Source organism: Bubalus kerabau, chromosome 3 (assembly GCF_029407905.1).
Source record: "Bubalus kerabau isolate K-KA32 ecotype Philippines breed swamp buffalo chromosome 3, PCC_UOA_SB_1v2, whole genome shotgun sequence".
NCBI lineage: Eukaryota > Metazoa > Chordata > Mammalia > Artiodactyla > Bovidae > Bubalus > Bubalus kerabau.
The window spans coordinates 85,289,288-85,572,122 of record NC_073626.1 but is presented as its reverse complement, the minus strand read 5'-3'; the positions used below and the strand labels follow the sequence as shown (position 1 = coordinate 85,572,122).

The 282,835-nt window shown below is 38.1% G+C and overlaps 1 protein-coding gene across 2 annotated transcripts; it reads right to left on the bottom strand.

Moving 5' to 3' along the window:
* Positions 1-134,475: 134,475 nt before the first annotated feature.
* GRB14 (growth factor receptor bound protein 14) lies at positions 134,476-263,841 on the bottom strand. Of its 2 annotated transcripts, XM_055572398.1 has the most exons (14): positions 263,516-263,841; positions 262,133-262,265; positions 183,307-183,463; positions 163,208-163,329; positions 161,185-161,259; positions 157,336-157,473; positions 152,088-152,198; positions 151,801-151,896; positions 145,564-145,644; positions 139,076-139,192; positions 138,912-138,984; positions 138,682-138,769; positions 136,366-136,459; positions 134,476-135,067 (listed from the first exon to the last, which is right to left on the bottom strand). In XM_055572398.1, the coding sequence occupies exons 1-14, from the start codon at positions 263,704-263,706 to the stop codon at positions 134,921-134,923; spliced, it is 1,623 nt and encodes a 540-aa protein (XP_055428373.1). In that variant the 5' UTR covers positions 263,707-263,841; the 3' UTR covers positions 134,476-134,920. The 2 variants fall into 2 exon arrangements, with proteins under 2 accessions (XP_055428373.1, XP_055428372.1); XM_055572397.1 differs by lacking the exons at positions 262,133-262,265; positions 263,516-263,841 and adding an exon at positions 203,924-204,071.
* Between the last annotated feature and the right edge of the window lie 18,994 nt (positions 263,842-282,835).

Below are 282,835 nucleotides of genomic sequence, written 5' to 3'. Positions count from 1 at the left end.
TCCATGGGATTTTCCAGGCAAGAGAACTGGAGTGGGGTGCCATTGCCTTCTCTAAACTACCACACAGTTGCACTCATCTCACATGCTATCAAAGTAACACTCAAGATTCTCCAAGCCAGGCTTCAACAGTACATGAACCAAAAATTTCCACATATTCAAGCTGGATTTAGAAAAGGCAAGGAACCAGAGATCAAATTGCCAACATCCATTGGATCATAGAAAAAGCAAGAGAATTCCAGAAAAACATGTACTTCTGCTTCATTGACTACACAAGAGCCTTTGACCATGTGGATCACAACAAATTGTGGAAAATTCTTAAAGAGATGGGAATGCCAGACCACCTTACCTGCCTCCTGCAAAACCTGTATGCAGGTCAAGAAGCAACAGTTAGAACCAGATGTGGAACAAGAGACTGGTTTCAAATCAGGAAAGGAGTACGTCAAGGCTGTATACTGCCACCCCGCTTATTTAGCTTGTATGCAGAGTACATCATGTGAAATGCCAGGCTGGATGAAGCATGAGCTGGAATCAGGATTGCCGGGAGAAATATCAATAACCTCAGACATACAGATGACACCACCCTTATAGCAGAAAGTGAAGAGGAACTAAAGAGCCTCTTGATGAAAGTGAAAGAGGAGAGTGAAAAATCTGGCTTAAAACTCAACATTCAGTAAACAAAGATCATGGCATCTGGTCCCATCACTTCATGGCAAATAGATGGGGAAACAATGAAAATAATGACAAACTTTATTTTCTTAGGCTCCAAAATCACCTCAAAAGGTGACTGCAACCACGAAATTAAAAGACACTTGCTCACTGGAAGAAAATCTATGTCAAATCTAGACAAAGTATTGAAAAGCAGAGACATCACTTTGTTAACGAAAGTCCGTCTAGTCAAAGCTATGGTTTTTCCAGTAGTCATGTATGGATGAGAGAGTTGGACTATAAAGAAACTGTGCTCTGAAGAATTGATGCTTTTGAACTGTGGTGTTGGAGAAGACTCTTGAGAGTCCCTTGGACTGCAAGGAGATCCAACCAGTCCATCCTAAAGGAAATCAGTCCTGAATATTCATTGGAAGGACTGATGGTGAAGCTGAAACTCCAATACTTTGGCCACTTGATGCAAAGAGTTGACTCATTTGAAAAGACTCTGATGCTTGAAAAGATTGAAGGCAGGAAAAGAAGGGGACGCCAGAGGATGAGATGGTTGGATGGCATCATTGATTCAATGCACATGTTTGAGCAAACTCCTGGAGATGTTGAAGGACCAGGAAGCCTGGTGTGCTGCAGTCCATGGGGTTGCAAAGAGTCAGACATGACTGAGATACTGAACAACAACAGTTGCCATAAAATTACCTCCCATCCCAAATGCCTTTATGCAGTGTGACCCTGTCACTTCCCCATCAAGGAATGAAGTTGAATTCTGGTCTCCATGAGTACTGTCAGCCTTAGTGATTTAACTGACATCAATAGGATGTGAAGGCGTGTGACCTGTAAGCCTAGGTCAAATGAAGCCTTCTGACTCTTGGAAAGATACCTCTCCTCCAGATGCTGTCTCTCAGGACATACCCTATGACAACCCAGCCACCAAGCTGTGAGAGCCCATACCAAATGATGAAACCATACGTGGGCACTCTGATCAGCAGTCAAGTGAACCCAGCCTTTGAGTCATCTCAAACCAAATACCAAGCCTGATACCAGGACCCAGGTTTTGAGTCATTTCCATACATTCATGTCCCTAGCTGAGGCCCAGACATCAAGGAACAGACACAGTACATGCTCCCTCAGCCTGGTTAGAATTCTGACCCACAGGATCTGTGAGCAGAATAAAATGGTTGCTTTACGCAACTAATATGATGCCTATTTCATTAAATGTTTGTATTAAGGATCGTGAAATTTTGTGAGAAGAGTTTGAGCATCTATGGAGATACAGGGATGATCATATTATTTTTCCTCCATTGATCTATTATTATGTTGAACTATATTGATAGATTTCTTAATATAAATCTAGATTTACATTTATGAAATAAATCTTATTATTTATGGTTTATTATTTTAAGTGTACTTTTGGATACTATTTGTTATTATTATCTTAGAATATTTATATCACTATTCATAAGTAATATTGGTCTTTGATTGTTTTTTTTTCCCACAGATTTCTATCAGGTATAAGTACCAATTTTATACTTGCTTCATATAACAGGTTCAACTGGTAGCACTAATGACTATCACTGGAGAAGGCAATGGCACCCCACTCCAGTACTCTTGCCTGGAAAATCCCATGGACAGAGGAGCCTGGTAGGCTATAGTCCATGGGGTCGCAAAAAGTCAGACATGACTGAATGACTTCACTTTCACGTTTCACTTTCATGCATTGGAGAGGGAAATGGCAACCCACTCCAGTGTTCTTGCCTGGAGAATCCAAGGAACAAAGGAGCCTGGTGGGCTGCTGTCTATGGGGTCGAACAGAGTCGGGCACAACTGAAGTGACTTACCAGCAGCATATAACAAATTTGGAAGTTTTTCTCCTTTTCTATGATCTGAAACAATTTAAGTAGAACAGGGATTCATTTGTCTTTGAAGGTTTTGCAAATATACAAGCCTGATGTTTTTGTGTGGAGGGTTCATTGATAAACTATCTGTTTCTTTTATGGAAACCATTTTTTTAAGCTTTATATCTCTAATGTGTTCCATTTTAGTAAATTATATTTTCCTAAAAAATTAGTCATCTTACCAAGGTTGCCAAATTTATATACCTAGGATAGGACAACATTATCTCCCTTTTAAAATATAACTTTTGTTTTAATGGTGCTTTATCGTCATTTTTTTTTATTGTGTAAAATATGTAACATGAGATCTACCCTCTTTACAAATTTTTTAATGTAAAATAAACTAAACTATAGACACAATGTTATACAGAAGATCTCTAGAACTTACTTAATCATCATGCATAACTGAAGCTTCATGCCCACTGAATAGTAAATCCCTATTTCTCCTTGCCCACAGTCCCTGGCAATTATCATTCAACTCTCTACCTCTAAATGTTTTACCAATTTATATATGCAAAACAAATAGCATATGCAGTACCTGTTTTTCAGTGACTAGCTTATTTCACTCAGTATGATTTCCTCAAGACTGATTTACTCAAGTTTTCACATATAGCAAAATTCATTTTTTAAGGCTGAATCATATTCCATTATATGTACATGCTACATTTTCTTTATGCATTCATCCATCGATGGATATTTAGGTTATTTCTGCATCTTGGCTATTATGAATAATGCTGCTATGAACATGGGAGTGCAAAGATCCCTTTGAGATTTTGACTACAATGCTTTTGGTTAAATACTCAGAAATCAAATTACTATCATATGGTAGTCCTATTTTTTGCTATATATTTTGAGGAATCTCTGTACTGTTTTCCATAGTGGCTGGATGATTTTACATCCTCACCAACAGTGGACAAAAATTCCAGCTTCTCCAGATTCTCACCAACACTTATTTCTTGTTTATGTTTTAATAATGCCCATCCTAACAGTGTGAGATGATATATAATTTGGTTTTGATTTGCATATCCCTGAGGATTAGAGATGTTGAACATCTTTTCACATATATGTTGGCCACATACATGATAAAAGAAATGCTTATTAAAATTGGGAGACTGGGATTGACATATAAACAGTACTATATAAAAGAAAAAAAAACATAACTAATGAGAATCTACTGTATAGGACAGGGAAGTCTAGTCAATACTCTGTAATGACCTATGTAGGAAAAGAATCTTTAACAAGTAGATATATGTATATGCATGATATTAATTTTCAGTACTGCAAGAAATAACCCACCATTGTAAATCAACTATATCACAATAAAAAAATTTTTTTAAAAAGCAGAATATGATTAAAAATAAATGCTTATTAGAGTCCTTTACCCATTTTTAAATAAGGTTATTTATTTATTTATTGCTATGACAGGTTTGCTACATATTTTACATATTTGGAGTCAACTTTTGTGACGGTGTAAAGTCTGTGTGGGAAAAAGCAAGAGAGTTTCAGAAAAACATCTATTTCTGCTCTATTGACTACGCCAAAGCCTTTGACTCTGTGGATCACAATAAACTGTGGAAAATTCTGAAAGAGATGGGAATACCAGACCATGTGACCTGCCTCTTGAGAAATTTGTATGCAGGTCAGGAAGCAACAGTTAGAACTGGACATGGAACAACAGACTGGTTCCAAATAGGAAAAGGAGTTCATCAAGGCTGTATATTGTCACCCTGTTTATTTCACTTATATGCAGAGTACATCATGAGAAACACTGGGCTGGAAGAAGCACAAGCTGGAATCAAGATTGCAGGGAGAAATATCAATAACCTCAAATATGCAGATGACACCACCCTTATGTCAGAGTGAAGAAGAACTAAAGGGCCTCTTGATGAAAGTGAAAGAGGAGAGTGAAAAAGTTGGCTTAAAGCTCAACATTCAGAAAACGAAGATCATGGCATCTGGTCCCATCACTTCATGGGAAATAGATGGGGAAACAGTGTCAAACTTTTTTTTGTGTGTGCTCCAAGATCACTGCAGATGGTGATTGTGGCCATGAAATTAAAAGACGCTTACTCCTTGGAAGGAAAGTTATGACCAACCTAGATAGCATATTCAAAAGCAGAGATATTACTTTGCCAACAAAGGTCTGTCTAGTCAAGGCTATGGTTTATCCTGTGGTCATGTATGGATGTGAGAGTTGGACTGTAAAGAAAGATGAGTGCAGAAGAATTGATGCTTTTGAACTGTGGTGTTGGAGAAGACTCTTGAGAGTCCCTTGAACTGCAAGAAGGTCCAACCAGTCCATCCTAAAGGAGATCAGTCCTGGGTGTTCATTGGAAAGACTGATGCTGAGGCTGAAACTCCAATACTCTGGCCACCTCAAGGGAAGAGTTGACTCATTGGAAAAGACTCTGATGCTGGGAGGGATTGGGGGCAGGAGGAGAAGGAGACAACAGAGGATGAAATGGCTTGATGGTATCACCGACTTGATGCATGTGAGTTTGGGTGAATGGAGTTGGTGATGCACAGGGAGGCCTGGCGTGCTGTGATTCATGGGGTCGCAAAGAGTCGGACATGACTGAGCAACTGAACTGACTGAACTGTAAGTCTGTGTGTGGGCTTCCCTGGGCTCAGTAGTAAAGAATCTGCCTGCCAATGCAGGAGATGCGAGTTTGATCCCTGGGTTCGGAAGATTCCCCTGGAGAAGGAAATGGCAACCCACTCCAGTATTATTGCCTGGAAAATCCCACAGACAGTGCAACCTTGCAAGCTACACTCCAGGTGGTTTCAAAAGAGTCAGACATGACTTAGTGACCAAGTAACAACAACAAAGTCTGTGCGTAGATTTAGTTCTTTGAATGTGGATGTCCCAATGTTGCAACACTATTTATTGAAAATATTATCTTTGCCCCATTATGTTGCCTTTATTCCTTTGTCAAAGATCAATTAGATTTACCTATGTGCATCTATTCTGAGCGTTCTATTCTGTCCCACTGATCTACTTTTTCATTCATTCACTGGTACTCAGATCAGATCAGTTCAGTTCAGTCGCTCAGTCGTGTCCAACTCTTTGTGACCCCATGGACTGTAGCACTCCAGGCCTCCCTGTCCATCACCAGCTCCCGGAGTTCACTCAGACTCACGTCCATCAAGTCAGTGATGTCATCCAGCCATCTCATCCTCTGTCGTCCCCTTCTCCTCCTGCCCCCAATCCCTTCCAGCATCAGAGTCTTTTCCAATAAGTCAATTCTTCACATGAGGTATTATCATAACTTTACAGTAGATCTTGGAAGTGTCAGTCCTCCAACTTTGCTCTTCTTCTGCGAAACTGTGTTGGCTGTTCTCTAGTTTTGCCTCTTCACACGAACTTTAGAATAAGTTTGTCTATATCAGCAAAATAATTTGCTGGGATTTTAATTGGAATTGCATTCAATTATAGACCAAGATGGGAAGAACTCGGAAATACTGAGTCTAACTTTCCATGGGTATGAAATATTATCTCCAGTTATTTAGTTTTTCTGTGATTTTGCTCATCAGAGTCTTGTACATATTTGTTAGATTTATACCTAAGTACTTCATTTTGTGGGTGCTAATGGTATTGTGTTCTTAATTTCAAATCCCACTTGTGCATTGCTGGTATACAGCATATAGCTGGATTACTGTCTACAATACTTATTAATGTTTCCTAGTTGCTGTCCTTGTTCTCTGTTCCAATTTTTGTCTTCCACCTTTTTATGCCTTTTGTGATGATAATTTAGATTTTTATATTATTTCACTTTCTCTCTTTTCTTAACATGTCATATTTCTTTTTTTGTTTTTCATTTTTTTTAGTGGTTTTCCTAGAGTTTACAATACATAAGTTCACTTTCAAATAACACCATAGGTAGTGTGAGTCCCTTGTAATACCAAAATAACCCAAATCTCTTCCTCTTGTATCATTGCTGTCCTTCATTTCATTTTACACAAGCATACATAAGCACATATTAAGAATAAGACAAACAAAAGTTTGCATTATACATTCACTTATTCCTTCTTCATGCACTTCCTTACTTTATGTAGATCCAAGTTTCTGATCTATGTTATTTTCCTTCTTTCTAAATGAGTTCTTTTTTTTTTAATTTTATTTATTTATTTTTTAAATTTTATTTTATTTTTTAACTTTGCAATATTGTATTGGTTTTGCCATATATCAACATGAATCTGCCACAGGTATACACGTGTTCCCCATCTTGAACCCTCCTCCCTCCTCCCTCCCCGTACCATCCCTCTGAGTCATCCCAGTGCACCAGCCCCATGTATCCAGTATCGTGCATCAAACCTGGACTGGCAACTCATTTCATATATGATATTATACATGTTTCAATGCCATTCTCCCAAATAATCCCACCCTCTCCCACAGAGTCAAAAAGACTGTTCTATACATCTGTGTCTCTTTTGCTGTCTCGTACACAGGGTTATTGTTACCATCTTTCTAAATTCCATATATATGCATTAGTATACTACATTGCTGTTTTTCTTTCTGGCTTACTTCACTCTGTATAATTGGCTCCAGTTTCATCCACCTCATTAGAACTGATTCAAATGTGTTCTTTTTAATGGCTGAGTAATACTCCATTGTGTATATGTACCACAGCTTTCTTATCCATTCATCTGCTGATGGACAACTAGGTTGCCTCCATGTCCTGGCTATTATAAACAGTGCTTCGATGAACATTGGGGTACACGTGTCTCTTTCAATTCTGGTTTCCTCGGTGTGTATGCCCAGCAGTGGGATTGCTGGATCATAAGGCAGTTCTATTTCCAGTTTTTTTAAGGAATCTCCACACTGTTCTCCGTAGTGGCTGTACTAGTTTGCATTCCACCAACAGTGTAAGAGGGTTCCCTTTTCTCCACACCCTCTCCAGCATTTATTGCTTGTAGACTTTTGGATCGCAGCCATTCTGAGTGGCGTGAAATGGTACCTCATAGTGGTTTTGATTTGAATTTTCTGGTAATGAGTGATGTTGAGCATCTTTTCATGTGTTTGTTAGCCATCTGTATGTCTTTTAACATTTTTTGCAAGGCAGATCTACTAGCAACAGATTCTCTTAACTTTGTTTGTCTGTGAAAGTTTTTATTTCATCTTCAGTTTTGAAGGATAATTTTGCAAGTACAGAATTCTAGGTTAGTAAGGCATTTTCTCTCAACACTTTTAAATATTTCACTCCACTTTTCTTACTCATATGGTTTCTGAGAAGAAAGAAGTTGTAATTCTTATCTTTGTTCTTACAGTTAAGGTATTCTTTTCCTCTGGAGTTTTCCTTTGATTTTTCTGTAGTCAAAAATAATACGATTAGGTTTGGTTTGATTTTTTATTTGTTTTTGTTTTGACATTTATCCTGCTTGGAGCTCTCTGAGCTTCCTGGACCTGAGGTCTGGTGTCAGATATTAATGGGGGAAAGTCTCAGTACTTATTGTCAAATATTTCATCTGTTCCTTCCACTCTTTCTTCTCCTTCTAATATTCCCACTATGTGTATGTTATATAACTTTTGCAGAACTTAGACATTCTTTTTTTCAGCCGTTGTTCTTTCTTTTTGGTTTTTGAGGATTCTGTTGATATACTGTCTAGCTCAAAAATTCTTTCCTCAGCCATTTTCAATCTACTAATAAGCCCATCAAAGGCACTTTTCATTTTTGTTAGTTTTTTTTTTTTTTAACCTCTAACATTTCTTTTTGGTTCTTACATGCTATCTACTTTATCCATTAGAGTCCTTAGCACATTAATCATTGTTGTTGTTCAGTCACTAACTGGTGTCCGATTCTTTGTGACCCCATGGACTACAGCACCCCTGGCTTCCCTCTCCTTCACTATCTACCAGAGTTTTGCCAAACTCACATCCATTGAGCTGGTGATGCTATCCAACCATTCATCCTCTGTTGCCTGCTTCTCCTCCTGCCCTCAATCTTTTTTTAAATTCCAGGTAGGAAAATTCCAGCATACCTGCCATGTCTGGTTCTAACTAGTTCTGATGCTTGCTGTGTCTCTTTAAATTGAGGTTTGTAATTTTTTTTCTTCATAGCCAGATATGATGGATAAAAGGAACCGGTATAAACAGACCTTTAGTGACGTAGTACTGAGTTATAGGAGGAGGAGAACAATTCTCCAGTCCTAAGATCTGGTCTCAGTCTTTTAGTGAGCTTATGCCTCTGGTTAGTGAACTTGTTAAGTGTTGCTCAGTTCCTCTTCCCTCACTGACTTTTAGATGGTACAGGATGGCTAGAGGAGACTGGTGTTGGTTATTTCCCTTCTTCCAGGTCAATAATGCTCTGCTAACACCCCCAGAGTTTAGACTCTGGTTCACTAGTTTCCCCAGAGGACAGGTCTTGTTAAGAAGAGAGCACTCAGGTGTATTTTAAAATGGTTTCTTTTTCCTCCCCTTGCCTCTTCCAAGCATAAGGGGTTTTCCTCTGATACTTAGTGTAGGAACTTAGTCTAATGGAGGTAAATTTCAGTATAATGCCTTCCTCCACTCCTCTTTCAATGACTGGATCCTCCTGGAGTTTTTACATCTCAGAGTTCTCCACACTGACCCTCCATCAATTTAACAAGTATAGTTCAGGTTTTCCTATCCCAGTCCTGGTTTCTGTGGAAATTTTCACTCGAGAGTCTCTATTGTGGTAATCCATGACTCCCTGTTTTCACCTGTCTCTTCAATCTTGAGGACAGCAGTTGTTCCTGTATCCTTCCCTTCTCTTACAGATCTGAAGAGTTAGAGATATTTCAGTCTATTTGGTTTTTTATTTGTTGTGAGGACAGAGTGGCCATTTTCAAGCTCCTTATTGGCAAATAGGAAACCAGAATTCCTTTATTTTCATTTTTATTGGCCTAATTACTGGATTTCTCTAATCATTGTTTTGATGATTCCCAGAGAAACTGTTGTATACTGTTTCTATTATCATCATTTTTCGATGTTTGTGTTTCCCCTTTGACCAAATGTTTAACAAGGAGCTTTGTAGATTTCTAAAACTTTCATCATTAAATGCCTATGACTATAGGCATTTGATCATAGAATGCTGCTCATATTGTCTTTCTTTTGTTCAACCCAAATAGTTGTTGTTTAACTATTGGTGTACAGTTAGACTTAGGATACAATCATGATTATTGTGCACTTGGAAAATGGTGTTTTCTCAACTTTCAGGTCTTCAACTTTAACATTTATTCATAAAATTGAAGATATTAATTTTGTACTTCAAGTCTTCTGTAGGCCTATATATTTTTTACACTTAAACGGACTGTGATTGCAGTATATAAAAACTGATGTTGTTACAGAGTCTCTCTTTGCGTGTTCTGCAGGGGCTGTGCTACTTGGCATATATATATTCATTATGCTTATATAACATTGTGAATTGTAGCTTTTAGTTCTATCAAAGTCCTTTCATGCATTGTTTAATACTTTGTCTTGAGCTCAAGCTTATCAAATACAAAGGATGTGATCCCTGTTTTGTTTTGGTTTGAATCTGCCTGGTAGTTCAGGCCAAAACATAGCCGTGGGCAAACACTCCCAAAGAGCCAAAGGAAGGGATGTTGTTGTTTAGTCACTAAGTCAACTCTTTTGTGACCCCATGGATGCAAAACCAGGGTCTTCTGTCCGTGGAATTTCCCAGGCAAGAATACTGGAGTGGGTTGCCATTTCCTTCTCCAGGGGATTTTCCCAACCCAGGGATGGAACCCCCATCTCCTGTATTTCCTGTATTGGCAGGCAGATTCTTTACTACTGAGCTATCTGGGAAGCCCAGAAAGCAAGGGATGGAGCAGGTGAAATTAGGAAGGAAATAAAACAAACACAATCAAATTATATTGGCTTATCAAATTGGCTACAGTTACAGATAACCTGGTTCTCATAACCATTCATGTGGGGGATATAAGGGAGAAACCTGTCTATACTTGCCCACTGTCTCCTTTTCAAGGGTGATTTCACAAGTGTTAATTCCTCTACACTTCTGAGTTGCTCATGATTGCTGAGCAGGCTGTCTTAGATGTTTCTCACCATGACATAATAGAATTCCTTGTGCCTGAAGTGAAGTAGATGGCATATGTTCAGAGTGACGCATTATCAAGTTTATACAGATGCAAAGCTTATTTGAAACCAATAGCCCCATCTGCTTCTCGAGTTAGAAGAGGACCTGAAAGGATTATAAATGGTGCACAGAAGTGCCCAATACACAAGGTAAAGCTTTACTAATATTATTTATTTTTAGTCTTTGTGGGTCACTTTGTTTCAGGTATGTAACTTGCACATAACAGAGTTGGGTTTTGCTTTGTAAGCCAATCAGAAAAACATTTTTAATAAGTGACTAATCCCACTTAGATGCACTAATATAGTGGATACATTTGGGCTCAGCTCAATGAGTTAAATAGGTAAGTAGACTTACACAGGTACAATTAACTGCATTATGATATGTTCATTTTGGTTTTCACTGTGCTTTCCATTTTTCTTGCTTATTTTTGCATTGTTCTAAAAAGAAGATTTGCATTTTTTTCTAGTGGTTCAGATCAGATCAGATCAGTCCCTCAGTCGTGTCCGACTCTTTGCGACCCCATGAATTGCAGCATGCCAGGTCTCCCTGTCCCTCACCAACTCCCGGAGTTCACTCAGACTCACGTCCATCGAGTCAGTGATGCCATCCAGCCATATCATCCTCTGTCGTCCCCTTCTCCTCCTGCCCCCAATCCCTCCCAGCATCAGAGTCTTTTCCAATGAGTCAACTTTTCGCATGAGGTGGCCAAAGTACTGGAGTTTCAGCTTTAGCATCATTCCTTCCAAAGAAATCCCAGGGCTGATCTCCTTCAGAATGGACTGGTTGGATCTCCTTGCAGTCCAAGGGACTCTCAAGAGTCTTCTCCAACACCACACTTCAAAAGCATCAATTCTTCGGCACTCAGCCTTCTTCACAGTCCAACTCTCACATCCATACATGAGCACAGGAAAAACCATAGCCTTGACTAGACAGACCTTTGTTGGCAAAGTAATGTCTCTGCTTTTGAATATGTTATCTAAGTTGGTCATAACTTTCCTTCCAAGGAGTAAGCGTCTTTTAATTTCATGGCTGCAGTCACCATCTGCAGTGATTTTGGAGCCCAGAAAAATAAAGTCTGACACTGTTTCCACTGTTTCCCCATCTATTTCCCATGAAGTGGTGGGACCAGATGCCATGATCTTCGTTTTCTGAATGTTGAGCTTTAAGCCAGCTTTTTCACTCTCCTCTTTCACTTTCCTCAAGAGGCTTTTTAGTTCCTCTTTACTTTCTGCCATAAGGGTGGTGTCATCTGCATATCTGAGGTTGTTGATATTTCTCCCAGCAATCTTGACTCTAGCTTGTGCTTCTTCCAGTCCAGCGTTTCTCATGATGTACTCTGCATATAAGTGAAATAAACAGGGTGACAATATACAGCCTTGATGAACTCCTTTTCCTATTTGGAACCAGTCTGTTGTTCCATGTCCAGTTCTAACTGTTGCTTCCTGACCTGCATACAACTTTCTCAAGAGGCAGATCAGATGGTCTGGTATTCCCATCTCTTTCAGAATTTTCCACAGTTTATTGTGATCCACACAGTCAAAGGCTTTGGCATAGTCAATAAAGCAGAAATTGATGTTTTTCTGGAACTCTCTTGCTTTTTCCATGATCCAGCAGATGTTGGCAATTTGATCTCTGGTTCCTCTGCCTTTTCTAAAACCAGCTTGAACATCAGGAAGTTCACAGTTCACATATTGCTGAAGCCTGGCTTGGAGAATTTTGAGCATTACTTTACTAGCCTGTGAGATGAGTGCAATTGTGCGGTAGTTTGAGCATTCTTTGGCATTGCCTTTCTTTGGGATTGGAATGAAAACTGACCTTTTCCAGTCCTGTGGCCACTGCTAGTGGTTACTTTCCAGTGGTTACTTTTATACTAATACTTCTGTATAGTCATCTTAGTCTTCCTTCTCCTTACATAAACTTCTTTTTCAGTTTCTTAGCTTGAAATTAAAATTTTGGACCCCAAAATGCTAATTACATGACATGTCATGGATTTTTCCTATTTGAGACTGTCTCCCTTCTCCTCTCATTTGCTTTTTATTTGCATTATTTCTAATTTGTCAGCACATACGAAAGTTACATACTATCTTTTAAACATATACCTACCTAAATATTTTCAATCCTCATTATCGGTCTATTTGGCAAAAAGTCCCTGGCATTTGAAAACTGGATAAAATTTGGTCCATATTAGATTCCTTGAGACAAGCTTCAGGGTGTAATATTCCTTGCATTTTTACAGTGTTAAGCTGCTTTGTTTTAACCAAATTCTTAGAAGATATCTTGAATGGATGTAAAATCCTTGTCATTTTATCTTTGAATTTGAAAACACTATCCCACTGTTGTCATCATTTAAATGTTGCCATTGAGAATTCTGATGCCAAGTTATTTTTCTTTTTTTTGTAAGTGGCTTGCTTTTTTGTTTTTTTTCAATCTGAAAGCCTGAAAGAAATTTTTTTATCTTTAAAGTCCAGCATTTTTACTAGAACATATTTCAAAGTAAATTTTTGCCAGCACATGGAAGGCTTTTTCAATATATACAAAACCAAGCCTTTATTTATATCAGGGATGCTTTCTTAGATTGTCATTTTAAATATTAGTCCTGTTTCATTGTTTTGTTTTTGTTCTTCTTGGGCTCCAGTCATATCAACTTATTCTCTTTGATCTTTCCTAATCCTTGTTATTTTTATTTTCTTGGCTTTGTTCATTCTTATTGTCTGTATCTTTTACTATTATTGAACACATCTACTTTACCTTGTGATTAATTTTTATTACTAGTATGACTTTGTCTTTTTCTTCAACCAATTCTTTAGTTCAGTCACCTCTTATATTGCATCATTTTGATATATATCCATTTTGAATTTCATAGTTTTCTTTTATATTTGCAATTAGCCTAATTCATATTAAAGTCATTCCTTGTTTTCATTAGCTCTTTATCTTCAAATGTTTTTTGTTCTTTCATAACCAAGCTTCTAATTGATACATCCCTCTTCTACATGGCTGCCCTAGTTCTTAAATGTAGTATATTCCCATGATTGTAACCTCCTCTGGTCTCATATGCTTTCCAAGTCCCTTGTTTTAATCTAGTCCACCACTTAAGAGAATTCTTCACAGTTTTTCTCCACTGGGAGTAGGACACTCTTCTACCAAGGTTAAACCCTACCAGGGTTGATGTGATCTGAATTTTGTCCCCAGTAGGATTCCTCCTCACTCTTTCCTCTTTTCTATCCTTGTTGATTTTTTATTTCTTTAAAAGTTTCAGAACTTACTTTTGTTTATTGTGAATGTTACTCAGTCTGTGTGAATTGTAGTTTGAAGTCATCTCTCCTAGTTATACTGCCCATAAGTTATAGGCAATGTTATTTATTCTCTTGTTTATCTGAATGGATTTGGAGGCCTTATGGAAAATATGATTTCAAGATGCAACCATTAAATTATAAGAATTATGACATACGAGGTAATATAATATAAATATTGAACAAGATTATGTTAATAAAATCCTTTATTGGGAAAAGAAATATTTGACAATTAATTAATCTATATTCAGACTATAAGAGGGGATGAAAGATTTAATATTTGAGGGCATTTTTTTAAAATGTGAACACTAAATTAGCTTAACATAGTTACCTTTTTCATAAGTCAACAGATAAATTCATAAGCAAAAATGTGTGAAATTTGGAAATAATGCCAACACTTTAACTTCTTAAAAGTCAATAGATTAAAACAGTGCATCATGTTGCTATCATTTAATGGATTATGCAGTTTCTATTGATGGATTTGCACTGAGATATGGTATTAATTTCCCTGAATTCATATATTAAGAAAAACAGTTTTCTTTGGCTCATTTTAGATATCTAAAAATAAAATACATAATGTCAAAATGTTATGTATATATATATAATAACAATTTCAATGATAAGAAATCTAAATAAAAAATAAATCTAAGATTATATTGAACACAAGTAACACTTTTTTCTCTTCATTTTTTCTAAAATATTGACTAAACAGGTTTAGCCCGATGATTTGTCCCTGTTCCAGTCTCCAACTTTACAATACAATATACCTTAACTATACTCTGCTCTCTTATTTCCAAACCTTTGTACATGCTATTCCTCCTTCCTTAGAATGTAATTTCATTCTTATTTTCCTGATAAGCCTCATTCATTCACATAATTTTTGTTTAAATTTTTTCTTATATGATGTATTCCATGTCTAATTTCCAAATTCCTAAGGTTTGTTTTCCTGAAATCTAACTAAAGTATTGTAAAATGTTATTGAATGTAATTGTCCACTCACAATATGTACTTTTCTGAGAATTGCTATTTATGCAAAATACTATATGTAAACATAATATATAAAGTACAGTTAATGTAGTTATGCAAAATATGACAGATATCAGTGCTAGAACCTGTTTAATAATACTCTGTAATCTTTTGTTAGATCAAAAGGAAAAACAAAACTAATAGAGAAAAATTAATAATGACATGGTGTTCATGATACTGGGCTTCCCTGGAGGCTCAGATGGTAAAGCATATGCCTACAGTGCAGGACACCCAGTTTCAATCCCTGGGTCGAGAAGATACCCTGGAGAAGGGAATGGCCATGAGACGCTTAAAATTTTCACAAGTCTAATTACAGTTGGAGGGAAGTCAAGCAGATGCCATCAGTGATTAACTATGAACTTAAAGGGCATCATGTTCTATAGTAATCAGTACTAATCATTAATGTATCAACTATTTGAAAATATTATATGTACAGTGGAATAAAATATATTCTTTAGTGTTCTGGGAGAGAATTATATTTATTCTTTGAGCTAATTGTTATTTCCTCCTGTACCTCTCTTTCATTTTCTACAAAAAGCTATAGGAAGCAGCATAAAGGTTGAGAGGTTTGATCCCAACTTAAGATAATTCTTTTTTTTTTTATTTTATTTTATTTTTAAACTTTACATAATTGTATTAGTTTTGCCAAATATCAAAAAGAAACCGCCACAGGTATACATGTGTTCCCCATCCTGAACCCTCCTCCCTCCTCTCTCCCCATACCATCCCTCTGGGTCGTCCCAGTGCACCAGCCCCAAGCATCCAGTATCGTGCATGACAGATCATAGAATTAGCGTTCTTTCAAAACTCCTCATTCAGTATGTGTCTCATGGTTAGAGATGAAACTGACAGTCACTCAGTCATGTCTGACTCTTTGTGACCCCATGGACTATACAGTCCATGGAATTCTCTAGGCCAGAATACTGGAGTGGGTAGCCTTTCCCTTCTCCAGGGGATCTTCACAACCCAGGGATCGAACCAGGCCTCCCACATTGCAGGCAGATTCTTTACCAGCTGAGCCACAAGGGAAGCCCAAGAATACTGGAGTGGGTAGCCTATCCCTTCTCCAGCGGATCTTCCCGACCCAGGAATCAAACCAGGGTCTCCTGCATTACAGTCAGATTCTTTACCAACTGAGCTATGAGGGAAGCCCTGTGTGTCTCATAGCCTTTTCTTTTGTATGCTCTGACCATCGTCTCAGACTTGTTCACACTTGATTCCTTTAATGAAGTGGTTCTGACCACATCCCAACAATTTTACATTCAGTTCAGTTCAGTCTCTCAGCCATGTCTGACTCTCTGTGACCCCATGAATCGCAGCACGCCAGGCCTCCCTGTCCATCACCAACTCCTGGAGTTCACCCAAACTCATGTGCATCGTCAGTGATGCCATCCAGACATCTCATCCTCTGTCGTCCCCTTCTCCTTCTGCCCCCAATCCCTCCCAGCATCAGAGTCTTTTCCAATGAGTCAACTCTTCGCATGAGGTGGCCAAAGTATTGGAGTTTCAGCCTCAGCATCAGTCCTTCCAAAGAAATCCCAGGACTAATCTCCTTTAGGATGGACTGGTTGGTACATTAGATGTTATTTAAACACACAGTAAAGTATGGTAGAAATCCATGGAGGATAATGACCAAAGTTTTCTAGAAATCATCTACCAAGAGATTTATAGGCATAATCCTGAGTCTATCTATTGATTTAAAATTCAAATGTTAAGTCACTTTAGTCAAGTCCAACTCTTTGTCACCCTAAGGACTCTAGTCTGCCAGACTCCTCTGTCCATAGAATTCTCCAGGCAACAATACTGGAGTGGGTTGCCATGTTCTCCTCCAGGGGATCTTCCTGACCCAGGAATGAAACCCTCGTATCTTGTACCTCCTGCACTGGCAGCTGGGTTCTTTACCACTAGCGCCATTTGAGGAAGCTCCAGACCAAAAGGAAATCAATGATCAGGGAATCTAAGATCTTAGGACAAGAATGTAGCTCAGGAAAGTTTTCTGCTTTCAAATAATTAAGTATTAGTTTTTCCCATCTTATAAATGTGTTCACTGAACCTCTGGCACAGCAAATAAAATGCCACAAGAACCAATTATTATCAGTAGTAAAGAAGAAAAATGGTCCTTTGTCTCCTATGTCCTTTTTTGATACTGTGACCCCTCAATCCCAGTGGTCATCTTATTTTTAGAATTACTTTTGCACAAATAATCTTCTAAAAATTATGTAGAGTACCATTACCTCTGTCTTGTGAGTGATATGAGCAAAATTAAGATTGAGCAAATAAACGTCATTTTATCAAAACATACTAAAGATATATAGGGCATAATAATGAAAAATATTAGAAAAAACTGGTTAAATAAAAAGCAAAAATATTATGTAAAAATATGATTGTGATGCTTATCAAGAGAAACCTAAGAGTAGACAAAATTCAACAGTAGAGGAAAAAAGGCAAATATTTGATCTAAAACATTATTAAGGTATACGGTAACTAACATCTCTAAAGTTACTGTAACTGAGGACTCAGTATTTGAAGTCTAAAGCATTTTCACCCATAGTATAAATACCTAAAATATTAGGTTAGGAATTTCTTATTTTGAGGCAGTTAAGAAAATCTTTGAGAAAAGATAGGAAACTAAGAAGGAAGGCTAAAAGTCCTAAAGGCAGTTGGAAGACTAGTTGGTCAAGTTAAAACATGATGAGTATAAATGTAGTTAGAAAAGGGTATGTTTACTTATAATGATTTAAAATTTGCAATAGGCAAAAGCCTACTGTAATTAGCAATAATTCAACTATAAGTTCAATAAGGGAAGGATTGTTACTGCAATAACATTTGTTTTATTGTCTCAGGACTTAATGTTGAATGGCATTATGTTTAAAGAATAAAATATATTTAACTCACAGCTGAATTATACCAATAAATACTGTTGTTTTTGATTATGTTCTTAACGTCAAAAACCATCAGCTAGAATTTTTAAGTATTATTTTCAAAAACTTTTAAAGACTTTGAATTTTTATTTTAGCATCTTTGAATAACATATAATAAAAACATAGTTATATACAATTATATTGCAAGCATAAAATAATCTAAAGACAAGGAAACTCAGAGAGATAAAAGTCTATTTCATCCCCCATAATGCAACTGCTGCAAAAATAAAAATAATGAATTCTGTCTTGTGACTATTATGCTGCTGCTGCTGCTGCTAAGTCGCTTCAGTCGTGTCCGACTCTGTGCGACCCCTGAGACGGCAGCCCACCAGGCTCCCCCCCATCCCTGGGATTCTCCAGGCAAGAGCACTGGAGTGGGTTGCCATTTCCTGTGACTATTATAATCACTTTCAAATAAGAGATTCTTGTAATCAGAATTATTGTTAAAGAATTTATCAAAACAAATGACTCTCTGCTGAATACAGCCATGAAACTATGCACTGTGAAGTGTTTCTTTAATTATTGTTTCTTTGGGGAATACTTAAAAAAGAGAGGAAAAGAGAGTGCTTAGAATTTTCATTCTTAATACTATAGAGGAAGCTCAAAATTCAAAGCGTAATTAAGTCTACTGTTGACAATATGTGCAATATTGGAATTTCTTCCATTCAGAATGATGTCACTTAGTCAAGCACTACTGATACTTTGTAATAATCTGCAAGAAAATATTCAAGATCTACAGTAATATAAAAGTCCACTATAGAAGTAGGAGAAATGTGTACCAAAATTATATTTCTAAACATAATCCAAAGGGTGTTCAACTTTATAACATTAAATTTAAAGTGATGAGTGCATAAAATCCTGAAAGGATAGCAGTTATGTCATGATTTTTAAATATTTTCTTGCAGCCATTCAGTATCATAGATATGTATATTTTGTACTTAAGGATGATAGCATGTCCCACGCTTTGATTGCTACTGCCTCCATGAGATTCCTCCACCCATGTATAAACATTAAACCCTCTGATAGACGTTCCCTGCTCTAGACTTGGATCTACGTCTTCTTGTCCTGTTAACACATCCTTTCTTCTCAGTGTTCTTAATTTTATAAGTATTCATTTCTCTTTATAGCACATTTGGCAAATTTGACCATGCTTCTTATTTTATTGTACAGTTTTTGAACACAGTGATTGCACTCCATTTTCCTTATGGTAAAGTTCTCTACAAATAAATCCAAACCAAGGTCTGATTTTAGACCTGTGATAGAAGAATATAAAAAGTTATGGATTAATCACTCACTACTTTCTTAATGACTGATTTAGTCAAAATTGTTGCTACAAAGGATTTGAACTTGTTCCTTAGTTCTCCCATAACTGAATTCTAGCCAATGACTGAGCTCTTATCTGGTATTTCCAGTTCCCACAAGGAAGAAGTTTCCTGTCTTTGAAGACCAGTTTTATTCTGGAGAAAATCTTTTTTCAGACTTTGTTCAGGACTCTTCTTCCGGGTTTCTATTACCTTAGAATTACCAAGGGTAGCGGAGAAGACAATGGCACCCCACTCCAGTACTCTTGCCTGGAAAATCCCATGGACAGAGGAGCCTGGTAGGCTGCAGTCCATGGGGTCGCGAAGAGTCGGACACGACTGAGCGACTTCACTTTCACTTTCCACTTTCATGCATTGGAGAAGGAAATGGCAACCCACTCCAGTGTTCTTGCCTGGGGAATCCCAGGGACGGGGGAGCCTGTTGGGCTGCCATCTATGGGGTCGCACAGAGTCGGACACGACTGAAGCGACTTAGCAGCAGCAGCAACAGTGCTGCTTGGATACTGTTTCTTTTTTATCTGAACCAAAAAGTGATACCAGCAACATATAACTAGATCTAGAGTTAGGCAAGAATTCATGAGACATAATGCCAGAGAGTTGGATATAATATCCTGGGCCTGGAAAATCAGAGTGAATATTGATACTGTATAAATAAACCACTCTGAATTGGTGTGTTTTAGAGTGGTTTTTATTTGTACGTGCTAAGCTAAAGATTTCACTATATTCAAGTGAAAGGTTAACTTTATTTAATAGGTAATCAGGTTTTTTGTTTGTTTGCTTGCCTGTTTGCTTTTTGGCCACTCTGTGAGGCATGTGGGATCTTAGTTCCCCGACCAGGGATCAAACCCACACCCCCTGAAGTGGAAGTGTGGACTCTCAACCACTAGGCCAGCAAGGGAAGTCCTGAGAGGTGGTCTACCTACCTAAACTACCCTGAGATTTATGACTTATAACTGTTGAGGAGTTACTATGATGAATATCAAACTGTATTAACAAGAGAAAACATGAGACATAAAGGACCTGATATTACTTAGTCTAAAAATGACCAACTAAAAAGACACAAGAGTAGCTGCAATAGTGGGGAAGCTTATTGTGCAAAGTAGGTAGTGATCAACTCTCTTCAGAATTCCCTGGGAACAGAGTAAGTAGAAATTGTCTTAAACTATATCATGCCAGTTCTACAATTAAGGAAAAGTAGCATATATTTGTATTATCCAATATCAAAGGCAGATCAAATAGAGTTAGAAACCATTTTAGACGTGTCTAAATTAAGGACATAAATCATATTCCCCAAATATTTGAATACTTCTGAATATCTTGTCTCTGTTACACATTTTATAATTTTGAATGTCCAGTGATACATATAGCCTTATTTGATCTTCATAAAAACCTTGAGAAATAGAAACGCCAATGGATCTTCACTTACCCAGCTTAGCCCCAGTTTTATACAGCCACTTCATTTTTAGTATTTCCCAAAGTGGTCCAGTTTAGACCAAATTAGATGCATACCATAGGTGTAACATTTCTTCCCTCATTTTATAATTGAGAAAACCAAGACATTCTGCTGGAATTATGCAACTGATAAATGATAGGACTGATAATTAATGGGAAGCCTCTGATTCTTCAATATTAAAGGCATGTTCTTCCAAAGAACAGAACTAGGTCATTTTCAGGTTATATTTTAATTCTTAATAAGAGGGGTTTTCCCTAATAAAACTTCTACTAATTGGCAACTAAGTTTCAATGTTTCCAAACATGTGCTACAAGAAAAATTTACCCAAACCTTGAGAAGCACAGTTTATTATAGTTGAAAATAGAAGTAGGAGATGTGGCAGATTAGGAATAACTAAAAATTCTTTGAAACTGCTTCCAAGGAGAAGGGACTCTATGATCACTGACCTGGAATCTGAGTGAGGTCTGTGATATTTTTGACTAATAGAATATAGTTAATATATACCCAAGTCAGTATTTCGTCCAGAGCTTTAAGAGATTCCATCTTGAACTACTTGGTTCTTGGAACACCTTCTTTGTCTGTGAGCCTTGACTTGGTTAGAAAAACCATCCACCTCTTGAAACTGCTATGCCAAAGAAACCAGATATAGATGCTGTTCTCAAAAATCTCAGGAATTTAGTCACCTGGCCACCCTTGGTTAGTCAGGCACCAGAAATGTGTGTGAAGTCATCCTGACCCTCTAGACTATTCCAATGAGTGTCTGAATACCACCAAGTGGTATCATTGAACATTATATAGAATAGTAATATGAGCCAGCTGAGCCCTGCCCAAATTATTAAGTCACATAATCATGAGATATAATAACTCATTTCCTGCTTTAAGCTTCGAAGTTTTGAGGTGATTCGTTATGTAGCAATAGATAACAGGGGCAGAATTTGGTGCCTGGAAGTAAGATGTTATGATAACAAAAAATCATAAAAAAAAACGTAGTGTTGGCTGGGACAGGGTGATGGGCAGGAACTGGAAGGAACTATTGGTGAAACTTTAAATGGCCTTAGGAAGACTATTAGGGCTTCAAGGAAAAAGAGCAAAATGCTTTTGGAGGCCAGTGAAAAGGTCAGCTGTGTTATATAGAGACAGAACACTTAGCAAAACTGTTGCCTGCAGCAATATGGAAAATAGAAAAGCAACCTAATGATCTCAGATATCTTGCTAAAGAGATCTGCTGGCAAAAGTTTTTCTAGCCATGCATAACAAAATGAAAGCTGAGGGAGACAAACTAAGAAAGAAATCTTTAAGCTTTCTAACACAGAGAACATACTAAAAGCTCAGGACAGTCTTTCCAAGCCAAAACCAACCAACCAACAAACAAACAAAAAAAAACAAATCAAAAATTGGAAAAAGAAATTGTGTCAGAAAAAAGATTTAATTCAGTTCCCTGTTTAGTAAAGCATAGTCTAAGAGTAAAATTGAAGTTAAGGGTGAAAGTATAGAACTATTTTTAAGACCTCACAGAGACTTAAGATGGTGTTTTGTAGACCCTTTCAGCTAGAAAAAAAGGCCTTTTAAGGAGAAAAGTGTTCTTAGGAAACTCTTACAGACTATCTCTTTTAAAATTTTGGGCTTCTAGAATCTTCAGGGCATTGACTCAAGCAGAGTGTCCAATATACAGAAGAGCTTATTTTGAAGATATTTATGGCTGGAGTGTTGTCTGTTGAAATGGATAGTAAATTGATACACATAAAGTCTACAGAATTTTTGAAAGAATTATACAACTTAAACTGGAAAAGAGATATTACAGAATTAAAAAGGCATTGAGGCTCCTAATTTCCAGCAGACAAAAAGATGGCTGAGAAAACTACTCAGCTAGAAACATAGGTTATTTCATATAGGAAGGAAGTGTGAATCTAATGTTGAAACCAACAGCTAAAAGGGAGAAGCCAATAGGCACAGAGAGTATTTCTATGGAGCAGTTTTATATATATATATATATATATATATATATATATATTTTAATGACAACACAGGGCTGACTGAATTTCAGAATTGCTATGGACCAGAGATTGCCATATGTCTTCTGTCTGAAGGAGTGCCTTTTTGAAAAGAGTGCCTATTGCCAGTATCTTGTGCCTAACTTATCATTGTATGTTGGTTATGGGAAATACATAACTCATATCTTATACAAAGGTTAAGATGAAGAGAAACCATGCACAAAGAACTGCATGCACATGATTTTGCAACTGCATGGACTTGATTTTGAGCATGAGGTGTTGGAATCTGAAATAATATGGCAATAGGACAAAAATTTGTGGGATTTGAGAGAGTTTATTTTCACTTTTTTTATAAAAACAATGAGTTTATACTTAACAGAAATATAAACAATTTGTGGTTCAGGGCAGACAATGGTGAGTTTAAAATGACTGCATATTCTTTGAAATTCTTTTCATTAAGAGTTGGCCTATAATTTTTCTTTTCTAATTAAGTGACCTCTATGAGCACTTCAATTTATATAATTCAGCAGAAGTAACACTATCCCTACTTCAACTCAGTAAATGTCTTCAAATCAATAAAAAAAAAACATTTAAAACAGCCTACCAGCCTACAGCTAGCATCCAACTTAATGGGAAATGACTAAACATTTTCTAAGATTGGGAACAAATTAACAATGTCTTAACACTTCTATTCAAAATTATATTGAAAATTTTAATTATTATATTAAGACAAGAAAAAAGAAACAAAAGGCATATACATTGAAAAGAAATTCAAAATAGTGACAGTGAAGATGATCAAAAACCTTGAAAATAGAATGTAGAAAGTGCAAGAATCAATTAACAAAGACCTAGAAGAATTAAAGAATAAACATACAGAGACAAACACAATTACTGAAATTAAAAATACTCTAGAAGGAGTCAATAGCATAATTATCTGAAGCAGAAGAATGGATCAGTGAGTTGGAAGATAAAATGATGGAAATAACTGCTCAAGAGTAGAACAAAGTAAAAAGAATGAAAAGAACTGATGATAGCCTCATAGACCTCTGGGACAATGTTAAATGCACCAACATTCGAATTATAGCAGTCCCAGGAGAAGAAGAAAAAAAGAAAGAGCATGAGAAAATTTTGAAGAAATTATAGTTGAAAATTTCCCCAAAATGGAAAAGGATATAGTTATTTAAGTCCAAGAGGCACAAAGAGTCCTACACAGGATAAACCCAAAGAGAAACACACCAAGACACATACTAATCAAACTAGCAAAGATTAAACACAAAGAAAGTACATTAAAAGCAGCAAGGGAAAAGCAACAAGTAACATACAAGGGAAACCCCATATGTTTAATAGCTGATCTTTTAGCAAAAATGCTTCAGGTAAGAAGGGAATGGTAGTATATATTAAAGTACTGAAAGGGAAAAATCTACAACCAAGATTACCCAGAAAGGATCTCATTCAAAACTGATGGAGAAATCAAAAGCTTTCAGTTCAGTTCAGTCACTCAGTCATGTCTGACTCTTTGCGACCCCATGGACTGTAGCACGCCAGGCCTCCCTGTCCATCACCAACTCCTGGAGTCCACCCAAACCCATGTCCATCGAGTCGGTGATGCCATCCAGCAATCTCATCTTCTGTCATCCCCTTCTCCTCTTGTCTTCAATCTTTCCCAGCATCAGAGTCTTTTCAAATGAGTCAGCTCTTCACATCAAGTGGCCAAAGTATTGGAGTTTCAGCTTCAACATCAGTCCTTCCAATGAACACCCAGGACTGATCTCCTTTATGGTTGACTGATTGGATCTCCTTGCAGTCCAAGGGATTCTCAAGAGTCTTCTCCAACACCACAGTTCAAAAGCATCAATTCTTCAGTGGTCAGCTTTCTTCACAGTCCAACTCTCACATCCATACATGACCACTGGAAAAACCATAGCCTTGACTAGACGGACCTTTGTTGGCAAAGTAATGTCTCTGCTTTTTAATATGCTATCTAGGTTGGTCGTAACTTTCTTTCCAAGGAGTAAACATCTTTTAATTTCATGGCTGCAATCACCATCTGCAGTGATTTTGGCGCCCAGACAAGCAAAAGTTAAGAGAATTCAGTACCACCAAACCAGCTTTACAACAAATGTTAAAGGGATTTATATAGTCAGGAAATACAAGAGAAGAAAAAGACCTTCAAAAACAAACCCCAAACAATTAAGAAAATGGCAATAGGAACATATATATCAATAATTACTTTGAATGTGAATGGATTAATTGTTCCAACCAAAAGACACAGACTGGCTTAATGGATACAAATCAAGACCCATATATATGCTGTCTACAAAAAACCCACTTCAGACCTAAAGACACATATAGAATGAAAGTGAGTGGATGGAAACATACATTCCATGCAAATGGAAAGCAGAAGAAAGCTGGAGTAGCAATCCTCATATCAGACAAAATAGACTTTAAAACAAAAAATATTAAAAGAGATAAGGAAGAATACTACCTAATGACCGAGGGATCAATCCAAGAGGAAGACAACATAGCAATTGTAAATATCTATGCACCCAACATAGGAGCACCTCAATACATAAAACAAAAACTAATGGACATAAAAGGAGAAATTGACAGTAATGCAATAATAATAGAATACTAACACCCCACTTACATCAATGAACAGATCATCAAATGAAAATTAATAAGGAGACACAAGTCTTAAATGACACATTAGATGAGATGAATCTCATTGATATCTTCAGGACATTCCATCCAAACACAGAAGAATACACCTTCTTCTCAAGTGCACATGGAACGTTCTCCAGAATAGACCACATCTTGCATCATAAATCAAACAAGTAAATTTAAGAAAATTGAAATCATACCAAGCATCTTTTCTGACCACAATGCTGTGAGACTAGATATCAATTACAAGAAAAAACTGTAAAAAACACAAACACATGGAGATTAAATAATATGTTTCTAAATAATTAACAGGTTACTGAAGAAATCAAAAGGGAAATCAAATAATTCCTAGAAACAAATGACAATGAAAATACGAAAGCTCAAAATCTATGGGATGTAGCAAAAGCAGTTCTATGAGGAAGTTCATAGCAATACAATCATACCTCAAGAAACAAGAAAAACATCAAATAGACAACCTAAAACAACTGGAAAAAGAACAAAAACTCCTCAAAATTAGCAGAAGGAAAGAAATCATAAAGATCAGAGCAGAAATAAAAGAAAAAGAAATGAAAGAAACAATAGTAAAGATTCAGTTCAGTTCAGTTCAGTCATTCAGTCGTGTCCTACTCCTTGCAACCCCATTGACTGCAGCATGTCAGATTTCCCTGTCCATCACCAACTCCCGCAGCCTACCCAAACTCATGTCCATTGCATCAGTGATGCAAACCAACCATCTCATCCTCTGTTGTCTCCTTCTCCTCCCACCTTCAATCTTTCCCAGCATCGGGGTCTTTTCAAATGAGTCAATTCTTCACATCAGGTGGCCAAAGTATTGGAGTCTCAGCTTCAACATTAGTCCTTCCAATGAACACTCAGCACTGATCTCCTTTAGGATGGACTTGTTGGATCTCCTTGCAGTCCAAAAGACTCTCAAGAGTCTTCTCCGACACCACAGTTCAAAAGCATCAGTTCTTTGGTGCTCAGCTTTCTTTATAGTCTGACTCGCACATCCATACATGACTGCTGGAAAAAACATAGCTTGGACTAGATGGACCTTTGTTGGTAAAGTAAGGTCTCTGCTTTTTAATATGCTGCCTATGTTGGTCATAGCTTTTCTTTCAAGTAGCAAGCATCTTTTAATTTTATGGCTGCAATCACCATCTGCAGTGATTTTGGAGCCCCCCAAAATAAAGTCTGTCACTGTTTCCATTGTTCCCCATCTATTTGCCATGAAGTGATGGCACTGGATGCCATGATCTTCTAGTCACGTAAACTGATACAGCCATTATAGAAGATGGTATGGAGATTCCTTTAAAAATTAGGCATAAAGCAACCATATGACCCAGCAATCCCACTCCCAGGTATATGCCCTGAGGAAACACAATTTTAAAAAGACCCATGTACCCCCAGTGTTCTTTGCAGCACTGTTTACAATAACTAGAACATGGAAGCAATCTAGATGTCCATTGACAGATGAATGAGTAAGTTGTGATACATATACACAATGGAATATTACTCAGCCATAAAAATGAATGTGTTTGAGTCAGTTCTAATGAGGTGGATGAACCTAGAGCCTATTATACAGAGTGATGTTAAGTCAGAAAAAGAAAGATAAATATTGTATACTAAAGCATATATATGGAATCTGAAAAGATGGTACCAAAGAATTTATTTGCAGGGCAGCAGTGGAGAAACAGACATAGAGAACAGACTCATGGACACAGGGAAAAGTGAGGGGAGGGTTACATGTATTAAGAGAGTAACATGGAAATTTACATTACCATATGTAAAATAGATAGCCAATGGGAATTTGCTGTATATCTGAGGGAATTCGAACAGGGGCTCTGTATCAACCCAGAGGGGTGGATGGGGAGGAAGATGGGAGGGATGGTCAAGAGGAAGGGGACATATGTATACTTATAGCTGATTCTTGTTTAGGTTTGATACAAAACAACAAAATTCTATAAAGCAATTATCCTTCAATTAAAAAATGAATAGATTTTTTTAAAAGAATTAAATTGATAGCATGACTTATGTAGAAAACCAAAAAAAAAAAAAAAAAAAAAACCTGAAAATAATGATTGCAAGTTCATAGAATATAAGGGCAACACACAGATCAATTATATTCATATATACCAACAAGGAACAAGTGGAATTTGAAGTTATAAAACAATACCATTTAAAATAGCCTAAAATAACGCAATGCTGCTGCTGCTAAGTCGCTTCAGTCGTGTCCGACTCTGTGCAACCTCATAGACGGCAGCCCACCAGGCGCCCCCGTCCCTGGGATTCTCCAGGCAAGAACACTGGAGTGGGTTGCCATTTCCTTCTCCAATGCATGAAAGTGAAAAGTGAAAGTAAAGACACTTAGTCGTGTCTGACTCTTAACGACCCCATGGACTGCAGCCCACCAGGCTCCTCCGTCCATGGGATTTTCTAGGCAAGAGTAGGGTGCCATTGCCTTCTCCGAAATAATGCAATACTTAGATATAAATCAAAACACTATGTATAGGGTTTGTATAACAAAAAACACTGATGGAAGAAATGAAAGTTTTTCTTTTTTTAATGGAATGGTGTCCCATGTTTATATATTAGAAGACTCAATATTGTTAAGATGTCAATTATCCCTAACTTGATTTATAAGTTCAGTGAAATCTCCATGTAAAGACCAGGAAGCTAAATTATTGATACCAAAGAACAGATTCTAAATTTGATATGGGAAGGCAAAAGACTTGGAATGGTCAATAAAATATTTCTTTAAAAAGCAATAACAGAAATTTATTTAAGGACATCATAAATATAAAGTAACTAATGCAGCATGGTATTGGCAAAAAATAGATATATAGAATAATATATCAGAATACAAGACCTAGAAATAGATCCTCACGAATATAGTTAATTCATTTTTCACAAAGTTTCAAAGGCAATTCAATGAAGAAATGATAGACTTTTTAACAAATAGTGATGAATTAATTAGACATTTATATGAAAATAAAATAAAGATTATTTTATAAAAAATATATAATTATACCTTTTACTAAATTAATTCATAACAGACTATAAAGTTAAGTATAATATGAAAAACTAACAATGCAACAACAACAATAAACTACTTGAAGAAAGCATAGCAGAAAATCTATGTGGCCTTGGGTTTGGTGATGAGTTCTTAGATATGACATTATAATTATGATCCATAAAATTAAAAAATGATAAATTAAACATTAAAATTAAGACTTCTGCTCTGAGAAAGACAATGTAGCATACAAGTCACAGACTGGGAGAAAATATCTGCAAAACACGTATCTATAAGGGAATTATATCAAATTATTCAAAGAGTTCATAAAATTCAACAATAAAAGAAAAAGCAATGCAATTTAAAAATTAACAAGAGATATTAACTGATACTACACCAAAGATATACAGATGTCAATAAGCATATGAAAAGATGCTCAACATGATTCATCCTTAGGAAAATACAAACACCACTACATGCCTAATAGAATGGATACCAACTGCTGGTTAGGATGCAGACCAATAGGGACACTTATGAATTGCTGATAGAAATATAAAATGGCACGGCCAGATAGGAAGAGTCTTACTATACAGTCCTGCCAAGGCACTCATAAGAAGAAAACTCTGATAAACTGTCACAGCTAAGAAAAGCCTAATGATACATGATTACTAAATACAGTGTGGTATTCTGAGTGACATCCTATAGAAAGGACAGAAGAAAGACATTAACAAAACTTGGGAAATCCGAATAAAGTATAAACATTATGTTTCAACAGTATCACATGAATTGTGATAAAATTCTATACTAGTATCATATATTAACAATAGAAGAAACTGAGTGTGGAATATATAGGAACTCTATCTTTTCATAATTTGTATAAATTTAAAGCTGCTTTAAAATGAAGTTCATCTCAGAAAAGAGCAAGTTTGGAAAACTTTAATACTCAGATTACGTATAATACTCAGATAAAGGTATATAGTATTATATACCTTTATAATACTATCAGATCAGTTCAGTCGCTCAGTTGTGTCTGACTCTGTGACCCCATGAATTGCAGCACGCCAGGCCTCCCTGTCCCTCACCAACTCCTATAGTTCACTCAGGCTCATGTCCATCGAGTCAGTGATGCCATCCAGCCATCTCATCCTCTGTCATCCCCTTCTCCTGCCCCCAATCCCTCCCAGCATCAGAGTCTCTTCCAATGAGTTAACTCTTGGCATGAGGTGGCCAAAGTACTGGAGTTTCAGCTTTAGCATCATTCCTTCCAAAGAAATCCCAGGGTTGATCTCCTTCAGAATGGACTGGTTGGCTCTCCTTGCAGTCCAAGGGACTCTCAAGAGTCTTCTCCAACACCACAGTTCAAAAGCATCAATTCTTCAGCACTCAGCTTTCTTCACAGTCCAACTCTCACATCCATACATGACCACATAAAAAACCATAGCCTTGACTAGGCAGACCTTTGTTGGCAAAATAATGTCTCTGCTTTTGACTATGCTGTTTAGGTTGGTCATAACTTTTCTTCCAAGGAGTAAGCGTCTTTTAATTTCATGGCTGCAGTCACTATCTGCAGTGATTTAAGGTATATTAATAAAGGCAGCATGGTATTAGCATTAAGACAGATAAACAAAACAATGAAACAAAAAAAAGAGTTCACAAATATATTCTCACTAATATGACCAACTGATTTTCAAGAATGATGATAAGGAAATTCAGTGAAAAAAATAGTCTTTCAATAAACAGTGAGGGAAAAATTGGATATTCATATGCACAAAAATAAACCTTGAACACATTAGTCAAAGAAGAAATCAGGAGAAATTTTAAAATATTTTTAGTTCAATGAAAATGAAAACACAGCTAATCAAAATTAGTGTGATACAATAAAAACAATGCTTAAAGGGAACTTATAGCAGTGAATGCTTTGATTAGAAAGGAAGAAAAACTAATAATCTAAGCTTCCGCTTGAAGAAACTAGAAAAAAGAACAAGAAAGTAAATCCAAAGTAAGCAAAAGAGAAGATATAATAAAAATTAGAGTGGAAATCAATAAAATTGAAAATAGGAAATCAATAGAGGAAATCAATGAAATGAAAAGCTGGTTCTTTGAAAAGGCTAATGAGCTCAATAAGCACCTAGCTAAGCTAAGAAAGAAAAGAAGGACACAATTATTAACATCAAAAATGAAAGAGGGTACATCACTGCAGATCTTATAGACACTGAATGGAATACTATGAATATCTCATTGTCCACAAACTTGATAACCAAGATAAAGTGGACCAATTCTTTGAAAGACACACCCTCCAAAATTCACACAAGAAGAAAAACATAATATGAATAAGCCTATATCTATAAAATATATTGAGTCAATAATTAAAAACTTTTAAAAGAGAAAGCATTGGACCCAGATGGGTTTACTGGTGAATTCTACAAACATTTAAGGAAAAAGTTACACCAAATCTTTACAGCTTCTTTCAACAGGTAGACACATAAGGAATACTTCATAACTAATTCTATGAGGCCAGCATTAGCCAGATACCTAAACTAGACAAAGACATTACAAGAAAATAAAACCATATCTCTAATGAGCATTAATGCAAAAAATCCTCAACAAGGTATTAGCAAAGTGAATCTAATAATGTACAAAAGATTACACTACAGCCATGTGGGATTATTTTAGATATGCAAGACTGGTTCAACATTCAAAAATCAATTGGTATAATACATTACATTAATTAAGCCTTCCCTCAAAGCTCAGTTGGTAAAGAATCTGCCTGTAATTCAGGAGATCCTGGTTCAATTCCTGCATCAGGAAGATCCCCTGGAGAAGGGATAGGCTACCCACACCAGTGCTCCCGTGCTTGATCGTGTCCAACACTTTGCGACCCTATGAACTGTAGCCCGCCAGGCCTCTCTGTCCATGGATTTCCCAGGCAAGAATATTAGAATGGGTTACCATTTCCTCCTCCAGGGAATCTTCCCAATCCAGGGCTCAAACCCGCATCTCCTGCATCTCATGCATTGTAGGCAGATTCCTTACTGCTAAGCCATCAGGGAAGCCTCTTATACATACATACATACATACATATATATATACATATACACACACATAAAATATATATCTAAATACAAACTTTACAATTTTCACAAAAATTACTCAAAAATGGATCATGTGAAACATAAAATTATAAAGCTCCTAGAAGAAAAGATATGGGGGAAAATCTAGATAACTTTTGATTTAGGCATCATTTTTTTAGCCACCATACTTGTATATAAGGTCGTGGTGGGGGGAGCGCTTCCCTGGTGGCTCAGTGGTAAAGACTCCATCTGCGATGCAGGAAACCCAGGGTCGATCCATGGAATTCTCTAGGCCAAAATACTGGAGAGGGTAGCCTTTATCTTCTCCAGGGGATCAAACCCAGATCTCATACATTGCAGGCAGATTCTTTACCAGCAGAGCCACAAGAGAAGCCCAAAACTACTGTAGTGGGTAGCCTATCCCTTTTCCAAGGGATCTTCCTGACCCAGGGATCTTCTATCTGGAGAAGAAAATGGCAGCCCACTCCAGTATTCTTGCCTGGAGAATCCCATGGATGGAAGAGCCTGGCAGGCTACAGTCCAGGGGATCACAAAGACAACTGAGTGACTTCACTTTCACTTTTCACTTTTTGGATAGGACACCAAAGGCACAATCCATTAAAGAAGGATGTGATAAGCTGGATTTCATTAAAATTTAAAATTTCTGCTGTGAAAAGGACAATGTCAAACGAGTAAAGATACAAACCACAGACTCAGAGAAAATATTTGCAGAAGACACAACTGATAAAAATATGTTATGCTAAATATACAAAGAACTTATAAAACTTAATGCTAAAAACAAATAAACCCATTTGAAAATGGGCCAAAGACCTTAACAGATATTTCATCAAAGATATACAGATGGGAAGTAAGAATACGAAAATATGCTCCACATCGTATGTCTCAGGGAAATGCAAATTGAAACAACAGTGAGATACCCTTACTCACATAGTAGAATGATTGAAATCCAGAACAATGACAACACCAAATGTTGGGAGGATGTAGAACAACAGGAAGTCTCATGCATTGCTAGCATGAATGCAAAATGATGCAGCCACTTTGGAAGATAATTTGGTAGCTTCTTACAAAACTATTCTCATATGTTCCAGCAATCACATTTCTTAGTATTTACCCAAAGGAGTATAAATTCATGTTAACACAGAAACCTGTGCATAGATGTATTTGTTGTTATTTAGTCACTAAGTCATGTCCAACTCTTTTGCCACCCCATGGACTATAATCTACCAGGCTTCTCTGCCCACCAGGATTTCCAAGGAAAAACTACTAGAGTGGGTTGCCTTGCCTTCCTCCAGGGGATCTTCCTGACCCAGGGCAGATTCTTAACCACCAAGCCACCTGGGAACCCCCCACACAGTGATATATAGCAGCTTTATTCATAATTGTCAAAACTTGGAGGGAACCAAGGTATCCTTCGGTAGGAAAATGAATACATACTGGTACATCAGGAAAATGGAATTTTATTCAGCTCTAAAAAGAAATGAGCTATCAAGCCACCAAAAAAAAAAAAAAAAAAAGGAGGACTCTTAAATGCAAATTGCAAGGATAAAAGAGCCAATCTGAAATACTCAATGATTCTAAGTATCTGACATTTTGGAAAAGGCAAAAGTATAGAGACAGTATAAAGATCAGCAGTTCCCGGTGTTTAGAGGGGAAGAATGGAAGAAAAGGCACAGGATTTTTAAGGTGAAAATATTCTGTATGATACTATAATGGTGGATACATGTCATTGTGTATTTTAAGGATTTGTCCAAATCCATAATATATACAACACCAAACGTAAATCCCAATGTAAACTATAGTCTTTGGAATAATGTTATAGCAGTGTAGATTCTCAATTGTAACAAATGCATTACTCTGGTGAGGGATGTTGATAATATGGGAGGCTATGCATGCATGGGGGACAAGGTGTATATGGGAAATCTCCGTACCTACTTCTCAATTTTGCTATCAACCTAAAATAGCTCTTAACAAGTAAAGTCTATTTCTTACAAAACCAAAAACTTAGGAAAAAAAAGAACCCAACCCTTACTTTACATTTCACACAAGAATTAACTTTAAATAAATCATAGACCTAAATATACAAGATCAAATTATTTCAATTGTAAGATATAACACAGAAAAATGTTTTGCTTGGATGTATATTAAAATATAGATTGATATTGATCTCTCTTTGTAGAGAGAAACAGACTTAGAGAGACAGATCAAATTTGGCAAAATGTTAACAGTTGAAGAATCAAAGAGAAATATGTGGATGTTCTTTTCACTTTTCCTAAAAGTTTTCTTTCAGTTTGGAAATTTTTTTTTTAATTAAAAACAATTTTTTTAATATATGAAAGGCATTTTTCCATGTCAGTACATATAATTATTTTCATTTATTTTTATAACTAAGAGTATTCACAGTACAGTTCAGGAGTTGAAAATTCACAGCCAATAAACTCATATGAATCTCAGAGATGCTTCTCTGTAGTCAATTAATTATGGCCTCATGTTTTTTTTTTTTTTTAATTTTATTTTATTTTTAAACTTAACATAACTGTATTAGATTTTAAATTTAAGCTTGCAGGAGAATATAATAAAAGAGTCAAATTGAAACTGAAAAAGAAAAACACTGCATCATACTCTAGGACTGCTCCAAATGTCTCAAAATAATTAAATTTGACTCTATTAAGTATTTCAGCTTTAGAAACAAAAGGCTTTAAAATAGAACAAAAGTAATAATCAATGACAAATACACAAGAGGTTAGAGACCAAGAACAAAAATTCATTGAATTTAGCAACATCAAGGACATCGGTGGTTTTGTTGAAAGTAGTTTCCATTGGGTATTGAGAGTGGAAACAAAATTTAAATAGAGAGGGTTGTAAATATGTGTTAGAGAAATTAAAACAGCTTTGTAATAAACTGTTTTGTGAAGACAGTGGGAGTTTCTCCTTTTTTAATGAGGAGGAAATTGGCACAGAGGTAAAAAGGATTTTAGATTGTGGTGGGAAAATGATAGAATTTGGATATGTTAATTTCTACTGGGTTTGCCAAACAGTTCATTTGGGGTTTTCTGTAATATCTTATGAAAAACCCTAAAGAACTTTTTGGCCAACCAAATACCTTTTAAAGTGAAGAAAGGACAAAGGTTTTAACCTGAAATTTAGTGTTGAGAAATGAGCTGGCTTAAAGAATTTGAAGGTTACTTTTACACATCATAATAGTGTTTCTGGGTTCTAGTGAAAGTCTATTTAATAATACACTTATATTAATACAATATTCATACCTGTACATAAATTACTGCTCATTAAGTAGTAGCACTATCTTCTCTGTATTTATCCAAGAGAAATGACATTCAGTTCAGTTCGTCACTCAGTTGTGTCCAACTCTGCGACCCCATGAATTGCAGCAAGCCAGGCCTCCCTATCCATCACCAACTCCCGGAGTTCACTCAAACTCATCTCCATCGAGTCAGTGATGCCATCCAGCCACCTCATTTCTGTCCCCTTCTCCTCCTGCCCCCAATCCCTCCCAGCATCAAGGTCTTTTCCAATGAGTCAACTCTTTGCATGAGGTGGCCAAGTATTGGAGTTTCAGCTTCAGCATCAGTCCTTCCAAAGAACACTCAGGACTGGTCTCCTTCAGGATGGACTGGTTGGATCTCCTTGCAGTCCAAGGGACTCTCAAGAGTCTTCTCCAACATCACAGTTCAAAAGCATCAATTCTTCGGCACTCAGCTTTCTTCACAGTCCAACTCTCGCATCCATACATGACTACTGGAAAAACCATAGCCTTGACTAGACGGACCTTTGTTGGCAAAGTAATGTCTCTGCTTTTGAATATGCTATCTAGGTGGGTCATAAGTTTCCTCCCAAGGAGTAAGCGTCTTAATTTCATGGCCGCAATCACCATCTGCAGTGATCTTGGAGCACAAAAAAATAAAGTCTGACACTGTTTCCACTGTTTCCCCATCTATTTCCCATGAAGTGATGGGACCAGATGCCATGATCTTAGTTTTCTGAATCTTGAGCTGTAAGCCAACTTTTTTACTCTCCACTTTCACTTTCCTCAAGAGGCTCCTTAGTTCCTCTTCACATTCTGCCATAAGGGTGGTGTGATCTGCATATCTGAGGTTATCGATATTTCTCCCAGCAATCTTGATTCCAGCTTGTGCTTCTTCCAGCCCAGCATTTCTCATGATGTACTCTGCATATAAGTTAAATAAACAGGGTGACAATATACAGCCTTGACGTACTCCTTTTCCTGTTTGGAACCAGTCTATTGTTCCATGTCCAGTTCTAACTGTTGCTTCCTGACCTGCATACAAATTTCTTAAGAGGCAGATCAGGTGGTCTGGTATTCCCATCTCTTTCAGAATTTTCCACAGTTTATTGTGATCCACACAAAGTTTTTGCCATAGTCAATGAAGAGAAATAGATGTTTTTCTGGAACTCTCTTGCTTTTTCCATGATCCAACAGATGTTGGCAATTTGATCTCTGGTTCCTCTGCCTTTTCTTAAGCCAGATTGAACATCAGTAAGTTCACGGTTCACGTATTGCTGAAGCCTTGGAGAATTTTGAGCATTACTTTACTAACATGTGAGATGAATGCAGTTGTGTGGTAGTTTGAGCATTCTTTGGCATTGCCCTTTTTTGGGATTGGAATGGAAACTGACCATTTCCAGTCCTGTGGCCACTGATGAGTTTTCCAAATTTGCTGGCATATTGAGTGCAGCACTCTCACAGAATCATCTTTCAGGATTTGAAATAGCTCAACTGGAATTCCATCACCTCCACTAGCTTTGTTTGTAGTGATGCTTTCTTTTTTTTTTTTACTTTTTTTTTTATTTTTTATTTTTTTTTCAATTAATTTTATTTTTTTTAATTTTATTTTATTTTTAAACTTTTCATAACTGTATTAGTTTTGCCAAATATCAAAATGAATCCACCACAGGTATACATGTGTTCCCCATCCTGAACCCTCCTCCCTCCTCCCCCCTTTCTAAGGCCCACTTGACTTCACATTCCAGGATGTCTGGCTCTAGGTCAGTGATCATACCATCATGATTATCTGGGTTGTGAAGATCTTTTTTGTACAGTTCTTCTGTGTATTCTTGCCATCTCTTCTTAATATCTTCTGCTTCTGTTAGGTCCATACCATTTCTGTCCTTTATCGAGCCCATCTTTGCATGAAATGTTCCCTTGGTATCTCTAATTTTCTTGAAGAGATCTCTAGTCTTTCCCATTCAGTTGTTTTTCTCTATTTCTTTGCATTTATCACTGAGGAAGGCTTTCTTATCTCTTCTTGCTATTTTTTGGAACTCTGCATTCAGATGCTTATATCTTGCCTTTTCTCCTTTGCTTTTCACTTCTCTTCTTTTCACAGCTATTTGTAAGGCCTCCCCAGACAGCCATTTTGCTTTTTTGCATTTCTTTTCCATGGGGATGGTCTTGATTCCTGTCTCCTGTACAATGCCAAGAACCTCATTCCATAGTTCATCAGGCACTCTATCAGATCTAGTCCCTTAAATCTATTTCTCACTTCCACTGTATAATCATAAGGGATTTGATTTAGGTCATACCTGATGGTCTAGTGGTTTTCCCTACTTTCTTCAATTTAAGTCTGAATTTGGCAATAAGGAGTTCACGATCTGAGCCACAGTCAGCTCCTGGTCTTGTTTTTGCTGACTGTATAGAGCTTCTCCATCTTTGGCTGCAAAGAATATAATCAATTTGATTTTGGTGTTGACCATCTGGTGATGTCCATGTATAGAGTCTTCTCTTGTGTTGTTGGAAGAGGGTGTTTGCTATGACCAGTGCATTTTCTTGGCAAAACTCTATTAGCCTTTGCCCTGCTTCATTCCGTATTCCAAGGCCAAATTTGCCTGTTACTCCAGGTGTTTCTTGACTTTCTACTTTTGCATTCCAGTCCCCTAAATGAAAAGGACATCTTTTTGGGTGTTAGTTCTAAAAGGTCTTGTAGATCTTCAGGGAACCGTTCAACTTCAGCTTCTTCAGCGTTACTGGTTGGGGCATAGACTTGGATTACTGTGATATTGAATGGTTTGCCTTGGAAATGAACAGAGATCATTCTGTTGTTTTTGAGATTGCATCCAAGTACTGCATTTTGAACTCTTTTGTTGACCATGATGGCTACTCCATTCCTTCTTAGGGATTCCTGCCCGCAGTAGTAGATATAATGGTCATCTGAGTTAAATTCACCCATTCCAGTCCATTTCAGTTCGCTGATTCCTAGAATGTCAATGTTTACTCTTGCCATTTCCTGTTTGACCACTTCCAATTTGCCTTGATTCATGGACCTAACATTACAGGTTCCTATGCAATATTGCTCTTTACAGCATCAGACCTTGCTTATCACCAGTCACATCCACAGCTGGGTACATTTTTTCTTTGGCTCCATTCCTTCATCCTTTCTGGAGTTATTTCTCCACTGATCTCCAGTAGCATATTGGGCACCTGCCAACCTGGGGAGTTCCTCTTTCAGTATCCTATCATTTTGCCTTTTCATAATGTTCATGGGGTTCTCATGGCAAGAATACTGAAGTGGTTTTCCATTCCCTTCTCCAGTGGCCCACATTCTGTCAGACCTCTCCACCTTGACCCGCACATCTTGGGTGGCCCCACAGGGCATGGCTTAGTTTCATTGAGTTAGACCAGGCTGTGGTACATGTGATTAGACTGACTAGTTTTCTGTGATTATGGTTTCAGTTTGTTTGCCCTCTGATGCCCTCTCACAACACTTACCATCTTACTTGGGTTTCTCTTACCTTTGATGACTGGTATCTCGTCACCGCCACCCCTCCTGACCTTGTACGTGGATTGGCTCCTCTCAGCCCTCCTGCACCTGCGCGGCCACCACTCCATGGACATGGGGTTGTTCCTCATATTCACTCAAAAAACTATATACTAATTATTATAGCAGCTTTATTTCTGATTATTAAAACTTGGGAAAAACTCAGATGTCCTTCAGCTAATCACTGAATGGGACATCCGTACAATGGAATACTGCTGCTGCTGCTGCCAAGTCACTTCAGTCGTGTCCAACTCTCTGTGACCCCGTAGCCAGCAGCCCACCAGGCTCCCCCGTCCCTGGGATTCTCCAGGCAAGAACACTGGAGTGGGTTGCCATTTCCTTCTCCAATACATTGGAATACTAGTCAACTGAAAAAGGAAACAAACTACTGATACACACAGAAACATGGATGAATCTCAACTGCAATATGCTAAATGGAAAAAGGCAGATTCAAAAGAATGCATACTATCTGATTCCAAGTATGTAATATTCTGGAAAGGCAAAACTATAAGGTATAAAACAGACAAGTTGTGGCTTAGGGTGGGGGTGAAGGAGGAATAGATGAAGTGGTGTTTAAGGGTAATTCTTGGAGTGATAGAATTGTTCTATTGTTGATCATAGTGGTAGCTACACGGCTGCAGGTGTTTGTGAAATCTCATAAATCTGTACACTAAACAGGGAGGATTTTACATTATGTGTGTGCATGCTCAGTCGGTCATGTCTGACTCTTCGTGACCCCATGGACCATAGCCCACCAGACTCCTCTGTCCATGGGAGTCTCCAGGCCAGAATACTGGAATGGGTTGCCATTTCCTTCTCCAGGGGATCTTCCCAGTTCTAGGATTGAACCCAAGTTTCCTGCATTAGCAGGCAGATTCTTCAACACTGAGCCACTAGGGAAGTCCCCTACAGAAGTAGAAATATGTTGTACACATAAATCTTATATACTGTTACAAAACCAATGTTACCTCAAAAAAAAATGTTTTAAAGCACCCCAAAGATGTCTGTAGGTATCATAGGAGTGGAGGTAAAAACCACAGTGAAGCAAGTAAGGGAGTTATACCAAGAGATTCCTTACCTCTTTGGCAAAAATGAATGAAGTGATGGACACATGCTAAAGAGTGAAGTTATAGGGGCATGAGGAATTTCAGCTTCCATGTACTTCACTGAATATTTACCATATGTCCTTTTTGTTAATTTTTTTCCTGTGATGGAAAACTAGTGCCTACAAGAAGGATGTCAGGATATGGAGCTCTTCTAATATTTAAAATACAGATTGGCAAGACCATCCTCAATGAGCCCAAATATGAGACCATTATACGTGCTGTACTAGTTTATGGAAACATTCTAATGGAACAGTAGGACTTCATTAAGACAGGAGACTTTGATCATATTTAAACTTTTCCAATTTAGTGTACCAGTTAAGCAGATTTACAGATTACATTGTCCAGTCTTAATGAAATTTGCCCTCACAAAATGAACAAGAAATTCAAAAAAGTCTCTTGCAAAGGAGTCATCAAAGGCAATTCTCTTATCACAGGTACAACTGAACAATTAGAAAATGGTAGTGCTAAAATTCCTCTTCCCCTTTGGGCATATTTCCTATCAAACATTTATGAGTGAAAAGTCAATGACAATGATAAAATCATCAGATCTAATACAACCATGTCACTATTACTAAAATACAGCTAGTAGTAATATTAACTATAATTATTTAAGTGAGAAAAGTGTTTATCCTAAAAAAAAGAAAATAAAAATAAACAACATCGCATTCAACATCATTCTGTTTTGGTTCCTATAACTGGCCAAGTTTTATAATATATGTATCATATTTGTATTCAATTATATTTGAAGAACATAATTTATACATAAACACATGTTGGGATACAAATCCATAGAAATATTTTACTGAAAGGTGCACACTATCAAAAGCATTTGAGGGTTTTCCTGGTGGCTCAGTTGTAAAAACGGAGAAGGCAATGGCAACCGACTCCAGTACTCTTGCCTGGAAAATCCCATGGATGGGGGAGCCTGGTAGGCTGCATTCCATGGGGTCGCTAAGAGTCAGGCACGACTGAGCGAATTTACTTTCACTTTTCACTTTCATGCATTGGAGAAGGAAATGGCAACCCACTCCAGTGTTCTTGCCTGGAGAATCCCAGGGACAGAGGAGCTTAGTGGGCTGCCATCTATGGGGTCATACAGGGTTGAACACGACTTAAGTGACTTAGCAGCAGCAGCAGTTGTAAAGAACCCACATGCCAATGCAGGAGACTTGCGTTCCATCCCTGGTCTGGAAAGATCCACATGCTACAGGACAGCTAAGCCTGTGAGTCACAGCTACTAAACCATAACTCTAGAGCCTGAGAGCCACCACTACTGAGCCCACATGCTGCAACTGAAGCCCGTATGCCTAGAACCTGTGCTCCACAACAAGAAAAATGAGAACCACAATGAGAAGCCTGTATACCACAACTAAAGAAAGCCTGCATGCAGCAAGGAAAACCCAGCATAGCCATAAACAAATAAATAAATCTTTTTTTATAAAAAGTTTCCAAACACTTAAAGAAAAATTTGAAAGAATTGGTGGAGAGGATATAAATCCTATAAGTAGATCTACGAGGCTAATATCAATAAACAGGAACATTTTTTTTTAATTTAAAAATCAAATGACTTTTATTCTTTAAAATGAATGCATCAAAAATATAAAATAATTCTTTTTTTTCTAGATCTTAGACTCTCACAATAAAATATAAAGCTCTGTTCTTTAATATTTCCCTCATTATAGATACCAAGTTAAACCAGAATTTCTAGAATCAATGTATTTTGTGAACATTTGAAAAGAAATGTTGATATAATGAAAAGCATATAGTGATCATTAGAAAGCAAGATGACTTTTGTAAAAATAACTTGCACAACTGACTTGATTTGTCTTTTTTAATAATGTCACACTGACATTAAGGGAATGGGGTAATACTACTATCTTAACAAAGCAGTTAAAAAAATCAAGATGTGAATAATAATTTAGTAGAATTTAGCTGACACATACTGTAATACATAACCAGAATAATCTTTCCAGTTCACTTCCTGGCAGTACCACAAGTCTAAAGTCTTTTGATGTCCTCAGAATGAGATCTACAGTCATTATTCCCATCACCTTTCACTGACCCTCCACTCTCTGATGCCCTCACTACTCTCGTGTGTGTGTGTTGCTCACTTATGTCCAGCTATTTGCAATCCCATGGACTGTGGCTCACCAGGCTCCTCTGCCCATGGAATTCTCCAGGCAGGAATACTGGAGTGGGTGGCCTTTCCCTTCTCTAAGGTCTCTTCCTAACCCAGGGATCAAACCTGCATCTCCTGCATTGCAGGCAGATTCTTTACCAGCTGAGCCACCAGGGAAGCCCCACTACTCTGCTCAGCGAGTTTAAATTCCATGATTCAGTCACTGCAACCATACTCTGTAAAGGCTCTTAGCCCTTGTCTCTCCCTGGCTTTCCTGGATGAACTTACACCTTCTACATTTAAACCTACATATGAATGTAAATGACTACAACTAAACTATTCACAGCCATGTTATCTAGACTCACTTGCTCCTCTTCTCCATTTAGGTAAATTTCAACTCTGCTATTTCAGGTGAAAAGTATACAGTATTCCATGACTTTCTATCATATTCTATATCCAATCCTTCAGCTAATCCTACCTTCAAAATTATGCAGAAGAGAACTGATTTTAACCACAGCCGCTACTACGATTATAATCCAAGCCACGAATACCTGCAATAGCAATCTTCCCTCCCTCAAAACACACAAAACAAAACAAAACAAAAACCAAGCCTTTCTTTTCCCTTGGCCAGCTCTGGTCTATTTTCAATTCAGCAGCCAAAATAAGCTATTATAATGTAAAAGTCTCTCGGGTCATTCCTCCACTCAAAATTCAGGGGCTTTCTAAACTAAAGCTCAAAATTCCTGCAGTGACTATATAAAGTCAATATTTCCTTCTGAACTCAATCTAATCTCTTCTTTGCTAATTTCACTTCAGCCACTTGGAAGAAGTGGGAGAAGAAGCCATCCCCTTCTCCAGGAGATCTTTCCAACCCATTGCAGGCAGATTCTTTACCATTTGCACCACCTGGAAGCCCTCATAGGTATATATATGTCCAAACACAACAAATTGCAAACAATAAATATGTATGATTTTTTATATATCAAATATACTTCAATAAAACTCTTAAGAAAGCCAATTATAGAAATAAAGGAGGGACCTAATTTGGGCTCTCTCTTGCAATTTCCCACATGTACTATGTAATCCGGACCTCAGTGCCTTTGTATGTGCTTTTTGTTCTACCTTCCATTTCCATCTCTATCACCCATCTCAGTGGCTCAATGAAGACTCATTTGCTATGAGTCTTTAAATCTATTAAAACCTCTTCTATGCTGCCTCTGTAGTATGTTCATACTTCTATCATTGCCCCTATTACACCAAGTTGCAATTATTTGTTTTGAGTCTTTCTCCTAAAAAGGTATGAGTTTCTGGATATTAAGATTCATGTCAACGATCTGCTGTATTTGACACCCCCGTGTCTATGTTATACAACTGATTTTCAGATGTAATTGAATCTATATTTAAGAAAAAAAAACCTAGAAGGATCTAATTTTCCAAAAGCTTTAGTGTGAGCTAAAATTGTCATTGATACTCGTTATCCAGGTTATGGAAAGTAGATCTCAAATATTGCGCCAAAACAGCCACAGGAGAGTATGAGCCTCCCATTACCGGAGGCATTTGGGCAGAGCCTGGATAATCAAAGCTCAGGGAATCTTAAAAGATCCTTGAACTACATGGGAAATTAGACTAGAAGAACTCTCAAGATCTTAAAAAAATGAATTCCCTGATCAGAGAAAATCATTCTCTATTTTTTCTTTTCTTTTTTGTAATTTATGGCAGTTTTGACTGTATTGTTATATCTAATTTAGCACAATTTGAGTAAAATTTAAGGATTAAATGCAAAGTCAACTATAAATCTGTAGTGAACACATTTGCTTACGTAATCTGAGTGACTTTATAGTCCAAAATATATTTTTAATTTAAAGGTCCCAATCTATTTGTATACACTTTTTATATTAACAAGCTGAGCTTTGAAATAACAAAAACATTTAAATTCTAAACTGTTATTACTAGTGATTTTTTCCATTGGCTCTTACCATTGTTTTATCTCCTCTCCCCCTCCTTTTATCAAATTTTAAATTAAATAATTGCTTTATTTGAATAGTTGTGTAATTTTTATGATTTTAAGATGTTTGGAATTTAGAAGCATATTTTAATACTGAATTTTATTTTTTATAAAAGGTGTATTTAATTATTATAGTGTTAATGTTTCAAGAGTAACAGCTTTATTTCAAAATACCTTAGTGATTACAAAAAATACAAAAATTTTGCTTCTACTGATACTGTTATTGTGCAACACATTTTACAAGTAGTTACATTGTCTTATTATTTTATTGTAAAAAAAACAATACCAAACCTAGAAAAAAATAGAATTTTTTCATTCTATAATGAGTGTTCTAGTACAGAAAGGTTTCAATGATTTGTAAAAGATTACATAGCAAGTTATGGCAAATTGAGAAGTAGAATTTTCTCCTGATTTTAGCCCAGAGTTCACTACATTTCAAACCTACATATCTAACTTCCAGGGTCTACTAATGGAAAGAAAATTTTTAAGAATTTCCTTTGACTTATTTAAGACATAAATTTGTTTTTGTTTTCCTAAACTAAGCAAAGAAAATATATTTAATATTTCTTGAAATAAAAATTTTTAATTTACTAGTTATCCCCAAAGCCAGAAGAAATCCTTAGGTAAATATAATTTTTAGTATTTGAATTTCAGTAACCCACTAACATTTTTTTTCTTTCAAGTTTCTCTCACGGAGGAGCCAAGATGGCGGAGGAGTAGGACGGGGAGAACACTTTCTCCCCCACAAATTCATCAAAAGAGCATTTAAACGTCGAGTAAATTCCACAAAACAACTTCTGAATGCCGGCAGAGGACATCAGGCACCCAGAAAAGCAACCCAACTCTTCGAAAGGAGGTAGGAAAAAATATAAAAGACAAAATAAGAGACAAAAGAGGGCGGGACGGAGTTCCGTCCCGGGAAGGGAGTCTTAAAAAGAGAGAAGTTTCCAAACACCAGAAAACCTTCTCACTGCTGAATCTGTGCCGAGCTTGGGAAGCACAGAGGGCAACATAACAGGGAGAAAAAAATAAATAACCAATTAAAAATCGCAGATTGCAAGCCCTACGGTAACTCCCCCAGTGGAGAAACAGCGCAGACGGCTGCACACGCCATTAGCAAGCGGGGGCTGGGCAGGGAAGTGCAGCGCAGGCTGTGACGCTTAGAGTAAGAATCTGGCCCGAATGTCTTGAGCGCTATCTGAGCTAAATAATTTGGGCTAGCAAACCAGACTGTGGGATATCTACCACGCAAAAAGCCAGCCCTAACCTAAGACACTGCCAGGCCCGCGCACGGAACAAAGGACTGAACAGAGATAGCCGGCTGCAGACCTTCCCCCTCCGGTGACAGGCAGCCAGAGCCGGAAGGGGGCAATCGCAGCCCCAGAGAGACACTATCTATAAAACTGTAAGCAGGCTTCTTTGCTAACTAAAACTTCTTGGGGGTCTGGACAGTCAACATCTGCCTGAGAAGGTGCGCTGGTTTTACACCCAGATAACCGAGTGGCGGGGAGGCGCTAAGTCGCAGCATTGGCGCTCACCAAACACCTCATCACCTGAGCTGCTCGGATCTGGGAAGAACACAAAACGCAGGCCCAACCGAGTCTGCGCCTCTGAGGACTACCCGAGTGCCGGAACCTGAGCGGCTTGGACCTGGGAGGTCAGCCCAGGGCCAGCCTCTGATTGTTCCCGGCGGAACAACCTAGAGCCCGAGCAGTGTGGGCAGGGAGGCTACACGCGCCGTGAGCGGGGGCAGACCCAGTGTGGCTGAGGCACTGCGAGCGCACACCAGTGTTATCTGTTTGCAGCACCCCTCCCTCCCTCCCTCCTCACAGTGCGACTGAACAAGTGAGCCTAAAAAAAAAAAAAAAATAGTGTCCTCCACCGTCCCCTTTGTGTCAGGGCGGAAACCAGACGCTGAAGAGACCAGAAAACAGAAGAAGCTATAACAGAGGGAAATGCCTTGGAAGCTACAGGCCATAGATTAAAACCCTGTGGTTACTACGGACTACATAGGAAGGGGCCTATAGATCTTGAGAAATATAAGTCGGACCAAGGAACTAGCCAAAAATGAACTGAACCCACAATACTCACAACAAAACCAGAGAAAGACCTAGATATATTTTTACTATTTTTACGATCAATCTTTCTTTCTTTCTTTTTTTAAATTAAAAAAAAAAAATTTTAAGTCCTCTATTGTCCTTTAATTTTCACTTTTATAACCTATTACTTTGCAAAAAAAAAAAAGACCCTATTTTTTTTTTCTTCTTCAGCAAACTTCATATATATATTTTATAATTTTTTGACCGTGTTTTTTTTTTTTCTTCTTTTCTTTAACATTGTATTTTTGAAATTCCAAACTCTACTCTAGATTTTTAATTTTAGCCTTTTGGTATATGTTATCAATTTTGTACCTATAGTTTTTTTTATAATTTCTGTGACTTTTTTTTTTTTCTTTTCCTCTGTTTCTTTCTCTTCTTCTTTTATATAACATCGTATATCTGCAATTCCAAACTCTACTCAAGATTTTTAATTTATGCTTTTTGGTATTTGATATCAATTTTGTACCTGTATTTTCTTTATAATTTTTGCAACATTGTTTTTGTTGGTCTGTTTGTTTTCTCTCTTTATTTTTCTTCTTCTTTTTTTTAACATTGTATTTTTGAAATTCCAAACTCTACTCCAGATTTTTAACTTTTGCTTTTTGGTATTAGTTATCAATTTTGTACCTGTAGTTTCTTTATGATTTTCACGACCTTGTTTGTTTTTCTTTGTTCAATTTTTCTCTCTTTCTTTTCCTTCTTCTTTTCACTAACATCATATTTTTGAAATTCCAAACTCTACTCTAGATTTTTAATTTTTGCTTTTATGTATTTGTTACCAATTTTGTACCTTTAAGAACCCAATCTTCAGGACCCATTTTTCACTAGGGAGTGAGATTACCAGCTTGACTGCTCTCTCTCCCTTTGGACTCTCCGTTTTCTCCACCAGGTCGCCTGTATCTCCTCCATAACCCCTCCCTACTCTACCCAACTCTGTGAATTTCTGTGTGTTCCAGACGGTGGAGAACACTTAGGGAACTGATTACTGGCTGGATCTGTCTCTCTCCTTTTCATTTCCCCCTTTTATCCTTCTGGCCACCTCTGTCTCCTTCTTCTACTCTTCTCTGTATAACTCCGTGAACATCTCTGAATGGTCCAGTTGTGGAGTGCACATAAGGAAGTGACTACTGGCTAGCCCACTCTCTCCACTATTGATTCCACCTCATCTCATTTGGGTCACCTCTAACTCCCTCCTCCCTCTTCTCTTCTCCATGTAACGCTGTGAACCTCTCTGAGTGACCCTCACAGTAGAGAAACTTCTCATCTTTAATGTAGATGTTTTATCAATGGTGCTGTATAGAAGGAGAAGTTTTGAAACTACTGTACAAATAAGACTGATAACTGGAAGTAGGAGGCTTAAGTCCAAACCCTGACTCCAGGGAACTCCTGACTCCAAGGAACAGTAATTGACAGGAGCTCATCAAACGCCTCCATACTGACACTGAAACCAAGCACCACACAAGGGCCAACAAGTTCCAGGGCAAGACATACCAAGCAAATTCTCCAGCAACAAAGGAACACAGCCCTGAGCTTCAAGATACAGGCTGCCCAAAGTCACCCCAAAACCATAGACATCTCATAACTCATTACTGGACATTTCATTACACTCCAGAGAGAAGAAATACAGCTCCATCCACCAGGACATCGACACAAGCTTCCCTAACCAGGAAACCTTGACAAGCCACCTGTACAAACCCACACACAGCGAGGAAATGCCACAATAAAGAGAACTCCACAAACTGCCAGAATACAGAAAGGACACCCCAAACTCAGCAATTTAAACAAGATGAAGAGACAGAGGAATACCCAGCAGATAAAGGAACAGGATAAATGCCCACCAAACCAAACAAAAGAGGAAGAGATAGGGAATCTACCTGATAAAGAATTCCAAATAATGATAGTGAAATTGATCCAAAATCTTGAAATTAAAATGAAATCACAGATAAATAGCCTGGAGGCAAGGATTGAAAAGATGCAAGAAAGGTTTAACAAGGACTTAGAAGAAATAAAAAAGAGTCAATATATAATGAATAATGCAATAAGTGAAATTAAAAACACTCTGGAGGCAACAAATAGTAGAATAACAGAGGCAGAAGATAGGATTAGTGAATTAGAAGATAGAATGGTAGAAATAAATGAATCAGAGAGGATAAAAGAAAAACGAATTAAATGAGAACAATCTCAGAGACCTCCAGGACAATATTAAATGCAACAACATTCGAATCATAGGGGTCCCAGAAGAAGAAGACAAAAAGAAAGACCATGAGAAAATACTTGAGGAGATAATAGTTGAAAACTTCCCTAAAATGGGGAAGGAAATAATCACCCAAGTCCAAGAAACCCAGAGAGTCCCAAACAGGATAAACCCAAGGCGAAACACCCCAAGACACATATTAATCAAATTCACAAAGATCAAACACAAAGAACAAATATTAAAAGCAGCAAGGGAAAAACAACAAATAACACACAAGGGAATACCCATAAGGATAACAGCTGATCTTTCAATAGAAACTCTTCAAGCCAGGAGGGAATGGCAAGACATACTTAAAATGATGAAAGAAAATAACCTACAGCCCAGATTATTGTACCCAGCAAGGATCTCATTCAAGTATGAAGGAGAAATCAAAAGCTTTTCAGACAAGCAAAAGCTGAGAGAATTCTGCACCACCAAACCAGCTCTCCAACAAATACTAAAGGATATTCTCTAGACAGGAAACACAAAAACAGTGTATAAATTTGAACCCAAAACAATAAAGTAAATGGCAACGGTATCATACTTATCAGTTATTACCTTAAACGTAAATAGGTTGAATGCCCCAACCAAAAGACAAAGACTGGCTGAATGGATACAAAAACAAGACCCCTACATATGTTGTCTACAAGAGACCCACCTCAAAACAGGGGACACATACAGACTGAAAGTGAAGGGCTGGAAAAAGATTTTCCATGCAAATAGGGACCAAAAGAAAGCAGGAGTAGCAATACTCATATCAGATAAAATAGACTTTAAAACAAAGGCTGTGAAAAGAGACAAAGAAGGTCACTACATAATGATCAAAGGATCAATCCAAGAAGAAGATATAACAATTATAAATATATATGCACCCAACACGGGAGCACCGCAGTATGTAAGACAAATGCTAACAAGTATGAAAGGAGAAATTAACAATAACACAATAATAGTGGGAGACTTTAATACCCCACTCACACCTATGGATAGATCAACTAAACAGAAAATTAACAAGGAAACACAAACTTTAAACGATACAATAGACCAGTTAGACCTAATTGATATCTATAGGACATTTCATCCAAAAACAATGAATTGCACCTTTTTCTCAAGCGCACATGGAACCTTCTCCAGGATAGATCACATCCTGGGCCATAAAGCTAGCCTTGGTAAATTCAAAAAAATAGAAATCATTCCAAGCATCTTTTCTGACCACAGTGCAGTAAGATTAGATCTCAATTACAGGAGAAAAACTATTAAAAAATCCAACATATGGAGGCTGAACAACACGCTGCTGAATAACCAACAAATCACAGAAGAAATCAAAATTTGCATAGAAACGAATGAAAATGAAAACACAACAACCCAAAACCTGTGGGACACGGTAAAAGCAGTCCTAAGGGGAAAGTTCATAGCAATACAGGCACACCTCAAGAAACAAGAAAAAAGTCAAATAAATAACCTAACTCTACACCTAAAGCAACTAGAAAAGGAAGAAATGAAGAACCCCAGGGTTAGTAGAAGGAAAGAAATCTTAAAACTTAGTGCAGAAATAAATGCAAAAGAAACAAAAGAGATCATAGCAAAAATCAACAAAACCAAAAGCTGGTTTTTTGAAAGGATAAATAAAATTGACAAACCATTAGCCAGACTCATCAAGAAACAAAGGGAGAAAAATCAAATCAATAAAATTAGAAATGAAAATGGAGAGATCACAACAGACAACACAGAAATACAAAGGATCATAAGAGAGTACTATCAACAATTATATGCCAATAAAATGGACAACGTGGAAGAAATGGACAAATTCTTAGAAAAGTACAACTTTCCAAAACTCGACCAGGAAGAAATAGAAAATCTTAACAGACCCATCACAAGCACGGAAATTGAAACTGTAATCAAAAATCTTCCAGCAAACAAAAGCCCAGGTCCAGACGGCTTCACAGCTGAATTCTACCAAAAATTTAGAGAAGAGCTAACACCTATCCTGCTCAAACTCTTCCAGAAAATTGCAGAGGATGGTAAACTTCCAAACTCATTCTATGAGGCCACCATCACCCTAATACCAAAACCTGACAAAGATGCCACAAAAAAAGAAAACTACGGGCCAATATCACTGATGAACATAGATGCAAAAATCCTTAACAAAATTCTAGCAATCAGAATCCAACAACACATTAAAAAGATCATACACCATGACCAAGTGGGCTTTATCCCAGGGATGCAAGGATTCTTCAATATCCACAAATCAATCAATGTAATACACCACATTAACAAATTGAAAAATAAAAACCATATGATTATCTCAATAGATGCAGAGAAAGCCTTTGACAAAATTCAACATCCATTTATGATAAAAACTCTCCAGAAAGCAGGAATAGAAGGAACATACCTCAACATAATTAAGGCTATATATGACAAACCCACAGCAAACATTATCCTCAATGGTGAAAAAATGAAAGCTTTTCCTCTAAAGTCAGGAACAAGACAAGGGTGCCCACTTTCACCATTACTATTCAACATAGTTTTGGCCACAGCAATCAGAGCAGAAAAAGAAATAAAAGAAATCCAAATTGGAAAAGAAGAAGTAAAGCTCTCACTATTTGCAGATGACATGATCCTCTACATAGAAAACCCTAAAGACTCCACCAGAAAATTACTAGAACTAATCAATGACTATAGTAAAGTTGCAGGATATAAAATCAACACACAGAAATCCCTTGCATTCCTATACACTAACAATGAGAAAACAGAAAGAGAAATTAAGGAAACAATTCCATTCACCATTGCAATGGAAAGAATAAAATACTTAGGAATATATCTACCCAAAGAAACTAAAGATCTATATATAGAAAACTATAAAACACTGGTGAAGGAAATCAAAGAGGACACTAACAGATGGAGAAATATACCATGTTCATGGATTGGAAGAATCAATATAGTGAAAATGAGTATACTACCCAAAGCAATCTATAGATTCAATGCAATCCCTATCAAGCTACCAACAGTATTCTTCACAGAGCTAGAACAAATAATTTCACAATTTGTATGGAAATACAAAAAACCTCGAATAGCCAAAGCGATCTTGAGAAAGAAGAATGGAACTGGAGGAATCAACCTACCTGACTTCAGGCTCTACTACAAAGCCACAGTTATCAAGACAGTATGGTACTGGCACAAAGACAGAAATATAGATCAATGGAACAAAATAGAAAGCCCAGAGATAAATCCACGCACCTATGGACACCTTATCTTTGACAAAGGAGGCAAGAATATACAATGGATTAAAGACAATCTCTTTAACAAGTGGTGCTGGGAAAACTGGTCAACCACTTGTAAAAGAATGAAACTAGAACACTTTCTAACACCATAGACAAAAATAAACTCAAAAAGGATTAAAGATCTAAACATAAGACCAGAAACTATAAAACTCTTACAGGAGAATATAGGCAAAACACTCTCCGACATACATCACAGCAGGATCCTCTATGACCCACCTCCAAGAATATTGGAAATAAAAGCAAAAATAAACAAATGGGACCTAATTAACCTTAAAAGCTTCTGCACATCAAAGGAAACTATTAGCAAGGTGAAAAGACAGCCTTCAGAATGGGAGAAGATAATAGCAAATGAAGCAACTGACAAACAAATAATCTCGAGAATATACAAGCAACTCCTACAGCTCAACTCCAGAAAAATAAATGACCCAATCAAAAAATGGGCCAAAGAACTAAATAGACATTTCTCCAAAGAAGACATACAGATGGCTAACAAACACATGAAAAGATGCTCAACATCATTCATCAGAGAAATGCAAATCAAAACCATTATGAGGTACCATTTCACACCAGTCAGAATGGCTGTGATCCAAAAGTCTACAAGTAATAAATGCTGGAGAGGATGTGGAGAAAAGGGAACCCTCTTCCACTGTTGGTGGGAATGCAAACTAGTACAGCCACTATGGAGAACAGTGTGGAGATTCCTTAAAAAACTGGAAATAGAACTGCCTTATGATCCAGCAATCCCACTGCTGGGCATACACACTGAGGAAACCAGAAGGGAAAGAGACACGTATACCCCAATGTTCATCGCAGCACTGTTTATAATAGCCAGGACATGGAAGCAACCTAGATGTCCATCAGCAGATGAATGGCTAAGAAAGCTATGGTACATATACACAATGGAGTGTGTTGGCTGTATTACTCAGCCATTAAAAAGAATACATTTGAATCAGTTCTAATGAGGTGGATGAAACTGGAGCAGATTATACAGAGTGAAGTAAGCCAGAAAGAAAAACACCAATACAGTATACTAACGCATATATATGGAATTTAGAAAGATGGTAACAATAACCCTGTGTATGAGACAGCAAAAGAGACACTGATGTATAGAACAGTCTTATGGACTCTGTGGGAGAGGGAGAGGGTGGGAAGATTTGGGAGAATGGCATTGAAACATGTAAAATATCATGTATGAAACGAGTTGCCAGTCCAGGTTCGATGCATGATACTGGATGCTCGGGGCTGGTGCACTGGGACGACCCAGAGGGATGGTATGGGGAGGGAGGAGGGAGGAGGGTTCAGGATGGGGAACACATGTATACCTGTGGTGGATTCATTTTGATATTTGGCAAAACTAATACAATTATGTAAAGTTTAAAAAAAAAAAAAAGTTTCTCTCACTTTGACCTTAATCTCTAGAATGCATTCTTCACATGTGAATTCCCATCTGGTAGGAGACCTTTTCTGTTCTTGATTTTAAAGAAATTTAATATAACTTAAAATCATCCAAATTAAAAACCCACATAGAGTTTATTGGCTAAATCTTTTTCTGCTCTTTGTTATGCAAAAGTTTGCCTTATTTTAATATAAAATAAGCCCAGTTATTCTCTGTGTCAGTCACTATTAGCAAGAAATTAATAAAACTATAAGTTAAGAGCACAAGTCTTTTCTGAGGGATCAATTTTGAAGTTCAGGAACCTGTAAAAACTAAGAGAATGTTCCTTCAAAGTATTCTTATTATTTCAAATTCCTTTTTCTATGCTTATGATAAATTGATACATTTTCCTACTAAAATATTTGCATGACACTAATCAATAAAAGGCAATGCCAAAGAATGCTCAAACTACCGCACAATTGCACTCATCTCACATGCTAGTAATGTAATGCTCAAAATTCTCCAAGCCAGGCTTCAGAAATATGTGAACCGTGAACTTCCAGATGTTCAAGCTGGTTTTAGAAAAGGCAGAGGAACCAGAGATCAAATTGCCAACATCCGCTGGATCATGGAAAAAGCAAGAGAGTTCCAGAAAAACATCAATTTCTGCTTTATTGACTGTGCCAAAGCCTTTGACTGTGTGGATCACAATAAACTGTGGAAAATTCTGAAAGAGATGGGAATACCAGACCATCTGATCTGCCTCTTGAGAAAGTTGTATGCAGGTCAGGAAGCAACAGTTAGAACTGGACATGGAACAACAGACTGGTTCCAAATAGGAAAAGGAGTTCGTCAAGGCTGTATATTGTCACCCTGTTTATTTAACTTATATGCAGAGTACATCATGAGAAACGCTGTACTGGAAGAAACACAAGCTGGAATCAAGATTGCCGGGAGAAATATCAATAACTTCAGATATGCAGATGACACCACCCTTATGGCAGAAAGTGAAGAGGAACTCAAAAGCCTCTTGATGAAGGTGAAAGTGGAGAGTGAAAAAGTTGGCTTAAAGCTCAACATTCAGAAAATGAAGATCATGGCATCTGGTCCCATCACTTCATGGGAAATAGATGGGGAAACAGTGTCAGACTTTATTTTTCTGGGCTCCAAAATCACTGCAGATGGTGATTGCAGCCATGAAATTAAAAGATGCTTACTCCTTGGAAGTAAAGTTATGACCAACCTAGATAGCATATTCAAAAGCAGAGACATTACTTTGCCAACAAAAGTCCAACTAGTCAAGGCTATGGTTTTTCCTGTGCTCATGTATGGATATAAGAGTTGGACTGTAAAGAAGGCTGAGCACCGAAGAATTGATGCTTTTGAACTGTGGTATTGGAGAAGACTCTTGAGAGTCCCTTGGACTGCAAGGAGATCCAACCAGTCCATTCTGAAGGAGATGAGCCCTGGGATTTCTTTGGAAGGAATGATGCGAAAGCTGAAACTCCAGTACTTTGGCCACCTCATGCAAAGAGTTGACTCATTGGAAAAGACTCTCATGCTGGGAGGGATTGGAGGCAAGAGGAGAAGGGGACGACAGAGGATGAGATGGCTGGATGGCATCACTGATTCGACTAACGTGAGTCTCAGTGAACTCCAGGAGTTGGTGATGGACAGGGAGGCCTGGCATGCTGCAATTCATGGGGTCACAAGGAGTTGGACATGACTGAGCAACTGATCTGATCTGATGAACAATAGATTTTTCATTAATTTCACAGTAGAAATAAAGTGAAAATGAGGATTTTCAAACTGAAGTCTGTATATATTTTAATTCAAGTAATCAAAAATTTCCAAGATATGAAAACAATTGAGGAAATTAATATAGGAAATTTGAAATAGCCTAATGGTTTTGCAAGAATATTTAGAAGTGGACTAGAAAATTTATTCTGCTAGAATAGGTAGATAAATAGCTAGACACACAAACACACGTATATGTATACAATTCTCAACAGAAAAAACTGCACTGTCTAGAACATATATATGATTTCTCTGTTTTTCCTTTGTTTCAGTTCCATATAATACCCCCCAAAAAGGAAAACTCTAAAGAAGGCAAATCATAGTTTCTAAGAAAAAAAAATGATAGATGATAAGATACTTAACCAATTGGTAGGCATCTTAATACTTGCTATGTTAACCCTCAGCCTCTGAGAGATACAGAAATTCCATCAAAATGTGTGCTCACATTGGACAACTTTCCAATAAGAAATTCACCGGTTGCAGTCAGTGTCCAGCCAGCTTTTTAAGTGAATCAACCATCCATGGGACAAGTCAAGTTACTGCATATTACACAAATTGCCAGGATATTATCCCAACTGTTCAAAGGCTTCCTAACCCTAAACCTGAAGCAGACATATCAAGAACGAATCTACCGCTAACCAGGATCTACTTGGCTAGAGCTGCTTTAGTGATACAAATTAATGAACATTCTATAGCACCTCCCAAAGATCATTTCAAGGAAATCTTGCCCTTATCCATTCATCCCATGAATGTACAAAAATATATTTGGAATAACATCCAATCTCTTCAGTGAGCAAGTCATGCAAACAAGCCCAGTGCATACAGAAATAAGGGAAAGGAGGTAGATAAAGAAGGAAGAAACAATGGAAGAAAGGAGGAAGGAAATGACTGACGACAATCTTCTCAGCTTCTGGGTGCCTGTCTAGAAAGATCAGGATCCGCTTTAGCATTCCTAAACTGAAATACAATTAACAACAAAACAGAAAGCATAATTATCTAAGTAAGGTCTTCATATGGAAAATGCAACTTAAGAATATTTTCTTCCTATAAGTTTACATATATATAAATATATATTCATCAAAATATCAATCTTAGAAAAACTAGATAATTCTCTCAAAACCTTCTGGAAAATTCAACATGCTTCCATATTTTAAAAATGTAATTAAGAGTTCAAAAGTTTTGGAGCTTCAAAACTTTTTCAAAATTTTCACCGAGCACAGAATGTGGGTGAACCGTGTACAAGACTGTCCCCAACCTGAGTTTGTTCAATTTATGATTTTTCAACTTTAGCCATGGCGAGAAAGTGATACAGATTCAGCAGAAACTGTAGTTCAGATTTTGAGTTGTGATCCTTTCCCAGGTTAGCCCTATACGGTACAGTGCTTTCTTTTGATGCTGGGTGGGGTGGCGAGCAGCAGCTCCCAGTCAGCAACTCCCACCATGAAGGTAAGCAACTGATACACTTACAAACATTCTGTACCCACACAGCATACAGTTTTTCACTTCCAGTATCACACTCAATAAATCACAGGAGATTTTCAACACTATTATAAAATAGGCTTTGTGTTAGAGGATATTTGCCAAACTGTAGACTAATGTTAGTGCTTTCAGTACATTTAAGGTAGGCCAGGCTAAGCAATGATGTTCGGTAGGTTAGGCGTATTAAATACATTTTCAGCTTATTAATGGCAACCCACTCCAGGACTCTCGCCTGGAAAATCCCATGGATGGAGAAGCCTGGTAGGCTATTGTCCATAGGGTCACAAAGAGTCAGACATGACTGAGAGACTTCACTTTCACTTTTCAGCTTATTAATTTTTCAACTTATGATAGATTGATCATTTTAAGTCTAGGATGATTTTAAGTCTAGAATGATGCATGTGCATGCTAAGTCACTTCAGTCATGTCTGACTTGTGACCCTATGGACTGTAGCCCTCCAGACTTCTCTGTCCGTGGGATTCTCCAGGCAAGAATATTAGAGTGGGTTGCCATTGCCTTCTCCAGGGGATCTTCCTCACCCAGCGATCAAACCCCCATCTCTTATGTCTCCTGCATTGCCAGGTGAGTTCTTTACTGCTAGCGCCACCCCGGAAGCCCAGGATGATCTGTACTTAATACAAAGTATACAGAAGTAAGTATACGGCACTTTCATATAATTCATAAAACATAATATGTGGATATGTCATACCTTTCAATTTCTCACGTAGCTACAAAAAAGGAATCTGGATTACCAAAGTGACACTTATATGTTGTCTGTGTCTCAATAATGATGCTGGAAACTATGAAAGAAACGATGCATTCCTTGGATGTTTAAATCAACTGAAACAGTCTTATTCTCATGATGCATTCTGGCATGAGTGAGGATACATCCTCAAGTTCCACATACATTTTGCTAATTTCCCTAGGTTCATTACTTTCTGGGCTTTTCCTGACACTTCTTTGCACTCTTGCTCCCTCTCCCTCTCCCCCTCTCCCCCTTTCCCTCTCTTCTAATTAGGCCACTTCTTTCTTCCTATCATTCTTGCTCTAAATATACTTGCTAAGTCTATCGCTGCTGTTGCCTCTTCTCCAAGTTATCTTTTTTTAGGCACAATGCCAGTGCCATTTTTCTTATGATTTGTGAAAAGTCTTTCTTTCCTCTGTCCCTGCCCAGGCCTCCTACCCCCTGCCTAAGCTTTTCCTTTTTCCTCTATTATCTACTATGCTCTCTGTTATATTTCTAGCCCTTAAAGTTCACAGGGCTCATGAGAAAAGAAAACCACAGCTGTGGTGAAACAACAGAGGTTTGTCCAAAAACTACCCTTGGTCATTTGAATCTAATTTACAGTGTTGCCTCCAAACAATAGCTTAATTGCAGGAATCTCAGAGAAAAAAAAAAAAAAGCTGCAAAAATCAAGCAGAAGCCTTGGAAAAAGCATTTGTTATATGTCTATTCTCAAGACTCAGGCCCCTCCAATTTGCCTTATCCGTGCATCAATATGATAAAACAAAATCTATTTACATTTTTCTTTATTTACAGGAGAATGAAATCATAAAAGCTTCAGTTCATCCAATTAATGAACTAAAGGTGCAATATTAATAAGATACAGAATACATGCCTTGTTAATCTTTAAGAGATAAATGTAAGATATATTTAATTTGAGTAGGATGTTTGCAGTCTTATTAAGAACACTGGGGAAGGCAATTGGGTAACTGATGTCTGAGTTCTTAGTGACATCCAGAGAATCTTATGGGCTAAAGGAATTCCCAGAGGAGAATTGTGGAATTTAACAGCCAGTTCGGGCTTCTATACTTGATTCACTTCTTTGCTTAGCTATGCAGTGAGTTTTAAAGCCTTTAATTTGACCAGTGTTGTTATGTATCTTGTTTTTCTATAGCATCCTGTTTTGTTTACTTTTATGGCTAGTTTGGTTGCCTAAAATTATTGCCCTTCCTCTGTAGGCTCAAAATGTTAGGTGAATTTGCCTCAATAATGATCAGCATTTTTATTTTCATTTCACAAGCAAATACTTTTATACATGCTTTGAATAAAGAATATATTTTAGGTATTAATAAGGAAATGAATCATTATAAACATAACTGGATCCCTTGCCTTTTTTTTCTTTACACTCCACATGTATTTTCAATAGGTTTACTGAGCTGCTGACCTACAGAGAAAAAAATCTTTCTGATTATAACTGGGAACATTAAAAACAATCCTATATTTGCAAAATCAAAATGACCCAAGATGATAGCACTACAAATACCAAGTTAAGCTCCCTGTAAGCTACCGTCAGAAGTTAACAGTCCAGAGGCAATTAATAAGGGAGTTTACTTTTAAAGAAAAATTCTTTCCCAAAATCACACCTGAGTTAGTCTTCAGGGGAAGATAGGGATTGAAAAATATATGGATTCTACATAAATCACTAGGATATTAAAGGTGAACAGAATAGACAAAAAAAATTAAAGAGAAGAAAAGCAAAAAAGTGAGGATGCTATTTAATTAACACTGATGTGTAGCCATGAATACCACATAGATAGAAACTTATACTCCAAGAATCTTTTAAAAAGAAATACTGCTGTGATAAGAGAAAAGGAAGCATTAGCACTGACCAGCTTTTGAGCAGTGATATTTTGGCCTATGAAGTTCTGTGAAAATTGCACTGTACCAGTAATATTTAATTGTAGCATAAAAATTAAACACCATTTACTTGATATAAAATAGGGATAGTATGTAAATTAAGTAAGTTTCAATTCATGTCTTCTTACTCACATCTGTTGGCAGTTTAAATAGTTTTAGTGTCATTAATTGTTAGAAAAGTGCAAGATTTGCTGTATGCTTGCCACTTAGGACCAAAGGCACAAAAGTCTAATTGAACTAAGTAATTAGTAATTTGTCATTTCCTATTGTCAGCAATTACTTTCCATTAGAAATCCTCACTGAAAATTCTAATTTGAAGTGAGGTTTGCATTTTATTGCTGTCCATCCAAATTAGTTTAAAATTGACAGCTACATTTTCATTTAAAATTTTAAAGATATTAAATATGCTTGAGAAAACTGAAGCACACTCAGCTCCTCATAAGCCTCTGTGTGTGTGTGCACGCACATGCAGACACACACACGTAGAAGAAAAGATCAGCCAACACCCAAGAAGGCGCTTTTTATTTTTCCGAAAGGGAGTTGTGCAAACATCACACTGTGGTTGCTTCTATGAAATTTCAGGTTTCTGATTGTTACATTTACACACAGACCCCTGCAGTGATGCTCTCACCTGCACACAGATGGACAAGGAAACAACACACTATTAGACTGCTTTCTAGGGTTCCGAGCTCCCTCTGGGATACGGCTGTTGGATGGTTTTTCATTTGTTCTTTCTTCATGCTCCTCTAGCCAATCAACTATTTCCCTTCCCTATGTTCTGAGCACTGTATAAAGCTAAAAGAGAATATAGCCTCAAAAATAATACTGAGGCATTGACTCATAATTAGCATGGGTCCATTGATGTATTTTAACTAAGGGCAACTGATGAGTCAAGCTCATCCTCAAACTTTGTAAAAGTTTAAGCACCACATATTTCCCAACTGATGGTTTTCCTCTTTTAAAACTTATGACTGTTTTCCTTGAAATACAGCTGGATATCTTTAACAATTAGACCAGGCTTCCAATTGTTAACTTTAAAGATATGGATGCAAAGGTCACATATTTTTCTCTCTACCCCATGATTAAAATTCTGAAACTGTAAAACAAATCTTTAAAAGACTTGAGTTAATATACCTGTGCACAGAGACCCTGTGTCTTAGATAAAGCTAACAGAACTTGCTCTGGGAAAAGCATATTCACATAGTTATATTATGATAAAGAGGGTAATGTCCATAAAGAACATTTGATTTATTAACCTAGAGATAGAATTACATTAAAGGGAAAATGACAATGAAATTCCATAATTACATGTCTAATAATTCAGTAACTAATAAGGGTGGTGTTGAATGCATCTCTATATTAATTGAAGTGATATGGTTTACTAATTTTTCCTAAGTTATGCAAGTGCTAAAATTGACTTGTAACACTAGAAATTATAATGAATTTCTCTTGTTTTTTTAAGTGACAATCTAATCATTATTCTAAACTCATATACTTTTATAGAACAAATTTTCTACTGTTACCCCTTTGGTAACTAACTAGATATATCACACATCTGTAACACTTAAGTGAACATTAATTAGTGCTAATTTACAATCAAATTCCAATGGAGAAGCAAATTATGCTTTCTTGAACATCAAAAGTCTTTATTATGACCATTATGATGAAGAATGCCAGAATATCTTAATTATTTCTGCTTATAAATAATGTTTCCCACAAACCTTCAAAATGCACAAGACTGCTCTGCTGCTGCTACTAAGTCGCTTCAGTCGTGTCCGATTCTGTGCGACCCCAGAGATGGCAGCCCACCAGGCTCCCCCGTCCCTGGGATTCTCCAGGGAAGAACACTGGAGTGGGTTGCCATTTCTTTCTCCAATGCATGAAAGTGAAAAGTGAAAGTGAAGTTGCTCAGTGGTGTCCGACTCCTAGCAACCCCATGGACTGCAGCCTACCAGGCTCCTCCATCCATGGGATTTGCCAGGCAAGAGAAACAATAATAATAATGCTAGTCTTACTATAATTTAGTTTTAACTTAGTAATAGTGCAGTTCATTTCAATGAATATCTTGCTCTCTTTACTACTTTATAATAGAAAAGAGATTGCCTGAAAACTTAGGAGCAAAGTTTTCCATTGTGTATTGTTTAACAGCTATTGAAACAGATTTTAAAATTTTGACCATACTGCCACAGGATTTTGCTACATAAATCCAAGTTTGTCCATAATAAATACATCAGCTTTAGATGAACCAAAAATCATTTAAATTGTAAAATATTTGCCTCCTTGTATGAATCATACAGTTCTAAAGCAAAATGCTTCCCAGAAGAAAAATAAGCAACTGATACCAACAAACTCCTATTCCACTCATTCTAAAATTGTGTATAACTGCCAATAAGGCATTGAAGAAAAGAGAGAAGTAAATTAAAAATTCAATAAACACTGATCAATATGCTTGTAAATACCAAGTCTATAAAATGATCTTCTTTTTAAATGTATTTAAACCACAGGTACATGTTCTATATTTTGGAATCCAGTTAAGTCTAGTTAAATTTGTTTCAAATGGAAATGTGCCAGAAATTTAAGACCACCAGAGAGGATAATAAAAAAGAAGGAAGGCAGGAGAGAATGAAGGAAAGAAAGAAATAGGGAGAGAGAGAAAAGGAAGGGATGGAGGGAGGGAGGAAAGAAAGGAGAAAAAAGAGAAAAAAGGAAGAAAATAGCAGCTCAGATTGTCAAATTCTCACTGTCTCCTGGTTTAGCACCAGCTCACAATCAGTTGAATAAAGAAGTCATCTCTGTCTAAGATGTAAATAAATCACAAGCCTCAGTTACTTTACCACTAGCTGTTTGTCATTCAGGAAAATAATGGTTAATCAATGTCTAATCAATGAAGATGTGTAACATATTAGTTTGCAGTCCTTCATCATCCTATTTTCTTCAATTGCCTGGGGGTTTGTGTTTAGTACTTACAGAATCGATTACAATTGAGAGTGATCATTCAGCTCATGTTGAGAGCTGTCAGCTGTGCTTTCCACGAGGCAGCTCTACTCTTGTGTTTAATATGAGATGCTAATATTTAGCTGCATCTGACAAACTAGGTTCCAGGGCAAAACATTTTTGAGAAGCGCTTAAGTAACTAATTGTATCACTACATGTCACTTGATGAAACTAAACTTTTCCTGACTTCACAATAATCATAAGCATTACTGGTTTGCTGTGGAAAATTAAAGGGAAATAGCTGCCTGCTTGAGTCTGATCATGCCTTCAGGGAAGGTCTAAGAAAGGCAACTACAGTAACGCCTTTATAAATAACTACCAGGGGGGTGGGGGCAGGCGGAGGAGATAATTCTTCCGTTTTCATATAAAGCAACATTTTTGACATAAGATTTGTGTATTCTCTAGTGCCAGCCTCTTTTGAATGCCCGCGGTTTCTCACAAACACCAGGAGAAAAGTTAGACTGGCAGCCTCTTGACACATTTCTTTTAAGAAACGATCTTTGGTGGCTATGCATGTTTAAAGTCCAGAGAAAATGTTAATTGCCTGACAAGCCTATTTTTCTTGCCATTTATAAAAATGTATTACCAGCCAAAATACACATCCTGAAGAAAACCTGGAAGAGTATTATTAAAGGTGGGAGAGGAGAATCCTGATTTCAACAACAATAAATAATTGCCAGGTTATGGAGAGCTTTGCTTTCTTTACTGCCTTGTAACTTGTTTTGGAAGTTATGCTGATGACATTCACAGAACCCAATGTTAAAGACTAATAATAATATAGTATTTCATGAGAAACATTTTTGGATCTGGGTAGGACTGATTTTGAAAGCACAAGTTCAGGTGTGTTAGGTTAGTATCAGCTCCAACAGCACCCTCTAGTGCCCACTGCCCTGAAACACCTCGTGGAAGGCGGAAAAGCCATTTGTATGCATGCAGGCTCATTGACACTTGCTTTATAAAAGTATAGTCATCTTTACAAATGACCTAAATGTGCTCTTAAACTTAAAAATGTTTGAATATCATTCTGTGATCAAGCATACCCGAGAAATGTACAATGATCTAAGGTTTTTACAGGTAAAATAGTGCATTAATGTTATTAGACTGTTGCTTCAGTGATATGTTGTCCAACTTTATAGTATTTCAGGATATGTTTTAATAGTTTAAATTGCTGGGATAGTGGAGAAAAACTTAACTAATGACCACACCTTAAAAAGAAAGGTGGTTTATGCTCAATACCATAATGTACAATGAAATATTGAACTTACATTGTTCTCACTAACAGTGGGAATTTTGGTGAATCTGACTTGTCTGTAAAAACAACTAATTTTAAAGGTGAGCAATAAAGATCCAATCAAATGAGTAAATAAGCATTTTTGTTTTCTCTTAGCTTCAACTCCCATTTCACCAATAAATCCCATTGTAGTCATGAGTACTTTGGACCAGAATGGGCCTGGTGGAAAAATGAAAGAAATTCTGTAAAATACTGGTTTTACTTATTTTTTGAAATAGAATTTCATGGTCAGAAGGAACAGCTACAGAGAAGACAAGTGTATTCAACTTTAGATAATGGATATATCTTTCTGGGTTGATGTGCGGAATGTGTAGCAGAGAAATCAGAAATCATGGATTTATTGTCATATGTTATGCTGGCATAAACTGTATCATATAAAGAAGTCACTTAGCTCACCTGACCTAAAAAACAAACACACAAATATCTCATCCTTTAAGTGAATCAAAACTGTGTACGTGCGTGCACACAAGTGTGAGCGTGTGTGTGTGTGTGTGTCTTGGCAAGCCAGTGGTTAAGACTTCCCCTTCCAATGCAGAGAGTTTGGATCCCTGGTCAGGCAGCTAAGATCCCGCATGCCTCAGGTCCAACAAACTAAAATATAAAACAGAAGCAATATTATAACAAATTCAATAAATACTTTTTTAAAAATGGTTTACTTCAAAAAAATATTAAAAAAAAAAAAAAGAAAACCCATACACCTTTAATGTGTGTGTGTGTGTGCTTGCAGATATGACAAAGAGAGACTAAGGACAAAATTACTAGAAGTATGCAATCCCAGAAAGAGTCCCCACCACAAAAATGCTGTTTTATCAAACACACATGATGGTGTTTTTCTCCTTTACATCAAATTTCTTATTGAGAAACCGTTCATATATTTACATCCTGAGATATCTCAGCAAGCTTTACAAGGCTGTTTCTTATATATATTTTTGTGGCAACTGGAATATTCCAAAAGGAAAAAAACCTAACATTTCTGAAATGCCTAATATATATGTTAGTCTCCAGACTAGGCATAAACATATGTGTTATCCCACGGAGAATCACACCAAGTTCAGCAATAAACTTGGTCAACATTTTCTAGAAGTTATTCTTTTTCCTATCAGATGCATTTCTTAAGGGCATGAGAAAACTTATTAGCTGGATGTCTTATAAGCTGGGCTCACATACCTGTGCAAATATTTGTAGTCTTCTTAAATTACATTTTGACCATCAGCAGTTCCTAAATCGACCACATACGCTTTAAAAGGCAAACCAACAAAGAAGTATGTAAAAGATCTTCATCTGGCTCTTTGCACAGCTACCAGGGGAGGTGTGCTAGCCCCATGAATGTCTGCACTTTGATATAAGAGCTGTGATAATGATGAAAAGTTAATGGATTTTTATCTATATCAACCTGATGATCATAGACCTTGTTATTTTTATTATTTTTTAAGAAGGGGATTGGTGCTGCATGAATATGAAGGCATATATTCACAGCATTTCTTAGATTTATAGGTACAGGGGCTACAAAGCCTTCTTTCCTTTCTAGGTAGATAAATTGAGTTCCATGCAGTTTACTATGTAGGGGTCTTTCAAATGAGACCACAAAATCTTAAATCCTACTCCCCTGCGTGGACATTAAAGATCCCATAGCACTTTTCATAAGAGTAGGGGCTTGTCACCATGCCACTAGGCAAATTCCTACAACTTACCTTAAAGTCCAACAGCCAGCTTCTCTCCACAGGATATTAGTGTATTAGGTACCTTGGAAAAGTTCAGTATATTTATTCAATTTATTAAAAATGTTAACCTAATGGTTCTGAAAATTCCTTTTTTAGTGAAAAGGAACCAAAGGTCTCCTTAGGCAGAGTTACTATAATGTTTGTTGCATGAAATCAAACTTCCTTCCAAAATATTTGATTAGTCTCTTTTGAACATAAATGCCTACAGTATTAATTTTATTTAAAAAACAAAAACAACCAAGATATAATAAAAAAATCTTATAATCCATGATCCATGCTTTCTGATACAGGTAATATAAAACAAATGATATAATCTACAAAACCATGACAAATGAAAGACTTGGAAAAGGTTATGGTTTGACAAGGTAACATTTTTGAAATCTGGACACCAATCAAATTGATGTAAGTATTGGTGATGCAACACTCTTTGACACTAAAGTCTTTACCACTGTCTAAAACATAGAGAAGAGCCCATTGTGATTGCTTAATGTCAGCTTTTGTTCATAAGCTCCTTCATAAAACTGAAACGAGGAAAATGATTTAAAGCAGTTCAATTTGTCTATTTACCTTAATCTTTAACTATTCCCATATGTCTGGCTACATGATGTATGACTCTTTGTAAACCAATTTTTCAAAGATATACACGACAGAAAAAAGTCAGGCTCCTAACCTTTTATGCGTTGAACTTTTATAGAGCTCTAGAAAACAAAATGCTTTTAGGTTTCAGAAAAGGAAAATAAAGGGCAAAAGGTTATTTTCTTTCTCTCTCCTCTTAGTAAATATTTGCATCAGTGAAAGTAGAGCAGACACTAATTTCTAGGTATATGAAGAATCATTTGGAAGGTCCTATCTGCAAACATTGATGATAAGGTCTTTGTTTTAAAAAGAGCTATTTAAAAAATGATGATGCATAAATCAATATCATTAAGCTCTTACAAGTCCAGCAGTTGAGGTAGGAATATTGTGCTAGGTATAATACCACTCAGTGGGGTGAGCAGAAAATAAGAAATGCAGGTTAGAGATTTCTTAGAATAAAGAACCTGAATCATGACCGTAGAAGATTTAGTTTCACTCTTATGGAAAATAGTAATTGGAGAAATTAGTCGGTGTTGAAATAGAATGTTTTAATTATTTTAAAAAATCACAAGATTAGTAAACCAATTTTAATTAATTTATATGACTTTATAAAGATGGAAAATAAAGAAAAATTCCAGTGTTTTTGCTCATTCATGTAACTGATATTTATTAAGTACCTACTGTATGCTTGGAACTGTATAAACAGCTGCGAACAGGACACATTCACATCCCTGCCCTCTTGGAACCTATAATTGTGTTTAGAACTAGAAAAAAACAGATTCAGGATCATTATTATCAAGTTATGGTTAGGAGTTAAGGTAAAAGTGAGGATTTTCTGGTACTTTAAGTTATTAACCCTCCTGCAAATTTTGTACTATAGCCTGTGTAATTTTCAAGGGACATTATAATATCCCAGGTGATTTGTCCAAACTACAAAACCTAGTCTTTTCTCACAAAAAGGCACAAAACATTAGAATTCTTATGATACATAGGGAAAGAGAGTTAGCATTTGCTACATGTCTAACTATGTGCCTAGCCCAATTCCAGGCACTTTGCATATTTTTATCACATTCACATCTTTCAAAGGCAGATTAAGATCAGCTAAATCATTTTATAGACAAGAATAGCCTTTATCTTAAAAGTAGAAAAAAGTCAAATAGAAAAACCAATGAATCATTAAAATTAACTTATTTCAGTGTGTGGAAAGATTAACTTTATCATACCACTGTTTCTCCATCAGTAATTGCGTAAATAGTACCTTTCTTATGCAGATTTTGTACAGGGGTCTTAATGAACTATATCAATTGATGAGCTATAAGATCTAATGCAAAAAGTAAATCTGGAAAAAATCAATCTTCAAATTATCATAACCAAGCTTTGTTGAAATTTAATATATGAAATCTACATGACAAAAATCAGTATGCTGTCTAAAGTGTAATGAGGAATTTTATTTTCATCAACATCACAGGATGATTCTATGATTCATCTGTGCCATTTTGATGTGCCATTTGATCAAATAGCCATAAATGCTAAACTATGATTTTAGTACCAGCTTCCAAATTATATTGAATTTCCATCTCATGTATACAATTATTATCCTCCAGGTGAAATAATGAAGCATATGCTTATTAAACATGTATGTATACACAGACACTGCCTTGTCATGGCAAAGGGGCTTGTGCAACTCAGTGAAGCTATGAGCAGGGCCATGCAAGATGGACAGGTCATAGTGGAGTGTTCTGAGCAAACGCGGCCCACTGCAGGAAGGAATGGCAAACCACTCCAATATTTTTGCTACAAGAACCCCATGAACAGTGTAAGAAGGCAAAAAGATATGACACTGAAAGATAAGACGCCCCCCACCCCAGGTTGGAAGGTGTCTAATATGCTACTGGGGAAGAGCAGAGGACAATTACTAAGAGCTCCAGAAAGAATGAAGAGGCTGGGCAAAGCCCAAACAACACCCAGCTGTGGATGTTTGGTGGGGAAGGTAAAGTCCAATGCTGTAAAGAACAATATTGCATAAGAACCTGGAATGTTAGGTCCATGAATCAAGGTAAATGGTCAAGCAGGAGCTGGCAAGAGAAAACATCAACATCTTATGAATCATTGAATTAAAATTGATGAGAATGGGTGAATTTAATTCAGATGACCATTACATTACATTACTACTGTGGGCAAGAATCCCAAAGAAGAAATGGAGTATCCCTCATAGTCAACAAAAGAGTCTGAAATGTAGTACTTCGGTGCAATCTCAGAAAGGACAGACATTATATAACTATCAATATCACAAGGTATATATTCATATATGGCTATTGTTTGATAATTAGGAGGCTTTATGAGGATGGAATAGATGAGCATTTAACTATACTCTCACAAATAGAAATATCAGTACATAACTTGAAAATTTTAAGTTATTTTTAAAACTTTATAATATTATATTATTTTTAAAGAAAAGAAAATAATTTTAGAAGCATTTAACCTGAAATAAAAATGATTTTTCCGTTTAGCTCATTTGGACAAATACATTTCAAATCAACTATTCACAAAAACCAACTCATTTAAAATAGGTTTTTTGTTTTTTTTTAAGTTCCAGTTTTTTTTTTTTTTTCCAATGGTTCTTTTTTAAAACTACAAGTATGCTTGAGAAACTGACTGTGGATCATGTATACAATGTAGGGTCAATGCTGTATTGAATTTCCAGACCATTTTCAGACTACCTTCTGGCAATGGAAGCATTTTGACCACTGACACTCCCTTTGGGTATATCTGACTATCCTGGTACAATGCACCATTCCCCATTATTGAATCTACAACAAACTGCTGTAGGTTATTCATTGATTGAGTGTTTAAGTATATTCTTTAGGAGCAAATAGAGAACTAATCTGTAAGCAATCACATAAAATAAAAAATCAGCAGAATTCCTGCTTTAAAGATGCTTTGAGCTTAAGCACTTAATTATGTGCATTCTTTGATTATATTGTGTTACATTCAATAAAGATATATAGGAACTCTGTTTCTTTGTATCTCTGTAGATTCTTCTCAGCGCTTCATTGTACCACGCATAGAAATTAAGAAAGCACCTTCCAAAGCAATCATACCAAGTTGAAGCGTATCTGCTCCCTTTTTATACCAGTATGTTTTTCCCCTGGGTCAATCACATTATTCACCAGAATGTTTAACCAACAAAGATGCTAGCAGTGATTCTATAGTTTTCTAATATGCATCACCTATATATCAGGTAGACTGTTTTCAGACTCCAGATATACATTTGTCTAGGCATAGGCACCTACATTCATCTTGCTGCTACTGCCAAGACTGTATTTTAACAACAGGCTTGAGGACTCCTTGCTCAGTGTTCTTAAACAATTCAGAAGCTGAGAGCGTGTGCGGTGGCATGTGTGAGAGAGCAGACAGCTCTGTGTCCATTCTCACGGCCCCTCTGTCAGTGCGTATTTAGGACAGCTTTCTAACATGAAATCAGCTCAGCTGCAGAGTCGACTTCAGGGGCTTCTGAGAGAGCGAGAAAGAAAGAAAATACTTCAACTCCTTAAAATGTAGTTGCTGTTTCTGTTCTCTGAAACCCTGAATGTGTTTTCTTATTTCTCAAAGAAACGACTTTTGGAGGATATATCTAATCATATCCAACTTATATTTCTTTTTGTTCAAATCAGCTTGGTAGCTGTTAATAATTTGACAAACATTTAGAAATGTTTAAAAATAGAGTAAGATATTCAAAGATATATATTTTCAGAAAAAAACTTTATAGAAATGTGTACACTTTTTTAAAAGGTGGATTTTTAAAAAGGTGGTGAGAAAATGAAGTGGAAATAATTTTTATAGCCATATAGATGCTAAGTCTTATTTTATTCTTTTGTAAAATATACTTCTGGTTTGTTAGGTTCTATATGTTCTGTTCTGTTCTATAGCCAGCAAAGCTTTCATGGCAGCCACTATCTGCATAACAGAGGGAAGACATGTACCAAGTATTGATATCAATAAATAAAAATAATCACAATTTCATCTAAATTCCTTTTCTAAAATGCAACAGCAGCACTGCTTTGATGCTGATGCTTTTATTTACTGAACTGTATTTACTTAAACTCAGCAGAGAAGGCCTGTAGAAGAAATTATCACTTTGTTGCCTACCTAATATAAGAATTCAGTATAATCTCGAGTTTATTCCAGCTAATGCTGAATGTGAAAACAGTTTATTTTAATAAAACATTTTAGTAACATTTCTTTCAAGTGGGAAATGACTAGAGACTGTAAAACAATTTTAAAATACAAGCAAGCAAACAACAACAAAAAAAGAAAATGTCAGTCTCTGTGGCCAATGTCACATTACCAGTCACTTCTCTGTTCAAGTTTATAGAGTTCTTCAAGTGTAACAATTACTGATCCAGGTCAGTTAATCAACGTGATTATGCTGTGGGGACCTGCATGTGTGAGAAGAATGTGGCCCGTTCACAAGGGACTTTGCATCGTGAGACAAGGGTATAGAAATGGAACTCAGTTACTTATAAAATAGAGACAAAATGCTAACAACGTGAGAGATTTTAAAAGAGATTTCTCTTCTCCAGATATATTTCCCCTAAGTTATGACCAATTTCAAAAGGCTTTTTCTTTAAGTGGGGAGGAAATGCAGAGCAAATATTTTTTACCATCTTCTTACAATATCATGCAAAGTTTTATTTTACTTTTTGTAAATTATACTTTGGTGGGTTAGGTTTGGTAATGATAATACTTCCCAACATGAGGTCAAGCTATTACATACATAATATATATATATATAGGTATCTATATATATAATACTTTTACCATATAGAATTTGTCAGCTACATGCTTTATAATCTTGAAAATGCATATCTATTACCAAGATACACACTCAGAGGCATTTGGGGAACTTTTTCATAATTTTTAATATAATCATTTTGATCCTTCCAGGAAAATGTCTTTTTTCAATTTAAGAAAGACTCTGCTAAAAGTTGACCAATGTATAAAAGCCCATTTCAAACAAATAAAAAATATATTCAAGCCACCAATGAATCCCAGCTAACATCATCCTACTGATAATTAACTATACTTATACACTTATCATGTTGAATTATTATCTTTTTCATATGGCTCAGAGGTTGAAGAGTTTGCCTCCAATATGGGAGACCCGGATTCAATCCCTGGGTAGGGAATATCCCCTGGAGAAGGAAATGGTAACCCACTCCAGTATTCTTGCCTGGAGAATCGCATGAACGGAGAAGCCTGGTAGGCTACAGTCCATGGGGTCGCAAAGAGTTGGACACGACTGAGCGACTTCACTTTCACTTTCATAGTTCTTATTAAACTATGAAGTATTTAAAGACTGAACCATATTTCATTCAGAGCCTAATTCATGTAGCAAATTTACAGTCAGTATTTGTGGAAGAAGAGAATGGAAAGAAAGAAAGAAAAGGAGAAAAGGAAAAATAGACAGGCTTGAACAAAAAAGCTAAATAAGACAACCCCAAAGAAAAGGAATGTATACAATATGTAACAATATTAAGTTTAGCAGCCTTTGCTATCAGACAAGGAAAAGCATTAATCTCTAAGTCATACAGATGTAAATATGGTTTCTGGACTTATTATTTATCTATGCTTGAGAACTTCAACATGTTTTTCTTTTTTTGTTTTTCTTTTTTTTTTTAATTTTATTTTATTTTTAAACTTTACATAACTGTATTAGTTTTGCCAAATATCAAAATGAATCCGCCACAAGTATACATGTGTTCCCCATCCTGAACCCTCCTCCCTCCTCCCTCCCCATTCCATCCCTCTGGGTCGTCCCAGTGCACCAAAAGCTCACCTTACTTCATTATCATTCTCCAAGGACACATTTTGTGAAGATGAGTTTATGTTTTGTTTTGTTTTTTCAAATAAAGAGAACACATTCCATCCACCCACTGCTATCTAGTTTCTGAGCCACATTATCAAAACCAAGTTTCCTTCTGTGAAAGCCATACAAGAACACCCAAAGGTGTTCTTATGAACCACCAACAGACAGTCCCCTTAGGAACCTCCAGACAACAGCAGCAGCCATACCTGCGTTCAGAGCCCTGCTACCTAGGAAGACTCTACTGGCAAGAGTCTCAGACTAATCTCCAGTCGGAGGGGAAGTTGCAAACACGGTCAGTTTCTGGAACAGAGGCTACAGTGCTCATCCCACGAACAATCTTCACATGTATATAGCAAGGAAAGAATTACTCTTGGTTGCTTCAGTAAATGCAGTCTTTCTTGTGCATTCATTTTTGACCTACAAAGAATGTCAGGGTCTCCCTAAAGTACTATTGAAATTTTTAAAGTCTTAAATTTCATTGTCAGAAACTGAAAGTCTATGTACTGCTCTTTTCTGGTAATAAGCAGTGCATTTCCTTCTCACAAATAATATGGATTTCAATTCTACCAACCATAAGACAAGGTTATATTATAGTCTAAAGCAATCATCTTTCATCTGGTATAGGGTCTGAATACATCCCTAAAATTGCATGATGTATCTGTCCTGAGTTTTAAAAGCTAATAGAAATGAATTCCAGTGTCCTACTAATTAGTCAATCACTATTATAGTAAAAAAGGGATGATGCTATAAAAATAAAAATATGTTAAAGTTTGGAAAACAATTTTGGAATAATCTTACTAACCCAAGGAAGGGGGGAAAAAGATACATAACATGCTTAATGCTATAAAAGAAGAGTGGGCTGGAGTTTAACTGTATGTCCGAGACGAGAACAAGGAGCTATTTAATTTCTTTTCAGTTGCTTGGTTATAGTAATTTTTTGACAGATTGGATAATTTGCAAAATGAAATAATTTATTAAATTCTACTCTTGATGAAGGCCAATTATATATGACTTGAGAACTAAGTTTATCTTTCCTTTTTTAGTATCAGGGCCTAATGCTTTATAGACACTGTATATCTTGTTGAATTTGTTGAGTTTATTTGAACCGAACGGGCCTTTGCATAGCTTTTACCTAGTTCACTGATGCTAATGATGCAAGCTAAAAATAGTGAACAATATTTTGAGAATTTGTTTGTGAAAAGATAGAGAAAGTGAGAGGAAAAAATTTGCTGGATAAGCTTTAAGCTTAACTGAGAGAACCTCACTAAAAGATTTCATAAAGGCTTATTCAGTATTGACATACACATGTAGTTCCCCTCTCAGCTGGAATGACTCCAAAAGGGCTGTCATGGTTGGTCGAGTAAATAATACATGCTTTAAAAACAATTATAAATCTGTATTCACCTGATGGACTTTGTATTAATTCCAGTCAATTGGGCATATAATACTCGTTTAAAAAATAAGTACATATAATGCATTAAAAACTGTTTAAACGCCCATTTAACCGGAGGGGCCAAAACAGCTCTAAAATGGAGCATGTGATTAACACTAATGGAAGTTATGCATATGTAATGCAAAGGCGAACCCCAAACCCTTTTTAAAAGGGCCTTGGCAGGAGAATGACAGTTGGGAAACAGTAAGATCTAGGCTTCTATTGCTTTTGAAAGCTGGCTCTGCCCACAAAGCAGCCAATAACTCCCAGGGTGGTGAATCTTGGGGTTCATTGCACTAATATTAAGGTAAAAGAATGCTAAAAGGAATGGTCATAACAGCCTGAAAAGTAATGTAGACAGCTATTCACTGATGATGGCTTGTTCTAACTCACTTAAAGATCTTACCCAGGACTGCTTCTTTATAATGTCAAACACAAGAAATTTTGTCATGAATGAGCATAATGTGGGAACAATCTCACCATATTTTGACTCACACTGTTTTTTTATAAAAAGAGTGTAGGACATATGCAACAGTTGACAGAAAAACAGAAATGATTCTAGCTTATTTCTTATTTCATTGGGCTTTTAGAGAGTATTTACCAATTAGCCAGATAGATGGGGAGATTTGAGAAGCAATCAAAATTTCCTCTGTTGTCTAAATTGCTTCCCTATTAGCCTTTAAAAAAAAAGTTCTAAAATTATCCACAAAGGTGCTTTGTAGTTGGTGAGTTAAGATGAGGGAAACTCCCTGCTGAAATACAAACAATACCCGGACATCATAAGCATTAATCCATGGGCACACCTCAGCCCGTAAATTAACTTCATAGATAAGTTACCCATTACCTACGGAAATAGAGTGGTTCTATAGGGCAGTAGGATACAGGAGGGAGAAGTGTGATGGGAGAAAATGTATAAGGTATCTTACATATGCTTACAAATGATCAATGAAGGCATGGAACTGTCTCAAAGAACCTTGAAATGACACAATGTTCTCATCTGCTATTTTTCTGATCACTTTCAAAATGATATCATACTAGTAACTACTATAATTCTACTCAAGTCTCAGCTTCTTTTCCACTTCCGGTAGTTTGAATGTTGCTAGAATATGAGTATCTTGAACACAGGATTGTTTTTGTATATAAGATCTAGGTATTATTACCAGTATCAAGAAGTGTGCCAAAAAGGAGGAAGACACTCAAGTGAATAGCTGTTGAATGAATGAATGTATAAGTAAAAACAGTAATGCTTGCAGAAGCACAGAATCAGAAATTAAGTTCAAAGTCAAATGATGAGCTGACTTCCTATTTAGTCTCCTCTTTCAAGGTGTAATGAAGATAATTTCAGCTATTGAATAGATGTTTTGACTAGATTAACACTTTGATATAGATCAAAGGACATACAGAGTAGGAGATGTATGAAAGAGCTAACAGGAAGAGGAAAAAGAAGCAGACAGACAAAACCCAAACAACCCTGGGGATGCTTCGAGGGCCATTAACAGGAGCACACAAAAGTGAAAATACATAAAATAAAAATCCCTCAGATATTCTTGAATCTAGTTCCAGTCTCTGCAAAGGGTGGCACGCTATGTTTACTGATCTTTATTCCCATGAGATAAATGCTGCCTTCCTTACTGTCAGGGATAGTCTCACAATAAATCCCTATGACCTGAGCCTGGCAAACTTAAGGTCCCAATCCTCTGGGAGTCACAAAATATTGGGCCCTGTGCAAGAGGGCATAAAGGTCTCCTTCCAAACTCTGTGCCCACTTTATCGCCTAAGTACAGTGCAGCCCTAAAGAATCTCAACACTGCTGTCTCTCTCTATAGTTGTAGAAATCCAGTTCCAGGGATGTGAGTTGTCAGCAGGAAGGAAAACTGACTCCATTTTGTTTCCCATCCTCTATCCTTCCTACATAATGCACCAAATCTCTCCTTCACCAGTGAGAAAATAAATCTCCCAAAGGAGAGGAAGCAAACAAACAAAAACTACTAAGGGAGTAAATGGAGAAGGGAAGTACAAAGATCTAAAATAAGAATAAAGTGAAGTCACTCAGTAGCATCCTACTCTTCGCGACCCTGTGGACTGTAGCCTACCAGGCTCCTCCATCCATAGGATTTTCCAGGCAAGAGTATTGGAGTGGGTTGCCATTTCCTTCTCCAGGGGATCTTCCCAACCCAGAAACTGAACCCAAGTCTCCCGCATTGCAGGCAGATGCTTTACTGTCTGAGCCCCTAGGGAAGTCCTATAATAAGAATAGCCTGCCAAAAAAGTCCTATTATTCAGTCTTCACCGTCTCCCAATGAAGTTATCCCACCTTTGATATGTGGAAATTGAGGCTAGCCTGAGAGAATAAATAATTTAACCAAGGATGTATTGGATACCTGTGATGCATTAGCACTAGAAGCCCAGGGCTCAACCAGAGGAAATGGCCCTTTCCTCCATGGAACGTACTTAGTAAAGGAGATAAAAAAAGTAAATATGAAATAAAACACAGTGTGATGAGTGTTACAGTAACTAAGCACCTAAGACAGCTTCTAACATAGACCTGAGGAATTAAAGACGGTGCCAGATACACTGAAATCTAAAAGATGAATTGGATTCAGCAAAGCAGAGGTAATGGAGACAGACTGTATAGAAAATACATTCAAAAGACCAGAGATAAGATGAACAAAATCGCAAAGGTGTAAAGTTTCAAAAAATGATGCTAAAGACATCAACAGAGACCAGCTCATGTAGGCCCTTGTAGGTCATAGAAAGGAATTCAGACATGATCATAAGGACAATGGAGAACAGTTGAAGGGGGTTAACAAAGGTGAAATCTCATCAGATTTGTAGTTTTGAAATATTTCTCTTACTAATGTGAAACATGGATTAGAGCAAAAAGAAAAGTATTTTGGTTGAATTGTGGATATATTAATACTTTTGGTCTAAAAAAGATGTCAATTTCATAGGGTTCGATCTACTGATTAGGCAGCTGCTGCCTGCACTAAAGCCATGATGGGAGAATGGAAATATATAGATGCTTTCTAAATCATCTGTAGCTATTTTTGAGCAGGCATAGATTTGAAGATTGATTGGATATAGCAAAGAGAAAGAAAAGAAGGCAAGAGAAGGACCCTCCTCAAAGTTTCCAAAAATAGCATCTGGGTAGATAGTGAGGGTACCCATCTAAACATGAAAACAAGTGAAAGAAACAGAAAGAAAGAGACAGAGAAATGGGCTGATTGAAGGACTTTACATATTCCCAGAACTCCATATTCCAAGAGTACAGGAAATGGTTTAAATCAAAACACTATTAATAATTTAACAAAATAAAAAATGAGCTTAAAGAAAGGATGATATTATGAATAGATCTATCAATTTTCTATATTTTAAAAATAAAATCCTTAAGCTAAATTGTCTACCCTATCTTTCTGTAAAATAGATATTGCTCTTAACCCATTAAAAAAAAATAGGCTCTTATTTTTGCATAGATTGATAATCTGACCTTCTCCAGGTTGCCAAAGCCTAAGAAATAGCTTCAAGACTATAGATTAACCTTTATAGGGTGTACTTGACATGAATTTTTAAGAGATATAGTGTCTTCAAATAAATGATCCCAACACAAATTTAAGATTCAATCAGCATTAATGGTGGTATTAGAAATGATAACTTCAATTATAAGCATAATGCATTTTCCTTTGGGAAATTAATTTATGTAGAGTAGGTACTTGGAGTTTGCCCTGGTACAGCCATACTTCAAACCTACTTGTGACCAAGAAAAGGCATGTGTGCTAGTATGATCTTAGATAATAGCAAATAGCCAACGTTTTAAAACATTAATGTTATGTAACTCATTTTCCAAAAGTTCTTTTCTCATTCATCTAAGAAAAGAAGTGTGGGTTGAAATTACAACAAGGCAAGATATGAAATTAGTCAAGGAAATCTACAGTTTTGTCCTTGTGTAAGCGTTCTTGCCTGGAGAATCCCAGGGACGGGGGAGCCTGGTGGGCTGCCGTCTATGGGGTCGCACAGGGTCGGACATGACTGAAGCGACTTAGCAGCAGCAGCAGCAGCAGCAAATGTTATATTCAACCCATGATTTCAAAAATATAATAGTAACTGTAAAGTATTGTGATACATAAGAATAAAACAAACAATGTAATCTCAGCATTTTTCTATCACTTCACTTTTTGACAGAAAAAGCTAGTTATTCAAGGAGATACATAACCTAAAACTATAAAGTAATTTCTAAAGATGTTGACAGCTACCTTTTAAAATGAGGATCAGGAGAGTTCCCTTGAAAATGAAAACAAAACTCTCTATAACATCAAAATTATCTAAATGAAACATTCAAAAGAAGAATTTTTTTCTCTAATTTATAAAAAAAAACTATTTCTAAAAAAAATTTTCCTGGGAACACTGACAGAGTATAAAGAAACACATTTCTTAAAGTATACTGTAAAATATATGGATTAGAATCCATATTCACTATCTATAAAACAACTGTATTAATAAAATTAAAAATTTTTGTCAAACTGTAAAGCCTCAGAGTGTTAATAAGTATAGGTAACATTTACTAAGCTTTTTATATGCCACACAAAACGTATCAGATGTCTTAGGTACTTTGAGGTAAACACAGTTGTTAGTTTCAGTTTACTAATGAATAAACGAAGTGTGGAGTAGCTCATCTGAGTTCTCCAGGCTCAGGAGTGGCAAAGCCAGACCTTTATCTCCAATCTGTGTGTCTTTTGAGCATGAGCTTGACCCCAGAATGCTCTATATATGGCCCCTTCAGCAAAGTAAAATGTGAGCTGATATATTTATATTTACTTTGGATCAGCGTGCCTTTTCATTGGCAATATTTAAATATGGGAGAGGTGACACTAAGAGGTGAAAACTGGAGGCTTTGAGTGGGAGTATCCAGTTATCCTTCTGGGCCGGTCATTAAGTTTTTAACCAAGTGAGTCATTTATCTATGCAGTTTTTCCATCTGCAAAATGAGAATTAGATTAGATTGCACTAGTATACCATTTTAAGTGGTATTTCTGATGTTGTAACTGGTTATTATACAGATTCATCAGATAATTTTAAACATTTAAATAAGAAGCCCTTCATAAAAACTCTCTTTAAAATAGTTCAATACAGCTTTCATTTATTTATACGACATATACATGTTACACATTGAAAAGAGTTTGGTGGGTACTCTGAAAAAAAAAATGTCAAACACATTCTATGCTTTCCATGATATATCAATCTACTTGGAAAAATAAGAAATGCATGTAGCCAACACGTAATTTCTAAGCAGTCAATGGCACCCCACTCCAGTAGTCTTGCCTGGAAAATCCCATGGATGGAGGAGCCTGGAAGGCTGCAGTCCATGGGGTCACTAAGAGTCAGACATGACTGAGCGACTTCACTTTCACTTTTCACTTTCATGCATTGGAGAAGGAAATGGCAACCCACTCCAGTGTTCTTGCCTGGAGAATCCCAGGGACGGGGGAGCCTGGTGGGCTGCTGTCTATGGGGTTGCATGGAGTCGGACACGACTGAAGCGACTTAGCAGCAGCAGCAGCATACAGACCAGAGAAAATGATATAGTAAAAGCAATCACCTAAATAATGAAGAGTTATTGAATAAAAGCATAATCAGTGCACATAGGTATAGTTAGAAAAGAGAGTTGAAAAGATGGGTTTTGACCCAGAACATCAAGGAAGTGATGAAGACGGACATCCAAAGGGAAAAGGTAGGGAAGCATGTGAATGTATTATATTGTGCTGTGTTAGTCGCTCAGTTGTGTCCGACTCTTTGTGACCCCATGGACTGTAGCCCACCAGGCTCCTTTGTCCATGAAATTCTCCAGGCAAGAATACTGGAGTGGATTGCCATGTCATTCTGCATGGGATCTTCCCAACCCAGGGATCAAACCTGGGTCTCCCAAATTGCAGGCAAATTCTTTACCACCTGAGCCACCAGGGAAGCCCAAAATGTATATTTGGGCTAATAAAGTTGTAGATGAAATAAGAGTTGGGAACTTGAGACAGGGCAATTGACAGATAACCTCAAAGAGCGTACAACACAGATTATATGAATAAACAACTTTATTTTGATTTGCTTCTTCAAGTTGCTTTTGCAATTCAGAAGACAAAATTTCTAATTCTAATGTACTGTTGCCCCAAACTGTCTAAAGTATCTATCAAATCAGTGTTGTATAAGTTAGTCTATATGTTACAATATAAACAAATCAAATGAGAGAACCAAATCCAAATATTGCCAATGCAAGCTGAAAGGTGCATTTTTAGCCCAAAGTTTTCTTTTAGAAAAATACATACTTATATACTTTAGATTTTCTTTCACCCTGCTTTAATGTAGTCTTAATGACAATTGTATCTTTTGTTTTCATTTAATCTCATTTGTGTAACTTTGTAATGCTTTCTGCAAAATTCAGCAGTTCCATCTTGAGCTAGAGAAAGAAAACCTCGATGACTCCTAAAGAGTTTAAGATTAATGCAGGAAGAAATTACCTTGGTTAGTCATGCCTGTTCCTATTAACAGCTTGAAGTTTGCTTGTGCTGCAAAGAGGTAGGAGCTTGACGTGAGCCAAGACTCAGTGGATCATGTTGAACGGCTTGTTTGTAATCACTGAATTCAAGTGGAAGCTAGAATTGCATTTTGAATGATTATGTGATTGTACATGATATCAAATACTAACCAAATAAGATGGGACATTAATGTGCATGATAAACAGAAATAAGTATCTTCTTTCCTCTCTAGATTTTATCAACAGAGCAACTGAATATTCTGTAGTTTGAAAGCAACATAAACACATTTTTAATGGAAGCCCACATATAACTATAATGAATATCTTTCTAAATAAGAATATTGAGGGCAGCTACTCAACTCAAGACATATATTACGTTGGGAAATTTGTAATTGTTCTCCCAGAATATGTTATGACACTGCAGTTTTAATCAAGTAATCATGCAGTTACTGTTCTGCAAACTGTAAGCTGTGAGTGTATCTGCATAATGTACATGAACTAAGAATATGAACACAGAAAAAAAAGCCTGTTTTTAACCTGCTTTCCCTTGCTCAAAGTAAAAGACAACAGGGCTAGTTACAACTGAACTAAGTATTCACACATGGCCTGAGAGTGAATGCTTTCTCCTAATAACTAGTTTTATTTAATATTGATAAAAATATTGCTCACATTTTTATCAATGAATAAAAATATCTAATGGGATTTCCCCGTTGGCTCAGTGGTAAAGAATCCACCTGCCAGTGCAGGAGACATGGGTTCTATCCCTAGGTCAGGAAGATCTCTTGGAGAAGGAAATGGCAACCCACTCTAGTATGCTTGCCTGGGAAATCCCATGGACAGAGGAGCCTGGTGGCCTATAGTCTGTGGGGTCACAAAAGAGGCAGACACAACTTAGCAACTAAACAACAATAGCAAAAATATCTAGTATATTGAACAATAATTACATGCCGGATACTATACCAAGTGTTTTGCATGGAACCTCAGTATTCTCACTAGCACACTATTGCCGTGGTTCTCAGATGGGACCTTTGTGACCCCAGTGGGACATTTTGCAATGTCTGGAATCATTTTTGGTTGTCACATCATAGAACAGAGGGATTGTACCATTGGTGTATAAGGGATAGAGGCCAGGGATCCTGCTAAATATCCTTCAATAAATGGCAGCTTCTGTAACAAAAAATTATCCAGTCCAACATGGCAATCATGCAGAGGTTAAAAAGCCTTGCCCTACTTTTATCTTCACTTAACAGATTAGAAAAAAAAAATAGGCTGAAAGAGATTAAATAAATACAAGGTATTTTAAATAAATACTAATTAAATAAATACTGTTCAAGGTAAGAGAGCTAATAAGTGGCTGAGGTAGACCTCAAACCCTGCATTTTTTGTGCTCCAGATCCCACAGCCTCTCCACCATGTCACATTCTTGCTGCACTGCACCTCGTTGGAAAATAATTTGTCTCCCTGAGCATGATCTCATAATGCAGCAAACCTAGTGCTTTGAATCAGAGGTCCTAGGATTTGGTATAAGTAGGGCTGCTCTCTACCTGTTTGATCTTCAGGAGTCATCCAGTTAATATCAGTAATCTGGGGGCTTCCAGCTAGATCTTTCTTACATGTTTCCTCCAGCTGGCTATGACTCTAGCCCCGAGCTTTCTAGCAAGGTTACTTGATTGCCTCTGCATCCCTCCATGGGGTCTTAGAGTGGACCTCTCAGGCTTCAACGTTATTCTGTTCTCTGCTTCCCAGCCAGCATTGGAGGATTTCCTGGAGTTGCCCCCTGCTGACTCTGCCACTTTCTCTGTGAAATACAATTCTGCCTTCAGCAATGCTACAGATGACCTTTTTGACCTCTAATTCAGTTCAGTTCAGTTGCTCAGTCATATCCGACTCTTGGGGACCCCATGGACTGCTGGACACAAGGCCTTCCTTTCCATCACCAACACCTGGAGCTTGCCCAAACTCATGTCCATTTAATCAGTGATACCATCCAACCAACTCATCCTCTGTCATCCACTTCTCCTCCCACCTTCAATCTTTCCCAGCATCAGGGTCTTTTCAAATGAGTCAGCTCTTTGCATCAGGTGGCCCAAGTATTGGAGCTTCACCTTCAGCATTGGTGCTTCCAATGGATATTCAGAACTGATTTCCTTTAGGATGGACTGGTTGGATCTCCTTGCAGTCCAAGAGACTCTCAAGAGTCTTCTCCAACACCACAGTTCAAAAGCATCAATTCTTTGGTGCTCAGCTTTCTTTATAGTCCAACTCTCACATCCATACCTGACTACTGGAAAAACCATAGCTTTGACTAGATAGTAATGTCTCTGCTTTTTAATATGTTGTCTAGGTTGGTCATAACTTTTCTTCCAAGGAGCAAGCGTCTTTTAATTTCATAGCTACAGTCACCATCTGCAGTGATTTTGGAGCCCAAGAAAATAAATTCAGTCACTGTTTCCATTGTTTCCCCATCTATTTGCCATAAAGTGATGGGACCAGATGCCACGATCTTAGTTATCGGAATGCTGAGAGTTAAGCCAACTTTTTCACTCTCTTCTTTCACTTTTATTATTTCTTCTTTGCTTTCTGCCATAAAGGTGGTGTCATCTGTGTATCTGAGGTTATTATTATTTCTCCTGGCAATCTTGATTTCAGCTTGTGCTTCATCCAGCCCGGCAGTTTGCATTATGTACTCTGCATATAAGTTAAATAAGCAGGGTGACAATATACAGCCTTGACACACTTCTTTCCTGATTTGGAACCAGTCTGTTGTTTCATGTCCAGTTCTAACTGTTGCTTTTTGACCTACATACAGTTTTCTCAGGAGGCAGGTGAGGTGGTCTGGTATTCCCATCTCTTTTAGAATTTTCCACAGTTTGTTGTGATCCACATAAAGGCTTTGGCATAGTCAATAAAGCAGAAGTAGATGTTTTTCTGGAACTCTCGCGTTTTCAATGATCCACCTCTAGAGAACAATCCAAATACCACTGGGGAGGTAAGGAGGATTCGGCATTGCCCTTTCCCTCCAGCTGTCTATGGAGTATCACATATTCCTCAGGGAAACCACGAAGAGTTGATTCTCTCCCACTTCAAAGTAGTCAAGACTCCTGGGGGAAGGAATCTACAGCCTGACCTCCACACCAAATATCCGAGGACCCAGTGTAGGTTGCTCAGTTACCTGCATGCACCCCAGGGACCAATATAAAACATCCCAGACAAAGCTAGCAAACAATACGAAGCTAGATTCTTTATGCCCTTGGGTCACCTTATTTTTACACCCATCACAGAAGTAAATACATGCTCCTGATACAGCAGCTTCACTAATGCACAGCACCAGGAGCTGTAATTTGTCTCTAAATAATAGATTTACAATAAAAGACAAAATATTTCCTATTCAGTTCAGTTCAGTTCAGTCGCTCAGTCGTGTCTGACTCTTTGCGACCCCATGAATCGCAGCATGCCAGGCCTCCCAGTCCATCACCAACTCCCGGAGTCACTCAGACTCATGTCCATCGAATCAGTGATGCCATCCAGCCATTTCATCCTCTGTCGTCCCCTTCTCCTCCTGCCCTCAATCCTTCCCAGCATCAGAGTCTTTTCCAATGAGTCAACTCTTCGCATGAGGTGGCCAAAGTACTGGAGTTTCAGCTTTAGCATCATTCCTTCCAAAGAAATCCCAGGGCTCATCTCCTTCAGAATGGACTGGTTGGATCTCCTTGCAGTCCAAGGGACTCTCAAGAGTCTTCCCCACCACCACAGTTCAAAAGCATCAATTCTTCGGTGCTCATCTTTCTTCACAGTCCAACTCTCACATCCATACATGACCACAGGAAAAACCATAGCCTTGACTAGACGGACCTTTGTTGGCAAAGAAATGTCTCCTCTTTTCAGTATGCTATCTAGGTTGGTCATAACTTTTCTTCCGAGGAGTAAGCGTCTTTTAATTTCATGGCTGCAGTCACCATCTGCAGTGATTTTGGAGCCCCAAAAAATAAAGTCTGACACTGTTTCCACTGTTTCCCCATCTATCTCCCATGAAATGATGGGACCAGATGCCATGATCTTTGTTTTCTGAATGTTGAGCTTTAAGCCAACTCTCTCACTCTCCTCTTTCACTTTCATGAAGAGGCTCTTTAGTTCTTCACTTTCTGCTATAAGGGTGATGTTATCTGCATATCTGAGGTTATTGATAGTTCTCCCCACAATCTTGATTCCAGCTTGTGCTTCATCCAGCCCAGCATTTCTCATGATATACTCTGCATATAAGTTAAATAAGCAAGATGACAAGATACAGCCTTGATGTACTTCTTTCCCAATTTGGAACCAGTGTCTTGTTCCATGTTCAGTTCTAATTATTGCTTCTTGACTTGCATACAGATTTCTCAAGAGGCAGATGAGGTGGCCTGGTGTTCCCATCTCTTTCAGAATTTTCCACAGTTTGTTGTGATCCACACAGTCAAAGGCTTTGGCATAGTTCATTCATAATAATCCATGATTGGATAATAATCTGGGAAAGTAAATAAATGTTTGAAAGTTTAAAAAATATGCCATCCTCATACCCAGTTACACATAGTAATAGTAAACAGGTAGAACACAGAGTAGGCATCATAACTAGATAATTGGAATTTACATGAGGACCTGAACTTCAAAAAATAGTTTCTTCTTATCTTCCTAAGTCATCTCTTAGATGTGTTAACAAAGGCCAAAATTATCCAGTGTGGACTGTATTTCCTTGTTTGTGGAGGTCAACAAAGAGGACATGACCACAAGTTGATCCCAAAACTGGTCCCCAGCAATTGAAGCTCCTTACTCCCGCCCTTATCCTTGGAATGTACACTCTGCCCACCATTCCTGTACTCAGAGCTACTCTGAGGAGGACACAGCTTTGGGAAACTAAGGTGTTTCTGAGACCACCTGGACCGAGGGAAAGACTGAAGCCCATACAGACTTCTCTATAAATTTCTAGGATTCCAGCAGGTGGATGCAGAGACCTACTCATCTTGCAGTCACTCAAGACAAACCTCAGATGTAAGTTTCCTAGCTTACTGAAACTGCTACCCACCAGTCTGGAGTGGTCATTCTTTTTCTTCAATGTCCTGGGGTCAGTTTCCAATTTTACCTGAGAGTAAAATTTATACTGAGAGTCAGCATTCTCTTATTGCCACCAGAACAACGTCTCCCTGGCAATGGTGCTAAAGATGATCCAAGTCCAAGTAGTAGAATGAGAGAGAGACAGAAACCCTCCAATATTCAGAAACTTAAAGTTTTCTATGAACAAATACAAAGGAACTACAGCTTAATTATCAGTACTCTGAAACCTTACCCATTCCCAGCCCACCTGGCTTGGCAGGGTTTCTGCGTTAATCCTTCTGAGGGAAGCAAGAGACTGCTCCCTGGAAAGGCCAGTGTAATTCATAACACAGGCACATTTCCCACCAGGAAAACAATCAAGATGATAAGAACCTCATCTCTGGCTTTGTTGCTTATGGTACTCATGTTCTTTCAAACCCTCCCACCATATGTATGGTGGGGGTAGTGCCCAGTGTAGAACCACTGGTTAGATTCAAAGTGATCTTCCCATTATCTGAAAGCTTACCAAATGCCTTAGAAATAAAGCCCAGTACCTTTCTACTCTGTGAGCTCTGGATACTGCAAAAATGGAATCAACTGCGCCTAGTGGAGACCTAGGGTAATTTGATTCTAAATAATTCACTGTTTCTGGTCATCTCATTATGGTGCTCCCACCCTTATCCAATCTTCTACCTAAAAACATTCTCTGTCTCTCTTTCACCTCTTTTCTTTTATTCCATTTATTTCCAAATATTTAAGAGGATGAAAGCGAGCTGGCTGAACCTGGCTAGAGCAGGACAGCTGGAGCTGTCAGGGAGTTATCTCCCCTTGACACAGAAGTCAGCCAAATTGCCATAGTCAAGTAGCAATCATTTGTCTTTTCCCCCATCTCTGCAGAGCAGAAGCTGATGCTCAGGGTGGTTTTAGAATATGGACAGGGGTCTCCACAGCCAGGAAAAGACATCTTATGCCATCTCTTCCCCTCCCCCAAACCGTGCTCAGCAGTTATGGCTCCTCTAAGGCTGGCATGCCAGTCTCCAGAGGTGAAAGGAGCATGAATTTAGCCCACTGTGCTGCCTTGCCCACAGCATAGTATAATATTAATTAGTCACCTTCCTTATTATTCAGTCAAAATATGCCAGACTGAAATAAATTACATTCTTAGCACATATTTCACACCCCTGGATAAAGTCTTGCAAGGGTTTTCTTTTATTATTTATAAGATCATGTGCTGTCTTCCTGTGGAAAATGAGATGGTCTGCATGAGGAAAAAGGTAAAAGAAATGCAGAGAAATGAAACAATCAGATATTCCCTAATGATATTTAAAAATAGAAAATTTGCTACTGTTACATACAGCATGTTCCATCTTTTGAGATTTAATGGCTCTCTTGTGGTTTAATGGAGAATTACTTTCAGTAATTGATTATTAAAATTTAAAATTGCTAACCATCTTCATTATTAGATGAGCGAACATGTTATCCTTGTAATTAAAAAAGCCCGAGACTCACTTTCATCCTGTTGACAGAGCGGGCAGACTGTCTCTGCACTCAGACTTGATGGTTTCAGGCTTCTTGTTTGACAAAAATAACCAGACAGTCATTTGATGATGAAAATGCAGGACATCCACAGAGACTGAGCAGAAAATATAATGAACAAAAAATAAAATAATAAAAAGCCCTACAAGCTAATTAAAGTTTTCAGTCCCGACTCATTAAATGCTTGGCATCACTTATGTGATATTTCGCTGTGCTGTGCTCAGGTAACACGGACGCTGTCACGTTAGTCCAGCCTCCCTCAATGTGCCTTCGGAAAGCATCACAACCTGCACCAGCTCCTGCCCTCTCACATTTCACCTAGAGATGTTACAGTACAAATTGTGGGTTTGGCAACATATTCCACAAAGGGGTGCTGGAAAAATACAGTGTGATTTCCTGCTCTCTGGATGTGTTTACGATGCCTCCAGACTGGCATGGAGAGCATCAAGGTTCAAGCGCTCTGCTGAGTCCAGACAGTAGTACCTCACAATCCCTTGCCAACTCCCCCATTCAGAGAGAAAAGGGGTTACCAGTCATTTATCCACACACTAGGGGTGGGGAATTTGTCTTGATGGGTGCTTGCACTTCCTCAGATGTTTTCATCATATTAGAGCATTCCTTTTGGGAAGATAGTCCTCAGTGGTTTTCAAAAGGAAATTTTATAACTGTCAATGAAAAGAGCCTACCAGAGGAGACATTTTTCACAACTCAAGTATTAGACAGATGTCAGCCTTTGGGAGAGGAAAATCCAGCAGACTTGAGAAGCACCATTTTTTGTTCGTGAAGGTATATTCTGAAAATCAAGGAAAGCCCCCTGAATATCAGCATTCCTACAGAGTCCCAATTGTTTAGCTCATAAAATCCCCACTCAAACATCAATTTTTAAAAATGAATTAATCAATGACTTGCCAATATTCTCTTAAGATTCAGATCCCCAAGGATATCTTCTCTGCTTCCACCCAGACAGCCTCAATTATTCTTTAATGCAAATCACTACCCTCCCCTTTGTCTACACTCAGACTATGAGATCACTGGACCACATTTGGATGGTGCTGTGAAGCTATTCTCATTTACTTGTCCTTGTATTTATCCTCCCAATTAGATTATAGGATCCTCAAGAGTAAGAGAAATGTCTTTTATTTCTTTTGCTATTTTCAGTTACCTACATAGCCTCTTACCTGCTATCAAACTCAGCCAGACATCAGGTCCACCACCCATCTTATTTGCTTTCTGAGTCAGATGTGAAAGTTTGACAAGAAGCTGAGATATTTTGTACTAATTAAATATAACCTTGAATTTAGAACCTGTACAGACTAGCTCAGCCTTCTTCAACCATGGAACAATTGACTTAATACTCCCAAGGAGGCTAGTTGTATGCTAGATGCATATGAGATAAATAAATTCATTACCAGAAATGAACATTAGGTCTTAATATGCAGAACATCTTGAAAAAGGCTGATTTGGACTGTTTTTTCAGATGACCTTTAACAATCTCACAAAGTCATTAACAATTAAAAAAAAAATTATTTCCCTCTTCTATAGGCTTTCTAAATCTATTGATGTAACAACTTTCCTCCTGGAATATAAAGTTCTAACCAATTTATAAGGCTATCTCACATGTTATCTCTCATAATCATTCCTGTATACCCAAACACCAGGACACCTTACTTGTGTTAGTGACACACATTTCCACCCTCTATCAGGTTAAATAGAAAATTATATGCATTCTGATAGCATAATTCACATTCGAATACCTTTCTACTTCTCTCCAGAGAAGGCAATGGCAACCCACTCCAGTACTCTTGCCTGGAAAATCCCATGGGTGGAGGAGCCTGGTGGGCTGCAGTCCATGGGGTCACAAAGAGTCGGACACGACTGAGCGACTTCACTTTCACTTTTCACTTTCATGCATTGGAGAAGGAAATGGCAACCCACTCCAGTATTTTTGCCTGGAGAGTCCCAGGATGGGGAAGCCTGGTGGGCTGCCGTCTCTGGGGTCGCATAGAGTCAGACATTACTGAAGCGACTTAGCAGCAGCAGCAGCAGCTACCTCTCTCAGCACCTAGCATCTAGCTTTAAATGAGTAAGAGTCTACAGTACATATTAACTGAAAGAATGAATGAATGGATGGATGAAATCAATAGAATGAGCTAGTCCTACATTTTTTTTCCCTTTTCTCAATTTCCTTTCTTAAATTTAAATAGAAGGAACATTGCTATCCAACACAACTGTACTGATATAGTGTTTACAAAACATGTCTTTGTTGTATGGGGGTCAAAAACTTACACCCACAAGTTCCTGTTCTTCCCATCTCAGTTGATGAAAATTTCATAGTTTCATCATCTCAGGCCATAATATCTGAATCTTCTTGGACGTACCTCTTTTTCTCATACCCCTTGATCCTATCCACCAACAGATTTTTGTCAGCTCTCTGTCAAAATAGATCCAGACCATTTCTCACCACTTCCACTACTACCAAGGTACCATTATCCACTCCCTAAGATCACTCTAACTGGCTCCTAAGGTCCCTCTCTGTTTACTGCCAGAAATACCCCATTACAATATCACTTGGTTGAAGTCATTCCTCTGCCCAAATCCTCTAGTACCTCCAATTTCACCACAATGGCCTATATTTTCCTACAAGATCCACCTACCCCTTCTCATCTTCCTCATCATCCTCTACTACCCCACCTGTCTCTTACTGTCCCCAGTTAGTCTGGCCTTCTTGCACTTCTTCCAACCAGGCACTCACCTGCCTCAAGAGATGCCTTTGGGCCTTGGCACATGCTCTTCCCTCAGCTTGGATTGCTTTTCACCAACATAGATGGGAGGAGAGGTTCAAACATCACCTTTGCTGCTGCTGCTAAGTCACTTCAGTAGTGTCCGACTCTGCGTGACCCCATAGACGGCCTCCTACCAGGCTCCTCTGTCCCTGGGATTCTCCAGGCAAGAACACTGGAGTGGGTTGCCATTTCCTTCTCCAATGCATGAAAGTAAAACGTGAAAATGAAGTCGTTCAGTCGTGCCTGACTCTTCACGACCCCATGGACTGCAGCCCACCAGGCTTCTCCGTCCATGGGATTTTCCAGGCAAGAGTACTGGAGTGGGTTGCCATTGCCTTCTCCAAACATCACCTTTAGACCTTTATTAAGAACTTTAGAGACATAGGAATATGTTTATTCTATAACTAATTTAATCCAGTTAATTTAGCAAGTTTTAAAATGGAGAAAACATAAAAGTTGTACATGGCTTACAGAATACAACCATATCCAAGGAAAATCCAAACATTGACATAATTTGATGAATAATATGGGCACACAGTGTGGAACAGCTATGGCTTCCTAGTAGGAGGCTGCTGAAAATGAGTTTCTTGTTGTTGCATTCCTTTCACCTTCCACAAGTGGTGAGAATGCCTAAAAAAGAGTTCTCAGAAGGCTTTTGACAACTACCTGAAATGGTTTCTACCACTCCAAATTACCTTTGAACATTGATTTTATTGACTCCTTTTTTCCTACCAGGAATAGGGCTCTGGAGCGAAGGTTAGAAGAGAAAGGAAAAAATTTAAAGAAAGACAAAACTTATTTACTACTGTCTTATAATCAGATAAATCAGACTGACAACAAAAATTTACTGAGCAGCAAAAGATTTCCCTCCAAGCTTTTGTTTTTGTTTGTGTTCTTATTTTATACTGGGTCTTCCCACACACTATAATGTCTTGGCAGCAATTCAACTGATAACAGCCTCTTGGCATTAAAACAATTTCTAGAAAACATTGCAGCTTTGTTATATTTTTACAACCTATCATGTTATGGGACCTGGACCAAGGCTAATTTTTTACATAATTTTTAGGTCATTCTCTTGAGGATAAAGTAAGGTGATAGATTAGAAAATATTTTGAAGATGATAAATTGTAAACTGAAAAATATATGCCAATTTGAAAACTTTGTCAGGTTGAAAGACTTTGTAGTAGCATTTTTTTCCTGATCGACTTCATATATTTTTTTTTAAAGTTCTTTCAAGGATCCCTTAAAATTTGATCTAGATGGAATATTGGTTGATCCACTCCTTCATTTTAAGGATAAGGATACAAAGACTTAGTCATATTAAATGATTTGCTCAAGGCATAATTTGTTAGCATAGAGTTGGGAATAACACACAAGCTCTTTGGCATTCACTGTTTTCTAAGCTTCACTGTGTTTGAGCCTTTCATTATTGTGCCACTTTGGTACTCACAGCGAAAATCGAACTACATTAGCCCTGCTGCCTAGGAAGTTGCAATCTAAAACTTGAGACCAAATGGATGACATGAAAATCATCATAGTTGTCATTATAATGACATATATTTTTCAGTTTACAATTTATCATCTTCAAAATATTTTCTATCACCTTAGTTTACCCTCAAAAAAATGCTCTACAAATTATGTAATAGAAAATATTGCATGAATATTTAATAGATAACTTTTACATACTCCAGTTTGCTCTCTGGGAGATGGTCAGGAAAGAAAAGTCACTGTGGTTTCTTACATGTGTGAATAGTATGATGCTCTTACTATATATGCTGGATGCCACTAAATTGATTTTATGATCAACCTATAACATGCATATATACACATACGTATATACATATATATTTGTGTACATATATACATGTGGGTATGCATGTATACATGTATATTTTTTATAAATACACATATAATTTCTGTTCATTTTCCTAGTCACATTTGGAATCTACTAATGCTCTTTGCTATATTCCATGTGTCAGCACAGACAAAAGTCATCTCAGGGCTCTGGAAATGGCAGAGAGTGAATAATTAAGATCGGGCATCAAGACATTGACATGTCATTCACTGGTAACACAGAGGGACAGGATGCCAATAGTACTTTCTAAATATGCCACCAAGGGAGGGATTTTCTAGATCCTTAATAAAATTGGTCCCCATACATAATGGATACTACCAGTCAGTACCTTCTTTCTACTGCACAGCTTATGTCAAAATTATGAAGGAAAAAAAGAAGAAAAGGATACTGCCCATTTGCTTATGGAGTAGACAACTGTCTATTTTGTGAAATTTGAATGGAGTGAGGCAGGGCCTCTGGCCAAAAGTATATCCCTCAATACCTGTCAAACTGCCTGGAAATCCCACCATTATCGACTCAATCCTTTGTGTCTTGAATCTGTTTCAGGCCTTAAGCAAACCTATTAAAATGCATATACTCTCAAAAGTGACACAATCTTCTTGCAGATTAGACCCTTAATTAATGGGACCCAGGATAAACCAGGGATGAGGAGAATGATAGCAGAGTGTGTTTTTAAAATAATAGAACACACATATACTTCCAGATATGGAAAATATGCCTGGGGCCATTATACATATCAGAATGTGTAGTGGGACTTTTCTATTTGGGCATTAGGATCCACAGTTGAACATAACAGACAAAAAAAAAAGTGCTCAAATTATAAAGGGAATCACCAGCAACTGGGGCCAGGCAGCCTGATCCCAGGACTGCAGGAGTGTGGTATATTTAACAAACCACTGGAACCTGGTTTTGGAAAGGGGACCCTGAGCATATCTTTCATAAAAATTTAAGCCTCTTTATAATATTCTCTGGTGGGCACAAGGTCCTGATTTTTTTTTTTTTTTTTAATATCTGAGTCCTTGTCTGACTCATATCTACCTACAAATAGAGCTGGGTACACAGTGGCGTTTACTGCTTACTGTTTGCCTCCTAAAACCCAAATGTCACGATAGGCTTGCCACCAAGGAAGACCTCATTTTAACTGATCTAATATCAGTAATGCTTAGATTTCTAAAATCTGTGAGGTTGAACTTACATGGGAGACACTAGATGATAGAGTATTAGATAATTTTGCGTGAGATGAAGAAGATATGGTAAAAAAGTGCTATGAGAACTCCTTGATGAGGGACTGGCAGCAGTGTGATCATAAGAACATCCCTGACACCAGCCACTCCACACTACACCGCGTGCCTGGAGCCTGCTGTGCACATCCAGACAAGCGAAGAATGAGTGTCCCTACGTTTATTGCGTCTGTTCATTTGACCGCTGGTAAATGGAGAGAAAAAAAGTCATCCAGAGCCTCTGTAGGAAACTCTACTCATGACTGACAAAAACCTTGATTGCGTTTGAGAATACCTCACATGAGAAAGGAGAGTAAAGAAAACCCAAAATGCAATGGAACCTAATCTGTACTCTAACAAAACCCCCTCAGCCAGAACGAACTATGACGCATCCTGGGAAACAGCAGCTCAGCTCTTTTGAAGAAAAGATATTCTACAACCCCCAAGGGGACAGTCCTGCCTGCCAGGGACAGATTCTACAAACCTAGATGGACAGAGTAGGGAAAGGCTCTGTTCACTCACTGGAATTTCGTAGAGCTTCTGTAAGTGTCAATAAACACCCATCTAAGGGTTATAAGATGTTCCAATATATTTTGGTGAAATAGTTGTAACCAGGAGAGTCTTAAAATAAAAACACTGGAGGGAAATGTGTGAGTCTGTTGAAGAAGGCGAGGCCATTCTGAAAGCCAGCATCTAACTGCAGCGGGAGGCTTGAATCCCCCGAAACCAATCCAATAATCTGTTTCACTGATACAATTATTAAATCATTGATTAGTGTGCTGAGTCGTCTTTATTACGGGTTAAATGTAGCCACCGCCAGCTGTTTCTGTGGTAAGTTCCTCTGCTAGAGAAAAGCTGGCATTGTGCCCAGATGGAGCCTGGGAGCGCCACAGCTTCAAAGTGTTTTTTCTTTCCTCCAGCGAGTGCTTCCCCCTGTCATTACATGGTTTCCCTGTGCTCTCATCATTCCAACAATAGAATCCATAAAACCAAACACAGAAACAAAGGGATAACTTATTGGCAACTAATGAAACACAGAAAAATTGTTCAAGCAGTGCAAATGTGAAAGGGCTTTGAACTCGTTTAAATAATCTGCCTTTATTCCATCGCCCCACGGTTAACACAGGCATGAAGGCAAGTGTCTCAGCTTCGTAGAAACTACACATTCTTTGCCTTAAAGGTCTGCTCGCTTTTGCTCCACTTCCCAAACTCTTGGAATGCTGGTTATCTTTCTGTCCGCTTGTCCAAATTCTTCTACCCATTTAGCAACACTGGCTTATCTCCCAGCTTTTTAAAGAAAACTTCCTTGGACATGCAAATTATGCTAAAAAGCTTTCTTTTCATTCTTCAGTAATTGAGGTGTTTCTTACTCTTTTGGCCAGAAGGTGCCAGGGCAGAAGGGGAAACTTCAAGAAGCCATGCTCCATTACAGTAGACAATAGACCAAGGCACTTCCCTCTGATCTTAGATACACACACAAACACTTTCTCAATCAATCCTCCTGGTGGTCCCATCACTTAGCACTAGCAGGTGAAACCTGTTGGCTATGTGCTGAGGAATTAGGACAAGCCTTGGCATCAGACGAACCAGGATTCAAACCCCAGATAAAAATGTTTAGAAGATATGCAACCACGGCTTTTGTGTTTCTTTTCTTAATCCCCGAGACTCGGTGTTTTAATCCATAGAATAGAAATGATATGATCTTTTTTCACAGTGTGCGTTATGCCTGTGCATGCGTGCTAAGTTACTACGGTCATGTTCAAATCTTCGTGACCCCATGGACTGTAGCCTGCCAGGCTGCTCTGTTCATGGGATTCTCCAGGCAAGAATACTGGAGTGGGTTGCCATGCCCTCATCCAGAGGATCTTCCTGACCAGAGATCAAACCTGCATCTCTTATGTTTCCTGCACTGGAGGGTGTGTTACCACCAGCACCACCTGGGAACCCCATGTTACGCCCAGTACTTGGCATAAGGTGCACCAAGAGCCTAAAGTATGAACATGTCCTCTCCTCCAATCCCAATCTCCACCCCCCAGGACACTTAGTATCATGCACCACTAATCAGGTCTTCTCTCTCCAAGTAGACTCTAAGTTCCTGGAGGACAGGAACTATGCTAAGGCTAAAACTGTATGCATAGACTGTATGCATAGACTCTAAACTTTGGGCCCTTTCCCCTAAACTAGTAGGTAGACTGGAAGAAACGTAGGTGAGTCTATAAATAGAAATAGGAGAATATCTGCTAACAGTTTCAGGTAGTTGATTTTTAGCATTATGATCATTCTCTATTGATTCTATGATATGCAAACATGATAAAATAAAATCCTACCCATTTTTGGCCCAGATATATAACAACCTCAGTAATATTCTTGCAGATTCCTGTCTGAGAGTATTCTGATGCTTTATTTTAATGTCTGCATAAGGTCTGCTCAAGTTGGGAGATGAGCTCCCTGATTTGGTCTGGCACAACTCTGACAAATGGTAAGAAAAGAACACATCTACCTATTAGTTTCAGGCATGCTGCCAAATTGTGCTTGAGAACCATTTTGAAAAAGAAGTAGAATTAACACAGATATCATACTATTCTTGAGAGAAGAACTCATTTATCATAAATTTGAAATTGCACCTTTAACCAGAACTAGCAGGATTTGGGAGGCTTCCCAGGTGGCGCTAGTGGTAAAGAACCAGCCTGCGAATGCAGGAGACATGAGAGATGCAGGATTGATCTCTGGGTTGGGAAGATCACCTGGAGAAGAGCATGGCAACCCACTCCAGTATTCTTGCCTGGAGAATCCCAAGGACAGACGAGCCTGGTGAGCTATGGTCCGTAGGGTCGCAGAGAGTCGGACACAACTGAAGCGACTTAGCACACACACAGAAGGCTTTTAATGCTTCCATGCCCTATCCCCACAACCTATCACTGAATAGGCTTACTACAGGTTATGGTACAGTAATGGGTTATTATACATGGTCTAAAGTATATTAGAGACCAATTTCTTTAACTCAAACATCTCCGTTTTTTCTTTCTTTTGAAATACAATTTGTGATGCAAACAAAATTCAAATTTTCCAAGTTAAAAGTCCCCTTTGTTCTTACAAAGAAGAATGCAAAACCTCCAGCCACGGAGAAAAACATTAAGTAATCACAGATTCATAGAATTTTCAGTGCTGGAAGGGACCTTAGAGACCATCTAGTCCAACCCTCTCATTTTAACAGATGAGGAGACTGGTGTCAGTGGAGGATTATAGCCTCCAGGGTAAAACAGAGTTCATTAACTCACCTTAGAAAGGATCTGTTTTTGTTGTTAGAATAAATGATTAAATGATTCCAATTTCATGCCATCTCCTTTATTCAGAAAGTTTATCATTCGCCTTCTTCTTTTGTACATGTAACCATGACAATTGCTGGGAATAATATAGCTATCAGTATAAAAATAGCCTCATTAGCATCAACAGGAAGCTCGCCAATCAGCTTGGACCTATTAAAGGGCTGATAACCACCTTTGGTGGCCTTACACTTAGCAACACACACTCTCCTGATTCCTCCCTTAGACTGGCTCTTTCCTCTTTTGAGACTGTCTGTCACAGCTTGACAGCTGGGATTTACAAGTGGAATCCTACCTGAGAAAGCCCTATTCTCAAGCAGGCTCAGTTGGATCTTGTCCTGGGATTTCTGGTCTGCCTCTGCTTTTGAGAATGTCTAAAGCAAAAGTGAACATTTTCCTTCTCTGTGTATTGCAGAGAATGGATAAAAATGAGCTATAATCTAGGAATGGACACATTCATTAGCAGGAATCCTTTAGAAAGGGTTTGGTGTTTACTTTAGGTTCTTCATTTGATTTTTCCACTGCCACTTACCACCCCATCTTGAGCGATTTGATGATTCATGCTAATTTCTATAGGTTTGTATGTAATATAAAACAATTTGTCAAGGTATTTTTATCACACAACCTTCCCCCACCACCACCAAAAGCACAAACAACATAAAAATTAAAATTAAACAAAACTGTCAAAGGATAGAGAGAGGACTTAGATCCATTTTAAATCACTGGCTAAATTTACCTTAGATAAATTTCACTAAAAGAGAAGGTTAAACTGAATTTTCTAGTTGAGCTACAGAGATGGAGGAGGAGACTGATGGAATGGAGCTCAGCAAACTGCTTTGAGACTTAAAAGGTTACACAAAATAACACAGCCTTAAAAATAGACAAATGGAGCAAGATGGAGAGTCCAGAAGTAGATCCATACATATATGATCAATTGATTTTTGACAAAGGTACAAAGGCAATCAGGTACAAAAAACATAATTTTCTCAACAAAAGGTACAGTGACAATTGAATATTCATATCCAAAAAGATGAATATTAATGTCTCAGCAAATGAACATTTTTATTCAAAATGTATCATACACCTAAATGTAAAACCTAAATGGAAGTGAGAAATAGATTTAAGGGACTAGATCTGATAGACAGAGTGCCTGATGAGCCATGGACGGAGGTTCCTGACATTGAACAGGAGAGAAGGATAAAGACCATCCTCAAGAGAAAGAAATGCAAAAAAGCAAAATGGCTGCTGAGGAGGCCTTACAAATAGCTGTGAAAAGAAGAAAAGCAAAAAGCAAAGGAGAAAAGGAAAGATATACCCTCTTGAATGCAGAGTTTGAAAGAATAGCAAAGAGAGATAAGAAAGACTTCCTCAGCGATCAATGCAAAGAAATAGAGGAAAACAATAATATAGGAAAGACTAGATCTCTTCAAGAATATTAGAGATACCAAGGGAACATTTCATGCAAAGATGGGCTCAATAAAGAACAGAAATGGTATGGACCTAATATAAGCAGAAAATATTAAGAAGAGGTGGCAAGAATACACAGAAGAACTGTACAAAAAAAGATCTTCATGACCCAGATAATCAGGATGGTGTGATCACTCACCTAGAGCACATCCTGGAATGTGAAGTCAAGTGGGCCTTAGGAAGTATCACTACGAACAAAGCTAGTGGAGGTGATGGAATTCCAGTTGAGCTATTTCAAATCCTGAAAGATGATACTGTGAAAGTGCTGCACTTAATATGCCAGCAAATTTGGAAAACTCAGCAGTGGCCACAGGACTGGAAAAGGTCAGTTTTCATTCCAATCTCAAAGAAAGGCAATGCCAAAGAATGCTCAAACTACCACACAACTGCATTCAACTCACATGTTAGTAAAGTAATGCTCAAAATTCTCCAACCCAGGCTTCAGCAATATGTGAACTGTGAAATTCTAGATGTTCAAGCTGGTTTTAGAAAAGGCAGAGGAACCAGAGATCAAATTGTCAACATCCGCTGGATCACTGAAAAAGCAAGAGAGTTCCAGAAAAACATCTATTTCTGCTTTATTGACTATGCCAAAGCCTTTGACTGTGTGGATCACAATAAACTGTGGAAAATTCTGAAAGAGATGGGCATACCAGACCACCTGACCTGCCTCTTGAGAAATTTGTATGCAGGTCAGGAAGCAACAGTTAGAACTGGACATGGAACAACAGACTGGTTCCAAATAGGAAAAGGAGTACACAGAGGCTGTATATTGTCACCTTGCTTGTTTAAATTATATGCAGAGTACATCATGAGAAATGCTGGGCTGGATGAAACACAAGCTGGAATCAAGATTGCTGGGAGAAATATCTATAACCTCAGATATGCAGATGATACCACCCTTATGGCAGAAAGTGAAGAAGAACTAAAGAGCCTCTTGATGAAAGTGAAAGAGGAGAGTGAGAGAGTTGGCTTAAAGCTCAACATTCAGAAAACTAAGATCATGGCATCTGGTCCCATCACTTCATGGGAAATAGATGGGGAAACAGTGAAAGCAGTGGCTGACTTTATTTTTCTGGGCTCCAAAATCACTGCAGATGGTTATCGCAGCCATGAAATTAAAAGACGCTTACTCCTTGGAAGGAAAGTTATGACCCACCTAGATAGCATATTCAAAAGCAGAGGCATTACTTTCCCAACAAAGGTCCATCTACTCAAGGCTATGGTTTTTCCAGTGGTCATGTGTGGATGTGAGTGTTGGACTATAAAGAAAGCTGAGGCGCAGAAGAATTGATGCTTTTGAACCGTGGTGTTGGAGAAGACTCTTGAGAGTCCCTTGGACTGCAAGGAGATCCAAACAGTTCATCCTAAAGGAGATCAGTCCTGGGTGTTCATTGGAAAGACTGATGTTGAAGCTGAAACTCCAATATTTTTGCCACCTGATCCGAAGAGCTGACTCATTGGAAAAGACTCTGATGTTGGGAGAGATTGAAGGCAGAATGAGAAGGGGACGACAGAGAATGAGATGGCTGGATGGCATCACCAACTCGATGGACATAAGTTTGAGTAAACTCCAGGAGTTGGTGACTGGGAGGCCTGGCGTGCTGTGGTTCATGGGGTCACAAAGAGTTGGACATGACTGAGTGACTGAACTGAACTGAAATCCATAAAACTTCTAGAAGGAAGAACTGAAAAACTTTGTAGCCTTGACTTAAGCAAAGATCCATGACTCATGTGTGATAAATTGATAAATGATAAATTAAACCATCAAAATTGAGTGTCCCTTCAAAGACATCACAAATAGAATGAAAAGGCAGCCACAACAGGAAAAAATATTTGCAAATCACATTTCTGTTACAGGATTTGTATCTAAAATATATAAATAATTGTCAAAATCATTAATAACTCAATTTATGAGTGGAGCAAAATATTTAAATAGTCACTTCACCAAAGAGGATAAAGGATGTCAAAAAGACACCTGATAGTCATTAAGTAAATTAAAATCACAATGAGACATCACTGTATCACTCTTTAAGTGACTAAAATTAAAAAGGCCAAGCTGACTTACTGTTGGTAAAGGAATGCAGCAGCTACAACTCTTATACTGATAGAGTATGAAATGCTACAACCACTTTGGAAAACAGCATGACAAAAATTTAACGTACACTTACTCTATGATTTAGTCATTTCACTCCTACGTATTTCTGCCAGAAAAAGGAAAGTGTATGTCCATACAGAGACTTATATTTGATTTCATAGCAAATTTAGTAGTAACAATTGAAATCTGGAAATGATCCAAATGCTCATCAACATTTATTATTGAATGAATAAGTAAATTGTGGTATAAATATAGAATAAAATACTACTTGGCAAAAAGAAGGAATAAATTATTAATAGACACAACAACATGAATGCTGTTTGGATAGAAAAATGCCTTTGCTTACCTTGAAAATAAAATTCAAAATAACTATGCTAAATGAAAGAAGCCAGATCAAAACACCAAAAAAGAAAGAGCACATGCTATATGATTCCATTTATATAAAATTCTAGAAAATGCAAACTAATCTATAGTGAAAGATAACATATCACTGGCTGTCTGGGGATGGGAAGGGGCTTGGTGCTGGTGAGGATGGGAGGGTAAAAAGAGAGATTGCAGAAATGCACAATTAAACTTTGAAGAGTGATGGATATATTTATTATTTTGATTGTGCTGAAGGTTTCATGGGTGTAAATATAGGTCAAAGTATATTCAACTTCACAGTTTAAAATGAGGGGTAATAAATATAACATGGGCTAATTTATTGATATGATTCCTTTTGATAATTATAGAATGCTACTTTTGAGGACATGGGTCAAGGAAAAATAAAGTATGAGATAAACATGACAAAAGAATATTTAACCAAAGAATCACACAACATAGGGGCTTCCCTGGTGGCTCAGACGGTAAAAAATCTGCCTGCAGTGCAGGAGACCTGGGTTTGATCCCTTGTTCAAGAAGATCCCCTGGAGAAGGAAATGGTGACCCACTACAGTATTCTTGCCTGGACAATTGGTGGGCCACAGTCCATGGGGTCGCAAAGAGTCAGACACAACTGAGCGACTAACACTGTCATACGACATTGCCAACTTAGATATCTGAGTGCCCTTATTTCAGCTTAATTTGGGGATCATTTTCTAGAGCAGCAATTTTCTAAAAGCAGCAATATTTCCACTTGTTTATTTTTTAAATTCATCCTCAGCACTTCAAACAGTACTCTCTACTGAGCACTTCCTCTGTACCTAGCATCTTACCAAGCACTTGACTTGTATTTCCTCATTTAATTCTCCCAGTAGATATTATTGTTCCCACTTTACAGATGAGAAAACCAAATCTCTAGGAGTTTAATAGCATGCTCAACATTATACAACCCGTAAATGACAGGTGGAACTCAGATTTACAAGCAAATGTGACTTTACAACCCCATGTTCTAAACTATTGCTTACTTATTCAGAAGATAGAAAAAAAAAAAAAAAAAAAAAAACCCAGAGTCCCTTTGACTTAATCCATCCCCTTGAAAGGGCTTCCCTGCTCAGGTATAAGATCTCCCTTCATGCAGTTCAACAAAATTCATCCTACTCCATAATCCTGAGCAGATTTTACTCTTCAGGATATAGGTGGACTAGGGAAAAGCCCTGTATGTCCCTGATAATATAAAGACCTGAAATCACAGATAAAGCTAAGTAAATACAAATAAGTAAGCTGCAGAGATGAGAAATAGAGCCCTAAAGGATGCAATATACATCTGTGCAATCTGTTCGCTTGCAGGTGCATGGCACTGAAGAGGCAAGTGAAGCTTTGCACCCCAACTTCATCCACCAAGACTGGGCTTGTGCCCTCACTCAGGGCTTCACTGACTAAACAAACGGCACTTTAAAAGAAAAATTTTGCTCAAAGCTAACAGTGGTCTTGATGAACAGATTTCCTTTGTTTGTCTTTTGTTCTTTTACTATCTTCCAAACTCATGGCATTACATTATCGCTCTGGATTTTGCATTATTCATGTCAAATACTCTGCTAAATAATATGTTCTAGAAGGCACAATCTGAGCCAAGGTAACTCACATAAAAAAGAAAAAAAAATAGCATAAATGATAAATGAAATAAAGATTTTTAAAGAAATTTTATGGTATTTAATTAATGTACCAGTTTTACTAAGTTGCTTTCAAGTGAAATGGCTCTTTACCAGTGCCTTTTGAAAAGGTTAGAAGTGAATTCCCTGAGCTACAATCATTAGCATATAGATGTCTCTAAGTGTTAATTTCTGTTTTCACTGAATGAATGTAATTTAAAATGAGGCCCTTTCAAATCAGTTAACTTCGGCCATTTGAGGAAGATAAGAAAAATGGACTCAAGCATGAACCCCCAGCAGAACCTGCTTCTTCAGGATAAGTACTATATGCCAGAGCCACGCACTACTTCGGGAAATTACAGGTCTGCTCAGAAAGAGAAAGAGGGTTTGAGGTGAGTAGGTTAAAAGGACCCCAAACATTTGCTTTGGATTTAGCTAATCATGAAAAGGAAATTGAAAATGAATGAAGAAATCAATTTTGAAAAATATGGCCATCATGTCCCTGCAGAAAATTTCAGTAATACTGCTGATGCAGTCCAACAGCACCAGCTGGTTACTCCTGCACAGTGCTTGGCGCATAGAGGGTACTCAACACACGTCTGCTGAGCTGTGTTATCATAAACGGAAACGCATGTGCAGTAGTAATCTCAAAGATCATTAAGTCATTTATTTTACTCATGCTCCCTTTAAAACCCCTTCTTTTTACAGCATGATCCTTTGAAAATATAAATCAGATTCTGTCAATCTTGTACTTACAGAACCTCAATGACTTCCCCTTGTTCTTTCTTAGAATCAAATTCTAACTCTTGTGCACAGCCCATATGACCTTACATGTTCTATCTTTGTGACCCCTCTCATTCTCCTCCCCACTAGGCTCAGCTATGCTGGCTTCCCTGTTCTTCACACATAGCCCTGTCCCACCTCAGGGGTCTTACTTCTGCCCCCCTCTGAATGGAAGGCTCTTCCTTTAAGCTCTCCTAGGAGCAGCTCCTGCTCATCCCTCAAGCCTCGGGTCAAACGCCACATGTTTAGGGAGGCCTCTCCTTATCAGCCTACCTAAAGTGACTAACCCCCAGTTCCCCCAGTGGTTCTGCATCTCATCACTCTCCTCTGTCATTATATTTTTCAAAATCTGACATTATGGTTCTTATTTAGCATCTGTGTTTCGCACACAAATGAAAGGGCATTGTGAGAGCAGGGGGTTAGTCTCTTTTATTCACAGCAATGTCCCTGGTGCCTAACACACCAGGCACAGTGACTGTTCCTGTGTGGGAGATCAAAGAATGTTTTCTGACTTAATAAGGGAATGACATAGAGATGAGTTTACCAGTCCCACTCAATTTTTGTAATGGCATATAAACTTAAAGATGCAGAAAGCCCATTGCTTATACAGAACAGTTTAAGTTAGAAGGACTATAGACTCACTGCCTTCAAAGTGTTATTTTAAAAATCCAAGTATTACCTACATTCCCCCATAGCACTTAGAACATAGTAGCACAATTGCACTTAACACATGGTGCTGACCTGTCTGCCCCACTCACACTAGACTCATATATTCAGAGGAACATGCCCATACCCTAAATTGTAACATGTGGCAGAAATCAGATCACATCTAGCTCAACTTGCATCCCTCAGAGTGCCATGCACATGACAAATACATATTAGCCATTCTACTGGTCTCTAACTTCGCCAGAATTCAGACATACTGCTACTTGGAGTCCCTCCTCAAAACTGACTTCAGGCACTCGCCAGAGCAAGGAGAAAAAGATGATAATCTAATAGATCTCCATAAGATGAGACTAGAACTAATTATTCACTCATTCTTCAGTCAGTAAATGCTACTGAACACATACCCACACATTATAGTCTATATAGTAAGCTGTGTTGGCCATACAGTGATAAACAGGCAGATAAAGGTCCCTCTTGGAGTTTGTAGTCTAATAAAGAAGGAAAACCATATACAAGTATAGCTTACATGCTAAGCTGCAGTCGTGTCTGACTTTTTGTGACCCTATGGACTATATCCCACCAGGCGCCTCCTTCCATGGGATTCTCTAGGCAAGAATACTGGAGTGGGTTGCCATGCCCTCCTCCAGAGGATCTTCCCAACCCAAGAATCAAACACGCACCTCCTGCAACTCCTGCATTGCAGGTGGATTATTTACCACTGAGCGAACCAGGGAAGCCCGCACAAGAATAGACAAACTAACAAAAACCCATAATTCAAATTATCAATTGTTTTATGAAGATATGAATAGGGCAAATGATACAGAATAGGCTGTAGAAGGGAAAGGTAGTTAGGGAAGACCTCTCTAAGAGGATATTTAAAAGGATTCCTTAAAGAGGGGAGGGAACAGCCTTAATGTGGGAAAAGATTGGGTGCCCTCAGGAAATTTAAGAGGCCCCTGGGTCTGTAGGCATACACAGAGGAGGAGTGAATGACCTTGCAAAGGAAAGCACAGTCTGGATCATGGAGGACCTTGAAGGACATAGCATGACTTTCTAGTGTATTCATAGTGCAAGAAACAACAAAAAGCCATTGCAGAGGTCCAAACAAAGGCATGATAGGCTATATTCCCATTTTAAAGGGTTATTCTGGGGGATAAGTGGAGAAGGCAGTAGTGCCCTTTAACCACAGGGGATATATTCCTAACCGCCCCGCCCCCAGTGGATGCCTAAAAGCCTGGATAGTACCGAACCTATATATACCGGTATACTGGTTTTTTCTGTGTACATACATACCTATGACAAAGCTTATTTTGTAAACCAGGTGCAGTAAGAGATTAACAATAATAACTAATAAATAACATATAACAATTTTAACAAGAGACTAATGATAGTTGTGTGAATATGACCTCCCTCTCTCTTTCAAAATATCTTACTATACCAATGTAACGTCTTTTTCCATCTTAACTAAGCATTCATCACACACAGTGGCTGTAACTTTTGCAGTTTAAAGTGCAACAAGAAAACTAGCACAAATTTCTATTTCTTTACAATTTCACAGATGGAAGATTCGTTCTTACTGTAAGTCTCAGCAACCTCAGCATACAATGTTTTTCTTTCCCTATCAAGTCGAGAACTTGCCCATCTCACTTAAAGGAAGCACTTTACGACTTGTCTTTGGCATATCCAAATTGCCAGCGTCACTCCTCTTGTGTCTTGGGGCCATTATTAAGTAAAATAAGACTTATTTGCAGCGAGCACTGTGACACGCCCACAGCCGCTCTGATAACCAGCTGAGTTATTTTTGCCAAAGGGATGATTCACGTTTGGGGAGGGACCTAGAGGGATCATCACCAGATTTCGGCACAGGAGCTACTCAGAATGTGGCTCCCTTTAAAATTTGCCAATTGCTAATTTCTAGAATTTCCCATTTAATATTTTTGGATCAGGGTTGATCTTGGGTAACTGAAAAACACAGACAGCAAAACCACGGATAATGGGGGACTACTGTACATCAGTCGTGGAGATTTATAACTGCCACTCCTTCGACAAGCTAACATCATACTTTAATTTGACAGAATCTTTTCCTAACTAGTGGAACCTCACCCGATACACTCAGAAAACCCCATTGGAGGTGCCTCAGTTTTCTAGGTACCTAATCACACCATGGAATTCATCACAACTTCAGAAGTACACTGGGACCCTGATGCCGGGAATGCTGGTGAGTACCTTGCGCTTTGACACTGGATCCATAATGGGTTTTCTCATTAACAGCTTCATTCTTTTAAGAAGAGAGTCGGACACGAATGAGCGCACACGCAAGCATTCCTTTTTGGCTTGCTTTCTCACAAGTTTGTTTATATAAGTTCCAGTTTTATCACTAAAAGGCCATATTTTTAAAGGCAAAACTTCAGAACTGATTCTTACCTCCCACCGCAGTGCTAAGCTGGCTCCCCCAAACCTTATTTGACAAAGGTGATGTGTGGGCACATCTCAACACATCCAGACATACACAGTCACACTAGGGGCGATGGATGAAGGGAACCAAAAGTTTTGTAGTTTTGTTTTCCTTTTTTCTAGGGCAAAAGTAGAATAATACCTTGAAGGTCATGTAACATCTCAGTGGCTCAGATCGCCCCTCTACAATAGCTCCTTCCCCCTGCTTCAAGGAGCTATTTAAAGGACTCAATTCTCTCCATGTCCAGCCTTCTTTCAGTTCAGAAAACATCAGTGCATTAAAAAAACATATCTATTTCCTGTGACCTAAATAATATCCCAGGTAGCCTGAGTTGATATATCAACTAAGGTGACGAATGCATTGCCAGGAGGACCCTAAGCTGAAGATAACATAGCTAAGGGAGGGATATTCTCTCTATATTGAAGGTTAAGCTCCACAGTTCAAGAAACAAGGGTGTCACTAGTCAGTAAATTCAGAATACAATCTGGTTCATCTGTGTCCCTCAGAGCCCAATTTATGCAACAAATCTGCATCAACAATTATGATAATAAACTTAGAGGATACAGGAAATAATTATTAACAATCTATATTAAGCAATGATGTGCTGAATACACTTAATCTTTCTAGTATAATGTTATGATGAAGCAATTATTATTGTCCCCAATTTATAGATGATAAAACCTAGCTCCAGTAGATTAAGGAATTTGCCAAGTTTACATTTTAAGTGACAGACATGGGATCAAATCCAGGTCTGTCTAATCCCAGGTCTAAACTCTTAGTACTATAAAATGCTGTTCATTGTCTTCAAGAAGATCACACAGAGTTAGTGGCTCTATCGTGTCCAACTCTTTGTGATCTCATGGACTGTAGCCTGCCAGGCTTCTCTGTCCATGGAATTCTCCAGGCAAGGATACTGGAGTGGACTGCCATTCTCTTCTCCTGGGGATCATCCTGACCCAAGGATTGAACCCGGGTTTCCTGCATTACAGACAGATTCTTTAGCTTCTGAGCCACCAGGGAAACCCCCACAGTGGGAGAGCAAAAGTAAAATTTACTTGTATGTACCTTGGAAGTTGCTATGTATGGTGGTCCCTGTGGGAGCTCAGAAGAGATATTTCCTGGACAGAAGAGTCTGAAGAGAAGGTAAAGTATGAGCTGAATCTGTGGTGCTGGTGTAACATATAGATTATAATTTACTGTCTTGGAGGTATATTGCCTGAGCTTTAATCTGGGAAACTGACTTTGTGTTCTTGCTCAAGGTATTAATATTTAAGTTTTCAGTTTCTCGGTTTCCCCATCTATCAAATGGGGATGATAATTTATATGTTTCAATAGGTCAATATGGGGATTTAATGAGTAAAGTGATGTAATATGCTTAGAAATTTGGCATGTAGTAAGCATGTCATATGGAGAAGGAAATGGCAACCCACTCCAGTATTCTTGCCTGGAGAATCCCATGGACGGAGGAGCCTGGTGGGCTACAGTCCACGGGGTCGCAAAGAGTCGACATGACTGAGCAACTTCACTTTCACTTCACTTTCAAGCATGTCATAAATGTTACTAATTCCTATTTTTATCAAAGTAAAAGTAGGAGGTTATCAACATGTATTAGATGGTAGGAGAAATGGCATTCTAAAGTAAAAGAATATTTGCAAAAGCCTGCAGAGAGAGAGTATGACACAGTCAAACCATTTTTTTTTTCATTTTATTTTTTGAAATTTTTATGGGAATATAGTTGATTTACAATGTTTTGTTGGTTTTAGGTATACAGCAAAGTGAATCAGTTATACATATATCCACTCTTTTTTTTTTTTTAATTTTATTTTATTTTTAAACTTTACATAACTGTATTAGTTTTGCCAAATATCAAAATGAATCCACCACAGGTATACATGTGTTCCCCATCCTGAACCCTCCTCCCTCCTCCCTCCCCATTCCATCCCTCTGGGTCGTCCCAGTGCACCAGCCCCAAGCATCCAGTATCGTGCATCGAACCTGGACTGGCAGCTCATTTCATACATGATATTTTACATGTTTCAATGCCATTCTCCCAAATCTTCCCACTCTTTTTTTTAAATTCTTTTTCCATTTGGGTCATTACAGGATATTGAGTAGAGCACCCTAGGCTATACAGTAGGTCCTTGTTAGTTATCTATTTTATATATAGTAGTATATTTATGTCAATCCCAATCTCCCAATTTATCATTCTTACTCCCTGGTACCCATAAATTTGTTTTCTACATTTGTGACTCTACTTCTGTTTGGTAAATACAAATAAGTTCATTTGTATCCTCTTTACAGATTCCAAGCTATATAATTTGGTAGGGTGGAGTTTAGGGCTTCCACGTGTACAGAAAAGAGGTCTCACTCATGACAGGAGAGGGAATTGTGCACCATGGCATTAAAATAATCTTGCCTGTAATTTTTGAATTAAAGAATAACTGGTACTTGGGGTTCTCATGGGTAAGCTGGAAGAATTTGACAAAATGATAATGTAACCCCTTGCAGTTCTAGTAATTACCTTAGTCTACAATTCTTAACAATCTCCATTATAAAATTCTTGTGAAATTTATTTCTTGAGTCTTTTTAATCTAGCTAGCCACCTGGCTTTCTTATTACAGAATCCTTAATTAGCTGATGTAAATTCTTGACTTACATTTAATGTCATCATGTTTAGTAATGACCATATCCCTGTAAATAGACAATCTTAAAATTATGGTAACTTTTATATTTTGGTCGTATTTTTGACAGTTAAGCTTTTCTCATCCAAATATTGTCAATCTTATCAAGGCATCTTTTTTAAACAAGTCTATGAAAAAATATATTCTTCAGATATAATAATAAAGAGAAACACTAGGGACATAAGGCACTGACCGTAGTTAACATCACATGGTAATGTTTATCTAACAAATATGTGCTGTGTGCCTGACATTTCCCCTGGTACCAATACCAATTTGTTTTATTTAGTTTAGTTTTTTTTTTTTTTTTTACTTACATTAGCACAAGTGCATTTAAATAGTAAATTTTCTCTGGGCCTAAAAATGTTAACATTCATAAAAACATATACATCTTGTTTTAATACCTTGTCAACACATTTAGTAAAGATGGATCCATTCAAAGTCCCGCTGTTAGGGAAATCATTTGTTTCCAGCCAGTCCAATCGCTGCAAAAATAGGCATTGCTATTGTGCTGTAGATCACAGCATTGTTATTTATAAAGTACTGCTTTGGAACAGAGAAGTGTCATCCATCAGTATCCAATCAGCAATGAAGCTGGCAGAGGGAAGTGGGGTATACAAGAATGCATTGGCACAGACCATTTAAACTGGCAGATTCTAGAGCTTGAACTTGGCAGTGGTTTTTGAAACTAATTTATTTGTTATTTGCGGGAAATGGTTACCACATTGAAATACATTCGACAAGCTTCCAATTTCAGGACATTGAAGAATCAAACACTGCAACTAGCATTCTTTTGCGACTCCCTCCGTGTATCCTCTTGGCCCCATCCTCATACCTGATAAGATGTCATTTCATTCCCTGCCATGGTTATATTTTTTTGCTCATTTTCTATTTCTGTTTTTAAAATTGGATCCTCTCCAAATTCTTTCCTATTTTAAAAACCACCTGCTCTTCTTTCTAAAGTACTTCCAACACAGGTTCACATCTCTTAAGTTAGATTTGGAAGTGATGTATGCATACTATTTGTGTCTTGGCATTAAAGTCTGGAGTACAGCATCAACTATTCATTTGAGCATGTTAGTATTATGTAGACAAAATAAAAAACTTCTTGGGCATTATAAATTCAATGCAATTCCAATCAAAAGCATAATAGGATTTTTCCTATGCCTTAACAAACTGATTCTTAAATCCATATAGAGAAATAAAGCTCTGAGGCTAGCCAAATATATTTGGGGGGAAAAAATCACAGAACAGAGAGGTCTTTCTCCACCAGAAATAAATGTTTTTATATAAAGCCACAGTAATGAATACAATGTGTTTATAGAGTAGAAAAAGACATTTTAATCAATAGAAATGAATAGGAATCCCAGAAACAGAAGTATAAATATAGATGAACTTGGAAGTTGTAAACAGGGTATTAAAACACATCATCAAAGAACAAACTATTCCAAAATGAGAATTTGGACATTAGCTTCATATATTAAATAATAATAATAATAAAATCAGACTGTTAGCCAAACAATATACACAGACATAATTCCAAGGATATTAAAACTTACAAATAAAGAATAAAAATAGGAAATATTTTTGGACTTAGGATGGCAAAAAAATAAGGGTTATAAAGGAAAAGATGGAGTAATTTGGATCAAAATTTAAATCTCTGTTCATAAGGAATATCAAAAACAAAATATAAGGACAAGACACACACTGGAAGAAGACATCTGAAACACGTATCCCAGGAAACGTAATCAAAAAAATTATAGAACTCATATATGATAAAAACACAATAATATAGTAAAATATGGAAAGGATTCGAATGAATACCAGAAAAGTAAATTTCCATTGTCAGTTAACACAATCCTGTGGGAAGATATCCACACACATTAATATTTTCAAAATACTATTTCATACCAGACTGGCAAAAAAGTTATAACACCTGGTGTTGATAAGGATTAGGTAGCTTTGGTTCATTACAATAGGGGTATAAATCATTAGGACCAATTATGAAAGCATTTTCAAAGTATCCTTTAATGTAGGAAAGGTACAAAATCTGAAATCTACCAATTCAATCCCTAGGTATGTACTCTAACAAGAACATTAACAACACAAACAAAACTTTTATAAGAACACATAATTTAGAATTTTTTGTAGTTTTATTTGTAATGATGAAAACTTTGAAAGAATCCCTGCCGGGGGCCGGCATATTGCATATTGAGTGCATATTGCATATTGCATATTGAGTGCAGCACTTTCCACAGCATCATCTTTCAGGATCTGGAATAGCTCAACTGGAATTCTATCACTGCCGGGAGCCAGCGTGAGGAGCTCTACCCATGACAAAGGTCATGAGGAAGGAGGCTCGGCATACGCAAAGGCGGGATCGAGCCTCAGGAGTCCCCCTGGAAATTCTTGAGCATCTACCCCCCAAAACCAGAGTCTGCCTACTTTCTGCTTTGTGCTTTCACCTACACCTCTGACTTTACGGGGGGCTGTCCCCCACTACCTCTCTCTGAGAAAAGAGTTAACTTACAGCTCCATGTTCTAAACTGTCTAAATACAGATTCCTTTGAGCAGTTAAAAGATTGATTAGAAATTGTATTGGTGAAGGGATTTTCATTTGTTGGGCCAATGTTTGCTGCTAAGTTTCCATATCCCTTACCTGCTGTGTCCCTGGCAGTGTATTGATTAATATAATTGGTGTAAGTAGTAGCTTTAATGTTTGTAACCTGGGACCCTTGAGTTAATTCTTTTTCTTGTTATAGCCCACCACACCTTTGCTCTGTAGGAATGCAACTTTATCTAATGCTTTTGGAGGGTGGCTCCTGACCAATCACCTTTAGAGAAAAATAAGCTTTCTGAAGAAAGGGTCTTAAAATGTTAACAGGCCTCTGGGCCAGAAGATGATGCAAATCACCTAAGCTTTTGCATATGATAAGTTTGCAGGAAGAAAGCCTGGCTTGCTGCATGACTCTACCTCTTCCCCCATTATCCTCTATGCATAACTTAAGGTATAAAAACTACTTTGGAAAATAAAGTGCGGGCCTTGTTCACCAAAACTTGGTCTCCCCATGTCGTTCTTTCTCTCACCTTCTGGCTGAATTATTCAGCCTCTTTTCTCCACTGAATTTCCTCACTGAGCTATCCTTATTTCAGCCTCTTTTCTCCACTGAATTTCCTCACTGAGCTATCCTTATTCTATTACTCTTTATATCCTTAATTAAAGTTTAATTAAGCAGTTGTTTCCTGATCCTCGCCGACGCCGTCCCCGCTTCGAATTCCCTGGATCCACCGGGGCTGGACCCCGGCAAATCCCCCAAAATAACATATACAGAAATTGATAGATTTTGGTATAACTGTAAAAAGCAGCAAAAGTTAAATGCATACTCAGCTAGACAGAATAATAGAACAATAAGTAAATCAACACAAATAAATCTCAAAATTTAATGTTTATTTACTTTTTAAAAGCAAGTTATAGAACAATATGTATAGGATGATAGCATTATGTAATTTTTCAAACACATGAAAATAAAATGTATCTTGTTAATGGATAGTTACATAGTAGTGAAAGTATAAAAAATACACATAAAATTTGTTAATGTGATTACCTTAGGGGAGAACAAAGGGGAGGCTAAAATGTTTTATTTCTTAAAAAAATAGCATGAAGAAAATATGATCCAATGTTATTTATAATTCCAGGGGTTGGGGGAGTTGTTGTCTGCCATGGAAATTAAAGCTGCAGGGAAGGGGTATGAAATATTTCTACTTCTTACACACTCAAGGAATTATTGTCAGATCTCATTTCCCACAAGCTTTACCTTCCTGAACTTAAGTTATGGTTATTTTTCACATTAATACTTGAATAAATTTCACTTTAAACAACTTAAAATATCTACCATTTCAGAAGTAGCTGACCCCTGAGCTTACACAGACATAAACTGGTATGGAAGATTTAGGTATCCAGGAAGCACTAGCGTTTTTATCAGAACCTGGGCAGAAATAGGGGGCTTCCCAGGTGGCACAGTGGTAAAGAATCTGCCTGCCAATGCAGGAGACACAGAAGATGTGGGTTTGATCCCTGGGTTGCGAAGATCTCCTGGAGGAAGGCATGGCAACCCACTCCAATATTCTTGCCTGGAGAACCCTAAGGACAGAGGAGCCTGGCAGGCAACAGTCCTCAGGGTCGCTAGAGAGTTGGACACATCGTCACAACTGAGCATGCACAGAAATAAGGAAAGGCCCTCCCTCTGAATTCTCCCTTACTACTCAGTCTTATGGAGAAGGCGATGGCAACCCACTCCAGTACTCTTGCCTGGAAAATCCCATGGACAGATGAGCCTGGTGGGCTGCAGTCCATGGGGTCACTAAGAGTCAGACACGACTGAACAACTTCACTTTCACTTTTCACTTATATGCATTGGAGAAGGAAATGGCAACTCACTCCAGTGTTCTTGCCTGGAGAATCCCAGGGACGGTGGAGCCTGGTGGGCTGCCATCTATGGGGTCACAAAGAGTCAGATACAACTGAAGCGACTTAGCAGCAGCAGCAGCAGCAGCCCTCAGATTCAGATATTTGATTGTCGTACAGAAACTAGGAGAAAATAGTTTTAGTCTATGGCTTTTAGCATAGAACTTCCCTGCAGTGGTTACAAGATCTTCTGAATCAGAAACACAGTACAGGCATTTTCAATAATTGTTTTTCAGAGAATTCAAGCCAGGTTTCTTTCATTTTGCTGAGGACTACAATTGGAAAATAGGTGCTGAGGTCTTCCATAATCTAATGTGTTTATGGGAAAACACAAAAATCAAAGAAAGGTCATTCATTCTCATTCTTTCACTTCTGTTTATGAGATTTAGTAGAGTAAAATGAAAATCTCTTAAAGTCCCAGAAACACTTTGTGCAGATATTAAAAAAAAAAAAAAATCTTTTAAGGGGATTATATATCTTCAATGATGTTAATGTTTGTGCAATTATGCCTAAAATTAATATCATTTGGACCAAATTCATTTACTATACAATATCTTCTGCAATATATTTGATTCTCTTCCAGTTGTAGCTAACTTGTAATCACCTATGCTGGCAGGTCTCTATGTGAAGTTTCATACTAGGTATTTTTATATCCAAGACAATTTAATGTCAAAATGTATCCATGTTCTGTAACAAGGGATTCTAAACAAATCTAACAGAGCTTGTCAGCTTCCTTTATCTTTTGTAAAAACTATTGGTAATTGCAAAATAACATAATCTGTTCTGAAGCATAGTATTTAATTATTGGCTCATAATTTTATTAAATTCAATGCAGCAACTATAATGAGTTTGTGTTCAATTCTGCATTCAGAATCAAGATCTAGGGATTAAGTAATCTTCTTATATTCCTATTCATAACGAAAATCCAAAAGCATTATATCAATTTGATAAGATGTAAAACCTCAAGGAAATTGCTGTGGTCAGCTAGATCTGTAGTCTTAATTTTGATAACAGAGATAATATAATAATTTCTTTAGACTTTTTTTTTTTTCTTACAGTTCTTTTAAACCTACTGCATTTCCTTGCAGGCATGTCTCTGACAGCAAGCCCAGACGATTTTTTTTCCCCTTCATTTTTCTCTTTTTGACAAAGAAAGAAAACAAAGTCAGGGAGTAATCCTTTTCCTAGAACAAGAACAGCAGAGCCTTTTAAAGGACTCACTATTTTATGTGGTAAATGTTCACAGCTCTCAAATTTATTGGCATAGCTGTCAACATGTATATTCAGTTTGATAATAATGTTCCAGCTTAACGAGGCCTCTTGGAATTATTTATTATTAAATTTCATTACTTTCTGCAAATGTTCATGCTGATTAAGCCCACCCTTTCAGGCTCTACCACACTTAAACCAGTCACAGTGTGATGTGATGAGATGGTGAAATTCAAGCTAACATGCTTTCCACAGGACCTGTCTTGTCAAATCTTTAAATATAATTTAATGAAATGTCTGTTGACGTAACTATGGAAAGTGGAAAAACTCATTTATAAAATCAACCAACCATACCTGAAGAACATTTGCACTTTCTGACATGACAAGAATTACTTACACATTTTGGACTGCTTTTGTGTGGGAAGAATTGCCACATATGGCATTTGCCTAAGCGTCTGCCTATTATATTCTGTTGTAAACACGGCACATCTTTCCTGAGTAGTGTTACTCCCAAGGCACAGGCCTCCACAGAAATGCCTGGAAAAGTACCAAATGATATAGAAATGCAACATGCTCTTATCCTTTCAGATGTTGACAGTCAGAATAGACCTTGTCTAAATTCTTGATGATTTTATAGTGGAATAAAAGAATAGAAATATATTATATATCATCACTATTGCCATAAGAGAAAATCCATATTATCACTATTGCCATGAGAGTAATTTAATGTATAGCATAGAGAAGGTTTATGAATAGGATATATAAATAGATAATTTCCATGGAATATACAGGTGTCCTGGTTTTATGGAGTCAGTTCGGTAGGAAAAAGAACTCATGATAAGAGAAGGCTATGGGCCCACTGAATCAAAATTATCACAGGCAAGCTGTGGAATAAGAATATCTCAGAACATGCCTTTGGCAGCCGAAATTAAGTTAAACTTGTCCATTTGGGGTGTTCTCATTATACTTCTGAGTTCTAGCACTGCACCAACCATATTTTTTATGCCACACAAATGCTTTTTATTGAATAAACACAAATTATTTTTTTAAATTCTGACTCTCTTTAAAAAAAATTATTGAAATATGATTGCCTTATAATGTTGTGTTCAGTTCAGTTCAGTTCAGTCACTCAGTCGTGTCCGACTCTTTGTGACCCCATGAATCGCAGCATGCCAGGCCTCCCTGTCCATCACCAACTCCCAGAGTTCACTCAAGCTCACATCCATTGAGTCGGTGATGCCATCCAGCCATCTCATCCTCTGTCGGCCCCTTCTCCTCCTGCCCCCAATCCCTCCCAGCATCAGAGTCTTTTCCAATGGGTCGACTCTTTGCACGAGGTGGCCAAAGTACTGGAGTTTCAGCTTTAGCATCATTCCTTCCAAAGAACACCCAGGACCCATCTCCTTTAGAATGGACTGGCTGGATCTCCTTGCAGTCCAAGGGACTCTCAAGAGTCTTCTCCAACACCACAGTTCAAAAGCATCAATTCTTCAGTGCTCAGCTTTCTTCACAGTCCAACTCTCACATCCATACATGACCACAGGAAAAACCATAGCCTTGACTAGACAGACCTTTGTAGGCAAAGTAATGTCTCTGCTTTTGAATATGCTATCTAGGTTGGTCATAACTTTCCTTCCAAGGAGTAAGCGTCTTTTAATTTCATGGCTGCAGTCCCCATCTGCAGTGATTTGGGAGCCCAAAAAGTAAAGTCTGACACTGTTTCCACTGTTTCCCCATCTATCTCCCATGAAGTGATGGGACCAGATGCCATGATCTTCGTTTTCTGAATGTTGAGCTTTAAGCCAACTCTCTCACTCTCTTCTTTCACTTTCAACAAGAGGCTCTTCAATTCCTCTTCACTTTCTGTCATAAGGGTGGTGTCATCTGTGTATCTGAGGTTATTGATATTTCTCCCAGCAATCTTGATTCCAGCTTGTGCTTCTTCCAGCCCAGCGTTTCTCATGATGTACTCTGCATATAAGTTAAATAAGCAGGGAGACAATATACAGCCTTGAGATACTCCTCTCCCTATTTGGAACCACTCTGTTGTTCCATGTCCAGTTCTAACTGTTGCTTTCTGACCTGCATATAGGTTTCTCAAGAGGCAGATCAGGTGGTCTGGTATTCCCATCTCTTTCAGAATTTTCCACAGTTTATTGTGATCCACACAGTCAAAGGCTTTGGCATAGTCAATAAAGCAGAAATAGATGTTTTTTGGAAACTCTCTCACTTTTTCTGAAACTCTCTTGCTTTTTCCGTGATCCAGCAGATGTTGGCAATTTGATCTCTGGTTCCTCTGCCTTTTCTAAAACCAGCTTGAACATCTGGAAGTTCACGGTTCACGTATTGCTGAGGCCTGGCTTGGAGAATTTTGAACATTACTTTACTAGCGTGTGAGATGAGTGCAAATGTTGTGTTAGTTTCTGCTATACAACCAAGTGAATCAATTATGTGTATACATATAACCCCTCCTTCTTGGACCTCCTTCCCACCCCACTCTCCTAGCTCATCACAGAGCATGAAGATGATCTCCCACTAGCATCTTCCCACTAGCTGTCTATTTTGCATATGATCCTGAATATGTCAATGCTACTCTCTCAATCTGTCCCACTCTCTCCTTCCCCACCGTGTCCACAAGTTTGTTCTCTATATCTGCATTTCTATTCCTGCCCTGCAAATAGGTTCATCAGTACTATTTTTCTAGATTCCATATGTGTGTGTTAATATATATTTGTTTTTCTCTTTCTGTCTTACTTCTCTCTGTATGACAGACTCTAGGTTTATCCACATCACTGAAAATGATGCAATTTCATTCTTTTTTGTGCCCAAGGAATAGTCCATAGTATAACCATATTTTAAAAGTAATTATTTATGTTAATCAGAGGATCATTGCTTTACAATGTTGTGTTGGTTTCTGCCATACATCAACATGAATCAGCCATAGGTATATACACATTCCTGCCTTTCTGAACTTCCCTTCCACCTCCATCCCATCCCAACCCTCTAGGTTGTCACAGAGCACCAGGCTGAGCTCCCTGCACTATAGAGCAACTTCCCATTAGCTATCTATTAATATCTTACACATGGTAATGTATATATTTCAATGCTACTCACTCAATTCACTCTGCCTTTTCCTTCCCCCACTGTGTCCATAAGTCTGTTCTCTATGTCTGAGTCTCTATTCCTACCCTGCAAATAGTTAATCAGTACCATTTTTCTAGATTGTATATTTATATGTTAATATACAATATTCATTTTTCTCTTTCTGATTTCACTCTGTATAACAGGCTCTAGTTTCATCCACTTCACTAGAACTGACTCAAATTCATTCTTTTTTATGGCTGAGTAATATTCCAGTATATATCAGTTCAGTTCAGTCACTCAGTCATGTCCAACTCTTTGCCACCCCATGGACTGTAGTACGCCAGGCTTCCCTGTCCATCACCAAGTCCCAGAGCTTACTCAAACTCATGTCCATCAAGTCGGTGATGCCATCCAGCCATCTCATCCTGTTGCTGCTTTCTCCTATCCCCTTCAGTCTTTCCCAGCATCAGAGTCTTTTCAAATGAGTCAGTTCTTTGCATCAAGTGGCCAAAATACTGGAGTTTCAGCTTCAACATCAGTCATTCCAATGAATATTCAGGACTGATCTCCTTCAGGATGGATTGGTTGGATCTCCTTGCAGTCCAACGGACTCTCAAGAGTCTTCTCCAACACCACAATTTAAAAGCATCAATTCTTCAGTGCTCAGCTTTCTTTATAGTCCAACTCTCACATCCATACATGACTACTGGAAAAAACATTGCTTTGACTAGATGGACCTTTGTTGGGAAAGTAATGTCTCTGCTTTTTAATATGCTATTTCTAGTTGGTCATAGCTTTTCTTCCAAGGAGCAAGTGTCTTTTAATTTCATGGCTGCAGTCACCATCTGCATTGATTTTGAAGCTCAAGAAAATAGTCTGTCACTGTCTCCATTGTTTCCCCATCTATTTGCCATGAAGTGATGGGACTGGATGCCATGATCTTAGTTTTCTGAATGTTGAGTTTTAAGGCAACTTTTTCACTCTCCTCTTTCACTTTCATCAAGAGACTCTTTAGTTCCCCTTCACTTTCTGCCATCAGGGTGGTGTCATCTGCATATCTGAGGTTATTAATTTTTCTCCCAGCAGTCTTGATTCCAGTTTGTACTTCATCCAGTCCAGCATTTCGCATGATGTACTCTGCACATAAGCTAAATAAGCAGTGTGACAACATATAGCCTTGACGTATTCCTTTCCCGATTTTGAACCAGTCTCTTGTTCCACGTCCAGTCCTAACTGTTGCTTCTTGACCTGCATACAGATTTCTCAGGAGGCAGGTCAGGTGGTCTGATATTCTGATCTCTTTAAGAATTTTCCACAGTTTATTGTGATCCGCACAGTCAAAGTAAGGCAGAAGTAGATGTTTTTCTAGAACTTTCTTGCTTTTTTGATGATACAGCGGATGTTGGTAATTTGATCTCTAGTTCTTCTGCCTTTTCTAAATCCAGCTTGAACATCTGAAATTTCACGGTTCACGTACTGTTGAAGCCTGGCTTGGAGAATTTTGAGCATTACTTTGCTAGCATGGGAGATGAGTGCAATTGTGCGGTCATTTGAGCGTTCTTTGGCATTGCCTTTCTTTGGGATTGGAATGAAAACTGACCTTTTCCAGGCCTGTGGCCACTGCTGAGTTTTCCAAATTTGCTGGCATATTAAGTGCAGCACGTTCACAGCATCATCTTTTAAGATTTGAAATATATACCACTATTTCTTTCATTCATTTATCTATCGGTAGACACCTAGGTTGCTTCCATGTCCTGGCTATTGTAAATAATGCTACAGTGAACACTGGGGTACATGTGTGTTTTTCAGTTATCTGTTATATGACCATATTTTTGTACTGGGTTTGTCCTGGTAATTTTTCATGAGTTCTTTGAGGACAGGAACCTGTTTTCTTTTTATGTTACATTTCTTTGGCACCGAGAACAGTATCTAAGATATAGGAGATGATTAAAAGTGCTAAATAGATTAATTGAGAATACATAAAATAATCATAATCAAAAAACAACTTGCATATTTTTCTTACGTGCAGATGGGCTTAAAATTATTTTCCTATTTCTCCAAAGGAGAGGTACTGGTGAAAGTGAAGGCAGAAGAAAATGACCAGTTTTTTTCTAAAATTCTGAAGAAGGATTATTTTATACCCTTTCTTTCTGAAATAGTTTGGTTGGAAATGTGTCTGTTATTCAAATCAGCAAATATTTGAGTGCCTTCCTTTGAATGCTTTGGGAGCATCAAGAAAATAGACAGTAATATATGCAATGCTTTCCCTGCTCATGAGGACCATGTAGTCTGTTTCAAACACATGCTGATTTTACAAAGCCCCTTCAACATGTTCTCAGAAATGTAAAATTTTGCGAGAACTGCATGCTGTATGAATCTAATGTTTTTCTCTTGGAAGAGTTCATCAGAAAGGTACATGTCAAGTTGTGCTTTGAAGTACAACAAGATGGTGAATAAGTGAAGAAGCCTTGGGTGATGAAAAAAAAAAAAAGTCTACTTTTAGGGGAGTACATATTTGATGGCACGGGAACGTACCAAAAACAAATGAAGTAGTCAGCAAAAGTAGAACCCAGAGAGATTTGGGAGACAACAGGCTCACATCTACAACCATTTGGAAGGTAGGCATGGAAAGATTAGGATAAGGATGGACATTATAATAAGTAGGCTTAAAAGTTATTCATACAGTAGCAGTTATTTATCCTCTCAACCAAAATGTATTAAATAATTATGTTCACATAGAAAAAGGAGAAAGGAAATGATTTTTAAGTTAGCATTTATTGTTATTTAGTTCCGGGCCCTAGTCCTCATGTTCCGGGCGGTCCGGATGGGGGTCGCTCAGCAGCCAGGAGTGTCGGTGTCGTCAGGGGAGGACGAGGGCGAGGGCTGGCTGCCAGGCGGGCATCTCCCGAGCTCTGGGCTGAGCGAGGCGGGCAGTGCCTCCAGGAAGCGGCCGGGGCAGCAGCGGGCACTCGGCTCCGGGTCAGTGTCTGCATAGGAATTATGTGTCACTCTCGCCGTCGGAGGCAGCCCTCAGACCACTCACTGATCCAACACATAATTTCCAAAACAGTTGTACAATTTAATACATCATCTTTGCTAAAAAGGAAACCATATTATTAAAACAGCTAGATCTGACTTAAAGGGTAAACATGTCCTGATCAAATTATATGTCAAGTTATGTCTCAGTCTGTATGGTCATTCCTTTTGTATAAGGAATGTGAAGTGCAGAGAAGTTATTTGTGCTAAAATCACAGAGCTATTAAGTAGACTTGAACCCACTGTATTTCTGTAACAAAAGCACTTTTACCTCCCATCCCCTGTCCGCCACGTACATACTGCCTCCAGAATGTGCCTTCTAACCAAAACACACAGCGATGGATCTTTTTCACAAAGGTCTTGTATTCTGGTTTTAAATAACGAAAGACGTATATACATAGTTGGATAGCTAGATAGAGATAGAGATTTGACCATTAAATAGTGGTTGAAAAGCAGCACACATAAGCAACTGCAAAATAGATTAGTGTTATCAAAATCTTGGACAAACAAAAACCCTGACATATGAAGAAATAGAAAACAAATTATACCATCAACATCTTTAAATGCCCATACCTACCCCTACAAGTCCAGAACCTCAGTTTCTTAATCATGTAACCTATTTTAAATCATTTTACAATTGCTATTTTTATTCACCCATAATGTTTATCCACAGATATAATTGTATCGTGCTGAGATTGGGATAAAGTTAGACTACATAGGTAATGATAACCCAGTGAAAACTGGAGTTACAAAAGTAATCTTCAGAAAAATATCTCTATAATAAACCTCAAACAAGTAGTGTCCAGGGTCCAACATGAGAAGAACTGGCCAATCCCAGAGTTAAATCCAGATGCATGAGATGGCCTTGAGGCTACTGTTTGTATTCACCACGATTTTTCCATTTGTAAATTAAGACTGAAAATCTCTTCTTCATTTTCCTGCCTTTGACAATAAGGGACTAACCTTAAACAGTAAACGTTACTATTCTACAATGACTCTGATTACATAGGCTCCAAAGAGTAAATAACTAGATTCAATCCTATGGAAAGGTATAGACAGAGCCCTGTTCAAGGAGCCCTGGAGAGGTTGGCAGATCTTTTCTGTTCAGGAAGGAGCACTGTTCTTTGACATCATTGGCACTCACACTGCCAGCCCCTTCATCAAGCCATGGAACATATTGGGTTCAATACCTGGGCAATACTTGAGCCTTAGGAAGCTTATCTAATGAAAGGAGAGAGTCCTTTGGAAAAAGATCTTAGGCCTTTGAGTCAGACACTCATGATTTGAAAGCAAGCTACAATGCTTACTTTTCTGTTTTCCCTTCTCTGATATCAGAATAGCACAACTTCCTGTCGGGGCTTTTATCAATGATTAAATGAGGTAAACCATGCAAAAAGCCTGGATAGTGCCTGAAACTTAGCTCTTCAAAATAATAACTACTCCTGATATTGTTTGATTGGCCCTATAATACTGCTAACAAAACAGATACATAAAGAGTTTAAGTTTTTTTCTGCTATCACACAGTGGAAAGACCTGAACTGACACAAAATTTGTGTTCATAGCAGAGAAGAATCCATGACCTGGAGGAAAAAAGCATCTTAAAAACTTATTTGGAGGTCAGAGTTGCTAGGGAAATTTCATAATTTTATAATTAACTAAAAATAGCCTTATTTTAAGCCCAGCGATCTCAACAGCAGTTCCCATTTGATCTGGACATCTATGCTTCACTGCTTATACTTCACAACAAACCTTCAAATTAGAAAATTCACTGGAGTAATTAAGATTTTTAATTGGAAGAAAAAGTATACAATTTGCAAAATGTATTTAATTAGCCCTCAGACCACTCACTGATCCAACACATAATTTCCAAAACAGTTGTACAATTTAATACATCATCTTTGCTAAAAAGGAAACCATATTATTAAAACAGCTAGATCTGACTTAAAGGGTAAACATGTCCTGATCAAATTATATTCTTACTTCTTGGCATTTAACCCAATTCCCTTTAATGTCTCACTTCTTTTTTAATGCTTCTAAGCTTGTTTTTCTATTAATTATACAAATCATTAGTATTAAAAGGCGATATAATTGTTTCAAGAAGTGGCTTCACAGACTATCTGCATATTTAATCAACTGCCTCTAAATTTTTAATCATTTGAGTCCAGGTTCTTGTCTTGAAGCTTAACGTGATAACAAACCTACCAACTGGTACAACTAATTGGTACAGAATTAATCAATAATTTATAAGGTAAGAAAAAAAATATATTGGATGTTACAAAGGTAAAAGACCATGAGTCACAGTTATTTCTGAGAGGTACCAGCAAAAATAGCACTTGCTTCTACGAATATGTGGTGCACCGGTGACATCCGCTGGCAGTTCTTTGGCATTGTTCAGATTCTCTGACTTTTTAGTGTAATAAGAGTTGTTTAAAAAAAAATCAGCAGATCTTACATATTTATGCCTTTCTTTAATGTTAAGGTTAGTTGGATTAACCTCTACACCCATTACATTGAGTGGAACATGTGTCCAATGAAGAGCTTGAAATTCAATAATATATGTGAATTATTCTGTGTATTCTGAGTTAGAGAGATCCCAGTGATGCTCCTGGCCATTGTGAGTTTGAGAGAAGACAAACGAAGACACAGTGAGAAGAGAAACATCTTCACTTTTTATACAATCGGTGAAAATCAGTATTGTAGTGTTACGCTACTGGGGATGTGGTGAAATGCCTTGCTGCTGTCATTTTGAAAACAGTGAAGCACTGGGGAAAGACTGGCACTGGGCAGCAATGGTCAAGTGCACTAAGATTAGTAGCTCTCAAAATTTAGTAAACAGCAGAACTGCGTGGATTGCTTATTACTGCTACAGATTTTGGGGCTTCATTGCAAAGCTCTATCAGAATCTCTGAGGAAAGTTTCTAATGTAATTGGCTCACAAACCACACTTTGAGGAATAAAATTTCTTATCCTCTGTGCTCCAAACATGGAATTAGATACAGAATGCAGAACATACTGTTTTGGATGCCCAACTGGGGGCAACATGGGAGAGAAGTCCAACTTTACCAGTGGAACAACTTATTTAAATGACTTCTTTTGCATTATACCACTTCCAGTGATTTGATCATCCCCTGGAGGAGGAAATGGCAACCCACTCCAGTATTCTTGCCTGAAAATTTTCATGGACAGAGGAGCCTGGTGGGCTACAGTCCACGGGGTCGTAAAGAGTTGGACACAACTGAGACTGAGCATGCCCACACTTCCAGTAATTTGATCATCAGATCATTCAGAAGTATTTAGAAATTTTTTTTTCAAATCTTCCAGGCAGTACATATAAGACAGAAATAATTTATGATTGTTTATAAATGGAAATCAGATTCCGAGAAAGGAGTGAAATTAAATAGGTGAAGAGTAATGAGTGTAAAACACTCAAAGGCAATATGTCATTTATTCTCACTATACTTATCAATGTGTTAGCAGTATTGTGTTATTTGTAGGTGGTAAAATCACAAGTAAATTTTTTTTGCTACATATACCTGAGATTTTTGCAATTAGAATGTGTTTATTTATTTTGTAAGTTTAGCTAAACATACCCACCCTACAGGCTCTGGGGAAACCACAGTTGTTCAGGGATCAATCAACCAGAAGCTTCATGGATGCCTTTAAGAATTGAATCACTGCATAAAGAGCTTGGGTATTTACTCAGAAACTATGATTTCATAATTTAAATTAATAATTGAGACTTGGAGTGAAGAACAAATTTGAGAAGACCTGACAAGGTAGAGGACATAAAGGAAAGCGAGCACAAGGCCTAAGCTATTTTCTATGAGGAACCAAGTATAAGGTGGTACAGAGATGGGGTTATAAAACAGTAAAGACAGGAGGGACAGCAACTAGAATTTAGAGGGGGTGAAACTATCTTCAATTTTTGGAGAGATTAAAGATTAAAAATTAATGACATAGATTGCAAGTCCAAGTAGGTTATTTCTTTTAGCTGTAATAAAATGTCACAGTGTTACAAAGTACAGTAACAAAAAAGCAATGTCCCTTCAGAGAACATGCTCAAACCACCTTCAGGCTCCCAAGGACCTGTGTAGGATTCTTATGTGTCTGGGATAGTGTTGCTGGAAGAGAAATGGGGAGTTTGATGCTGTACCCACTTTGTAATCTTTACTAGTCTCTCAGGATAAAAGCCAAAAGCTCCCCAGCCTCAGAAGATAAAAACAGGTCTCTTCTAATGAAAATTCTCTAGTTCCTTTGAGTTACAAAACCACAGCCTGGGGAGAGAGCCTGAATTTAGACTTTTCTTCTTTCCTTAAGGAACTGTCAAAGAGCTGCCAAGATGTGTGTTCACTGTCCATTGAGAATTAATGGGAAATAACTAACCCACCTGTTTTTGGAGATAGAGTAATATGCTCACATTGAAACACTAGCTTGGATGGACAAGACACCCAATAATCCAGATGCATATTTTACAAGAATGCTAGTTCACATTAAGAAATAACAATTGTATTAGAAAAGTAGAGAGTATAAAATCATTTATATAAAAATTTCCCTGTGTTGATTAGTCTCTTTTTCTTGAAAATGAAGAGAGATTTATTTTTCTGAATATAAAAACTACCCATTCATCAAAAGCAATAAAGAAAAAGTACAAAGCCAAATAGAAAGTCAGCCAAGGATACCACTAATTTTATATCATAGGGAGAGCTGCTGCTGCTAAGTCACTTCAGTCGTGTCCGACTCTGTGCGACCCCATAAACGGCAGCCCACCAGGCTCCCTCGTCCCTGGGATTCTCAAGGCAAGAACACTGGAGTGGGTTGCCATTTCCTTCTCCAATACGTGAGAGTGAAAAGTGAAAGTGAAGTCGCTCAGTCGTGTCCTACTCTTAGCGACCCCAAGGACTGTAGCCCACCTGGCTCCTCCATCCATGGGATTTTCCAGGCAAGAGTACTGGAGTGGGATGCCATTGCCTTCTCCACAACAAATCTCTACTGAGCACTTAATATCTGCCTTAGATATTTTGCTAAGTTCTGAGGTTACAGCCATGAACAAAGTTCTTTCTTGCCAGGAACTTACACATATAAGCTTCCCTGGTGGCTCAGATGGTAAAGAACCTGCCTACAATGTGGGAGACCCAGGTTCAGTCCCTGGGTTGGGAAGATCCCTTAGAGAAGGGAATGGCAACCTACTCTGTTATTCTTGCCTGGAGAATCCCATGGACAGAGGAACCTGGCAGGTTACAGTCCATGGGGTTGCAAAGAGTTGAACATGACTGAGTGACTAACACTTTCACTTTCACTTTAGACTTATAGAGAAAACAAAAATTAATGAGTAATTCAATAGAGTGTGACAAGCATTATAATAGAAAAATAGCAGGAACATATTATTGGGTAACCTACCTAATCTGTAATCAAGAACATTTTCCTGAAGAAATAATATATTACATAAGCCCTAAAGGAAGAAAAGTGTTACCTGGGTTGGAGAAAACAGTAATGTGTTCGAGATAAAGGGAACAGTACGTGCAAGGGCCAAAGCTAAAGAGAACATGTCAGAAAAGAGTCTATTCCAGGGCATCAGCTAGCTGGAAAATAGAACACAAGGGAAAGTGACTAAAGATAATGCTGGAAACACAAAGGTCAAATCATGAAAGCCTCATAGCCCTGTTAAAAAAGCTTTATCCAAAGCCAGTAGGAAGTCATTGAAGTTTTTAAGTAGAGGAGTGGTTTGGTCAAGTATTTTTGTGAGACCACTCTGAGCATAGAGTATGGAATAAACTTGAGAAGGGTGGGTAAGTATAGAGAAAGATCAGAAAAAGAAAGGCCAGCCAAGTCTGCTGTAGTAGTCTAGGAAAGCAAGTGGCCCAGATCTGTGTAATGGCAATGGAAGTGGGAAGAAGTACACAGATATGACCAACATTTTACAGCACTCGGTATTTCTAGACTGTTGTTTGGGAAGTTGGTGGTAGCACGTTTACTAAGCTGTGAAGCTCTGGAGGAGATCAGGTCTGGAGGGAAGATAAAGAGATCCATGAAAATGTAGTTTGATGTAACTATAAGATATATAAATGGAGACGTTGAACAAATGGCCAAATAATCGGATCTGAAGTTCAGAAAGGAGGCGCAAGCTTGAAAGCCACTTAGACTGTATGGGACCAAGAAGGCAATGGTAACCCACTCCAGTAGTCTTGCCCGGAAAATCCCGTGGATGGAGGAGCCTGGTAGGCTGCAGTCCATATGGTCGCTAAGAGTTGGACACGACTGAGTGACTTCACTACCACTCTTCACTTTCATGCATTGGAGAAGGAAATGGCAACCCACTCCAGTGTTCTTGCCTGGAGAATCCCAGGGACGGGGGAGCCTGGTGGGCTGCTGTATGTGGGGTCACACAGAGTTGGACACGACTGAAGCGACTTAGCAGCAGCAGACTGTATGTGAAGCCATGAGAATAAAGGGACGGAGTAAAATAAGGAGGGAGGGAAATTTATCTTATGGTCTAGCTAAGCAGAGCAAGATTTAGGGAATGAACAAAAAGGGAAATGGATTTGTAAAAAAAGACCAAGAAGAGGTATCCAGGACTGGAAGAATAAAATTTTGTTGACATGGCAACCAAAAGAAAGGAATGATTCAAGAAGGAGAGACTGGTTAGAAGCACTGAAGTTGTTGAAAGAGCATGTGTGAAAGATCTGAAATGTTTCCTTTCATGTGTGGTCTCACAGTTTCAAGGAGGTGGGGGAATGTCAGCAATTGTGAGTCACAGCAAGTGAAGAAAAGGTGATTTGCAAGAAGGTACTTTATAAAGAAGGAGGCCAGGGAGAGAGTCAGAGTTGTTACTAAGGCAACCAAAGGGTGATGTTTTTTAATGACTACAAAAAGTGAAAATTACATCTTAGCTGAGGGCAGATTACCTTTTTGTTTTTTGCAAAACAAGCTGCATCTACTTGGAAGGGCAATGACCAACTCAGAATTCCTGACATTAGACTGACACTTGAATTTTCTGTGTCTTACCTCTGCTGAAATTTTAGTTGCTTGTGTTCCACCTAAACCTTGACATGGAGTACAGTCTGTTCCCTTGACTTTCTACCACAACACTCTTCTAAGTCACTAGTCTACGTGGAGATTTCATGTCAGGTTTGGGAAGATGAAGCGCTGTTAAACTGTAGAAGCACACGGCAAACATCCTAGGAAATATGTCCTCAATGTCCATATTCTTAAGAGTCTTTTACAGCCTGGTCTCCAGAATTTACCAATAGCCATCTTTCACCTCGGCTTCCAGGCTTCACTCTTTCATTAGACCACTTGATTCATTCTCTTGCTGCCTCCCCTGTCTACTTCCATGCCCAAGTTCTTATCTTCCCATGAAAAATGAAGTTCTCTGTACTTAATTTTTTCAGCATCAAGTTTCAGACTCCTCTTCCTACATAAAGAGGTGCTAAAAAAGGTAATTATTTTTCTAAGAATTCCAATGGCATCTGTTAAAATTGTAACTTTGTCACCATGATAATTATTACAATCTTCCTAGTTTGGGGACTTCACGGGTAGCTCAAATGGTGAAGAATCTGCCTGTGGTGCAGGGGACCTGGATTCGATTCCTGGATCAGGAAGATCACCTGGAGAAAGACATGGTAATCCACTACAGTATTCTTGCCTAGAGAATTCCATGGACAGAGGAGCCTGACAGGGTACAGTCCAGTGGTTCACAAAGAGTCGGAGACGACTGAGTGACTAACACCAGTTTCTTTTGCCCTAAAACTACTAATAATTTCCAGCTCCTCCCTTTACTCCTTCATGTCTCTCATCCAATGTCTGGTGATAACACTGATGATTTTTTCCTCCCATAAAATCATTTTTCATGCCCATGACTGGACAGCAGGCTCTCCTGATTATTGCCCAGATTACTGCAATAGCTTCATGATGGGCTATCCTCCTTTGGTTCCCCTCTCCTCCTTAGTCATCTAATACAGAGTTACCCTTCTAATCCAGATATCATCAGAATACTTTTATCCTCTAATTATTATACTCATGGACTCAATAGATATGTCTGAGAATTTCTAATATGCAGAGCATAGATAAAAAGACAAAGCTCATTTCTGATTTCAACAAGGTAAAGATGAAATGGGGTGGCACACTGAGGTACCTGGCTATGACTTTCCTGAACTAAAATGTAAACCACTTTGCCAAGCTTGCCTTTCCAGTTCTGTTAGCCATGACCTTTCCCTCTGTCACATGTCCTGTACACTTCAGTTACAATGAAGCTATCATTTGCTGGAAGACTCTTAAATTTAACCTGTGCCCTTTCCACACTGGCTGGCACTGCCACTCTCCATTTGATGACACTCTCGGCTCTTTCTCCAAGGTTTGGCTTTATAAATGTAATCCCCAAAGGCCTTCTAGGACCCATCTCAATCTTTCCATCATTCAGCAAGTGTAACCAATGTCTCTTTCCCATTGTATTTATAATCTTATTCATCTTGGCTTCTGGGACACCTTTGTATATCCAATACTGTAATATTTAATTTAGCAGGTCCTTTTGTCTTCTTCCACTCAGTCATGTATTAGCTCAATTCCTGTGTGGTCTAGGTGGAGGGCAGGGTGTCTCTGGATCAGGTTTTCAGTCTTCTACATTTCCCACTTTATCAGTGTTATTTGGGGGAATGGAGATGGAAAGTATGAGCATCTCAATTATACTTTGTATTAATCAAGTGGAAGGAAGCATGGGAGTCTGTAGGATCTGGTGCAGGTAGGGACAGCTGTCCACATCGTCTCTTCGGGGGCGGGGGGAGAGCACCCCGAACTGGGGGGAGAGCACCCCGAGCTATGCTGCAACTGTGGCTACTTCCACAAAAGCAGAGTCTCACAGGAAGGATTGAAACCAGGGCTGAGGCACAATATATGATGTATATTGTGCTATTCTTGGCAGGAAGGGCACACAAGTGGTGACATGGCAGATACTCAGTGGTGGAAAGGGCAATGTTCCAGGGAGGCAGAGTACCTGAATGTACAATCACTAACATGATTATTTAAAAATACATCAGTTAAGATTCCAGGTTGTGTGCTAAGCACTTTACGTGAATTTCATTTCACCACCCAACTGAAGAAGTAGCGATGATGCTGATATTGATGATGGTAATCCCCTTCATAGGAAAGAAGAAATTATGACTTGGCCAAGGCTTCATAGCTTCTATGCAAAGGCTGGCATCCAAATCTGCAAAGTATGACTTCAGAGCTACAACCTTAACTCGATTTTCTAAGGCCTGGGGTGTCATGTGGAGTTGAATTAGGAAGCAGTAAATTTTTTATAATTACAAAGCAAACTAGTGTGGTAAAGGACTAGTCACCTGATACTCTAACTGTAGAAACAAATATTTATGCTGGTTAAAAATTCACTTGGATTCCTTTCTCAAGTTGGGGAAATCTCTGCAATGATGTTTTGGGTTAATATAGTTATGTGCTCAGTCCAAAGTCTAGGCTTTCTCTTGTTCACATCTATAATTTGTGGCCCGAGATATATGCAACTAGAGACATTATAAGCAGTACCCTGGTTATGAGCATTCCTAAGTGTTAAGTGGTAGAAGTGTGGGAGTCAGGGCTGGCAGGGAGTGATACATCCCACAAGAGGCAGGTATGAAGGTTTGGTTGAGGGATCAATAAATGTTACTAGAAACCTGCATCTCAGGCAAACTACTCTGTGCCCCACTGGTGTGGTAACACTGACTGAGCATTACCCTTGTATTCCCTAGAGGATGTGACACAGAAAACTGGAGGCTTTATATGAGCAACAGTCAACACAGCCAGGAGGCACAGCAGGTCACACTACCTCATGTGTCCAACTGGGGTCCACCTACATATATAATCGCACAGTTACAATTCTGTTATTACTTTGTTTTGAAATCCTATTTTATTTCATGCATTTAAAGATATTCTGTGAAGGGAGTTCATAAATTTCACCAGAACTGAGAGATGGATCCAAGGCACAGAAAAGTTTAAGAATGCCTGGAAATAGGGAGAAGAGCTCTTAAAATAGTGGAGCCAGCTTGAAACACCGATTTGTAACCATTACCAATGGTAATCTTTCAGAGAAATCATAATTCAGGTGGCAGTCTGATAGCAGTAATGTAACATAGCTACCACATGTAGAGTTAGCACTGTTGGAGATCAGAAGCCAGAGACCACATGGGGCTCTAACTAACTGATACTCAGTTCAATAGCTCAGTCGTATCTGACTCTTTGCTACCCCCATAGACTGCAGTACGCAGGGTTTCCCTGTCCTTCACCCAACTCCCGGAACTTGTTCAAATTCAGGTCCAGCAAATCGGTGATGCCATCCAACTTTCTCATACTCTGTCATTTCATTCTCCTGACTTCAATCTTTCTCAGCATCAGGTCTTTTCCAAAGAGTCAGTTCTTTGTATAAGGTGGCAAAAATACTGGGGTTTCAGCTTCAGCATCAGTCCTTCCAGTGAATAACCAAGACTGATTTCCTTTAGGATGGAGTGCTTGGATCTCCTTGCTGTCCAAGGGACTCTCAAGAGTCTTCTCCAGCACCACAGTGCAAAAGCATTGTTTCTTCGGCGCTCAGCTTTCTTTATACTCCAACTCTCACATCCATACATGACTACTGGAAAAACCATAGCTTTGATTAGATGGATCTTTGTTGGCAAAGTAATGTCTCTGCTTTTTAATGTGCTGTCTAGGTTGGTCATATAGCTTTTCTTCCAAGGAGCAAACGTCTTTTAACTTCATGGCTGCAGTCACCATCTGCAGTGATTTTGGAGCCCAAGAAAGTATAGTCTCGCACTGTTTCCATTGTTTCCCCATCTATTTGCCATGAAGTGAAAAGATATCCTTTAATTATAGGGGACTGGAATGCAAAAGTAGGAAGTCAAGAAACACCTGGAGTAACAGGCAAATTTGGCCTGGGAGTACAGAATGAAGCAGGGCAAATACTAATAGAGTTTTGCCAAGAGAACGCACTGGTCATAGCAAACACCCTCTTCCAACAATGCAAGAGAAGACTCTACGCATGGACATCACCAGATGGTCAACACCAAAATCATATTGATTATATTCTTTGCAGCCAAAGATAGAGAAGCTCTATACAGTCATCAAAAACAAGACCAGGAGCTGACTTGGCTCAGATCATGAACTCCTTATTTCCAAATTCAGACTTAGATTAAAGAAAGTGGGGGAAACCACTAGACCATTCAGGTATGACCTAAATCAAATCCCTTATGATTATACAGTGGAAGTGAGAAATAGATTTAAGGGACAAGATCTGATAGACAGAGTGCCTGATGAACTATGGATGGAGGTTTGTGACATTGTACAGGAGACAGGGATCAAGACCAGATCCAAGAAAAAGAAATGCAAAAAAGCAAAATGGTTGTCTGAGAAGGCCTTACAAATAGCTGTGAAAAGAAGAGAAGTGAAAAGCAAAGGAGAAAAGGAAAGATATACCCTCTTGAATGCAGAGTTCCAAAGAATAGCAAGGAGAGATAAGAAAGCCTTCCTCAGTGATCAGTGCAAAGAAATAGAGGAAAACAATAGAATGGAAAAGACTAGAGATCTCTTCAAGAAAATTAGCGATACCAAGGGAATATTTCATGCAAAAATGGGCTCGATAAAGGACAGAAATGGCATGGACCTAACAGAAGCAGAAGATATTAAGAGGTGGCAAGATTACACCGATATGTACAAAAAAGATCCTCATGACCCAGACAACCACGATTCTGTGATCATTCACCTAGAGCCAGACATCCTGGAATGTGAAGTCAAGTGGGCCTTAGGAAGCATCACTACGAATAAAGCTAGTGGAGGTGATGGAATTCCAGTTGAGCTATTTCAAATCCTGAAAGATGATGCAGTGAATGTACTGCACTTAATATGCCAGCAAATTTAGAAAATTCAGCAGTGGCCACAGGACTGGAAAAGGTCAGTTTTCATTCCAATCCCAAAGAAAGGCAATACCAAAGAGTGCTCAAACTACTGCACAATTGCACTCATCTCACACACTAGTAAAGTAATGCTCAAAATCCTCCAAGCCAGGCTTTAGCAATATGTGAACTGTGAACTTCCAGATGTTCAAGCTGGTTTTAGAAAAGGCAGAGGAACCAGAGATCAAATTGCCAACATCCACTGGATCACTGAAGAGAAGAGAGCTCCAGAAAAACATCGATTTCTGCTTTATTGACTATGCCAAAGCCTTTGACTGTGTGGATCGCAATAAACCATAGAAAATTTTGAGAGATAGGAGTACCAGACCACCTGAGAAATCTGTATGCAGGTCAGGAAGCAACAGTTAGAACAGGACATGGAACAACAGACTGGTTCCAAATAGGAAAAGGAGTACATCAAGGCTGTATATTATCACCCTGTTTATTTAACTTATATGCAGAGTATATCATGGAAAATGCTGGGCTGGATGAAGCACAAGCTGGAATCAAGATTGCTGGGAGAAATATCAATAACCTCAGATATGCCGATGACACCACCCTTATGGCAGAAAGTGAAGAAGAACTAAAGAGCCTCTTGATGATAATGAAAGAGGAGAGTGGAAAAGTTGGCTTAAAACTCAACATTCAGAATACTAAGATCATGGCATCCGGTCTCATCACTTCATGACAAATAGATGGGGAAACAGTGTCAGACTTTATTTTTGGGGGCTCCGAAATCACTGCAGATGGTGACTGCAGCCATGAAATTAAAAGACGCTTACTCCTTGGAAGGACAGTTATGACCAACCTAGACAGCACATTAAAAAGCAAAGACATTACTTTGCCAACAAAGGTCTGTCTAATCAAGGCTATGGTTTTTCCAGTGGTCATGTACAGATGTGAGAGTTGGACTATAAAGAAAGCTGAGAGCCAAAGAAATGATGCTTTGGAACAGACCCTTGAGAGTCCATTGGACTGCAAGGAGATCCAACCATCCATCCTAAAGGGAATCAGTCCTGAATATTTGTTGGAAGGACTGATGGCGAAGCTGATACTCCAATACTTTGGCCACCTGATGCGAAGAGCTGATTCATTTGAAAAGACTTGATGTTGGGAAAGATTGAAGACAGGAGGAGAAGACGACGACAGAGGATGAGATGATTGTATGGCATCATCAACTCAGTGGACATGAGTTTAAGCTCCAGGAGATGGTGATGGACAGGGAGGCCTGATGTGCTGCAGTACCTGGGGTCGCAGAGTTAGACACGACTGAGCGACTGAACTGAACTGAACTGATGGGACTCGATGCCATGATCTTAGTTTTCTGAATGTTGAGTTTTAAGCCAACTTTTCCACTCTCCTCTTTCACCTTTACCAAGAGACTCTTTAGTTCCTCTTTGCTTTCTGCCATAAGGGTGGTGTCATCTGCATATCTGAGGTTATTGATATTTCTCCTGGCAATCTTGATTCCAGCTTGTGCTTCATCCAGCCCAGTATTTCACATGATGTACTCTGTGTATAAGTTAAATAAGCAGGGTGACAATATACAGCCTTGACATACTCCTTTCCTGATTTTGAACCAGTCTGTTGTCCCATGTCCAGTTCTATTGCTTCTTGACCTGCATACAGTTTTCTCAGGAGGCAGGTAATGTTGACTGGTATTCCCGTCTCTTTAAGAATTTTCCACAGTTTGTTGTGATCCACACAAAGGTTTTAGCATAGTCAATGAAGCTGATGTTTTTCTGGAATTCTCTTGCTTAACTGAAGTTGACTACCCTAAAATAGAGCTAAGACAAAAATCTCCAACTGATATATCAGTCAGATGGTATACCATTATATATGTGAAATAATTATTCTGAATTACTAAACACTCCTAGTAATTTTTATCTTGTCTGACTAGGTCTCCTGAATGTTTCAAAATAAATAATTCTTCCATACAAAAAAAAAATGAAACAGAACAATGTGATGTACCAGATCTGCTTTTTTTTTTTTTTCTTTCTGTCTAGGACTGTATACTAACTCTAACATATGAAAAGCAAAAAAAGAAGAAAACACAGCTAATCTGTCCTAATCCTAATCCAAAAGTGGTGCGATAGCAGCAAGGAGATCTAATCAGTCAGTCCTAAGGAAATCAACCCTCAATAGTCATTGGGAGGACTGATGCTAAAGCTGAGACTCCCATACTTTGGCCACTTGATGTTAAGAACTGACTCTTTGGGAAAGACCCTGATGCTGGGAAAGACTGAAGGCAGGAGGAGAAGGGGACAACAGAGGATGAGATGGTTGGATGACATCCCTGACTTACTGGACATGAGTTTGAGCCAGCTCCAGGAGATGGTAAAGGACAGGGAAGCCTGGAGTGCTGCAGTCCACTGGGTCACAAAGAGTCGGACATGATTTATCAGCTGAACAACAAGCAGAATTTGGCTAAACCAAAATGAAAAATAATCCAAATGTAATTTGCATTTTTCTTGGAAATTCATTTAAATACTGTACCAACTCTGGATGGATCTGACACTCTCAGATTTAATTTCCTATAAGGTATATATACTAATTAATACCTGCTCAAAATTCTTTATCAGAAAGAATCAGAAAGGATAATGTCAACCTTTCCTCAATAATTTTTCTTGGCTCATGCTTTAAGATCAAAGTGAGCAATTCTGTATAAAATCTGGGCTCCACAGTAATAAATTTAGATAATGAATGAAGTTAGAGACACAATAGCAAAGACAAGCACATGTTGATCAATTTATGAGTCTAGCATTTAAAACAGGACATTCTGATACTGTCAGTTTGACCCTACTGCAAAACAAGAAAATGCATATCAATTCAAAACAAAGCATTTTTATAAATCAGAAATAATCCAAGATATCCTACAAGGTTGAAAGGGTCAAGTGTGTTTACCTCTTGCTCTTCTATTTAGAGATCCTGTGTGTCATCCAAGCCTTTGTAAGACACCAGATCTATCTCTTTTTTTGGTGTTCTTAAGATTTTTATTTATTTTTTAATTGAAGAATAATTGCTTTACAGAATTTTATTGGTTTCTGCCAAATATCAACATGAATCAGCCATAGGTATATATGTGTGGGCAGATCAATCTTCGATAACATCAGATTTGTGGTCTAAGTTTTCGTGTTTTAAGAATTAGGCTTGAACTGGCTAAAAATAAATTGAGTACTTTTAAATTCTGTCAATAATTCTTTTCTAGTAACAGCTTTTATTAGAATTTTGTGAATATTTTCAGATGCTCTATTACTAAAAATGTATAGCTTTTATTTAAAACTAAAGTATGCATTTTTGAAATATTATTCTTAAAAAAAAAATCTTAACTTTCCCACAATGTTTTACAAGGATCAGAGCAGATGGGCAACATTTTGTATTATGTTAATGTTTTTTTGCTGTTTAACTTCTCATCCTTTTTTAGAACACTGAATACCCTTCTCACAAAAAGTAGGAAAAATAGAGAGAGAATCCCAACAAAAGCTCTCTAGATGGTCTCAGGGAGGTGATAATGGAGGCTGGTGTCACAACTTTCCGAAACCTTTGTCTTCCATAGTGATGTTGCCAAGTTAAGAAACTGAAAAGTGGGTATGAAAAGAGAATAGCATGGATTTACCTATTTGAATCTTAATAGATTTTTACATCTTTGATTTTAATATTTTGATCAGGTTAATGATCTAGCTGTATAAGGATCTAAAGAACCTTCTGAAAGTTACAGCATAGGGCAAATGGGAAATATTAAGGTGAAAATGTTACACTGTCATAAATTTGAGAAAGCATGTGCAAATTATCTAAATCCCCTCTACATTTTGATCTTTTTTTTTTTTTTTTTTACTTTTTGATCATTTTCTTAAAAACAGGTAGATAGTCACAGTCAATCCTTAAATAAATGAAAAAAATGCAATAAATAATGTCACTGATAGGTACAATACCAGTGTAAATATTATGGTATAATTAATAATTTAATATGTAATAAAAGTCATTCTGAAAAATCAATATATTTCAAAATAATTTTAAGCTGTTATTTCAAAATATGATTTGATCTTAAGGTTATAATAAACTCAGAAAATATATAATTCAAAATACTTTTTAGTTTTATTAACAGGTTGCAGGTAGCTTCTTTTAATTGATAACTCAAATTTTTATCATACTTCTTAAGTTATAAAAACAGTAGTATAATTGAAATTCAGTCCACAAATAATTCATTCTGAGCCTCAAATTTTTTTCACATTTTGTGGTTGAGAATTCTAATGCTGCTGTAGTAAATAAGGACAGAAAGATGTCTAAATTATGCATATTTGAAGAAAATATTATAATAATGTAAAATCACACAAGAACACACCAAATCATTTTTTTCTGAGGTTTAATTTTAACTAATGAATTTTTAAATGATGAAGGTAATGTCAATCCAAATCTTGAATTATTTGTAACGTACAAACTATTTTTTGTAATTGTAGGTGAAATAGATTATTTTCACCATGGCAATGCCTTCAACCTTATTTATGGTCTTTTTCTTGAGTTCTTTTTCCTCAACAGTTTAACAAGTCACTTCTGGTTTGGCTAAAGTGCAATCCTAGCACAATAATGTTTCAGCTTGCAAGGAAGAACGCCCTTATTGAGTTGATAGAACTCTACCAACTGGATTAGATCTGTAAATCTTGTATGTCCGTCATCTAGGGTGTGGAACATTTCACCATCATCTTCCACCTGAAACAGGAAAAAAACAACAAACCAGTAAGAAGGGAAATAACTACTCAGAAAGTCAATCATGTTCTATTGCACACTGCATCTTTAAATGCCAAAACTGACACATTTATAATACTAAAGGACAGTGAAGAGAAGATTCTGGCACATCCACTTCTTTTTTGTAACTTTACTTGCATTTAAAGGAAATATCATCTGATCCCAAGGTAAGCAGTGTGGCTCTACTTCCTGTATCTTCAATTCTCTTAACGGTCCGTAGTTAGAATAGTAGGACCAGTCTGAATCAATACAGTACACAGTGAGAAATCTGCACTATTTAGTGTAAGAGTCAACAAAAGATTTTAGTATGCCTACCCTCAGAAAATAATTTCCACTTCTAATTGCTGTCTACCTAAAGCCTCACTTTGTGTATTTAAAAATGAACATCCACCAGAATTTGTATCAGTAAATTGATTCTGGAGCAGTCAGTCAAACATTATGTTAATGGAATGACAGGTTGATTTGGTTTTTTCTTTTCCCTTTGCATTGAGATCTTCGGACATTAAGCAATTCATAACTTGCCAGGGATGTCACTCACATAATCAAATGCAGTCAGGAAGAAACTTCATATGGATTGGATAATTTCAAAAAGAGTTCATGTGAAAAAAGAAAACACTAGCAACTTAGCAATTTCATGTTACTACTTTCTTGAAAGTAGACTGGATCTCTGTTCCACACTATCTGGTTCTAATACACAGACCACATGCATACATACATGCACGCTTGCACATACACACACACATACGCAGCAGGAGCAATAACAACAACAACAAAATCTCAAAGCAAGCTGTGCCACCTGGAAGCAGAATTACATTTTTAAAAGGTGTTCAGAATAGTTTAAATAATGATCTCCAGTGCTACAACACCTGCTTACATATCCATAATGATGATTATAAACAAAACTACAAAAAAACATTTTTGGAACAAGAGAGGAGAATGGGCTTTAAAATAATGGTTTTTAAAGAACCACTAGTAGATTTCAGGAGAAAGAATTTTCAGTGGCCTTTTAATAATAAGTGGCATGGGGTCTATACAATATTACCAAATCATATTTCATGAGAAAAGGGAAATTTAATTTTTACAATTCCTGTATTTCTTATATTAATTCAGACTCATAAAACCATTTCTGCCATACTTAACTCTAGTCAAAGCACAAGCTCCCATATTATATTTAATAAAAGAACCAAAGAAAACTAAAGTCTCCAAAAGCTTGTGCATTAAGATCATCTCTAATACACGAATAAGAAATCACAAATACTTACTGGTATAATTTGAAAGTGCTTTATTTTTTGTCCATGACTCATTGACAGTACAAAAGTTTTGGGGTTACTCTGACTATCCCGTACCAAGAAAACTCTAAAGAGAGAGAAGGAATTTCAATGTTTTTCTATATTTATTCATGGATTTCATAGAAATATAGCCTACACCAAATCCAGGAAGTATATTACTAAATGTAGCTGGAGTTTTCCTTTTACTGTGTATTCAATGATGGGATTATCCAACATGGTAAGCAATATGGTATGATATACTCTAATACTATAAAACTACCATTGGAATTAATTTAATTTTAATAGTATAAATGACAGTCATTTGTCAGATTTTTTTGCTCACAATAACCAATATAAAGCTATGCTGGTATCAACAATTATTGCCAAGTCCTTTTTCCGTTGGGAAGTTGGGTAATCATATGCAACTCTTTGATACAGAGAATGAATCATTAGCATATTGTTACTTCTGGATCATGTAAAGTCCTGCAGAAAGAAACTTTTTAGAATTACAAAATTTTAAACCCACTCTTCTATACTGGATCCTTTTTTTTTTTTTTTTGGATTCTGGTTCCTACTACTACATACAACTGAAACTGAGAAGTGAATATATTCTAAAAATCAATCCTGAAATCATTTATTAAATGTTTGAACAAAATATTTTTAGTAAAAGAAACATCCAAACAACATTTACTTCAGCCTTGAAAAAGGTAGCATAAAGTCTCTATAACAGGCTAGAAAAACAAGACGTGTCCTAATGGCCTAAGAAAAATGTGGTCAGGCGTGGATTCTTATTAACTGGCAACTCAGTGCATCACCATCTTTGTATTAATTGCTGGCAAACAGACTGGGCGAAGAGTCCCCACTGGTGACTCCAATAACTCCTCTCACTGTACCTGAGGCAAGAGACAGCCCAATGTGAGCCATCGCAGATGTCTGACAAGGTTATCCATTTCATCTGTGCTGTGTGATTCTGCCATTCCATCTCTGGGAGATGGGACAGAAGGGAGTTTCCCTGGTCAGTCAAGCTCTAAGCCTGGCCCGTTCCTGATTCCTGAGTGGATCAACACTACCATCTAGTGGACTGCCCGAGAGCATCTCATCTTTCCAAAAGGAATACCAAAAACAAGTTTTTAATTAAAAAACGTAAAACATAACGATATGGCATTCTTTAGGCAGTTATGTCATTCAATTAAAAAAACTGGGCTCAGAAATAAGGAAAGTTATAATCCTCCAAAATATTTTGACAATCCTTTGTGGTTTATTTCTTTTATTGGTCTTATCAGATGGTAATTCTGCTGATTGTTCAGATTTAATCTAAAAAGATCTAGTTCCATGCAGAGTGTATTGAAATCTTTTCTTATTTAGAGCCTACTGAAATGCTGACTTGCTATTAATAATCCTCTACATGAAAACGCATTTTTGTCTAAATGTCTGTATTAAATCACCTTGAAATCTTGCCATCATTTTAATCCAACCCTTGAAGATATAAGATTCCATTACCACTTGTTTAAATTGATGCTGGTTTTATTTCCCATCCCAACCTCAATACAACGTCCTTAATTTGTACTGCATTTAGGAATCAAATTCAGCTAATATTATATTATAGGAAGTATCTGTAACATTGACTAATTTGAGAAGAATAAAATTCTTTAGAACATAAATCTTGCATAGTAAATTTTCTGCTTCTCCTGTGTCTTCTATGGTATCCCACTAAAAGATAACATGAGAAGAGTCAAAAAGTACTATTTTCATAGGTTTATATTACTTGAAACTGTTAAAATTTAGAGGAAAGAAATGGGATGTAAACAGAAAAACATGAAATAGTCTAAGTACATAAGAAACAGCTTTTTGCTTTACTTTTATGTTTTACTTTAACACACCCTCTATCAAACTTAAAAAAATGTGTAACATGTAAAATGTGGTTCATGGTTTTGTAAGATGCGGTTTTGTCATGACACAAACAATACTTTGCCATTGTACTAATCAATTCAAATCAAAATGTTGACACACCAAAACGTGTGCAGTTTTTCCCCCATCGATTAATATCTGAGATGCACAGAATTGGAAAATATTAACCATCACTGTTTAAGACCAGAGAATCCCATTCAGCTATCTTCTTCATGGACAAAGACTATGCAACCACTATGTAACAGGTATTGTCTAGGTATTGCTAGGATTCAGTGGCAACCATCCTTACAGCACAAAGTCACTTTTGTTTTATTGAGCCGAAATCAAAACTCTCTCTGTTGAGTAGGTGATTACTGATTATAAGAGAAATAAAAAATCAGTGCTATTCAAAATCTAACTTACCCATCCACTAGACCTTGCTGAATAATCAATCGCTGAGCTTCCTCTCTAGAAATTTTGTGGTGAAACCATGGTTGGGACCGGTGGATAGCTGAAGAAATAACGTGGGGTAATACAAGATTTGTTTGAAATGATCATAGTCTAATGACATGTACTTTGACCCTGGCCCCTCAGTGAGTATATCTAAATGCAACCTTCCCACCCAGCTGGCCACGGCGACTGCGCAGACATACCCATGCTTGTGGCAGAGCTCTGTGAGGACGCAGTGGGGCTACCGTGACTGCCCAGGCGTAAACATCCTTTTTTCTGCATAAGGAAGTGGGAAACAAATTTCAACTTTCGGGGTGAAACAAATTCAAATCATAAATATTTTGAAGAACATGAAGCTGATCTGTACCCTCCAAGCTAGTCCTTCTTCAACTGCAACAGAAAGGGCTTCAGTGGGATTTTCTATAACTCTGGTTTTCTGGCCTGAGAAGTCCATTGCTACCAGGGAATTCTCTGATATACTTCTCTGGAAAAAAGCACATTTTTTTTTTACCTTGAAAATACCTTTGAAGTTACAATATATCTCCATTTTAGGATATGGTTCCAAAGGTAACTAGCAGGAAATTAAAAAGTTAACAATACATATTGATAGGAAATGATGCTATAAAATAATTTAAGTAAGTTACACAGTTATTTGTTAAGGTCACTGAATTAAGAAAGATTAGGAGCTTTCAAGGTAAGTAAGTCTTTCTCCTAAAGCAACCCGGTTTCTTTTTATTCATTTAAGCAGAAAAATACCAATTTACAAAAAAATAATCCTTCATATGGCTAAAAATATCCATCACTTCCAAATTCATCTCTCTATTATGCTTTGAAATTCATCAATGGTTATTTAAATGTTAAATCTACCTACTTATAAAACAGCTTTTATTAAGATTCAAGATACACTAAAGCTATAACAGATTGACTTACATTATTACTTCTTTAGAAAGAAACAGTACTCATATTTTATAATAAACCAACAACATGTATTTTAAAAGTTTATCACATCAACTTTCCTCTAACTTAGAAAATGAAATTTAATGAAATAATTCAGATAACTCCATAATATTAAAATTTCTATGATTTAGTATGTGAGTGTTTTTTCATCTTATGGGCATAAACATGGCAAAATGAGAGTCGCAAAACTTAGTCTGAATGATGAAAGAACCAATAGAAAAGGAAGACATCTTTAAACATAATTTTAAACAAGAAAGTCATCTTTGCCAATTACTTTTTTCATTCATAGTCTCTGATTGTGAAAATAAAACACCCAAAACATGGATCTTATTTTACTTTTTTTTTGTTTAGGACTCTAATTCACAACCATCTTTCTTTAAAATGTGTCATCTTAAATAATGTATCCTAAAAAAAAAAACTTGTCAAACTCTCCGATTACAAGCGTCACTCGGTTTACAGGAATTAAATCTCTCCAAAACACAAAATATCCAAAACCAGCATGTGCATGCATGCTAAGTCACTTCAGTTGTGTACAACTCTTTGTTGACCCTATAGGTCACAGTCTGTTGGATATCGAAAAAGTGAGTGAGTTCCAGAAAAACATCTATTTCTGCTTTATTGACTATGCCAAAGCCTTTGACTGTGTGGATCACAACAAACTGTGGAAAATTCTGAAACAGAAAGGAATACCAGACCACCTGACCTGCCTCCTGAGAAATCTTTATGCCAGTCAAGAAGCAACAGTTAGAACTGGACATGGAACAACAGACTGGTATATAATCAGAAAAGGAGTACATCAAGGCTGTATATTGTCACCCTGCTTATTTAACGTATATGCAGAGGACATCATGAGAAACGCTGGGCTGGAAGAAGCACAAGCTGGAATCAAGATTGCTGAGAGAAATATCAATAACCTCAGATAGGCAGATGACACCACTCTTATGGCAGAAAGCAAAGATGAACTAAAGAGCCTCATGATGAAAGTGAAAGAAGAGACTGAAAAAGTTGGCTTAAAGCTCAACATTCAGAAAACTAAGATCATGGCATCCGGTCCCATCACTTCATGGCAAACAGACAGGGAAACAATGGAAACAGTGACAGACTTTATTTTGGGGGGCTCCAAAATCACTGCAGATGTGACTGTAGACATGAAATTAAAAGATGCTTGCTCTTTGGAAGAAAAGTTATGATGAACCTAGACAGCATATTAAAAAGCAGAGACATTACTTTTCCAACAAAGGTCTGTCTAGTAAAAGCTTTGGTTTTTCCAGTAGTCATGTGTGGATGTGCGAGTTGGACTATAAAGAAAGCTGAGCAGCAAAGAATTGATGCTTTTGAACTGTGGTGTTGGAGGAGACTCTTGAGAGTCCCTTGGACTGCAAGGAGATCCAACCAGTCCCGCCTAAAGGAAATCAGTTTGAATATTCATTGGAAGGACTGATGCTAAAGCTGAAACTCCAGTACTTTGGCTACCTGATGGGAAGAACTGACTCTTTGGAAAAGACCCTGATGCTGGGAAAGACTGAAGGCGGGAGGAGAAGGGGACAACAGAGGATGAGATGGTTGGATGGTATCACCGACTCCACTGACATGAGTTTGAGTAAGTTCCGGGAGTTGGTGATGTCCATGGGTCGCAAAGAGTCGGACACGACTGAGTGACTGAACTGAACTGAAGTGAGATCATGGTCCGCCAGGCTCCTCTGTCCATGGGATTCTCCTGGCAAGTATATTGGAGTGGGTTGCCATTTCCTCCCCCAGAGGATCTTCCCTACCCAGGGATCAAATCTATTTCTCTTAAATCTCCTGCATTGGCAGGTGAGTTCTTTACCATAGTGCCAACTAGGATGCCCATAAACCAGCATGGGCAATGTTTAATAGGCTTTCCCCACTGGTCATTAATAGAAGAACAACACAAAAAAATGGGCTTCCAGATGGAGCCAGCGCTAAAGAATCTGCCTGCCAATCCAGGAGACAAAAGAGATGCGGTTCAATTCTTGGGTCAGGAAGATCCCCCAAAGGAAATGGCAACCCACTTTGGTATTCCTGCCTGGAAAATTCCATGGACAGAGAAGCCTGACGGGCTACAGTTCATGGGGTTGCAAAGAACCAAACACAACTTGAGTGCGTGCACACATACACACACACACACAACACAAAAAAAGTTTTCATGGTAAAGGATGAGCCAACATACACCTGGAGACTCCAGGCTTAAGGCCGTTTCACCTCTCTCTCCACATGGTTTCTTCCATATCCTGCTTGGTCTAACAGACTCTAGTCAAATGTCTGCTTGAAACAAAACCTGGTTCATACAAAAATGGGATGGGGGGATTATTTATCTCTGCGTTACACATCCCACTTTGTTAGCATTTATTGTTTCCTCTCGAAACCTTGCTGTAGTGGTCCACAATCTTATTATGGTTCATCTTTATTTGTGGAGATCCGGCATGCAATCTTTCATTTGTTACAGGAGTTTTTGCAACTGACAGCTGCTCTTTCCAGACAGATGCGGTCTCTGTAATCTCTATTTACTGTCACACCTTACTTTGCCCTTCTCACCCCATGATCTTCTCTGCTGGGTCATGGACCAGTCGGATATACTTTTGCTTTGCCAACATTAATGAAAAGCTTCCACCTGCCCAAGCCACAGAGTAACTAATCTCAATCATAATGATAGCTTTATCCTTATAATATCTCTGCCTTCACATGCCAAGATGGCCTCTGTAATCACAAGACTCTGATAACATAAAAATACTGTTAGGAAAGAAAAATAAACATAAGCAGTCGTTCTTAATTCGCTTCTCATTTTTTCCCCTATAGTATGACAGGCTGAAATGTAAAACAAGATCCCATGTTCCATAATTACTTGACCTTAAGTAGGGAGTATACAATACAAATAAGTATTTTCATTTGCTACATTAACTACGCTAGGGGAACACACAGAAATAGAGCAAATGTTTTCTACTGAATGGCAGGTGGTAGATGAAAAATTAATAGTTTACCTTTGGTGGACAAAGAAATGGAAGTGAAGCAAAATCTGACTTGAACCAAAAGGTCATTTTCAGCTCAATTTCTTTCACATAGGAAAGCAACATTGTTAACATTCAGAATCAGTGTATTTCTCAACTATTTGTCCCTTTTCCTAGCTCTTCCATGGGGTGGATAAACAGGACAAGCCCAAAAAATAAAAGTCCATGATTTTAATAGCATGCCTCTCTTTAAGAAAGAAGGAGCCTGAGTAAACCCTCCATTATCCAGATCAACCTTGATATCAGATCTAAACACTTTTGAGTGAGGCTGGGGCATGAAATGTTTTTCAGGCATCTTAGCTAAGCAGCAACTAGTTAACTACTGTCTCTGCCACTCCAGGGCTTCCCTGGTGGCTCAGATGGTAAAGAATCTGCCTGCAATGTAGGAGACCCAGGTTCAATCCCTGGGTCAGAAAGATCCCCTAGAGAAGGGAATGGCAACCTACTCCGGTATTCTTGCCTGGAGAATTCAATGGACAGACAAGCCTGGTGCATTACAGTCCGTGGGATTGCAAAGAGTCAGACACGACTGAGCAAGTGACTTTCACATAAACATGCAGTGCAGGCCACAGTAAGAGGGCACAGAATTTCCTCAGATAGTGTCTGACACTCACTTCTCATCAGTGTCATACAGAGCCACAGGACATCAGAGGTGTAATCATTTCTACAGATCACACAACCACCCTCCCTTATTTTATACTGCAGGACAGCAGTGACTCAACCAAAGTCACACTCTTGGTAAAAACAGTGGCAGGCCCTATCTAAGGCTCTTTTCTGTACCACGGGATGGGAGGTATAGGGAAGAAAATGCAATTTGGAATGTCTAGCTCAAGGTCAAATATGAGAAACAATACATAAGAACTTCAGTTGATTTGCTTCTCCCATCCCCTCATTCTGGCCAGGGTCTAACTAATAGATGTTCCTTTAAATGAATTCTGTTTTTTGTCCTAAAAATAGACCAAATATCTGCTTCTTGAAATATTTGCTGATGATTCTCCTTCCAAAGCCTGATGGGGTAGCTACTGTGTGCTGTATATAGTTAAGATGTTCATTATGGTATGATAATTTTTTTCTCATTTCCCTTCTCAAAATGAATCCCTGGAGAAGAAGACAACATTGTCCCTTAAAACTATAACTAAAGTAGGCAAAGTTTTTCCTGCTGTTGCTTGAACGTGCTGCCTTGATGAAAACCCACAGAGGCAGGTGAGGTCACTGATTCTCTCATCTAGAAACTATCCTGGGATTCTGTATACATATCAAAGTAAACACAAATGCCTCCCCAATCTTTTGTGTTTCTTTCGTGAAAATTAAGAAGAGTAGAGATGCCATTTTGTCTGATCATGTCAACTGCCATACAGGACTAGGTCCTTGTCCTCATCACAGAGATTCAAACCTCTTGTCCTTGAACTCCTGTTTACAGGCAAATTCAAGACTCAAGGAGTGTCTTTTCTTATACAAGGTGTTGAACAAATAAAGCTACGTTAACTGAACTGTCATAGATTTACTGATCAACAGTAGGATCAGTTTCAATGGAAAGAAGAAAGAAAAATACTATACTTGTATATTAATGACAATGATGAGACTGGAAAGGACTTATTTTATAGCATTTTTCCCCTATGATTAAGAGGATACTAAATAATAATTGCCTCCAAATCATGGCTGCTATTAACATGCTCATCCTAATAACTTTAGACTCTGAAAGAAATTTAGAAGGATTTAGAAAAGGATTAAGATAATAAAATTCATTATTCATATATACATGAATTAAAAGATTAGGGTAAGCTGACAAATTATAAAAATTCTCACCTTAAAGCTACTGCTTTTATAAAAATTCATTACATTCCTTACTTCCTTATTTTAGAGCTAAAAAGTAATAGATATAAAAATGAAAAGTTACTCTTCCTTAACTTAAAGCACCATAACTACAGAATTGGAATTCTTTTTCCATATTAGTCTATCAGGATACATAATCGACATTATTTCATGCCTCATTCCTAGAACTGAGTGTTTTATCTGCTATGTTACCATGTGCGAAAATGCACCTCCCTTGGTCACAGCCATGAAAAGCATGTTTTAACCTAGGTGTAAATGCAGCATGTTAGCCGATTGGTCATACAAACTCATACGTCCAAATTTCCAATATACCCAACAGTAAAGAGCACAAGCAAAAACAGCAGAACATAAACTTTAAGTTCAAAAATAAATTTCTTGTTAATGCACAGGAAATTAAAATTAGGTCCCAAAGACGGGGAAAGATGTATCTGTGTATAAATATCCAAGTGCCATTTAGGATAAACTTGTGAAGCGGTGCTAGTCTTAATGTAATGCACAACCAATATTTTGGCTTGCATCTTTTGGGTTTCCTGGAGAGCGGTATGTTTTTCAAGGACCTGAAACTTTAAAAATATTATTGTTAGAAAATCAGAATGCAAAAGAAGTCACAGGCTATGATAATCCCAGAATTAATATTTAAATAAATAAACCTACAATCAAATCAATAATTAAGAAATATCTACACTCTCGAGGACAGTGTTCTATAAATATCTTTTTAAAATCTAATCCTCAATGTAATGACATACAATGACTCTCATAATTCTTTCAAATATTTAAAATTTTTCTTTAACATAAAACATTATTTTAAGTGATTACTTAATGTATGCCCCACTATTTGATTTTATCACATAGGCTGCACTCATATAAGATCCAAAAGTAAATAGTTTAATATAACATGGTAAGAAGCTGTCCAAAAGTTACTTTACTTGACCAAAAAAAAAGGAAATGTATTGTAATGTACATTTATAATGTAACGTGATTGCAAATTAATGTAATGTAAATATAAAATAAAATGTAGGTTCAAAAACTTGGTCCTTACCATGGGAGATATACTCTGAGAACTGTAGCCACTTCTGCCTTGATATGGATGCATGTAATTCTGGTACAGCTGCATGCCATACTGCAGAATAAATAAATAAAAACACAGTGCCACCACTTTTACCACATATGTAACTTATGAAAATAAATACTTTCATTCATTATACATCAATTAAAAAAACGAAAATTACAAGCTTTCATTAAAATAAATAAGTAAAGCAACCAAAAATTTTAAAGATAAAATTTTACGTTCTAAATAGGACAGTTTAAAAGAGTGGTTTTTATTGGGACCCACACTTAAGTTCTAGCTCACAATACAAAGATCTAGAATTGACATTCCTACTCATTATTCTTAGTGTCAATAGCACCAAAACTATGTGGAGTGGTATATCACCTAGTGATAAGATAGCTCACTTGGAAAGTATTCCTGAGTTTATGGTACAAAGACTCTGAGAATCTGACACACATCCTAAGCAGAACTGGGTAAAATTTACCATAACTCTTCAATGACAAATTTACCATAACTCTTCAATGACTGATTGATGAATTACACTGTCTTTTGTAATCCATAAACTTGATCCTATTTTGAAGATTCCTGGCACTGTACCATCCTCTAGTAACAACACTCTTAGGCCATTGTTTAATTTTTGACGTTAAATTCTGGGAATCAAAATGGTGGGGCATCAGGCTGATTTCAGACAAAGGGTCATGGCATACAATGTAAAGAGCAGTAGATAACTACACAGTCTTTACTTTCATGAGGTAGCATCATAAGAACCAGACTGCCAGGCTACGATAAGAAAGTGGGTCTGGATTATAATTGGATTATTAGTTTGAGAAACACTAAGAATGTCAACTGCCATGGCCAAACAAACATCTTGCAGGAGCCCCCATCTGAAACTGGAAGATAACCCCCTTAGATTTAAGTTAGTCCCTTAAAAAAAAAAAAAAAAAGGAAGGAAGAAACCAATGGAACAGATAGGCTTGTCTTTTTTTCTGCTACCCTCTATAATTCTCTCCATTTCATGGAGCCATTATGAACTTAAAAGTAGGTCCTATATGAAAAGACCATGGAAAACAATATTAGCCTTAGGATGAATTCCATTTAAACATTCCAACAGAGCTATTTCTCTACTAAAAACTATTTTCTTGAAAGCAATTCCAGCAATGGGGATATATTTGGTAATTAGGCAGAAAGTCAGAGGGGGGCGAGGGAAGTCACTGTTTTCAAGATTTTGCTTTTAATATGACTACAAACCCAGAGTCATTTAAAATTCTCTCTGTTGACTTCTTTATCCAATTATTTCCCAACTTCTAAAAGTTATTTTTTAATTTAAGGTTTGATTGACATTAATAGGATCTAATGAAATTTATTTTAAATCAACTCTAAGCATACAATGACTTTAAGAAGAAAGAAGAGCTTAATTTCTAGTCAAGTTCATTTGGAAGAATATATAATAGACTCCAACCAACACTTTCGCAAGTACATGCTGCCTGGACACCTTTTATTCACCTGAAGTGAAAAGTCTGTCATCTACTAATAAAACTGTTTCCTTCAAAGATGTTCTGTCCCCAATACCCCTGGCTTTAGGAAGTTGCTTCTGTGCTGCTGAAAGTCTTTAGTAGGCAGTTAACTCTGATCAAGAGGTAGGGCATGGATCACCTTAATACTTCCCTGTCCCATGGAGGTTAAGGCACCAAAATATGTTAAAGAGTTCTAACTGAAGGAAAGGGGAAAAAGACACCATGTACCTGGGACAGTCTACATGAACAAATCTCCCCTTTTCTAAGTCTCTAATTTTTTTCTGATTCTATATGGAAATGGAATTTCTTCAAAGAGAATGGGAATATTTCTGTTTGTTGCTACATGAAGAGTTTACATGTATATATGAAAAAGAAAGGAAAATAAAGCAAGAGGCCAAAATTCTTGGAGGAGACTATACCTAATAAACAGTATATAACAAGAAGGGTACTTCTGGTTGAGCCAACATAACATAGACTAGTCTTCCACTACTCCTTGCTGATAAACTGTGGAAATAACACAATAGACAACCAAAGGAGATGATCAAAAGCTACCACTAACCCCAGGTGAGCCCAGCTGCACCAGCCATGGGGATCAAATCAGCGCCTCACTGACAACAAGCTGCCAGTCCCCTATTAGACAGTCCCTAATGTGTCTGTGCTGGCATGCCCAGGCTTCCTGTAACTGATTATTTTTAAATGTAAAACAGATCATATCACTTTCCTGTTTGATTCCATGGTTTCAAACACCATGTTTGAAACATGGTGGTTTCTCATTGGTTCCATGCTAAAGGATTTCACTAATGCTGGCCTGTATTTCCAACCTCATCTGGAAAAGCTTTGCCATAATTGAAACAAACAGGGAACATGGATGTGGTAGCAGAATAATGGGCCATATATGTCCACATCCTGGAACCTGTGAATATAATACATCAGGCTAACTGTGTGGGTATTAAGTTGCTCAGTCGTGTCGGACTCTTTGCGACCCCATGGACTGTACCCCACCAGGCTTTTCTGTCTATGGAATTCTCCAAGCAAGAATACTTGAGTGGGTTGCTAGGCTAGCTGGCAAAGGGGAAATAAGGTTGCAGATACGATTAAGGGTGTTGATCAGCTGACTTTGGAATGACATGATTGTCTTAGATGATCCTGGTAGATCCAGTGTAATCACAAGGGTCCTTATCCAGAGCCAGAAGAGAGAATCAGAAAAAAGGGAGCATGGAAAGAACTCAGCAGGATATTGCTGCCTTTAAGGATGGAGGAAGGTGTCATGAGCAGTCTCTAAAGGCTGGAAAGGGCAAGAAAACAGATCCTCCCTTAAAGCCTCCCAAAGAGAATGGAGCCCTGTTGACACCTTTTTAGGCCAATAGACCCATTTCAGATGTCTGAATGACAGAGGTGAAGGATAATAATTTTGTGTTTTAAGCCACTATGATGGTAGTAATGTGTTACAGCAGTTATAGAAAACTGATACAACACAGCCTCTTTAAACTGGGCATCTGGGACTTGAAAGAGACTGAGAAGAGTCAAACAGTAAGAAGGCACAATCTTCCAGAAACTGAGCATTCTGGATATAAAAAGAACAAAGCTTTCAGTATATTTCACCATTTCTCAGACAGACATCTGTTTTTAGACTAACAATCTGTATTATAACCTATGGCATCTTATATTCACTGTGGACCAAGCAACTTGCCATTGCCTGAAATTGATGGGATTAAAAAGTCATTAGCATCAAACCTTGCAAAGGGATTGCCAGCGGCTAGAAAGAACCTCACAAACCATGGCAGAGCACTCATCTGCCTCCCCAAAGCTCTTGAAGGCACAGAGCTGGATAATCTGTGAAAAATATAAGTATCCATGACTCTGAGATGAAAATGATTCAGAAAAGTCAGATTTAGAATATGAAGAAGTTTCGTGAATACCTTACCTAATTTATTTCATATATATATGTGTGTGTGTACATACACAAAATTGATAACTTCAACAAAAATGATGAGAAGCAGGACTACAGGCCTAAATAAATCTAAATACTCAAATGAAAATAAAAATTATAAGTGATGTAAAACCTCACATCATAATTTTATTGCCATAATTCTAATCTTTCTAGTTACATAAAAATAATGGAGCATCCTAATAAAATCAATGGCATGTTAGAGTCACTGAAGGACTTTTAAAGGAAGTGGGTTTACCACCTGCTTCTGTGTTGGGTATTTGAATTTGAGCCCATGAGAAGGGAGAAAGTCTTGCTATACAATGTTGGAAGGTATCTCCTCAATCAGCCTAGCTAGACTTCCAAAGTTCTGATGGAAGGGGAGAGAAAATCAGAGACCTTAAGATATTTTCTCTACCATAACTGTGATGGAATAAAGTCTTCCAAATAGTGCCAGCTTCTTTATCTGTGAAAGGAGGGGACTGGATGAAGTCAGTGGTTCTTAATCAGGCAGACACTTGGAACTTAATCACTAACTCAGGATCCCTGAGGATGCAGCTGGGCACATGGAGCCTCAGAAAGCACCTCCTGTGATTCCAATGCATGTCTCTGGTTACCAAGTTACTGCTGCCTTGACTGGTTGATTTCCAAGACACTCTAAAGTACTTCTCTCTTTTTCATTTTGTTTGTTTGTTTTACATTTTATGACAATGAGAGCAACATAGAAATGATTAGTGACTACTTATCATGAGGGTTTCAAAGAATTAATAATTATAAGATTTGCTGAAATAAAAATCATGACAGCCATTTTGGCAATAGACTATTTGAGAAACAAAGAAATTTCTAATAAAAGAAATACTTACCTTTCTGTCATAACACAAAAGGAAGAAAATTTCACAGTTAATCCAAAAGCTTTACATTACTTTTAAACACTTGCTTCCTACCACTTGACACCTACTAGGATGACTATTTTTAAAAAAATAATGGAAAATAATATGTGTTCATGAGGTATGGAGAAGTTAGAATTCTTATACATTCCTGGTGGGAATATAAAGTGGTTTAGCCTCTGAGGAAAACATTTTGGCAATTAATCAAAAAGTTAAAGATAGAATTACCATGTGCCCAGCAAATCCACTTTTAGGTATATACATATATATATAAAAATAAAAATGTTACTCAAATAAATATGTGTATAGACATGTTCAAAACAGCACTATTCACAACAGTAAAAGGTAGAAACAATCCAAATACCCATCAATGGATAAATACATAAACAAATTGTTTCCTTAACATATATGTGTATGTTAAACAATACACATACTATGGAATATTACTCAGCCATAAAAAGAACAAAGTACAGATATAAGCTGCTACAACATGGATGAAACACAAATTATGCTAAGTGAAGAAGCCAGATCCAAAATGTCACATATTGTATGATTTTGTTTGTATGGTGGTTTAGTTGCTAAGTCATGTCCAGTTCTTTGTGATTCCATGGACTGTAGCCCCCCAGGCTCCTCTGTACCTGGGATTCTTCAGGCAAGAATATTGGAGTGGGTTGCCATTTCCTTCTCCAGGGATCTTCCCGACCCAGGGATCAAACCCAGGTCTCCTGCACTGCAGGCAGATTCTATACTGACTGAGCTACTGGGGATGCACAAAACATGTGCCGCCCAACGTGGGGCCTGAACCCATGACTCTGAGATTAAGAGTCGCATGCTCTACTGACTGAGATAGCCGGGCACTTTTATTTCTGTGAAATACCCAAATTGGTAAATCCATAGAGGCAAAACATGGTTGCCAGAAGCTGAGAGTAACTGCTTACTGGGCACAGAGCTTCATTTTGAGTGAAGAAAATGTTTAGGAACTAGACAGAGGTGGCAGTTGCACCATATTCTGAATGTACTCAATGCCCCTAATTTGGTCATATTAAAAAGAGTTAATTTGGTTAATTTTATGTTACATGTATTTCACCTCAATTAAAAAAAAAAGGAAAAGGACAGAACATAAGACTTTGCTCCAAGCCTGGTATGACAACTACTAATTCTGATCCTGATTATTCTGCCCTTCTGAAAATGAAATGGGTGATGTTTTATAAGTATAAATTTAAAATTGTGCTAAATTTACTAGCATACAAGTTTTGAAAATACATGTGCTTTCTATATATCCAGGAAGGTATCATCTGTGTCTCTCTTCCTTACCTAATTTCAGAACATTCTTACTCCTTGTCAAAATGTTTGCCAATAAATTTTGCTTATGGAAGCTAGAATTCTTACTTAGCACAAAGGTGAATATTTGAATAATACAGCTATAGTAAAATTTTTAAAATAATTTGCATTAAACTAAAAAGCAATTCACACAATACTTAAATAAAACAAAACAACACATTAAACATATCCAGGTGGGCACATTTTAAAATACACTTTACTTCGAATTGATGACAATGTTTTTAAAATGCAGACTAAGTAAGGGACAGGGGAAATTTCAGTCAGTTTTACTGACTATATATGTAACAGTCTTACCAAAAAACAAAAATCAGAACATTTCTAAAAATGGAAGACTCCACACATACAAGATAAATGCATTAGGTTATTCCACTCTACTCTGGAAATGTTTATCTTTTAGATACAAAATAAAATACATAAATATGGTAGTGGTTATTTTTCTTTTTCCTCACAAAACCACACGAATTCAGAGTGAGTCTTCTGAGTTTTGAAATACAGCCATTTTCAAACTTTGATGGTACTCCCAGCATTTAATAGAAATTCACGCCAGCAGCGAGATTACCTTAAGCAATCTAATCGCGGTCACCCAGCACGTCCTACTCTGCTCTTCTTCTGCACAGAGCATTTTCAGGTCTCGGGGCCCTCCCGCTTTGTTAGGCTAGAAGGCCACAGCACATTGTTTATCGTTAATGCATATCTTGAAGGTAACACCTGTTGAAATAAAAGCCACTAAAATTCTCCTATATATAAGAGAAAGCTGTCTCTTTTTAAAAGAAATTAAAAGAAACTCAAGCTTACCTAAAAGGCTGAGGCTTGCTTTATTCATCTAGCAAAATATTAAGCCTGTACCTTAAAGCAGAATCCATAGTTAGTCGGTGCTCCGTGTTTTTTTTTGCCTGCCAGTGACACATAAATATCACTATTGCCAAATTCGCTGAAAAACTGCAAATGCCGTGGTTCCTTAAAAAAATAACATGCGTGTGTTGAAAGGGGTACATATATTTTACACTATCTTTTGTATTTCTATTATATTATGTAATTTATACCTTGGTAAACATTATCTCAAATAATACCATAGAAACAAGAGAGGAAAACTAAGTCACCATATCCTTAGATAACCAGGAGCTGGATATGAGATAATTTAAGAAGAGGCGACCTGTTTACAATTTAACTTCCAATATACCAAAAAATATATCTCCATATTTTTTTTTTTTAATTTTATTTTATTTTTAAACTTTACACTATTGTATTGGTTTTGCCAAATATCGAAATGAATCCGCCACAGGTAAAATGACTCGCTTTAACCATCACTTCAAGGAATCTGAGGGAAAGAAGAAAGACAGCAAAGAACAGCTTTTGAAAATGTTTTCTTTATATGGGTTTCAAATAATGGTAGTTCCTCAAAGGGAAGAAGGGTGGTTTAAGCTTCTGCAGCAGTAAAAGAAAAAATAGAAAAAAGAAACGGATGAAGATCCCTGCTGCATTGAGAAACGATCATTCCTCATGTTTGTGTACTGCCTCACACACCACAGCAAGCAATGAAAGAGGCAGCATGACTCCCTTCTTTAACAAAAGCAAGGGAACCTGTACAGATAAATGCAGGGAAATTACCTAGCAATGGAATGTGTGTGATTTTCAAGGCAAAATGGAATCATGAAGGGCTATTTTTTCTCTGGGAAAGCCATGAGATTTAGAGTTGGTCATGGGAAATCTGGGTCATACTCTTCTGTGATAGGTTAATAACTTGGAGAAATGCTTAATTCTGGGGTTGAATGTATAATCAAAACTGAGTAAAATGCATTTGTTCTTTAAAATCTTGCTACTAGCAGTCTCAGACCAGCAGTACCATCAGCACCTGGGAATTTATTAAAAATGGAAAATCTCAGGGCCCACCCCAGATCTGCTGATTCAAAACCAAAATCTATAGTTTAACAAGAACTCAAGTGATTGTATGCACTGAAATTTGAGAAGCAGTAGTACTCTTAAAACAAAAAGACAAAGCAGAACATTCAGCAATTTGAGCAACCCATTCAAATCCAAATCCAAAAACATTCAGTCATTGGACAGTAGGCTGGCTATCCCATCAAGAGTTTCTGTTGTATGCAACTGTTTCTCTACGTGTCACTGTTCTTTAGGCACTTTAACCCAATGAATGAATATAGTTCCCAACTCCATGGAAGAATGAAGCAGAAAAGAAAATTGTTAGAGACCCAATCTAGGGTCCTGGGAGAAGGGAGGAGGAGGAGAGAGAAATGTACTCTCACTGGCATGGCCTTTAAAACTTTATTCCTTGATAGAAACTTTGCTCATAAAAATGTCTGATTTCTATGAAGATGGAATAAAACCATTCCTGCCCACTGATACTGTAGAAGTCAATGTAGCTGAGTCCTTTGGATGTGAGAAAAAGGCAACTCAAGAAATACTGGAAGGCCATAAGAGGCATGATCAGCTGCTTCTCCTGAGTTTTGTTCCACTAGTTTGGATGGCATCACTGACTCAATGGACATGAGTATAAGTAAACTTTAGGAGTTGGTGATGGATAGGGAGGCCTGGCGTGTTGAAGCCCATGGGGTAGCAAAGAGTTGGACATGACTGAGCAACTGAACTGAACTGAAGTGCAGACATATCAAGGTTTACAACACTATTAGACTGCAGGCTGAGCTGGCATGGTTAGCAAAGCTATGCATGCACACGTGTACATAGGGGGGAGGTGGACAGCAGGGTACTTAGATATTTCTCTGTAAATGTAAGTCACAGCTATTCCTCCAAGGCTTGCAAAAGTGTTTATCCAACTCCCGTGCAGCCTACATCTTCACAAAGTAAAATAAATAAGACCCTTCTCATAGAAAAAGGGAAGGAAATGGTCACTTTACCAGGCAGGTATGCCACATTAGACTTTAGACAACCTACATGATTTGTATCAAGGTCATAATCCTTGGGGTTATCTAATATATGGAATTCCTTTTTTGAGGGAGAAGGTAAAATCATTTTCATGTATAAACTACAGAACACATGCTTATTAAGCACAGGCTAGAGAGAAGACTGGGCTTCCTTGGTGGTTCAGAGGTAAAGAATCTGCTGCAATGCAGGAGATGCAGGTTCAATCCCTGGGTTGGGAAGATCCCCTGGAGGAGGAAATGGCAACCCACTTCAGTATTCTTGCCTGGGAAATCCCATAGTCAGAGGAGCCTGGTGGGCTACAGTTCATGGGGTCTCAAAGAGTTGGATGTGCATGCTATGTGCTAAGTTACTTCAGTTGTGTCCAACTCTTTGTGACCCCATGGACTACAGCACCCCCAACCCCCAGGCCCCTCTGTCCATTCTCCAGGCAAGAATACTGGAGTGGGTTGCCATTTCCTTGTTTAAGAGTTGGACACAACTTAGCTAATAAACAACAGAAAGAAGGCTGTTATGTATGATGCCCAGCAAAGTCAGACACCATGCTGAGGAGAGCTAAAGTATGACCTGAGGATAGAGGTTTGATACTTGTAATGCCACCCAGCCAAGGGGGGACCATGGCAAGGATAAGAGCATGGCTCCAACAGATGGAATAAGAGCTGTCTTATTATGTAATCAGTAGAAAAAGAAAGGAGCCGGGTGAAAGAAAAAGATAATGGGCAGTGGATGTTCATAAGAAACCAATTAAAGAATTCAGGAACTGAGGAGATACTATCATATCTTCCAGTGAAGAATCACTGGAAAGACAGTAAAAGAAACACGGTCACTGGATTTAGAATCTACTTTTCTCCCATGTTAAAAGTAAAAAGGTGATCCAACAGACATTTGTTTAAAACTAACTTCATATATCACTTCATACATTAGAAACACTGGGAAAAGAGAAAGTTCATTACAAAGGTTAAGGAAAAATCTAAAATCTTAATTACAAAAATGGGTAATTATTCATCCTAACATTATCGACAATATAAAAATTTGAGAACTAGGTTTAAATCCTCAAGAAAAGTTAAATGCATCTATAAGATAGAATGGGGCTTCCCTGGTGGCTCAGAATACTAGTAGTCAAACTATATATACTTATAAATAAACATAAAAGATTTCTGTGAAGGAATGGGTTACTAAGTAGAGCTCTATTCCATGAAATATTCTACCACTTAAACCTTAAATAAACACACATACACACACAAACACCTGCAAGTCTTCCTGCACAAGCGTGTGAATAGCAACAAAGAAAAACTGTGTATCAGGGAAGCCAGGAAACCATGCAAGAAAAGTTGGGGAAAATATGGTATCATTACTTCTTTGCAACTCTGTAACTCCTGTTAGGACCACTGCCCAAATATCTAGTCTCCATCATTAGCTGTGTTCTGGGCATTTCCATTTGATGCTTCATCATCAATGCAATATATCTTGAACTAAGATCATAATCTTTCTTCTAAGATGGTGACCTTGAAACAAATCTCCTATTTCTGTTTATTTCATCATTTTCTATTTATTTTCCTTTCGTGTCCTTCTCTAAGAACATTAAGTGCTTCCTCTTCTTTCATATCAACTGTCAACAAAGCTTGGCCATTTGCCATTTGATCTTACATCCACCCCTTTCTTCTCTCTCCACTGCTCATCCTAGGTTAGATCTCATCGCCTCCATCCTTGATTAATGAAATGATCATCTAATTAGCACTAATCAGCATCTGTGCCTCAACTCAATCAATCATTCTTTCTCCCTTCCCTGCTAACTACACCTCCATCTCCCCTGCTCCCTTCCCCTCTTCATTTTTCTGTCTCTCTAGTTGATTTTTTAAGCTTCCTATGGCCATACTAATCTTACAACCTGATCATTTCAGTCTTCACCCAAAATTAAAAGATCTGTCCATGTCCTAACCTGAAGAAACTGTGAATGTGACCTCCTTTTTTTTTGCAAAGGGGTCTTTGCAGATGTAATTAAGTTAAGGATCTAAAGATGAGATCTTCCTAGATTATCTGGGTGGGCTCTAAATCCATGACAAGTGTCCTTATCAGAGACACACAGAGAAAGGAGAAGACGGTGTGAAGAGAGAGGCAGAGACTGGAGGCAGCCACAAACTAAGGGAAACCTAGAGCCAGGACTCCAAGGCAGAAAACAGTACTACAAAGTAAAGGGTCAAATACTGAAAATGAGAAATAAATAATGAACGTCTTCAGCATATAAGAAAAACAAGAATTTGCAGGCTGATTGTGTATGTTGAGAATCAAGCCAGGTTTAGCAGAATATATTTGAACATACCAAGAAATATGCCAGGAAATGACTAAATACCGAAGATGATAATAAAATTTGAAAACGAGCCAGAGAAAAATGACAGATTACCCATCAAAAAGCAACAATGTTGTCAGTGACAAAACAGAGGCATGAACATAGAATTAAACTCTCATGAAAACTCTCAAAAGTAGTTTTACTTAAAAGGAATCTATGCATTGCATAAAATATCAAGACACAGAATGTAGGCATATGGTGTAGTCGGCAACAACTAGACTCCATAGAAACAGTCTACCTAGTGCTAGCACTAAGGCAATTATACGCATATGTGATTCTGTGTGTGTGCAGGAACATCAGCACAGCCATGTCTGTGTAACTGTATACATAGATAGGTATACATACACAAACACACGAACACATACATCCACCTGATCATAACACGAAAACTTCCTCTAGGAATTTACAGTCTAGGTGAGGAGGCAAAACTGACACATACAAAGCAATTAATAAGCAGTTACAGACTCAGCTAAGTGTTATTAACTGCTCAACATCAACAGGTCAGTAATATGAACCTGGGTAAAAAGAAAAGATGTGAACTCTGATGGGCTTCAAAACCCCAGCCTTGATAAGAAAAACGAGGGTAGATTCAGAGTGGGGGAAAAATGAGCAAGGAATGTGATACTGAAACAAGAGCATCCAAATTCCATCAAAGGATGTATATTGAAACTAGTGGAAAATAAAGCTGAATAATTCGTTTTTAAACAGATTATGGAAAATGTTTGGAATCTTAAAAAAAACAATATCAAATATCAATACCATGTAATAAAATAATAAATAAAACAAAGTAAAGTCCATTTTAACTTACAACTTCCACATAATTCATAATATATCATTGATATTACAATTTACCTTTGATGTCCCTTTAGTAGAAAAATATAAACCGGATCTTCTTAAAAGGAAATAAATCTTTTTCCAGGACTTCTTTCCCTGTTCTTTTGCATGTAAGAAGCCATGGATTTCAGGATATGTGCTTGAACTTAGAAACATCTGGAAGAAAAATTAGACACTCTCATACAGTTTCTGAATCAATGATACTGTAGCTTTATACTTCAAATAGAAATGTGCACCTTCAAACAGCACATATACCACTTATACACCACTATGGAAATGGGGATATATATACACAGAAAATAAATCAGTCTTCTGAAACCCTCAGGCAAGTTCCAAATGGAAATATGCTTACAAAATATATATTCTAAGTGATCAGTACTTAGTCAAACACCAAAATTATAAGCTATTTCAATGTCCATTTGAAAAGTTCAACTTTGTCTTGATACTTTTCATCTCATTCTTTAATAAAAGGTGAAAGATTTATAAGATCTGGAGAGAAACCAGAGTATCTTTTCATCCCTTTCGTTGATTTCCCTTGAGATTATAGATTGACCTATCAACTTCAACTTCATTACAGTCTAAGTAAGACCATGATCCAGACTTTCATTATTCAGTGAATAAAGAAATTGAGCCAAATTCATCTCCTCAATGAAGGTAAAGCAAATAATCTCTTCTTCGTCCTCTATGGTTCTCAGCTGTGGGTGGGTATGGCAGGTTGTGTTTTCCAAAGAGAACTGCAACAGTAGCTCTTCTGCAAATGTTACCCTGCCACTGAACCAAGAAATGAAGTTTCTCCACCCCCTTGAATCTGGGCAAGGTTTGCGGCTGCTCTGATCAAAAGGATGTGGTGGGAGGGGCACACCGCTGATTCTAACCCTCTGTCCCTTAACTAGCCTGATGGCTTTCACTCATTAACTCTTGGAAGCTAGCTGTCATGTAAGAAACTGGACTACCCTGAGATGGCTGTATAGTGAGAAGCACAATGCAACTGGAAAAGCCCTAGAGGATGAGACATCATGTAGGGCTGGCGAGAGGTGAGAAAGAGAGAGGGAGAGGCGCCAAGCAATACCAGGCACATACAGTGAAAAGCCACTTTAGTAGAAGTGGATCCATAACCCCTTTGGGGGGTCAATCTGCCTCAGAAAACCATCCAGCTAAGCCCTTTCCAAATCCTGACCTACAAAACTGTTGACAAAATGTGAGTGGGTACTTAAGCCATTACGGTTCGGACTAGTTTACTACCCAGTGAAAAGTAGCTGAGACAGAGGGCATGTGTCAGTCAGGAAATGGAGAATGGAAAGGAGTAGCTCTGAGTAGCTGTGCTCAGCATCCTTAGTTAAGACAGTGGAAATGCATTAGTGTCTCATTAAAAGAAGAAAATAGAAACCTCTGTGAATAAACTAATGCAAAATAGAAAAACTGAAACTAAAAGAAAGCATTATCTAAAACAACGTGACATATTTCTAAAAGGCTATTCAGGGAAATACCGAGAGTAGATAATGTTTTTTAAGTAAATTAAAAAAAACTTTTAATTTAATGAGCCACAGATATTAATTAATTGACATGCAAAACAGGGAAGTAGGTTTTTTAGTTTGAGTGCTTTCCAAGTTATTAAACCAAACCAATTAAATTTTAAAAAGGGAGTCACAGAGGTCACACTAGAAAAAGAAGGAACGTTTTAAAAAGTGGAAATATTGCCTCAATGGAGAGAAGAGGTCAGGGGCACATACAGGACTATCTGATTCCAAAGTTATGATTTTTCTTGTTTTTATAATCTAACATTAAAGCAGTATAACTAAATTATAGGAGAATTTGGGAAAGGAGGCGGAAGAACTCCAACCCACCACTCTCTCATAATCCAAATGCAAACTATTAAGAGGCATGAGAGTGGGGGTCCTGGGGCACTACCTCTGCTGCAATTCACCCTAACATTCCATGGGGTGTCTGTGAAAACCCACTAGCATATAAGTAGCTTTTGGAGAAATCTCGAGACCAATCATATCTCTAAAATATTTTGAAGCAAAAAATGAAATACAACCTATTAAAAATAAAAAGCCCACAGAAAAGAAATCTGTGATCCTCAGTGTATTTACCAATATATTCAAATATCAATATATTCAAAGTAATATCTATGCTGGAACTATTAAAAGTTTTCTTCATTAAAGATGAGAGAATACTGAGTGGATTCAAGGATGCCTGCTGTTTAGACCATTATAAAGACACTGCTTACCATTAACCTGTTAACAATTATAGTATCAAACATAAAATGCCTGGAACCTTTTATTGTAATGCAAATGTCTTGGGAAAATGGTCACCTAAAGCCACAGTCAGTTTGGAAGAAATGCCCAACAGATGCAAAACTAATGAAATGTTAAATATTTAGTATTCTTAACTCAGCTATTTCATATTTCAATCAGATATTTCCATCATAGATAGTATTTCATTGAATTGCTAAATATTTTATCACAAACAGGATTAAGGGCATTTATTATAAAAGTTAATAATAAATATCTGTTTGTAAAGGGTCTACAATTTACTGGAAATTTTGACTTTTTCAAACACTAACATATTCTTTAAATACGTCACAGAGCAAAACTCTGCAAATTTCCTTTTGTGATATACTTAAAATCCTTTGACAATTGTCCAAAACTGGAAAGAATAATATAGTGATGGGGTCTTTATTGACTTAGGGAACTCTTTATCTAGATTTTGTTTTTTCCTAATCTTTTCCAACTTTATCTCCATCAAAAATTAGTAATTTAAGACATAACCTCCAAAATCTGGACATGTATAAATATGGATCTGACTGAATAGCCATTTCTCCAAAGAAGACATACCGATGGCACATGAAAAGGTACTCAGCATTGCTTATTATTAGAGAAATGTAAATCAAATCTACAATGAGGTATCACCTCACACTGGTCAGAATGGCCATCATTAAAAAGATACAAATAATAAATGCTGGAGAGTGTGTGGAGAAAAGGGGACCCTCCTACACTGTTAGTAGGAATGCAAATTGGTATAGCCATTATGGAGAACAGTATGAAGATTCCTTAAAAAAACTAAAAATAGAACTAAAAATATGATCTTGTAAGCCCATTCTTAGGCATATATCCAGAGAAAACCATAATTGGCAAAGATACATGCCTCCCAATGTTCACGGATGCACTATTTATAACAGCCAAGACACGGAAGCAACCTAAATGTCCATTGAGAGATGAATGGATAAAGATGTGATATATTTACATAATGAATATGGAATATTATTCAGCCATAAAAAGAATGAAATAATGCCATTTTAAGCGGCATGAATGGACCTAGAGATTTTCATACTAAAAAGTGAAGTAAGCCAGAGAAAGATGAATAACATATAATATTGCTTATATGTATAATCCTAAAAAAAATTATATAAATGAACTTATATACAAAACAGAAACAGATCCACAGACATAGAAAACAAACTTATGGTTACCAAAGGGGAAAGCAGAGGATAAGTTAAGAGTTTGGAAACAACATATACATACTACTATATATAAAATAGGTAACTAATAAAGACCTACAAGGACCTATACTCAATATTTTGTAATAGCCTATAAAAGAATCTGAAAAAATAGATATATATGTATGTATAACTGGATCACTTTGCTGTACACATGAAACGAACAGAAATCAACTATACTTCAATAAAAACAGAAAATTTTTAGTCTCATAAAGTAAAAAAAATGGGGGGCATTGAAATGCAAGATGCAATTGCATAAAAATGCAATTTTATATCTACTTGTAAAATTCGATAAATAAATAAATATGGACCTTACAGTTTCCCTTTATTATTTATTACTTACATACTTTATTGAAAATATATTTTACCTGCAAAATCTGTGTGGGGGATATTTCACCATTGGTTTCAGTTGCAAAAGACACCATATGCTCTGGAAAAAAATACTAACGAAAAGATACATGTTACATTCTCCCAAAAGCCATGCCAGAAAAGACGGAACTATGACCAACAGAGTAATCTAAAGCAAAAGCTCTTAAATCAGTGTTTTGAAAATTCACCCAAAGCACTTTTTAAAATGCCAGTCCCTGACTCTAACCAATACACAGGTACCTTACATTAGGCAGACACCCTCAGGGGGTGCCGACACATGAAGACCCATGTACCTCCAGTTACAAAACACTGCCCTCAGGCTGCTCATGTGTGAGCTCCCATGCCTTGTCCCAGAGTCCTGCAACCACTCTAGCAGGTACTGAAGGACTATTTTATAAACTCAAGGCTCACAGAAGTAGAGTATCTACCCAAGGTCATAGCCATAGCATAAAGGAGCCAGGACTTGACTAGAGGATCAGGTTGCTAAAAGGATAGTTTTTTCTACCTACTGTTTTCCCAAACCTGTTTAATCATAAAATTCACCCAGAAAAGCTGTTTAAAATAGGAATTCCCAGGCCTCAATCCTGGAGTGTCTGATTCAGTAGGTCAGGGTAGATCTGGTCCTGTATTTTTAATAAGCACTGTCCCCTCCCCCAAGAAACTTTTATGATCAGGCAAGTTTGGAAAATTACATGCCACTATACTTCCTCTCATTTCCTGGAGAAGGAAATGGCAACCCACTCCAGTGTTCTTGCCTGGAGAATCTCAGGGGTGGGGGAGCCTCATGGGCTGCCATCTATGGGATCGCACAGAGTCGGGGACACGACTGAAGAGACTTAGCAGCAGCATACTTCCTCTAGGACAGGGTTTTTGAATAGTAGCTCTATTAACATTGTTTAATAAAACTGTGCTGGGGGGGACTGTTCTGTGCATTGCAGAATGCTTAGAGCATCCCTGGCCTCCCACTAGCAGCCCCCCTTCCCCTCAGTATGACAACCAAAAAGGTCTTCAGACATTATTATCAATCACTCTCAGTTGAGAACCACTACTCTAAGTCTACAAAATAAATCTATAGCCTTATTTAAATTAAAAAAAAAATTAGATAAACCAAAAATGAGCACTAAATCATATGTCTTTAATGATGACTTTTAAATTTCTTGCTTTTAATAAAGATTCACAACAAGAAAACAGTTTCCTTTTAAATTCTATTTAGTTTTTATTAGGACTCTAATTTTATTCATCAAAGATCATCCCATTATGTTTCTATTAATAGGTTCAAATAAAGAGAACGTAAGAGGCCTTTCTGGGTTTGAAAATATTCTATTATGGTGTGTATCATATATTTTTCATTAAGTATATCATTTCAATCCAATTATCCAAAACTTAGTGTAAAAATATGCTACAGCTGCAGAGACAAAAACAATTTAAAATAATGAGCCCAGAGGCTATTCTGACTTCTCTAGATCACTAGTCTTCATTAGTATGTGACATACATTTATTTTCTTTTAAAAAGAACTATAATGAAAGTAGTATTTACTAGATAATGGATTGGTATTTATCTCATTTCTTCTTAGCTCAGTAATTATTGCACTGAAAACAAAATAATTTGGAACAGCAAGATGCTTGTCAGTCTAAACTTCTGGTTAAGTTTCAACACTCCTAACAAACATAAATCTGTTTTTCCTTTAGAATTTTTCTTAATTTCCTAAGTTCTGCAAAAGACTTAAACCATAGTATCTTGGAACCTGCTTGGGAGATATCTAATAATTCATTCCCCAAATCAAATGTAGTTTTTTTTTTTTCTTAAAAGGCAATAAAAGAAAGCAACAGTTCCCCAAAACTATATATATGAACTTCTGTGAGCATGTCGACTATAAGTTTAAAGGACTAGAATTCTTACCTACAATTTAACAAGTATAGAATTGTACTTTATCTATAGTGTACTTTTTCCTCACATAAAATAAAATAAAATTTAACTAAACTCATTTATTTTCCATAACTATTAATTGGGATTTCACTTACCATTGGGTTTTTAAAGAATTCATATTTGGCATAATTTTTTCTAAAGTATAGCTTATTTTCTTCTTCCATTCCCCAGTTAGATAGCACTTCAATCACCAGCTCGTGGTCTTCTATTGTTCTTTCTGTAAAGAATGTTCCAGTGAGCATGTCAACAGATAGATGGATGGATGGATGGATGAATAGACAGAAAGATGGACAGGTAGGTAAACAATATATATATGGACATATATATCCATACAAATATATAAAATATATTATGTATGTATCTTTATTAAACATAGCCAATTCAAACTCAATTCTGAAATAGCCAGAATGATAAAATTTTCATCAACTTTGAATTTGCAATGTTGATTTTACACTGAAGCAGTTTGTAACCCAAAGAGAAAAATTACATAAAATATCACAATGCACTTTTCACTAATTCTCAATCTCCTTTTACAGCTGTGTAAATTATAAGTTTGTAACAAACCTGCATTAAGAATATGAGAGCTATTATTTTTCTCTAACTCATCATGGTGCCAAAAATTAAAATATTTGCCTCAAGGTTGAACAATTCATCCCATTAAGAGATGAAAAATTTTGACAGGTACAGTATGCATTTAAGACTCATAATCTGGATAGTTGAGAAAAATTAAAATAAATGCTTTAAAAAAGAAACTTTTAATGCAAGGACATACACTTTTTAAGAAACTTAATTTCATGTGGTACTTTTTATTTTCAAAACTAATGTTTAGGCACTTTGCATTAACAAAGAAGATAATTAGGCAGGGTGGGAAGGCACTTAGGAGAAAAGGAACTTAAATGAAAAAAAGCAATGGCATCTTTAAAGGGTGAACATAACATGCAAAATTCCTGTTTTAAAAAGAAACTGTGATGTTCACAGTGGTACTATTCATAATAGCCCCAAACTGGAAGCTATCTAAATGCCTATCAATGTGAGAATGAATAAGTAAATTGTGTAAAGGACACAGTGGAATATATACTACACAACACACAATTGCATGGATGAATTCCACAAACATAATTGTAATGAAAGAAGTCAGACACAAAGAATAACATTCTACTTTTATAAGTTCAACACAAATACAATAGATCTATGGTGTTAGAAATCAAGATAATGGGTACAGTGGGTGAGTGTGCAGGGGTGTTAGGGAACCACCGGGTAAAGGAGATATTCTGTTTCTTAATCTGGGTGTTAGATACTCAGGTACATATAATACAACATCTGAGAATCCATCAAGTTGTCTACATTTGTTCTCTTATGGTAAGGTATGTCACACTTGAATAAAAGGGTAAAGAAAAATGACTATGAAATTATTAATGCAAAATGGAGAAGAGTCAAACAAGAAATACAGAAATCCTCTGCTTTTTTTTAGGTGCTTCATGAACCGTTTTGAAAAGAATCTGTCTCAGAAATTCAACACTCAGTAATAATCTATGACCTGCAACACCCAAACCCTTGACAGTAATGTCATACTTAAACAGAAGCTTATGCATCTGAAAGGAAGTTCTTGTAAGAGCTCTCAGTGAATATGGATGAGTTGGAGCTAAGTGTGTATCAGTACTCTGGGTTCTGTTCCTAACTCCGATCGTTCTTTTTCTGTCTCATTGACTAGCTCTGGAAGCTCCTACTCTCCTAAGATGCAGTCCTTGGCTTGACTCTTTTCTTTCCCTTCTCTCAACTAATTCACTCTCCCTCCTCTTCAGCTATTAAGTCTGTCTGTCAGGTTCCTTGAATTGAAATCTCCAGCTACAGTTGCTTTCACTGGCACTTCAATCCTAACTGCTAGACTTTCCACCACTTCAAACATAGTCTGTCTAAAACCAAAGTTCCGAAGGGTGGTTCCTCAAAATAGTACACAATTCCAGCAATTCCACTTCTGAGTACATAACCAAAAGAAGTGAAAACAAGGACTGAAATTGGTACTTGTACATCAGTGTTCATTGTAACATCATTCGCAGCAGCCAGGAAGTAAAAACATCCTCATGTCCATCAACAAACGAAGGGGATAAACAAAGCATAGTAAAGACATACAGTGGACTATTTAGCCGTAAAAAGAATGAAATCCTTACACATGGTACAACATGGATGAACCTTAAAGACATTATCCTATATAAAATAAAACAGACACAGAAGAATAGATACCATATGATTGCATTTACACGCGGTACCTAGAACCGACAAATTCATAGAGACAGAAAGTAGAATGGTGGTTGCCAAGGACCAGGGTGGGGGAGGAATGAGGAGAATGAGGAGTTATTGTTTAATGGGTTCAGGGTTTCATTATGGGAAGACAAAAATGTTCTAGAGATGGACAGGGATGATGGCTGCACAATAATATAAATGTATATAATTCCAGTGAACAGTAAAATGGATAAAGTGATAAATTTTATGTTACACACGTTTTCCCAAAAGTTGCTGAAAAAATTAAAAACTAAAGGTATCTTCCTTTTCCTCTCTCAAAGTGCTTTTTTTTAAAAATTCTGCTACGTCTCTTACAACTCCATGTCCTCTCCAATGTCCTCCACTGTTGTTACCCCAGACATTAGACTCTTCCTCTGAGTTTCTCACACAACCAACAACTCCTCACCCCCATTATTACCATTCCAATTTAGACCTTTGCCTTTTCCTAACTAATCTCCAAACCGCTGTTTTCTCATTCTTCCAATACAACCTGGACCTTTATATCATAGGAAACCTCATAATACATTTGCATCAACGTGACCACTGCTCAAAAACTCATCTACTTCCTACTTGTTATGAGATAAATCCATATAGTCTGGCAGTTTTCGCTTGTTCATTCATCTATCCATTCAACAAATATTTATTGAAGGCCTACCATGTATCAGACATTCATCTTGGAGCTTGAAATTTTGTAGTCAACAAGACAGTAAGTAAGAAATCATTACCTTGTGGGGCTCCTATTCTAATGTGAAGACATGAAAAAAAAATCTAATGTAAATCTTAAATGGTGGCAAAAAACACTATAGAGAAAAATGGATTGCAGAAGAGGGAGAGAGGAGGGAACAGGGGAAAGAAATTCATTTTCTAAAGCTTGTCAAGGGACTTTCCTGGTGGTACAGTGGTTAAGAATCCACCTGCCAATGCAGTGCACATGGGTTTGATTCCTGATCGAGCAAGATTCCACATGCCACTGAGCAACTAAGCCAGTGCACCTCAACTACTGAGCCTGTGCGCCTAGAGCCCGGGCTTCTCGACAAAGAAAAGCCACTGCAACGAGAAGCCTGTGCACTGCAACTAGCGAGTAGCCTCCACTTGCTGCAATTAGAGAAAGTCCATGCAGCAACAAAGACCCAGCACAGCCAAAAATAAATAACTAAAAAAAATTTTTAATAATAAAGATTACCAAGGAAGGCCTTGTTGAGAAGGTAATGCTTAAACAAAAATCCAAAGGAAAAGAAGGCATGAGCCAAGTTGAAAGTAAGAACTAGAAGAGACTCCTTGAAGCAAAAACAAAGCTGGCATATTTGAAGCAGGGCAAGGAGGCTAAGGTAGCTAAAGCTGAGTGAGCAAAGGGAAGGGAAGTACCAAGACGAGGGGTCAGGGAAGTAAAGGTGATGAGCTGGGGCAACTGGATAAAGCCATGCAGGTCAGAAAAAGGATCTGGCTTTTCCTCTGAGTTAGATGAGAAGTCATTTTGAACAGGACTACTACAAGCTGACCCCTGTTTTCACTGGATGACCCTAGATGCTGAGTGGAGAACAGATTTCACAAGGCAGGAAGAAGCAGGAAGCCCACCTAGTAGAATACTGCAATTAACAAGGGGAAAGTGGCTTGGATGAGAGTGGCTGCAGTAAGACATGTAAGAAGCAAGCAGGATCTGGATGTGTTCTGAAGGCAAAGCCAATAGGATCTGCTGACAAATTGGATATGGAGTGAAAGAGAGGGGGTAGTTAAAGAAGACACAAAGATTCTTCACTTAAGCATTTGGAAGGACTGCCTCCATTAAAGAGCTGCTGCTGCCGCTGCTGCTAAGTCACTTCAGTCGTGTCTGATTCTGTGCGACCCCATAGACGGCAGCCCACCAGGCTCCCCCGTCCCTGGGATTCTCCAGGCAAGAACACTGGAGTGGGTTGCCATTTCCTTCTCCAATGCATGAAGGTGAAAAGAGAAAGTGAAGTCACTCAGTCGTGTCCGACTCTTAGCGACCCCATGGACTGCAGCCTACCAGGCTCCTTCATCCATGGGATTTTCCAGGCAAGAGTACTGGAGTGGGGTGCCATTGCCTTCTCCGATTAAAGAGCTAGGAAGACTGTAAGAGAAGCAGTTTGAGGGCAGATCCAGCAGTCACTCAGATATCAAGTGAGAAGTTGTACCTCTAATAATCTTTATTAGCCTTACGTGTGTCTACTTCTCACACAACCCCAGCTGATATTTTCAATCTTATGAAGCACAGGTTCTCATTATTAAACATACTATGTGCTAAGCACTGTATCTGTATTCACTGCAACTACAGTGGGAGAAAATTGCAAGGTATTAAGCAAGAGGTCTGCCTATTTATCAACCTGTGTTTAATTGTACTCATCACCTATCCCTGCTGCTGCTACTGCCGCTAAGTGGCTTCAGTCGAGTCTGACTCTGTGTGACCCCATAGAGGGCAGCCCACCAGGCTCCCCCGTCCCTGGGATTCTCCAGGCAAGAACCCTACCATTAAGAAAACAGCACATGATCTGCCCTGAAGATAAACTATGCAGAGAGGAAAAATGACAAAGATGCACTTTCTTTACTTTTGACCTTCAAATTAGACTTTATCAATCTTTGACAAATATGATCACTTAGGGAGAATAATGGGCTTCCTTGATAGCTCAGTTGGTTAAGAATCTGCCTGCAATGTCGGAGACCCCAGTTTAACTCCTGGGTCGGGAAGATCCCCTGGAGAAGTGATAGGCTACCCACTTCAGTATTCTGAGGCTTTCCTTAGAGTTCAGCTGGTAAAGAATCTGCCCACAATGTGGGAGACCTGGGTTCGATCCCTGGGTTGGGACGATCCCTTGGAGAAGGGAAAGGCTACCCACTCCAGTATTCTGGCCTGGAGAATCCCAGGGACTGCATAGTCCTTGGGGTCACAAAGAGTTGGACCTGACTGAGCAACTTTTATTTTCACTTTCAGGGAGAATAATGGCCAGCCGATCCTCCACTGCCCAATGCAGGGATGCACCCTCTGTCATCTGGGAAGTTATCTTGGATTAAGGGGTTAGTGGAGGAAAGGGTAGAGTGGAGACTGAGAGGGAGATGGAGAGTAAGTAGATGGCTTAGGTCCCAGGGACCCCATACTCTGCCCTTCCTAGAACTAGGACCCTTTCAGGGTGAGGAGTGGATGGTGACAAAACCCCATATAAGTTTACCGGTGGTGTGAGGTTCAAACCAGAGAGCCTCGGGAGACTTAGAGCCAAGTAGAAGTCCTGCATCTAACATGGCAGAAAAACAATTAGTTAAGTGCAACCTTGAGGAAGATGAGTCCATAACATTCAAGAATGAGAAAAGAACACTGCAGAATCAAGTCCCCCAAAAGGAGTGGGGAAGGGCTAAGAGAAGACCATGAACTTAGTGGGCTTTATGGTATAGGCAATAAGCTTGAGAGTAACAAGAGTTTCTAGAACATGAAGAGAAAAGTTGGATAGCAGTTAGACAAATACCCTTCCTGGGACTTAAATGCCCCACCAGAGTATCTGAAGAGTGAAAGTAGGTCTTTCAACTAAGAGGATGTTAAACTTGTATGTAACTTATGTATATAACCTGAACTGATTATTTACCACAAAAAGACTAAGAATAATCCATAAAGCAAACCAATAACAAAAGATTAAACTGTCATTAAGAGGTCAAGAGACTCACTCAGAAATTAATTCAAGCTATAGAAATAAAGCAAGTTACATCTCTTCATGTATAAACCTGAGAAAACATAGCTGTATTTAATTATTATATAATTATTCTGCAGTAAGTTGAATAAAGACTTCAGGTCCTGATCTCTGGAACCTATAAACATTAGCTTATATGGCAAAGGATTTGCAGATGTCATTAACTGAAAGATCCCAAGAAGAGATTATCCAAGACTATATAAAGTGAACTCGCTCAGTCGTGTCTGACTCTTTGTGACCCCTGTGGACTGTAGCCTGCCAGGCTTCTCTGTCCCTGGGATTCTCCAGGCAAGAATACTGGAGTGGGTTGCCATTTCCTTCTCCAGGAGACTATACAGATGGGCCTTAAATCCAAACACAAGTATCCTTTTAAGAGAGAGACTGAAGGAGATCTGACAGAGAAAGAAAAGGAAAGGACAACGTGACCCTAGAGGCACAGACTCAAGTGATGTGATGTGACCACAAGTGAAGGAATCATGGTAGCTACCAGAAGCTGAAAGAGGCAAGGAACAGCCTCCCCATAAAGCCTCTGGGAAGTGTGTGGCCCTGCCAACACCTTGATTTCAGCCTAGTGAAATTAATTTAAGACTTCTCACCTCTAGAACCTTTAAAGATTACATTTGTTTTAGTTTAAGCCACCATCAAAGACAGAGGATGAGACGGCTGAATGGCATCACTGACTCAATAGACATGAGTTTGAGCAAGCTCCGGGAGATGGTAAAGAACAGGGCAGCCTGGAATGCTGTACTCCATGGGGTCACAAAGTGTTGGACACAACTGAGCAACTGAACAACAACAAAGCCACCATGAATTTGTTACAGCAGCTTTAGGAAACTAAGAGTATAATCTATAAGGCCAAACTCTATTTCCATTTTACAGATAAGGAGTCTCGTGTTTAGAATAACAAATGTCTCAGGATTTGAATGGCAGCCATATATCTGACCTCGAGTCTCTCCTCCTTCCTCTTCACAGCACTGCCTTGGCCTTCACTATGGTTCCCACTGGAAGGGCATCCCCTGTTCATAGCCTACTTGTTCTTTCTGTATCAGCTCAAATCTCTCTTATGTTCTGGCAGTTCTCAAGACTCCATTGCCTCAAATTCTTTTATTTTGATATGTGTTCTATAACTATTTACTAATTAACTGAAAACAAACAACCACAGTTTGGGTCTAAGGAAAATAATTTAATAGGCAATATTTCAAATTATCAATCTTAACTTCACATAAAAGTAAATTATTTGAATTTGGATTCTCTTCAAAAAAGAAAATAAAACCAAAAAGAGTGGAAATACCAAGCTGCATTTGAACAGCTATGACAAACATGTCACACACACACAAAAACTAGTATAATATGGGTAGTCACCAAAAAAGCAACAGTCTAACTGGGGTTTTGTTGGTTACACACATATGAAGCCCAATATACCGATCCAGAATGGAAAATTAAGGGATATACTATTTGCAGAAAAGTTCATAGAATGATAATACCAAATGCCAATTACTAGCATCAGGAAAATAGCCTGGTAACCTTAAGCAGAAAAAATGTCTTCATCAAGTGGGCAAAAACTAGAGTATGTGGGAAAGCAAAAACATACTTCTGGTACTATTCTATTGAAAATTCAGAAAACATAAAAAGCAAACAAAGGCCAGAGTATCAAATGCAGTCACAGGTTTTTACCTCTTATACTCTTCTGGTAATGGAGACAAAACTTACTTATTATAGAATCTTTTAAAAATGATATTAAATAATTCGCTTACATTTATACACCACAGTCCCCATTTCGATGTGCCATTATATATACCATCTCCCAACCAATGCTCATTACATTAAAGGATGAATGCTATAATAACCCAAAGAACCCTAAAAGGTCTAAGTGATTATCAGCTAGTCACATCTTACAGAAAATTTGTGTTTTTTAAAAATGCAGAAATCAAACTAATTACAGATCTTAATAGGGAGAAGTTCAAGAGGATATAAGATGCCTAGATGGATTACTTTGAGAGGAAAAGAAAACACTTAAAGGGGAGGTGAAAAGTGGCTGAAGACCAGCTTTGTTTCGCCAAGGCCTATTCATAAAGTAAGACATCACCACCAACACCCAAGAAAGGGAAAACAAAACAAAAGACTTGTCTAGATGGCTTCCAATAAACTTTCTGTTGACTCTTCTTCTGTAGTCTCATTATAAAGCCAAGCAGACTTTAACCAACTGAGCAATCCTAGCAAATAACTTATATTGTTTAAATAGCAAAAGAAATGTATTAATTCTATATTTAGAGGCTCTTTGCTGTAAATGTTTGAAAACACAATATTACGAACTATCATCCAGGATGAACTCAGATACTTGTTGAGTTATCATTTGAGAAATGACTCCAGGTAAAATCCACATAAATTCAATGTGATTTTTTAAAAAACCTTACTTTTAAAACGTCATAAATTCATCAAAAATATTATATTAAGATATATTATTAAAACTTCACAGGGACTTCCCTGGTAGTCCAGTGTTAGGACTCCATGCTTCCACTGCAGAGGCCATGGGTTCCATCCCTGGTCAGGAACCAGGAGGCTGCAACCGGCGCTGCATGGCAGAAAAAAAAGAAAATGCCACAAAACCTTCACAGACACAAGTCGATTTAAAACACTTTCTGAAGAATTTTTCAGGCATTGTAACATGAATGTGTTATAATGATAAAATTCCACTCTAGGTAGAAAAATAGGAGAGGAGCCATCTTAAGTCACTTCAAAACAGCAATCAAAAGGAGAAAAAAAAAAGCCTCCAGAAAGAATGAAAAAAAAAAGCTATCTTAAAAAGAAAAGCTTCATATCACTAAGTTTTATTTTTGCTTCTGATAAATCAGTGAAGTCTTATGGTAAAAGACTGAAATATTACTGAAAAGTGATAACTACACATAATTCTGTTTTCTATTTAATTTTCAGAAAATTTTTCTTTAAAAAAAAAAGGAAGAAGTTTCTTCTGAAACTGTTTATTTAACTTCAAAGTCTTTTTAAAAAACCTCAATCCTCCCAGAATGGAAAGTGTTCACCTGTGACCTTCTGCCTGGACTTCGCTGAATCTACCGAAAGTACAGCATGGGGATCAAATAGAAACTGAAGTCCCTACTCTTCTCATCACTAGATAAGAGAAGAAACAAAAGTGGCTTTTAGCTCTAATTTACCCAGAAAACAATTCTTTGTATACCTTTGTTACAGGAAACTCCAGGAGACAAAAGGTCCTTGTACTTCTCTGTGCTAGCTAGAAACTACATACATTTTGTCAATCTTATTTTCAGATAAAAATGAACAGCATCTGAGCAAGCAAAACGGTAACTGGAGAAGCAAACAATAAAGCAAGGCTCAATTTCTAAAAGGTTCCTTAACCTAAGAAAACTACCTAATACCAATAAGATCCCCAGAAAATTGTCACTGCCAGATTCAGCTTCCCAAGAGCAATAATAGGAAAATCTTGATGCTTAAGTAATGGGTATAAGGGTCTTGTGGATCATTCCTTGACAAAGCATAACAGTCCTCATATTAACTCAGATTCAATGATCACAACTTGTAGTATTCATAGAAAGCCTTATTTTTTCCCCCAAAGTCTGCATATATATTATCTCAAGCTGACTGCAAATACTTGAAGAGTTTAGAAACAACTTCCACAAATTCTAAGTTATCCAATGCATCCTTTAAGGATGCAGAGTAAATTTCCACCTGGGCATGGCATGGCATGTGATTCCTCTAGCTCCTTTTTCAAATCTCTTCCTTCTGTGCACTTTGTAATCTATCCTTTGAACTGCTTGTTTAGTACAGCTTAGCTCAGAAGCCATTTATTTATTTTAGATTCTAGGTTACAAAGATGCACATATACACAGTTCCAAAATTGATGGAATTACAGATTAGATTTAATAATACAATCCCTATTAAGACAGTTGCAGAAAATGTTATAGCAGCATAGAAGATTGGTACTTTATCCAATTTGAACCTTCAGGAAGTTGTCTGAATCAAGGCTTTAAAAAAATCTCTTAACAAGTTTTAAAAATTGTGTTTATTTTTTTTCCAGATTACTAAAATAATGTATTTCCATTACAGAAAATTTGAAAACAGACAACTCACAATCACAATCTATCTTTAAAACTGTCAATTAGGACTAAGAAATTAACATTACATTATATTCCCTTCTTGTCTTTTTCTTTGGGACAATGTGAGTTTACATGTATAGATTTTTCACATTTAGAAAACAATGTATATATAGATGTATAAACATATATACAACATTTCCTAAATGCCGTGAAAAGTATACACTTTATTCAAATCACGTTACAGTCCCACATTTGTCCGTACTAGTCTTCAATGGAAAAGCTGCAAAAACATGATTAAAAGCTGCATAACATCATATTCTATAAATGTACTATACTTTATAACATTTCTCTATTATTATAGCATTAGGTGCTTTTTTTTTCATTAATTGATACTGTAAATAATCCTGCTTGAAACAGCCTTAATCTGTTTCTTATCCAAATCTGCTTGCCCCCTGCACCCACCTATCTGGTACTTGTGGGAGAGTTGCCTGCCAGAACACAATTCACCTCTATCACTCCCAATCAGTCTTCATTCCAATCCCAAAGAAAGGCAATGCCAAAGAATATTCAAACTACCACACAACTGCACTCATCTCACATGCTAGCAAAGTAATGATCAAAATTCTCAAAGCCAGGCTTCAACAGTATGTGAATTATGAACTTCCACATGTTCAAGCTGGATTTAGAAAAGGCAGAGGAACCAGAGATCAAATTGCCAACACCTGCTGGATCATTGAAAAAGCAAGAGAGTTTCAGACAAACATCTACTTTTGCTTTATTGACTACGCCAAAGCCTTGCTTGTGTATATCATAAACAAACTGTGGAAAATTCTTAAAGAGATGGCAATACCAGACCACCTGACCTGCCTCCTGAGAAATCTGTATGCAGGTCAAGAAGCAACAGTTAGAACTGGACATGGAACAACAGACTGGTTCCAAATCAGGAAAGGAACACGTCAAGGCTTTATACTGTCATCCTGCTTATTAAACTTACATGCAGAATACATCATAAAAATGCCGGGCTGGATGAAGCACAAACTGGAATCAAGATTGCCTGGAGAAATAACAATAACCTCAGATACGCAGATGACATCACCCTTATGGGAGAAAGTGAAGAAGAACTAACGAAAGTGAAAGAAGAGAGTGAAAAAATTGGCTTAAAACTCAACAAAACTCAACATGTAAAATATCATGTATGAAATGAGTTGCCAGTCCAGGTTCGATGCACGATACTGGATGCTTGGGGCTGGTGCACTGGGACGACCCAGAGAGATGGAATGGGGAGGGAGGAGGGAGGAGGGTTCAGGATGGGGAACACATGTATACCTGTGGCGGATTCATTTTGATATTTGGCAAAACTAATACAGTTATGTAAAGTTTAAAAATAAAATTAAAAAAAAAAAAAAACCTGGAAAAAAAAAAAATAAAATAAAATAAAAAAAAAAAATAAAATAAAATCTGTTTTGCAAAAAAAAAACCAAAAAAACAAAAAAAAAAACCCTCAACATTCAGAAAACTAAAATCATGGCATCTGGTCCCATCACTTCATGGCAAACAAATGGGGAAACAATGGAAACAGTGACAGACTTTATTTTCTAGGGTCCAAAATCACTGCAGATGGCGACTGCAGATATGACTTGCTCCTTGGAAGAAAAACTATGACCATCCTAGACAGCATATTAAAAAGCAGAGACATTACTTTACCAACAAAGGTTCATCTAGTCAAAGCTATGGTTTTTCCAGTAGTCATGCATGAATGTGAGAGTTGGATTATAAAGAAAGCTGAGCATCAAAGAATTGATGCTTTTGAACTGTGGTGTTGGAGAAGACTCTTGAGAGTCCCTTGGACTGCAAGGAGATCCAACCAGTCCATCCTAAAGGAATCAGTCCTGAATATTCATTGGAAGGGCTGATGCTGAAGCTGAAATTTCAATACTTTGGCCGCCTGATGTGAAGATTCATTGGAAAAGACCCTGGTGTTGGGAAAGATTGAAGGCGGGATGAGAAGGGGACATCAGAGGGATGAGACGGTTGGATGGCATCACCGATGTGATGGACATGAGTTTGAGTAAGCTCCAGGAGTTGGTGATGGACAGGGAGGCCTGGCATGCTGCAGTCCACGGGGTCGCAAAGAGTCAAATACAACTGAGCGACTGCACTGACTGACTCCTAGTGCTTCCTGCATCACTCTGTTTTGGGGGCTGCGGGAGATCTGTAATTTCTTAAAAGATGTATGAGAAAAACTGGTGCCAGCAAGTATGCTGATTGTCTCAAAAGACAACTAGCTTCTGAATAGCCAAAGTCTGCACCTAGGCATATGGGAGCGGCAGGTATGTGTCCCTACCTGCTCTCAAATGGAAGGGGTGACTCCACTTCATAAGGCAGAGTGTGGGATGCCTTCAACTGCTTTCTCATCTTTCCTCTCCCTGGACTATGGCATCAGGTTAGCTGTCAGTCAGCCTGGACAGCTGAGGGGTTTCATCTTTGTTTTTATAGGAATTTTTAGGAAATGGCTAGCAGTTACCATTTGAAAGTGCCAGTCACTCAGTCGTCTCTTTGCGACCCCGTGGACTGTAGCCTGCCAGGTTCCTCTGTCCTTGGGATTTCCCAGGCAAGAATACTGGAGTGGGTGGCAATTTCCTTCTCGAGGGGATCTTCCCAACCCAGGGATGGAACCCCCATCTCTTACCTCTCCTGCATTAGCAGGCGGGTTCTTTACCACTAGCACTATGGGAGAGTTATTATACACTTATACTTTATTGTCCATTTTAACTACCATTCCAAGTAAGCCTTGGAAGATGCATAGCAGTTAGCCAGGTAGAGATGGGTGAGAAAGGACTTCCTGAGAATCTTCACATGAGTAAGGAGACCGAGGAGTAGAAACGCAGGCGACTACAGGCAGTGCTTTAGTGTATAGACTCAGAGGAGAGGAGCAGGACACAAGGCTGGAGACAGGAAGGGTCGTCAAGTCGCACATACTAGAAGCCCTGCAAAGGACCTTGGACCCAAACATAAGGTGAATCATGCCTGCGCTCAGATGGATAACTCTGGTATGATCAGAGGCAAGAGGAAGGACCAGCTGTGAGAAGAAAGGAATTCCTGAGAAGAGAGGTGATGAGACTTGAACCCAGGCTATTAGAACACTGAAAAGGAAAACTCAGCTGGACCACGAGAGGCAGATTTGATTATGAGCATTCTCTGCTGCTTTAACATTCCATCTCCTGTCTTAGTGTGCTACCAGAATCATGCTGCCTTAATCCTCGGGTCAGGGTCTTAGGAGAGACATATGCACACGTGTCGTAAAAGCTTCACAATTATTTCTGCTGGTGATGAGGGTGGTCACAACTCTGATGGCTGATGGGTTCCAAAGAGCACAGAAAGTACACATACACATTAGTATCAGTGTCAAACATCCATATGTGTGCTTCTTTTGCAAAAAAAAAAGTGGAGTAGCTTCAAAGCAGGCTGTTGGGAAGGGTTCCCCCACTGCTGTGTACCGCTTCAGTCTTAAACAGACCGCATGGGTAGAGCTGCACATATAAAAGTGGTTTCATTAAAAGTCTCCAGTCATTCATTTTGCTTATTAAAGCCACTCTGCAGTGATATTCAGAATAGAAATCTCAGCTGTCCCCAGCAATGTCTCTAAAATACAATTAATTCCACTTCCCGAGGAGTCTATAGCTGTGTGCTTGAGGTATTGTGTTAATTGCTGCTGCTTCATACCAGGAATAAAAATGGGAGCAAAGCAAACATGGATCCTATTAAGTTCCAGAAGACTTAAAACTGATGTTTCTTTTTCCCCCACCCTCCTCTTACACAATGATTCTAAAAGCAGGGGACTCCATCTGGGGAACTGCAGTGACATCCAGTGGCTGTGAAGTGAAACACACCAGTTACAAAACTTGGTTTGTTTTATAATTAGAGAAGGGGGGATATTTGTTGATTTACTGATATTTGAAATACAACGTCAATAAAGCTGTGTGTACATCTAGAAACTCATAATAACACAACCCCAAATCAGGCAAATCAGGGATCTGTAACAAAAGCAGGATGCTGGGCTGCCCTCCATAATTTACTCTGCCTGGGAAAATTCTCGGCAGTATATATTAATAATTATGGACAGAGGTAATGAAATAATGATACTGCAGTCAAAGCTCCAAATGTCATATCACCATTCATGATGTATATAAATTCAAGAACAAGTCATTTCCAAAACGATCCCCTTGCTCAGCCAAAATAAATAACTGGCTCTGCAATAAAGTGGACCAGGCTGATCAGTTAGATTCCAGTAATTTCAGTACTACCTGGCTGAAGGATTATATGAAAATGTTCTTGAGGTTTCAAAATTTCAATCTGTATTTATAGCATGTATGAGAGACAGAGATGGAGAGTGAGACAGACAAACCAACTACAAACTCCCCCCAAAATTTGCCTGATCTAATGGGGTGAAGAAAAAACAAACTTGCTTCCATGGAAAACATGTACACTTGAGAATCTGACAGGTATATAGATTTGTGCAAGGTGTAACTCTGGGTCAGGTATTCTATCACCGATTCTTTGTATTCTTATATGTAAAATGGAGATGAAATTAATGTACCTTGCAGGGTTGCTATGAAGCTAAATACTGAGTGTCTATCAAGATGAAAGTGAAGCCTCTCAGTAGGGGCCCTGCACACACAAGATGCACATTAATAGTAGCTATCACACATATACATTCATATTAAAATAAAAAGTTTTCTTTGCCACACCACCTGTCACTCTGAAAATAGACTTTGGATTAAATGCGTGCATGTGTGCTCAGTCGCTTCAGTCATCTCCAACTTTTTGTGATCCTCTGGACTATTGCCCGCTAGGCTCCTCTGTCCATAGGATTTCCCAGGCAAGAATACTGAAGTAGGTTGCCATGCCCTCCTCAGGGGATCTTCCCAACCCAGGGACTGAACCCACATCTCCTGTATCTCTAGCACTGCAGGCAGATTATTTACTGCTGAGCCACCAGGGAAGTCCTTTGGATTCGATAACCCTACCATATTTTTAATGTCACGTGCTCCTCCTCCTGACCTCAGTAATCTGCGGTGTGCTTAAATGGATCAGAAACAACAATAGTAGCACATCTAATAACAACATAGCATGTTTCTGAAACTTTCCTAAGCTTATCTGGGACACTGAAGTCAAATGGAGTGCAGAAAACTCCCAGCTGTCATGATCTCATAAGTCAAAATGTTCTTGCCTACAAGGCTTCAGGATCTCACAAACACTAAGCCTCATATGTGTGCAGACCATGACGTGAAGATGGTACAATGTGACATGCATCACTAGCAGAAATGAGAGATGGGCAAGGGCCACGCCCGGAAACCACAGATAATTTGATGTAAATGCAAAATCAATTTGCTTAGCCTCCAAATGGTTAAAACTTGCATTTGGGTCTTCTCAGTAGTAGACTTTAAGTCAGATTCTACCACTTTCTGATGCAAAAACCTCCAGTTACTTTTTGCCTTACTCATTGTAAAAGTTCAGTCCCCTCCATGGCCTGAGGGCCCCATAGAAGCTCCATGCAGTCCCTTTCCACTACCTTTCTGACTGCCTAAGTGCCCACCTCTCGGCTGCTTCCTGAACACAAGCAGGTTGCCAAGTCTAGGCCTTCCCCCTTTATGTTCCCTTCTTCCTATACAATCTTCTTCCATTTAAGTGAAAGAGCTGCTCCTATCTGCTTCAATCTCTACCCAAACATCACACTGTCAGGGACAGCTTCCCTGATTTCCCTGCCAGCCCTAGACTCCCTACCCCATTCTCTGCCTTCATTTTCTCCCCAGTGCTAACCATTACTTAAGAGATTACACATTTTAATCACGTGTCTCTTGTCTTTCTCTTCCCATCAGAATGCAAGTTCATCACGGCATTGCTTTTTGTCTATTGTGTTCCTACTGTACCCCCAGGATCTACATACAAAACAGGCTTGTGCAAAACAGTCAATCAACATTTGTTAACCTATTGGAAGAAAGCAATTGGGAAAGGCAGAGGGGGCAGAGGGAGTTCCTAGTTTTTGTGGAATAAAAAAAAAAAATACTCAGGATTTTTTTTTTAATGTACACATACATATAGAAAGGTAGTTTACACAAGTGAACACACAGGCGAGAGATGTCAAAATAGAGAAACTAAAGAAACATTTCACTGTTGTTAAATTGTGGATAGCATGCATGCATGCATGCATTGGAGAAGGAAATGGCAACCCACTCCAGTATTCTTGCCTGGAGAATCCCAGGGACAGAGGAGCCTGGTGGGCTTCCGTCTATGGGGTCACACAGAGTCAGACATGACTGATGCAACTTAGCAGTAGCATTGTTTACTTCTTGACATCTTTATTTCTAAGTTATTGGCAGTGAGCCTAATTATTTTTGTACTAAAAATATTTTTAAAAAATAACAGACTATCCCTTCACCTTTAGAATTCTGTGCATTGAAAACCCAATATTTCTATCAGAGAAAGAGGTCAACAATGTCCCCTGAACAACATGCAGAGCTCACTAGCTGGTCACCAACGTTTCGGCAAATGGTTTGTCCTTTGGTTCTTTAAGTCAACAAGACGCAAAGAAGATTTACAGTTCAATATGTGAGGGCCTCACTCTATTGACAAAGGACATTGACATCTGCACAGCATATTTAAGGGAGAAACACTGCATCCTACTTGTTTTCATTTTAACATGCAAATAGCAAAAATGTTGCCTAATACCACTCTTAGGCTGAAAAGATATTGCAAGAGTATTCATAAGCTACATACTCACAAATACAATTCAAAAACACACTGGTTTTACTCTTCATGCTGAGAAAGACCACAGCACCATAAAAGTTGTTTTTGTCACACTGTTAAAGAAGTGAAAGAAATAAAGAGGAGAAAACTGTTCCTCAAGAGTTTATTTGGATAGTCATTAACTATTATCATCTAACATCTCAGTGTATCCTTACAGAAATAAAGCAGTAGATTTTTTTAAAAAAGGAAGGGAAGGCGGTAAATCTAATACACATTAGTAATTCAATAGCATTAATGTCTGCAATTTTTCTACTGTATAAAGATATTATCTGAGTAAAAACAAAGAGAAAAAAAAAGAACACAATAAAGCTTTGGAACTCAATTTCTGTCTCATAAGCTTTGGCCTAATGCTTGGTTAATGAAACCGTGAAACAATATTCTCACATCTTTGATTTTATTTCAGCAGTTTCCAGAAAATACAGTAATGGAGAAATATATTTCTATTCAGTGCCTAAAAGTTTAAATTTAGTATGTAGCTCAAATTAATTCTCAATGTTCCATTTTAAGCATCTACATTAAAAGACTTGCACAAATCTTTTTATTCCTCATATAACCTGCAGTGGTCTCCATGAACACTGCTGCTTGATTTACAGAGTAGATTTTATTACTGAACTTCAAGCTCTTTGTTAGGGATAAATCATAGTGACTGCAACTGCAAAAGATGTTTAATGATTTTTAAAGTCTCTCAAAGAGAAAAAGTTAAGAGTATAAAATACTTTTATTAGATATTGTGTTAATTAAGAGCTATATTGCTAAAAGCTATAAGTAAACAAAATAGTTTGGAATTATGGCACGTGCCTTTTGAGAGTTACCACCACACTTCTAAGAGGTTAATGATCATAAATAGAAGTTAAATTAGTTACAAATGGCAAGGAATAAAATATACATTGGGTTTTTTCTGGCCTATGAAGGTGAAACAGCAAGTCACACAGACCAGTATAGCATACCTGCAAGATTCGAGTTTTCCTGGCAGGTATAGGCTCAGTTGGAAAAGACTCTGATGCTGGGAGGGATTGGGGGCAGGAGGAGAAGGGGACAAAGAGGATGAGATAGCTGGATGGCATCACTGACTCGATGGACGTGAGTCTGGGTGAACTCCGGGAGTTGGTGATAGACAGGGAGGCCTGGCGTGCTGCAATTCATGGGGTCGCAAAGAGTCGGACACGACTGAGCAACTGAACTGAACAGGCTCAGTTGTGGAGATCAGCTGACATGTTATGGCCCATTAACTCTCAAACAGAGTGTGGGAGGGTGGGCTGGGGTTCAGAATCCCTGTAGGGACTATCCAAGCTTCTTTTCTGCAGGTTTCCCTCTGTCCTCTCCCAAGGTCTTGACACATCTTAGGACAGCAATCTTCAAATAGCAAGTACTACAGACACTTTCTGAATTGTTTAGGGAATGCAAGGGACTTTAAATGAACCAATCACTTTCCAGAATTTTTTGAAGACGGATCCTCCTAAGAACAGGGACTTCCCTGGTGGCTCAGACAGTAAAAGCATCTGCCTACAATGCAGGAGACCTGGGTTCAATCCCTGGGTCGTGAAGATCCCCTGGAGAAAGAAATGGCAACCCATTCCAGTATTCTTGCCTGGAAAATCCCATGGATGGAGGAGCATGTCAGGCTACAGTCCATGGGGTCACAAAGAGACACGACTGAGCGACTTCACTTCACTTCACTTCCTCCTAAGAACATAACTTTTCTGCCAACATCATCTCCACTGTACTTCATAAGACAAAGGCAAACTTCTCATTCAAACTGAACCTTGCTTTGGTACACTGCTCTTGGGCATAAAAACATGTTTCCTTTGTTCTATGTATCAAACAAAGGAAAATGTTTATAATACTAGTAGCTAGCTATGCAAGAAAGTGAATGACTCTCATAGCTAGGTATAAAATTCTCAGTTCTTTAAACAAATGGAAGGAACAAACTGTGCTGTCACTGACAGATTATTTAAAATAATTTTGATGATTTACTACTAAGTTGTTTGATATATAATGCAAAGGAGCTGGTGGTAGGCTAAAAGATAGATACCCATATCTTAATCCCTGAAAACCTGTGAATGTTACCTTACATGATAAAAAACAAAGCTTTGCACATATAATTGATTTAAGGATCTTGAAGTAAAGAGATTACCCTGGGTTATGCTGCATAAACCCTAAGTGCTACCATTAAAAGACAGTGGCAGTGGGAGATTGCACATGGACAGAAGAGAACACGGTGTGACCATGGAGGTAGAGAGTAGAGTGATGCAGCCACAAGCCAAGGCATGCCAGCAGCCACAAGAAGCTAGAAGAGATGAGAAATGAATCCTCTTCGTGAACCTCCAGAAGAAGTTCATCCCTGAAGATACCTTGAATTTAACCCACTGATACTGATTTCAGACTTCTGGCTTCCAGAATGGTAAGGGAATAAACTTCGGTTGTTTTAAGCCACCAAGTTTATACTAATTTGTCACAGTGGCCAAGGGAAATGAATATAAAACTGAGAATCAAATGGCACTGTCCTAACAAACTCCTTCCTTTCTCATCTACCTATTGTGGGAACATGTTTTTTAACAGCAATATCTGTAAAAATAAGAAAAGGGAGACAAAATTGTTGTTAAATTCTGTCCCATTCTAGCAGGAGAATGGAAATAGTTTATAAGTTTTTAAAAGGTTTGAGAGGAAAAGCCTCTACAAGTTCACAATACAGAGATGCATTTCCAACTGAAAATAAGACTCTTTTTTATGTTTATGACTTTCAAATGTGAAGGAATTATTTATTTCTTTAAGAAAAATTTAGGGTATACACTTGCATAAAGCGAAACACCACTGTGGGTATTTCCCATGGCTGTACTATAATTAATGCAAAATGTGGCCCACATTACAGCATATTTTACTAACCTCTCAAAATTTTTCTTTGTGCTGCTGCTGCTACTGCTAAGTCGCTTCAGTCGTGTCCAACTCTGTGTGACCCCATAGACGGCAGCCCACCAGGCTCCCCCGTCCCTGGGATTCTCCAGGCAAGAACACTAAAAATTATTATGCAATGTATCTTTCCATCAACTTAGACTCTATGGTTTAGCTCCCAAATTTCCATAGATCATTATGGAAACAATGAGAGGTGGTAAATTTGTAATACTTCTATCTTTATTTCTATTCTTATTTTTTATTCTTATTCTTATTATTTCTATTCTAGTGCTACTTCATTTTTCTCTCAATCATCACCAACAAAAATTAAAAACAAAGAAAAGGATCATTCATAACTGTCCTCTGTCTTTCCATAAGTGAAACAAACCTTTGCTATATGATCAAAATTATAAAGGACAGAAAAACAATGATATGGCCATGATTTTGTGTTCTTACCTAGACCTATATGAGGCAGGTGCTCAAAAAGGGTCCAGCTGTGGTCATCAATGTAATGATTCTTCAGGATCAACAGCTGGCAAACATCTCGGGCAGTTATGTCACTGGGTACCTCTAAAGCTCTGCTGGTTTCATCTTCACTGTATACTTTAATTACCTGTGTATGTAGAAATAAAAAAAAAGAGCTAGAATAGTCTGTTTAAAATATCATTCTAACAAATCATTGAACTTATTGGTTGAGCTAATTACAAATTCCTCATACAATCTGTTTTACATCTAATTTTCTTATACATGGAGCAAATGGTGCCCATCCAAGACTTGTTTATAACACATCAAAGTCACTCTGTCTGACCACTTCCAATCTGTTAAGTATGTAAACGTCAGGCCATTCAATGACCATTCAATGTCATTTTCCACTACTCTAAGCTACTAAAAAGCTATTCATCTCTTATCAACATTTAAAATTGTCCATTCCATATTTTAATCTGTAAATAATCCAAGTAACACAGGTGATTTATTCTCAGATATACACAAGTTGTAATAGCAACAAAGATTTCTCTATTTCAGCTTATAGGAACTTTGGCAAAGACTGGCTAGATGCTCACAAAATCCTTTTTTCTTTCCTGCCTTGCAAGCAGTTGTGTCCACAGGATTGAGATTTGGTCAACAGGATGTAAGTACATGCAATGTGACACTTCCAGGCCTAGTCCCTACAGCTCTCCCACATACTGTCCTCCATTCTCTTACACCACCTGCTCACTGAATAGTGAAAGTGAAGTCGCTCAGTCGTGTCCGACTCTTTGCGACCCCATGAACTGTAACCTATCAGGCTCCTCCATCCATGGGATTTTCCAGGCCAGAGTGCTGGAGTGGATTGCCATTTGACAAAGACCTAAAGAGGAGAGCAGAGCTATGGGACAGAAGGAGGCTTTGTCTCTGAATGACCACATAAAAGGTGCTCAACTAGGAATGCCTGCAAGGAACTTTGACAAGAGCAAGAAATTAACTTTTACTGCTAACTTATTGTGATTTTGTATTTATCTATTACAGGATCTTATGTCAGCCCCAAAATAAACAGAATCAGAGAAAGTTTCATGTACAGCACCCCCTTCAACATTTACCAAGTTGTGCTACATGCTAGAATTTCCACTATTAACTATGGTGTGTCATATATAAATTAAATTATTTATGATGAACTAAATACCTATGAAAATAGTATAGTAAGATCAACACACACAAATGTCCGGACGTTATAAGAAAACTCAACATAAGAAATATTCTCGCTATAAAAATGTTGACATTTAAACATTTTTAGCAATTGAAATAAATGAAAATTAAAATGATGTTATCAATTCTCTCCTATTATTTTTCTAATTACATAAAATGACTGGAATGAAACAGTTACTCTCTTACAATGACAGAGTGTTATAAATTGGTAAAACTATTTTTTACATCTATTGGAAAGTATCAAAAGCATTAGAGAGGCTATTTCTTCAACTTAGTAATTTCACTTAGGCAAACTATCTCAGTAAATCTGTCCTAAATGTGGGGAAAATAGCTTTGGGCATAGACATGTCCTGCAAAGCATTAGGTATGTTCTATCAACCTAAATATTGCACAATAAAAGAGTGGTAAACCATAGTACTTTCATAAAATGGAGTATTATAAGGTGCTTAAAAATGTTATTCAAGAAAATGACATAAGAACTTTAAAAAAAATTCTTAAAATAAGGACACCGAAGTATAAGTTAGGCACAGTCTTGCTGGCTGGATTGGCCACCAGGCACTGACTCATTGAACTGCATTTTGATTGGCTTTTAGAGAACCACTGCCTAGGAAGGCAGTGCCCTCCGCCTCTGTGATGCTGGCAGCTCTGCCTGCAGCTCAGCCACAGAGTAGTGGAGCTGCTGGAACCTGCCCGTCACAGTTGCCTGTTAAACATTCAGGAACTCGGCCAGCCAGGCATCCTGAAATCAGCCATGGTGGGACAATGTATACTCAAGAATATGGCAAATGCTACAAATAGGTCTTTTTTAAAGAAAAAACTTTTAGAGCCAGTTTACCCCTGCATGATTGCCCCAGCTCCACAGAGAATATATTATCTAGATGGATCAATCAATGCCCAGAGTTTCCCTGGCAACAATGACTATTTCAGAGATGGGGACATGACCTAATCAGAGCTGATCAGGGCCAATCTGGACATCATAAAGTGGGGCTTCTTTTCCACTGGGGGGGTAGGTGTGGCTGCTACTGTTCACAAAGAGAAAGACTGTGGAAAAATAGGGTCCCACATGGAATAAATCACACCAAGAGATGAAAAGAGTCCTGAGAATAACCCTGCACCCTTGGACCAAGTAACTTTTGAAGTCTTTGTGTTTTAATCATATGTGTGCTATGAGGCTGTACATTTCTAGTGGTAATATCCACCTACTTATCTTCCTTGTTCTAGCCATAGACCTTCTCTAATATTGCTAATATTGCTTCTCCTCCATATTGCTAGAGGAATAAACTTTGTAATAGCCGATCATATCAGGTCATTCTTCTAAAATTCTTCAGGGGCTCTTCATTGTCCTAACCCAAGCAGCTCATTGTGCAAAGTCCCCATGCAAAGTGCACATCCTCTGCTAAGTGTTTTAATATAAGGCTGGCTTCCTAGGTGGTTCAATGGTAAAGAATCCACCTGTCAATGCAGAAGACATAGGAAATGTGGGTTCAATTCCTGGGTCAGGAAGATCTCCTGGAGAAGGAAATGGCAACCCACTCCAATATTCTCGCTTGGAAAATCCCACGGACAGAGGAGCCTAGCAGGCTACAGTCCATGGGGTCACAAAGAGATGGACATGACTGAGTGACTGAGCATGCACATGTACGTCAGCGAAAGAGTTGGCTGTTGCCCTTAGAGAGCTGAAGCACAGTGGGGAAAGCAGTATTCAAAACAAAACAATAATTAGAAAGTAGGACATAAAAATGCAGTATGTTACTCAATCATCAAATGGGAATTAGGAGAAGCCCAAAAGACATCCCTGGTAAAGTAATATTCAGGTTAAGACCTGAAGGAGGAGTGGGCGGTAGCTAGGCAAAAACAGAGTAAGAGCATTTCAGGATAAGAGAAGTGAAGTCATACAAAGTCCCTGGGGCAAGCAGAAACTTGGCAGGTTCTAATGATTAAGAGAATCATGGGTGGCAGGAGCAGCAAACAGAGAGCATGGTCCTAAGGAAACAATTCGTAAACACGATGATCATAAGAGGGGTGTAAGACCCTAAGTTCAGAACTGACTTAAGAATCACTGAGCTTATAGGTGGTAAACAAACTTGTGGACATGGATATAGCAGCCAAGGGAAAAAAGGAAGAAGCATGAGGGGAAAAAAGAATCTAGGGCTGAACCCTGAGAAATTCCAGTATTTAATGGTGAGTTAGAGTCAAGAAAAGTCTGAAAGATGAAGTGAAATAGAGAACCAGGGAAGTGGGGCCCCAGGGAACAAAGCCCAAACTCTAGCACACACACAGCATGCATGTGTGTGCTCAGTTATTCAGTTGAGTCTGACTCTTTGCAACCCCATAGACTGCAGCCCGCCAGGCTCCTCTATCCATGGAATTCTCCAGGAAAGAATACTAGAGTGGGTTGCCATTTCCTTCTCCAGAGGATCTTCCCAACCCAGGGATCAAACCCACATCTCCTGCACTGGCAGGCAGATTCTTTACCACTGAGCCACCTGGGAAGCCCCTCACAGCATGCGTACCCCCAGCAAGTCAGCCTATGGAACAGGTCACTCTGACCTTAGGCAAATATGATATATATTTGCTACTTCTTCTATTTGCTCATGAGGTATCCTCTACTTGAAATCTTTGCTCCAAACACCAACAACATGATTTATTTGGCAAATTCCTACTTATCATTTGGCTCCAACTTCCATAGCACTTCCTCCAGAAAGTCTTCCTTGACTGCCCCTGGCTTTGTAATGTGCCCATTTCAGTACTCTTATTTTATAACTTTCTATTTGAATATCTTTCTCTTCAACTGTACTAGTAAGCTCCTTTAAGGAAAATCTCTATTTACTAACCATTTGACATGATATCCCAGGGACTGAGCCCAAGTAAACGTATGGCTTAATAAAGATCTTTGGAACAAATGAACTTTGTACCCGTGTAGAATGTTTTGCACATAATACTCAATGCATATTTGTAAATTTTAATTTAGAAAAAATTTTCTGTTGCAAAAGTATAAATTGATCAAATTTTAATGCTCAGGAAATTAAAATTCTTATATTTTTCTCATAAATAATCCTAGGTAAGAACTGACAATATTGCCATCAGCTGACAGTTCTGAGTTTTGAAGTCACTGAGGCAGCTATAAGGTCATTTTATATCAGAAAAACTAAGAAATAAAAATCTGGAGACACTGCCAAAATCAGATGCAAGTGTCTGAGCCCTCAATTCAATTCCTTTACTTTAGGGTTAATATGTGTGGCTCACTAAGATCCCAAGATCTATTTGGAATCTCAGTGTTTCCTGTGATTGCAACTGGGTAGGCTGTTGTTCTTATGTCTGTGTCTTCAATGCCTTCAGACAAATCTCAGCATCACATAATTGCTGAGGTGCTAAGAGATGCCGTCCACCATGCTGCTGTGGCCAAGCAGTGGTGGGAGCATTTGCCAAAAGCAACATGAAGATGACCAATCGGGAGAGAACAAGAAGATTTGACTTGGCGCTGCTCCTTCATGTGAAACAATGATAAGGCACCATTTCAGTACCCTCAGAGGCCACTGCCCACTCCATGCCAGGGAACGAGGGATTGGGAATGAGCTGGTGGCCACTGGACAGGTTCCCTGGACTTCCTGACTACCCCCATGCTTTCTTACAGTAAACTCCCATCACGTAGGATAACGGAGCATGCCTCTTATTTTTCATGCTCTATTGTTTATATCAGAGGAACTACGAAATGAAAATCGGGAGATATTCTGAAGTCTAAGCCAAATTTAAGAAAAGAACAAGAACAGAGCAAGAGGTAAATGTTGGGGAAAATGAAAACGACATCTAACCAACCAGGAAATGCCATTAATCTCTTCAGTTGACATTGCTACAAATTTAAAAAAAATAAAGTTGCCAAGAATTGAGACACATAAATTTAGAAGGACAAGGCCAATTTAAATTTCTGGAATAAGTGCATGTACTCATTTTTTAAGTAAGTAACACTTGTTAGGAGAAAAACTCAATATTTTGCTTGAACTTCATTTCAAATCCTTCTTTTAAAAAAATAGTTCCATTTAATGCTGACATTTGTCCAAAATACACATTTATCTATGAATGATAAAATTACATTTTTGGTTGATATTCCACAGTCCCTGTTATCTCTCAGATCTATTCAGTACGTATGAAAAACTCCTTACACTACCAATGGAGAGGCTTTGTTAAACGGTCTCATTTTTTTTTTTTTTTTTTTTACACTTCTTAAAAACTTTTTATTTTATATTAGAATATAGCCAATTAACAATTTTGTGATATTTTCAGGTGCACAGCAAAGGGACTCAGCCATACATATACATATATCCATTCTCCCCCAAATTCCTCTCCTATCCAGGCTGCCACATAACATTGAACAGAGTTCCCTAAATGGTCTCATTTTTGTTTCTACTTATTTCTCCTTGAAATATATGAAAAGGGGAAAGATAATCTAACCCTTAACTCTTTAGTAGGTTGAATATGCCCCTTGTCAATATTATTATTACACTAAACTTTCCTATTTAAGAAAAATATCAAGTCATAAGTGAAACTACATGACTACTACAGATTTAAACTAAGGTACAAACTTTTGTGATCATACAAAAACCAAATAGCAGAGTTGCTCTTAAGAATCATTAGAGCTAAACAGTGGTATCCTATTTCCTCCACATACTGAAAGATAAAAACAGAGAGATATGGAGATCATATCATCATTCTATTTAATAAAGGGATATTGTACATTTCTAATTGAGTGAGTGAGTGAAAGTCACTCAATCATGTCCGACTCTTTGCGACCCCATAGACTATCCAGTCCACGGAATTCTCCAGGCCAGAATACTGGAGTGGGTAGACTTTCCCTTCTCCAGGGGATCTTCCCAACCCAGGGATTGAACCCAGGTCTCCCGCATTGCAGGCAGATTCTTTACCAGCTGAGCTATCAGGGAAGCCCATCCAGTGGCCCAAATCCTCAACTTTCTATATAAAGTAAAAAAAAATAGGATAAAAAGAAGTCATATCACTTGTTCCATGAGATCATTTGCAATTGTATATTAGCAAGAAGAAATCCTCCTGGAACCCTAAAGAAGAATAGGAACTGTCTTTGTCTCATCAATGAGCAAACACTTGATTAGCAAGAAGACAAGCATTGATAAGATCTGTCTATAACATCCCGCCAGGATGAACAGAGAGAGCTCCGGAGGACAGCCAACAATGTACACACAGGCTGTGTTGAGGAAGCCCTCAAGTATCACTGTAATCCTGACAGAGCAGCCTTGGCCTTTAGAGTGGTTTACAGTTTAAACTGCTCTGGGAGCATGTGGCATCCAGCAATGAAAACATCATATAAAAACCCAGTAGCCCCTGCAAGAGGCCATGCCGGCATGTGGATGGAGCAGCTCTCTATTTTGGCTGACATCCTTATCAAGGCAGTTTATATACTTTACACCCCAACTCCCCTAGACTGGCCCTTCATAAATAAATAAGTGGAGGCAAGAGATTAAAAAATTAACATAACTCATTTTGACATCAGTAGACACAACAATGTTCAAATATACAAAAACAGCAAGAAATGGTTAACTTCAGAAAAGAAATCTGAAAGCCTAGGAACTAAAAGAGATGAATGACTTAAAACATAAGACAAAGACTATTACCAAAAAGTAGAGACTGAAGTTGAAAGTCAATTTGATATATATTGCTTTGCCCTCAAAGCACACACAGTGGTCATCTGTTATTTTCTCTGGAAATTCTGATTCTTAGAACAGATTATGTGGGAAGCCTCAGGAAAGCCCTGGGAAGGGGCTAAGCAGTCAGCCTTTCTCCTCCTTCCTGAAGACTCAAGAAAGTGATGGAACAGGATGGCTAGTTCCTTTCCAAACTGGATTCATCCTAGAATATGGGGAAAAAACTCAGGATTGTCATCTGGTCATTTGGCAATACCACAAAGCAGAAAGGGGCACTGGACCCATTGGCAAGTAACTAGCTACTTGATAACCTTTCCCCATTTATTGCTTTTTTCTTCAGAAAAAAGAGGAAAAGGTGATAATCATTCAGCAGGTAAAAAACAAGCACAGACTAAGCATAACTACATGAGCAAGAATCTACAGGATGAAGCAAGAGACTTTTAAAAAAAAAAAAAGAAGAAAGAATGAGCAAAAGAGAAGGAAAAAGACCACTGGATATGGCCGTTTTCTGTGTCAAAGTTTCTATTTTGGGAAAAATTAAATTTCATTTTTAGATTAAGTACCCTTAAATTGGAGAAGGAAATGGCACCCCACTCCAGTACTCTTGCCTGGAAAATCCCACGGATGGGGGAGCCTGGTAGAGTCCATGGGGTCGCAAAGAGTCGGACATGACTGAGCGACTTCACTTCACCCTTAAATACCACATTTAATATTTAATTAAATATAAGTTAAACACTATCATTTCAATACCAAGATCTGACTAGAATGAAAATTACCTAACTTTTCAAAAGAAAGATAAATGCATTTATTGTACCTATTAATTATATATTATGTTTATACAATTAATAGAAAATAAGGAACAAGGTAAAGTCCATAGAAATTTGATTTCAGCTAGGTCCCAAAGTAAAGCTTATTTCTACTGCTCTTTAAAATTTTATCATCCAAGCCAGATTATAAAGATATCTTTTAACGCTTCAGATTTTTTTTCTCCATTATTTTTAACTGATAGGCAATGTACCTAAAACAGTGAAATATTTTTATATAGAGGTCAGAGTAGCCCTGGATTTTTACATTCTTCTAAATAAGGAACGCAACGTCCTAAGATAAGAGACAGATATTTTGGATTAAGCAGCTCAGTGTGTTCCCTTGAAGGAAATGGCAAATAATATATTCATTCTTGCTTTTTCCAAACCTTTAGCAAAATGTTATATTTAAAAACAAAGACTGTTCCAAAAGATCCTAACAGTTCAAGAAAAGCTGTTGCTTCCTTATTGCTACCCTTCACATTTTGCTAGCTGTCAAATATTTATTAAGAGCAAAACAGCACATAATTTGGAGAAATCAGATAGTAGGGACTTAAATTCTTGTCATTAGATGAGACATTCAACAACATATTTTATTTGAGCATGAGCATTACATGTTCAATTAGCTATCAGATATTAACTCAAAATAGATACTGTAACCAATATCAGAATTACAAGTGACTGACATAAACGGGTCCATTTCATACTCCGGTGGCCCCTTTCAATTTTATTCCCTATGATCCTTCCCTTATTCTCTAACTCTGATCATATTTTTCTCAGTTTATTTAAACAGCCATGCCCCTTCCTAACATGGGGTCTTTGAACCTTTTACTACCACTGCCTAAAACACTGTCCCTCCACCTTCTGCTTCTCCTCCCTCAGATAAACCATCCATTCTGTGGGCAAGTTTTCAATGCTCCTCCCAGTGTAGGTCCCAGCCCTTTGTTTCATGTATGCATACGTGCAACTATGTGATTACTATCCATCAGCTTCCACTACTCAGTATGCTGCGTGACACCAGGGATGACGTCAGTATGCGATTCCCAAGATGTTCCTCCAGCAGTCAGCACAGTGCCTAGCACAGGGTAAACATTCCTTCAGTGATGACTGATACCATCACGAACGGCTCTGTAGGAGACAATATTAGGGATTCCAAAACAGTAGCTTGGAAACCTCACAGGGTTTAAAAACTTCTAGGGGAGGAAGGGCCCACATGAGACCAAAGAGAAAACACAGGCAAAGTTTTCAAGAAATCGGCAGACTCAACAAAAGTGGGTGAGATGACATCTCTAGGACTTTGTGAGAATTTGAAAAAAATAAAGACCATATGGGTGGAACAAATATCATAAGCAAAGATGCTTGGACTGAAAAGGCAAAAACTATGCATGAAACAGAAGATGGAAGACTCAGTTGAGATGAGAGAGACCGAGTTCCCAGGACCAGGTAAGGAAGCATGGGCGCTGGGAGGCCTGTGGAGGAAGTATCTCGGCCCAGCACTGCTGGACACTGGTTTCCATCAGTGCAAACTAGCGAGGAGGGCACCCCAAGAGTGGATCCCTTTTAATATACACAGATGACAAACTACCTTTTTTTCAATGGCTGGAAATAGATAATTAAGTTTTAAAAAGACAGTTTTACTAGAATAAGATTATCAAGTGGTAAGAGACTGATAAATAACCATATGGATAATAATAAAGTTTAAAAATGCTTTTATATAAAAAATAAATAAATAAATAAATAAATAACCATATGGCGATCTAATCATTTGGGAACAAGTTCAGTTACAAGTAACAGAAAAATCTATTTGACAATGGCTTATTAACCAAATTAAAATTTCGATTTTTTTTTTTTCTTTTTCTCACATTTGAAACCAGAGGTGGACAGCTCAGGGTCTGATGAGGCCATTCCATCAAGTAACTACGGATCCAGGCTCTTTAAATGTCAGCTCACAATCCCTCAAGGTCACAAGGTGGGTCATCCCCACACCACCTCTGTAAAAATCCTCAACTTGGTTACATCTGGAGGTTATCACATTTTAGCAGGAACATTAGAGTGCGTGCCAGGATAAAGAGATGAACTAACTCAGAATCAAAGCATCTGTGTGGCTAGGGATCCATACAGATCTTCTGGGAGTTCCGTACGAATTCAGAAAGCCAGGATGACACTTTTTGCTGTATGAATTCATTTCCCGTCTAGCATCAGGGCCTGAGGCCCAGTGTGGCCTCACTACTGGAAATGTCCCAAGCCTGGCATGGCAGAGGATTTAGCACTGCCCCACCTGACAATCTGGATCAGTGACACTGGAGAATCATGCCCTGTCTAGGCTTCCAACCAAGAGAAGAAAGTGTGTCTGCAAAAAGGGGCCCCTTTGCCTTGAAACTCTCCTTCAAGCTCCTTTGCTCTTCTCTGTTCTTGATCCTTTCTGCTCTCCTTCTCAGGCCAAGAGCCAGGCAGATCACTCATTCCTCAGACTTTCTTTCTCCCTCAAGGATAGCAAGAAAGACCCTAACTCAAGCAGGGGTCCAATTTTATAAAGCAAGATATCAGAAGCCCTTTCAGTGTGCTCTGTTACGTGGTAGGAAAAAGGGCAAAAGAAACAGCTTCAATTTCATTATAAAAGAAAGTAAACATTAAAATTAAGTCTAAAAATATCCCAAACCGTGGACACACACATATGCATATGAATATATTCATGTTATTTTAGGACCTAAATCCAACACAAATAATAAAGAGGGTCAAAGCACAAATCCCACTCTACTGTTCCCAGTAACTTCATCAAAGGAGTGTTCTCTGAAGCCTCAGTGTTTTTAAAACTCATGTAATTCCTGTGAAGATGCCAGTGCTGACTAATTCATCTTTGAAGTAAAAAAAAAAAAAAAAAAAAAAAACCTTCACAAGTGCTAATGCTTATTCATATTTAAAGCAGAAAACCACTGGTCATGCTTATGTTGGACACAATGTTATTCCAGTATCTCATTTCAGTTTTTCAGCAGTCGTTTGTTCCCAGAATAACCATAAGACATGCCTAAGCGAAAAAGTTAATAACTGTCTCACACAGTGAGGAAGAAGGACAAGTATGGGAAGGGCAAGGGGAGAAGAGTTTAGAAAAGAGGAGAAAACATGAGGAGAGGAAAGAGAATATTTATGAGAGCCCAGGACCCATCAGACTTTTTGCTGTAAATTCTTGAGCTGCCTGGCATCAACCAAAGCACTTTTAGAACCTTCCTGTTTCAGTGATTTTCAAAAGCATATCTTCTCATATTTAACTTCTCTGAACCTTAGGTGTAACTTACCATCAATGGTTATGGCATAGTTTAATTGGAAGCATATAAGATAATGATACTTTTTGTGATTTAGGGTGCCAGAGAATCAATGAAATACGTGATATTCAGTCTTCTGATACACCTGCGGGTATTATTTCATGAACTTTTAACAGCATGCAAACTATCACTTTCTAGACCTAACATTCCCATATTGTGATAGCACTAGGGAAAACTGATTTATATCCATTTTTTTATAATTTTACCTTTTCTCACTTTTCTAAATATTTCTTTTCTATCAGTGCAAAGCATGTGTAACAGTATAAAACATATATAGTTCCATAAAATGGAGTAGGAAATGGCAACCCACTCCAGTGTTCCTGCCTGGAGAATCCCATGGACAGAGGAACCTGGGGTGGCTATAGTCCATGTGGTTGCAAAGAGTTGAACACAACTGAGTGACTAAATATAAGCACATTCCTATAAAAAAAAAAAATGGCAGCAATACTGTTAGAATTATAAAATACTTAAGGCTGCCAGGACTCTTAGAAACACCCACTGAAATCTTCTCATTTTACACGTGAAGAAGCTGAGACTGAAGAGGGCCTGACTTGCCAGGGGATCCATCTGCTCACTGGCAGAACCTACCAGGGAATCCGTCTCTGGGTTCCTACCTGGTCTTTCCAATCTGCTTACCCAACTTTACGATGCTGTTTTGACAAGACATCTTGGATAAACACATTAGAGAATTGAAAACCCAAATATGCAACCATATGCAAATACGGCTCAAAGCACCCAGCTTTTTGAATATCAAAAAAGTTATTCTTTGTGTTTCACTTTTTTCAGCACAACTTGCCAGGAAAAAAAAAAAAAAAGGCATATTCAGAAACAGCCAGCAGAGGGAGTCTTTATTTCTCGGTGCAAATAAAGAAAGAAAACAAGATGCTTTGAAAGTTGTTTTAATTTTGTTAGCCCTTTAATATTTAATATTGCTTTATTATTATTGGGCTTCCCTGGTAGCTCAGTTGGTAAAGAATCTGCCTGCAATGTGGGAGATCTGGGTTCAACCCCTGGGTTGGGAAGATCCCCTGGAGAAGGAATAAGGCTACCCATTCCAGTATTCTAGTCTGGAGAATTCCATGGACTGTATAGTCCATGGGGTCACAAAGAGCTGGACACGACTGAGTAACTTTTACTTTTTTCACTTTTACTATTATTAACCCTACTGTGGTCACGTATGGATATGAGAGCTGAGCGCTGAAGAATTGATGCTTTTGAACTGTGGTGTTGGAGAAGACTCTTGAGAGTCCCTTGGACTGCAAGGAGATCCAACCAGTCCATTCTGAAGGAGATCAGCCCTGGGATTTCTTTGGAAGGAATGATGCTAAAGCTGAAACTCCAGTACTTTGGCCACCTCACACGAAGAGATGACTTACTGGAAAAGACTCTGATGCTGGGAGGGATTGGGGGCAGGAGGAGAAGGGGACGACAAAGGATGAGATGGCTGGATGGCATCATTGACTCGATGGACGGGAGTCTCAGTGAACTCCGGGAGTTGGTGATGGACAGAGAGGCCTGGTGTGCTGCGATTCATGGGGTCGCAAAGAGTTGGACACGACTGAGAGACTGAACTGAACTGACTGATACAGGTCCTGTTTAAAATAGTTGTAAGCTTCTAACAAATTTAAATCTATTTTTAAACATTCTGAACTATTTGAATTTTTAAGATAAATCATGTCTAAATCTTTAATAAGAAGGGTTAGGGATGGGGTGGAGGGTGGTGTGTATATATTTATATATATATATATATACACACACACACATACATATATGTATATATATATATGTCACTTCTGGTGGTATACAATATAAAGTCCCCTTTCCTGGAACTCAAGCTGAGATCCTCCTTGGCATTTGGAATATCATGGCAAAATTTTTCTTCAAATCCTGATAAAACTAAGCCAACTAATTTGACTTTTGAAACTATAAAATAAAACTCCTGGTATCTTCACAGACACAACTGAATGTGTATATCCAAATGTGAAGTCCAATTAGGAAGCTATAAACAACACAGGACAATGCTGTTTTGCCAAAATGGTTTTTTAATCCCTCTTTTGAAACTGTCTTAAGAGCAAGCATTTTTAATATCCTATGGGAGTAGAAAATCTTTATCCTTTCAGAGAGCTTAATAACTGAAATAACCAAAAGTCTTACTTCTTGTTTTCTGCCAAAAAGAGATTCTTATTTTTCTAGATTTGGCTTAGGGCGCTGAGGCATGGCCAGGAGAGTCAGCCCTAAGACCGGCCCCGAGCAAGAGTCTTAGACTGTTAATCAGCCCAGCTATTTTTAATCTGTTTTCATTGCCAAAAGTGGACCAGACATTGTAGTTTGCAAACTAATACGAAGTATGGCCCTCATTCGTGCAGAGGTTCAGACCAGGTGCTTGAGGCCATAGTAGACTCCCAAAATCTGCTCTGTGATCAGATCCTAGACCACCAGCTTATCAACTATGAGTCTTAGATTCCTCATCCTGTAAAATGGGCAAAGTGACAGCAAACTCATAGCACTCCATTCATAATAGTGACTACTATGATACATTTTTGAAAGCAAAATAAGTTCCAAGAGATTTCTACTGAGGTCCAATGAACTCTCTCATATGGTTTGATCACTATATCTTTGAAGCAAGATTGAGTGCACATCAAGGAAAAAATAACTAGGAAGGCAAAAGACAGAGTGAGTAAAGAAAAAAAAGGTGAGATTTGTCCAATGAGTAGACTACAGGTGGGCTTCCCTGGCAGCTGTGCTGGTAAAGAATCCACCTGTAATCAGGAGACCCCAGTTCGATTCCTGGGTTGGGAAGATCCTGGGAGAAGGGATAGGCTACCCACTCCAGTATTCCTGGACTTCCTTGGTGGCTCAGATGGCAAAGAATCCACCTCTCAGACAGCAAAAAATCTGCTTGCAATGCGGGAGACCGGGGTTCAAGCCCTGGGTTGGGAAAATTCCAGGAGGAGGGCATGGCAACCCACTCCAGTATTCTTGCCTGGAGAATCCCCATGGACAGAACAACCTGGCAGGCTACAGTCCATGGGGTTGCAAAGAGTTGGACACGACTGAGCAACTAAGCACAGTACAGCACAGACTACAGGTGAGAGGCAAGGGCTTGGCAGCTGCGGGGTGGAGCCGGCTCTGCAGCCTGCATGCGCCAATCAATTCTGACAGGCAGTCCCTGTGCAGGCAGGGCTCACCTGGGCTCAGTCCTGCCTCATCATTCATTAGCAGTGTGCTTTGGGTAACTTCTCCAAGCCTCACTTTTCTCATCCCAGACTGTGTTTGCCCACCAATCCTTTAGGGTTGTTAAGAGGATTAAAGAGGCCATGAAATTAGTGCTGAACACTGTGTAGCTGCTTTTATTTCTATTGGTGTATGTGGATGGCAGGGAGTGCTCAAAACTGCCCAGGGCAACAAGCTGGGGGGTGGGCACTGGGGTGAAACAGAGCTCATGAAAAGGCAGGGTGGACCAGCTAAAATGGGCCCTGAGTGCATGACTTCTCACCACAAGGTATGGAACATAGGGAAAAGGAAAGGAGTGCTACAGAAAGACAAATACAAAGAACGAAATCCTAATAACAGGTCAGTATCAAAAAAGCCCAATTTACTTTTTTAAAAAATGTGTTTATTCAATGAATAAGAATTATATCTCAGCTTTGTACATTCCCTGTGCTGGGCACTTGAGTCTAATGATGATCAAAACTGACACAGCCCCTATCAGCATATAGCTCACAGTCCAGTAATGTCCCCTCTGTCTACTGAGACAATGTCTGAACACTAGGTACAACTGTACCTCTTTCAGGAAGTCCCTGATGGATAATCCCTAGGAGAGTGAAAGGAGAAGTTATCTAAATACCTATCTTATTATATTTAAATCTATATTCCCAGATTTTTAAAAAAATATTCATCAGCATATAATAGTTGGATTAATTTTTTTAATTCAAATTAGAGTCTTCATTTCAGAAAGTAACCAGAGGGAACAAGAATTTGAGAGACATATTGTCTTTTGTTCCCTGGCTGCACTGTATCAAGGACAACTACTTTTTGGTTGATTCATTTGTTACAAGAAAATTTTTGGATACCTACTTAACAGGATAGAGCCCCCCCACCACCATTTTTAATAGGCAGATTTTAAACTGTTTATGAAACTAGTAACACATGCCAGATGAGGGGGGAAAAAAAAGAAATTCACATTTGTTGAGCTTCTACTACATGTCAAGTACTTCTAAATATTTATCCTATTTAATCCTCACAACTGCTCTGTGAGGAAGCACCATCATTCCCAAGACAGAGAAACTGACTGTTAGAAAGGTTTAAAAAGAAGACACCTCAAGTCACAACACTGATCAGTGACAGAGCTGAGTTCAAACTCAGGGTTTCCTGACTAAAATAGAATCTCCACTCTATCACACTTCCTAAAAGCACACTTTTAGGGAAAAGAAACATTCTGTGAAAACACAAAATCCATTCATCTATGTGGTACCCTTCCTGCGTGAATATGCAACTCTGTTACCCTGTATAAAAATTAAAAGGACAGAAGAAAGATAAAGGTTTAGCGGGAATGAGAACTCCAGGCAAATAAGCAAAAACAGTACTCACTTACCACTTCAAGACCACCTTTCAAGCAAGGCACCCACCTAAAGTCAAGTTACCATCTGTGATCTCCAGTAGCCTCCCCTTCTCAGGAAATCTGCTCTCTCCCCACTTACTAAACTTTTACGGTCTCCAATCAAGCAATAAAATATATTTGTTCAAAAAGCATAACCATATCTTGTAGCTCGCATGACAATAATCAAAATCTAAGGGATAAACATTTTCTGCATGCCTTATATGTAGGAGGCACTTGACAGCTAGTTGCCCACAAAGAACCATCCTTTCTATCTCCTGATTCTGATGAGAAAGGCAGCGTGTGGAGTTCAAGGCCTACATTGCCAGGCTTCCCTTGGATCCAGACCACATGACATGATCCTGGCCAGTAAGTGCTGAGCAGAAGCTCCTGGTTATTCCCTGGTGGCCCATTAATAACTGACAGAAGTAGCCTGTATACCCTTGGTTCCTCCCATTTTGTATGCTAGGAATGTGAGCTGGATGACTAGCGATTTGCAATTGTCTTTCCATAAAAGGAAAAGGCACCCACACTAAGGATGGTACAGTAGAAAGCAAGGGGCTTGGTTGCCTGACGACATTGCAGGAAGGCTAAGTTAGCTTTGGACCAATTCTTCTTGTAAAGAGAAAGAAAAATAAATCTCTCCCCTGTTTAATACACTGTCATTTGAGTTTTCCGGTTACATGAAATTAAATTCAGCCTGCAACTGACAAAGCACTTTATTTAAAGAGTCTTTTCCTTCAAAGCGTAAAATCTAGTTATAAAACAAAATACACCAAATTTTGAAAACCAAATAGAGCAAGATATATAAAAGATATATGAGGTCCACAAAGAAAACTAAAAGTCAAATATGAAAAGTCAGAAAGTTTAAGATACCTAAGGATAAGATAATAAGACTTAAATATCATAAAAGGTAATAACGAAACTAATGTCACCGAGCAGGCATTACTGAATTGAGGAATGAGTAGTAAAGGTACAGCCACTGACATCTGAGCCAAGACATCATCAAGACAGATGTGATGAGAATGAGTCTTAGAAGGCTTCAGGATGGTACTACAGCCTGAGCTGGGACACAGCCAATAGCCTTTGGGAAAACAAACAGGATCCTGGAGTTGTCTATAGGCCATGGAGCACAAGTCAGGGTGCAGAAGTACAGAGGGACAAACAGCACACGCTGTTTGGAGCACAAGGAGAAAACCCACGTGCTGCAGTGGAAGTTTCATATGAAGCTGGGGAGACGCCTGTGGACCCAGGTCCTGAAGCACAGTGAGTGCTACGTACGCATGGACTGACTTCATACGTATTTACAAGTTTTTGGGCAAAATAGTGACATGAAGATCTACATTCTTTTGTTCTTTATAAAATTGTTTTTAGAAATTCAGAGCAATAATTCTAATTGTTTGAGGAGAGAAATGAATATAACAAACTATTCTCTTGTATAACCGGGGAACTGGATCATTTAGTAAATGGCCTTGCTCCATATTATATTCATGAATTTTGGATTTTCAAAATGATTTGAATCTTATGAAAAATATATTCTAAAAAGTATCTCTTATTTCTCTGAGATTTCGGAAGGCATGTTAGAATTTTGTGTGCCTTTGAAAGTCTCTTGAAATTGTAGTTTGGATAAAGAATGTAGAAATGCTTGGAAACATAGTTTGCAAAATGATTTTAATCTGATAGAGGTAGAACCCTTTCTACCCACAGAATCAAAATATGGACATCTGGCCTTCTGACCTTGCAGTCTTTCTATAAAAAGAATGTGAATTTTATATTGCACTTAGTGTAAGCCTTATAATGCTTCAGTCTTTTGTTAACTCTCTGGGACCTTAAAATAGTTTCTTGATGTAATGAACCCAATTAGAGCACTGGGTACAATTGCCTTTCCATCTCTCTCTCTCTCATTCTCTCCATTCTCCTCTCCCTCTCTCTTTCTTTCACACACACACACACACACACATGTGCACACACACACACACACACTCATTTTATTGCTCACAATTGCTTTCTGAATAAAATGTTTTCTACACTAGAGCATATGGGAGTTGGTGGAGGTGCAGAGGAAGATGAAAGGATTTGTCTGAGCTAATTTCAGACTAGAAGCTGAATGGCAATTAAACACACCATAAGGCAATTTCATTAACATATTAATTCAGGAGGTAACACATATCTAATAAGAGAAGCACACTGGAAGTCACAAGACCTAGATTCTATTTCTAGCTTTGCCATTGACCTTCTGAGTGACCTTGCCTGATAAGTCACTCAACACCCAAGAGACTCAGTCTTCTCATCGGAACAAAAAAGGCATAACCTGGTAGTGATCTGAGAAAAATGCTATGAGGTAAAGAATTCACTCAACACACTTGATGAGGATGTGATCATTTCTGAGAGAGATGATGAAACTTTCTTCACTGGAACCTTGATTAACTACTAACTAGAATCAAGGAAATCAGATCCTAATAGAATTAGAGAAAGTAAAATGCTCTTGCCAATTTACTTCATAGAGAGTCCACACAAATACCCTATTCCTCAAAGATCAAAACACATTTGATCTACTACAAAAAAGACCCATACCATATTATGAGCCATGTTAAAGTTCAAGTTCTCAATCCATCTCAGGAGATCTTATACCCAGTTAAATCATATGCACTTGCTGATAAGAAACTGACTCCTTAGCACTGTTAGGCATTTTCAGAAATGTCCTCAGCCTTTGAAATCATTAGGGTTCCAGTTGGCAAATTATTTTGCAAGCACCACTCATTCAGGATGAGCAAATTCTATGCCAAACCTGTGGAAAAAACACCTACGTTCTTTGAAAAAGGAAGAGCTGCCCCCAAATACTTTGAGAAATGCTTGTATTAATTTGTATCATCTTAAATTATGGTGCATATAGAAAATGACAAGTTAATTACAAGTACGGAGTAATTTCCTATCTTGGTGGGAAAAAAAGGCATGGTGTGACCAGAACAGATGGATATTTTTTAGTCAGAAAAACACCCAGTTCCTAAAATAAGATTAACACTAAGATTTTGAGAACAATCTTACAGACAATGGGTCCTCTGGGGATTAAAATGTTGGGAGAAAGAAATAGTATTACACATTTTCAGCAAATGATGTGCTAAATTATATGAACATCTAATATGTGTACTCACAGGAAAGGAATAACATGGACTTGAGCAAAGGGAATTTTGACTTATTTAATTATTATAATAGAAACCTGACTACAAGCTTATTATAAAAGACCAAGAGAAATCACAATGATATATCTATTGGCAGCTCAGACTCAATATTAATTATAATCACAGTAATCTTGTTTTGCTACTTACCAATCAGAGCTGGATGTTATTTACTCACACCAATTTCCCCTAGACTAACTGCTCCAAATACTTGAAGATGACAGCATCTTTTTCTAATATTTTATACACTAAGAAAATAAGAAATGGTTTAAATATTTTATTATAGTTATAAAAATCCAAATACTTGATTCACAAAATTATAGACACAAATAAGACTGAAGAGAGCACTTAATGAAAATCTCTCAACAATTATATTATAGGTGATGAGGTAATGATGCCAAGTTTAAGTGACTTGCCCAAGGTCATACAGCTAGGAAATGGAGAATCCACATGGCATGCTTTCTACCATACCAACATATCATGCAAAAAATACCACACGATGAAAGTTTCTTGGTTAATCCAAACTGAAAAATTAACTGGATAAAGAACCCAAACATAAGGACATAGATATGATATATGCTATTATATCTTTTCGCATCCCCGGTGACTCAGAAATCTATATAGTCATTATTAATACACTACTAAGTCTAAATCAAAATAAAAGTTCCAGCTCAAAGCAAAATATTTTTAATTAAATTTGCTCAAGATGAGAGAAAGACATCAAGAAAGATAAGAACAAATGTTGGCAAAATTATCATATACTATTTCACTGCCAAGTAAAATGTCCCTGGTGAATAAGTAGTCAATTGGATAAGAAAATAAATTAAGAACAATAAAAAGAGACACTTCTTAAAAAAAAAACTCTATTGTAAGATTTGTCATTTTCAAATAAATTAAACCATGACATCTGACTTAATGAAATACACTGATAGTTAACCATTAAAAGTTAGGTATGGAAATAACATTACAGTTTCTAGAGTCACCAAAATCACTCAAAAATTACAGTGCCAAAATGTTTTTTGGTGCTTTCTTTTTTTATACAACAGATTTGATTCTTTAAGGATTTTAATACATGCTTCTTATTTGGTGCATTTACAAGAGAAGTTTAGTATATTCAGCTTTACTTAAATGTTACATTATGTGGTGTGTTTATTACCTTATGAAGTACAATGCAACGAGTGAGACATAGGAATAAACTTTACAAAAAAACTAATAGACAAAATATTTTCACACAAAGGATCGATTGCATTAATAATTAACAGAAAGCCTTTTCACAGGGTTATTAAATGGAAAGTTTTTCTTAAGCAAGAAAGCAGAAACTCAATAGTAACGGGTAGAAAACTGGAGGCGAATAAACTGGTGCCATATGTTTAAATAGTAGAACAATTACACAGTCCGTTCAACAATGAAGATGGATATATTATGAATTATAGTGAAACAAAGAAACTGCTCCTTAGTAAACAAATATGAAACATAATAGCTAGCAGATTGCCTATTGAACTAAAAGCAAAGAGGCCTGAAGTTACAGTAGAAGGGGAAAAAAAGAAAGAAAAAGCTTCAATACAGTCTCTAAATCACAATGCCCTGAAATTGAGACCAAACTGCTTTCACAGGAGCTTTTTTACAACAGAGATGTGCTGGCCCTGTTTTTTTTCCCCCTTAGTCTAATTTCAATAATCTGTCTTTTAATCACCTACAGCCTCAATGAATTCTAGCCCCACTCAGGATAGGTAACAAAAGTGACCAACACACTAATAAACACAGTTACAGGAAGGAAAAAAAAAAGCAAGAAGAAGAAAAGAAAAAAGCAGAAGTCACATACCCTTTTCTGGAGAACTATGGGCGTTATTGCGGGCAGAGTGACCCTTCTTGCACTCAGACTCATGCCTGTTCTTCTCAGAGGGATCCCCTCCCGTAGATCATGGACGAAATGAAAGAAATCTTTTATAGTTTCTCCTTGGGAATCTCGGGGCTCAGTGCAAAGAAACAACTAGGAAAGTAATAAATGTCACTCTGCTTATGTGATTCCAATCTACCCAAAGCCAATTAAGGATGGCTGTGGGACAGGACAAGGCAGCGACCAATCAAAGCCCAGAAAACTCCGCCTTTGTCCTTGGAAACACATTCTGATACTTTTGTTTATGATATTTAAAGAACCAGATTAACAGCCATCTAGTTCACTTAACTTTTTTTTCCAAAACAGTGCAATTCAATGCCATTCTTTGTTGACTAGGCAGTTATGTCTTTACTAAAACATTTCAACATATGGCAGATAAGAAACTTGTTTACATTGGTCTATTTAAAGTGTATAAATATGCAGATGCACTAAATTTACTTATGCTACTCATAAAAGTGATAAATGGGTCGATTGAAACATGTTATATGAGGCACAAAAAAAAATAATGCTGAAGTTAGAATCGGTCCAAAAGTGTTCATTTACAAGTTATAATAAAAGGATTTTTATATATACTTAGGCATTTCATCTTCTAAGCAGCAAAAATTTTTTGTTATGAACCTTTCAGCTACCCTTGAAGTTACACACTTAAATATTCCTGTTAAATACAGCCTTAAGAATTAACCTAAATAATAATGTTAAATATAAATGGGGCATTAAGCTACAACATATGAATTGGAAATGCTAATGTTTTTTAAAAGCACAGATCTGTGTAACTGAGCATATTTCACTTAATTCAAAGCATTTAAACAATAATCATGCTTAAAGCATTCTCAAAATTTTAACAAGCATTTTGACTTTTGTCTTATAATAACTAAAAATTGTATTTCAGTATTTTTGAGGGTTGGAGAATGGTCCATTTCTGGTTAATGAGAAAATTTTCAATGAAGTCTAAATGAAGAGTAAGAGAAACACTCAAAAATGACAAAAAAAGTATTATAATATTAAAACTAATCTAGTTTTTATAATTATAAAATCTCTTCTGGACTGACTCCTTAACAAGCACCTGCTCAATGCCCTTCACGCAGGACACGGGGTATGATGCACTGTCTTTAGCGTGAGGCGAGCTCCTCATCACTTGATCACAAGGTGGTTGTTGTAGAAACAAGGCAAAATCGAAGATTCTCAGCAACTCAGGCACGGACTTTCCATTTCATTGTCTAGCTGCTACTGGGCAGGGTTCACATGGGTGTGTTTTATATGCATGGTGATCTCATACTCCTCAAAAGAAAAAGACACTACAAACTCTACTTTGAATGTCAAATCCTACACAGATGGCTCACAATGGTAGTTAGGTGTAGGGGGAGTTCACTTAATAAAAAAGTCACAGTCATATAATTTGGGGGCATGCATTTGATTCCTATCCTATTAGGGTTATCATGGTCTTTTTTTTTTTTTTTCTTTAATTAAAAAAAAAAAATTTTACAAGGTTGAGTTGGTTTCTGCCATACAACAACGCAAATTGGCCATAATTACACATATATTCCCTCCCGCCTAAGACTCCCTCCTCTCCCCAAATCCCATCCCTCCAGATCATCAGCAAGAGCCATACTTGGCTCTCTGTGCTACACAGCAACTTCTCACCACCTATCTATCTGACACCCAACAGTGTATACATGTTGATACTACTCTCTCCATTTGTCCCACTCGCTCCCTCTCCCACTGTGTCCACAAGTCCATTCCCTACATCTGTGTCTCCTTTCCTTCCCTTCAAATAGGTTCATCAATATCGTGGTCTTTGAAAATAAAACTACCAACAAAAATTCTCCTAGTATTGAGAGGGAAGTCACCATTTGTGAAGGAAAAGATTTTGGTTTAACCTTGACTCACTTTTTTGGCAGGCACACAATAACAAAGCCCTCTGTAACTACATAGTTTCAAGATTACTATCTATAATTTCTCTTTTTTCTTTTCTCAATTTAGTCTTTGGATATTACAAAAGTCAAAAACTCAAAAACGTTTCGACCATAATCCAAGTAATTCATTCCACTAAATCTTGAGGCAAAGTGCCTACTATGTGCTAGGCAGTGAGTTAGGGGGTAGGCACACCCTGATAAGTAAGGTATGGTCACTGCTTCGTAGGGGAATAGACACTCATTTTTTAAATGAAAAATCATATATGTAACTTTGTTCTGTATTTTCCAAGTCTCTGTAAACGTGTCATCATATTTTCATAATTTAAAAATAAAAACACAATTAAAAAATTTTTTTTAATTTTTAAAAAGAGGTGAACAAAAAAAAAATTACATTCAGTAATGGACTGAGTCTCAATGTGATTAAATGCCAAGTACCAGGGGTGCACCACCATGACAGGCTTCAAGGAGGAAATGACATTTGCTCTGAAAAGTGTTGAGCAGACAAGAATATACAGAACTTGATAACTGATGGAGACACAGAGGGAGCTTCTCAAAGCTCACTGCAAGTTTTGAAGTCTTGGCGAACGGAGAGTCAGAGATGCTGTTTTACATCACACAAACTTTTTAAACAATAAAATGAATCCTTCAAGTCAAAACATCATCCGGGCTCTATATTCATTGCAGTGCAACATACCTGTTCTTAAAAAACATTCAAGAGACAACAAACTGCTGAAGTACAATAGGAACTCTTGAAAATTAAAGTTTACAAATTTTCAGTGAAAACCATGAGGGGTGAAATGTGGTGTTTTGTGACTCTTTGTTCCCAAAAAGATCTTTAGAAAAAAAACTTACATATATTTCTCACAGTCAACAAGCTGAAAAGACTAATGAGACAGCACTTGCACTTAATAATATCAGAGGAGTCCACTTTTCAGCGATCCTTTCCAAGTGTTCCTAGTGACTGTCCTTTATCTTACGTCCTAATTATAAATTTAACTTTCAGATCAGATCAGTAGCTCAATCGTGTCCGACTCTTTGCGACCCCATGTATCTCAGCACGCCAGGCCTCCCTGTCCATCACCAACTCCTGGAGTTCACTCAGACTCACATCCATCGAGTCAGTGATGCCATCCAGCCATCTCATCCTCTGTCGTCCCCTTCTCCTCTTGCCTCCAATCCCTCCACCATCAGAGTCTTTTCCAATGAGTCAACTCTTCTCATGAGGTGGCCAAAGTACTGGCGTTTCAGCCTCAGCATCAATTCTTCAGAATGGACTGGTTGGATCTCCTTGCAGTCCAAGGGACTCTCAAGAGTCTTCTCCAACACCACAGTTCAAAAGCATCAATTCTTCGGTGCTCAGCCTTCTTCACAGTCCAACTCTCACATCCATACATGACCACAGGAAAAACCATAGCCTTGACTAGACGGACCTTTGTTGGCAAAGTAACGTCTCTGCTTTTGAATATGCTGTCTAGGTTGGTCATAACTTTCCTTCCAAGGAGTAAGCGTCTTTTAATTTCATGTCTGCAGTCACCATCTGCAGTGATTTTGGAGCCCAGAATTCCCCATTTATTTCCCATGAAGTGATGGGACCAGATGCCATGATCTTCGTTTTCTGAATGTTGAGCTTTAAGCCAACTTTTTTACCCTCCACTTTCACTTTCATCAAGAGGCTTTTGAGTTCCTCTTCACTTTCTGCCATAAGGGTGGTGTCATCTGCATATCTGAGGTGATTGATATTTCTCCCGGCAATCTTGATTCCAGCTTGTGTTTCTTCCAGTCCAGCGTTTCTCATGATGTACTCTGCATATAAGTTAAATAAACAGGGTGACAATATACAGCCTTGACGTACTCCTTTTCCTATTTGGAACCAGTCTGTTGTTCCATGTCCAGTTCTAACTGTTGCTTCCTGACCTGCATACAAATTTCTCAAGAGGCAGATCAGGTGGTCTGGTATTCCCATCTCTTGAAGAATTTTCCACAGTTTATTGTGATCCACACAGTCAAAAGCTTTGGCATAGTCAATAAAGCAGAAATAGATGTTTTTCTGGAACTCTCTTGCTTTTTCCATGATCCAGTGGATGTTGGCAATTTGATCTCTGGTTCCTCTGCCCTTTCTAAAACCAGCTTGAACATCAGGAAGTTCACGGTTCACATATTGCTGAAGCCTGGCTTGAAGAATTTTGAGCATTACTTTACTAGCGTGTGAGATGAGCGCAATTGTGCGGTAGTTTGAGCATTCTTTGGCATTGCCTTTCTTTGGGATTGGAATGAAAACTGACCTTTTCCAGTCCTGTGGCCACTGCTGAGTTTTCCAAATTTGCTGGCATATTAAGTGCAGCACTTTCACAGCATCATCTTTCAGGATTTGGAATAGCTCAACTGGAATTCCATCACCTCCACTAGCTTTGTTTGTAGTGATGCTTTCTAAGGCCCACTTGACTTCACATTCCAGAATGTCTGGCTCTAGGTCAGTGATCACACCATCGTGATTATCTGGGTTGTGAAGATCTTTTTTGTACAGTTCTTCTGTGTATTCTTGCCATCTCTTCTTAATATCTTCTGCTTCTGTTAGGTCCATACCATTTCTGTCCTTTATTGAGCCCATCTTTGCATGAAATGTTCCTTTGGTATCTCTGATTTTCTTGAGAGATCTCTAGTCTTTCCCATTCTGTTGTTTTCCTCTATTTCTTTGCATTGATCGCTGAAGAAGGCTTTCTTATCTCTTCTTGCTATTCTTTGGAACTCTGCATTCAGATGTTTATATCTTTCCTTTTCTCTTTTGCTTTTCGCTTCTCTTCTTTTCACAGCTATTTGTAAGGCCTCCCCAGACAGCCATTTTGCTTTTTTGCATTTCTTTTCCATGGGGATGGTCTTGATCCCTGTCTCCTGTACAATGTCACGAACCTCAGTCCATAGTTCATCAGGCACTCTATCTATCAGATCTAGGCCCTTAAATCTATTTCTCACTTCCACTGTATAATCATAAGGGATTTGATTTAGGTCATACCTGAATGGTCTAGTGGTTTTCCCCACTTTCTTCAACTTAAGTCTGAATTTGGCAATAAGGAGTTCATGGTCTGAGCCACAGCCAGCTCCTGGTCTTGTTTTTGCTGACTGTATAGAGCTTCTCCATCTTTGGCTGCAAAGAATATAATCAATCTGATTTCGGTGTTGACCATCTGGTGATGTCCATGTATAGAGTCTTCTCTTCTGTTGTTGGAAGAGGGTGTTTGTTATGACCAGTGCATTTTCTTGGCAAAACTCTATTAGTCTCTGCCCTGCTTTATTTCGTATTCCAAGGCCAAATTTGCCTGTTACTCCAGGTGTTTCTTGACTTCCTACTTTTGCATTCCAGTCCCCTAAAATGAAAAGGACATCTTTTTTGGGTGTTAGTTCTAAAAGGTCTTGTAGGTCTTCAGAGAACCATTCAACTTCAGCTTCTTCAGAGTTACTGGTTGGGGCATAGACTTGGATTACTGTGATATTGAATGGTTTGCCTTGGAAACGAACAGAGATCATTCTGTCGTTTTTGAGATTGCATCCAAGTACTGCATTTCAGACTCTTTTGTTGACCATGATGGCTACTCCATTTCTTCTGAGGGATTCCTGCCTGCAGTAGTAGGTATAATGGTCATCTGAGTTAAATTCACCCATTCCAATCCATTTCAGTTTGCTGATTCCTAGAATGTCGACATTCATTCTTGCCATCTCTTGTTTGACCACTTCCAATTTGCCTTGATTCATGGAGCTGACATTCCAGGTTCCTATGCAATATTGCTCTTTGCAGCACTGGACCTTGCTTCTATCACCAGTCACATCCACAGATGGGTATTCTTTTTGCTTTGGCTCCATCCCTTCATTCTTTCTGCATTTATTTCTCCACTGATCTCCAGTAGCATATTGGGCACCTATTTAACTTTAGTCTATGCTTTTTACCACTATTATGAATGGTTTGCATACTCACTAACCTTGTCACGTGAGCCTTAATTTCTTCAGCTGCTGCTAAATGGGAATATAAAGCTATGGCCAACAATTTGGGGATTGCTATGAGGGTCAAGGATATCAATTCTGTGTAGGATCTGGAAGAGTCCAAGGCAGGTGCTGCAAAATATTCCCTGAACTGCTCCTGCAAAGGACTGGGCCAAAGATACCTTCTCCTTAGACTGTGTCACAGATTATGGTTTCCAAAATTCAATTTTGACATAACAGGGTTGCAAACAATATAGTATGGTATACAATGAAATATTATAGGATAGCACTGTATATTATTTTGTTCTTTGCTCAGTACTTTGTTAGAACAAGAGTGAATTCTGTCACTCATAATATGTATATCAAAGTTTCAATGTGAATTAAGACTAACAAAAAATAATATATAATAATAAACATTATGATGATAATAATATATAAGGGAGCACCCAATATGAGCCAGGCATTTATCTAGTTTTCATTGAATTCTCACAACTTTATAAGGTGCATGTGTGTGCTTAGTCACACAGCTGTGTCAGACTCTGCAACCCCATGGACTGCCAGGTTCCTTTGTCCATAGAATTCTCTAGGCAAGAATACTGGAGTGGGTTGCCATGACTTCCTCCAGGGGATCTTCTTGACCCAGAGATCGAACCCGGGTCTCCTGCATTGCAGGCAGATTTTCTACTGTCTGTGTCACCAGGGAAGCCCACTCTATGAAGTAGGCACTAGCTGTTCAGTAGATGAAGAAACTAAGAACAGAAGAGCAGATGGCTAAAAATGGTCTCAGAATTAAATACATATTGCAAAAACTTACCCAAATTCACAAAGTACGTAAGTCCATCAGTCAAGGCGAAAATTACATCTGGCCCTCTCCAAGACACTACTATTCTACTCTACAATTTTCTCTCCCACATTGTACTATATAATTTGATGTATAATTAGCATAAAATGTCATCTTCATACCACTCTTTTTCTAATGTACCTAAGCACTCATTTTACTCACTCACTTAATAAATACACATGGGGGTGGGCTTTAGTATGCATAAAGTATGATGCTATTTGCTATCGGGAGTTCAGAGTTGATAATCCCTGACACCTGTGTAGCAGAGGAGCTGACACATGGCAACATGTAAACACTTGGTCCAAGTAAGATACAAGGTTGGATGCAGGCAGAAGGGATGCGGCATAAGCACCAATCACCCTCTAAGTTCCAAGCCTGCCTTTTAAGCCTCTCCTTTCACTCAACATCAACGAAAGCTTCTTGGAACTTACTTAAGCATGTTCAAATTCTACCTCTTTATATCATAATGTTCTCTCTCTAAAACCCACAAGGCCTCTCTAAAACCTTTCAAGGCCTCAAATCAGTCCCACCTCTTCTGAAAGTTTCACTGGTGATGCTTCATTCAAGCATCTCTCTCTCTCTCTCTTTTTTTTTTTTTTTTTTTTTTGCACAAGTTACCTTAGAATTGAGAGGTAGAGAATGTTCTATAAAGCAGGCATTATTTATTCCCATTTTACAGATTCAAACCATATCCATCTTTTCCAGACTCTTTACCTTAGTTTAGTAAAGCTTCAGCTACTGTTTCCTAACATTCTATATTATTTAGAATGTATGGCACCCCACTCCAATACTCTTGCCTGGAAAATACCATGGACGGAGGAGCCTGGTAGGCTGCAATCCATGGGATCGCTGAGGGTCAGACACAACTGAGCAACTTCACTTTCACTTTTCACTTTCATGCATTGGAGAAGGAAATGGCAACCCACTCCAGTGTTCTTGCCTGGAGAATCCCAGGGACCGGGGAGCCTGGTGGGCTGCCGTCTATGGGATCGAACGGAGTCGGACATGACTGAAGCGACTTAGCAGCAGCAGCAGCAGGCTCCTTGAAAGTAGGGAGTTGTCTTTGTTGTTGTTTAGCAGCTAAGACATGCCTAACTCTTTGCGGCCCGATGGACTATAGCCCGCCAGGCTCATCTGTCCCTGGGATTCTCCAGGCAAGAATAGTGGAGTGGTTTGCCATTTTCTTCTCCATGGGATCTTCCCAACCCAGATATCAAACTCACATCTCCTGAGGCTCCTGCATTGGCAGACAGATTCTTTATCATCAAGCCACGAGTGAAACCCAGGGACATGTCTAACTTCCCTTTGACCAGCACTCTGTCTACTTGAGTGGCTTTATACATGGGGGAAAATGCTGTAATAAATGCTTCCTGTTTACTAAATCCTACAAATACTTCTTTAGGGGACTCATTGACCAATCTCCTGTCTCACACAAAACAAAACTTGTTTTCTCCCTTCACCTTCACCGTGTCCCTGAATACCATGCCATTATGCTACCCAGTGGGGTAGCTAATTGCCCCTCCATATTCATTAACTCTTTTTTGAGCTCCAAAATCACTGCAGATGGTGACTGTAGCCATGAAATTAAAAGACGCTTACTCCTTGGAAGGAAAGTTATGACCAACCTAGATAGCATATTCAAAAGCAGAGACATTACTTTGCCAACAAAGGTCCGGCTAGTCAAGGCTATGGTTTTTCCAGTGGTCATGTATGGATGTGAGGATTGGACTGTGAAGAAAGCTGAGCACCAAAGAATTGATGCTTTTGAACTGTGGTGTTGGAGAAGACTCTTGAGAGTCCCTTGGACTGCAAGGAGATCCAACCAGTCCATTCCGAAGGAGATCAGCCCTGGGATTTCTTTGGAAGGAATGATGCTAAAGCTGAAATTCTAGTACTTTGGCCACCTCATGTAGAGAGTTGACTCATTGAAAAAGACTCTGATGCTGGGAGGGATTGGGGGCAGGAGGAGAAGGGGACGACAGAGGATGAGATGGCTGGATGGCATCACTGACTCGATGGATGTGAGTCTGAGTGAACTCCGGGAGTTGGTGATGGACAGGGAGGCCTGGCATGCTGCGATTCATGGGGTCGCAAAGAGTCGGACATGACTAAGCAACTGAACTGAACTGAACTGATTCATTAACTCCCTCAAAGACGCAGATCAAAACTGGCCCCTCCAAGAAGTCATTCTCTGCATCTAAATTATATCATTTCTTGTTCTATACTTTTTTTAGGGCTTAAACTTTTCCATTTCTCATGCCTTTTTCTGTACATACTAATAATTGCTTTCATAAATAATAAATCCTTTTGTAGGCCTTTAGTTATTTGCCCAAGGAAAATATAATCCTTAAGGGTGAGACCCAGGATTTCCTTTCCTGTGCTGCTCCCAGAATACCCAGCAGAGTGCTCTCTGTGCATAGTAGGCATTATGTTACAGTCAATGTGGAATGATGACTCACTCTGGTCACATGGTGGACAAGCTTCCTTTCTCATCTTAACAATTGCTAGCCTTATGATTTATTCTGAACAAAAGCACACAGTCTTCTTCACAGGACCTTTTGGATATTCTTTTGCTAAATGACAAAGTTCTGGGCTTCCCAAGTGCCTGCCAACGCAGGAGACGCAAGAAAGAAGTGAGTTCGATTCCTGGATTGGAAAGATCCCCTGGAGGAGGAAATACCCTGAAGGAGGCAACCCATTCCAGTATTGTCTGGAAAATTCCACGGACAGAGCAGCCTGACAGGCTACAGTCCATGGGGTCACAAAGAGCTGGACATGACTGAGCAACTGAGCACGCACAGTCCTGTCAGTGGTCAGCAGTGTTGGCACTATATTTAACTGTTGTCCTAAGAACACTGGATTCAGAAAAATCTTAAAATATTTAGTTATGCAGTTAATTGCAATAAGTAGTCTAGATCTTTAGATACAAACTCAGTACTTCTAATCCTATCAGTTTATCTTACTCAAATACCCTTTGCTTCCCTAGGTATATGACACAGCATTATTCTTTATACTTGGTGGATCTGATAGGATCTTCCTCTATCTTACTTTTCCTCCTCCACCTTGACAGCTCTTTCCTTCCATCAGAAATGTCTGGACTTTCTTACTGATTAAAATTCTGATAGAAAGTTTCTTCTTTTAAAGAAATTACTGAATGACTTATGAGACTAGTGATGATAAATATTACTAATCTACAGGTCATTCAAGTATTTTTAAAAGTGCCTAGGTATTCTTTCTCCAGATGACACAGTTTTCTAGGAGCATTATGGCTTTCAACCAAGCAGGCATGATGTACTGTGCTATCTACAGGAAGGTAGATGGGCACATAAAAATAGTTATAACAATGTGTTAAGTTCTTTAACCAAGTATACATAAAGTTCTAGAACCATAAAAGAGAAAGACATTAATTTCACCATGAGCAAGCAGACAAGTTCCCCAAGTATACAAAATATTCAAGAATGAAAGTAATTCCAGATAATGGAAACATATACAAAGATGAATCTGGAAAAGCATGGGCCAGCCAACAATAGTCATTCTATGTCACACTGAGAAGTTTGACTTTCATCCTCAAAGGAGGTAGTATTTGATAAGATGTGGCCTTTATCTTAGTGTGAAAGATAAACTGTGGAATGGTGACTAGAAGGAAGAAAAAGAGAAAGAGAGAAATTAGTCCTAAATGAGTCCCAGAGAGAAATGGAAATTATCAAGATACAAACCAAGATTTCAAAGATGATGAGGAGAAATGCAGGATCAAATAGTAAAAACATTAACAAATATAAATAAAACTATATTTTCCCTGTATATGAGCTTTCAACATAAATTATAATTTAAAAAAGTATAGAATATAAAAAGATAAATGTCTTATCTACATTACTCAAATTTCATATACTTTAAGGTTCTCATAAGAAAAATGGATCAGGAAAGTAGACAGAAAACAAACACTAACTTTCTTCATGCCTCCAAAACCTTAAAATAACAAGAAGAAGGAAGAAGAGAAGAAAAACGAGAGAGAATTTCCTTGCTAAAAGAAAATAAGTCATTTCTTTTTTTTTTTTTTTTTTTTTACCATGCTGGGATACAAGAAAGGTACCTTCAGTATACCATAAATTTAAACAATTTCTGAAAGCTAGAAGTCATTGAGATTAGACTGATAAGAACACAAGAAATTACAGCCAGAATTTGTGTATAAGGGAAAAGATGGTGAAGGCAGGTCCAGAGAACTTAGGTGTACAGTATATTTAGAGAAAGTAAGAGAAAAGGAATGCAGAAGATGAGGCAACTAGAACTCTCAAACATTATTATAACAAAAAAAGCTAAAAACTAGAAAACAATATAGAAGATAAAGTTGAGAAAGTGTCTTTTATATTGTGAAGGAAAAAGTCAAAGAAATGAAAAGAAAAAGAAATCATGGAGGAACAATCTAAAAAGATCAACACACGCAGAATATGTTACAGAAGGAGTTTTAAAAAAAGAAAGTATGAGGAATAAGAAGGAAAAGGCAGAAGAGAAGTTCCCTTAGCTGAATAAAGTTACAAGTTTTAAACTAAAAGTGCCCCAGATGGTTAATATGAACAAAAAAGGAATCATGTTCAACAAACGGTGGGAAATGCGACAACTTCAAAGAGAAAAAAAATTCCTAACACTTTCGGAGAGAAATTTTTGTTTACCTGCAATGTAGGAAAATCGGACAGGCATCACACTACTATCCAATTTCTCATCAATGTCCCCCATGAACACAGGCACAAAAATCCCTTTAAAAAGTAACAGAAACCAAAGGAAGTAAGAAATCAATTTTTGCAGGAACACCATACCTCTGTAGCAGTGGGAAGTCATTATATTAAGAAAAACTTCATGTATTCCCAAATCCCTTCGCTTAGAAGAATTAAAGACTGAAAAAAACATTCAATCACAGAAAAGGAAAAGTCTTTTTAACTTAGTACTTAAACTGTGGCTGTCTTCCTCATGAACCTCCCAAAAATATGTTCCAACAAAAACCCACAGCTTGTAGATGAATATTAAAACAGACCCTTCCTCAAATCTGTATAAACATATTATGAATGGGAAGAAAGAAGAAAAGGCACAAGAAAAACAAATGGCAGATGAGGACTACTTGCAAGAAAAGTACTGGCGAAGAGCAGATAAAATTTAAGATCACACATTAAACCAAAAATTAAAAAATAATTAATGAAGCAAAATCATACCTGTTTTCACACAAAGTAGACAATTAAAAGTATGAGGAAGAAATACCAAGACAATTAGAGGAGATGAATTGTCAGCTGACAGAGCTCAAAAGATTTAATTGCTATGTATTGAAATCTATAGGGAAATCAAAGTCAGGATAAATAGATGACAAATACAAAAACTGCAACCAAAGAGAGAAAAAACACTGCTTTAAATTTAAGAAGCACTAGAGGCTAAGACAGTAAAGAATGCTCCTGCAATGTGGGAGACATGCATTGGATCCCTGGGTTAGGAAGATGCCCTGGAGGAGGGTGCAGCAACCCACTCCACTTTTCTTGCCTGGAGAATCCCCATGGACAGAGGAGCCTGGCAGGCTATGGTCCATGGGGTCACAAAGTCCATGTTTCAAAGAGTCAAACACGACTAAAGTGACTAAGCACAGCACAGCATAGAAACAGAGAACTAAAGACAAGTAAAGAAAATCTACACAATCTTCCCAGAAGAAAATCAAAATATTGGAAATAAATATATATATAAAAATAAAATATAAGAAACATTTTATAATAAAATACATACTGAAATCTGAAAGATATATAGATATACATATTTGTATTTATTTATGTATAGCTGAATCAGTTTGCTGTATACCTGACATTAACACAATATCATAAATCAACTGTATTTCAATTTTAAAAAAGAGATTTATTAAAGGGGAACATCAGAAACTCATTCTACACAAAGTTTACTTCTAAAAGAATTTAAGTATTTTCTTCTCAGTAGGCTCTGATGGCCATATACTATTTTGCTCTGAAATGAGAGTTCAACATTCCAATAAAGGCTTATTCCATATCTGTTGAGAGAGGGACATCTTCATACTTTCTAAATGCTAGCTTCTGCTTAGATATGATTGCAACATAAAGTATCTTAGTATACTTCAGGGAAAAGCAATATAAGAGCTCTACTGTCTGAAAATAAGAAAAGAATTGTCCAGTGGATTGGTCTATTCTCTCAACATGGAAAATGAAGCTACTTGTGGAATGTTCATTGATCATTTGCCTATAGTTTAATAGGTATTTAGCAATACAGTTGGAATAATAGTGAATATATGTGATATTTTGTAAAAATTCATTAATGTATTTCCTAGCTATAAAATGCAGAATGTAGAAATCTGTATTGAGAGGTGTGAAAGCTTTAGTTGCAGTGTAACAGCAGAGAAGTATCAAATAAGACTAGGAAAAGGATGACAATTTTCGCTTCATTCCTTGTATTTTTGAAGGATGTGTATTTTATTACACTCAATGAATCTTGGCATTCTCTTCTGCAAGTCTTTCTTTCCCCTAGATAAGAATGAGTAAGTTACCAAAAGGTAACAATGAGTTAAAAAAAAAAAAAGGTAAATTTAGCTCAAACACTCAGTTCCATCTCGCCTGCCACTCTGACCAATAAGTGGACATTGAACTCTTTACCCTCACATGACAAATGTAGTTGTAATTGAACCTAGGTTATACCACTCAAGACAAGACTGAAATGTTAATTCCAACTTATAGTAATCTTATTTTCAGACCTGACAAGGTTTGAGGCTGGCCACTGCTTGCCCCATCGCTCATCAAAAGATTCTGCAGACCCGTTTCACTTAGATGTGGGAGTCCAGGTTTATTTTGTATGAAAAGTGAGTGGGTAGCTGGGAAACGAATAGAAAGTTCTAGTTTTGCTTATGGTCTAAACTGATTTCTCTATTCCAAATTTACTGTTAATAAAGCTGAAATGCTATTTTAATGCTTAAAAAACAAAATACCTACCAAAGGGCACATATCTGCAAAGAAAGTCATTTTAATAGCCAACAGTAAAATATTGTACTTTATTGACTTGAAATTTAAAGAATGCTTCGGACATCAAGGCAAAAAAGCCGTAGTGGCTCATAAGGGGGAAATCCATCTGTCGCACTATTTCTCCACGATAACATTCAACAAGTTTCACTGGACCTCAATGCCTTCTAGTTACTCCACTGGATGAAGTGAAGCCCATGAAATACTTGCAGAAAGAAAAACAGAAACGAGATTTTTAAATCTAGTGAAACTCATTGATTATAAAGACAACAGACAACATTCAAAAGTTTTGAACATATGAAAGCACATAAAATCTTGTTCCCATGGAACCTTCTTGAAGAATTTACTAAGAGATAAATTGCAATCATCCGAGAGACAGCTGGAAAATTCAGAGGAAAAGGACTATAATAAATACCAAAACTAATTATGGGACTAAATCCCTATGTAATTATGTTGCTATAATAAAACTAATATAAACCTTAAAAAATGCAGAAATGATAAAACAAACATGGAAAGATAAAAGCTGAAAGAGGAAAAACATGGAAATGTTACTGAGATCAAAAGCTATTATTTAAGACTGATAAATCACAGGATAATTTAAATTGCTTTATAATGCTAAAGCCAGCGGGTAGAAAAGGGAGGAGGAAAAAGAAAAATATTAATTTTATTATTGCTCCTTAGAGGGGATTAACAGATAATGCTTAAAGAAATAAGAGGTTTAAGGGTTTCCATATATAGTCATAATGATAACAGAAATGTAAACCTTTCTAATTAAAAGAACGCAATGCTAAGAAGGCAGAATACACAGTAAATTTTCTTCAAAACCTATAAGTTTTAAAACATAATAAATAGTATAACAGTAGTAACACCAAAATTTTATGTTATCTTAATAAATGTCAGAGAGCCAAATTCACCTACTGAAAGGGAACAAACTTTCAAAATCTGCTTTTGAATCATAAAGCAGATTCCACTCTATTCTGTGGGAAAGAGACTTCCATAACCACATGACTGAGAAAGTTTGAAGACAATGTGGGAGAGTGGCACGGGGGTGAGAAAGGGAAAAAAGGAGGGAAGGGGGGCTAGAGAAAGAACAGAGGCGGGGGGGGAAAGAACGCAGTGGGCAACATCATGCAAGACTGAACTCAGGACAGAAAAGCACTAGACAAGCAATGAACACAACTTTAATGTTAAAGATGCGATTCACAATAAAAAACATATACTGATTATGAATGTCTAGGTGTCATATAATACACATCCATATAGGAGACATAAGGAACATCAGAAACATTATCAACAGACTATTATCCAACCCTCTCAAACCATGATGAACAGGTGTATTAAAAAGTAGACATAAATATGAAAACTATAAATAGTTTGATGTAAGTAATAAAATGGGTTTAACTGCTACATATTGAATTCTAAGGTTAAATTGAGAATATAACTTCTCTTTTAAGAAAATGGTTAAAAAAATACTTGGTCACATTTTAGGTCACAGATAAAACCCCAATAAATTCTAATAGTGGAAGGATGACAGACAACAGTTTCAACCACAATTTAATAAAATGAAAAATTACAGGGCTAGGAAAAATTATTTTAAGACTCTTCATGTAACTCTCCAAAGAAAAAATTGAAATTGAAGAATATCCATATAGTAATACTACTACTATTAATAACAAATTTAACAAAAACACTATACGTCACATCTTATACTGCCAGCATAATTCTCATACTATGCTTCATAGCCTTAAATATGTATTGACAAACAAGACTGAAAATAAATTCACTAGCATCCAAAATTTAGAAAACATTGTTAAGTTAAATCTCAGCAAAACAGAAAGAAAAAACACTTAATAAAAATAAAAGTAGAAATTAAAACTTGGAAAAAAAAAGAAAAATAATAAAACTGAATAATGTGCCCCCATCAAAAAAAAAAAAAAAAGTCCATGTCCTAATTCCTGGAATCTGTAGCTGTGAATATATTAGCTTAGATGGTAAAAAGGGCTTTGCAGATGTGATTAATTTAAAGATCTTGATAAGAGAAGATTATACTGAAATATATAGGTGGTCTCAAAGTATTCACAAGGGTGCTTTATGATGAAGGCAGGGATGAAGTCAGAGTCAAAGAAAATGATGTGCTAATGGAAGCCGAGAAAGAAAGATGTAAAAACAGAAGCAGGGTTCACAGTGAGGTGGGATCAAGAGCCAGAGGCTAGTAAAGGCAAGTCAATGGAGTCTCCAAAAGGGAAAAGGCTGTTACCTGGATTTTAGCTCAATAAGTTGGTTTCAGATTTCTGAAACTGTAAGGTAATAAATGTGTGTTGTTGTAGTTTGTTAGCGTAACAATAAGAAACTAATACATCCGCCTTTCTCTCTAGTTTCTTAGGAGTCTTACTTTATGCCCTTTTTTCTCTCCTGGGCATTTAACCTTTTCTCAACCAGATTTCTCTTAGGCTTTTAAACATATTACTGAAGCCGCTAGATTTAAAAACAAAAGATACTACAATTTCTCTCCAGCTAAAATATTTTTTTTTTCTTTTACTAACAAACTTTCTCCAAATACAACCTAAGGCTTCCACTCTGAAAGACTTAATTCAGTCCTTTTATCAATGATCTCCTTGAAGCTAAGTAAAATGAACATTTTTCATCCTCCTTTCTATTTGCCCTTCATTATGTGAACATTCTTGGCTAGCATCTCTTTGTTGACTCTCATTTGGCCAGCTCACTCAGTCCAAAACTTCAATTACCACCATATAAGCAGATGCTCACAAACTCACATCTCTTGCTCAGATATCTCTGTGCAGCAAAAGACTCATGTAATTATTGGCTATTTGATATCTCCATTTGGAGGCCTCAAATGCATCCGAAACTCAAAAATTCTGAATCAAACTCTTTAATGTCACTATCCAACGTGCAAATCTGGTCCTCTTCCAGTGTTTCTAGCTCAGTGAATGGCATCATCCATCCATTCAGCAGCCAGAAATTTGGGAATGATTTTGGATATGCCTCATATCCACACCTCATATCCATTCTACCACCAACTTTGCTACTCGTACTTCGCGAACATCTCCAAAATCAATCCACTTATCTTCATTACTTATAGTAAAACACTGGAAACCTACAAGCTTATAGAGTGAAATAGTTGAATAATTTTCAAAGCATTTAAATTCATTAGTCCAAAAGAAGGCAAAAAACAAAAAAATAAGAAATATAAAATGAGTGGGACAAATAGTAAAAGGGGAAACAATCAATGGTCTGAAGCTCTAAGGTACTCATTTTTACATTAAAATTGACATAATTTCTTAGTAGATTTTCTGGCTGTAAACATTCTAGGTAAGTTCAACAAAGTGAACTTTTCTTACTTGAGGACATGTTCTTCTTTACTGAAAATCATACTTGTTTTGTTTCCCTGTGAATATACAGGATTAGCTGACCTCATATGCACTTACATATTATCATCAATTCTATATCAGTACCCGGAGTCTAAAATGAATTACACTGAATTCAACTTATAAACTATGAAAGGTTAAACCCAATTTCAATTTCCATCTTATTTTTATTTTAAATAAGAAATTTTTAGTCAGCCTTGTAATAAAAGTGAAATTGTTAGTCACTCAGTGGTGTCTGACTCTTTGTGACTCCAGGGACTGTAACCTCTGTCAACAGAATTCTCCAGGCAAGAATACTGGAGTAGGTTGCCATTCTCTTCTCCAGGGGATCTTCCCAACACAGGGATTGAACCCAGGTCTCCTGCATTGCAGGCAGATTCTTTTTTTCTGTCTATAAATTGTGACAGGTATGTTCTGTAATGAGATGAACTGACATTTACAAAACTATTGCTAATACTAATGTTGTGATGTGAGGTTTAAGATTAATCCTTATTTTCTTAGAGCATTTAAATTCACTCAAGAGTTTCATTTAAAAAGTGAAACCACAGATAACCACATTTCTGGGTTATCCTGAGAGATACAAAAGAAGACGGCCTACTTTTGAACCCCAACTCTACCACTTCATAGTGTGATCCTGAGCAAGATACTTAATTTTTCAATGCTTCAGTTTCCTTATAGTGAGAGTATATGAAAATACTTGCATTATACATATTAGCTATTATTATTACTGTTGTTTTGTTGTTAATATTGTTAGCATTAAGTTGGAAGACTTGATCATTTGGGTCCCAGGCCCTCTACCAACTCTCAGAGCATCTATCCTTCTCTGCAAAATGAAGTATTGGTAAAAAACTGTCTTTAAATTTTTTTTTCATTTTTAAGGGGAAAAAAATACAAACTATATTATATTTCAATATAAACTTGAAAACATACTCATGTCATGAAAGAAAAAAAAATCTGTATATTTACCAGGGAGATGATTAGAAGTAAGTCCCTACAATTTAAAAGTTCTTTTCAGAAGACTTAAGTAAGGATTTTTCTCTTAAGTACTGTTATCATTGCAAAACTGCACAGGAATATGTTGACTTGCCACAAATCAATGCCACTCTGCTGACTGAAGACACAAAATTATAGCTACTCTTTTCCCAAATATTATAAGTCACACATAACAAATTGCCACGTAATGTCTTGCCTTACTCCTCTTCTTTGTATCCATCAAGAAACTTCTAGTGCATTTATAAAAGTCATGCACCTAGTTACAGAAATGCTGCAACTTAAAGAAGACATTTCATATCTTCAGTTTTATCAGTGGAAAAGAAGTTAGAAGACAGAATGCATTTTGAAACAGAACTCAACTCTCAGCAGATTTATCACAGTAAATCCCAAGTAACAAGTATGTTCACGGGTAAAACAAATTAGATGGTATAAGAAATTTCATTAAAATGCAAAATATTTTTCAGTCACAAGCAATGTTATATCTGATTTTCATTTTTCTTCATAAAGACTTTTAAAAGGAGAAGAATTGAAAGCTGAGTAACTACATCCCCACATTTGACACATCCTATGTCATGAGAAAGTGCTTATAGCTTTCATAAAAATCAAGAAGCGATCATATAAATGATATTTTTAAAAACCTCTAATCAAAATAGTCAAAAAGGCACAATTTTGGTCGCCAGTTTCATCAAAAACAAAACAACCTCCAAGTCTAGTTTCCTCTATGTAAAACATTACAATGCAGCATGACTGCAATGCATTCACTCATTTAAGCATTCAATTATCAAGCACAGGTTACAAAACAGGCATTGTTAGACCTCAGTAAATTACAGATGAAGATAAAGCTTCTACCTTAGGTCATGTCAGTGCAGTATGTTAGGTGCTAGAAGAGATGTACAAATCCTGTGCTTTGGGGCCTTACAGAGAAACAGTTGCAGAGACTGCCGGAGGCTTTGTAAAGGGAGAAGCTCTGGGGGTGAAACTTAAAAGCAAAGGATTTCACTGGAAAAAATAGAAGGCAGGGAGAACTGCAGGCAAAGGGAACAGCATGGGATAGATTTGGGAAACAGAATAATATATTTTAATTAGAATGAATGAATATGTAGAGAACAGTAGGATATAAGATTGGAAAGTTTAACTGGAGCCAGTGTTTTGGACAACTTAAGTTCAAGAATCTGATGTCACCTCTGTAAGGAAATGGAGATTCAACAAAGATTTTTAAAGAGTGGTGACATGACTGGAGCTGTTCTTCTGGGAAGATTAATCCAGCAGCTATTCATCAGATGAATCTATATGGAAATATTGTAGATCCCACAGCTTTCTTGTATAGACCTCTTCCTTGTAACAAACTGGGTCACCTTGTTGTTTAACAATCTCCCATTTCCACATTTACTTGGACTCTTTTTTCCTCTGTGCTGAGCACTGTAGTTGACATATAACACAGCCACAGTATCCAAAGAAGTCTTCGGAAATGAGCCAGTGTTACCTTGAGGAAGACCAGAATCATGTCCAATAACCTTCATGCTAAAAACAGCCCAGACATCACTTTAAGAGCCAGAAATCTATATTTAGTCTGAAGTGCCTTGATCAAAACGATAAGCTTACAGAAGCAAGGCATATCTGAAGGAGAAAGAATAATTACCATTTTGGGTACTGGCCTCCTGGGGATTATTATTTCCACTTTATAATAATGCAATTGATGATCAAAGATGTTAGAGGTTAACTAGCTGAAAACCACAAGGCTGACATAATGCTTGGCAAAATTTGGGCCCAGAAGGGAAAAACAGAAGAGAGAAAATAATTAAACACACAATGTTCTCTTAGCTAAAGGAAAGACTGTGAGCTTGAGATTAAATGAGTCTACCAAGTACACAGCAGGAATAGTAGGGTTTTTAAGACAATTGTTAAACATATTTTAATGAAATATCATAACCCCAACAATAAGAGAAAAACTGCAAAGCTTCCAGAAAGGAGAATAAAAACCAATAAACAAATCAAAACAAAAACTCTTACAAAATAAACAGGACTCAGGCTAGCAATACACTTTTTATCTTCCAAACTGAATAATCAGAGACAAAGGATTGAGTCAAAGTTTTGAGAGTAAAATAATTTTGAACCTAGAATTCTAAACCTAGCCAAATTAATAAACAAGAATGAGGGTTAAGTGAAGACATCCTTAAAAACAGAGCTTTATTTGCTTTTAATTACAGATGATTAATTAATAGCTCTATTAATTCACCTGAGATAATGGATGCCTAGCACCATACCCGCCCTTTCTGCTTCAGATGTGGTACTAGGCATTCATTAGCTCAGGTGAATTACTTTGTCCAAGACAGTTCTTCTACCTAAAAGAGTTTTCTTACAGTTAATAAAAAAAATTTCAGTTTACTGGAACACTGTATTCCCCAAACTGGCTTAATTCTAATATTTCTATAAATGAGGTATTTTTTTAGTACTGGGATTGACATATAATGTAATATTGTTTACATCTACCAACTCTCATATCAGAGACTGACAAATAATCACTGAAAATAAAGAAAAGGAAGAAGGGAGTCATTCAGGCAGTCAGTAAGTTGAAATTCCAACAAATAATTCAAGGCAAATCTTTACTCATTTTTATTTTCTCCAGTTCAGAGTCTGCTAACCTTACTGAACAAGAACTACTAAACTGCTCAACTGCTAATCTTAATGAACAGAGACCACTAATCTTACTAAACAGATACTTAGGATTATCTTCCAAAGCAAACTTCCGTTCTAGACAATAGGACCAAATGTGAAGAAAACCACACCTGACATAAAGCTTTTCTCGTACAAGATGGGGGCACCATGGATTCACCACAGGCAACGCTAGAGGGAGGTGAGCTCACAAAGGATCTTTCCAGAGATGGTGTTTGTCAATGGCAACTTCTGATATAAACAACCAGGTCCAAAAATAGTGTGTGCATTTGTTTTGGACTTCACTTTTAGTCACTACAATCCTTCTGCGTTAGAGCTGCTGCTGCTGCTGCTGCTAAGTTGCTTCAGTCGTGTCCGACTCTGTGCGGCCCCATGGGCTGCAGCCCACCAGGCTCCCCCGTCCCTGGGATTCTCCAGGCAAGAACAGTGGAGTGGGTTGCCATTTCCTTCTCCAATGCAGGAAAGTGAAACGTGAGAGGGAAGTCGCTCAGTCGTGTCCGACTCTTTGCAACCCCATGGGCTGCGGCCTACCAGGCTCCTCCGTCCATGGGATTTTCCAGGCGAGAGTACTGGAGTGGGGTGCTATTGCCTTCTCCATGTTAGAACTACAGTGGTCACCAAAAGATTTCTGAAGCCAAAGGAAATAGTCAACTTCTCATCAACTTTTAGCAGATAAATCCATTTCCAGTCCTCACAAACTTTCTATATGTAACAGGATTTAAACATAGAGCCATCTTTTAAAATATTATGTCATGTGTAAAAATGATTTTATTGTTTAAATGATTCATTTAATGGTTTTATAAAGATAAGAGAACTAACAACAATGCCCAGCCAAGGGTAGGCAAGAAATGCAGAAATGGTGCCAATGTACCCCATCTTAACAGCAGCATCCTTCTGTTCTCTCATTAGACTCTCCTGAGCAGATTGAGTAGAACTACCGAGTTAAATAAAGGCCAAAGAATTTCTCTACTCAAATCAACAGACCATCTGCTCTGCTCTGCTGTTTCTGCCAGTGGTCACAGCAGAAACTTTGAGAAAGCAAATGTGGACATCATTATAGAGTTGTATGTAGGTGGAGAGAGAAAAGTATTCTTAACTTTTAAGTAACTGTGGGAGAATATGCAGTTTCTTGATTGCAAGTTCAAATATTTATGAGGTGTGACTATGCGATATTATCCTGATTTAACAAATATACCAGAACATAAAGATGCAGCAAATGAGTGAACTCCTTCAAGAGTGACTGTCTCAGGAGTTCTTCAGGTACATCTCATCATTTGGAGCTGCATTTCAAAATAAACCTGTATTTTTATTTTCAGCCACCTTTATCCATGTGACAGTCTATTGAGAAGATACCATTATTTTCTGGAATAAATGGGGAGGAGCTGTAAGCTCCTCCTTAAGTAACATGGATCTAAAGTTAATGCAGTAGTTTTGAATGTTCCATTTACTGCAGGGAAAGCTATTTTGAGAAAAAAAATGGTTTCCACTGAAACCTCTTAGACATAACTTATTAAAATTCCCAATTCAGATAAACCATTCCAAAAATTTCTTCTGAATAGCCCCGATAGCTCAGCTGGTAAAGAATCCACCTGCAACGCAGGAGACCCCGGTTCAATTCCCGGTTTGGGAAGATCTCCTAGAGTAGGGATAGGCTACCCACTCTGTATTCTTGGGCTTCCCTGGTGGCTCAGATGGTAAAGAATCTGCCCACAGCGCGGAAGACCTGGGTTTGATCCCTGGGTTGGGACGATCCCCTGGAGGAGGGCATGGCAACTCACTCCAGCGTTCTTGCTTGGAGAATCCCAGGGACGGGGGAGCCTGGTGGGCTGCCATCTATGGGGTCACACAGAGTCAGACACGACTGAAGTGACTTAGCAGCAGCAGCTGCACAACAGATGCGGTACAATTATACTTTCGGTATGTTGAATGTACACATTATAGCACACAGAGGTCTTTCCTGGAGCCTGTGTACATTTATAGACATTTTATAGTCACTGCAATATAAGACTATATCCCCCTGTTAAGAGTGATTTATGGTTATTACGTTTTTGCTTTCACAATACTGTCTTTCTAGGATGTATTTAGTTCAAATTACAACTATAATAATACCTTGCCTTTGGAAAAAAATGCTACCCTAGTTAAAATATTCTAATTTGCAGTTCGAAAGAAAATGTCACAGAAAAAGTTTTAGATATCCTATATCCTTATTCTAACAATGTTCTTTTCCACAAGCAATTTTCATATACTTCCTAAGGAATATCAAGGTGTCTGAGGCAAGCAAGAAATGCAGAGCCTTATTCCTAAATGTCCTGGATCGAGCACTCCCATAATTCCCCAGAATTGGCTCAAAATAACTTTTTGCTAACTCTCAAAATGAGACTGCTTCAAGGAATTAAGATCAGTCATCAATGAGAATGGTTAAAAGATTGTTATCAATCTCTAAAAACAACTCAGTTGTTACAAACTTTTGAGCAGTAACACCATCACTGGAATCAGTGCCATCTCCTAGTGCTTATCCTGAACGAGAGTATATTTATTCAGATGTATCAATTCTAGAATAAAATAAACTGCATGACTTTAACACATATCCAAATGAAGATGAATCCAGCTTGGAAGGAGAAAAAAACAACAAAACTATAAGTTAGATTATAATCTAGTGCAAATTGACATTTAATTTATTCTCTCTATATAGTACATTGGAGAAGGAAATAGCAACTCACTCCAGTATTCTTGCCTAGAGAATCCTGTGGACAGAGGAGCCTGGTGGTCTGCTGTCCATGGGGTCGCACAGAGTCGGACACAACTGAAGTGACTTAGCATGCATGCATGCATTGGAGGAGGAAATGGCAACCTACTCCAGTATTCTTGCCTAGAGAATCCCAGGGACAGAGGAGCCTGGTGGGCTGTCTATGGGGTCACACAGAGTCAGACAGGACTGAAGTGACTTAGCAGCAGCAGCATATAGTACATAGCACCCTGGCATTGGATGAAATCTACAAGGCTACACGTCTTTTCAGGAGTATCATTTCATCTGAACCTATGGCTGAAACTACTTTTATAGTGATTTTCAAAAGTAGTTTCACTTTTTTTAAACAAACAAGATACAACCATATTCTTTATTCTATGAAAAGAAAATATCAACTCCATTGTTTTGGTATTACAAGTGCTCTAAATACACAACTTCACTGGTTATATTATAATCCATATTTGTAAAACTGCCACTTGATTTATTTTGTAAAAGCTACAACACATATGTAATAACAACCCAAGAGGACAAATACTTGGCTATAATCATATATCACTTATGGGTTTGTTAACCCAGTAAAATTATTTGACCTAATGAATTTGTCGCAGCCCTAGGAAATTGCTTTCAGTTCTAATATTAAGCTGAGGAGAAATAATACCAGAAATTTCTGTGTATTTAATTGAGAGTTCCTCTAAAACTCAGCAACTGCTGCAATAAATTGGCACTTAAAAATACCCTTCCACATCAGTCTTCCACACAGAATGTAGACTTTCCAAGACTAAGGGTGGAAAAAGATTATACCGGCATCCACCTCATTTGTGAGTATTTCACTAAGTTGCCTTCCATCCCAGACCATTAAGCAAGCAGTTTTGATCAAAACATTGCATTTAAAGTGTCTACTGACAAAAGTCTTAGAATGTTTCAAGAGTTAAAACAAAATCTTTTCCTCCCTTCCTTCCCTTTTCCTTCCCACTCTCTCCCCCCATCAATAGGCTTGAGTTCACCACAGGCTTGAGTCCTCAGTGCCTCAACTGTACTTACATTCTTCAATAAAAGAGAGAAAAATAAAAGGTTATTCTGCCCAAGTCCAGCTAAGTCCTGAAATATCAGGCTGTTGTTTTGCTAATTTTCAGAGAACCAGAGGTCAGATATGGGAAGGCCTGGTTACCTCCAATCCTTTGGACTGCTGGTCTGGAAACCAGAAGTTTCCAAAGGCCTCAGGGCAGGTTACTTCCCTATCATTCCCCACGAATCCTCAGAACCTATTTCCTGATCCCACTACCTTCTCCAAAGCAGTACCTATTGTTCTGGGCAGCTGAGCAGACACATTTGGTGCGCCTGACTCAGAGACTGTGCTTCATAGGCTACTGATCTTAGCAAGGCCTTTGGGACCCAACCCTGAACAGGCCAGCTCTGACTTGGAGGCCCTGACTCTTGGGCACCACCAGGCTGGGATCCAAGCAGGTGGCTGGCATGAGCCAGTAGGCACACTGTGTGCAAGCCGCCTCCGTCTTCACAGTCTGGCATTGGTATGCACAGCAGCCTGCTAAAAATCTGCAAAATCAGAGTGTGACTCGCATTCAGTGACACTGCAGCAAGATCATCAGAAAACCTGAGGTTTCCTCTTGCCACCACTTCACTCGATAAATGGTCACGCCCAAGTACTGGCAAGTAATTTAATTCACTTGGGTCAGTCTCTAAATTTGTAAAACAAGAAGAAAATCATTAATAGAACCCTTCCTGGTAAAAGCTTATGACTCTAGATCAATATACAATATTTGATTGAAAAACTGTATGTTTAGATGCATTAAAGGGGTAGAGAAAGATAAAAAATCCAAAATTTTAGCAGGAGTTATTTCTAAGCAATGAGATAGTACTTTTATTTTTGTTCAGCGGTCTTAATTTTATCTTTTGTTTGTATAGTGTTTATAGCTTTCCACAATATTTAATAATTTAAATTAATTAAATTTAAATATTTATTTTAAATTTAAAATACAAAATAAAATTATATAACTTCTCACAAAAAGACTGATGGTTAAGATCAGTCAAGCAGGATTTTTCCAAATCACTAAACGTTTTCTATGTTGTTTTTTGTGTAGACTAGGAAGCTATTTTAGTAGAGCTTTCTCATTTACACATACATAAAACATGATGGATGGAGAAGGCAATGGCACCCCACTCCAGTACCCTTGCCTAGAGAATCCCATGGGCGAAGGAGCCTGGTGGGCTGCAGTCCATGGGGTCGCTAGGAGTCAGACACGACTGAGCGACTTCACTTTCACCTTTCACTTTCATGCACTGGAGAAGGAAATGGCAACCCACTCCAGTGTTCTTGCCTGGAGAATCCCATGGGCGGAGGAGCCTGGTGGGCTGCAGTCCATGGGGTCGCTAGGAGTCAGACACGACTGAGCGACTTCACTTTCACTTTTCACTTTCATGCATTGGAGAAGGAAATGGCAACCCACTCCAGTTGTTCTTGCCTGGAGAATCCTAGGGACAGGGGAGCCTGGTGGGCTGCCGTCTATGGGGTCACACAGAGTCGGACACGACTGAAGTGACTTAGCAAAGCATGATGGAATTGTGCATATAGCATTACTAACTGAATTGCAACCAACAAAGTCTTTGAGTAATTGCTTTTGTATAATGTTGATATAGGGCTTTCCAGATGGCTCAGTGGTAAAGAATCTGCTGCCAGCACAGGAGACAACAGGAGACCTGGGTTCAATCTCTGGGTCAGGAAGATCCCCCGGAGGAGGAGGAAATGGCAACCCATTCCAGTATTCTTGCCTGGAAAATCCCAATAACAGAGGAGCCTGGAGGACTACAGTTCATGGGGTCATTTTGTGACAAAGTTGCTAAGGACATGACTTACCAACTGAGCACAATGTTGATTTTGATGCTCAGAAAATAAGTTCCTTGCAGGCATCATCCTCATTTTGAATCACTGAATGTGTATGTATTGCTGAATATACATGTATAAGCCAGAAATTATTTAATGGTCTCAAGTCTATCAAAATTTTTCAAGATGTGCACAGATGCCTGTTCTCTTTTAGAAGTGGCAACACTTTCTGATGCAAGCTTTGCTATTTACTAGATATTTAGGGAAGCATATGGTGACATGCACCATATGCTTACTTTGTATGTGTTTTGTATGTAGTTGAACACTATACTATCTATACTATTTTTTCCATGTGTGGAAATACTCCTCAGTTTATGAAAGTCGGCCTAAATACCCACCTTCATTTTTCTAATTTCCTTTCAACACTGAGCTTCTCTCACTGCATCTCAACTCTGCCTCCATGCCCCAGCCTCTTTTGTCTTTTATACCTCAATGTTCTGCACAATCCCCATGATAATCCTTGAGTTTCATAAAAATGTGATTGAAAGTGTATAAGAACTAATTCTAAACTCTAAATTAATACAAATCACTTTATAATATATAGGGGTTTATACCACTTAAAGTGTTTTCAAGTAAAGATATCAAGAGAAAGTGTTAAGCCAAAAAGCAAAGTAAATAGGGTATGCCTAAAAATAAATATATATTTATAGCTATTATATTTAAATAAGAAAAATAAATACATATTTATAGCTATAAATATTTACATAAATAAGAACAAGGGATGCATTGTTGTTCAGTCACTCAGTCATGTCTGATGAACTGCAGCACGCCAGGCTTCCCTGTCTTTCACTATCGCCTGGAGTTTGCTCAAACTCATGTCCATTGAGTCAATGATGCCATCCAACCATCTCATCCTCTGCTGCCCCCTTCTTTTGTCTTCAATCTCTCCCAGCATCAGGGTCTTTTCCAATGAGCTGGTTCTTCACATCAGGTGGCCAAAGTATTGGAGCTTCAGCCTCAGCATCAGTCCTTCCAACGAATATTCAGGTTGATTCCCTTAGGACTGACTGGTTTGATCTCCTTGTTGTCCAAGGGACTCTCAAGAGTCTTCTCCAGCACCACAACTGAAAAGCACCAGTTCTCTGGCACTCAGCCTTCTTTATCATCCAACTCTCACATCCATACCTGACTACTGGAAAAACCATAGTTTTGACTATACAGACCTTTGTTGGCAAAGTGATGTCTCTGCTTTTTAATACGCTGTCTAGGTTTACCATAGCTTTTCTTACAAGGAGCAAGCATCTTTTAATTTTGTGGCTGTAGTCACCGTCTGCAGTGATTTGGGATATATCAAAGACATTAATAAAAGTGAATCCCTACAGGACGTGGAGGAGATGTTCTAAACCAATGGATTCGAAACTGAGAGCAAGATTCTTGATGAAAAATTTTAATATATTTTATATTGCAAACTATATGTATGTTATAGCTACTCAAGAGAATAAAATTAAAAATGAAATGAATAAATGCATGAATGCATTTTCAATAAAATTAAAGTTTCAAGACTGTAGGGTAATACATTTTTCCTCCTTTTCAAATGCCCCCAAACAAGAACAATAAACAAAAATATTCATTTCAGCTACAAAGAGATCAAGGAGCAGATTTAACTACAAACTGTAATATATGAAAACATAAAATAGCTAGAATAGTAGATGACTTAGGAGAATGGAGGGAGGTCAAACCTAAGAGCAGAAGCAATGAGAAGCAATCCATTATGTCCTGCAAAGCCCTGGTATGTTCAGAAACTAGAAATATAAGGTATGTACAGAAGAGGTGCTCTTCAGTTCAGTTCAGTTCAGTTCAGTCGCTCAGTCATGTCTGACTCTTTGCGACCTCATGGACAGCAGCACGCCCTTACTAGATATTTAAAAAAAAAAAAAAGTTATGACCTGAAATTTTGAATAAAGAGTCTGCACTCCTACACCCTTCCTCTCCACCCTGCAGAGTCAGGCCACTACGTTTACCAAGTCTCAGGGGAGATAGAGTCTTAAGAGAAATGAAGTTGGAGAGGCCCTAGGGTCAGAGGAGGCTAGGGGTGAAAATCTATATCCCAAATAATCAGACACCCACTCTCCAAGCACTCTGTTCTTGCACAGCTCCTACACACTGGCTTCCAGGTTTATATCCTCAAGCAAAACATTGGCAAATCCCTGTCTGGATGAACTAAATGGCCTCAGATGTAAGACCTGTATAGACATGTGTTTCCCAGTAAGCTTGATTAATACTGCTTTACCATGAAAACTGCCAGCCAACAAACACAGTTTCCAACAATCATTTTCTGACCTCATTTTTAAATATGAATGGGCAGCCAAAATTCAACAGGCACTGGGTGAGTATCTACAGCACAGGAGAAAGAAGCACAACAAATAAACAGAGGAAAAAAATCAGACACAGTGACTGAGACAGAGTTAACTTCAAAGAGGCTACAAATAATATCCAGAGAGAGATGGCATCAATTGCATCAAGATACTATAAAAATTAAAAAGGAAAACTTGGAATAAGAAAAGCGTTCTTAGACATGAAACATATAATCACTGAAAAAAAAATGATTGTTTCAAAATGGAAACATAAGAAGAGAAAAATTACCTAGGAAGTAGAACAAAAAGTCCAAAAGAAGGATGAAAAGGAAGAAAGGATTTAAAAATTAGATCAGCAGGCTCAACATCTGACTTGTATAACTCTAAAATAGAGAAAACAGGGAGGAAACCAGTTCCTCCACAGAAAGATTATAGAAAAAAATGCAAAAGAGGACTAATCTCCAAATTACAAACTGCCTTACACAATAATTAAAAAAAGAATCCCACATCATGGCATTTCATCATGAAATTCTAGAACATCTCTGACAAAGGGACCATCCTAAAAGTCTCCAGAAAAGAACAAACAATTCACAAAAGACTGAAATTTTGAATGAACTGGGCCTCTCAACAACAATCTCCACCAGTGGAGAGTTACTCAAGGATTAACAGAGAAGAAAATCATGTTCAGATTTAGGTTCTTAGAAGAAGTACTCAAAGTACAACACTCAAAGAGAGAAAGGTATGGTCTGAGAGACCGTTTGATGGCATCTGGAGATTACTGCAATCATGTAGAATAGGGTCACACATCATATTAAAATATGCTTAGGGAAAAACTAGGAAAAAGCTGAATTCTATACTTGGTACCTACATATAAACTTCCAACTTAGGCACTAGTACTTGGGAATTAGTACCTGGGAATGGTACTGTAGGTATTCCACTCCATGTATAATTAATGTACGAAAATTAATTAAAATAAATTTCCCAAACATAAGTAAATCAGCAGTGTTGTAAGGGACATAAGAATTTTCATAAAATCTATAACAATATCAAGTCAAGTTTTTTTGTTTTTTTTTTAGTTTTTCAATTTTTTTTTTATTTTTATTTTTTTTTAAATTTTATTTTATTTTTAAACTTTACATAACTGTATTAGTTTTGCCAAATATCAAAATGAATCCGCCACAGGTATAATCAAGCAAATAGAGCTAAGTTTCTCTTTTGAAATACTGAGTGTCTAAAGAATTTGTGCTCTAATAGATGTTTAAAGAATCCTGAACCCTAAAATAAAAAGTAGAAATTAATACCACTCAAGTTATTAAAATACTAGTTTTCTTTAAAAAAAAAAAAAAGGACTAAGAATTAACCAAGATCTTTAATAAAAAGTTTCCTTACATATCATTCCAAGTTTCTCTTAAAATTACTATTTAGGATTCTCTCATAGTTGTGTTTTCGATTACTTGAAGAATTATTTAAAGGACATTTGGTCTAAGAAGATAAAAAAAAGCAAACAGTTTAGAATGGCTAGGGCAAAAAGCTGATAAATATATGAAAGATAACATTTTGTAGAATAGTATGTTCTTCAATTTGAGACTTCCTGGCATCTTGTTTTGACACTTCAAATCAGGCTCTGGGGAACATAAAACACAAAACTACCTTGAACTTTTCTGCACAATTTTTTTCTTATCCTTGAGGAAAAGAGAACTGTCACAGTGCAAAGTACTCTGAATAAAGAGCTATAGTTCACTTGTCATCAAAAAACGAGTGGGGGGAGAAAAAGTTTCCTAGTTGTAGTCTTTAATCCTTGAAGTAACTCGCAAAACCTTCGTTTATTTACTTATTCTAAGGAATAGAAGTATTTAATGTAGATACTGCCAATAACTTATTATTAGTGAATTAGCCACACGTTTATGACTTTACACAGTTTCACTGTTTGATGGTATCGTAACAAGAAAGTTAAGCAGTAATAAAGAGAAAACCAAAGGGAAAATTTGACTTTAAATTTTCACATACACTTGCACTAAATATACAGGCTAGGAATGTGGGCAATACCACCAGCATTCACAGGATTTTAAAACAATTGTCAGGGCATTTCACCCTCTTTCATTGCACAGATATATAACTATAGAGGTCATAATTGTGATCTGCACAATAAATATTGCTAAGTATTTCAAAACTATATGAAAGGAATTACAGAGAAAAATTAGATGTAGTCTCTCCTATCAAGGGCTTATAATCGAGTAAAACACCTATAATTTGTCTTAGTTATATAAGCAGGAAAGGTGCCACTCACCATCTCTAAATCTAAAAATAAACTGAAGGATTGAATTAACTATAGCAGATACCAGGGAAGCCTCGCATGTTGCAGTTCATGGGATCACAAAGAGTTGGACACAACTGAGCAACTGAACAACAATAATCAGATAACAATTCCCAAGGCATAAAAGAAATTAGATTGATTTTAATAGAAATAAGGGAAAGGGAGGAAGGAAAGAGGGAAAGAAAGGAGGAGAGAGAGGAAGAGAAGGCTAGAAAAGAAAATCTCTCTTCTATTTTGAGAAATAGAAAAATATAGAAAAATGAAAAGACTTCATCCCATCTCTAGTGAGTTTAAGAATGGATACCTTAAATGAGGGAAGCTATTGGGAAGGATGAAAAGGAAAGAAACAAATCTCTAGGATTCTTAGAAGAAAGAGGGGACAGAAAGCACCAGGAGTTGATCTGAACTGAGAAATTTAATCAGCAAGAGGTCCTGAACCTTGCCATTGCTCCCTTTCTTCTCCTTATCCCCAAAGAGAGCACACTTCCAATTGCACAGAGCCCCCAGAACCTGCTCTCCTTCATCCCTAGGCATAAGAAGTCTGTCCCCAGCTGATGCTAAGAGCGAGGTAAGGTGCTCACTCCCACTGTTCATGAAAGAACAGAACCCAGTTCCTCTGCCACAGTCAAATAAAGGGAGAAGCTGGACTGACAGGTTCTCAGATACCAAGCTGGAATTTGAAAAGCATCATCCTATAGAAAATTAACAAATATGGTGATTTTTTAAAGTACTATATATTAAGCATATTATGTGTTAAATTGAAATGTGCTTATCACTGTTAACATAGGGAAATTCATTCCAAATTACCAAATTCACCAAGGAAGTTCTCGAATACAGGGCTTCCCTGGTGGCTCAGACAGTAAAGAATCCACCTGCAATGCAGGAGACCCAAGTTTGATCCTGGCAACCCACTCCAGTATTTTTGCCTGGAGAATTCCATGGACAGAGGGGCCTGGTGGGCTACCATGCATGGGGTTGCAGAGTCGGACACACCTGAGCACCTAACACTTTACTTCCTGGAATACAAGTTGCATATGTGTTGAGATTACCCATATAGGAAATGAGTATTCAATATTTATGTGTATGCTTATTTTTCTAACATTACTTACTATATTTGAATATTAAGTGAAACATTCATTTACACTGGAATGTAACTTTTTTAATGATAGTTAAATCATACAAAATGGCTAGGTTGGGTAATTCTGGAACATTGTTTGGGGGTCCTTTCTGAGGTTGTATAAAAGTTCTTTCAGTCATGTTACTATTCCCTTGGTGTCTCTATGCTCTATCTGCATGTCTTGGCTTTACCACGTATAAAATGAAAATTAATGATCCAGGGTATTCCAGCAGCAAACACAGCAGTCAGATAGAGTTTGACTGCGACCATGACTATCAGGATGACTTGAAAGGAACATGTCACTTCATTTCTCTGGAATGCAGGTTTTCCCTATAAAAGGGAGTGGTTAAATAAGATGTTCCCCAGAGTTCCTTCCTGTTAGCACCAATCTATTCTTCTCTCAGGAACTCTGCTGGTGTTCTGTTTATCCTATTGCTGCATAACAAACTGCCCCAAAACACGGTGACTTAAAACATGAATGCTTTTATCGTATCACAGGATTTTGTGGATCACGACAGGACTTGGCTAAGCACTTCTTCAGTTCTGCATGATGTCAACTGGCTAAGCACTTCTTTGGTTTGGTGTGATGTCAATAGAAGTCATAGGTATTCAGCCAAAGGATGGGCAAGTCTGGAGGATTCAAAATTGTGTCATTCTGGTGTCCAGCACCTTGGCAGGGATGCCTAAAAAGCTGGACTTAGCTGAGACTATCAATCAGAGAGCCTAAATATGGCCTCTCCAACATGGTGATCCCAATACAGTCAGATTGGACTCAGACAAGAAATCTGGGGGCTTCCAAAGAAAGGATTCTAAGAAACAGTAAATGGAAACCACCAGTCTTTCAAAGCCTTGGACAAGACAGAATCACTTCCACTGTGTTATACTGGTCAAGTAATCAGACACATCAAAGATTCTAGAATACCAAGATATAGATGCCACCTCTTGCTGGGGTTTGGGGGGGGTGGGGTGTTGCAGGAAGAGGCTGTAGAAAGAATCAACAAGCATTTTTAATCCAGCATATAGCCTGTATCTAAGAATTGACACCTGCAGTGACACTCATTATCTGTCCAATATTTCACAGTAGAAAATAAAAAGATAAAAAAGGACAAACAGTCCCTGGCTTCAGAAAAGTTCTCAACACAACAAACATAATGGCAAAGGAAGCATTCTTTTTCTGCTTAGTAACCTAACTCAAGCTGATTTATTCTCTTGTCACTAATAGAACATTAATTAATAAGTGATAAAAACATGTATGGGGAAATGCCACATTAAAAAAAAAAAAACACCCAATTATAAACAGAGTCTACCTATCAACTAGGTCTAGAAGGAAAGAAAAAAGTTTTAGGATATGGAATTCATTTCCAATTTTTTAGTGATATAATTTAGTCTAAATGATATGTATCTTCAATTCCTAGGCAAAACACTGTAAAACTTTACTCAACAAATAGTCTGCAGGAGGTATCTGTCAATTCTAGTTTTATAATCAACTAACCATTTAGCTTATCAGACTCTTAATTCTTACAACTGAAAAAAAAAAAAAACAAAACAAACCCTAACTGGAAGAGATGCTAGCTACAACCAGTGTTTGTAACATAATGTGAAAATGTGGAAAGAAACCAGAATTATTTAAATACATAATTAAAATATTTTTCCTCAAATAATTAACTGATTAAAACTTCTGATCACATGGTCCTTCCTTAAATAGACCATTTGTTTCAACAAATGATACTTTCCTAATGGTCAAATTGAAATGAATTAAGGATGCAATCTAGAATAATTCATATTAAAACAATTAGGTCACAGGTTCTCTGGGTCATTTAAAGCACGCTCCCTCTGCTGTCTGTTTCCCGAACTAGCTACAGACAAAACCATATCCCAACAGCGCCCTCCTGTGTGATCTACATCAGCAACCACTTGGGCAGTCACACAGCTGTGCCAATTCTCATTGCCACAGAAGTTCTTTATTAAGCAACAAATAGGCTTTATTTTTAAAGGCAATGCAATTTCAAATCAGCTTGGAAAGAAAGTAAAAATATTTAGACAAGCGCTATTGTTCAGAAAATACAGAACCACAAATGGATGTAAAGCATGTGGATGTACATGTGGAGTAACACTTCCACAATAATGGTGGTCGCCTAATTCTTTCTCTGCAAGGGAAAGGCTGTTTTTCCAACCCCTGACTCAATCAGAATGATCCCAAGGTGTCCTCAAAAGTGGTCTACAGACAATCTGCACCAGAGTCATAAGAATCACCTGTGAAGCATTTGTTACAAACCTTCTAATACCTCGACCCCACTCCAGACCTATGGAAACAGACTCCCCAGGAATAGGACCCAGGAATCAGCACTGATATCAAACATTCTAGGTATGTGACACATGCCCAATGAGGCTTCAGAACTGCCACCCTAACGCATTACAAATATAATGGGATTGGAAGGTAATCATTAATAAATGAAGGATCACACATGCATATGTATGGCTGAGTCCCTTCGCTGTCACCTGAAACTACCACAATATTGTTATAATTGGCTATGCTGCTATTGCTGCTAAATCACTTCAGTCGTGTCTGACTCTTTGTGACCCCATAGACAGCAGCTCACGAGGCTCCCCCGTCCCTGGGATTCTCCAGGCACGAACACTGGAGTGGGTTGCCATTGCCTTCTCCAACGCATGAAAGTGAAAAGTGAGAGTGAAATCACTCAGTCGTGTCCGACTCCTAGCGACCCCATGGACTGCAGCCTCCCAGGCTCCTCCATCCATGGGATTTTCCAGGCAGGAGTACTGGAGTGGGATGCCATTGCCTTCTCCAATAATTGGCTATACCTCAACACAAAATGTTTTTGGTATTAAAAAAAATTTAAATTTAAAAAAATGAAGGATTACTAACTTTTGTTAAAAGTGTTAATCACTCAGTTGTGTCCGACTCTTTGCAATCCCATGAACTGTAGCTCACCAGGCTCCACTGTTCCTGAAATTCTCCAGGCAAGAAAACAGGAGTTTGTTGCAATTTTCTCCTCCAGGTGATCTTCCCAACCCAGGTATAGAACCTGGGTCTCCTGCATTGCAGAGAGATTCCTTACTGTCTGAGCCCCCAGGGAAACCCACTAACCTTTTTTAATGGAATTTAATTTGATCTCTGAACACTTGAATCATTTTGATTCCATGTTTCAAAGACCAGAATTCCCTGCGCTGACATTTACAGCCTTACATTTAGTCCAGCGATGGGAATCTGACTTGCTACAGCTGACAGTGCATTGGCAGTACAGACTCACTTCCAAATCTTTACTCTCCACAGATGACCTGGGTTCTATCCAACGCAACAGAAAGGCTGAGAAAACACACTGCTCTCCACTTCATCTACTTTGTCCAGGTTTTCTCTAGGTCACAGGGCAGGATTTTCACTAACTTAAATCTCAACTAAATCCCAGGCAGTGGTCTGTCAATGAAAAATTAATTTAACACCCCAAAGCACAGCTAAGCTCTTTCAGTCAGAAAACATCCTGACTTGAGAAGGATCCAATTTCCTGGGTAGTTTCCAAAAATCATTCGAAATCCTATAAATTAAAAAATAATAAAGATCTCTGACACTTTCTGAAACTATAACAAAAAGGTTTTCTTTAATATATTTCCTGAAAAAAATACCATTGGAAAAACACTGGAGGTAGAGGGAGATCAGAATACAGTAAGGTTGGGTTTCATGTGCAGTTCAAAGGACAACTCTTTATTACTGTCACAATTTATGTTCTATGACATGAAAATCGGTGATATTGAAAGCAAAAAGGAGGAATTCTGCATGTAGTTTTTAAGTAGAATGCCACCTATCAATTTGGTGTTAGGCACTCAGGGCTGAAATTGAAATCTGAAAATCTTGGATCAAGTTTTGGCTATGTAAGCCTCTATGATTTAACCCTTGATCTTTGACTCAGCTTCTTTCCATATATAAAACTGAGATAACACTAACTCGTCTACCGACTACATTCAGATATTAAAAGGATAACAGCGATAACCTATTTGAAAGTACCTTGCAAGCTGTACCATCACTAACACAGGCAGGAAGCTCCACATACCTGCAGAAACTGGCATAAGAGAAGTCATACTGCTCTGAACAGCCTGCACCTCCACAATCTAGGAGCCAGTCTTACTTGTTTTGAAAAGGCATTCTTGTCAAAGAAGTAAAAAAGCATTTTTATACTTAAATTCTGTGCAATTACTAAATTTTATATATCCAGAGATGAACTAATCAACTTGAAGCTAACTGTGTGAACAGAACCTCTGGGTAAATCTCACACTGGCTCTGTTCCATCAGGCACACTGGGCACATCATGTATGAGAGATGTCTCAGAAATGCTTACCTCTAGAATTCTACCATGCAAAACAATTCATAGTCGGGGCCTGGTCTATTAATAAAAACAATAGTTTTTTGTTTTCAAAAAAAATTTAAGGGTTGGGGGGGAGAATAGAGGAAGGGAAGAAGAAGGGAAGGGTCATCAGGAGTGTGCAAATGTCACTAATACAAGGAGGCCTGAATGTGGATCCTGCCCCTGTGACTTTTCGTTTGTGTAAAATTGATCAAACAACATAATGTTTCTTAAACTGGAACATCTTCCTCCATAAGATGGATATGATGACAGCATCTACTTCACTGAGGTATTGGGAAAAGTCTATATTATAAAACTCATCTCAGCACAACATCTGATGCATTGTAAGGACTGAATAAATATTACTGATAGCAGTAATAACTACTAACTTATTACCTTTACATAAGCCTCTAGACTGATGGGTCAAAGGAATATCCAGGACTAAAATATCTTAATTTCTAAAGAATAACTGATGGGGAACACATGTATACCTGTGGCGGATTCATTTTGATATTTGGCAAAACTAATACAATTATGTAAAGTTTAAAAATAAAATAAAATAAAAAAAAAGAAAAGAAAGTGCTCCAAGCCCAAGGCCCATTCTCAAGCAGACAGTTGGAGTAGAAAGACTGCATGTACAAGACTGCTTTTTCCTGTAATAATAATCAGATTTATTGTGAAAAAAAAATAAAAAAATAAAAGTACAAAAAAAAAAAAAAGAATAACTGAGAAATATCTCATGATACTCTGGACAGACAAAATGAAAATAAGACCAAAATGATGACGCAAGTATACATATACCAAACACAATGACAGGTACAAAGTAGACACTCAATAAATATTGGCTGAACAGTCTGGCAACAGGTTGAGAAAAAAAACAAAAGTGTTTACAATCCATTAGCTAACCTTTGAAGCAGGCTAGACTAGCAAGCTTCATTTTTCACTCGACTGAAGACACTAATGTCATCTATATTTGTGTGCATATGAAGCAAAACTGAGAGGGACAATTACTGTAATGAAAGAATACAATTCAATAATATACTGACATGCTGGAAGAACGGATCAAAATTTAGACTTAAATAGGGAAAGGTAAAATACTACAAACAATTACAGTTAAATTATTTTCTAACTATTATACACAATCTTGGTTTCTATGCAATTCATAAGAAAGTATTGGTACCAGGGTTTTTTGGTCACAGGAAAATTAAACTCATTGAAAATGCTTAAGGAGACTATATGGATCATCTATCAGATATTTTTCAGAGACAAATCCTACTTTAGGTAAAAACAAAAAAACAAAAAACTGTTATCTGAACCATCTGTTCAATTCAGCAAGTATTTATAGAGGGTCTACAAGAGGCCAGGCAAAAGCCTGGGGTCTGGAACTGCTCTGACGTCTGAGGCAAACTTGGTTCCTGCTGCCCACAGAGAACTTCCTGGACAGTGGAACAATGATATGTAAACAGACTGATGATGCAACTTACTGAGCGAATAAGAGAGCACTGACCACAGAGCTGCGAGAGAAGAGAAGACTCTCTCAGCCTAGTGTTCAAAGAGAGGTATTGGAAGCTAGCTTTGTACTCGGGCTTCCCTAGTGGCTCAGATGGCAAAGAATCCACCTGGCATGTGGGAGACCTGGGTTCGATTCTAGGGTCAGGAAGATCCCCTGGAGGAGGGCATGGCAACCCACTCCAGTATTCTTGCCTGGAGAATCCCATGGACAGAGGAACCTGGTGGGCTACAGTCCATGGGGTCGCAAAGAGTTGAACACAACTGAGCGACTAAGCACAAGGAGAAAAGAGATGCAGGAAATCAAATGTCTTATGTAAAGACCTGATCCTCACTGGTCAGATAAGCATAAAAATGATGTACTAGAAAACTGAAAGGAGTTAAGTGTAACTAAAGAACAGAGGATACAGTAGGAAAGGGCTGGTGACAGGGTTAGAAAGGTGGTTCAGCTATGCAGTCGCCAGAGCCCTAGTAAAATCAATATTCAAAGAATGATGGGGATCTGTGGAATGGTTTAAGAATGGAATAATCTGATTGGCCCTTTAAAACTATTCAGTTCAGTTCAGTCACTCAGTCGTGACCGACTCTTTGCGACCCCATGAATCGCAGCACGCCAGGCCTCCCTGTCCATCACCAACTCCCGGAGTTCACTCAGACTCATCGAGTCTGTGATGCCATCCAGCCATCTCATCCTCTGTCGTCCCCTTCTCCTCCTGCCCCCAATCCCTCCCAGCATCAGAGTCTTTTCCAAAGAGTCAACTCTTCGCATGAAGTGGCCAAAGTACTGGAGTTTCAGCTTTAGCATCATTCCCTCCAAAGAAATCCCAGGGCTGATCTCCTTCAGAATGGACTGGTTGGATCTCCTTGCTGTCCAAGGGACTCTCAAGAGTCTTCTCCAACACCACAGTTCAAAAGCATCAATTCTTCGGCACTCAGCTTTCTTCACAGTTCAACTCTCACATCCATACATGACCACTGGAAAAACCATAGCCTTGACTAGACTATTAATTTTCTATAAAAAATAGAACTTGATACATGATCAAAGCATGCTAAAATGCTTTGAGAAAGAAGAGGTGGTTAATAAATGATACTTGTATGAGTATATATTCATTTGTAAAAAAATTAGAATCCTATCATGTATAAAAATAAGTCATGCTATATTAAAGACCCAAGTATGAGAAGCAAAATGTTGAAATGACTAGATGAAAATATATTCATGAAATAGGAGGGAAAAATTTATTAAGATGTACAATAATATGGAACTAGATTTAACTAAACTAAAACAAAATATTCTGTATCATGACACTATTAAAAAAAAGTTGGCTTAAAGCTCAACATTCAGAAAATGAAGATCATGGCATCTGGTCCCATCACTTCAAGGCAAATAGATGGGGCAACAGTGGAAACAGTGTCAGACTTTATTTTTCTGGGGCTCCAAAATCACTGCAGATGGTGATTGCAGCCATGAAATTAAAAGACGCTTACTCCTTAGAAGGAAAGTTATGACCAACCTAGATAGCATACTCAAAAGCAGAGACATTACTTTGCCAACAAAGGTCCATCTAGTCAGGGCTATGGTTTTTCCAGTGGTCATGTATGGATGTGAGCGTTGGACTGTGAAGAAAGCTGAGCACCGAAGAACTGATGCTTTTGAACTGTGGTGTTGGAGAAGACTCTTGCGAGTCCCTTGGACAGCAAGGAGATCCAACCAGTCCATCCTAAAGGAGACCAGTCCTGGGTGTTCATTGGAAGGACTGATACTGAGGCTGAAACTCCAATACTTTGGCCACCTCATGCGAAGAGTTGACTCATTGGAAAAGACCCTGATGCTGGGAGGGATTGGGGGCAGGAGGAGAAGGGGACGACAGAGGATGAGATGGCTGGATGACATCACCGATTCGATGCACATGAGTTTGGGTGAACTCCGGGAGTTGGTGATGGACAGGGAAGCCTGGCATGCTGCGATTCATGGGGTCGCAAAGAGTCAGACACGACTGAGCGACTGAAATGAACTAAACTGAACTGATGACAAGCCATAAGTATTGAGAAAAGATCACAGCAATGTTTACAATTAGAAAAAGAATAGTATTCATACTAACTATAAAGGACTCTTACAAATCAATAAAAAAACACAATAGAAAAATATAGATAATTCACAAAGAAGAAATATGAATGGTCAGAAGCAAATGAAAAGATGTGCAACCTTACAAGTAGTCAATCTAAAGCAAATCAATGCCATAATTAATTTCATTACACTCATTATACTGGCAGAAACTTTAAAATCTGAAAATACCAGCTGTTGATGAGAAAATGTGGAAATGGAGACACAGTACTGGTGGGTACAACCACTTTGGAGAAACAATTTGGCAGCATCTAGTGAAATTGATTATGTACCTGCTCTGCAGCCAAACAATCCCAATTGTGAATACATACAGCAGAGAACGCCTTCACATGGGCATAAGAATGTGTGTTTTTTAATGATAGAAATTAAGAAGATTCTCAGTTTTCTTCAATGGAGAAAGGATAAATAAATTTTGATATATACATACAATGAAATAAAATTAAAATAAACTAGATCTACATTTACTGACATGGAATAATCAAAAGTGCAGAATGAAACTAAGTTGCAGAGATATTCATACAATACATATTTTTACATAAATCACTAAAACAAAGTACAGTGCTATATATTGCAAAGGTATAAAAATATGAAAGGAAGGATGCTCACCCACCTCAGGACACTGGTTCCCTCACAGTAGGAAGAAAGGAGAGACAGAACAGGATGGAGAAAAAAAGAACAAAGAAGGGAGCTACCATGAACGAACAACATCCTGTCTCCTCAAAAGAAAAAATAAGTACTTCTCCACGTTTGGAATTATTTCATGGTTAAAAGCATATTATTACATGTTACAAAGTGGATGAACTTAGAAAACTTGCTAAGTGAAAGAAACCAGACACAGAGGTCATACATTATATGATTTCATTTATATGAAATATCTAAAGTGAGCTAAATGCATAGAGACAGGAAGCAAATTACTGGTTGCCAGGGCTTGGGGGAAGGCATGGGCTAGGGAGTGACTTAATGGATACAGGGTTTCCATTTGGGGTGATGGAATTAAACAGAGGTAATTATTGCACAACACAGTAAATGTACCAAATGCCACTGAATTATATGCTTGAAAATGCTTAATTTTATGTTATATGAATTTAAGCTCTTCAATTTAAAAAAAAATTGTTTTAAGCACATTACACTTTTAGGAGTAGAATAAGACTAAAAATAGAATAATCAGCAAGGAAACTGTAAGTAATTATGAGATGATTTGGCCTGAACTATGACAACGGCAGAGAGCACATTAAAAAAAATGGATAAATTCAACAGTTGCTTTTCCCAAGAGAAGTTTGTAACCAGCTGAATGAGGAAACAGAAGAATCCTGAGGAGTCAAAAGAGAAGGAAGATTTCTGATCTTCTAGTATAAGCAGAGAGCATGCTATTCCCTAGGAAGGGCAACCCAGGAGAAGCAGCAAGTTTAACAGGAGAAGTATTAATTTGGTTGGAATACGCTGACTGTGAATGCCTATGGTTTCCACAAATGAAGATATTCAGCAAGCAGCCCAGGCGAACCGAGCCTAGACTTATATATAGAAGCCACGGGAGTAGATGAGATTGCCCCAGCAATAAAACGAAAATAAAATGAAAACAAAAAGCTATAGTATAAAACCCTAAGGAATACCAACATCAAGATCCTTCAACAGAGACCTATAAGAGGTAGTAGCCAAGAAAACGTTTTACCAAGGAAAGGGTAGTCAAAAAAGCCCCAAACTGCTGAGGTATCAAAATAAGCACTGAAGTAGGTCTTCAGGAATATGGTGGTCTTTAGAGATTTTAGTGAGAGAAATTTCCTGCCATGCTACAGAAAAGTCAAGTAGAAAAAAACACTTCAAATGTTTAACAACCCAATACCCTCAAGATTAATGATATAGGTACCAATAAAATCAGAGACATTTCAGCGAGAAAGAACTTTGGCTAGAAAAGAATCAAGAAGGAAAAGAGAGATGACAGCTGATCCTCTTGAGGATTACAAAAAGCCACTTTCCACAGACCTGAAAACTACACTAGGTTTCTCAAATTTTTCTACCAGAAAATTCTTTTCTATCAAGAATACAAAAGAAGGTCATTACACAGCACTTGCCTTCTCAGGGTAGGCAAGAAGTCTAAGGTATACAATTTGTTCTTAAAAATCCATGTAAATTGTGCATTTGACTCATAAAAACAGGAGTGTTTATTCTAACATAAAAGTGTTTCCTCTCATTTTCAATTAAAATTATTGTTCCAGAAAGGTGTTCCATGTTTATCGTGCAACTTCCCATATGGCCCTCCCACCATTCTCATATACACCATATGCATATACACACTATATCCTCCCACTTTGAGAAACATGGAGGGCATGCTTCATTTCCTCTGGAAATTTCTGCAGAAGGATCTGCTGGAGCACAAGGTTCATGAACTACTACATGACCTATAAACATGTCTTCCTTTCCCTTAAAACTATCTTCAACCTTCAAAGTATGTTTCATGGAACTGAATGGCTACATCCATGTGGAAAGGACTTTAATTATACCACTTCTTCATCTTTCTTGACAGAAGATTCCTAATTTATCAAGTATTCTTTACATGGAGGTTGATCCAATGCTTTCAAATCACTTTTTTCTAAACCTTTCCCATTTATTTCCCAAGGCACAGACATGGTTTGGTAAAGAAGCCCTTATGCCTTCAGGACAAAGACAGGTTCAGCCTAAAGGAGGTCATTAAAACAAAACATCAAGTTCCCAGTGCCCTAAGATTCTAAGCCAATGACCTACAGAATGTTCCAGGTGATCTTAATTTCCCTGGCACAGCACAGTAAGAGTACTGTAATATAATGCAAAATGTCTCTAAAGAGAAACTAGATACTGGACTGAGTCTTGCCAATACACAGTTAAATAATACCAAAGTACCCCTTTCATCTGAATACTGGGCTTGCTCACCCTTCCCAAGAATGAAAGTAATCTTCTACTGTGAATGTGGGTTGACTGAAAAGCTTTTACTGGACTTAGTCCCATAAAGCATACATGCTTTTTAACTGGCACACATGGGCTGGTAAGACTGAAAATGCTTACAAGGAGACCAAGGAGACAAGAACAGCACTTATTCTGAGCAACGGTAATCTGGATTTAGAATGTGCTAATAGTGGTAAATCAATACTCAAAAGCTTATTCTGATGAGCATCTCTTTTAACATCTAACAATATCAGAACCTTCCCAGTAACTAAACTAAATCTTACTTTCCTAAGTTTTCTTCCAAACTCTTTACCATTTATATTAAACTATCAGTACGTTCTTAAACATACCCTCATTCCTTCTCTTAATAATACCTATTTCCTCTGCCCCTTTCCCATGCATTCATTCATTCATTTACTCTTTCATTCAGCAAAATTTACTGTTGTTGTTTAGTCACTCGGTTGTGTCCAACTCTTTTGACCCCGTGGACTGCAGCACGCCAGGCTTCCCTGTCCTCCACCATCTCCCGGAGCTTGCTCAAACTCATGTCCATTGAGTCAGTGATGCCATCCAAGCATCTCATCCTCTGTCTTCCCCTTCTCCTCCTGCCTTCAAACCTTCCTAGCATCAGGGTGAGAGTCTATTAAATGCCAGACACTGCTCTATCTACTGGAAACTGAATAGCATATAAAACAAAGTCCCTGCCCTCACAGGGCTTATATGCTAGTGGAAAAAGGTACTGGGAGAATAAACAGATACATGTATGAACATATAATATGCCAGCTGACGGTAAGTGCTAGAGAATAATTAAGCTGAATAAGGGAGAAAAGAATGCAGAGGTGACAGAAAGCAACATCAATCTCTGAATTTCATCTGAGCTAAAATTCATTTTTAATGATCAATCATCCAATAAATCAATTAGGGCCTCTTGGTGGCTCAGAGGTTAAAGCGTCTGCCTGCAAGGCGGGAGACCCAGGTTCAATCCTTGGGTCGGGAAGATCCCCTGGAGAAGGGAATGGCAACCTACTCCAGTATTCTTGCCTGGAGAACCCCATGGATGGAGGAGCCTGGTAGGTTACAGTCCATGGGGTCACAAAGAGTTGGACACGACTGAGCGACTTCACTCACTTTATAATGTAACCAAAAATTGAGTTGTAAACCACCCAACTATTTGCTATCCAATCAGATTAATTCATTGTCTCAATTTCTGGACAGCTTATCAAAAAGGCCAGCACTCTTTCACTTAAACATACTTTGTTCAAAGTAAAACACTCAGAAAAATATGGGAGAAAAGTATTAAATTTATTACACCTTGGCCAAACCAACATACTGATGAGGTTTTTGCATGACTTCTTTCCAATTTTTTTTTAGTACAATGCTTTTGTTTTATAATATACTTTATACATTCATCAAAAGTTTAGGGATATATACTGTTTACAGTAGGCAAGACATGGAAGCAACTGACAGATGAATGGATAAAGAAGATGTGATACACACACACACACACAATGGGATATTACTCAGACATAAAAAAGAATGAAATAATGCCATTTGCAGCAACATGGGTGGACCTAGAGATTATTATACTAAGTAAGCAAGATAGACAAAGACAAGTATTATATGATATCACTTATATGTGGAATCTAAACTATAATACAAACTATGAACTTTTTTACAAAACATAAACAGACTCACAGACATAGAAACAAACTTACAGTTACCAAAAGGGAAATGGAATAGGAGAGGGATAAATTAGCAGTTTGCAATAAGCAGACACAAACTACTATATATAAAAAAAAACAACAAAAGTCCTACTGTATAGCACAGGGAACTATATTCAATACCATGTAATAAACCATACGGAAAAGAATATGAAAAAGAATATATATATATATTATATATATAACTGACTCACTTTGCTGTATACCAGAAATTAACCAACACTGTAAATCAACCATAAATCAATTCTGAAAATTTTAATCCTTCTAAATTAAATAATAAAAAAGGTTTAGGACTGTAAATTTAGTGCATTCAATTTAAGAAAAATGTCAACCATATAACTGGAAAAGTTAGTCCTCACTCTCAAATCAATCAGACAAATCAGACTAATGTTCTATCAAATAAAGTCCAGCTTTACTTTTCAATTCAAATGGAGGGATCAATATGCATTCTGAGAAAAAAAATATTTTAAAAACCAGTAAAAATTAATTATCAAACATATTTTCTAAAGAAATAGCTGAAAGCACTCAAAATTAATACAGAATTTAGAGTTCTGAGTAGTATGACGAAGTGCTAGGAAGGCCATGGAATTCCTTTGATAATTGTGTGAATGTACATTTACACCTTGATTTTCAGCTTTTGGATGTAATTTTTAACAATTAAGTATAAAATCAGAAATGGTTTCATTAATTATAGTATTCATCATGATAAAGTTTTCTTATGGTTTTAATGAAAGCAACTTATATATACTTCTAAAAATTAGTCTAGTGTATTTTATTGATGATGTTATCATTGTTTAGTCACCTAAGTTGAATCCAACTCTTTTGGACCTCATGGACTGTAGCCCACCAGGCTCTTCTGTCCATGAGATTTCCCAGGCAAGAATACTGGAGTGGGTTGCCATTTCCTTCTCCTGGGGATCTTCCCAACCCAAGCACTGAACCCAAATCTCCTGGATTATCAGGAGGATTCTTTACCACTGAGCCACCTTGGGAGCCCATTTGATTAATAGAAAGTGGAAAATACTAATGTATTTTATGATTAAATAGGTTGGGAATTGACTGGAATGAATAGTTCATTATATAATTTGATAAAACACCACAATACTAAGTAAGACAAATAAAAGCTGAAAAAAATTATGTATAAATTATATCCTTGAAACGCTGCGGCATACAATCCAAGACTGCCCTTTTCAGGACTGAAGGACTAATTCTCCCAGCTGTTACAGTGTCAGCCACTAAGACCTGGCTAAGGGTTGGGGGCGGGGCATGCAAAATATCAGACACGACTGAGTGACTGAGGACAAGGGCTTCCCAGATGGCTAAGTGGTAAAGAATCCACCTGCCAATGCAGGAGCTGAGAAGGTCCTCTGAAGGAGGAAATGGCAACCCACTCTAGTATTCTTGCCTGAGAAATCCCTTGGACAGAGGAGCCTGCGGGCTACAGTCCATCAGGTAGCAAGAGTCAGACACGACTGAGCAACTAAGCACACACATGCATGCAAGTCTTCCCCACCTGTCACTGCTCTCAGCTGAGGAGAGTCACCACGTCCAAGCTCAGGTCCTGCTGAGCAGCCTCTGTGCCCTAATGCTGAACAGTTCTATAGGGCCTTTGCAGCTCTAGCTCCTATGAGATCAGCTGAGGCTTCTGCTGTGGCGCACTGCAGCCCAACTTGTCCTGTGCTCATCCCACAGACAGTGTTTCCAAGTGCCCTGAGCCCCAGCATACTTCCTGCAGGCAAACCTAGGCTCCAAGTCAGCTCCCGGGGGAACTTCCCTCACCCACAGAACCCACTTAATAATATATATAACATCAGGTGTTTGTAGGTGCATTTTCTTTCAGCTGTGGATATGTCTCAAGTGTTGAGAACAGTGGAAAATACATATAAATTACATTTAAATACATCCCAAAAGGCCATTTTCAGCATTCAGTATTTCCCACTGATGCGCTCGCTATTTGCTTTGTTCTTAGGAAACTCTCCCTCAAAAGTTATATATTCTTTGACAACAGTCAGTAGACGGAAGAACTAAGTCAATAAACGTAAATTGAAAAACAGAAAAAGTGAAAATTGTCATTACTCCCATCATATATCTGAATTCAGAATGTTTCAACACCAGCCAAAGTCCTTATTTCTAACCATGTTGCCCCTTAACAATAATATAAGGCATAAAAAGACAAGAATCCCTTCTGATTTGTTGCACTCTGATTAATCATTAAAGGAAGCTTTCCCTGTGTGTGATGGCCTGGAGGTTTTCATGCCCCAGGGTGATGCACCAAGTGAGACAGTTACTGCGAACACAGGTAGCTGTTAGGAAGAAGTACACATGGAGGATGAGGATCTGGAAACTAGTTATCTTAAATCTCTGAGTTTGTAAATCTCTTGGAAAGTCTTTCTGTATATCCACAGGGTATATGTCTCCCCATTTCTACATCATAGCACTGGCCTAAATCATTCATCGATGACTTTAATAGGTAATAATTTAAAACACTTGCTATAAAAACAGGGCCTCCCAAGTAGTACTACTGGTAAAGAACCAGCTTGCCAACACAAGAGACATAAAAGACATGGGTTCGATCCCTCAGTCGGGAAGATTCCCTTGGAGGAGGAAATGGCACCCCACCCCAGGATTCTTGCCTGAAGAATCCCATGGACAGAGGAGTCTGATAGGCTACAGTCCATATGGTCACACAGATTCGGGCACAAGTGAAGTAACTCAACACACACACGCTGGTGGTTCAGATGGTAATGAATCTGCCTTCAATGCAAGAGACCTGGGTTCAATCCTTGGGTCGGGAAAATCCCCTGGAGGAAAGCATGGCTACCCACTTCAATATGCTTGCCTGAAGAACTCCATGAACAGAGGAGCCTGGCAGGTTACAGTCCATGGGATCACAAAAAGTCAGACATGACTTCAGTGACTTAGCACGCATGCATGCACACTATAATAACATGTAGCCCTTGCTCTGAGAGACTCATATTAAAAGCCCAACTCATATTTACACTTATTTTTTTTCTAAATGTGTAGATTTTAAACACACAATAAACTGGAAGTGTAGCAATCCACCATGTACTTATCACTTATAATTCCATTAAATGAGAATAATGATTAAAATCTGAAATATGTCCACTAATTTCATTACACATCATCAAAATTTCCTATGTGCATAATGAAAGAAAAAGATATGTACTGCTAAAATCCCACGGATCTACGGACTTAGTATATTTGTTTTCTGTAAATAGAATCTGTTAATAAAATTAGAAATATGTTTTAATGTTTTACAATTTGATGAAGAGGAAAAAGATGACTGACAATGATTAGAATAAAGATGCCAAATATTGTTTGTTTAATTGGTTTTAACTATTTATCGTCAATAATCCATTTACTCATTAATTCTTTCCTTAAAAGAATCCAAGAACAATAAAACCACAGCATTATATTTGGAGAGAAAAACAATAACTAGAGCAAATAAATAAATGAGACTGTTCCGATTATGGTAACTATGACCAAGGAAATGTGATAGGATGGGGAAAGAAAGTGTGGAGGGATACTTTAGGTTGACTTGTCAAAAAAGGTCTCCTTGATGAGATGATCTTACGCTAGGATCTAAAGAATAAAGAGGAGTCAGCTTTGTAAATAACCAGGACAAAAAGCTTCCAAATGGAGAAAACAGCCAAGCCCAAGACTCTGAGGTAGAAAAAAAAAAGCCTGCCAAGTTCACATTCAGGCAGGACTGTCCCTCTCCAGTGGTTAGAACATGAAGAGTAGAATGCAGGTGAGGTTCAAGACATGGACAGAAAGCAAATTGCTTAGGAACCTGCAGGCCAAGGCAGAATTTTAAGTTTTCTCATAAGCTATCAAAAAGTTTTCAACCAGGGAGCGACATAATGTGATCTACATTTTTTACAGTTCGTTTCTAGCAAGTATATGGAAAATGGACCACAACAGGCTAAAGCAGAAACAAAAGGAGGCCATTTAAAATGTTCCTAGATGTCAGAAGACAGAGGCTCAAGTTGGGATGGTAGCAGCAGAGATGGAGAGAAGGTTATGGATTCAAGTTTATTGGGATGAAAGATGCAGCAGTACCTGAAAGAAGGCCAGAAAGAGGACTCCTTGGTTTTTGACTTGAGTGATCAAACAGATGACTTGAGCAAGCAGAGCTTAGAAAAGGACATAGAAGTTATAAGCCCCTCAAACCCTTTAAGCCAAGCATAACCAAGAGCATATTGAACCTAGGCCAGTCTCCACTGTTCATATCTAATCTTATAGCCTTATTTCTAAGTTTAAATACAATTTTAACACACAAACTGACCCCTTCCAGATATGATAACTTTCTGACTTTCTCTTATTTGGATCTAGACACATTGATGCACAATGTCAAGTTTAAAAGCCCCTTCTTGTCCCCATCATCTCTGTAAAGTTGGCTCCTGTGCACCTTGCCCTACAGCATCCAAATGTTTTCTTTGTCAAAGGAGGTGTGGTAACCACGTGAGAAGATCTAAGACTGAAAGGGAAATGTTTGGGCCAATGGGATCAAAAAAGCCTCCTAAGACACCTGTCTACTATGCAATCATTAGTATTAATATTCCAAGAGCCATCAGAATCACTTGCTCTAGGAACAGATAAAAATTTTAGCACTCAGGGGCCCAGAAAGTGGGCAATAGGCTAATATCACATCACTCAGCAGCAGGACCCTATTAAAAACTAGGTTTGTGGATTCCCAGTCCAGTATCTTTCAATTACATCATATGGCCCTACATCTTTCTATGGAAACGGTATTAAAAGCTGGTGCAGAGGATGGTGTAAATCTACCATTTGGAGGCGCAATTGTGGGTTAAAAAACTAACTGGCTCCCCTAATAACCTAATAATCATATCTAGCATTGTATGTGCTCAGTCAAATCCAACTCTTTGCAACCCCATGGACTGTATGTAGCCTGTCAGTCACCTCTGTCCATGGAATTTTTCAGGCAAGAATACTGGAGCAGGTTCCCATTTCCTCCTCCAGAGGATCTTCCCAACACACAGATTGAAGAAGTCTCCTGAGTCTCCTTCACTGGCAGACAGATTCTTTACCACTGCACCACCTGGGAAACCCCATCTAACATTACAGCTATGGAAAAAATACAAGTGAATAAATAGCCAACTTATAAACGATCTTTCAAAATAGATGGAAACATCTGTAAACTACCAATAGTTAAAAATGGTAATCCTGCTATTTGTGTTTATTCTCTCTGTGGCTTTGAAAACTACTCAATAAGTGGAACCAAAGGGAAGGACAAGAAGTAAAAGATACTTTTCCTATGTCAGCTCTCCCACTAGACTTCTAAACTGATTCTGAAAGTTTCCCTTCTGCTCCCTTTCTTTGGCAAAGGCTTGTGGCCATTTCCTAAGTTCTGCATCGAGCTAGCCCTTACCGAGAGTGCCGAAAGGACAATTTCCAAGTCTGCTTATCCTTGTTCAGATATTTATACGATGGAGTTTATTACTATTCCATATAAGCTGACATGTTTCAAACCAACTCCATAAGACTTCAGAAAGCTTTCTATATTAATTAAGATCCACATTTATATTGAACCATGAATGACTCCAGTTTTCCTTCTCTTGAAGAACTTAATATACACCCCTAAGGAAAAACAAACTAGAAGCTGAGCTTTCAAAGAAGTAAAAAATAAGTTATGTTGCAGATAAAGGTTGGACTGCAAATGTATCCTGCAAATTAACTAAAAATTAGAGGCAAACTTCAAACTGGAAATAAAACCTTGACAAGCAGCTCTGCTAGGGGATTTAAGTTTTAAAATAGGAAGAGACAGCTGTTTTCTGTTACAGTCGAAGGTATCTAGCATGAAGTAGGGAGGATCCTGAGTTGATAGCTCCTGTCCTCTGAAGCCAAGGGACCTCAATAACATGCAGGCTTGGAACAAAGAACAAGGAACAAGGAAGATGACCATCATTGAAGGGTGTCATCAACTGAAACCACTGTCAAGTAAACTCCCTTCAAGTGAACTAAATGATTTGAGGTAAAGGAGTTGGATCCTGTGAACTGTGCAGATTATGTCAGACCAATTAATCGGTGGGTTACCATATATCATTCATATATTATAAGAATTTGTGTGTCCACTGTTTTTTGTTTGAGCTTTTTTTCCCTAGGACACTAGTTGTTCATTATTTCCTCCCCACCTCCTTACATTATACCTACTGAACTTGCACTTCCTACTCACAGAATTGGTTCTATAACCTTTGCTGAGTGAGCAGCGGTCCAGGTCCCTTGTGTCACCTTGGCCACAGCTGACTGAATAAGAGCTGGACATACTAGGTTAACAGCTCTCTCCAAATATGGACTCCACTCAGTCACCACGTGCTAAACCAGCTAAACCAGGAAGAGTTATTCCAATAAGGGTGGCCACTTGGGGCCACATGCAGTGACATGCAATCAAGACGAGCAAGACCATTGAGAAATATCAGAGGATGATATGGATTTAGAAAAAGAAGCAGAGACTATGTGCTATGTTTAATGGGAAAATAAAGAGGGAGAATGGAGAAAGTGGCTGCCTTGATTTTTGCTGGCTTTCTGATTCCCAATTCCAGTCTCTCATGAGATCAATGAACTTTTGGCCTTCAAGTACTATAATATAACCTTTCAAACTAGTTCACATGAGTCTCTATTCACCCCAAACAATCAATACCTGGATAAAATACCAACTAAAGTCCTTTTGTAATATTTCTACCTTTTCTCAACTAAATAAAATTGTCTTCAATCTTGAAAGGTCAAATTGCTCCAGAGCCTGAAAGCAGCAGAGAATAAGAGTACCCCTAATTTTGTATATATGTTAAAGAAAAAAAAAGAAGTCAAATCCCATGCCCTTCACCAAGATATTATTATTCAGTGGATTTTACAAGAAGCCCCAGTATCTATATTTTTAATAAGCATCCCTGCTGATTCTGAGGAAGGTAATCCAGTGAGAAGTACAGTTCTAAAGCCTGCTTCAATACTGCTACAAAGATCTGGGCACTTTCGAATTTCTCCCAAGGAAAATCATATTCATCAAGTGCCAACATTCAAAAGTAGCACTCTGCTGCTGGCAACCCGTATTTGTTTGAAACCCCAATAGGAGCAAGTATTGCTTCTGTATATTTTCTGCAAATATATGAAATTTGCATTTCATTTTACATAATATAGGATTTTGTAAAATAGCCTGGTGGGCCTAAACACAATGTATAATGCTGTTTCTGTGAATTCAAACAGCCAAAGACCTAATTTAAAGATTCTGAAGTATAACCAGTTTGTAATTTGAGGATTTCATGTATCATTCCAACTTAGAAATTTGACTATGAAGGATATTAAGTGATACCAAGAAATTTTTCACATGCAGCTCAGCTGGTAAAGAATCCAACTGCAATGCAGGAGACCCTGGTTTGATTCCTGGGTCGGGAAGATCCCCTGGAGAAGGGATAGGCTACCCACTCTAGTATTCTTGGACTTCCCTAGTGCCTCAGCTGGTAAAGAATCTGCCTGCAATGTGGGAGACCTGGGTTCGATCCCTGGGTTGGGAAGATCCCTTGGAGAAGGGAACAGCTACCCACTCCAGTATTCTGGCCTGGAGAATTTCATGGACTGTATAGTCCATGGGATCACAAAGAGTTGGACACGACTGAACGACTTTCACTTTTCAAGGAATTTTTATTAGGGAATAATAGCCTGTTAGTTAAATAAGAAAATGTAGTTTTCAGCAGTGCATACAAAACTAGGTAGGGATGCAATGACAGAATGTCCAGAATTTACTTTTTTTTAAAATAATTTATTGTGCTTCAACAAACACAATAAAAATTTCAAAAAGGAATAGATGAAATAAATGAGACAAAATCTTGATAACTGCTATATCTGGAAAATGAGAATGGGGAGTAGAGTTCTTTGCTTTCTTCTTCTATGTATATTGGAGAAATGAGTATGTAAATTTGGATAATGCAGCAGCCACATAAGAACCACACATACAGGGTTAGCACTGCACACATTAAAGTTACTACTGACATCATGAAGGAATGATATCAGAGACCCTTTCATCGGGGACAGAGATGAACTTACTGTTTGATAGTCCTGGACATATGAGAAGAAAACAAAAATCAAAGGCAGAGCATATGGAAAAAAATTTCTTTAATTATTTGGAAGATAGTTTTTATTTTACTGAGATATACAAAAAGGTTTAATTCAATATAAAATAGACCAGAAATAGTGTGGTGAGGGACAAAGACATACAGAAATGACACTTTTCGATTTTCCTTTATCTAAACTGTGGAAGCATGGACAAATCACTTCTGAGTTTTGTACTTTAAAAAAAAAAAATCTTACGATGTGGATGACAGACACACTTCCTGGCCTCGGTGTGTCTGTGGACTGTAAACTACACACAAAATCCATTTATTAATAACACTGATAAAACTTACTTGATGCAGACCAATGATTTGATAGATTTTTCATATCAGTTTTAGGGAGAAGACAGAGAAGAAAGCTAGAGGGGGAAGAAAACACAAAAAGACTGCTATAGTCGAGGAAGGAAAAAGAAAAAGGAATCCAGATCCTTAGGTGGAGATCATCAAACAGCATTTGCTGCCTCACCTTTTATATTATGGGGAGAGTTATAACTAACAACAACTGATACAGGTTTATCACTCTGCTATTCTTACAGTTCTCAGTTTCTGCAGATATTGTACCTTCCTTAAAAGGGGGCTGTCTACGCTTCAAGAAATCCAGTTTTCAGGTTCTAGCTGTGATAACATCAGCCACAAAACATTTCTTTGCCTCAACTTACTCATCTCTAGAAGACTGTTTCACCAGCTTATCTCAAAGATCTCTTCCAGCTTGAAACTTCCATGACACTTTCTCACAAGTGATTTTTTATCTTTAAAATCTTCAGTGGCTTTATTTTGAATTCGTTATCCTACACAGTCCTGGAAAGCAATGAGCCAGAGCAACTACATAAACTGAGTCCAAGTACAAAAATAACCTGGGGGTAGGCAAACTCGAGAAAAGAACTGATTCTTTCGCAAAGGCTAAAGATATTCTTTCCCTTTCTTCAAATAACAAGTGCTCAGGTATGATTTCCTGGTAAATTTTAATCAGAAATAGGAAAAAAGATACCTAAATTCATAAGTTACTTTTCATATAAAATTTAAATTGCAAGTAACTTTTCTGGATCATGTATATGGAGGGTACACTTCAAATCTGCTTTATTGGCAAACACACAAAAAAATATGCTAAAGAAATATACCCAGTTAGTATTCTTTTTAAAAAGGTGAGGGGAGAATAAAGAATCCAGATTCTATCCCAATCTAGTTCTTATTTTAAAATAAAAATATTGAAAGCATATAGGAATGTATACTTTGAGACATTTTATTTGCACAAAGAGATAAAGCATATTCTATTTGTGGCATCAATTCATTTTACCACTCATGCATTATGTAGACATTGCAAATTGTAAAAAACAAAAAAAGTATCTATGGCCTGTAAAATGGTTTTTGACTGTGGTTTTGAAAGGCCACATGAGATTTAACATTGCCAGTCTGGATTCTTTCAAACTTTCTGGTCATTTATTTCTAAGTAACAAGTGCAATTCTTCACTTGTTCTATGGGGGGAAAAGAATTGCTAAAATGACTGGAATGGTTAAACAAAACAAATCAAAGAGAGACTATCAAGAAATGAGACATCATCTCCTATCATGTTTCAGCCATAAATAATAGTCAATAGAAACCTAGTACATCATCTCAACCAAAGGTCAGAGATAATTGGGCCTGAATTATCATCTTGTAAAGGGTTAATCTGTGTCACAAAGACACTGAGCTTGGGAGAATTACCAACATAGAGTCCATCTGTCCCCAAAACCTCCCTCATTCCAAAGAACTAAGCATATAGAAAGGAATAAAAACAAAGGATCAGTTCTAAAAGCAAAGTCTAGGTGCAGAAAAGAGAACAAAAAGAATGCAAGAGATTTCCCTGGCAGTCCATGTTAAGTCACTTCAGTCGTGTCCAACTCTTTGTGACCCAGTGGACAGTAGCCCACCAGGCTCCTCTGTCCATGGGATTCTCCAGGCAAGAATATTGGAGTGAGCTGCCATGCCCTCCTCCAGGGGATCTTCCCAACCCAGGAATCGAACCCACATCTCTTATGGCTCCTGCATTGGCAGGCACGTTCTTTACCACTAGTGCCACCTGGAAGCCCTGCCCTAGTGGTCCAGTAGTTAAGATCCACTTTGCAATGCAGGTGATGTATGTTTGATCCCTGGTCAGGGAACTAAGATCCCACAACTAGAGAGCCCGCAAGCCACAACTTCTGAGCCTGAGCACTCTAAAGCCCATGCCCCACACCTCAAGGAGAAGTCCCTCTGCTGCAACAAGAGAACCCCTGTGTGCTGCAACTAGAGAAAACCCGTGCTCCTCAACAAAGATCCCACAGGCTGCAACGAAGACTCGGCACAGCCAAAATAAATTAGTGCACAAAGGAGCCTTCTTGCCCAGCTCTAGGACACCCTTCTCTTTACGGAAATCCCAACCCTTACACCAAGGAAGAGATGAGCGAGGAGGGCGCTTCTCTGATGGGAGTACCCTTGGGACTGGCCCCTAGGATTCAGGCCAGAACTCTGCTCGGGCCACAGCACAGCTGTCTGTGTGGGTGCAGGGCTCTTCCTGAAGGTCACTGGGACAGGACATAAAGGCCCAAGTAGGGAACTGGTCAGAGTAAAGCACAGCATAGCACCCTTCTCCCACTTTGCCAATCTGCTGAACCGTATCTGAAGAAACACTGTCATTCAGAATCAGATGTCCTACTCGAAATGGTGACTACCCACACCTGGGCCACACTCTGACTTGACCCTGACACGTACACCCACTCTCTTTCTCTTTTTTCTTCCTCTATTAACCTAATCATAAGATGTTTATTCTCTCTTTATTCAAAAGAAACCCTGCCCCTTCAGCTTATCTGGTAGACACAGGCTTTCTCTCAGTGCTCATTCACAAATTTATCTTTTTTTTTTTTTTTTTTTAATTTTATTTTATTTTTAAACTTAACATAACTGTATTAGAAACCGGAGTAAACCCAGGCCTTTCTCCGTCTTCTTCCCTTCCTCTGTTCAGCTCCTAATGCTTAACCTAGCCCTACCTTTTGATAAATACCCTTTTTAATTTAATTATTTTTTTCTTTTACTTTGTGGCTGTACTACACAGTATGTGGGATCTTAGTTCCCCAGTCAGATAGAACTCATGTCCCTTGCATTGGAAAAATGGAGTTTTAACCACTGGACCACCAGGGAAGTCCCGATAAACACCCTTTGGATGGCATTTTTGCTTAGCTCTGTGCTTCAGAGCCTAGGATGATGCAAGAAACATAGCAGGCCATCCATAAATAGGGAAACGATGCATTAAATTCCCCAAAGGACTATTATGCCATCATCAGACATTTCCTTTCCCCATCCTGGATCACAGGGATAGTTCAAAATCAATTTTTCCATCACCATGATGCACAAACAAATCTATCATCCATATTCCCATCTTACATCTTAACCCAAACATGCATTATTGAACCCATCACAGATAGTAAAAGTGCAGAAAAAAGGAAAGAACAATAGCTGGGGGAAAATAATCAACCATCTTCTTTCTTTTCATTAATCCTCTCCTTATGGCAAGCATCTGACTGTTTAAATTTGTTGCTTCTACCCTTGGAAGAAAAGCTATGACAGACCTAGATAGCATATTAAAAAGCAGAGACATCACTTTGCTGACACAAGTCTGTATAGTCAAAGCTATGGTTTTTCCAGTAATCATGTCAGGATGTGAGAGTTGGACCACAAAGAAGGCTAGACGCCGAAGAATTGATATTTTCAAACTGTGGTGCTGGAGAAGACTCTTGAGAGTCCCTTGAAAGGCAAGGAGATCAAACTAGTCGATCCTAAAAGAAATCAACCCTGAATATTCATTGGAAGGACTGATGCTGAAGCTGAAGCTCCAATATTTTGGCCATCTGATGCAAAGAACAGACTCACTGGAAAAGACCCTGATGCTGGGAGAGATTGAAGGCAAAAGAAGGGGGCAGCAGAGGATGAGATGGTTGGATGGCATCACCAATTCAATGGACATCTATGTGTATGTATGTCAAAGTCACTCAGTTGTGTCCGAGTCTTTACAACCCCATGAACTATACAGTCCATGGAATTCTCCAGGCCAGAATACTGGAGCGGCTAACTGTTCCCTTCTCCAGGGGATCTTCCCAACCCAGGGATCGAATCCAGGTCTCCCACATTGCAGGCGTGTTCTTTACCAGCTGAGCCACAGGGAAGTCCAAGAATACTGGAGTAGGTAGCCTACCCCTTCTCCAGCGGATCTTCCCAACCCAGGAACTGAACTGGGGTCTCTTGCATTGCAGGTGGATTCTTTACCAACTGAGCTACTAGGGAAGCCCCCAGTGGTCATGGATTTGAGCAAATTCTGGGAAATAGTAAAAGACAGGGTAGTCTTGTGTGTTGTTTGTAGTACATGGGGTCACAAAGAGTCGGACACGACTTAGCGACTACAAACAACAACCCATGCAAGAACAAGGTACATAGTGAAGCTTCTCTTTGTTTGCTGATTCAAGACTGGAATGAAGTATATTCAGAAGAGATGGGATTAACCTAGGAAAGACTTTTTTTTTATAATTGTGATACATCTCCCCACCGCTGCTTGGTTCTTGAAGTTTAATTTGCTCAAGTCAGCTCCAAACTAGAAACTTGAAAGAAAATCATAAAAATTAAGTCCATAAGCTAATCATCACTTACAAGTCATCTGCCTTCTGCAGTCAGAAGCTTCCAAACTGAGGAATTTGCTGAAATGAAAGAAAACCTGTGGAGTCCAAAACTCCATTTACCTTTCACCACAGATTCACCATTATCAATTTCCTTTAGTAAATAAGGTTGGCTTGGGTTGAAAATATGAAAGATTAAAGAAGGTATTAAAGGAACCGGTCAGTTCCCTTCTCACTCTAAATCACTATCAGCTCTTCCAATTTCTGAGTTAAAATTGATCAGTTGTTATCATATATAACTCTCCACTTACAATGTGAATAATAATAGCTCCTAGGCTCTGTACTTCACATATATTCTTTCATTTAATCCATTCCAAAAACCTGATGGGTATATTTTAACATACCCATTATACAGATGTAAAAAGTGAGACCCTAAAGGAAACTAATGGCAAAGAACTATGTCAGTTAATAGAGCTATTTCAAATAGGCCATGCTAATCTTTTGCTAATATTGTAAGTTACTATCTTAAAGATTATATGGATATAGAACTTCTAAGATTTTTTTAATTAGAACATTTTAAAATGCATACCTGTTTTTTCCTTGAATTTGCTTTGGGAAACAGGCCTGCTGACAACACAGATGTAAATGGAGAGCAGCATAGCTCAGGAAAAGGGTTTGGAATAGATGGCATTTCCAGAACATCAAGATCTTTCTTTTTTCTCCTACACCGAGAGAACATAGGATGTAATTTACATAAAACAGAATGTAAATATAATTGCTGTCAGGATTAAAAAATTGAGGCCAGAATGCCCCACTCTGTGACAATACTAATGTAAAGTATACAGGAAAGGTCTGTGGTGTACTTTCTGTGGGTCAGAATAAAACATGTCAATTGATATAAATCAATCTCCTTTTGCATTCCTTTCTTTCTTTTCTTTTGGCCTTAAAAAAAAAAAAAAATCACCAGGCCTGGAAGCCCCATTTCCAGCACTTCTGATAATTTTCCTGAAACTGACATACAGACTACAGAATTACTGAAGTAAAAATCATTCTGAGTTAGACATTGTTTTGCATCCACTAAATTGACAGTCTATAAACATTTAGTGAACTCATCCCTATTCTATTCTACTAATCACTTTTGAAAGTTATGGTTTATTAATTATAGCTGTGGTTCATCTCACTTCAAATTTCATTCACAATGTGGCCCACACACAGTCTGCTGATTTTTCAAGTGCTTATAGATACTAAACTGCAAGGCAGTGTTTTTGAGGAGGTAAGTGAATAGAACTTGCTAGTATTAATGTACTTTGGTCCACTGCAGAGTAATTTTAACTTCAGTGAAGTTGAAGCACTTTGAAAATCTGAAGGGAAAAAAAAAAGATACCATTTAAATGTATGAATATAAAGGACTATAGATTTTTGTATTGTTGCAGCCTTTTTCTTTCCTAAAGTATGTGTGAAATTGTGAATTCTACAGGCACTTAGGGCTGAATGCTATGGAGATTGGGAAACACTTTAAAGCCTCTATTCTTTCCTGCTGAACAGCTAGACTGCTCAAATGTCAATCCCTACTTTGCCTCTCCAGGGTCTCTCTAAGACTCCATGTGGGAGGCGAACTGATTTATTCTGATTTTTTATAATACATAAAAGGGATTTTTTTGTTTTTTTAACGCAGTAAAGAAGGAAGGAGGGTGGTCAGCCTGGAGCTTGGCCTCCTAGTTCACATCGATGGGTAGAGGCGAGAGCGACCCGGAGCTCTCAGTGAATCCGGTGATGCTATTTATAAGGCGCTGGGAGATCGCAATGTCCAGCCCATCCGGTAGGTCCTGCCAGCTCAAAGGGAATTGTCTTCTGAGACTTTCTCAAACTTGGCCCAGCTCTGGGCACATGGCTCACCCCCTAGGACCGCCTCCTCACCCCTCGCCGGCTGCCAACCCAGGACACTCCCCCGCGCCCTCCGAGGGCTGCCTACCTGTCTGCCGCACAGCCGCGGGTCGCGTCCGGAGGGGGCAGGAGCGCCCGCGCGTGCAGCCAGGGGGCCGGCGCCAGGTCGCGGGCGTCGCCCCTCCCCTGGGCAGCGCCGCACACCTGGGCGGCCAGCGGCGAGTCCCGGGCAGCCGCCCGACCCGCGGCGCTCTGCCCATCTTGCAGGGAAGTGGTCATTGTCGCCGGCCGTGGGACTCGGGCGTCATGAGAGACCCGGCTCGGGGGGAGAAGGAGATCGGGCGGCGGGAGGCGAGGTGCCGGTTCGGCAGCCCGAGCGCGCTGCAGGTGCGGTGGCCTCGCCGCCTGCGCTCTGGACCCGGGCGGCTCAGACGCTCGGCCGAGCGGTAGGCGAGGCGGCGGGGGAGGGGAGGGGGCGGAGGAGGAGGGTGGGGAGAGGGGAGGAGCGGCGGGTGGGTGGGGGCCGCGGGCGGCGGGGCGAGGCGCGGAGGGGGCGGGGAGGGCGCCGGGCAGGCCCCGATCGCGGCCCGTGGCTCTGGGGGGCGCTGGCTGTGGGCCCGCGCCCCTGACTGCCGGCTCCCGAGGCTCGGGCCGCCGGCTCCCCAGGTGGGCGCCGGAGCGCTAGGCTGAACTCGAGGTCGGGGCGGATCCGCGTCGCGGGAGGCGGGATCCATGTGATCGGGCGCTCCCTCGGGGCTAGCCTGGCAGAACGCAGGCGGGGCAGGGGTCTGTGCAGCCCTGACCCCCGAGACCTTTTCATTCTTCTTGCTCTGCTGTCGGAGAGCTGTCGCTGGGCCGCCATGACAGGCCCACCGTGCCAGGAGAGCGGGGGACCAGGTCTGTCCCAGTCTTTCCCCCACGTGCTTCTTGCTTCCACTCCGCAGCTGGGGACGCCGGCGAGGGAGAAGGGGTGGACGGGGAACAGGCAGTACAATCGGTGCCGAAAACTACTGAGATGTTTGAGAATTCTGAGTAAGCTATGAGTAAACCTGACGTCTTAGGAATTAGGAAAATTATTCATTTTCTTCTGATAAGAGCAGCTCTCATCTAATGGGTCCCCACTCTGCCTAGTCCCGTTCTACCTCACAACGGCCTCATAAATTAGATGTTTACCCCGTTTTACAGATAAGGGAATTGAGGCTTAAAGTCATGGAGTACCTGGTACAATAGAGGGCTAGTGAACTAGTGCAGTGAAGCTTCCGGACCCAAAAGATTCCATGCCCCAAATCCAGACTGTTTGAAGTGGTAATTACATTATGCTCACCTGAGATGCAGTCGCCCTACTCTGAATTCTGGGTGGTAAATCTGTTTCTGTCCTTCCAATAAGTGCCCCATCCCAGTGCACTGTTCGGGATTTCCAAATGTTTTATACACTCTTTGTTCTTTGACCAAATTAGGTAACATCTGTCCCTGGTTTCTGTTAACCAGGTTTTCTTAACCTTCACAACCTCTGCCCAGGGAAAGGCAAACACTGCCTTCTAAAGAAACTGGCAAACCCCCCTGCTCCATATCTGTGTGTCCCCCATCATCCCAACACCCCACACACACACACACCATGGCACCAACCACTGCCGACACCCAGGGTTTGCTAATTACCCAGCCTGTGAGAAATCTGTAGTACTTCATAGAGGCACAAAATTTTGAGTCAAAGAGCTTACAGAATCCAAGTTTTGCTCACGTCAAAATTAAAACCCAATAAATAGCAGTATTGACCTGGGTTACACATCAAGAGTGGTCTCCAGGACACTTTATGCAATGCAATGGCTACGCCCAGACCAAGTGGTAGGTCCCCTGAGGGATAAAATTAGTAATACTAATCATGATGATAGCTAACATATTGGTGCTGTGTGCCAGGCAAAGCCCTCATTCACATCCTATTCCCTGAAGGATGGTCTGGATTCTATGTGGATTTCAAGAGAGTTTAATGTAAAAACGTACAGATATGTTAAAGTCTTTCCAGCAAAATAAAAAAGAAGCATGTATTTGCAGATAACTTGAGCTAAAAACATAAAGAAAGAAATATATTTTCTTCATCATCATCATCAATCATTCCTATTTTCATCCAAAAGTCCTGCAGGCAGTCATTGCTCCTTTCTGAAAATGATATAGTTTGAACATTCTAACAGGAGAGTGAATCAGTGGCTGAGGTTTGTCCCCTCCCTACTCAACAACTCTCTCTTTGTCTTTCTGTCTCATACAGAGAAAGAGAGAGCAGGCTGTCTTTTTTTGCCAGAGAAAAGAGTAGGTGGAAACTATATCTTTGGAATCACTGGAAATACTATTTCCCAGTAGTGTATACTGCTCCACTTACCAGCATAAAATTTTAACCTCAGGAAAGAATATTCAGTGGTTGGAATGAGATCTCAATTGTGTCTCCCCTCTCTGGGCATTTTCTCATTTAGTGGGAATCCAGGGAGTATCCATTTGCAGGCTTTATACTCCTCCTCTAACCCCCATGAGTAAAACTTGTTATACCTGTAGTAATGGAGGGTTGGGGCTGGGGCGGGGGGGGGGGGGCAAAAAGGAAAAGAACAAATCTCTGAGGAATGAGAACTTAAATAGTATTGTCTTGTAGATTGACGTTAAATATTGAATTTACTCCCAGACACCTTGAGGATCTATATCAAGAATGATACAGTTCCCTCATTCACATTTTTGAAGCAAGCCAACAAAAGAACTAGCTTTTGTATCCAAGAGATTAAAAAAAAAAAAAAAAGATTCTGAATAAAGAACTATGCAATATAAAAGGTGCAGAATACTATGAGACCTAGTACAGCCTAAGAGAATACAGAGGCATTTTTCTGTGAAAAGGGAAGTTCAAGAGATTTTCCTTCCCATAGCTAATGAAGATATCTGAAACAGTAAAGCAGGTACCTTGTCACCACAGAGCCAGTCCTCCCCTAGCGGCTGTTCATTTTTGACTTGAGCCTGTAAAATGGTAAAGGAAGCAGTTTGTCTCCTGGCCCCTCCCCCACTGTAAGCCTTTTCTGCCCCATGGTCTCTCTCCAGGGATCCTAGCCTTCCTACCCCTAAGGAAAATGTGACCTCTTTGCTTGTTCTCTCCCTTTCTCAACCAATCAAATTGCTTAACCCTTTTTATTGGGAAAGATAGCCCATGTACAGAAAAGAAGGTCACAAACAGAACTGTGTGATGATTTATCATAAGGCAAACACTGATGTCAGATGATGAAATGCATTATTGTCAGTCATCCTAAAGCCCCGCCCTCCAATCCAGATTTTCCGAGTAATCATAGTAAACTCATAGTTTAACCGTAAGTATCCATCCCTACTCACAATAGAGTAGGTTGTCTGGTTTGGACCTTTACATAGATAGAATCATGCTGTAGGACCCTTTTGTGCTTGACTTGGTGGTTCCCTTCACCCATTGTTTACTATATGCTTCCATGCTTTTGTTTATTTTGTTTATTCTTCCATGCTTTTACAAGTTTCTCTAGTTTTTCTAACTCTTCTATTGTATGTAAATACCACAATTTATGTATACATTCTACTACTGATAAGCATCTGGGTTATTTCCAGCTTTAGACTGTTTCGGATGGAGGAGCCTGGTAGGCTACAGTCCATGGGGTTGCTAAGAGTCGGACTCGACTGAGCGACTTCACTTTCACTTTTCACTTTCATGCACTGGAGAAGGAAATGGCAACCCACTCCAATGTTCTTGCCTGGAGAATCCCAGGGACGGGGGAGCCTGGTGGGCTGCCGTCTATGGGGTCGCACTGAGTCGGACACGACTGAAGCGACTTAGCAGCAGCAGCAGCAGTACTGTTGCAGTGAACATTTTACACCCTTCTCTTGGTGATGTGCATGCATTTCTGCGGAGCATGTATACAGAACTGGCATTGTGAGGTCATGCTGTGTCTATGCTCGTCTCCTGTTAGATACTGACAGTTTCTCAAATTAACTGTACCAATTTTCACCACACCAGCAATGCATGTTTCCCCAGTTCTTCACATCCTTGAATTTGTACAATAGACATTCTGGTGTATGTACAGAAATACTCATGGTGGAATTTGACTTTTCTTGATGACTGATGAGGTTGAGCACTTGTTCACGTGATTATCTGCCATTTGGACTTCTCTTTTGCTAAGTTCCAGTTCTCCTGCCCGTTTTATGATGAGTTGTCTGTCTTTTTCTTATTCTAGTTATATTCTAGTTATGGGCTATTTTTTTAATGTCTTGTAAATCTGTTCTCCCATTCTGTCTTATATCTTAGACATCACTGATATTTTTTGAGAAACTGTTCTTAATAATTACAGGACTACTCAAGTATTCTTAATCTAATCTTATTTCTTCTAATGTCAATTTTGACAAGCAGCATTTTATAAGAATTTTTCTCTTTCATCTAAATTTTTAAATGTTTTGCATGTTCAGTTGCTCAGTCATGTCCGATTCTTTGTGACCCCATGCTCCAGGGTCCTCTGTTCATGGGATTTTCCAGGTAAGAATACTGGAGTTGGTTGCCATTTCCTCTTCCAGGGGATCTTCCTGACCCAAGGGTCAAACCCACGTCTCCTGCTTCTGCTTCATTGCAGGTGAATCCTTTATTGCTTGAGCCATCAGGGAAATATTTTAGCAGAAAATTATTCATATTTTCTTCTTAACTGTTAAATACCTAAAGGATGTATTGTATTGGCCTATTCCTTAGTCCTAAATTAGCTATTTGTGCTTTCTCTCTTTTCTTTTTGATGATATTCACCAGAATTTATGAATTTTAAAGCTTTTCAGGAATGACTTTGTTGTCTGTTTGTGTGCTGTCTTATTTCTATTCTAATCTTTTCTTTTTCCCCCCTTCTACTTTCTTTGGGTTTATTTGCCATCCTTTGTTTTCCCTAAATTTTTTATGTGGATGCTTATAGCTCATTGATATTTAGCTTTTCATATTTTCTGATATTCACATTTAAAAACATATGTTTCCTCTCAAGTATGACCATAGCTGTATCTTTCAAGTTTCAATGAGTTATATTTTGATTATTATTCATTTCAATGTATTTTACATTGTGATAGAGTTTTTTCTAGGTGTCTTTTTCTTTTGTTCTTTTTTTTTTAATATAATTTAATTTCTTTGTTGTCATGGATAATACTCTATGTGATTTCAGTCCTTTGAAAGTTGCTTTTTGGCCAAGCATGTGGTCAACATTTATAATAGTATGCGTATGGTTGAAAAGGTGTTTTCATTTCAGTGTGCCAACCATGTTGTTTAAATTCTCTGTATTCATAGTGACTTTTTATTTATTTATTCTACTGTATTCTGAGAGATGTATATTAAAATCTCCCACTATGTGAATTTTTAAAATTCTTTTATTTTGCTTTATATGTTTTAAGGCTAAATTTTTAGAAGTTAGTTTTAGTATATTATTTTACGAATTTAGAACTAGTAGGTCTTTTTGGTAAATTGAAACATTGAACATTTGAGCTGTTCTCCTTTACCTCTATTAACTTTTCTGCCTTTAAGTTTTCCTTTGATATTCATACAGTTTGGCTGATGTTTTATAGTACATCTGTTTTCCATACTTTGTGTCAGCATTTTTTATCTCCATTTTATGTGTCTTTTATGACATATGATTAGGTCTCTTAGCCAATTTTTTTTTTTATCCAAGTAGATGATCATTGCTTTTAATTGAAGAATATTTTGTGTTAAATGTCTATCCTAATAAGTGCTGTCTTATCTAACCATTTCTGTGTTTCTTTTCCCCTTCTTTCTTCTCTTGAATTATTTTGTATTACTTCATGTTTTTCCTTCTGCTTATCCATTTTTCGTACCTGATTGATTCATTTTCCATCTTTCCCCACCCTGCCCTGGGTCCCAAGGAATGTCACGTTTATGGATGATATCAAAGGGCTTCCTTGCTTTCTGACTTCTGGTTGGTTTTGTTCAATGGAAGAAACCAGTAAGAAATTGAAGAGTGGGAAGAATATGAAATTGGGATGTTTATTCCCTTTTTCTCCTGTCAGGTGGCATGGTTCCTCTCTTGCAATGCAATCCACTGCATGTGTAAGTGTTACCTGACCTCTTTATGTAGTCCTATGGGAATTTCAAGCTCAGAAAACTGCACAAATGCTGATACTTTGGCTACTGCTATTGCTGAGTGACAAACTGTCCTTTGTCTCTGACCCAGGAGTTTTGTGTCTTCTGCCAGGATCCTTGAAACTATAGCAGGATAATTTGTCAGCTTGCAAGCTGAGTAAAAACTCAGATAGATCTTGACACAATGGAGTTCTCCACTAGCTCCTTTTGTTATATTTTGTTTTGTCTTGTTTAAACTCAGTCACATCTTAATAAGGAGCTCCTTTATTAAACTGTCTTCAAATTACCCAGCTTGAATGTGCCATCTGTTTTCTGCTTTATTAACTTGAGAATAATGCACATTTTTAGTATTCTTTTAGTGATTGTATCAGAGATTACAGCATAAATAAATAATAATTTAATTTTAACCATCTTTCCAAACAATGCAAGGATATCAAACACTTTTATATGAAATGTCCAGAATAAGCAAATCTGTAGAGATAGACAGTAGATTAGTGGTTACATAGGACCACTTGGCTTGGGGTAAAATGGAAAATAATTGCTAATGGGTGTGAGATTCTTCAGGGTGTGATAAAAATGTTCTAGAATTAATTGTAATGTTGGTTGTACAGATCTGTGCATATATTAATAGCTATTGAACTGTACATTTTAAGTGGTGAATTGTGTGGTATGTGACCTGTATCTCAACATAGTTGGACACTCCCTGGTGGTCTAGTGGCCAGGATTCAGCAGTCCCAACATAGTTGTTGTATATGGTCTTTTATGACTGGCTTCATTCACTTAGCATACATTTTCAAGGTGCATACATTTTCAAGGTTCATACATGTTGTAGCATTTATATATATACAGTTTATCCATTCATCACTTGATGGATATTTGGATTTTTTTCCACTTTTTGGCTATTGCGTATAGTGCCACAGTGAACATTTGCCTACAAGTTTTTTTGTGGTCATATGTTTTCAATTCTCTTTGAAATTGCAAAGCTATTTGTTAACTATGTTTAATCATTTAAGGAACTGCCAGAATATTTTCCTAAGTGTCTACACCAGCAGTATACAAAGTTTCCAGTTTCTCCTCATTTTGACTAACACTGGTTATTTTCTGTCTTTTGAGTATAGACATTCTAGTGGGTGCCATGTGGTATCTCATTATGGTTTAGATTTACACTGCCCAAATGGCTAACAGTGTTGAACATCTTTTCATGCACCAACTGACCATTTATATATCTTCTTTGGAGATATGTCTATTCAGATCCCCTCCCCATTTTTCACTTGGTTCATTTGTCTTCCTTTTTTTTTCAGTTGGTTCATTTGTCCCATTGTGGGTTTTCTTTTCACTTCTGATGATTTTTTAAATCACAATGTAAGCTTAGATAAAGTCCAATTTTTTTGACACATGCTATTGGTATCATATCTAACACAGCTGATGTCACAAATATATACTCCTATATTTTCTTCTCAGTTTTAGAGTTTTAGCTCTTATTAACATTTAAGTCAATAACACATTTTTATATATCATGTGAAAAGAGAGTCCAACTTCATTTTTTTACATATATATATTCAATTGTCCCAGCATTATTTATTGAAAAGACTTTTGTTTCCATTGCATTATTTTGGCATCATTGTGAAAAATCAGTTGACCACTAATATGAGGATTTACTTCTTGACTTCCAATTCTGTTCCATTGAGCTCTATTTTTCGTATGCCTGTTATACTCTTTTTATTATTGTAAATTTTTAGTTAGTTTTGAAATTGGGAATTGTGAGTCCTCCAGCTTTGTCCTTTCTTTAAAGTTTGTTTAAGCTATTCTGTATCCCCTTAATTTCCTCTTGAATTTTAAGATCAGTTTGTCAGTTTCTGCAAAGGAGCCAACTGAGATTTTGATAGGGATTTCACTTAAGCTTCGGTTCAGTTAAGAGGAGAATATTGTCCTTTTAAAAATACTAAATCTTCCAATCTATGAACATGGGATATCTTTTCCTTTATTTAGGTCTTCTTTAGTTTCTTTCATCAATGTTTTGTGATTTTCAGATTATAAATGTTGTACTATTTTTTAAAAATTTATTACTAAGTACTTTATCTTTTTTGATGCTAATGCAAATGGAATTATTTTCTTAAATTCATTTTTGGATTATTCATTTTTAGTGTATATAAATTAAATTGATTTTTTGTATATTGATTCTGTATCCTGCAACCTTGCCGAACTGAATTGTTAGTTCTAATAGATTTGAGGATGCATTTTTCGCACCCCCTCAGGATTTTTCATATGCAAGATCAGGTCATTTGCAAATAGAGACAATTTTAGTTCTTCATTTCTAATCTGGATACCTTTTAGTTTATTTTGCCTTCTTTATTCTTTTTTTTTCTTTTTGTCTAATTGCCCTGACTAGAGCCTATAGTACAGTATTGAATAAAAGTGGTGAGAACAGATATCCTTGTCTGGATTCTAATCATGGGGGGACAATTCAGTCTTTCAGCCTTAAGTATGCTGTTAGCTATGTGTTTTCATAGATGACTTTTATCAAGTTAAAAAAGTAAACTTCTATTCCTAGTTTTGAATGTTTTACTATGAAGAAGTATAGAATTTTGTTAAATGATCTTTTCTGCTCAGCTTCCTATTTGAAGGATTTTTTGCTGCATAGAGAATTCCTACTTGGCACTACTTTCTTTCAACACTTTGAATATGTTCTTCCATTGCTCTGACGAAACCAACTCCGTCTAATTGTCATTTATTTTGAAAGTAATTTGAACCCTATTTACCCCCCTTATTCTTAAGGTTTCCCTTTCCTTTAATATTCTGCAGTTTTATTATGTTGCACCTAGGTGAGAACTTCTTTTTATTCTTCTTGCAGTTTGTAAGTGCTCTTGAATCTACTACATAATATTTTTTGTCATCTTAGAAATGTTTTTAGCCATTATCTCTTCAAATAGTGCTCCTTCCCCTTTCTCTCCTTTCTTGGATTCTAATTATGTATATCTTAGACCTTATCACTGTGCCCTCCTTGCCTATTGACATTTCTCATGTATTACCAAATTTTTATTTTTTCATACTTTCTGCTAGGTATTTTTTTCCTGACATATCTTTCTTCAGCTGAGTCCAAGATATTAATAAATCCATTCATTCATACATAAATTCATGTGAAATTATCCTATTTTTGGTATCTAAATACCTGTTAAAATTCAGTCTTCTTGCTTATCTCCTTGAAAGTAATAGGTGTTACTTAAATGTGTCTGATAATGCCAGTCTTTGAACCCCTCATGTGTCTATTTGCTATTCTTATTACATTTGATTCCCGTCTTTTTGTCTCTTTAAACTCTTGGTTATTTATTTTTGTTTACCTGACATTGATTTGCAAAATAACTTTTAGAAATAAGCGGAGGCCCAGGATGACACTAGCTTCCTTCCCAAAGGGTTGTAATTGCTTTTTCCTGCTTCTGGAAGCACTAGCACTCTGAAATTATCTCATCTGGTGATGACTCAAAGCTGAGCTCCAGGTCATTTAAAGATTTACTACTTCTGATTTGCCATTATTGCTAGAGTACATCCTTTTGGTGACCCATCCCAAATCAAGGGGTGTTTCCAGGATTCCTTTTTCTACTTTAATAGTGCTCTATTATCATAACCCTCAGAAGACTATAAAAAAAAAAAAATTACTCAGCCTTTCATCCATCCTCTAGAACTGATGAATGAAATTTCATCATCAAATCTTAACCTATGTTATATCTTATTCCTTTAAAACAGGACTATTGTAGACCACCCTCACCCTTCACCCCCACTTATAGCCAGATGTGCTAACAAAGCAGTTAATAATTGTGGGAAAAGCTTAAGCATCTTCTCTGTGATCTAGGAGACATACATTTATCATGTGACTTTTAGAAAATAAAGTCTACCCCTGAATAATAGAAAGTATAGGAGAATAATAGTAACAATTTAAGTTCTTCTAAGATAGAAGGGTGGTACCATGACCAGCCGTTGCAGAAACCTGTTTTCCAGGAGCACATCTATTGGAGATCCCGTTATCTCCTGTTATGTGGCCCTCTCGCATGAGTGTGCTGTGCTTAGTGGCTCAGTCGTGTCCAACTCTTTGCAACCCCATGGACTATAGCCCTCCAGGCTCTTCTGTCCATAGGGATTCTCCAGGCAAAAATGCTGGAGTGGGTTGCCATGCTCTCCTCCAAGGGATCTTCTCAACCCTGGGATCAAACCCAGGTCTCCTGCACTGCAGTCAAATTCTTTACCATCTGAGCCAACAGGGAAGTCCAAGAATACTGGAGTGGGCAACCTGTCCCTTCTCCAGGGGATCTTCCTGACCCAGGAATCCAACTCGGGTCTCTTGCATTGCTTTCTTTACTAGCTGAGCTACCAGGGAAGCCTCTGCCGTGAATAACCATTTTAAATAATCTTTGTGCCTTATTAAAAATGAAATTTCCAGGAGCCATAATTGACTTGCCAAACTACCTGCACTTCTTGTGAATTTATTCATTTATCTCCTACCACTGCCTTTCAGATGCAACAACAACCTGATTTATGTAAAAATTTTGACGTGCTTATAAGTTCCTGCTGCTGCTGCTGCTAAGTCACTTCAGTCGTATCCGACTCTGTGCAACCCCAGAGATGGCAGCCCACCAGGCTCCCCTGTCCCTGGGATTCTCCAGGCAAGAACACTGGAGTGGTTGCCATTTCCTTCTCCAATGCACGAAAGTGAAAAGTGAAAGTGAAGCAGCTCAGTCGTGTCCGACTCCTAGTGACTCCATGGACTGCAGCCTACCAGGCTTCTCCGTCCATGGGATTTGCCAGGCAAGAGTACTGGAGTGGGTTGCCATTGCCTTCTCCTATCAGTTCAGTTCAGTCGCTCAGTCGTGTCTGACTCTTTGAGACCCCATGAATCATCGTCCCCTTCTCCTCCTGCCCCCAGTCCCTCCCAGCATCAGAGTCTTTTCCAATGAGTCAGCTCTTCGCATGAGGTGGCCAAAGTATTGGAGTTTCAGCTTTAGCATCATTCCTTCCAAAGAAATCCCAGGGCTGATCTTCTTCAGAATGGACTGGTTGGATCTCCTTGCAGTCCAAGGACTCTCAAGAGTCTTCTCCAATACCACAGTTCAAAAGCATCAATTCTTCGGCACTCAGCTTTCTTCACAGTCCAGGCTTTCTCACAGTGCTCATCCATACATGACCACTGGAAAAACCATAGCCTTGACTAGACAGACCTTTGTTGGCAAAGTAATGTCTCTGCTTTTCAATATGCTATCTGGGTTGCTCATAACTTTCCTTCCAAGGAGTAAGCATCTTTTAATTTCATGGCTGCAGTCACCATCTGCAGTGACTTTGGAGCCCCAAAAAAAGAAAGTCTGACACTGTTTCCACTGTTTCCCCATCTATTTCCCATGAAGTGATGGGACCAGATGCCATGATCTTTGTTTTCTGAATGTTGAGCTTTAAGCCAACTTTTTCACTCTCCTCTTTCCCTTTCATCAAGAGGCTTTTTAGCTCCTCTTCATTTTCTGCCATAAGGGTGGTGTCTTCTGCATATCTGAGGTTATTGATATTTCTCCCAACAATCTTGATTCCAGCTTGTGCTTTCTCCAGCCCAGCATTTCTCATGATGTACTCTGCATAGAAGTTAAATAAGCAGGGTGAAAATATACAGCCTTGACGTACTCCTTTTCCTATTTGGAACCCGTCTGTTGTTCCATGTCCAGTTCTAACTGTTGCTTCCTGACCTACATGTAGGTTTCTCAAGAGGCAGGTTGGGTGGTCTGGTATTCCCATTTCTTTCAGAATTTTCCACAGTTGATTGTGATCCACACAATCAAAGGCTTTGGCATGCTGTGAAAATGCTGCACTCAATATGCCAGCTAATTTGGAAAACTCAGCAGTGGCGACAGGACTGGAAAAGGTCAGTTTTCATTCCAATCCCAAAGAAAGGCAATGCCAAAGAATGCTCAAACTACTGCACAACTGCACTCATCTCACACGCTAGTAAAGTAGTGCTCAAAATTCTCCAAGCCAGGCTTGAATAATATGTGAACCATGAACTTCCAGATGGTCAAGCTGGTTTTAGAAAAGGCCGAGGAACCAGAGATCAAATTGCCAACATCCGCTGGATCGTCCAAAAAGCAAGAGAGTTCCGGAAAAACATCTATTTCTGCTTCATTGACTATGCCAAAGCCTTTGACTGTGTGGATCACAAAATAAACTGTGGAAAATTCTCCTATAATGCCCCAAGTAAGTCCCATTACTAAAAATGTTTCAGCACATTTGTAATATCCCTGCCTCTGTTGCTGTTGCTTCACAGGAAGAAAAATGAGGCTGCAGAACTACCAGTCTGATACTTTTATGAACTACATTCTATATGATATCATTTTTTAAGTGAAAAAGAAAACCACTACAATATTCCAGGAAGCATACTTTGTTCTCCAGTCCTAGAAGCATGACGTTTAGTACCTACCAGTGCACCTGTGCGTGTCTGCCTTCATTAGCTCGAAAATATGCATGCTCTCAAACTCCTGAACTCCAGATGACTCACAGAGATTCTACCACCAACTTTTTCTATGAAAGTTGTATAAAACATTTTATATTTAAAGTTTTATTACTCTCAGTGGTTTGGTATGGTTTCCTTCTTGTTAATTTTTTTAAAAATATAAACAAATTAGTGTGTGTGTGTTAGTCGCTCAGTCACGTCCAACTCTTTGTGACCCCATGGACTGTAGCCCACCAGGCTCCTCTGTTCATGAAATTCTCCAGGCAAGAATACTGGAGTGGGTTGCCATGCCCTTCTCCAGGGGAGCTTCCCAACCCAGGGATTGAACCCAGCTCTTCTGCATTGCAGGCAGATTCTTTACCATCTAAGCCACTTATAAGCACATTGGGTATGTCCTGTTTAAATAACAATACCAGAAAAGCCAAAGACTAGCCTTTGAATGACTGTCTTAAGTGAGCATCAAGATTAGATTGTTAAAGGAAGGAAGGAAGGTAGAAGGGAGAGAGGGAAGGAAGGAAGAAAGGGCAAAAAAGATTGAGATAGTGTAAAGATAAATTAAAAATGAAAATTCACTTAAGGAGCATTCTGGAGAAATTGAAATCTCAGGTAGCAGTTTTTAAACCAGCAAAGTATTGTGCGCTTAGGCCTAAGGAAATCTGACAGTATATCCTAAAGAAAGGCTTCTTTCCCTAAAGATGCTTTTTAAGAAACTTAAAATTTCCCAAGAAAATCGGCTCTACCTGTAAAGTTCAAATGCATTGTAAGAAAGGTCAGTGTCACTCTTCTCCGTTTATAGCTAGTGTACAGATTCCAAAAGTCTGCGTTCTCTATATGAATACTACCCATGGTTGGAGCTTATTTCCCTTTCCTTATGTTCAGCATTGACTTTGACTTCCTTTTGTATATTTTGGTTTTTGCTGTTCTTTTTATTGTTATCTTTCTGTGTGTGTTCTGGCCACCTCATACAGTTTTTGGAACGAACCTAGTGATGAGTAGATAAATAATAATAATGATTAACAGTTTATCATGGTTACTATGCACTCCACAGTGTTGTGAGGGGCCAAAAGGCCTGTAGAGTGCATATGGACAAAGCTCAGAGAAGTGTTCTTTGTTAAAGCTGTTTTGACTAATTTTCCATTTTATTGGGCTTCCCTGGTGACTCAGACAGTAAAGAATCTGCCTTCAATGAAGGAGACCCTGGTTTGATTCCTGGGTCAGGAAGATCCCCTGGAATTGGCTACCCACTCCAGTATTCTTGCCTGGAGAATCCCATGGACAGAGGCTCCTGGCAGTTTACCGTCCACCCAGCCAATATGTCTTGGGGAGTCTCTCTTTTAATGGACACTTGAATATCAAAGGAATAGGGGGAGTTAGGGATAAGATTTAAACTTCCCTGCTGGTGCCAGCCTCATACTGCTTAAGTCTCATGCCACCTAAGGCCTACTTCAGTGTCGTCTTCCAGTCACCAAAGATGTCTCTCATAAGCAGTTTACCTGATGTGTAGATAAAGATGGGTCATTTATTCCTTTCTTAAATATTGATGCAAAGCATATTATTTATTGGGTATGGTATTCTAATAGAAAGCTAAACCAGGCCTGGTATCAGCCTTCGAGAACTTTAGATAATATATTGTGGTGGTTTAGTTGCTAAGTGGTGTCCAACTTTTTGCAGCCCCATGGTTTGCAGCTTGCGAGGCTCCTCTGTCCATGAGATTTTCCAGGCAAGAATACTGGAGTGAGTTGCCATTTCCTTCTCCAGGGGATCTTCTTGACCCAGGGATCAAACACCCATCTCCTGCATTGGCAGGCAGATTCTTGGCTGCTGAGCCACCAGTGAAGCCCAGGCAATATATTACCAGACACATAATTTTATAAGACTACCATAATGATTTTCTTTTGGCTTAAATCTCATCTTTGACTCTGAGCTGCTGTTTTGCCTAATATCATATACTCAGTTGAGTTCATCATTTTTTAATTGAGTGATTTCTCTTTGCCTTGTGAGGATTCATAAGTTCTGCTCAGAATTTGGTTGAGAGTTCTATCCACTTCTCTCAACATAGCCTCCAGCCCCATCATAAGATAATCCTTAATTGCAGAGATCTGTGGCGGGCATTTCCATCCCTAACTTTAAGATCCGTAAGAATATTCGTGAACCTCATCTGCAAATTCTTTAGAAAATGAGAAAGGTAGGAGAGGTGTATCATTCTGTAGCTTCTCTTGGATTTGAGGTATCATCTCTTGTGAGGTTTTTGTTGTTGTTGTTTCTCTTTTTTTGGCTGCTGTGGGATGGGATCTTAGTTCCCTGATCAGGGACCCAAGCCTTGCCCCCATGCAGTGGATGTGGAGAGTCCTAACCACTAGACCACCATCTCCCAATACACACCTGTATTAAGAAATGAAGTCTCTCTTCCCATATTAGAGATTGGCCCACCTGGCTGTGAGAACCCAAGTTTGTCAAATATCTGAATCTTTTTCCCTTCTTTTTTTTTTTTTTTTTTTTAATTTTATTTTATTTTTAAACTTTAGATAACTGTATTAGATTTGCCAAATATCAAAATGAATCCGCCACAGGTATACATGTGTTCCCCATCCCGAACCCTCCTCCCTCCCCCCTCCCCATTCCATCCCTCTGGGTCGTCCCAGTGCACCAGCCCCAAACATCCAGTATCGTGCATCAAACCTGGACTGGCAACTCATTTCATACATGATAGTATACATGTTTCAATGCCATTCTCCCAAATCTTCCCACCCTCTCCCTCTCTCACAGAGTCCATAAGACTGTTCTATACATCAGTGTCTCTTTTGCTGTCTCGTACACAGGGTTATTGTTACCATCATTCTAAATTCCATATATATGCGTTAGTATACTGTATTGGTGTTTTTCTTTCTGGCTTACTTCACTCTGTATAATAGGCTCCAGTTTCATCCACCTCATTAGAACTGATTCAAATGTATTCTTTTTAATGGCTGAATAATACTCCATTGTGTATATGTACCACAGCTTTCTTATCCATTCATCTGCTGATGGACATCTAGGTTGCTTCCATGTCCTGGCTATTATAAACAGTGCTGCGATGAACATTGGGGTACTCGTGTCTCTTTCCCTTCTGGTTTCCTCAGTGTGTATGCCCAGCAGTGGGATTGCTGGATCATAAGGCATGTCTATTTCCAGTTTTTTAAGGAATCTCCACACTGTTCTCCATAGTGGCTGTACTAGTTTGCATTCCCACCAACAGTGTAAGAGGGTTCCCTTTTCTCCACACCCTCTCCAGCATTTATTGCTTGTAGACTTTTGGATCGCAGCCATTCTGACTGGTGTGAAATGGTACCTCATAGTGGTTTTGATTTGCATTTCTCTGATAATGAGTGATGTTGAGCATCTTTTCATGTGTTTGTTAGCCATCTGTATGTTTTCTTTGGAGAAATGTCTATTTAGTTCTTTGGCCCATTTTTTGATTGGGTCATTTATTTTTCTGGAGTTGAGCTGTAGGAGTTGCTTGTATATTCTCGAGATTAGTTGTTTGTCAGTTGCTTCATTTGCTATTATCTTCTCCCATTCTGAAGGCTGCCTTTTCACCTTGCTAATAGTTTCCTTTGATGTGCAGAAGCTTTTAAGGTTAATTAGGTCCCATTTGTTTATTTTTGCTTTTATTTCCAATATTCTGGGAGGTGGGTCATAGAGGATCCTGCTGTGATGTATGTCAGAGAGTGTTTTGCCTATGTTCTCCTCTAGGAGTTTTATAGTTTCTGGTCTTACGTTTAGATCTTTAATCCATTTTGAGTTTATTTTTGTGTATGGTGTTAGAAAGTGTTCTAGTTTCATTCTTTTACAAGTGGTTGACCAGATTTCCCAGCACCACTTGTTAAAGAGATTGTCTTTAATCCATTGTATATTCTTGCCTCCTTTGTCGAAGATAAGGTGTCCATATGTGCATGGACTTATCTCTGGGCTTTCTATTTTGTTCCATTGATCTATATTTCTGTCTTTGTGCCAGTACCATACTGTCTTGATAACTGTGGCTTTGTAGTAGAGCCTGAAGTCAGGTAGGTTGATTCCTCCAGTTCCATTCTTCTTTCTCAAGATCGCTTTGGCTATTCGAGGTTTTTTGTTTTTCCATACAAATTGTGAAATTATTTGTTCTAGCTCTGTGAAGAATGCTGTTGGTAGCTTGATAGGGATTGCATTGAATCTATAGATTGCTTTGGGTAGTATACTCATTTTCACTACATTGATTCTTCCAATCCATGAACATGGTATATTTCTCCATCTGTTAGTGTCCTCTTTGATTTCTTTCACCAGTGTTTTATAGTTTTCTATATATAGGTCTTTAGATTCTTTAGGTAGATATATTCCTAAGTATTTTATTCTTTCCGTTGCAATGGTGAATGGAATTGTTTCCTTAATTTCTCTTTCTGTTTTCTCATTATTAGTGTATAGGAATGCAAGGGATTTCTGTGTGTTGATTTTATATCCTGCAACTTTACTATAGTCATTGATTAGTTCTAGTAATTTTCTGGTGGAGTCTTTAGGGTTTTCTATGTAGAGGATCATGTCATCTGCAAACAGTGAGAGCTTTACTTCTTCTTTTCCAATTTGGATTCCTTTTATTTCTTTTTCTGTTCTGATTGCTGTGGCCAAAACTTCCAAAACTATGTTGAATAGTAATGGTGAAAGTGGGCACCCTTGTCTTGTTCCTGACTTTAGAGGAAATGCTTTCAATTTTTCACCATTGAGGATAATGTTTGCTGTGGGTTTGTCATATATAGCTTTGATTATGTTGAGGTATGTTCCTTCTATTCCTGCTTTCTGGAGAGTTTTGATCATAAATGGATGTTGAATTTTGTCAAAGGCTTTCTCTGCATCTATTGAGATAATCATATGGTTTTTATTTTTCAATTTGTTAATGTGGTGTATTACATTGATTGATTTGCGGATATTGAAGAATCCTTGCATCCCTGGGATAAAGCCCACTTGGTCATGGTGTATGATCTTTTTAATGTGTTGTTGGATTCTGATTGCTAGAATTTTGTTAAGGATTTTTGCGTCTATGTTCATCAGTGATATTGGCCTGTAGTTTTCTTTTTTTGTGGGATCTTTGTCAGGTTTTGGTATTAGGGTGATGGTGGCCTCATAGAATGAGTTTGGAAGTTTACCATCCTCTGCAATTTTCTGGAAGAGTTTGAGCAGGATAGGTGTTAGCTCTTCTCTAAATTTTTGGTAGAATTCAGCTGTGAAGCCGTCTGGACCTGGGCTTTTGTTTGCTGGAAGATTTTTTATTACAGTTTCAATTTCCGTGCTTGTGATTATATGCCAATAAAATGGACAATGAGGAAGAAATGGACAAATTCTTAGAAAAGTACAACTTTCCAAAACTCGATCAGGAAGAAATAGACAATCTTTTTCCCTTCTCATTCTGATTCTATACAGATACCTGGTTAGATCATGATGAGGGGTCAGTTTGTTTGACAGTTAAGACTTTCAGCATAAATAAGAAATTGTTTATTCTGCTTTTATACATCTGTGTTAAGGGTGCTATTAGCAAGTATAATAAGCATTAACCTAATCAATTCCCCAGGTCATTTCTGAGTCTTTAAAGTAAAGGACGTACTCTGGGCTGAGGTGAATTCAGATTGTTGGCTCCGTGAAAGCAGGGACTGTGTTTATCTGGCTAATCACCCTGTAATTTAAAGTGCCTAGTCCTCCATTGGTGTTTGATATATGTTAATAAATAAAAATTTTACCTTCTCAGGTTTATTGAGAAGCTTCTAGCTACTGAATTGGACTCTCTCCTGGTGACATCAATTATACCACACAAGATTTATTTTGAACTTCTTGGTAAGCTGTATTATTCTCATTTTATATATTTAAAAACCAAGACTTAGTTAAATGACTTTCCTATTGTCACAAAACTAACAGAATGACTTTGGAACCTAGATGTAAAGAATTCCAAAGCCCGTACCCTTCCCATTGCATCACAGTGGCCTTAGGAATAAATCAATGGGAGATCTCAGCTAGCTAGAGTTATCAGGTAAGGCATCTTGGAAAAGGTTTAATTTGAACTAGGCTTTCATGGTATCAGCAACATGGTATCAGCCAAGATGAAGTCATAAGAAACTGCATGTTACATTTAGGAAATATTAGGTAATAAAATTCAGATTCAGTGTATAAGAAATAAATTATAGGATGATAGACAGTGAGTCAAGAAAAGTATGATGGATAATTAAATTCTTGAATAGCAGACTGAGGAATTTGAACATTTTTTATAAATATTCTTAGACTTCCCTGATAGCTCTGTTGGTAAAGAATCTGCCTACAATGCAGGAGACCTGGGTTTGATTCCTGGTCAGGGAGATCCCCTAGAGAAGGGAATAGCAACCCACTCCAGTATTCCTGCTTGGAGAATCCCATGGACAGAGGAGCCTGATGGGCTACAGTTCATGGGTTCACAAAGAGTCGGACACAACTAAGCAACTAACACAACACTGTAATTTTCTTGCCTGGGAAATCCCATGGACAGAGGAGCCTGGCAGGCTACAGTCCATGGGGTCACAAAGAGTTGGACACAATTGAGTACAACAAAAAGACTAAAACAGATAGCAGTAAATTTTTATTGGGCTTCCTTGGTGCCTCAGGCAGTAAAGAATCTGTCTGAAATGCAGGAGCCGCTTGCCAATGAAGGGGACCCAGGTTTGATCCTTGGTTGGGAAGATCCTGGAGAAGGAATGGCAGCCTACTCCTATATTCTTGCCTGGAGAATCCCATGCATAGAGAAGCCTGGTGGGCTCTATAGCCCATGGGGTCACAAAGAATTGGACAAGACTGAG

Excerpts from the sequence above, each read along its gene's own strand:
- GRB14 (XM_055572398.1), bottom strand. The coding sequence starts at position 263,706 with ATGACCACTTCCCTGCAAGATGGGCAGAGCGCCGCGGGTCGGGCGGCT. Across the intron at positions 157,474-161,184 it reads CCCCCACACAGATTTTGCAG|ATGTTTCTAAGTTCAAGCAC; the intron begins GTAAAATATATT and ends TTTTTCTTCCAG. Across the intron at positions 138,985-139,075 it reads AAGAAGGACTAGCTTGGAGG|AAAAAAGGATGTTTACGCCT; the intron begins GTACAGATCAGC and ends TTCCTTATGCAG.